General features: G+C 45.9%; 5 protein-coding genes across 9 annotated transcripts; 4 read left to right on the top strand and 1 right to left on the bottom strand.

Annotated features, from left to right (window-relative positions):
• The first annotated feature begins 5601 nt into the window (after window positions 1-5601).
• Window positions 5602-17864, top strand: NDUFAB1 (NADH:ubiquinone oxidoreductase subunit AB1). 2 transcript variants are annotated; one of them, XM_055562632.1, is made up of 5 exons: window positions 6458-6700; window positions 14980-15102; window positions 15827-15914; window positions 16839-16938; window positions 17702-17864. In XM_055562632.1, the coding sequence occupies exons 1-4, from the start codon at window positions 6533-6535 to the stop codon at window positions 16928-16930; spliced, it is 471 nt and encodes a 156-aa protein (XP_055418607.1). In that variant the 5' UTR covers window positions 6458-6532; the 3' UTR covers window positions 16931-16938; window positions 17702-17864. The 2 variants fall into 2 exon arrangements, with proteins under 2 accessions (XP_055418608.1, XP_055418607.1); XM_055562633.1 differs by lacking the exons at window positions 15827-15914; window positions 16839-16938; window positions 17702-17864 and having other exon boundaries at window positions 5602-6641; window positions 6674-6700; window positions 14980-15101.
• Window positions 17865-24213: 6349 nt separating this feature from the next.
• UBFD1 (ubiquitin family domain containing 1) lies at window positions 24214-39591 on the bottom strand. The gene is made up of 7 exons (XM_055562631.1): window positions 39422-39591; window positions 38916-39236; window positions 37395-37603; window positions 34779-34844; window positions 34520-34625; window positions 30257-30339; window positions 24214-27863 (listed from the first exon to the last, which is right to left on the bottom strand). Exons 1-7 carry the CDS (start codon window positions 39444-39446, stop codon window positions 27753-27755), a joined length of 921 nt encoding a protein of 306 aa, XP_055418606.1. The 5' UTR covers window positions 39447-39591; the 3' UTR covers window positions 24214-27752.
• Window positions 39592-39805: 214 nt separating this feature from the next.
• Window positions 39806-83161, top strand: EARS2 (glutamyl-tRNA synthetase 2, mitochondrial). Of its 3 annotated transcripts, none has more exons than XM_055562712.1 (9): window positions 39806-39988; window positions 42595-42750; window positions 52347-52536; window positions 55095-55567; window positions 56904-57012; window positions 63260-63413; window positions 63526-63656; window positions 73648-73783; window positions 81669-83161. In XM_055562712.1, the coding sequence occupies exons 1-9, from the start codon at window positions 39838-39840 to the stop codon at window positions 81837-81839; spliced, it is 1671 nt and encodes a 556-aa protein (XP_055418687.1). In that variant the 5' UTR covers window positions 39806-39837; the 3' UTR covers window positions 81840-83161. The 3 variants fall into 3 exon arrangements, with proteins under 3 accessions (XP_055418687.1, XP_055418689.1, XP_055418688.1); XM_055562714.1 differs by having other exon boundaries at window positions 74234-81706; XM_055562713.1 differs by lacking the exon at window positions 81669-83161 and having other exon boundaries at window positions 73648-74018.
• Window positions 83162-86059: 2898 nt separating this feature from the next.
• GGA2 (golgi associated, gamma adaptin ear containing, ARF binding protein 2) lies at window positions 86060-115612 on the top strand. The gene is made up of 17 exons (XM_055562711.1): window positions 86060-86193; window positions 94292-94376; window positions 95908-95983; window positions 96843-96941; window positions 99419-99542; window positions 101056-101159; window positions 102517-102597; window positions 103257-103394; window positions 104260-104341; window positions 106331-106456; window positions 107182-107301; window positions 107598-107626; window positions 108033-108166; window positions 109609-109766; window positions 112325-112494; window positions 113922-114032; window positions 114518-115612. Exons 1-17 carry the CDS (start codon window positions 86097-86099, stop codon window positions 114626-114628), a joined length of 1845 nt encoding a protein of 614 aa, XP_055418686.1. The 5' UTR covers window positions 86060-86096; the 3' UTR covers window positions 114629-115612.
• A 13084-nt stretch (window positions 115613-128696) lies between these two features.
• Window positions 128697-215711, top strand: COG7 (component of oligomeric golgi complex 7). Of its 2 annotated transcripts, XM_055561486.1 has the most exons (18): window positions 128697-129047; window positions 134659-134807; window positions 135102-135218; window positions 137874-138042; window positions 152038-152067; window positions 153142-153224; window positions 154415-154537; window positions 160977-161175; window positions 167911-168038; window positions 169547-169701; window positions 174185-174301; window positions 176860-176925; window positions 186471-186657; window positions 188167-188307; window positions 194149-194232; window positions 198383-198497; window positions 212532-212675; window positions 215328-215711. In XM_055561486.1, exons 1-18 carry the CDS (start codon window positions 128879-128881, stop codon window positions 215492-215494), a joined length of 2343 nt encoding a protein of 780 aa, XP_055417461.1. In that variant the 5' UTR covers window positions 128697-128878; the 3' UTR covers window positions 215495-215711. The 2 variants fall into 2 exon arrangements, with proteins under 2 accessions (XP_055417461.1, XP_055417463.1); XM_055561488.1 differs by lacking the exon at window positions 152038-152067 and having other exon boundaries at window positions 128699-129047.
• Window positions 215712-217063: the final 1352 nt, after the last annotated feature.

The following is a 217063-nucleotide window of genomic DNA, read 5'->3' as shown; positions in this document are numbered from 1 at the left end:
CTGTACTGAGCACATCATCTTCACCTTTCCCTAAGTGGTTTGAGAAACAGCAATTTTTTTTTTCAAGATTCTTTATTGGCTGTGATGGGTCTTTGTTGCTGTGCAGGCTTTCTGTAGTTGCAATGAGCGGGGGCTACTCTTCATTTCAGAGCATGGGCTTCTCATCGTGGTGACTTGTCTTGTGGTGGAACACAGGATCTAGGGCGTGCGGGCTTCACTAGTTGCAGCTGCTAAGCTCAGTAACTGTGGCACTGGGGCTTAGTTGCTCCAGGGCATGTGGGATTTTCCCAGACCAAGGATCGAACCATTGTCGCTTGCATTGCAAGGTGGATTCTTAACCACTAGACTTAATTGAGTACAGATTAAGCCCTAATCTGTACTCAATGTGCCAGGAAATTTGGAAAACTCAGCAGTGGCCACAGGACTGGAAAAGGTCAGTTTTCATTCCAATCCTAAAGAAAGGCAATGCCAAAGAATGTTCAAACTACCACACAGTTGCACTCAGCTCATACGCTAGTCAAGTGATGCTTAAAATTCTCCAAGCCAGGCTTCAGCAATACGTGAACCGAGAATTTCCAGATGTTCAAGCTGGTTTTAGAAAAGGCAGAGGAACCAGAGATCAAATTGCCAACATCCGCTGGATCATGGAAAAAGCAAGAGAGTTCCAGAAAAACATCTATTTCTGCTTTATTGACTATGACAAAGCCTTTGACTGTGTGGATCACAGTAAACTGGAAAATTCTGAAAGAGATGGGAATACCAGACCACCTGATCTGCCTCTTGAGAAACCTGTATGCAGGTCAGGAAGCAACAGTTAGACAACAGACTGGTTCCAGATAGGAAAAGGAGTATGTCAAGGCTGTATATTGCCACCTTGCTTATTTAACTTATATGCAGAGTACATCATGAGAAACACTGGGCTGGATGAAGCACAAGCTGGAATCAATATTGCGAGGAGAAATCAATAACCTCAGATATGCAGATGACACCACCCTTATGGCAGAAAGTGAAGAACTAAAGAGCCTCTTGAAAGTGAAAGAAGAGAGTGAAAAAGTTGGCTTAAAACCCAACATTCAGAAAACTAAGATCATGGCATCCAGTCCCATCACTTCATGGGAAATAGATAGGGAAACAGTGGAAACAGTGGCTGATTTTATTTTTCTGGGCTCAAAAATCACTGCAGTTGGTGATTACAGCCATGAAATTAAAAGACACTTACTCCTTGGAAGGAAAGTTCTGACCAACCTAGACAGCATATTAAAAAGCAGAGAAATTACTTTGTCAACAAAGGTCCGTCTAGTCAAGGCTATGGTTTTTCCAGTGGTCATGTATGGATGTGAGAGTTGGACTGTGAAGAAGGCTGAGCGCCGAAGAATTGATGCTTTTGAACTGTGGTGCTAGAGAAGACTCTTGACAGTCCCTTGGACTGCAAGGAGATCCAACCAGTCCATTCTAAAGGAGATCAGTCCTGGGTGTTCATTGGAAGGACTGATGCTAAAGCTGAAACTCCAGTACTTTGGCCACCTGATGTGAAGAGCTGACTCATTTGAAAAGACCCTGATGCTGGGAAAGATTGAGGACAGGACGAGAAGGGGACGACAGAGGATGAGATGGATCACTGACTCAATGGACATGGGTTTGGGTGGACTCTGGGAGTTGGTGGTGGACAGGGAGGCCTGGCATGCTGCGGTTTATGGGGTCACAAAGAGTTGGACACGACTGAGCAACTGAACTGAACTGAGCTGAATCTGGTAGTATCACTGGAAACTTCATCCCAGTCTACGAGTATTTATTTTCCTAACGAGTATATTGAGAATATATATGCATGATCTCTTTTTTTTTTTTGGCTACACCACACGCAGCATGCAGGATCTTAGTTCCCTTAACATGTATGGAACCTGCATCCCCTGCAGTGGAAGCATGGAGTCTTAACCACTGAACTACCAGGGAAGTCCCATTCACCATTACTTCTCTTTTAAAGATGCCTTTTTAGGATATATCTATGGTGGGTTTTGCTAATTTCATTACTACCCTTTAGTCAGTTTAGTTCAGTCGCTCAGTCGTGTCTGACTCTGCGACCCCCATGAACCCTTTAATACCTTTGCATAAAAGAGTTCACTTTCTCTGCTATACTAACTCTGTCCTCACGGTCTGTAACCTCAAATGAGTTAATAACTTTGCAGGCACATCATGGATAATAGAGGGGTTTTCATAAAGATTTAATTTACTCAGGAACCCTGAGAAACATGACACCCTAAGTTTAAGAGAAGGGAAAGAGTACTTTTAGATCATCTGGCAACAGGCATTTCGATCTAGGACCACGAAGCCCAAAGAAGAGGCCAGGCTGGATGGAGGTGGCAGTTAAAGCCTCTAGAGTGAATCAATTCTGAAAACGTATATGTTTAAAGGCAAGAATGGGTCAAGGACAAACCCTCCACAGGGATCAATATTTAAATGATGAGCAGAGAAATTAGGGCCTTGAAGATGGCAGAAAAGGAATGGTCAGAGAGGTTGTCTCTACTGGACTTCAATTAAGATGCAGTGGTGAGGTTTGTGAAGTTTCACTGGTGGGAGTAGGGGGTCAAGTATAATCTAGATTAGAGTGGATTAAAGGGTGAATAGGACAAATGAACTTACTTACAAAACAGAAATAGAGTCACAGATGTAGAAAAACTTGTGGCTACCAAGGGAAAGGAGGCGGGGAGGGACAAATTGGGAAATTGGGATTGACATATAAACACTACTTACTATATATAAAATGGATAACTAATGGGGACCTACTGTATAACACAGGGAACTTAATACTCTGTAAAGTATCGAAAAGAATCTAAAAGAGTGGATATGTGTGTATGTATAACTGATTCACTTTGCTGGACAACAGAAACTAACGCAACACTTTAAATCAACTTACTCCCATGAAAATTAATTTTAAAAATGAATAGGAAGTGAGGAATTGAAGATTTAAAACAGTAGATTATTCGTTCAAGAAGGTTGACTATGGAGACTTCCCTTGTGGTCCAGTGGCTTAAGACTCCAGGCTGCCAGTGCAGGGGGCTCCTGTTCAGTCCCTGGTCAGGAAACTAGATCCCATATGCCGCAACTAAGAGTTTGCATACTACACCTAAAGATTCCTCATAATGCAATGAAGATCCTGCTTATGGCAACTAAGACCCAGATCAGCCAAATAATTTTTTTTTGAAGAGGTTGACTATGAATGGAAAGGGAAATGGTGATATTAGAGGTATAGTAAAGGTCACCAGCGGAGAAGGCAATGGTACCCCACTCCAGTACTCTTGCCTGGAAAATCCATGGACGGAGGAGCCTGGTAGGCTGCAGTCCGTGGGGTTGCGACGAGTCTGACACGACTGAGCGACTTCACTTTCACTTTTCCCTTTCACGAGTTGGAGAAGGAAATGGCAACCCACTCTAGTGTTCTTGCCTGGAGAATACCAGGGACGGGGGAGCCTGGTGAGCTGCCGTCTATGGGGTTGCACAGAGTTGGACACGACTGAAGTGACTTAGCAGCAAAGGTCACTGGAGGAGGCCTCTGGCCTTGTTTTCAGGCAGGGAGGAACTTTGGCTTTGTTTAGGGGCTCGAGAGAAAGAGCTAGAAGGGAAGGAAAGGTTGAAGATAGAGGGGAGAAGAGAGAATTGGTGGTGTAAGGTGCCAGGGGATCCAGGAGGGGATATGACAGTACAAATGTGCTGGGCAGAGGGAGGGAGGGCTGACTGGTGGGCCGGGGGGTGATATGTGCAGGAAGCTGACATGGTTTATGTTTATACCCCTTTGATGGAAGTGCTCCTGAAGAGCACTGGCACTCTCTTAAGTCTTCCCCAGCTGCTAAAGATTCGATCTCAATAATGAACCTCTTACCTTATGGACTGTCTTGGCTGACATTTTTCTCTTTGCTGAAGGAAAAGTAGCTCTCCCAAAATATGTCATTTAAATAAGAGGTGATTCTGCTATATTTAAAATGGATAACCAACAAGGACCTACTGAATAGCACGTGAACTCCGCTCAATGTTATGGGGCAGGCTGGATGGGAGGGGAGTTTGGGGGAGCATGGATACATCTATGTATATGGCTGAGTCCCTTTGCTGTTCACCTTCAACTATCACAACACTGTTAATTGGCTATACCCCAGTAGAAAATAAACAGTTAAAAAAATAAATGAGGTAATTTGTTGTGTTTGACCAAAAGAATCAAATGTAACACAGAAATACAGAGAGGTTATGGGAAGAGAGAGTCCTTTATGTGGATTTGGTAGGTATAGAGCTCTTCCCGACTGCTCCCTCTTCTGAGACCATCATAGGTCTGTCCCATGGGTCTGCCACAGAGCATGGCCAGGAAGGCACAATCAGAGGCCGGGGTGTCACTGGTGACTTAATGCAGATCTTATTGGCCCTAGTCCTAGGACTCCAATCAGGTTCTAGGTGCCTGTCAGTTTTCTGCAGAAATGAAAGACTGCTACTTGATGTGGAGCTTGGCCATTTATTCACTGACCATTCCAAAGAGGTGATACAATTGCTTAATAAGCAGTGAAGTGGTGGTGTTGAAAACAGGATGCAGGAGAAGCCTGGGGTGGACTGCTAGCACAGCCATAGGGACTGATTGGCATCAGCAACAGCAGGCTGATTCCCAAGGGTTTCTTTTCCATCCTCCTGACTGATGAAAGTCTTGGCTCAAGTGTCACCTCCAAAGAGAGGCCTTCAAGGACCACCCTATCTAAAACAGCACACCTCTCATAGCCCTCACCACCCCCTTCTCTGCTTTATTGTTCTTCATTGTACTTATCACTACTTTCTGGAGGGGTTTTTTTGGGGGGAGGGTGTTATATTTTTTGTTGTTTATTGTATATCTGCCCAATCTCTCTGAAAATAGATTGCCAGTCTGGTTTGCTCACTGATGTAGCCTCAACAACTAGCGCATTAACAGATTATTGATATTTTCATGAATACATAAATAGAAATTACAAGGCAGTGCATTTTATTTTACTTGGATTTAATGAAAGTAATTGGATCCATTGTTCAAAGGTTTCGATTTCCCTGCTGAAAAATATGAATGAATTAGCACTCTTCAGCTTACTCCCATGTTCCCATTTCTGTGAGCTATATAATTTACACACTGTCAAGTTTTTAAATATGTATATGATTTTTATTGTCCCACATTTATTAGTCTTAGTTATACATTTACCAGAGAAGGCAATGGCACCCCACTCTAGCACTCTTGCCTGGAAAATCCCATGGATGAAGGAGCCTGGTGGGCTACAGTCCATGGGGTCGCCACGAGTTGGTCGCGACTGAGCGACTTCACTTTCACTTTTCACTTTCATGCACTGGAGAAGGAAATGGCAACCCACTCCAGTGTTCTTGCCTGGAGAATCCCAGGAACGGGGGAGCCTGGTGGGCTGCCATCTACGGGGTCGCACAGAGTCGGACACGACTGAAGCGACTTAGCAGCAGCAGCAGTAGCAGTATACATTTACATGACTCACATTCTTCTTTTATGCTGAGTTTTGACCTATTCAATAAACGTAATATGTAAGAATTGGAACCATTTGGTGTCGTTTCAGGTGGCTCCATAAAGGTATAACAGTCCTTTATGTCTCCGCTCAGAAAGACTCCAGTGAAAGGCGAAGTGATAGATAAGTGATTTATTAGACTAGGACTCTAGTGAGGCTTACAGTCCAGCAGGTGAGAGATGCTGCACCCTGAGAACTTAGTGGGCTACAATTTTATAATCAAAGGAAAAAGCGGGGCTGGGTAAGAGACCACTCTCTTCCTCATTCTTGGGTAGACATAATGCTTCCATCATCAGGTCCTCCAGGTTGGGCAAGGGTTTTCTTGTCCCTACAGGGTCAAGCCAGGACTGTTAAGGCATTTTGGGAATATTTCAGATCTCAGTACAATGAGGGTCTTTGAAATGTTAGCTTTTTGTAAATTATTGTTTTTCACCTGTGTAGAGAGCATGACCTAGGGGTCATTAACTTACTGAACTCAGTGGGCAGGATGTAGGTCTCAAGCACCCATCATTTTATTGTTTGGGGGTATGTCTCCTGCTTCTTCTGCATGGTTTTATTACTAAGCAAGCCTGTGTGGTTTTGCGGTTAAGAAAGCCTGCTTTCTTGAGTGATCATTAACTTACAGGGATTTACCATATTTTTCTACTTAGAATCCTCTAGTGGGATTAACTATTTAATCACCTATTTTGTCCCTTTGCCCCTATCAGAATCACCGACATCAAAACTTTAACTTTCAGGGAATAAGTAAAAATAAGTTCCTTTCTAGTGTCAGTGATTAGTGTTTGGGGAAAGACAATATTTACACCATTTTATGTCTTGCTCGATCATCTATTCGCCTCGACCTGGACTGCAGGGCCTCCCGCCCCGATGGCGCAGTGCAGCCAGGAGCCGCCAGGGGCCGCCACTGCCAGCCGCTCCCGACAGCCGCCGCTCTGTGCGTCGCCTGCGCAGAGCGCAAGGGGATACTGAACCCGAAGGCGCGGCGCAGTGCATCCTGGGTCGGCGTAGCCATGGCGGCTCGTGTCCTTTGCGCCTGTGTCCGCCGACTTCCCACGGCCTTCGCGCCGCTGCCCAGGCTCCCCACGCTAGCCGCGGCCCGGCCGCTCAGCACTACCCTCTTCGCCGCGGAGCCCCGGACGAGGCCTGGGGCTCCGCTGCCGGCCTTGGTGCTCGCGCAGGTGACTGGTGGTGACTTTGTGGGGGGGCTTGTCTGGGGTCAGGCGTCGGGCCCACTCGGGGTGAGAGGGAGGGGCCAGGCAGCGGGGCCGCGGCTACTGTGGCTCCTGTTGGTGGGGATGACCAGGGGACACCTGCTCGCTCCCTCTCCCACTGCCTAACGGTGCTTGGTTGACCCCTGCCGGCACTCGGGTGACCTAGAGATTGTGAACAAGAGCACAGAGCTGGAGTCAGATACCCCTGGCTTTGAATGCAGGTTGCCTCTGACCAAAACTTGGGACAAACCAGGTACCGTCGCCCAGCCTCAGTCTGAATTGTAAAATTCTACCTTGTGGAGTTCCAACGAGGTTTAGAGGAGATCATACTGGTAGAATGCCGAGCGCGGTGCTTGGTAAGCTCTCAAAATACTGGTCGCCGTTAGTCGTAGTGATAATGATAAATACCGTGATAGCTTTTAGGGAAAAACAAATGACTGGCTGCAAAGAGGAAGACACGCCGCCCTACAGCCTTCTCCACAGGAGTTCTCTCCCCAGGTTTCTCCCTGTGGCACCTTTTGCCTGTTTTGGGGTCTTCTGCAAATAAGGACAGGAAGCAAGTTTTTAAGTTTTTTTTTTTAATCTGATGAAACATTTTAGAGGCTGAATTTCTCCTTATGTTCATTAACATAAGATTCTCAACCTTAGTTGCACATTCAAATCACCTGGGTTACTTAAAAATAAGTATGTTCCTCGTGGGCCCCCCACCCATCTGATTTACCTCCTCTGTGATGAGGCACTAACGTGTGCTCTGTAAGTTCCCCAGGTGACTCTGAAGTGCATCAAGGTTAAAAACTATTGTCTTAAGGGTGGATAGATTCCCAAAGTAGAGAATGCCCTTTTCAAACTCTAGGACTTCATGTAATTGTGGTTTCAACCTCCACTAAGGTATAAGAATAAAACCTAAGAATGCCCAGGCCAAATCAATTAGAATCTCTAGCAGTCCAACGTGGCCATCTATTTTTAAAAGTTGTCAGTGATTCTTATGTGCAGCCAGTGTCAAGATTTACTGACAGTGTAGTAGATTCATCCAAGGGGCATTGTCCTGTCAGTGAATCAAAGTTAAAAGTGTCACCTTGAAGTTAAAAGAGCAGTGTATATAGTTACTATTTTGTTCCTGAGACCAACTTCAGTGTCAGGCTAAGAAGCAAAGTGATAATTGCTTATTCTTGGAGCATTGCTCTTCAAACTTGATTGTGCGTTCTGATCACTTGTGTTAAAATATAGATTCTGGAAAGGGGCCCGAGAGTCTTCATTTCCAGTGGCCTTCCAGAAGATCCTGATCCTTCTTGGACCATGCCTTGAATTGCAAGGTGCTCAGAGAGGTTCCCGGAGAAGGCAGTGGCACCCCACTCCAGTACTCTTGCCTGGAAAATCCATGGACGGAGGAGCCTGGTAGGCTGCAGTCCATGGGGTTGCGAAGAGTCGGACTAGACTGAGTGACTTCCCTTTCACTTTTCACTTTCATGCATTGGAGAAGGAAATGGCAACCCACTCCAGTGTTCTTGCCTGGAGAATCCCAGGGACGGGGGAGCCTGGTGGGCTGCCATCTATGGGGTCGCACAGAGTCGGACACGACTGAAGCGACTTAGCAGCAGCAGAGAGGTTCCACTGTCTCTGCTGGGTTTACATACACAGCAGAGCAGCCATTTTCTTTATGCTTACAGAGTGGTTTTGACTAAGTGCTCCCATTTAGCTACCTTATATCCTTTTTGGATTAAACTGGAGAGTAAATACTTGTTCCTTCAAAGATACTGAGGGACAGTGTGCCAGGCCTTATGCTAGCAGTTGAGAGATACAGCTGCTGCTGCTGCTGCTAAGTCGCTTCAGTCGTGTCTGACTCTGTGCAACCCCATAGACGGCAGCCCACCAGGCTCCCCCGTCCCTGGGATTCTCCAGGCAAGAACACTGGAGTGGGTTGCTGTTTCCTTCTCCAATGCATGACAGCGAAAAGTGAAAGTGAAGTCACTCAGTCTAGTCCGACTCTTCGCGACCCCATGGACTGCAGCCTACCAGGCTCCTCCGTCCATGGGATTTTCCAGGCAAGAGTACTGGAGTGGGGTGCCATTGCCTGAGAGATAGAGAGATGCATACAAAAGAAAGACATAATCCGTGTCTTCATTGGACACGTGGCAGCTGTGTTAACCTTGCCAGCTTAGTCCCTGCAGTGCTGTTTTCCCTAGATGGTTTCTGACATTATTTTCCCTTGGTTCATCTCTTGTTCCACCTTGTTGGGAACTTTCTCTACCAAATCATTAAATGTTGGTAAGGTCAAGAGATCACTTACCACACACTCTCCCTCGCCCATCTCTTCGCTCTCTTGGTTTCTGTTACGCTTGTATGCCAGTCACCCCAAGCATGCCCCTCCAGCCTTTGTTCATTTATCTGAACCTTTGCTCCTTCTGCCTATTCTGTTTTGTTGGGTTTTCCCTCCTCAAATCCATCCACTGTGCAGACCCTGGAACAACTAGTTATTCATTTATATTCTATTTTTTTTCCCCTGAAGAAAGGAGCCAAAGCAGCTTTCCTGGGTATAAAAATACAACAATATAAAATAGAAGCTACCAAAAAAAAAAAAAAAAAAAAAAGATGTAGTGGCCTAAAATGGGACCTTAAAGTCTTGTACTTGACCCAGAGCCCTGAATCTAGACAGGCAGCCAGAGTACAGAGAATTTCCAAAGAGTTCTTGTACAGGAAAAGCTCAGCTGTTCCTGGTACTGGAACCAGACTGACACGTGTTGTGGTGATGGACTTGGGGCTGCAATCTGACCACGTCATTCATTCCCAAGTCTCATATCTCTACCCTTATTGGCTCTCAAGGATTGAATGACAACTTCTGTTACTGAAGCAACCTACAAATACCTGTCATGGCCCTTGCCACATTTTTATTATAATTGAAATGATCTGTTTGGATTAGTCTTTTCCATCAGACCGTAGGCTTCTCCAGGGGTAGATGTCTTATTTATCTTTGTGGATCCAGCCCACTGCGCCGTGCTTAGCACATAAGGTAATGCTCAAAGGCTGCTGAGCCAGGCAGGTGGTAGGTAAAGGCAAGGCATTGCCATTTGAGGACAGGTGTGTGTACAGTGCAGATGAGTGGATTGATGGAAACCCCAGTGAGCATGGTCCTGACGGCAGCAGTTTCTCATGCAGTGGGGCACATGTAATGGCACATGCAGAGGCCGGGGTGAGCCCAGCACTTCCTTAGTGTTGACCTTCAGGTGCCTGTGAAAGGGAGAGACCTAAGTTGAGGTGGGAAGACAGGTATATTGAAGGGTGCTGTATGGGTGCTCATTCACCCACTGAGGAATGTGGATGTTCTCTGTCTGGGTCACAGGGAGTAAAGATTAATGCAATTTGTTGAAGGAACATTTGAGACCTTTCCTCCCACTTAGCTGGGTGACCCAGTAAACGTGATGGTGAGAGCATGGGAAGAGTGGAGGCTGGCTCTGAGGTTTCTGGCTAGAGCCCCAGGGGCGGAGAAGGAACAGAGGTCTGCAAGCAGGTGTTTTGGAGGCAGGTAAGGAATTTATAAGCAAACTGAGGGTGGGATGTCTGCTACCTGGGTAGAGCCGTCCAGGGGGTAATTTGCAGAGATGGTCTTTAAAGCCACCTAGGTTCCTCTGAGTTCCCCTCAGAGATGGACCCAGTTCAGGGTGAGACGGATATTAATAGAAACTACCCAGGTTTATTCCTGCTGGTTCACAGGGTGGGGTCCTCATTCTTTTCCTGCAGACAGTGGCTTCTCTGATGTCTGAGGGAGGTGATTTTGCTGCATATAATTGTTAAGTGTAGACCTTGGGGAAGAGTAATTAACACCAGAAACAATGTTGGCCATTGGGGACACTTTTCAGAAGTGCTTGTCCACTCTGTTTTTAATGGCTGAGATCAGCAGAAAGGAGGCAGTAAGACCCTTCAGGAGGCCATTCTGGGAGACCTGGGACAAGATACCTAACCTTTTTGTCTCAATTTCCTCACCTGTAAAACAGGGTTATTATTAGCTCTAAAGGAGATGACATATGTAAAGTGCTATTGACAGTACTGTAACCTGATAGGAAATCAGTAAAGAGACTAGAAAGCGGGGCAAGAAAGGGAAGGAGTCAGTCAAGTACTTTGGGTTGCACTATTGCCTCCCTCTCAAACTGGCAGGTCATGCCATCCTGAGCCTACTAGACAGCCCTAAATAACACTTACTCTGTATGTGCCAGGCAGTGTTCTAAGCCCTCTACGTTTCGTTATCTCCTTGATGCCTCAACAATCCTGTGAACTTGGGTACTATTGTTTCAGTTCAGTTGCTCAGTTGTGTCGGACACTTTGCGACCCCATAAACCGCAACACGCCAGGCCTCCCTGTCCATCACCAACTCCTGGAGTCTACCCAAACTCATATCCATCGAGTCGGTGATGCCATCCAACCATCTCATCCTCTGTCGTCCCCTTCTCCTCCCGCCCTCAATCTTTCCCAGCATCAGGGTCTTTTCAAATGAGTCAGCTCTTCGCATCAGGTGGCCAAAGTATTGGAGTTTCAGCTTCAGCATCAGTCCTTCCAATGAACACCCAGGACTGATCTCCTTTAGGATTGACTGGTTGGATCTCCTTGCAGTCCAAAGGACTCAAGAGTCTTCTCCAACACCACAGTTCAAAAGCATCAATTCTTCGGCGCTCAGCTTTCTTTTTAGTCCAACTCTCACATCCATATGTGACTACTGGAAAAACCATAGCCTTGACAAGACAGACCTTTGTTGTTTATGGTCACTTAACAGATAAGGAAAACTAGGGCATCGCAAGATTAAATAACTTGCCCACGGCCAAACAGCTAGTAACAAAGAGCTAGTGCTAGGATACTTGCTCCTTCCAGAGCCTGAGTTCCCACGTGACACAGCTTCCTGTTTCCTGCACAGCCCACTGCAGCCACCTTTTGAGACTGGCCTGTGGTTTCCAGGTGGGGCCCTGTTTAATCTCATTTATGCAGGTCAGGAAGCAACGGTTAGAACTGGACATGGAACAGCAGACTGGTTCCAAATAGGAAAAGGAGTACGTCAAGGCTGTATATTGTCACCCTGCTTATTTAACTTATATGCAGAGTACATCATGAGAAACGCTGGGCTGGAAGAAGCACAAGCTGGAATCAAGATTGCCAGGAGAAATATCAATAACCTCAGAGAGGCAGATGACACCACCCTTATGGCAGAAAGTGAAGAGGAACTAAAAAGCCTCTTGATGAAAGTGAAAGAGGAGAGTGAAAAAGTTGGCTTAAAGCTCAACATCCAGAAAACGAAGATCATGGCATCTGGCCTATCACTTCATGGGAAGTAGGTGGGGAAACAGTGGAAGCAGTGTCAGACTTTATTTTTTGGGGCTCCAAAATCACTACAGATGGTGACTGCAGCCATGAAATTAAAAGATGCTTACTCCTCGGAAGGAAAGGTATGACCAACCTAGATAGCATATTGAAAAGCAGAGACATTACTTTGCCAACAAAGGTCTGTCTAGTCAAGGCTATGGTTTTTCCTGTGGTCATGTATGGATGTGAGAGTTGGACTGTGCAGAAAGCTGAGCGCCGAAGAATTGATGCTTCTGAACTGTAGTGTTAGAGAAGACTCTTGAGAGTCCCTTAGACTGCAAGGAGATCCAACCAGTCCATCCTAAAGGAGATCAGCCCTGGGATTTCTTTGGAAGGATTGATGCTAAAGCTGAAACTCCAATACTTTGGCCACCTCATGCCAAGAGTTGACTTACTGGAAAAGACTGATGCCGGGAGGGATTGGGGGCAGGAGGAGAAGGGGATGACAGAGGATGAGATGGCTGGATGGCATCACCGACTTGATGGACATGAGTTTGAGTGAACTCCGGGAGTTGGTGATGGACAGGGAGGCCTGGCATGCTGAGATTCATGGGGTCGCAAAGAGTCAGACATGACTGAGCGACTGAAGTGAACTGAACTGAATCACGGGGAACCCACCTGGCCCCTGCAGGCAGTTGCCAGTGCTGCTGGGGTTGATGCTGACCCCTAGTGGACCACTTGGGTAGCTGCATGTGAACGTGCCCTCACCAGCCTCTTCCCTTGGGCGCCGTGCCTGTCAGCCTCCTGTCTCTCACCCTTTCCCAGCGGTAATTCCCCTCATATCACTTCTTGCTGTGCTGCACACAGACGAGGCCTCTGTTAGATCCTCCCACCTCAGATTTCTTTTCTGTCATTACCAGTATTAACTCATGTCTTCTCCCTCTTTCTCTTTAGTCCTTTTTGCTTCTTCCCTTTTGTTTGTGGTTTGGAAACCTTTTCTAGTCATTGTTGTTAAGTTGGCCTGTGGCATCCCCAGATCAGAGGTCTTGTTAATCTAACATGCTGTAATTGGAAAGGAAAAGGGACCATAAATGGAAACAAAAAGAACAAGTGCTCTGATCTCTTTAGCTTGCTGATTAAACCTGATTTCAATACTTGATTTTCCTTTTTTTGCAAGATAAATGTTTCTTAAACAGATGTGTACTGATTTGGTTAATTGGCAGTTTTTTCTTTGTTTTTTAATCATTTATTTTTATGGTTGTGCTGGGTCTTCGTTGCTGCGAGGGCTTTTCTTTAGATGCAAAGAGCAGGAACTGCTCTTTAGTTGCAGTGCGTGGGCTTGTCATTGCAGTGATTTCTCTTGCTGCTCTAGGACACTCGGGCGTCAGTAATTCTGGCACATGGGCTCAGTAAGTGTGGCTCCCTGGCTCTAGAGCATAGGCTCAATAGTTGAGGCACACAGGCTTAGTTGCTCGGCACATGTGGGATCCTCCCACATTAGGAATCAAACTGATGTCTCCTGCATTGGCAGGCGGATTCTTTACCACTGAGCCACCAGGGAAGCTCCAGCAGTTTTTTAAAATACATGAATTTTATTTTGGTTGCACTGGGTCTTTACTGCTGTGCACAGGCTTCTAGTTGTGGCAGGCAGGGGCTATTCTCTAATTGAAATGCATTCTCACTGAGGTGGCTTCTTGTTGCAGAGCACAAGCTCTCGGGCAAGGGCTCAGTAATTGTGGCACACAGGCTTAGTTGCCCTCAGGCATGTGGGATCTTCCTGGACCAGGAATCGAATCTGTGTCCCCTGCACTGGCAGGTGGATTCTTAACCACTGGACCACCAGGGAAGTCCTGGCAGTGTTGTTTGGTTTTGGGTTTTTTTGTTTTTTTTTTTAACAATTTTTCATAGACCTTTGTGACTGGAGGATCTTAATCCCAAAAAGGAAACCCACTTCCCATGGGTTTCTATCCCCTAAGAACTCCAAACTGCAGACCTAAAATCAACTTCAGAAGGTGAACACACCAGTTGAGGTTAAAGACTTCTGTAGTACAAACTGCCAGACGGCTGTCTCCATTTCCCCTCTTGTGCCCCATGCCTTCCGTGGCCTTAAGTCTGCTGATCTGTGACTTGGACTCCCTTTGACATTCTGTGAAGGGATCCAGTCAAGACCCTCATACCTAGTTGAATTCCAAGTGGGCTAAGATCAGAAATTTGAGATATTACACAATGATGGCAAAGATCAGAATGTCTCATTATTTAGTGGGTGGCAACAAGGCAAGCCCACTTGGAAGGGAAACAGATTGGAAACTAATGCCTGTGAACTCATCATCCTCTTCTTTGGGTTCATAGTTGGCTTCATTTGTCTTGGCCAAAGTCTATAATTACAACACCAGGGCCAAATTAGACCCTTCTGGTGTGTGATTCTCAGTGTCAATTCACCCTGACAGCTCTTTGGAGGAGTTATTTTGCCTTGGGTATTAAAAGGGTAGTGGTCTGCTTGAGATGTGAGAAGCCTTAGGGTCCTCTGCAGACTCCAGATGATTTTAGTGGCAGTTTCGCTGAGTGGGACAAATGTCCCAAAGCCTGGAGGCCAACCAGAGGAGAGAAGAGTGCCTATCCTGACTCAGAGGAAAGGAGATCTTTTTTTCGGCCACACCGTGTGGCACGTGGTATCCTAGTTCCCTGACCTGGGATGGAACTCGAGCACCTTCAATTGGAAATGTGGAGTTCCAACCACTGAACTTCCAGGGAAGCCCCAAGAAATCCATTTTTATTCTGTTGAACTGCTATGGCTTCTGACTCTGCCCTGCATTAGGCCTCTGTGTGTCCCGGTGGCCACAGTGAGCCTCCCTGGAGGTGGATTTGCAGCCCTGTGAAAGCTCTGTGAAAGACATTTGTAGCCGGTGCCTTCTCTAGAGGCATTTTGGGCTCCACAGCAGCGCTTCCCTTATCCCTTGCTCTAGGTTCCAGGCAGAGTTACACAGCTGTGCCGCCAGTATAGCGACGCACCGCCTTTGACATTGGAGGGAATCAAGGACCGTGTTCTTTACGTCTTGAAACTCTATGACAAGATTGACCCAGAAAAGGTAATTGATGTGGTTTAAATGGTTTTTCTTTAAATGTGTATTTAATCACATGGTACAATATCCCAAGTGTTTAAAGCAAAAATCTCTCCCAGGAACCCTATTCTCCTTCTGGGAGGTGCCAGCTGACCTGGCTTCTTGAGTGTGTTTCTGGAGACTTCTCAGTGCACATGGAAGGGCATATATACACAAGTACCTGTATTTATATTACACGTACTATGTGATCTGTTACTGCCCACCGTCTAAAAAAACACAACTGATCATATACTGTGAAAACTGTCTGAAGGATTCTTCTAGTGGTAGTGAGGTCTGAATTAAAGACATGGTGATAACAGACACTGTGTGCCGTTCCTGAGGGAGCAGGACGTCACTTCTAAGGTGTGGTGTCTTGGCAGTGAGGCAGCGAGGAAAAACAGACTCTCAGATGTCATTCAGAAAAGTGATCAAAGATCATTGTAAAATGTACAAAGTCAGTTCATCATTAGCTTTATATATATTGCTATTTCAAAATTAAGGTTGAATAAGTTAACATATAAAGCACACCAAGTGTGTGTTGCCACAGGTTAAAAGTATAATATTATTGTTATGGCTCTTGATATTTAAAGTATGACCTCTTTATATTAAAAAAAAAACTTCTTTGTAATGATTGACATTTCACCATTCACTTAGTTTGAGAAGCAAGTGTTCTCACAGACTGAATTTTGCATTTGGTGTTCTTTTCTTGCAGCTTTCAGTAAATTCCCATTTTATGAAAGACCTGGGCTTAGACAGTTTGGACCAAGTGGAGATTATCATGGCCATGGAGGACGAATTTGGTAATGCACAGGCTGGGTCTTGGTTCTTGATTTAGGTGGATTAAATGCAGAGAAATGCTGGGAGTCTGATGGGGATTTGCAATTGTAGTGCGCTACCCCCCACCTCCACCTACTTACTATCGGATGAAGTAAACGTCAGGGACGGTGTACTTAATGATATTTGGGAAGCAGGTCCGCAGAGCGCCCAGTGCAGTACCAAGGGCTCAGTGACGAGAAGAGGCCTGGGGGAGCATGGCCCTGAGATTCTTGGAGTGGGGCTCCTAGATGAAGGGCATAGCCTTCACCTGATGGCTGATGACACCTTGGAGCACCCTCCCCACCAGTGAGCTAGACCTAAATGTCCATGTCTAGAAAAGTGCTAGGTGTGCCTAGGTTAGGATGTTTGCCTGTACACACACCCATACCACGTCTTGGTTTCCTGCAGCGCTTTCCATGCACATTCCCAAGTTATCCTTGTCTGGGATGGTTAGTTATACAAATGAGACTGTTCCACGGTTCCACGGCTTCATTTAGGGGGTGAACTGCCTGAATGGAAGCCAAGGGACTTGTATGCCATCCCACAGAGCAGAACTTAATTACAGTTCCTCAGAGATCATCCTAACTAGAAGGGTGGTACCGGGAAGGGCTGCGGGGTTTCTTTTTGGGGTAATGAAAATATTCTAGAATTAGACATTGGTGATGGTGCACAACCTTGTGACTATACTAAAAACCACTGAATGTTGCACTTGAAATGGGAGAATTTTTCTAGTATGCTAATTATGTCTAAAAAATATATCATCTGGTACATAACAGGCTCACAAATGGGATTCAGGATTGCTGGAAATTTTTGATGTGCTTATGCATGTTGTTGAAGGGTTAGATGCTTTCAGTTCTAAAGGATTTGCTTTTTCTACACTCATGCATTGTCGTAAATTTCACTTTCAGGGTTTGAAATTCCTGATATAGATGCGGAGAAGTTAATGTGCCCACAAGAAATTGTAGATTACATTGCAGATAAGAAGGATGTATATGAATAAAATATCAGGTAAATAATTTGGCTTATTGTTCTCCCATAGAATTAATCTCTCCATGGTTCTTCGATAAAAGCTTAGGAAGAAATGGAAAAATGGAAGTGCTTGACAAGATTTTCAGTAATTATAAAATGCAGGTACCTTCTGGTTATCTGCCACTCCAAGGAGGGACCAACCCTAGTGATCATCTTTCTCCTCCAGAGGGATTGACAGCAGTTCATTCCTAGACAGGACTCTGACTGTCAGCCCTCCTCATAAAAGCAGACTTGTATGAAAAAACTGAGCAAGGTCACCCCGAAGCGGAGACCTTGCCTCCCTCAGTTACCCTGCCCCCACCAAGGCCTGTCCAGCCTGCTGTCCAGGAAGCTGAGATGGCCTGGCTCCTCAGTAGGCAGGAGAGGCCTTCCGGGTAGGAGCGTGAACTCCGGCGACAGACGCCTGGGCTGACCCAGCACTGCCGTGCCCTGTGAGCCTGGGATCTTGGGCAGATTGTGTATGCTCCGTAGCCTCAGTTTCCTCATATGTAAAATGGGGGTATGACCTGGGGCTTTCGTGAAGGTAAAACGGTGTAGTGTGTGTGAGTCATCTAATACAGTGCCGGAAGTAAAGAAGCCTCTTAATATTAGCTGCTGTTCTTTAGGCTGTAGGAGAAGTGATCAGACTTTAAAAATAAAACATTGTATTTGTGTCTAGAACTTTACCCTGGATTTAGCACCTCAGAGATTATCACTTAGTAACACCAGAGAGAAGCACTGAGTTTGCTTTGTCTTTTGCCAGACCCCTTTTCCTCACTGAGAGGCGGCTCAGAAGATGCTGGCGAGTGTCTGGTGGTGAGAACACATTTCTGCATCATTGCTGACTTTGAGAGTAATTCTGTTTAGACTTGTATTTAAATTGTCTTAAGTGTTTTTGCCCTTTGAAAATAAATCTGTAAAACCAAGATTTTTCTCAGTCTTCAGTTTTTTATGTCTAAAGTTTTTATGTCTAGAGTGCTTTTTTTTAATAGATTGACATTGCTTAGCATTTTTAAAGATTAGTCTGTCATTGGTATTCATGGATACCAGAAATATAACTTTTTCAGCAGAGTGCTTGAAATAAGTTTCTCTCTGACCACCTTCAGTATGAGGAATGAATTAGTGATAAAAGGATGTTTTGCCTCAAAATACTTTGTGCCCCCGTTAGTTTACTGATTATTCCTCGTATCAGCTGACACCAGTGTATGGGACTAATTTTTCATCCCTGTCCTAAGGATCCATTTCTGAATTAATGGCATTTATAAATTTTGGTAATTTAGGAATTTGGGGAAGATAAAAGGTTCTCTTTCCCCCTGGGTTACTTTGACTTTGTGGCTGGTTTTCATACATCAGTAACAACCCTGTTCCTTTTATTCCTAGCACTGTGTTAGGTCTTTGGAGTTGATGTAGGCAACTGCCCAGCTCTTGGAGATTTAACTTGAGAGACCTATCCTAAAATACTTGCTTTACTTTTAGCGGAACTTCTAGTGTGCAGGAGGAAGGGGATCAAAGTCTTGTAGGAAGTAGCATCATTGCAGAGGTGCAGAGACTGGCTGTGTGATCCTCAGCCGGCAGAGAATCTCGTGGCTGAGGGGTGAGGTGACAGGACTCTGCAGTCTGGCGTGGGGTTTGGGCCACACACCTGCTTCTCCTGGAGGTACCCAGTGTTGCCCGTTACTTCTGTGTCACTTGAGAACTACTGTAGACAAGAACGCAGTCACATTCCCTCCTTTTTAAGTAAACAGGAAGCATTCATTGCTATGCTGCATTTTTTTTTTAACACTTAAGATATTCTTGGAAAACTGCAAAATTGGAACATAAGCGACTGCTTCATTCTTTTTCCCAACTGCATTTATTCAACAAATAGTTTGAGTGCTTATTAGGCACTAGAGATCCAACAGGCAAAAAAACAGGCTGCACAGGACTCCTGAGTGGAACGTACCTTAATATCTGGGGTAAATGTCTCGGCTGTTTTATCTCCCACAGCAGCTACACGTTTTGCCAAAAATCGCAAATGTGTTTGTTGCTGCCTAAAATCCTGAAGTCACCAGTACTGCCACGAAAGAGACAGCTAAAATCTTAACCACATACCTGCCGTGACATGGCCCACTCACAGCCATTCTGTGGTGGCTCTAAGTCTTAAAGGAGCCAGAATGGGGGGGAACAACCACACATTATTTGGTGATAGTGGTTTTTAGAATCTGGGTGCATGTTCAAACAGCAAAGTCCTTTCTGGTCTAAAAACTTGCTGTAAAGTTCTTTGAGAAGCCAGGGTGCCCCTATACATAGGCAGCAAACTGGCCAAATACAGCATTCCAAGGTGTGTCTGCTGCAGGCAGGTCCCTTTGGGAAAGGGTGGCTGGGAGGCCTGTCACGACCTGCGTCTGGGCCCAGTGCTGTTCTGTCTCCCCCAAACAGCCAGGGCACTCATGCACCTGACATAACTCCGGTGTGCCAGCCATTGTGGAGCACTCCTCCAGGCGGGGCCTTGGGTCACAAGTGTAAAGTCTGCTCGCTGGAAGCTCACCATCTGGTAGAGCAGACTGTGAAGATCCATGTGATGTTTCATATTCGGCATCACCAATGATACCAAGCATTGACTGAGCTGCTCCTGAAGTCATGAGAGGACACGTCACCTTTGTGGTATTCTTCATCGAACTGATCATGAAACAAATCCAGAAGGTGGGACTTTACAGGACATTTCGAGGACAACTGGACTCTACATAGGTGATAAAACAATGTTAAATTTCTTACATATAATCAGTATTGTGTAGTAAACTAACCTTATGCTCGGGAGAATTTAGAAGTGAAGCAGCAAGATGTCTGCAGGTGACTTTAGGCTGCTCCGGGTGTTAGTTGTGGCATGTGGGATGTAGTTCCCTGATCAGGTATTGAACCTGGGCCCCCGGCATTGGGAGCTTGAAGTCTTAGCCACTGGACCACCAGGTAAAAGTCCCTGCAGGTAGCTTTTGAATGGTTCAGGAAAAAGAAAAAAGAAACGGTAGCACAGTGTCAACAGATGGTGACTAGGTGACAGCCCATCAACTATCCTGTTTGAAATCTGTTAAGAAGACAACATGATAGGGTGTAACCAAGTATATGGACGGCATTCAGCTGGATGTCCCACAGTGGGATCGGTTCAATGGGAACAACTTTGTGAAAAATTGGTATTTTATTTTTCAGTGAAAGTGAGTCATAAAAAAAAAAAAAAAGTCATTCAGTCCTGTCCGACTCTGCAACCCCATGGACTATATAGTCCATGGAATTCTCCAGGTCAGAATACTGGAGTGGGTAGCCTTTCCCTTACTCCAGGGGATCTTCCCAACCCAGGGATCGAACCCAGGCCTCCCACATTGCTGGTGGATTCTTTCCACAGAACAGACTATAAACAGCGGGATTCTATTTCCATACGACACATACCAAAAGACTCGATTACCACCATGTGGTAGAAATACCTTGGCTTATTTTTGTTAGTATTTTCTAAATATAAACACATTTTGTGGAAAAAGTAAGACATCTGTGAAAACTGGGAGTAGTTCATTAGGAGCCGAGGCTTGGGAAAGGAATTCTCAAGCAGTGAAGCCTGGGCTGTATTCCTAAGGCTCCGCCGGTGTCAGCCCCATGGCATGGGCAGGAGCCACGGCAGCACCACGTGAGCACAGGAGGTGAAATGCCATTGGTTCAGGCAGGTGTTATGACTGGAGGGTGAAATCCTGGGTTGGCCTGTGGTTAAAGCTGTGGCTGGGATCAGGTCACGAAGCAGGGCCTCCCTTGTCTGGTAAGGAACTTGTAGGCAGTAGGCAGGATTTCCCAGAGCAGAAGCAGTCAGCCATACTTGAGCTCAGTGGTTGGCAGCTGGCTGTGCAGAGGGTAAACTGAAGGGGACGAAAGTGCTGGGTACCAGAAGAACCCGAGAGAGATGCAGATTTGCAGGTTGGGATAAAGAGAAGAGGGATTGCAAAAATACTCCGGGGATAAAAATAGCAGGTGGTCAGATGACAGAGGAAGTCAGAGTCTAGGCTATCTCTCAAGTTCATGGCTTGGGGTTACTGGTCCTGGGTGAACTGCTGTCTGTAAGAGGGAAGAGAGGAGGATCAGACTGAAGAGGGATACAGGGGCTTCCCTGGTGGCCCAGCCAGTTAAGACTCCATGTTTCCATTGCACCGGGAAGCGGTTCAGTCCCTGATCAGGGAACTAAGATCTGGCATGCCACGTGGAGTGGCCAAAAAGGAAAAGGAAGAGGGATATCGTTTCAGTTTGGGATGTTGGATTTGCTTGTGGGATACCCAAACAGATGACAGATAATGATCTAGAACTCTAGGCTGGTGCTTCCTCTGGACCCATTTCCTCCTGCTTTGAAGTTCCTCTGTGGATACCCCAACTCTGTTAAGGGATTTACATGGGAATGACCGACCCTCTGCTCATGAGATGGCCTCTTGGTGCTTAAGCCTAAAGTGAACTCTGCTTCCTTCAGGGATGGAACACAGCTGGGGTGGAGAGCTAGGAGAACTATGTGAGACTTCTCTACCATTTGAGATTTCTCTATCAAGCCCATGTACTATTTACTGTCTCGATTTTTTAAATGGTGGCCAAGCAATAAATATCAAAGTTCAAAGTTTAAAAAACAACTCACAAACATGTTAGTACCCTTAAGATTAAACTGGGGAGAAAAAAGAAAAAAAATATGAAAGCAAAACCAAGTAGCCAAGCTCTTTCCTAAGTTCTCAACAATAAGACCAGCATCTCGGAGCAGACTCTGGGGTCAGGCACATCTGGATTCTGAATCACAGCCTCGGTCTGTGACAAGCATGTGACCTTGGCTAGGTCTCTTCTCAAAGTTTCCTCCGATGGGTAAGGGGCTGACAAGAGGTGATGGAGTGATGACAATGGAATGCACATACTTTTATCTGTCCTGGTGCCTGGCAGTGGACAGACTCAATGCAAGAGCTGATGTTAAACAATGTGCCCCACTGGAGAGGGTTCAGGAGCACCCATTCTTTCTCAAGGCTGGAGCCCTGCAGAAGGTCCTTTCCCAGTAACTGGCCTGGCACAGAGCATGAGGTCCAAAGCCTGCCGGGTGGCTGCCAATGCTGCGGTCTTCTACAGTCTGGAGTGTTCATCTCAAAGCCCCAGACTCACAGCTGAAGTCACCGGGAACAACATGTCTCGGATGCTAAGGTTATTGTGTCTTGTGGAGGGCAGGGTAACACGCCAGTAAGAGCCCTGTCTGGTATTTCTACTCTGGAATTCCTGGGCAAGAAAACACTTCTCTTTCCCTCGGGGTTGCATCTGCTAGAAGCTGAGTCAACAGAGAACAAAGTAGAGCTGAGAGCTGGAGGGTCAGGCACCTGATGTGAATTGGGTGCCCACACAGGCCTAGGTCTGACACTGGACTTTCTGGTTACAATCCCCTTGCGTAATTCACATGAACTGGGTTTGTCACCAATAACTGAGTCCTCAGTCGTGGATCCCTGCAGTCAGCAAGTCTCACATGTGGGAGGGAAGGCACAGAACAAGGTGACTCTGCCAGGTGGGTGCCTGTCCCCCGACCACCTCCGGAACCACAGCTCCAGAAGCCTTGGTAACAGGGTTAACACTCAAGACAGGAAGAGAAGAGAGCAGGGAGTCAGGATACAAATGATGATTAGAGACACATGGAGGGGAGGTTTCTTTAAAGGGAGAGCAAGGCTAGCAATGACAAAGTTAAAAGGATATTTTTAAAAAAATACAGGACTCAGAAACATAAGAATTATTGATTGGGAAGAACCATTCTAGAAGATGTATTAACTAGTATTACTAATTTCACATCATCTATATATTAGGTGATATTACTGAATTGATATTCGTTTTCTTAGGTCAGGTACCCGTGTCGTGCTAAGGTGTAATAATGGCCTTACTCTTTGGAGATGCTGCTTACGTATCCACACGAAACATGTCATGGCATCTGTAAGGCAGTCAAGTGATTCAGCAAAATTAAGTATGCATGTGAAGAGAAGGCAAATGGAGTTAACATTTTAACAACTGGTGAACCCAGGTAAAAGCACGATGTGGTCACTAGCATTTTTCAACTTTCTGTAGGTTTGAAAATGTACAAAAGAGGGAAGACATCAAGTGATTACAATGAGATAGAGAGGAAAGTGAAGAAATAGAAGAAACTTGAAAGTTAGGAGTTATAAAATGAGGTGAAGAGTAGGGAGGGGTCTATCAGTAGAATAAGACAGACTAATAAGGCTTCAGAACAAAAATAGCCTCAAGAAACTGGAAAAGGCAGAGGTTAATCCCAGCTGAAAACAGCCCAGTGGTGTCGGCAGAGGCCTCCTGGGTGGGAGGCACAGCAACTTCCTACAACCAGGATGAGTTAGACCGCTTCGGGCAAAAGCAGGAGGAAGTCCTCGCCTCTTGCCCTTACGACAGTGTTTTGTGGGGTCCCTGCTGTCGAGTGTTCTGACAGTTACTCACAGCTGAGAAAATGCCAAGGTGTCTCCCCCCAAAATATGGTACGATCTTCAGAGCGGAGTTCATCTCACTCTTCGTCTGAGGAGGCTCAATCACCCTACCCGGTTTAAGGTGCCTCCAGTAAGAGTTCAGAAGTGCCCTTTACGCAGAAGATTCCCAAGGGGCGTCAGGCCACATACAGCACGGAGCACAGCCCCCACCCCCGTATCAGTCAGAACCTTAAGAATCTAACGGTGTGGTTCAAGGATTATGAGGCAATGGGAAACTACAAAGAGCCAGGAAGGGGCAGTGAGACCAGAACCTTGAGGAACATTTACCAAGTAGGGCGAAGAGGAGAGAGGGTCCAATGGGAGCAGTGCTGAGTCAAAACCAGTTCTGCCAACTACAGTCAGTGCTCATGCCCAGGTCTCTGCTTTCATCCCGCTGTTGCTAACGGACCTCCCTCCTTCCTCCTGGGTCTTCGTGGCTGCGGCTGAAACTGCATCTCCATCTCAGTGTTTGATCAAATGTGTCCTAGAAGAATGAGGACTGCATGGCGGCCTGCCCTCCAGCCCCTGGGGGCCGGGTGGAGGAGGAAGGCCCTGACAGGGACATGGCTGACCGCCAAGCTGGGAGCTGGACTCACACGGAGCGCATCAAGTCAGATCCCTTTATCAGCTATTTTCAGCAGGAACAAATGTGGATATACCTAAAAGCCAAACAAGGAAGATGGTGACATGGTACCCCACAACTGGACAAAAAGTGACTCTGGGCCCAGTTTCAATGTTTGTCAACCCCCAGAACAGATCAGGCGCATGAAGAACTGGAAGGAAAAGGAGCCACAATTAATTATCAAACTTTAATTGATAGACTAATCTTACAGGATAAACAATAATAAGACAGCTAGTCAAGGTTACACTTTAAAAAAAAAATTTTCCAGCAGCGCAAATCTAATAGACTAAATACGTTCATCTCCTCCCAAACAGGCATTTGATTAAAAACAAAAACCAGAACAGAGCGTACACCACAAGGAGAACATGGTACTTACGTACATTGTCAAATAAATCTGCAGAACTCGTTAGGAAAGAAAAAGAGATTCTTAGAAATTCAGAAAGCAGTAGAACCACCCAGCCTGGCAGGTCAACTGACCAGATGTCACACACTGGAGGGCTCCTGACCACCTGCGACTTCAGAAAGGCCACCAGGCCCCGCGAAGGGAACAGGTGCCAGTCCCAACTGGAGATGACTTGATCACAAAGCCTGAAGACAAAAGGACTATCCTTTCCAAGACAACAGGCCAGGAGAGAAAGAGGTGCCCTCAGAGGACAGGGTGGAAAGCAAGCCACCCTTGGCACACAGGGTCCTGCCTCTGGCAAAGAGGGCGGGCCAAGTGTGAGCGCCTGGGACCGTTCCTCCAGGCACCTGGTGAAAGGGAGAGGAAGAAGCAAGGCAGCCCCTTCCAGCTGAGATCTGGCAACTGAGTGGCGAAGGGAGTCTCCCTGGCCCTCGTCACGGAAAGCAGGAGCCTACAGAGGCCTCACCTGTCCCACCATGTCCGCGATACAGCAAAGTGCACCCTTAGCTCAGCTTGACTTTCTTTTTAAAAAGAGCTGATGCTACTTGCAAAAGGCCCATCATCAATTAAAACAATACCAAATAGTTGAATACTGAATACCAAAGAGTCGGAGCAAGTCTCGAGACCCTCTCTCTCAGTTTTCTGAAAAGGCTGACTGAAACAGAGCTGAGGGCAGGGATACCTCGTCACTACTCTGCCAAGTGGCGGAGGGGAGGGAAGGAAAGGCTTGTTGTCCTGCGAAAGGGCTGCCAGCTCCACGAGAGAAGGCAGCCTCACCCCCCTGCCCGCCCTCAGAGCCCCGCGAGGGGTCCTGCCCCCTCCCCAGCGAGGACTCCGCGTGGGGAGAAGCCTGAGGGAGAATGAACACCGTGATGCTACTGAAGGGGAAGGAGTGTCTGAATTTGCTAACACAGATTTACTCAGTACATCCTGGACCGTAAGAAGATGACGACGAGCCCGCTCACGGGCCAAGTGACAGACTAGTGAGCGCTGCTGGGACCCAGGCGTGGCTCCTCTGCTCGCCGGGGCTTCCCGCAAAGGGCTCCACATGGATGGGGCAGCCAGAGCCCAAGATCGGGCCAGCACTGTTCATGGGCTCTGGAAAGCAACGCTCGAACAGGTCCATACGAAAAGATGTCATTTACAGTATTTATATAGAAGATCTCCAAGTAAGGAAAAAAGCACCATTTTTACTTCAAATAAAAAGGCTCACACAGGCTTTGGTCCTGTTTTGAGACGACACCGGCCTGAGCGAGAAGCGGTTTGGCCCTTGGGGAGCAGGGAGTTGGGATGCACGCTGTCACTGGGAGGAAGGGGCATCAGGTGGCAGAGGTGGGCGGGGGGCAGCCGCCCGAGCAGGGCGAAGGGGGAACCTGGTGGGAAGGGCCTTGGGGAGCAGCCCCGCAAAACGGGGACAGGACGCCTGCTTCAAGAGCGGGCATGTGGCACTGTCTGGACAAGCCTCTGGGACAGGCAGGCTGGCCAACAGAAAGAGCAGCATTCAAACCGCGCCGCAACTCCGCGAGCACGCGAGGCCTGTCAACTGCAGAGCGAGGCTTCCACAAGCAGCAAAGACATGCTCTTTCCTCCAAGGACTGCGGGCTGACAAGGACAGAAGAGCTACAGGTACTGCGCCTTTTGCAAGGGGTGGAAAACAGGCTGTCTCCTGGATGCTACACTTCCCAGACGAACTTGTGCCCCCCAGAAAAGCAAGAGGAGAGTTTCCTGCCTAGATCCGTAACCTGGCATGGACAACACCACGAAAAGCAAGAGTCGGTCTGGATGGGCTGGATTCTTGAACTACGGCTTAGAAGGGGAAGGGCGCAGATCACCATGAACTGGCTCACAAGGAATAGTCATCTTAGGCGAACACATGCTAATACGTTTCACAGAAAGAAGGCTAACAGTCTAGAATCCAGAATGTGAAGTTTGGGACATCTCCTGCCAAACCTTACTATGAGGGCCTGCACCAGTGAGAGGAGAATCGCAAAGACAGCAGCAGAGCAACAGCGAACAGCACAAAGGGTATCATTCACCAAGAGACCGTCCCTCGTTCCAGAGTCAACCAAACCACTGGGAGACAGAACTTCACGTGGACAGAGGATGGTAAGGGCTAAACCCGGAAGAGGGAGCGCTAATCACGAAAGCCGTTTATCCCATTTTCGATGTTGAAATACATCGGCCAACCCACTAGGTCAGATGACTTCTTCTTGAGAAAGGCAGCATCTCTAAACCTGGGATGAAGGACACTTGAACGTAATGCATGAGCAGAAGGACCAGATGCAGACGCGTCACTGAAAGAATCATTGGACTGCTGAAGGGTTTCTCAAAACTTCTAAAGAAAGGAGGAAGGATCTGGGTCTGTGGCTGTATGGCTGTATAACTGGCTTCCACCTGGCTCCTCTCAGAGGGGCCTCTGTCGGCACACCCATGCCAGGCTGGGCCTCAAAGCCGAATCAGCGAGGGGCATAGGCAACTGTCAAAGCGGCAGTGCCGTCTCCCCAGAGATCGGGGCCCAAAGGGCAAGACAGTCAGACCGGAGTCGCTGGGACACACTCCGCTGCTCAGCACACACCAGAGCCCTGTGAGCGTCCCGACCAGACCCCTGGCTCTTCCTCTCCCGCCATGCATTCACGAGCAGCAGCGTGGCGGGAGGGAGGCCAGGCAAGGAAGTGGTGATGAGGTACAAAAGGAGGAACTGACATCTTTGGGTTTTCAGAAACAAAAATTCCCATCTAGGAAGTGAGAAAATAAGAAGGGAAAGAATTCATTCTGAACCAGTGGACAGAGAAATATGGCTTACTAACCCCCACATTTTGCATACAATTTTGTATGAAAAAGGGAAAAAAAAACCCACCCCTAACTCATCACAACGCAGTCCAAATGTTTGCAACCAGAGTTATGAAAATATTTCAGGTGAAATCACTTAAAAACAAACAACAACCAAAAAATCAGAAAGCTTTTGATCATTCCTTTCTAAACACAATTGGTAGATCTACTCTCAAACACACTTAAGAGTATTCCACACAACATGTTCAGAATTCAGATTTATTGATTTCCACCGTATTGACTTTTAAAAATGGTATGAAGCTGACTTCAAGAAAGGGAACCGGTGATTTTAAGTTAAAATTAAGCTAATGGTGAAAGTACATCACCTCTGGCTTCAGTCACCACATCACCTCAGATTGGATATAGATATTTTTGAACAAAGTTCCAGAACTCTGAAATCCAGGGATGCTGCAGGCCTCTCCCAGCAATGTCCTTCACTTTGGGTCAGTCTCCTGGGCCAGAGGTGAAAGTGCTTTCAAAAATACTGCCATTTCCCCAGCACAGTGTCTTTGATTGCATCCACATATTGAGTTGGAACCCAGTACACCCAGTAGTAAGAGGCTTCCGTGGGGCCCAACTGAAACGCCTGGAAGGGAAAAAGGAAAACCAAGCGGTACTTCAGACGTCAGGAGACTGAGCAGGCAGCACAACAAACACGGGGAGGGCTGAGAAGTGAATTCATTAAAATGGAAAGGGGAAAAAAAACAAAAACAACTGTGCACATGGGGAGCATTCTCCTGTCAAAAATAAATGAATAAATAAAACATAAAAAGGTGTGGGAGCGTTAGGCATAGCCGATCCTAAAGCGGTGGTTCCCGAACTCACATGTGCAGCAGGGCCAGCTGGGGGCTTGTTAGATCAGACTGGGGGCTCCAGCCCTGAGACTTCCTGATTCCAGAGAGTTGGGGTGGGGCCTGCGGATATGCACGTCTAACAAGTTCCCAGGTGAGCTAATACTGCCGACCCAGACACCAGTTTGAGAACCACTGCCCTAGGCAAACGGCCACACATGCACGAGGAGACAGGAGTGTTGAAAGCAGCACTGTCAGAAATGATAAAAACCTGGAAACCACCTACATATCCATCGGTAAGGGAACGCAAAATTAAAAATAACCTACTCATATGAACACTGGATTTACTTTTACAAGGTATGAACTGGATCTAGAGTGAATATAGACAGATCATAATGTCGAGCCAAAAAAAAAGCAAGTTGCAGAACGATACATACCATGATACCATTTATGAAAACTGAAAAAACACAAAACAATACTGTATCTTGGTCATGGATACACGTGAAAATAAACGCATAGAGATGGGAAGGATCCATGTGATAAATCATGACAAGGGCAAAGGGAAGCCAATGGGGACATATTCACTGTTGGTGGATTTTCCTTTATTTAAAGCAAGACTGAAAACAAGTTGCAAGATATTTACAACAGTCCTTTCTTGGTTGATGGATATATGGGTTTGTTATAGTACTCTTGGTTCTTTTCAGCACTCTTTTAACATTTCTGTAAAAATCAAAAAGCACAGCCACCCTTTTCTAAGGTGAACTGTGAATCTAGTGAAATGGCATCTACAAAGAGGGAATAGACATCTTCATTAAGACAAAGGCCAAGGCACTCGATGGTGCTTAGAAAAGAAAGGGGGCAATTAGAACCCACCTCTGCCAGCAACAGCTCCAGAGAGAAATCCGCATTTAAACTAAATGCAAAAGCATTAGCCATCCACACCACCTCCTTACAATATGTCCAAAATGGTCCATGCTACTTGTTGGAAATTCCTCTCCCCAGACTGAAAACTGTGACTGTGAACTTATGGGGTCAAACTGGTGGGACAAACCTTTCAAAACGGAGTGAAGGGAGGGGCCCAGATGACAATATTAAAGTCCAACTTTTAAAACAGAAAAAATAACTGAGCAAAAAAATAACAAATCACCTGCAAGCCCTACACAGAGACTAGAGGGCCTGGGAGGAGCCTGAGCCATCACCACCTCTACCAGGAAGAGGACCGGTGAGCTGGGCACCCAGAGCTGCACTGCCAACTGCGGCCTGGGGCAACCCTGCACTGCCAGACCCCCACAGGGCTGCACAGGGGACACGACTGGCTGACTTCCCAGAGCCAGGGGCCCTGCCATCTGCCAAGAGAAGGGCCACAGCTGGATATGCCCTCTTCCCGGACTTTCCAATGCCTCCCTCTACCGCAAACTCTGTACGCCAGCCACGAGCGGCAGCTCCTCCCTGGGATGGGGTGACATGGCTACCGCAAGGTCACCTCCTCAGACTGAGCAGGGCAGGTGGCCCCACTCACACCCTATTGCTGCTCAGGTCCTGTCCCTGCCACAGCGACTTTGGAAAGAGGCGGCTCAACTTCATTTTTAAAGCGGCCCCTTCAACAGTGCTGGGAGAGCGCAAGGGCTCTGCCTCACTGCTCAGGGTTGCTCGTCCCTGCTCTGCTCTGCAGACCCGGAGAACGTCTCCAGAGGCTCTGTCTGCGGAAGAGCAGCCGCTCCCCTGAGCGCAACTCCAGGCAGAACCAGGTCAAGGCCCCACCCTCCCCACAGGATCCTTGGCCACTTGAGGGCAGCCCCCCAGGGTAAGCACCTCGCAGCAGAAGGGGGCAGCCTGGTGCCCTCACAGGAGCCAAGGCTAGTGGGAAGCTCTGTTTCATACACGAGACAAAACTTAAAATGAAGACCCACAAGCCATTAACCTCCTCTTTGCATTTATTTTCCTGGTCTAAAAACAAAATATTACAGATATGAGAGACTGGCAAGAGATAAAAATGTATCCCCTTTAAACTGCGTGAAGGTGGTGGGTGGGGGGGGGTTGGCTGCAAAATCAACAGAACTAGGAGCAGGTCATGGATTAAGTTCTAAGAATGGAAAGACAACAGAAGGGTCTTAAGACTGTTTCTTCTCCACACTGAGCTCTCCCCTCCCTGCTGGAGGCGGTGCGGGGGAGGCCGCCGGCCACTTACCATCATGTGATAGTCCTCGTGCCCTTCGATGGGCTCGCTGACCACGTTTTTAATGGAACCCATGGGCAGTTTCTCAGTCCGCTCTAAGTTGAGAGGGATCACAGAGATCATTAAAGGCCCCCCCCACCCCTCCTCAGGGCTGGCGGCCGGGGGATCCACCCCCTCCCTCTGGCCAGTGAACCTCAAGCCCTGTTTGGGAGGTGGGGACTTCCTAGGAGCAAGTGGGGCACAGCACTTGGCAGGTGTGCATTAAAGGTTTCCGAGAGCATAGATAGAGCTATCCTGGTGTTTCTCTCTGGAGCCTGACGACTGACAAATACCCAGGAAACTCCTCTGCACCCTTGTCGCCAAGTCCAGCTCCAGCTGAGGTCTTTGGTGCCTGGGATAGTCAAGGGACCAGGAGGAGGCAGCTGTACCCCCCTGCTACTTGTACAGGAAAGGGGCTGGCTGCTTGAGGTATAAGACCAGTTTCTATCCCTTGATCCTGCCCGCTCCCCCCCCCAGCCCCCTCCCTCCCAGTCTCCCACCCAGATCCACCTCACTCCCCATCCCAGCTCCTTCCCTCCCCAGTCTCCAACCCTGATCCTGCCCACTCCCCCTCCCAGCCCCCTCCCTCCCAGTCTCCCACCCAGATCCACCTCACCCCCCCCTCCCAGCCCCTCTCCCTCCCCCTCCCCAGTCTCCCACCCTGATCCTGCCCACTCCTCCTCCCAGGCCCTTCCCTCCCCAGTCTCCCACCCCTCCAAACACACACACTTGAACAAGCTCTCTGAGAACATCCATAACCTCTTCTGGTTAACCCTCGGGATGTACTTATCACATTGGGTCAAAAGCCCTTCTGCAGCAAGTCTAAGGATGGCAGTTAAGAAAGAGGCGGCAGCGAGGCATGCCTGGAGTGAGATGAGACTGGAGACAAGCAGCACGAAAGAGGGCGGTGGCGCCTGTGCAGCAAAACCACCGCCCGGAAGCAGCAGACACCTCGGGACAGGGAGCTCTCAGCAAAAGGTGAAACCGTGCTGGAAAAAGCTCACTACGGGCTTTGCACAAAGCAAAAATCTAAAAAAGAGATAAGCCGACAAAACCCCAGGAACTTAGAGCCCTGGACTGTCATCTAGCTAGTGGCTTGAGACACATAACTTCTACCCTATGGGTCTCTGAAAAAGGTGGGTAGGGAGATGGGGCCTGAAGATGCTCATTCAGATTTTGATTTTCTGAGTGGCTCTAACACAGTCACCCACAGGCAGGATCTGACCAGCACTGGTCTTTTAAGATGGAAACTGTTTTAAACATCAGCCATTTTGAACCGTCCAGAAATTTCACACAAAAACATGGACTTCGGGCTTCTCTTGAAAACACGGAAAGATTCAACAATCCTGGGCCCACATTCCTAAGTGACAGCAATCAGCTAGATTAGAGACCCGAGTGCCCTACACACAGGGCACATGCTCCCCATGGCAGCTTCACGAGGTCACAGGTCCCATCTCCTGCCTGGAGCTCATTCTCCTTGCTCCGCCGGGCCTGAGGCTGTCGGTCCTGCCTCCCACACACTCTAGCAAGGACAGCTGAAGCCACAAGCAGGAGCCACTGCATGCCACTCCATACAGCACCCCGTTGAGAAAGACGTCAATGAGCCGCTGGGACGGTCACTTCAGCAGAAAGATGAAGCCAGTGGCTGGAAGCCAACTCCCAGAACAAGCTGTCCTCCTAGGACAGTGCTTAGGACACTCAGCGGGCAGGACTCCTGGGCCCGCGGTGAGAAGAAAGCCTGAGGGACACGGACACCACCGCCTGGGTGGGAAGGGAAATCCTGGTCCTGGTCACCCTTTGAAGACGTGCATGTTCACAGCCAGGCTCTTTAATGAGGCTGGTGAGCCACGAGGCTTTCAACAGTTCTGAACCGTGATCCACCAAGATTCTTCCAGAGCTCTGCCTTCAGGCCACGGCAGAAAGGTGGTAGCTTCTATGAGCTGAAACAAAACCTCTAACATACGGAAGGGAGGCTGTCATTAGCCCCAGCAGTTATGCCATTGTATCCTATAAAACTTCACCACCTGGAAACATTCCCTAAGAACCAACGAAGGCTTACACACTCAGTCCTCATCCAGTTCCCCTACCTGTACCCACCCTCCCGGCCAGCAGCCTTGATCCCGGCCTCCCAGTAGGCTGCAGGAGTGAAAGTGCAGGCCAAGGAAGAGGCAGGGTTCTGGCAAGCCTGCCGACGATGGAGAACTAAGCCAACTCCCCTGCAAGGTCATGAGGAAGTGAGGATCTGACAGAGTTGGGGCAGCTCATGACTGAAGAAAACTCATGATGTGCCAGGCTCTGTGGAAGAGAATGACCTATTACAGAGTTCAAAAGCACCCTGGGAAGACTGGGAAAGCCCTTAAGTTTTATGCACAACTTGCCTTGCCTATGCAGTAAGAGTCAAAAGTGAAAAAGAAGACTGGGGCAGGGAATCACAAAACTGTTAGAAAACTCAAGTGTCTTGGCAGTTTAGGTCTTTGTTCATTTTAAGAAACAAGACTGGGTTAAAAATGAGAAACCTACTTTCACATTTTAAGATGATTATAATCTCATTCCCCATCACTCCTGCTCCAATTATTTTCCCTAAAACTTTGGTCCCATTTTGGGATTCCCTGGTGACTCAGACGGTAAAGAATCTGCCTACAATGTGGGAGACCGGGGTTCAATCCCTGGGTCTGGAAGATCCCCTGGAGAAGGGAATGGTAACCCACTCCAGTATTCTTATCTGGGGAATTCTGTGGATAGAGAAGCCTGTTGGGCCATAGTCTGTGGGGTGGAAAGAGTCGGACACAACTGAGCCATTAACATCCCCTTGGTCCCATTTTAAGCAGAATCATACTAAATGGCCTATCCCTGAAACCAGCTAGCCTTACACAATGCACACCACTATACTTCTCTTTACATCTACCTCGAGCTCTGAATACCTGCAGTGCTGGCCAGAAACAGGGGAACTGGGCACGTTCGGTTCCTTCCAGGAGTCTGATAGGGGACAGATAAGTCTGAGAGTAATGAGTGCTCCAGGGATAAAGCAGGGTGCTCTGTGGACAGAAGCGGCAGCTGCTCATTTGCAGGGTGGGGAGATATCAGGGAAGGCTTCCTTAGAAGAGCATGTTAGGACCTTGGAAGATTTTTGTTAATAATAGGAACAGGAAGTAGGCATCCTGGGCAAAGGCATAGCATGACCGAAACATGACCTGTGCAAAGCGTGGTGGGAAGCTCATGGAGTGATGCAGCTCAAGTATGCAGGGCACAAAAGGGCAAGTGGGGCAGGAACCTGGATCAAAAATCTAAAAGTGAACCCCATGGTTGAGAATACTGGACACTAGGTTGAGGCATCTGAACTTGGCCTTAAAGAGCTGGTTTTTGAGCACAGGAACCACTGAGGAAAAAGCAGTGTGGAAAATGGGCAGGACAGAAGAGATCGCAGACGGGGTTGGCATAGAGGTTAACGTGCTTTAACAAAGTTCACAGATGCTAGGAATCAACAGACACAACAGAGGGGAAAAGAAAGAGATGCAGATAATTCCAGAATGTAACTGACAAGACTTTGAACCATCTGGGGGAAATGAGAGGGACATCAGTCAGAGACACTTCCCAGCAAACAGCATGCCTGACTCCCAGACACAGGCAGGGAAGGCAGGGGGCAGCAGGGGGCAACCAGGCAAGGAGGGAAGGCAGGTCCTGAGCCAGGCAGCCTCGGACCTACAGGGGCCAGGCAGGTGACACACGTGAACAAAGCTGGCCACAGTAAAAGACGAACGGGACAGTGAGGACCACAGTGTGGTCCACCTGCAATGGCTACTTGGCTCCAGCTGATCTCTGTCTGCCGCTGAAAACGTAGGTCCAGAATGGCTAGATCTTTTGCTTCTTTTCAAGAGAAGCCAAAACAAAAAACGAACAAACAAAAAACTCTGATCCAGTGAAATCTCTTGATTTTCATAGACTGTGTGTAAACTCAGACAACCCTTGTCCACAGACAGGACCTGGCCCTCATGCCACATGTTTGGAACCTCTGGTTCTGGCTGCAACTGAAGAGCCAATGTTTGATGGATTGGCCCTGAGATCAGACTGAAAAGAATGAGGGAAGAGGGCCCAAATAGAGGCGAGCATCAAAAAGCAAAATCCAAAGCACGCAAAGCACAGTGGAGAGAGAGATTCCAGACTGAGGAGCAGAGGTGAACCCGAGCCCTGCTGGGTGCCAGAGGCAGCGAGCCAGGAAGAGGCGAGGGCAGCCCGTACCTTTAGTGCCAATCCACAGCTGGTCTTGTTCTAGCTTAAAGGTAAGCCTCACTTTTCCTCCAGACTTGTTGTACATGCCAGATAACGGTACAGCTGGCAGGCGCTCCTGGGGGCACAAGAGCATGGTAAAAGAGAGAGGAACCAGTAACAAGGCAAGGCAGGAGAAGACAGGAGTTGAGGACACGACTGCAGGAACCTCAAGAAGGCAGAGGTGGAGGCTGGTTCCTTTTGAGAATGCTCACAAAGGAGTTTGGCTTACCTGAGCACCCTTAACAGACGGCATCACGTCTTCAGGTTTTCCTTTATCCAACACTTTCCTGTGTTGCTACAAGTCAGAAAAAGATAATTATATGAAACAGCTGACTGCATTTCTATCTTTTACTACCTCTTTAAAAAACAGGATGAAGCAAGCCTTAATATTTTGGTTCAAAAGCTTGTCCTGACTACAGATTATGGGTCCCTGACACGACAGGGCAGTGCTGTCCAGCAAAAATTTCTGTGATGGGAATATTCTGTATCTGTGCTGCCCAAAACAGTAGCCGAGGGCCACTTTGGTTGTTGAGCACTTGAAATGTGGCTAGCATGAGTAAGAACTGAATTCTTAATATTACTGAATTTTAATCAGCCACATGTGGCTACCATAGTAGACATCAAAGCTTTAGAGCAATCAGGATTTCCAGATTGCTAATTCACATAAACTCGACTTCCTTCTCTCCCTCCCCTGAAATCACCACTGAAAAGACTACACAGCTAGCTTAAAGAGAGCCACAAAGGGTGCTTGCTCTCCTGGCAGGTACAAAATGGGGACAGCCATTTCCGTTAACTCAAACTCCCACAGAAACCTGTAAGGATGTGACAATCAGCTTAGCTCCCTTAGAAGGGACATTTCTTCAACAAATGGAGATTCAGCCCACTGCAGAAATCTTCCCCACTACCCCATCCTCAACCGAGCTAACCAGAAAGCTCAAGAGCCACTTTTCCAAAGAGAAATGTTAACTACTCTATAGTCTGACAAGTAAGCCGAATTCCACTCCCTCCTCAGGAGTTTGAAGCGGCTCATAAAGGGTTCTAATTAGGCACACAGCCCCTGAAAACTGCTCTGGTCTGGTCCAAATGCCGGAGTCTTGTTTCCTCTCCATCTGTGGCTTTAGCGGTACAGTCGCTATCTGGTCAAGCTAGGATTGTGGGTAATGGGTGGGTAGAGAGTAAACATTTCATTGAATTTAAGTACCAGGTGGCCACAAGCCAGTTCAAACCCTCACTGGCATGGCGGAAACCCTCTGGTTAGGAATGACTTCAGAAGTGCCAGACTACGAGCAAAAGGTCACTCTACGTATCAGCCCCAGATTCTTGAACAAGCTGATGGAAAGCTAAGAGAATGGGTCCCTCTCATTAGGCCACCTTAGGCCTCATAATTGGCATCAATGGAACAAAGCTGTGTGGATTAGAAGTTTAATTTGACTCATACATCCCAAGTAACTTTTGAAGAATTTTCCCTTCACTGTGGAGAACAGTTCTAAGCTTGTTAAGCTACCATTAGTAACTCAAAACCTATATTTAAGAAGCATGTTATGCTCCAAAGGCGTGACCAGGGGAAAGACTCATGTTTGACATGTTCCTATTTGACAATTTCATATGTCGTGGCAAAGGAATATAGGAAAATGGAAATGAACTCAACTGGTTCATATCACCCCATATCTGGAGAGGAAAATGTCCAAATAAACACCTTTTAGATGTGAACAGAGATTTACAATCCCTTATCTGAAACCCTATGGACAAATGTTTTGTATAAACATAATACAGTTTTAAAATACATTACTTGATATTCTTTGTGGGGGTCTTGGGAAACACCTGTCACCAAACATGTTAACATTTCTAGGGTAAAACATGACTATCAATGCTAATTCTGGTTGGGTGCTGCTGCCTAATCTGTAAGAACACTTTTGGTTTTCAGACTTGGGGTTCTGGTAGCACATATAAGGGATTATAAACCTGTAACACAAAATACTGTGTCACGCTGTTGGCAGTGTGCCTTGATGCCTAAGGTCACTGAAATTAATGTTGGTTAAGGTCGGTCTACTCTCTGCAGGGTACAGGTTGAGTTGAAAATATCTATTATCCTGGAACACACTAAGAGTGGCCAGGAGGCTCGGTAACTACGAGCGGGGTTTGCGGTGATAAGATCGCAAGTGACCATTCTTTCAACCAGTTCCCTCCACAGTGAAACACTCTTACTTTTCCTAGTTGCAAAAAAGAATCTGAATGGCTACAGTGAGCACAAAACAAGGCTGGATCTCTTCCATCTGAAACAAGCAACAGAGCATGTGAAAAATCAGACCCCCATTTCATGACCAGGAAGGCGGGAAGGAAAAAAAAAATCAGTGTAGTTATCTTCCATGTCAGCTTCATTTGGCTTCCTGGAACAGCCAGTTTCAGAGGGACTGCTGAAAGCTACTGATTTCCCTACCTATGGAGAAAAAGGCTTGTGGACTTGGAGAAAGCCATAAGCCAAAAAAACAAATGTAATCATTGGTGTGAATGCAGGATCAATTCTAATAGTGGCACTTTTCTCTGGTGCTAAATAGGAGAGAAACCTGCATCGGTTTCAATACCTGGTCTGAAGCCTGCCTTTACCAAGGCCTCATCCTAAAGTAGGTAGACTTGAGACACACTGACCCGCCAGACGAGACAGAGACGCAAATCTCAGGTAGTTGTCACCTCCACTCAACAGCCAGCCGCACCCAACTGCTGCCATAAATTTCCATCATGGGCCCTGTCCGAAAAGGAGCTTATTCTAGAAAGGAGACAACCAGCCTAGGCTCGAGAAGACAAAGCCTCACTCTTCCTAGGACCAACAATCACACAACAGACTCACTTTCTGCCTGCAGAGGGGCTCCTTCTTGTTCTCTTCGGCTTTTGCGTCCTGCTGGGCAGCATCTTTGGGTGTGTTTACTGCTAAAACATCATTTATCGTGGAGCCAACCACCATGATCTTGGCCCCGCTGGTCACTTTTATTTCTCTCAATGTCTTATCCTCAGGGACAAGTCCCTTATACATGACTTTCTGCATGGCAGGCGGGAGACCTTGGGAAAAGGCAGAGGACAGTGAAAAAAAGAAATGAAAAATATTCTTTGTATAACAGACCCGTAAGTGAATACTGCTTTACTGCTAATCACTGTCGTGCACTTAGGCAATTTACAACCTCTCTGAGCCTCCGGAACCTCATAACAGAGATGACAATAGTTCCTTCTGTATGAATTTGCTTTAAGGACTAAGAGATGGGACAAATATAGAGCATTTAGTGCAGCACAAGGTATTAAGTAACCAATCAATGTGGTGCTCAGTCGTGTCCAACTCTTTGCAACCCCATGGACTGTAGTCCACCAGGCTCCTCTGTCCTTGGAATTTGTCAGGCAAGAACCCACTGGAGTGGGTTGCCATTTCCTCCTCCAGGGGATCTTCCCAACCCAGGGATTGAACCTACATCTCTTATGTCTCCTGCACTGGCAGGTGGATTCTTTACCACTATCGTCATATCAGGGCTTCCCTGGTGGCTCTGTCAGTAAAGAGTCTGCCTGCAATGCAGGAGACCTGGGTTCGATCCCTGGGTTGGAAAGATCCCCTGGAGGAGGGCATGGCAACCTACTCCAGTCTTCTTGCCTGGGAAATCCCATGGACAGAGGAGCCTGGCAGGATACAGCCCACAGAGTCCCAGAGAGTTGGATACAAGTGAGCGACTAAACCTACCCACCTATTGCCATAGCAGGTATTATTCCTTCCAAGTAGTTCCTCAACCACCCTGTGACTCAAATAGTAAGTGAATGTCCACAAATATCACGGATATAGAAATCAACAAGGTTTCTGTTTTTATGGAGCTTACAGGCTACCCAGAGAAAGTTTAAAAAGGAAATCATTTCAGATGGCAAAGTGCTGTAAATAAGATAAATCTACGTAATAGGAGCTTCTGTGAAGGGGCCAGCATGATAGCCCCCAGCAGTGATTCCCAAACTTCCCTTATTAGAATTACCTGAAACTCGCTAAAAATAATTCCTGGCCACATTCCAGCCCCACTGAATCAAACTCTCCAGGGGGAAGGGCCTAGAAGCTGTAAACTTAACAAATGCCTTAGGTGATTTTATTGGAGATGTTAGAAACAGGAGTTAGAAACTTGGGCCCTAAGAGTCAGCGCTGGGCCTGAAACCCAGCTCAGCCGATTGGCTCTGACTTTGGTTCTCATTTTCCCCATCTGAATAACGGGTACATTACTACTTACTTCGGCAGGCTGTTGGTAGCATTGAGAAAACTGATATAAGAACACAGGCAACGCGATACCTAGCACAGCGTATACAGTAGGCAGGTGCGGTGGGGGAAGGCTGTCAGCGCCACGGGGATTACCTGTAATAGAATGAATCTTCTGTTTCAGCTCGGAGCCCGTACTGTCCAGGGGAAACTTGACGTCGTGCTTAGTCTTGTTCCAGATGATCTTCAGGTCCACCAGCTCCCTGCCCGCGCCGCCGCCCGCGTCCTCGCCGTTGCTGACCGAGGCCTGGGCCGCGGGGTCCCCAGGGGGCTGGGCCGGGGCCGGCTGCAGGCTGCCTCGCGCTGCGCAGGAGTCCTCGGCCGCCGCCCCCGCCGCGGCTTCGGCCTCCACGCAGTTGAGGGACCGCGCGGGCGCCTCGGTCTCGGCCTCCGTGTCCATGCCAGGCTCCTCCATGCCTGCAAGGGGGTTAGGGGGTGGACGCTCGCCGCGGGCTGGGCCTGGAACCAGACTCTGCGCGGGGACCGCCGGACCAATGCGCCCGAGCCAGGTTACTGCTCCCCCCAACGCCGGGCCACGTCCCCTAGGAGCGCACGCTTCATCCCTGCCCGACCCGGGCGCCCGCCACCCCCTCCACACTCACCATCCGGGGCTCCGGCCGCCGCCATGATGATTGTGTACAACACCCACCGCTTCCGCAGAGGCCGCCGGGAAAAGGCGAGCTGGCTGAGATTGGCCCCCGCAGCAGCCCCTAATCTTGCACAGCCTGGCCGGAAACAGGTGGAGGTTTCTATGGAGACCCGCCTCCTCCGCTTCCCCGGCCCGGCCCCTGCCACGCTTTAGCTTTCGAGAACCGAAGGGGGCGGGCCCGGGAAATCGCCCGCTTGCTAGGCTCTGCCCCCTTGAGGCCGAGTGGGGCCGCAGTCTTGGGAGGGGGGCGTGGGCTTGCAGGCTAGGAGGCTGGCGCCTTTAAGGGGCGGGGTTGCGCCTTCTGTGGCGGAAGCGGATTGGCTGGGAGCAGTCCCCGGAAGTGATGCACGGAGAAGCCCACGTGTGGCTATGCCACCCCACATGGCGGTGCTCCTGAAGAAGTTGCTGCATCCCGGGAGGTCCCCGGCTGCCTTGGGCCGCCTGATGGGGCGGCGCGAAGCCAGCCTGGTCACTGATCCCGGGGCTGCGGTGCGAGTGCGGTTCGCCCCCAGCCCCACAGGTAACCTTGGCGGACGTGACGCTGCAGGTCGAGGCCCACCGTCTCTTGCCCGCCCCCCGAACATTCCGAACGAATCCCTTCCGGTGGAGTCAGACTGGCGGGGCAGTGAGACCTCATTATACGGAGATAGAAATATGTTTACGAGCGAAAATAATTCGCGTTGCCAGGAATTTCATGCTTATCGTACTGTACCATTTCTTTGGGTTCCTTTTTTCTTGTGTATTCAACAAATGTTTATTGAGTACAGCCTGTTCTAGGCACTGAGATGCAACGGCCTTGGAGAAAGTAGGGCCCCTGCTCCCAGGAAGCCTACACTGGTAGTGACTGCTGCTGCTGCTGCTGCTAAGTCGCTTCAGTCGTGTTCGACTCTGTGCGACCCCAGAGACGGCAGCCCAGCAGGCTGCCCCGTCCCCGGGATTCTCCAGGCAAGAACACTGGAGTGGGTTGCCATTTCCTTCTCCAGTGCATGAAAGTGAAAAGTGAAAGTGAAGTCGCTCAGTCGTGTCCGACTCCTAGCGACCCCATGGACTGCAGCCTACCAGGCTCCTCTGTCCATGGGATTTTCCAGGCAAGAGTACTGGAGTGACTGCTACAAACATGTAAAAAAATAGCTGTAGTTTTAAACAGTCACATGTGTCATGCACGAGGTGAAGCAATGTAGGGGACAAGGGGTCAGGTAGGATGCTCAGGAATGCGTTGCTGAGGAGGTGCCATGAGAGTTGAGAACCAAGTAACAAGGAGCTAGATACCTGAAACGAATAGAAGGAACCTTCTGGGCAGAGGAAATTGGAGGTACAACGGTCCTGTGGTTAGTGTTGGAGCTTAGCAAGCCAGAGTGGGGCAGGGACCCATTGTGTACCCTAGTGGCCTTCCCACTAGTTCCTCAGGTTCTTTTCCATCTGAGGCAACCTCCTACCCTCTTCACAAAAAGCACACCTCTCGTTCTAAACACTTGGGTCCCAAAGCTACCATTGTAAAAGATCCCAGCTGCACAGGATGACAAGGATATTTCTTGCCTGGCACTATAGTGTAGAGCCTGCTCCTCAAACCACCCCTGGGTTTGACAGACTTATGATTTCCAGTGAATTACAGATTAATACTTTTATAAAATCCATATGAAGAAATTACTAGAAAATTGAAACTCTGGAAAGCATACAAAATATGAGACTTTCTGTTGAATTCAACAGATGTAAAATTATTCTGTCAAAATGCTCTCAGTTTCTAAGCGTTTACTTGCTATTTCTGTACCTACTTGGTTGTGAACTGCCAACAGTTTTCAGACAAGCTCTGGTTTGGGTGCAAAGGCCTGGGATGGTCTGGCTGCAGATTTCTGGCTTTGCCACTTGAGCAAAGCATTGAACCTCTGAATTTTAACACCTGCCAAATACAGCTGATAATAGTACCTGCCTCATCATTTGAGGTAATCCAGCTGAGGCACTGGAAAGGTGTGTTACCTCATGGAAAGCACTTAACAAGCAGAAGCCTCCTTTATGATGATCTTAAGTCTTGTTTCCTTGATGATTTGCTGGAAAAGCCCATATTGGCAAGGCAATTGACTACAGAAAGAAGAATATAGATCATTGTAATAGCTAAAATTAATGGTGTACTCTGATCAGCATTTATGCCTCACAGCAATCTTGCAAGGAAGGTTTCTATTTTTTGTTGTCCATCTCTCTCAACAAATTAGGAAATTGAAGCTCACAAAAATCAAGTAGAATATCCAAGGGGAGCAGAATTTGAATCAAGATCTGTAAGATGTCTTGGTTTCAACTACTCGACCCCTGTCTTCTATCTTGGGGAACTCTGGTTTTGTGGTGTCCTTGCAATAACTAGCTGAAGGTCACCTATATAATCAGTGTTGAGCTAGAGTCTGCCTGATCCCAGAGGAGCGTTCCTGTTTCATGCAAATGAGCTCATTGTGAAGACAGGGCCACGACCTGGTCCAAAGAAGGCAGGGTAAGGGAGGAAATGACAGCCCTGGGAAAACTGTTCATTCTAACTATTCAGTCACAAATCATGAGAAAAGTAAAGTCTTTTAAGAGTTTAAACTTGGGTGGAGAAATACAGTGGAATCGAATATTAGTTTTCATTAGTATCTAAAGGCAGCATTTAGAGCATTAAGTAGTCAAAATTCAAAATGTGTGATGTGGTTAGTCTGTACAGTGCATAGAGGGTATGTGCAAAATGTAATTAATTATACAGTATTTTCAATTAGCAAAGTGTTTTTTTATCCAGGGACCTCATTGAATTTGCATAAATGAAATGCATGTGTGAAGTAGCTTCAGTGACTAACCATCTGTTTCCCCTTTGGGTGAAACTTGGTCTCAAGGCAAATCTCAGAGTAGAACGATGGGTGCAGGTGGGGAGAGCTGGAGCCGTTTTACAAAATGATAAGCTCCAAAACCTGGGTGTTCTTCCACTTCTGGGATGAGGGTAAATGAGTCAGCCACCCCAGTCCTCTTCTGTAACAGCCTGACTGCTGGAGAGATGGGACAGGGAGAGCCATTTCCTGGGCTTTGCTGTTCTTTGGGCCCTTTTATCACAAGCAGAATTGACTTGCCCTTCATCTTCCCCGTCTCATCTGGGTTGTCCCCTTCTTCCATCAGGCTTCTTGCACCTGGGTGGCCTCCGCACTGCCTTGTACAACTACATCTTTGCCAAGAAGCACCAAGGGAGATTCATCCTGAGGCTCGAGGACACAGATCAGACCCGTCTTGTGCCTGGGGCAGCGGAGAATATTGAGGACATGCTCGAGTGGGCAGGTGAGGCTGGCAGGGAAAGGACCCTTCTCCAGGGAAGGAGCAAGGTTCTCCCAAGTGGCGCTAGGGGTGAAGAACCCATCTGCCAATGCTGGAATCACAAGAGACCCAGGTTCTATCCCTGTGTGGGGAGGATCCCCTGGAGGAGAGCCTGGCAACCCACTCCAATATTCTTGCCTGGAGAATCTCATGGACAGAGGAGCCTGGCCAGTTACAGTCCACTGGGTCGCAAAGGGTCGGACATGACTGAGCAATTTAGCAAGCCAGAGAAGGAACAGGAGAAAGAGCCTGAAGGTCTTCTCACAGGGCCCAGGGTGGAGAACTTGGGAGTCCCCGGAAGAATGAGTACATTTGTGTTGTCTAGGGGGCACGTACCACCCAGAAAGATACTGAAGTTCCCGGGGCGGGGGAGGGGGGGTGCGGCGGGGGGGAAGCTCCAAGGCACTTCTGAGATTCTTGTTTTTATCTCGGAATCTCATCTCCTCCTGGGATTAGTCAGGAAACAGGCCAAGTGGAAGATGGACTGGGAGGCTCCATGGCTGTGAAGAGCCTGAGGAAGCGCCAGCTCTCTTTGGCCATGTGGGAATCCTGGCCCAGCTCCTCAAATCTTCCGATTTCCAGGAGGAGCCAGATGGCCAAGGTTTTTGGTTTTGGTTTTGGTTTTGATGAGTGCTTCCCATTGTCAAATCTGAACTCAGATGACACATTGTATGAGTCAGACAAAATGTGTGTGGCCTCTTAAGTCAGCCTCCCTGTGGGAAGTTTAACTCTGAAGCCAGCTAAGCTCGGGGAGGACAAAGAGGAGTGTATGTTCCCCAGGTCAGTTGCTGCCTACCTGTCAGAACAGGTATGACTACTTAAGCTCCCAAAAATGCCCAAAACTCCAAGACTGTCTCGACAACGTGTGCTCTAATCTCAGGTAAATCATTAACTAAACTCTGAGTTACTGAAGAGCAAAAACTGATTTCATTTCTGTCCTCAACTGTAAAGATTGTAGCAGAAACTTCAGTCGAGATTAGTTGAGTGAAAGAATTCATGCACCAAGGTTACTTTCTGTGGTCCGGGTAGTATTCAAGCATAAAACCAAGACCCTGCCCTCAGTAAGTAGGGGAAGACAGACTTAAAAAAACAAATAAACTGAATTCTAGGGACTTCCCTGGTGGTCCAGTGGTTAAGACTCCAAGCTTCCAGTGCCAGGGGCACGGGTTCCATGCCTGGTCAGGGAACTAAGGTGCCATATGCCAGGTGGTAAGTGAGTTCACAGGTGACTTCATCCTTACTATGATATGAGGCAGTGATAAGTGCTGTAGAGAAAGGGGTAGCAGGTGCACAAACCAGCAGGGAGGGGTGGGTGCTCTTTGAGATAGGACAGACTTCCCCGAGGGGTGGACAGTAGCACAGAGACTTGCACAAAGTGAGAAGTTGGCGCCGTGGTTGCCTAGGGGGCAAGCTCAAAGCCCAGTGAGTAGCAGATGTAAATGTCCTACAGAAGCTTAGTGCTGGGCATATTTGAGGAGCAGCAAGGAAGCCAGCGTGGCCCAAGCACAGTGAGGAGACCAGCGAAAGTGAAAGTCATTCAGTCATGTCTGACTCTTGGCAACCCCATGGATTGTATAGTCCATGGAATTCTCCAGGCCAGAGTACTGGAGTGAGTAGCCTTTCCCTTCTCCAGGGGATCTTCCCAACCCAGGTCTCCTGCATTCCAGGCGGCTTCTTTACCAGCTGAGCCTCAAGGGAAGCCCAAGAATACTGGAGTGGGTAGCCTATCCCTTCTCTAGTGTATCTTCCTGACCCAGGAATCGAACCAGGGTCTCCTGCATTGCAGACGGATTCTTTACCAACTGAGCTATCAGGGGAGACCAGGGGGCTTGGAAATGTGACGTGAGGACACAGTGATGGGCAAGAGATCATGATTGGCCATGTGTGGAGCACGTGCTCCACGTCCCACAGACTGTGCCAGCACAAGGGCGCTGGGATGAGCAAGACTGATGCGTCCAGCCTCTTAGAGCCCTCGGCTCGGCCCAAGGGTATGACCGAAGCAGGCAGAGATCCACACCCCAGATGGGTAATTTCTGGATGTTCTTGCTTCAGGAGTCGACCTGTAATTTATATAATGTGAAATTCACCATTTCAAAGTGGTCTTCAGTATGTTCACTGTATTGTGCATCCATCACCCCTCTAATTCTAGAACATTTCCATCAACTCAAAACTGCAAACCAGTTAGCAGGCACTCCCCATTCCTCCTTCTCTCCTGCCATTGGCAACCACTAACCTCAGTCTGTATGGTTTGCCTGTTTGAGACATTTCATTTTATGACTGGCTTATACTTAGCATAAGACCCATGTATGTTGTTGTTCGGTCACTAAGTCATCGTGCCTACGTGAACTGCAGCACTCCAGATTCCCCTACCTTCCATTATCTCCCAGAGTTGCTCAGATTCATGTGCATTGAGTCAGTGACACTAGCTAACCATCTCAGCCTCTGCCACCCTCTTCTTCTTTGGTCTTCAATCTTCCCAGCATCTGGGTCTTTTCAGGTGAGTCACCTCTTCACCTAAGGTGGCCAAAGTATTGGAGCTTCAGCTTTAGCATCAGTCCTTCCAATGAGTATTCTGGGGTGATGTCCTTTAGAATTGACTGGTTTGATCTCCTTGCAGTCCAAGAGTGTAAGTGCTAGAGTCTTCTCTAGCACCACAGTTCAAAAGCATCAGTTCTTTGTCAGTCAGCCTTCTGGGCTTCCCTAGTGGCTTAGTCAGTAAAGAATCTGCCTGTAGTGCAGGAGACCCAGGTTTGACCCCTGAGTCAGGAAGATCCGTTGGAGAAGTAAATGCCAACCCACTCCAGGCAAGAATACTGGACAGAGGAGCCTGGCAGGCAAGAGTTGGACTCAAGTGAGTGACTAAACCACCATCACCAGCCTTCTTTAGGGTCCAGTTCTCACATCCATACATGACTACTTGAAAAACCATAGCTTTGACTATATGGACCTTTGTTGGCAAAGTGATGTTTCTGCTTTTTGATACACTATCGAGGTTTGTCATAACTTTCCTTCCAAGGAGCAAGCGTCTTTTAATTTCATGGCTGCAGTCACCATCCACTGTGATTTTGGGGCCCAAGAAAATAAAAATCTTCACTGCTTTCACTTTTTCCCCTTCTATTTGCCGTGACGTGATGGCTGTCTGGTCCTGATGGCATGATCTTAGTTTTTTGAATGCTGAGTTTCAAGACAGCTTTTTCACTCTTCTCTTTCATCCTCATTAAGAGACTCTTTAGTTCCTCTTCACTTTCTGCTGTTAGAGTGGTATCTGTGTATCTGAGGTTGTTGATATTTCTCCTGGCAATCTTGATTCCAACTTGTGATTCATCCAGCCTGGCATTTCACATGATGTACTCTGCATATAAGTTAAACAAGCAGGGTGACAATATACAGCCTTGACGTATTCCTTTCCCAATTTGAAACCAGTCTGTTTTTCCATGTCCGGTTTTAACTGCTGGTTCTTGACCCCCATACAGGTTTCTCAGGAGACAGGTAAGGTGGTCTGGTACTCCCATCACTTTAAGAATTTACTATAGTTTGTTGTGATCCACACAGTTAAAGGCTTTAGCATAGTCAGTGAAGCTGAAGAAGATGTTTTTCTTGAATTCCCTTGCTATCTCTATGATCTAATGAGTGCTGGCAATTTGATCTGGGTTCCTCTGCTTTTTCTAAACCCAGCTTATATTAATACATCTGGAAGTTCTCGTTTCACATACTGCTGAAGCCTGCTGTTGCTTATTCGCTCAGTTGTGTCCAACTCTTTGTGACCCCATGGACTGTAGCCTGCCAGGCTTCTCTGTCCGTGGAATTCTCCAGACAAGAATACTGAAGTGGGTTGCCAGTTCCTTCTCTAGGGAATCTTCGCAACCCAGGGATTGAACCTAGGTCTCCTACGTTGTAGGCAGATTCTTTACCGTCTTAGCTACCAGATGGTAAAGCTAGGCTGAAGCCTAGCTTGAAGGATTTTCAGCATAACCTTGCTAGCACATGAAATGACCACACTTGTGTGGTAGTGTGAATATTCTTTGGGATTGCCTTTCTTTGGCATTGGAATGAAAACTGACCTTTTCCTGTCCTGTGGCCACTGCTGAGTTTTCCAAATTTGCTGTCATATGAGTACAGCACTTTAACGGCATCATCTTTTAGGATTCTAAATAGCTCAGCTGAAATTCTGTCATCTCCACAAGCTTTATTTGTAGTAATGCTTCCTAAGGCCCACTTGACTTCACACTCGAGGATGTCTGGCTCTAGGTGAGTGACCACACCATCGTGGTTATCCAGAGCATTGAGACCTTTTTTGTATAATTCTCCTGTGTATTCTTACCACCTCTTCTTAATCTCTACTCCTTCTGTTAGGTCCTTACTGTATCTGTCCTTTATTGTCCCCATCCCCATCCTTCATGAAACATTCTCTTGATATCTCCAATTTTCTTGAAGAGATCTCTAGTCTTTCCCATTCTATTGTTTTCCTCTATTTCTTTGCGTCATTCATTTAAGAAGGCCTCCTTATCTCTCCTTGCTCTTCTCTGGAATTCTGCATTCAGTTGGATTTATCTTCCCTTTCTTCCTTGCCTTTTGCTTGTCTTCTTTCCTCAGGTATTTGTAAAACCTCCTCAGAAAACCACTTTGCCTTCTTATGTTTCTTTTTCTTTGGGATGGTTTTGGTCACTGCCTCCTGTACAGTGTTAGGAACATCCATCCATAGTTCTTCAAGCACTCTGTCTACTAGATCTAATGCCTTGAATCTATTCATCACCTCCACTGTATAATCATAAGGGATTTGATTTAGGTCATACCTAAATGATCCCAAGATAGGCACAATAAAGGACAGAAACGGTAAAGACGTAATAGAAGCAGAGGCAATCAAGAAAAGATGGAAAGAGAACTCTACAAAAAAGATCGTAATGACCCAGATAACCAGAATGGTGTGTTCCCTCACTCACCTAGAGCCAGACATCCTGGAGGTGAAGTCAAGTGGGTCTTTGGAAGCACTGCTGCCAATAAAGCTAGTGGAGGTGATGGAATTCCTGCAAAGCTATTTAACTTCCTAAAAGATGGTGCTATTAAAGTGCTAAAATGAATATGTCAGCAAATTTGGAAAACCCAACAGTGGCCACAGGACTGGAAAAGGTCAGTACTCATCCCAGTTCCCAGGAAGGGCAGTACTAAAGAATGTTCAGACCACCAGACAGTTGCACTCATCTCCCGTGCTAGTAAGGTTATCCTCAAAATCCTCAAGCTAGACTTCAGCATTATGTGAACCGAGAACTTTAGATGTTCAAGCTGGGTTCAGAAAAGGCAGAGGAACCAGAGATCAAATTGCCAACATTCGCTGGATCATAGAGAAAGCAAGGGAATTCCAGAAAAACATCTACCTCTGTTTCATTGAGTATGCTAAAGCCTTTGACTGTGTGCATTATCACAAAGTGTGGAAAACTTTTAAGGAGATGGGAATACCAGACTTTCTTACGTGTCTCCTGAGAAACCTCTGTGTGGGTCAGGAAGCAAGTTAGAACCCTGTAAGGAAAAACTGACTGGTTCAGGATTGAGAAAGAAGTACAACAAAGCTGTTTATTGTCACCCTGTTTAATAAACCTATACACAGAGCATATGATGCAAAATGTTGAACCGGTTGAATTAACACACTAGAATCAAGATTGCTGGGAGAAGTATTAACAACCTCAGTATGAGGATAATGTCACTCTAATGGCAGAAAGTGAAGAGGAACTAAAGAGCCTCTTGATGAGGGTGAAGGAGAAGAGTGAAAAAGCCAGCTTAAAACTAAATATATTGAAAAAACTAAGGTCATGGCATCCGGTCTCATCACTTCATGGCAGATAGATGGGGGAAACGTGGAAGTAGTGGCAGATTTCCTCTTCTTGGGCTCCAAAATCCCTGCAGATGATGACAGCAGCCATGAAATTAGAAGATGGTTGCTTCTTGGCAGAAAAGCTATGACAAACTTAGACAGTCTGTTAAAAAGGAGAGACGTCACTTTGCTAACAAAGACCGTATAGTCAAGGCTATGGTCTTTCCAGTTGTCATGTATGGATGTGACAGCTGTACCTTAAAGAAGGCAGAGTGCCAAAGAATCGAGGCATTTGGACTGTGGTGTGGAGAAGACTCTTGAGAGTCCCTTGGAAAGCAAGGAGATCAAACCAGTCGACCTTAAAGGAAATCAACCCTGAATACTCTTGGGAAGGACTGATGCTGAAGCTGAAGCTGAAGCTTCAATACTCTGGCCACCTGATACGAACAGCTGACTTTTGGGAAAGACCCTGATGGTGGGAAAGATTGAAGGCAGAAGCAGGAGAGGGCAACAGAGGATGAGATGGTTGAATGGGATCACCGATTCAGTGGACATGGTGAGATGGTGAGGGACAGGGAAGCCTTGCATGCTGCAGTCGCAAAGAGTCAGACAGCTTGGCGACTGAACAACAACAAAAAGCCTAGAGGTTTTCCCTGTGTTTCTTCAATTTAAGCCTCAATTTTGCAATAAGGAGCTCATGATCTGAGCCACAGTCAGCTCCAGGTCTTGTTTTTTTCTGATGTATAGAGCTTTTCCATCTTCGGCTGCAAAGAACATAATCAGTCTGATTTCGGTATAGACCATCTGGTGATGTCCATATGTAAAGTCGTCTCGGGTTGTTGGAAGAGAGTGTTTGCTGTAATCAGCATGTTCTCTTGACAAAACTCTGTTAATGTTAGCCCTGATTCATTTTTGTACTCTGAAGGCAAACTTGCCTGTTATTCTGGATATCTCCTTAATTCCTACTTTCGCCTTCCAATCTCCTAGGATGAAAAGGACATCTTTTTTTGGTGTTCGTCCTAGAAGATGTTGTAGGTCTTCATAGAACTGATCAGCTTCTTCTGCCTCAGTGGTTGGGGCGTACACTTGAATTAACTGTATGTTGCATGGTTTGCCTTGGAAACAAACAGATCATTCTGGCGTTTCTGAGATTGAAGTCAAGTACTACATTTCATACTTTTTTGTTGACTATGAGGGCTACACCATTTCTTTTAAGGGATTCTTGCCCACAGTAGTAGATAAAATGGTTATATAAATTAAATTCACCCATTCCCATCCATTTTATTCACTGATTCCTAAAGATGCTGATGTTCACTCTTAACATCTCTTGCTTGACCACATCCAATTTACCTTGATTCATGGACCTAACATTCCAGGTTCCTCTGCAATATTGTTCTTTACAACATCAGACTTTGTTTTCACCACCAGACACATCCACAACTGAGCGTCATTTCCGCTTTGGCCCAGCTGCTTCGTTCTTCTGGAGCTGTTAGTAATTGCCCTCTACCCTTCTCCAATAGCATATCGGACACTTACCAACTTGGGGGTGGGGTGGGTCTTATAGCCTGGTATCATTTTTTTGACTTTTCATACCACTCATGGGGTTCTCACGGCAAGAACACTGGAGTGGATTGCCATTTCCTCTTCCTGTAGCCCACGTTTTGTGAGAATTCTCCACTGTGACCTGTCTGTCTTGGGTGGTCCTGCACGGCCTGGCTCAGAGCTTCACCGAGGTACACATGCCCCTTCTCCAGGACAAGGCTATGATCCCTAAAGGGGATGTTGTGGCATGTATGTTGTAGCGTGAATGAATTCTTTCCTTTTTATGACCAAACAATATTCATTATGTGGAGATACCACTTTTTGCTTATTCATTCATCAGTGGTTGGGCATTTAGATTGTTTCTGCATTTGGGATATGATGAGTCAAATTTCTATGAATGTTTACATACTATTTTTTTTGTGCATCTAGTGGAGTCTCTCTTAAACCCTGGAGCATATACCAAATGTTGGACATGCTAACATTAGATCAAGAAGGAACCCCAGATGCATGTAACCCAGCCCCCCTTTTCTGACAAATGAAGCAATACCATTATCAACAGAACCAATGATACTGGCAGCCAGGACCTGTTGAGAGCTGAGATATGCCAGGCAGGGTGCTGAGCCTTCCCATAGTCTGTCCCATTCCAGCTTCATGATGACCCTCAGGAGAAAGTAAATATATGTTATGTGTTAGTCGTGTCTGACTCTTTGTGACCCCATGGACTGTAGCCGGCTCCTCCATCTGTGGGATTCTCCAGGCAAGAATACTGGAGTGGGTTGCCATTTCCTTTTCCAGGGGATCTTCCCAACTCAGGGATTGAACCCACGTCTCCTACATTGTAGGTAGACTCTTTATGGTTTGAGCCACCAGGGAAACCTAAGTAAATGTTTGTTTTCTTCTTTAAAAAGAGGAAACCGAGGCTCTACAAGGTGTCTTGCCTGGCCTTAGAGCTGGCTGGTGCCTTTGAGCCCAGGCCCCTCTACCTCCAGAGACTATGGGACATCGGGTGTGCAGGATTAACTCTGTCCTTAGGTTCCTAATTCATTTGAAAGCCCTCTGAGGACAGAAACACCATCATCCAGCTCTTCTGTGTCCCCTCTGCCTCTCCTGGAAGCATTTATAAGTGAAATCTATCCTTTGTGATCTGTGGAAACCAGACCTTGGATTGGGGTTTGGGCTTATAATGGATCACGTTTGATCTAACAGCTATGTTGCAGCTTCCATGTTCTATACGGAAGCCATTGGGCTAAGCACTTTGTGAGCACTGGTGCATTTAAGTCTTAGTCACTCTGCACAGTAGACTCTTAGCTCCACTTTTCAGAGGAGGAAACCAAGGCATAGGAAAGCTAAGGAGTGCAAGAGGCAGTCCACGGAGTGGTTAAGAGCTTGGACTTGGGACAAGCTAGCCTGGCTTTGAATGTTGTTGTACCCACTTGTCCTTGGCCAGGTGACATGACACAGCCGCTCGGTGCTCCTGTGTCCTCCTTTCTGAATGGGGTTCACAACAGCACCTACCAGGTTGGGTGGTTTGGAGCCTTAACAGTGATCACAGAATATGAAAGCAGCCTCGCAGGTTCATGGCACCACCCTTTGTCACCTTAGTCAGGGGCCAAGCCAGAGTCCAGCTGGGCTGCACGGGCTGTCCCTGAGCCACACTGCTTCTCCTGAGTCCGCTGTGCCAGGGCAGGGCTGGTTTGTCCCTCTTCGGGGCAAGGATGGAGGGAGAGGATATGCCAAAGAGGATGTGGATCGTGGAGCCCGTGCACCTCCATCCAGCTGCTTACCCACCAACCTTGTGATCTTAAGTGTTATTCCCTCTGTGCTTTATCTCTTCATCTGGAAAAGGGAAATTATAAGAGTGACGGCCTCATGGATTGTTGGGAGGGTTAAAAGCTCTGCAATGTGTGTGAATTGCTTCTCTGGTGGCTCAGATGGTAAAGAATCCGCCTGCAATGCGGGAGACCCAGGTTTGATCCCTGGGTTGGGAAGATCCCCCTGGAGAAGGGACCAACTCCAGTATTCTTGCCTGGAGAATCCCATGGACAGAAGAGCCTGGTAGGTTACAGCCCGTGGGATCGCAGAGTCGGACACGACTGAGCAGCTACCACCACCACCACCGGGGTGTGTGGAACGCTTGTAGCAGTGCCTGGGAACCTGTGCTGTGTCTTCGGGGTCATTATTGCTTGGTGATTGCCCTCTGCCTGTGTTCCAGGCGTTCCCCCGGACGAGAGCCCCCGGCGCGGAGGGCCTGCTGGGCCCTACCTTCAGTCTCAGCGGCTTGCGCTCTATGCCCAGGCCGCTGAAGCCCTGCTGAAGAGCGGTGCTGCGTACCCGTGTTTCTGCTCACCCCAGCGGCTGGAGCTCCTGAAGAAGGAGGCCCTGAGGAACCGCCAGACACCCCGGTGAGAGCCCCAGCCTGTCACCATGCCTCCCTAGGGGTGGCTGTGTTTGTTCGCTCCTGCTGCATAACAAATGACACCCAACCTACCTACTTCAGGGTTCTTCCAGGTCAGGAGTCTGGGCACAGCTTAGCTAGCTCCTTCAGCTCAGGGTTTCTCAAAGCCACCATCAGGGTCTAGGCCAGCCTTGCTGTTACCTTGATTGCTGGGCTCGCCGAGGATCTACCTCCATCCCTCTCAGAGGCTGTTTCCTGGAGACAACAGTCCCAGCTGAGTGGGCCTCTCTCTACGGGGCAGCTCACTGCTTGGCAGCTGGCGTTCCTTCAGGCGAGCTGGGGAGAAGGCGGTGGGCAGGGAGGGGAGCGAACAGGGTGAAAGCTGCAGCCTCTGTGTCACCCGATCGAGGAAGTGACGTCTCGTGGCTGTGTTGTGCTCTAGTCACCAGAAGGAAGTCAGGAGGGCCAGCCTGCATTCCAGGGCGGGGAGGACACAAGGCAAAAACACCAGGAGGGGTATCTCTGGGGCCGGGTCAGCTCTGCCTGCCACACTGGGCCTCAGGCGTGTGAGGTAATTTACATTCTCTCTTATTTGGGGCCTTCCTGGTGGTCCGGTGGCTAAGACGCCGCACTCCCAATGCCGGGGGCCTGGGTTCAATCCCTGGTCAGGGAGCTGGATCCCACATGACGCAGCTTCAGAGTTCACGTTGTTTAGTCGCTCAGTCGCATCCAACTTTTGCGACCCCATGATCTGTAGCCTGACCCCATGGACTGTAGCCTGCCAGGTTCCTCTGTCCATGCAGTTTCTCAGGAAAAAATACTGGAGTGGATTGCCATTTCCTTCTCCAGGGGATCTTCCCGACCCAGGGATCAAACCTGCGTTTCCGTGTCTCCTGCATCGCAGGTGGATTTTTTTACTGCTGAGCCACCTAGGAAGAGCAAGAGTTCACATGCCACAACCGAAAAAAAAGATCCCGCGGGCTGGCACAGCCAAGTAAATGTTTTAAAATAATTCTCTCTTTTTAGATTAGTAAAATCTGTCTCATGTTCAGGAAGGTGTATATGCAAAGATCTGTCCCAGCCCTGACTCTGGCTCTCCAATTCCTTCTCCAGAGACAGTCCAAAGGTGTCTCCTGCAGAGACATGCAGTGCAGACCCTGATGAATGCATGCCGTTTCCCCTCCTTCTCTGCTCAGTTGGTATCACACATATCGTATCATGCAGCTTATAGATGCCACTGACTGTGATGAGGATCAGTCTGTGTGAGTCTATAAATTTCCTTACGCTTGCAGACTATTCTGTCACAGGGCTGAGTCCTCACTCACTTCATCAGTTCCTTACTAATGAACATTCATGTTACCTCTAATCTTTTGTATTAAAAATTGAGGGTGCTGAGGAGCAATGTTGATGTCCATCATTTTGCACATCTGTAGAGTGTGTGTGTTGGGTTACCTCCCTAGATTTGGAGTTTCAGGGTCAGTTTGCGGCTTTGATAGATACTGTCTAGTGGCCCTTTATTAGCTTGTATTCAAGCTAATAGCATTGCATTCAAGTTCCAATGTCAGTGAACTCTTTGGACATGGGCTTGGATATTCATACAAGGTCACGACATTCACTGCAGCATTGCTTTTTAAATCATAAACAGTCTTTTTGCCCTTTGACAGGTTATTTTTTTTAATTACCATCATGCTCTGTCTTGGAATCCACGAAGCCATTTATGATTGAACATTTAGGTCAGTGTCAAGGACAGTGCTTTCAAGTGTTACATTTGAGTGTCAGGACACTTCTGGGAGCAGGTAACTAATACTCTGTTTAAAATGGACAAACTGGAGCTTCTCATACTTTAATGTGCAGAAGAATCACCTGAAGATCTAGTTAACGGGCAGCTTCTGATGTAGCAGGTCTGGGGAGGGGCTGAGATGCTGCATATCTGACAGGCTCCCGAGTGAGGCTGAAGCTGGCGGTCCACAGACCACATTTGAGTAGTCAGAGCATAGACCACGTAGACATTTGTCTTCTCATTCTGCAGCAGCCGGGGGTGTGGGACTCCAGGACGAAACCAGCAGCTCTGAGAAGGCGGGACTCTCTTGTCCCCTGCTGCCTCCCTCCCTCAGTCAGTTCCAAGTGGCTGCCGCAGCTTGTGGTTCACTCTCAGGCTCACTTGGAGAGAAAAATCTTTCCCAGAATCTTCATCATCCCCTACCTGCCAGGCGTACATCTCTTTGAATCTAAGTGACTAGAATGGTCCAGTGTGGACGGGTCAGTTGTATAGAGGAATAGGATTGCACACTTAGCAACACCCATCGTGATTCACCTTCTTGGGTGACATTTGACAAGGGAGAATGTCAAGCAAGGAAGAAAGGAAACAGACTTGAGTCTGCTGTGCTATGTTATTACACTTAGTTCTCCCACATAACAACCTTATTATCTCCATTCAAGACTGAAGAAACTGCTGAGAGAGGTAAATGACCTGCCCAGGGTCACAGTTATCAGAGACACGGCTAAGGCTCACGCCCATCACCAATGCTCTTAGTAACTCTTAGCTTCCGCTCTGCTTCCCAACAGGTATGACAATCGGTGCCGGAGCCTGAGCCAGGCGCAGGTGGCCCAGAAGCTGGCCACGGACCCCAAGCCTGCCATTCGCTTCCGCCTGGAGGGGGAGGCGCCAGCCTTCAACGACTTGGTATACGGCTGGAATCGGCATGAGGTGGCAAGCGTGGAGGGGGACCCAGTCATCCTGAAGAGCGATGGCTTCCCCACATACCACCTGGCCTCCGTGGTGGACGACCACCACATGGGCATCAGCCATGTGCTGCGGGGCTCTGAGTGGCTGGTCTCCACCTCCAAGCACCTGCTCCTCTACCAGGCCCTGGGCTGGCAACCCCCACACTTTGCCCACCTGCCCCTGCTCCTCAACAGGGATGGCAGCAAGCTGTCCAAGAGGCAAGGGGACATCTTCCTGGAGCATTTTGCTGCCACTGGCTTCCTGCCAGACGCCTTGCTCGACATCATCACCAACTGCGGTTCAGGGTTTGCAGGTACCCACTCCCCTGAGAGGTCCTGGCAGGACCATAGTGGTAAGGAGCTGGGGCCTTGGGTCAGGCTACCTGGCCTTCAGTCCCAGCTGAGCTGTCCAAAGGCTGTGTGATTTTTTTTCCCTAGTTTATTTATTTTATTGTGGTCTGCGGGCTTCTCACTGTGGTGGCTTCTGTTGTTGAGGAGCACAGGCTCCTGGCACATGGGCTCAGTGGTTGTGGTGCACGGGCCCAGCTGCTCCGAGGCATGTGGGATCATCGTCCTAGATCAGGGGTCAAACTGGTGTCCCCTACATTGCAAGGTGAATTCTTAGACACTGGACCACCAGGGAAGCCATGGCTGTGTGATCTTATATGAGTTCTTTCTCTTTATTTGTCCACCATTTATTGAGCCAGTAATCTCTGGTCTCAAAGGAGCTTATGATCTGTGAGCCCTGGTTGCCTCATCTGTAAAATGGAGCTAATTAAGTGTCTTCCTCTCTGAGTTAAGTTCGGGTTCACTGAGCTCCTTTGAGGCACCAGCACAGTATCTGCTACACGATAAGCACAAAAACCACAGATCCTGTGATTATTGCGGTTATTAGAGTAGAGTAAGTATGTACTCTGGGAGTATTACTACTATTACTGTGACCCTAGTTTATTGCAAGCTTGACCCAAGACGTCAGGCCCACATCTTGATGACGCACAAAGTAGAATGACCTTTGGTCAGGGGTGGTTTCTGAAAACATGGCCATAAATAGTCTGCCTACTGCTTTTTCTGCACTTGTCTTATTTAAGCCTTAAAATACCCATGAGGGGGATGTATTATCACCACTGTTTGTTAGAAGCTTATGAGGCCCAGAGAGGTTGAGTAACTCACCAAAGTGACACAGCTAGTGAAGGATGTGGCAGAGGCGCAAAGCTGACCAGGATGCCGCTGACGGCGTGGCATGGAGCTGCGGCTCGAGGGAAGCAGCTCCTGGCTCAGCTTTCTCACTCTGGCTGCAGTTTGAAATCCCCCAGGAAGCTTGTAAAGTACACTTCTGCTCAGACCCCATCTAAAACCAGTCAATCGGGATCCCTGGCGCATAGCCAGACAGTTGAGCAGGCTGTTCTTGCAGCTCATGTCTTTAAGGGCAGTGAGGGTTGATTTGGGGCAGATTTTATTTTCAAGCTTTCCCCCTTAGTGACAGAACCCTTTCTGCAAATGAAAGCTCATCCAGACCCTTGATACATAAAATGACTAGAAATCAAATCTGTTTGGTCACCCTTCCTTGTGATTGAAAATGCAGTGGTGATGGGTGGTTTACAGGGGAGTGGGGTGTTGGAACGCTGAGCAGCTGGGCCTCTTCACTTGCAGAGAACCAGATGGGCCGGACCTTGCCAGAGCTGATCACACAGTTTGACTTGAGCCGGGTCACCTGCCACTCAGCCCTGCTGGACCTGGAGAAGCTTCCGGAATTCAACAGGTGAGCGGGGAATCTGGAGCATTTGCCCCTGGGAGGAAAGGGCTCACCTGCTGATGTTGGGTCCCCATGGCAGATGTTTTAGTGGGGTCTGGAGTCACACTTGATTTTGACTGTGGTCGTAGGCGTCTAGTGCTGTGTGACCACAGGTAAGTCACCTAATCTCTTCGAGCCTGTGTTTCCTCTTCTCTAAAATGGGACTATTACCTTGTGACAACTCCTCCTGCATGGTCTCTCCCTCCATCGGGCCAGATCCATGGTGCCAGACCCTAGCAGGCTCCTCCAGTACTGGAGGTGTAGGGGCGGCCTCAGAACTGAGGGCTCAGGGATCATGAGGCTGCCTGCCTTGGCCTTGGAGCACAGTCGGGGTGATGGGGCAGAGGCCAAAGGAGTGGCCCCGCTATCAGCTGCTCTGGGGAGCAGGGATCCAGCAAAGAGAGGTGTCAGGTATCTGGGTTTGTTTGTTGTCCTGTTCCATGACCAGCCCCAGGTTCTGGGCTCATGTGAAGGCTGGAATGGTGATACATTTTTTTAACTTGCTGAGAATTTTTTTAAAAAATGGGGTCAATAATAGTACTGGCCTTGTGCCACTGTTCAGATAAATTAAGCCTCAAGCTATTTTGCACCGAGAAAGTGCTCAGTAAGATGGCAGGTTTGTTCTTTGTCATCAGTGTTACGCTTGATCAGCCTCTCCCCAGCCCAGCCAGTACAGTGAGTGAGTGCTGTCTCGTGCCATGTTTTTCACATCTCAAGTAGTTCTTCCCTCTGAAGGTTTCCCTGGTGAGTCAGTGATAAAGAACCCGCCTGCCAATTCAGGAGACACGAGTTCAATCCCTGGGTTGGGAAGATCCCCTGGAGAGGGAAATGGCAACCCATTCCACTATTCTTGCCTGGGAAATCCCATGGACAGAAGAGCCTGGTGGGCTATAGTCCATGGGGTTGCAAAAGAATCAGACACGACTTAGAGACTGAACACCACCACCACCACTTCTCTCTGAAACCTCCAGCCACAGTTACAGTTTGTATCCCTCTTGCCGTATCTTGGGCTAAGGGCATTAGTGGGAAAGCCAGCGGACAGGTCTGTAGTTGGGGGGTGGGGACTCCTAGATGCCCCCTCTTGAGCTGGTTTGAGGACAGGCTCTCAGTATTTTACTTGCGTGAGTGCAGGGGGTTCACATCAACTGCATTTGCCTCAAGGATGCTACTTCCCCCATAAGATGGGCTCACTTGTATGATTTTGCCCTGTTGTGCATTTAATGAAAGCAAGATGTCAAGAAGTTAAATGATGAGGCAGGATCAAGTTCATACTGTCAGATCAGATCAGATCAGATCAGTCGCTCAGTCGTGTCCGACTCTTTGTGACCCCATGAATTGTAGCACGCCAGGCCTCCCTGTCCATCACCAACTCCCGGAGTTCACTCAGACTCATGTCCATCGAGTCAGTGATGCCATCCAGCCATCTCATCCTCTGTTGTCCCCTTCTCCTCCTGCCCCCAATCCCTCCCAGCATCAGAGCCTTTTCCAATGAGTCAACTCTTCGCATGAGGTGGCCAAAGTACTGGAGTTTCAGCTTTAGCATCATTCTTTCCAAAGAAATCCCAGGGCTGATCTCCTTCAGAATGGACTGGTTGGATCTCCTTGCAGTCCAAGGGACTCTCAAGAGTCTTCTCCCAACACCACAGTTCAAAAGCATCAATTCTTCGGCGCTCAGCCTTCTTCACAGTCCAGCTCTCACATCCATACATGACCACAGGAAAAACCATAGCCTTGACTAGACCAACCTTTGTTGGCAGAGTAACGTCTCTGCTTTTGAATATGCTATCTAGGTTGGTCATAACTTTCCTTCCAAGGAGTAAGCGTCTTTTAATTTCATGGCTGCAGTCACCATCTGTAGTGATTTTGGAGCCCAGAAAAATAAAGTCTGACACTGTTTCCACTGTTTCCCCATCTATTTCCCATGAAGTGATGGGACCACATGCCATGATCTTCGTTTTCTGAATGTTGAGCTTTAAGCCCACTTTTTCACTCTCCACTTTCACATTCATCAAGAGGCTTTTTAGTCCCTCTTCACTTTCTGCCATAAGGGTGGTGTCATCTGCATATCTGAGGTTATTGATATTTCTCCCGGCAATCTTGATTTCAGTTTGTATTTCTTCCAGTCCAGCGTTTCTCATAATGTACTCTGCATATAAGTTAAATAAGCAGGGTGACAATATACAGCCTTGACGTACTCCTTTTCCTATTTGGAACCAGTCTGTTGTTCCATGTCCAGTTCTAACTGTTGCTTCCTGACCTGCATACAGATTTCTCAAGAGGCAGATCAGATGGTCTGGTATTCCCATCTCTTTCAGAATTTTCCACAGTTTATTGTGATCCACACAGTCAAAGGCTTTGGCATAGTCAATAAAGCAGAAATAGATGTTTTTCTGGAACTCTCTTGCTTTTTCCATGATGCAGCGGATGTTGGCAATTTGATCTCTGGTTCCTCTGCCTTTTCTAAAACCAGCTTGAACATCAGGAAGTTCACGGTTCACATATTGCTGAAGCCTGGCTTGGAGAATTTTAAGCATTACTTTACTACTGTGTGAGATGAGTACAATTGTGTGGTAGTTTGAGCATTCTTTGGCATTGCCTTTCTTTGGGATTGGAATGAAAACTGACCTTTTCTAGTCCTGTGGCCACTGCTGAGTTTTCCAAATTCACTGGCATATTGAGTGCAGCACTTTCACAGCATCATCTTTCAGGATTTGGAATAGCTCAACTGGAATTCCATCACCTCCACTAGCTTTGTTCATAGTGATGCTTTCTAAGGCCCACTTGACTTCACATTCCAGGATGTCTGGCTCTAGGTGAGTGATCACACCATCGTGATTATCTGGATCGTGAAGCTCTTTTTTGTACAGTTCTTCTGTGTATTCTTGCCATCTCTTCTTAATATCTTCTGCTTCTGTTAGGTCCATACCATTTCTGTCCTTTATCGAGCCCATTTTTGCATGAAATGTTCCTTTGTTATCTCTGATTTTCTTGAAGAGATCTCTAGTTTTTCCCATTCTGTTGTTTTCCTCTATTTCTTTGCATTAATCACTGAAGAAGGCTTTCTTATCTCTTCTTGCTATTCTTTGGAACTGTGCATTCAGATGTTTATATCTTTCCTTTTTTCCTTTGCTTTTTGCTTCTCTTCTTTTCACAGCTGTTTGTAAGGCCTTCCCAGACAGCCATTTTGCTTTTTTGCATTTCTTTTCCATGGGGATGGTCTTGATCCCTGTCTCCTGTACAGTGTCACAAACCTCATTCCATAGATCATCAGGCACTCAGTATATATCAGATCTAGGCCCTTAAATCTATTTCTCACTTCCACTGTATAATCATAAGGGATTTGATTTAGGTCATACCTGAATGGTCTAGTGGTTTTCCCTACTTTCTTCAATTTAAGTCTGAATTGGGCAATATGGAGTTCATGGTCTGAGCCACAGTCAGCTCCTGGTCTTGTTTTTACTGACTGTATAGAGCTTCTCCATCTTTGGCTGCAGAGAATATAATGAATCTGATTTTGGTGTTGACCATCTGGTGATGTCCATATATAGCATCTTCTCGTGTTGTTGGAAGAGGGTGTTTTCTATGACCAGTGCATTTTCTTGGCAAAACTCTATTAGTCTTTGCCCTGCTTCATTCCGTATTCCAAGGCCAAATTTGCCTGTTACTTCAGGTGTTTTGACTTCCTACTTTTGCATTCTAGTCCCCTATAATGAAAAGGACATCTTTTTTGGGTGTTAGTTCTAAAAGGTCTTGTAGGTCTTCATAGAACCGTTCAACTTCAGCTTCTTCAGCGTTACTGGTTGGGGCATAGACTTGGATACTGTGATATTGAATGGTTTGCCTTGGAAACGAACAGAGATCATTCTGTCGTTTTTGAGATTGCATCCAAGTACTGCATTTCGGACTCTTTTGTTGGCCATGATGGCCACTCCATTTCTTCTGAGGGATTCCTGCCCGCAGTAGTAGATATAATGGTCATCTGAGTTAAATTCACCCATTCCAGTCCATTTCAGTTCGCTGATTCCTAGAATGTCGACATTCACTCTTGCCATCTCTTGTTTGACCACTTCGAATTTGCCTTGATTCATGGACCTGGCATTCCAGGTTCCTACGCAATATTGCTCTTTACAGCATCGGACCTTGCTTCTATCACCAGTCACATCCACAGCTGGGTATTCTTTTTGCTTTGGCTCCATCCCTTCATTCTTTCTGGAGTTATTTCTCCACTGATCTCCAGTGGCATATTGGGCACCTACTGACCTGGGGAGTTTATCTTTCAGTATCCTATCATTTTGCCTTTTCATACTGTTCATGGGGTTCTCAAGGCAAGAATACTGAAGTGGTTTGCCATTCCCTTCTCCAGTGGACCACATTCTGTCAGATCTCTCCACCATGACCTGCCCATCTTGGGTTGCCCCACGGGCATGGCTTAGTTTCATTGAGTTAGACAAGGCTGTGGTCCTAGTGTGATTAGATTGACTAGTTTTCTGTGAGTATGGTTTCAGTGTGTCTGCCCTCTGATGCCCTCTTGCAACACCTACTGTAGTGGTGGGTATTTCTGCTGTTGTTTATTTGGGGGGTGGGGGAGTGGGGAGGGATGCTGCAAGGCTTGTGGGATCACAGTTCCCTGACCAGGGATTGAAGCCGAGCCATGGCAGTGAAAGCACTGAGTCATGTAACCACTGGACCACCTGGACCACCGCGGAACTCCCACTGGGCATCTCTTGCATGGGACACTCAGGAACAAGTGCAGCGTGCACGTTGAATGCAGCTTGTATACCACCTTTCTTATCATGGAGAAAGTGACATCCTGGGGAGAAATGGGGTCAGAACAGACGATACTTGGTGACCCATTCCAGTCCTCCCCAAAGCACGAGGGGAGTCAGAGGAAAATGGCCGTGGCTTTTGCTTGCAGTTGAAGCCTGCAGGTTTCATACAGCTGAAGCTCTTCGCTTTAGGTAGCTCTGTAATCAAGCCGCTGCTACGACTCTTTCAGTAGCAGTACTAGAGATAGTAGTTGTCATGGCAGTGCTGGGGGCTTGGTGAAGGTAGTGATAATAACTGACGTTTCTCTAGCATGTGCTGTGTCCCAGGCGTGCATCCCTGGACCTTACGTGGATTATCTCAAGCATGGCCACTAGGGTCTCTTGATTTCTTTCTTCCCGCTGCCTTATCTAACTACAGAGGTCCTAGAAACAGCTTTAGTACAATTTCATGGGATTTCTCTTCATTTCTTTTTTTTATTTGTTTTGCTGTGCCTGGCAGGCAGTATGTGGGATCTTAGTTCCTTGACCAGGGATGGAACCCGTGCCCCTTGCAGTGGAAGCGTGGAGTCCTAACCACTGGACCACCACCAGGGAATACCCTTCATTCATTTTATAAAGTGATGTTTTGGGGCCACGGCATTCTCCGGATTGCTTCCCAGAGGGTCTTGTCCGTCCACCCTCTGCCTCGCCTAAGCCTCTGCTCAGATTCCCGGCCCGTCTCCGGCTCCCAGACGTGGCAGCCACACTGGCCTTTTGCTCAGTGTACACAGACAGCCCCTCCTTTACTCCGCCCAGCGCGCTGTGAGTGAGGCTCCGTTGTCCCCATGGTAACAGAGGAGCATCCTGAGCCCTGAGTGCTTGTGTCACTTGCTGCAGATGTCTGGCAAGGCTGGCTTCACTCCCACGCCTGCCCGACCTCAGAGCTCATGAGATGGTCACCCGTCCCTTGCTGCCTGCCTTTCTTCTACACCAAGGACAGGAGGGCACGCACCTCCAGAATGGCCTTCGGCCCTGTGCTGTTCATGCCCTGGGGTCCCTCCAGTCCTGCCAGGGACAGGGTGAGGGCAGCCCGGGGACTGAGGACCGACAGGGCCTGGTTTGAGGCTTGGAGTCTTAGAGGCTCTGCTGCTTCTGAAGGAGGGAACAAGGCGGTTAGAAGAATTCTGAAAAGGAGAAAATTTGACCTGACAGCAAAACTTGAGCTTTTTAACTGAGTCCTGAATTCAAATGATAGCTCAGGGGAGGGCAGCGGGCCAGGTGAGAGGTGCTGGGGAGCTGAGTCACAGGCAGACCGTCGGGAGTCTCCCTGCTGCTCCATCCCGGCTGGAGGGAGAGTATCCCCTGGAAGGAGTCATTCTGCAAAGCCCACCCACTCCCCTGGGGAGGAGGGTTTTGGCAGGGCTGGGGGTGGCCGCAGCAGCACGGTCCCTTGCCTTCTTCTCCTGCAGGCTGCACCTCCGCCGGCTGGTGGGCGACGAGACCCAGAGATGCCAGCTGGTGGGCCAGTTGCAGGCGCTCGTGGAGGAGGCATTTGGGAGCCAGCTGCAGGACAGAGAAGTCGTAGACCCAGCCTATGTGGAGAGGATCATCCTGCTGAGACAGGTGGGTCAGGAGCCTGGAGACCGAGGGAGCAGGTGGCGTCCCACTCCTCCCCTTTCCCATGTCAGGATCCCCCCCAACTCCCAGTGCATTCAGTGACCACCTCTCTCCCCAGGGTCACATTTGCCGCCTGCAAGATCTGGTCTCCCCAGCGTATTCCTACCTGTGGACCCGCCCTGCGGTGGGTCGAGCGCAGCTGGGTGCCATCTCGGAGAAGGTGGACATCATTGCCAAGCGTGTGCTGGGGTGAGTTCCCACAGGTGGAGCTCGGGGTCTGCAGCTGCCTCCCCTGTCTCCCTCCCAGGGCCCTCTCCACTCCAGGGCTTGGCGGTCAGGCCTGCAGTCTGGCCCCAGAGCTAGTGAGAGGTTCTCAGTGAGAGGGTCACTCATGGCACTGAGAAGCCCATGCTCCCCCAGAAGATGCAGTGGTTCTGGCTCCAGGATTAGACCCACCTGGGTGCCATTGCAGCCCTGCCACTCACTGACCCAGTTATTAAGTTGGTGCAAAAGAAATTACGGTTTCAAACTCTGAAATCATTATCAAATCATATCAGATCAGTCGCTCAGTCGTGTCCGACTCTTTGCAACCCCATGAATTGCAGCACGCCAGGCCTCCTTGTCCATCACCAACCCCCGGAGTTCACTCAGACTCACGGCCATCGAGTCATTGATGCCATCCAGCCATCTCATCCTCTGTCGTCCCCTTCTCCTCTTGCCCCCAATCCCTCCCAGCATCAGAGCCTTTTCCAATGAGTCAACTCTTCGCATGAGGTGGCCAAAGTACTGGAGTTTCAGCTTTAGCATCATTCCTTCCAAAGAAATCCCAGGGCTGATCTCCTTCAGAATGGACTGGTTGGATCTCCTTGCAGTCCAAGGGACTCTCAAGAGTCTTCTCCAACACCACAGTTCAAAAGCATCAATTCTTCGGCGATCAGCCTTCTTCACAGTCCAACTCTCACATCCACACATGACCACAGGAAAAACCATAGCCTTGACTAGACAGACCTTTGTTGGCAAAGTAATGTCTCTGCTTTTGAATATGCTGTCTAGGTTGGTCAGAACTTTCCTTCCAAGGAGTAAGCGTCTTTTAATTTCATGGCTGCAGTCACCATCTGCAGTGATTTTGGAGCCCAGAAAAATAAAGTCTGACACTGTTTCCACTGTTTCCCCATCTATTTCCCATGAAGTGATGGGACCACATGCCATGATCTTCGTTTTCTGAATGTTGAACTTTAAGCCAACTTTTTCACTCTCCACTTTCACCTTCATCAACAGGCTTCTTAGTTCCTCTTCACTTTCTGCCATAAGGGTGGTGTCATCTGCGTATCTGAGGTTATTGATATTTCTCCCGGCAATCTTGATTCCAGCTTGTGTTTCTTCCAGTCCAACGTTTCTCATGAGGTACTCTGCATATAAGTTAAATAAGCAGGGTGACAATATACAGCCTTGACGTACTCCTTTTCCTATTTGGAACCAGTCTGCTGTTCCATGTCCAGTTCTAACTGTTGCTTCCTGACCTGCATACAGATTTCTCAAGAGGCAGATCAGGTGGTCTGGTATTCCCATCTCTTGCAGAATTTATCACAGTTTATTGTGATCCACACAGTCAAAAGCTTTGGCATAGTCAATAAAGCAGAAATAGATGTTTTTCTGGAACTCTCTTGCTTTTTCCATGATGCAGCGGATGTTGGCAATTTGATCTCTGGTTCCTCTGCCTTTTCTAAAACCAGCTTGAACATCAGGAAGTTCACGGTTCACATATTGCTGAAGCCTGGCTTGGAGAATTTTGAGCATTACTTTACTAGTGTGTGGGATGAGTGCAATTGTGCGGTAGTATGAGCATTCTTTGGCATTGCCTTTCTTTGGGATTGGAATGAAAACTGACCTTTTCTAGTTCTGTGGCCACTGCTGAGTTTTCCAAACTCACTGGCATATTGAGTGCAGCACTTTCACAGCATCATCTTTCAGGATTTGGAATAGCTCAACTGGAATTCCATCACCTCCACTAGCTTTGTTCATAGTGATGCTTTCTAAGGCCCACTTGACTTCACATTCCAGGATGTCTGGCTCTAGGTGAGTGATCACACCATCGTGATTATCTGGGTCGTGAAGCTCTTTTTTGTACAGTTCTTCTGTGTATTCTTGCCATCTCTTCTTAATATCTTCTGCTTCTGTTAGGTCCATACTATTTCTGTCCTTTATCGAGCCCATCTTTGCAAGAAATATCACAGTAATCCAAGTCTATACCCCAACCAGTAATGCTGAAGAAGCTGAAGTTGAACGGTTCTATGAAGACCTACAAGACCTTTTAGAACTAACACCCAAAAAAGATGTCCTTTTCATTATAGGGGACTGAAATGCAAAAGTAGGAAGTCAAGAAACACCTGAAGTAACAGGCAAATTTGGCCTTGGAATACGGAATGAAGCAGGGCAAAGACTAATAGAGTTTCGCCAAGAAAATGCACTGGTCATAACAAACACCCTCTTCCAACAACACAAGAGAAGATGCTATACATGGACATCACCAGATGGTCAACACCGAAATCAGATTGATTATATTCTTTGCAGCCAAAGATGGAGAAGCTCTATACAGTCAGTAAAAACAAGACCAGGAGCTGACTGTGGCTCAGACCATGAACTCCTTATTGCCAAATTCAGACTTAAATTGAAGAAAGTAGGGAAAACCACTAGACCATTCAGGTATGACCTAAATCAAATCCCTTATGATTATACAGTGGAAGTGAGAAATAGATATAAGTGCCTAGATCTGATAGATAGAGTGCCTGATGAACTATGGAATGAGGTTCATGACATTGTACAGGAGACAGGGATCAAGACCATCCCCATGGAAAAGAAATGCAAAAAAGCAAAATGGCTGTCTGGGGAGGCCTTACAAATAGTCATCTGCATATCTGAGGTTATTGATATTTCTCCCGGCAATCTTGATTCCAGTTTGTGTTTCTTCCAGTCCAGCGTTTCTCATGATGTACTCTGCATATAGGTTAAATAAACAGGGTGACAATATGCAGCCTTGATGTACTCCTTTTCCTATTTGGAACCAGTCTGTTGTTCCATGTCCAGTTCTAACTGTTGCTTCCTGACCTGCATACAGATTTCTCAAGAGGCAGATCAGGTGGTCTGGTATTCCCATCTCTTGCAGAATTTTCCACAGTTTATTGTGATCCACACGGTCAAAGGCTTTGGCGTAGTCAATAAAGCAGAAATAGATGTTTTTCTGGAACTCTCTTGCTTTTTCCATGATCCAGCAGATGTTGGCAATTTGATCTCTGGTTCCTCTGCCTTTTCTAAAACCAGCTTGAACATCAGGAAGTTCACGGTTCACATATTGCTGAAACCTCACTTGGAGAATTTTGAGCATTACCTTACTAGCGTGTGAGATGAGTGCAATTTTGTGGTAGTTTGAGCATTCTTTGGCATTGCCTTTCTTTGGGATTGGAATGAAAACTGACCTTTTCTAGTCCTGTGGCCACTGCTGAGTTTTCCAAATTTGCTGGCATATTGAGTGCAGCACTTTCACAGCATCATCTTTCAGGATTTGGAATAGCTCAACTGGAATTCCATCACTTCCACTAGCTTTGTTTGTAGTGATGCTTTCTAAGGCCCACTTGACTTCACATTCCAGGATGTCTGGCTCTAGGTCAGTGATCACACCATCGTGATATACCCAGGCTCAAACACATCTTCATTCTCAAAATTGGAACCATATAATCAACGCAGTTTTGCCGACGAGAAATAAGTTTGCTTATTCCTGGAGCATAAAAATCTATGCTTCGGGATAGAAAGTGATGTATAACAAAAGCACATTTATTTAAGAATCTATTCCACTATCACCTGGCAAAGTTCAACAAAGCAAAACTGTTAATTACTTTCGCACCAACCTAATAGTTCACCTGCCAGGGGACTTCAGTTTGTCCAGGTTCCTGCACGTCCTTGAGCTTCCCTTCCCTCCCCTGCAGGGTGGAGGTGATACTAGGTCTCATTGTTCACAGTCACAGAGCTCTTTAGATCGTGAGGGCACAAAGTGCAACCAAAACTGGGTTAAGCAAGAGGGGAGTGATTCGTGTACATCACTGCAGAGGCCAGAAGGGCCGATGTGAGGCCCATGTTAATGCAGGGGCCAAAAATCATGGCACTGACTCCTCGTGTCTCCCTCTGCCCCTTTGACTTTGTGCCGCACACTCCCGCAGGCCGCCCGCTCCTTCTGCAGAGGTTCTGTATTAGATGGATATGTGCTTGTCTCCCTTACCTGCATTCGGATCAGGTAGTTCAAGGCTGAACAGCTTCTGTCCACGTCTCTAGGGTCCTGCTGTCTTTAGGTTTTGCCTGTGCTCTCCCTCTCTCTGTCTGTCTCTCTCTCTTTTTTTTTTTTTTGGCTACACTGGGTCTTTGTTGCAGCAGGAGGACCTATTGCAGAGCACAGGCTCAGTAGTAGTGGCATGTGGCCCAGGTTTTGCTCTTGTTCGCATGGTCCGTGGTGGCTCACGATTCAGCCAGAGGAGGAAGGAGGAAAGGGAGAGGGGACGGGGCGCTCCTTCCCCTTGAGGCCCTGGCTTAAAAGTTATACATGTTTCCACTCACATCCTGCTGGCCTTAACGCCTGCCTCGTGGCCATGCCAAGCTGCAAGGGAGTCCAGAAAATGTAGTTTTTACCTTGGTGGCCACATGCCCAGCTGAAGATTGTGTTAGTACATGTGAGAGGGAGAAAGGATCCTGAGAATCAAAAGCTGCCTATCTCACAGTCCCCACTGTGGGGGTAAGAGGGCAGAACCGCAGCCCCTGACTCCAGCCGTGTCCTGAAATTCACTCTGATGGGGTCTGATTGGCCAGGTTTTTCTGCCTCCGAACCAGTTACAGAGGCCTGGAAAATGTGATACATTGACCAGCTTAGGTTAGGTCATATGCGGGGCTTTGAGTGGACCCCCAGCCAGAGCTTGTGGGCTGAGGGCGGAGCCAAGTCATTCTACAGGGAGTGCTGGGGCCCTGGTATCAGGAGGAAGGGGAATGTGGGCTGGGCAGCAGACCCCACAAATGTCCATTTTACTCAACTTCCCAGTTTTGTTGTGAAGATTATGTTTGATAGGAATAGCAAACACTCATTTGTGTACTTGCTTACACATGTGTGTGCAATATGTTACATATCACATACGTTAGATAGGTAGATAGCCAGCGGGAAACTGAGCACAGGGAGCTCAGTTCAGTGCTCTGATGACCTAGAGGGGTGGGATGGGGAGTGGGAGGGAGGTTCAAGAGGGAGAGGAGATATGTATACAGATGGTTGATTCATTTTGTTGTACAGCAGAAAGTAACACAACATTGTAAAGCAATTACGCTCCAATAAAAAAATAATACACACAAGATATGTGCACATGTATGTATGCTAGTGGCAAAGAACCCGCCTGCCAAGGCAGCAGACGAGACACAGGCTCCATCCCTGGGTCAGGAAGATCCCCTGGAGAAGGAAATGGCAACCCACTCCAGTATTCTTGCCTGGGAAATCCCACGCACAGAGGAGCCTGGCAGGCTACAGTCTACGGGGTTGCAGAGTCGGACAAGACTGAGCACCCATACACATGACATGATGTGCACTGTGCATGCGTGTATACCCTTAAGTTCTCAGCAACCTAATAAAGGAACTGCTCTTGTTATCCCCACTCTGCAGATGAGAAAGTTGAAGCCCAAAGAGGCTCAGTAACTTGTTTAAAATCATGCAGCTGGTAAGGTGGAGGAGCAGGGATTGAAAGTCCAGCTGGCTGGGGTGAGAGAGTGAATGTAGTGTCATGTTCTCTGTTGCTTCTTCTTGGTGTGAAATGCTCGAACAGCACCTGATAACAAGAAACCATCACTATACCGTTAAAACATACATTCTGAAAAGATAAGAATATAATTAACGTGGCAAAAATACAAACAGTCCAAGAGGGTTTATAGCAAAAATTGTCTTCCCTCTTACTCAGTCCCCAATAGAAAGACAGTCCCAAATAGCAGTTTCCTTTGTGAAAGGTCTGCATAGTCAAGGAAATGAAAATAGAAAGACAGTCCCAAATAGCAGTTTCCTTTGTGAAAGATCTGCATAGTCAAGGAAATGTGTATATAACTCCATTCTTACAGACTTTTTATTTAAAATTTGTTATTAGTTCATTCAGACCTCTTGAATGTGGGTTTAAAACCTAGAAATTATTTTTAAATGTATATATCAGAATCCTATTGTTTAAAAATAATGTTATTTATTTATTGATGTAGTTTTGGCTGTGCTGGGTCTTCACTGCTATGCAGGCTTTTCTCTAGGCGAGGCATGCAGGGGCTACTCTCGAGCTGCTGTGCATGGACTTATTACTGCGGTGACTTCTCTTGTGGAGCTCAGGCTCTCGGGCATGTGCACTCAGTAGTTGTGGCTCCCGGGCTCTCTGGCGTAGGCTCAGTAGTTGTGGCTCCCGGGCTCTCGAGCGCAGGCTCAGCGGTTGTGGCTCCCGGGCTCTAGAGCGCAGGCTCAGCGGTTGTGGCTCCCGGGCTCTCTAGCGCAGGCTCAGTAGTTGTGGCTCCCAGGCTCTAGAGCGCAGGCTCAGTGCTTGTGGCTCCTGGGCTCTCTGGCGCAGGCTCAGTGCTTGTGGCTCCCGGGCTCTCTAGCGCAGGCTCAGTGCTTGTGGCTCCTGGGCTCTCTGGCGCAGGCTCAGTGCTTGTGGCTCCCGGGCTCTCGAGCGCAGGCTCAGTAGTTGTGGCTCCCGGGCTCTAGAGCGCAGGCTCAGTGCTTGTGGCTCCCGGGCTCTCTGGCGCAGGCTCAGTAGTTGTGGCTCCCGGGCTCTCGAGCGCAGGCTCAGTAGTTGTGGCTCCCGGGCTCTAGAGCGCAGGCTCAGTGCTTGTGGCTCCTGGGCTCTCTGGCGCAGGCTCAGCGCTTGTGGCTCCTGGGCTCTCTGGCGCAGGCTCAGTGCTTGTGGCTCCTGGGCTCTCTGGCGTAGGCTCAGTAGTTGTGGCTCCCGGGCTCTCGAGCGCAGGCTCAGCGGTTGTGGCTCCCGGGCTCTAGAGCGCAGGCTCAGCGCTTGTGGCTCCTGGGCTCTCTGGCGCAGGCTCAGTGCTTGTGGCTCCCGGGCTCTCTAGCGCAGGCTCAGTAGTTGTGGCTCCCGGGCTCTCGAGCGCAGGCTCAGTAGTTGTGGCTCCCGGGCTCTAGAGCGCAGGCTCAGCGGTTGTGGCTCCAGGGCTCTCTGGCGCAGGCTCGGTAGTTGTGGCTCCCGGGCTCTAGAGCGCAGGCTCAGTAGTTGTGATACAAGGGCTTTGTTGCTCCTTGGCATGTGGCATCTTCCTGAATCAGGGGTTGAACCTGTGTCTCCTGTATTGGAAGGTGGATTCTTTACCACTGAGCCACAGGGAAAACCCATGAATCCCATTTTTAATCCTTATCCCTCATCTGCCCCATTCCAGAACCCTCTCTGGATTTACTACTCTTTTTAATTATATCTAGATAATCCTTATTTTCCACCTCTTTACACAAAAGGTACAATATAGTACAATCACACTGGTATGTTTGGGGGTTTTTGGTTTAATTTTATTATTTTTTTTATTGAAATACAGTTGATTTACAGTATTGTTAGTTTCAGATGTACAACATAGTGATTCAATATTTTTATGGATTGTACTCCATCTAAAGTTTACGAAATAATGGCTATATTTCCCTGTCTTTTGTGTTTTTTTGCTTGTTTGTTTTTCACTTAACAGCATATCTTTAGATCTGTCCAGGCTTAGAGAGCATCCTCCTCCTCTCAGCGACACCTAGTCCTTTATCATACCACTTCACCATGATTTATTTAACTTGCCTCCTGTTGATGGACATTTGCTTCCAAATTTGCTGTTACAAACAATGCCGCAGTGAATAACCTTGAATAGACACCATTAAGCACCCTTGCAAGCATATCTCCAGGCTAAATTTCCCTGAGGTATTATTAATAATACTCCGTTAATTTAGGACATTCCATATGAGGCTGCCCTAGTTTACCAAACTAACGTCTTCCCTCCCCACACCTGCCATGGGATTAGGTTTTAGGGACACTCTGGGGCTCCCACTCAAGGCAGGAAAGCTGACACCCACATGTTGAGCAGCAACCAGTTCTGTCGAAGGCCCTCTGCCCATGCCAAGTCCTGGGCCAGCTCTTATTAATGTGTCCTGGCTGCCATCACAGGCCTCCTGGGGCCTGTCACTTTTACCAGCTCCTTGGCAGCCTGCTTCCCCATAATGACATTGAGGAGCTTGTTGGTTTTTACCCCATACTACACTTTTTTTTTTTTTTTTTTTTTTGAAGTATGGTTGATTTACGATGTTGTGTTAATTTCTGTGGTACAGCAAAATGATTCAATTATACATATAGATACTCTTTTCTATATATCTATACATATAGATATTCTTTTCCATTATGGTTTATCATGAGATATTGAATAGAGTTCCCTGGGCTATACAGAAGGACCTTGTTGTTTATTTATTCTATATGTAACAGTTTGTATCTGCTCACCCCAAACTCTCAATTTTTCCCTCCCCCCACCACACCCTCCTTGGCAACCACAGGTCTTTTCCTTATGTTTCCTAGATATGTTCATTGTATTGTATTTTAGATTCCACATAGAAGTGATATCACATGGTATTTGTTTTTCTCTTTCTGACTTGCTTCACTTAGTATGATAATCTCTAGGTCCATCCATGTTGCTGCAAACCATATTTATTACATTTTATATTTTCAACATTTCCTCTTCTCCATTTCATAAATAACAGCAGTCACGTGGTTTAGTTTTAAGATGCAATAAGAATGGTTACGTTTCTCAAACTGAAACTGAATTGCTCACGTACTGGAGTGAGTAAGGAAATGTGCCCGGGAAGGCCATTGGTTCCAATTTCCTCATGAAGCCTGTTCCTGAGCTGGAAGCCTGCCAGCTTCCCAGTAGGTCATCGTGGGGGATGGAGTGGCGAGCCATTTCAGGAGCGGTCAGTGTCAGAGCTGGCGTCCAAGATTGTCTGCACTAGTGAAGCTCTCCAGCCTTGGCCTGTCTTTAGCTCTGCTCCCATCTCTTGCTCCAATTCCAAATCAGGGCTGGGACGAAGTGTTTGCAGGTCTGGCCCTTACTAATTAGGAACTTTCTCTTGAGCTCAAACATGCTTTTGGAAGAGGGTCTCAGCTGGACTGCCAGGAAAGTGGGGGATGGTTGTTGGCCCATTGTACCTCCCGAACTGTTGCAGTTTGTGGGCAAAGAATGGTTATAGCAAGTGGTGGCAGGGCCATCGCTGATGCTGGGTTCTCCTGATGTCTTTCTTTCTGCTCTTCTCTGAACATCCCCTGGAAGTCTTTGTTTATTTATTTGGTTGCACTGGGTCTTCGTTGCTGCACACAGGCTTTCTTTAGTTGCGGCAAGCGGGGGCCACTTTTTCATTGGCGTGTGCGGGCTTCTCATTGTGGTGGCGCTCTTGTTGTGGAGCACGGGCTCTAGGCTCACGGGTTTCAGTAGATGAAGCACTCAGGCTCAGTAGTTGTGGTGCATGGGCTATGATGCCCTGAGGCATGTGGAATCTTCCTGGACCAGGGATCAACCCCAAGTGCCCTCCTTTGGCAGGTGGATTCTTATCCACGGTACCACCAGGAAAATCCCAAAGGTCTTGAAGCCATGATTCAGAGCATTTCTCAGAGGGCTTCATTCTTCCGTCCTATATCTAACTCATTTGTAAGTTTCTTTTTATATCCTCTTGCAATGTCTCTGAGCATTCGGATATAATAAATATTAGCTAGTATTTAACTTTTTATTGAAATATAAGATCTCATACTTCCGAGTTCTTACTGTCTGTTCGGCCAGGGTACTCCTTGCTTTACAAGTTTTAACTCAGCCCCACCATAGCTCTGTGAGGTGCAGAGACTATTATTATCCCCATTTTACAGGTGAGAAAACTGAGGCATGAAGATTGCATGACACAGGTGGTAATTAGTAAATCCTCTTACGGTATCCTCCAAGTTTCCCTTTTTTATGCACACTTGGCTTGGAGTCTCTGTGTTTGTAGTCCCTTGGTTGCTATTTCTTCACCAACTAGGATGGGAGTAGTAGATATCTCCCTCCACTTCCAAGCAGGCTTGAACATTGATTGTGCTATTAATTTATTAATATGTTATAGCTGATGGATAAGCTTCTGAAGTCCTCCCTTCCACCCACTTGCCATTGGCCTGTGCTGGCCCCTCATAGACTGGCTCTCTTCTAGACTTTTAGAAGGACCTGGTACGAACTTAACTCAGGACGTGCTGAATGGAGAACTGAAGAAGCTGTCAGATGGTCTGGAAGGCATCAAACACAGTAACGTGATGAAGCTCCTCCGAATGGCCCTCAGTGGACAGCAGGTGAGGCAGGCGGCTGGACTGGACTGGAGCCCTCTTTTATCCATTCAACTGACATTCACCAACAGCACTAAGTGTAGTTTGCGGGCTACGGAGATGAATGAAACATGACCACCTCCCCTCATTCAGTCATTCAACAGATAGTACCTACTGAGTACCTACCATGTACAAGCACCATGCTAGGTGCAGTGGATCCAGTAATGAGTGAAACACACATGCTCCCCCTCTTGAGAGAGCTGGCAGTTGATTAGGGGAAGGGACATACCAACCCAGGGAAAGCAGGCCCCAGGACCTATCCTCAGCCTCAGAAATTGAAGCCCATAAAGTGCACACCCTGCTCCGTGGGGTACAGACCCCGGTGCCAGCATTGGCTTGGGCATAACTCCTGCAGCTGAGGCCGGGCGTGTGTTCCTCAGGCAGTTTAAGGCAACGTTTTCTCTTGTTTGTCCTCAGCAAGGACCTCCGGTAGCTGAGATGATGGTGTCTTTGGGGCCAAAGGAAGTGCGGGAACGAATACAGAAGGTGCTCTGCAGCTAGAGAGAAGGTGGCAGGCCGGTAGAGGTGGCCGCAGGAACCGTACTCGGAGGAGCCACCCTCGGAGGAGAGGAGCAGGATGCCTGGGCCTGGCAGGAGCTTGCGGAAAGAACCAGGAGTGGACACAGAGCCTCTGGGTGCACAGGTGCATTTATGGCTCCACGCCAGGCCCATCCTTATTAGCTGGCCAGGGATGCCCAGACCTGTCTCACCTCCCTGAGTCTGGAAAGGAAGGCCTCACATCTGATTGTGACACCCCACTACACAGCAGACGTTAGGAGCTGCCTCAAAGAACAGTGGCAGCTCGAGCTTCAGTCTGCCTGGGGCTGCCATGACAGAAGACCACAGACTGGTGGCCTAAACAACAGGAAGTGATTTTCTGGTTTCGTTTCTCCTGAGGCCCCTCTCCTTGGCTTGCACACAGTTGACTTTTTGCTCTCTCCTTCCACAGTCTTGCCTCTGTCTATGCCCTCGGTGTCTCTGTCTGTCCAAATGCCTTCTTCTCACTAGGACACCAGTCAGATCAGGTTAAGGCCCAGTCTCACAGCCCAGTTTGGACTTCATCACCTCTTTATTATCCCTGTCTGCAAATTCAGTCACATTCCGAGGTACTGGGAGGTTGGGTTTCAACATGAGTTTTGTAGGGAACATTTTGTCAGCCCATATGTAACAGCTTGGCAGCGGCCTGGACTCTTGGACTCCAGTTCTCAAACCCAGTTTGACTTTGGAGCAGTGATTGACAAGTAGGCCTGAACTGTCTGTCAGACCTTTGGGGCTGCCCAGGAGGAACACTTAGGTTTTATACTACTCTTTGTCCTTGGACTTAGGGCAGCCTGTGTCTCCCTTCCCTAAAGGCGGTATCTTCCTCTTTTCCAGTTCTCCAGAACAAGTCTTTAGACTGGAGACCTTCACTCTGCCTATTTTGCATCTTCATATTCACCGCCTCCTTCCACCCACTGTTTTTAAGTCACTGTCTGAGGGTTTCTGAAATGAGATGTACTTCTTGGGGTGAATAGGAATAACTCAGTGAAAGGAGGATGGTAGCTGGCTACAGAGGCCCCCTCCAGGGTTTCTGGGCTTCCCCTGTGTGGCCCCCAGTCATCTTCATCACTACCTCCTGGCATTCACATTGAAGGGGGCTGCCTTGTGTGATGTGCCGTGGCTTCTGTCTCATTCCACATGGTGAAGACACTCAAACAGATACGGATCAGAGGCCTCCTGACAGCAGATGTATGAATGGGCCATCTTGGAAGTCAGTCTTCCAGCCCCAATCAAGCAGTTGGAGCTGACAGATGACAGCGATGCTGGCTGACATTTGACTGCAGCCTTCATGAAAGATCCTAAACCAGAACCACTAAGCAGAGTTGCTTCCAAATTTCAGGCACACAGTTATGAGTTGATAAATATTTATTGTTTAAAGCCACTGGGCTTTAGGATTATTTGTCACTCAGCAGTAGATTGCTAATACACTCTCCTTGTCCAGAGGAAGAGGGAAAGGGGATTAAATAATTTGCTGAGTTTCACCGAGACCTAATCATTCTTTGAAAAGTACATCAAGTACTTTGATGACAAGCAGTGGAAACCAGTTCTGCCTAGCTTAGGTGTTTTGGAGGCTTTATAGGAGTTTAACTTTCTGAGAAAGTCAAAGAATCTATGGGAAAATCAGAGAACCAGATCCTGGAAAAGACAGGAGCCAGGGAAGCTCTGATCATGTGGGCCACCACAGGAGCTCATGGTGAGTCTTGTCTGTGTTCTTGAATGGGAACACATTAACTCTTAAATATTTTCTGTTGTGGTTCCTCTGTATTTTTCCCACTCAGTTTTGGATGTGACTCAGCTAAAGATTCAGATACTAAGAAGAGGGTTCTGGTTGGGCAAACTGAGTCCATGTTACTATTCCTCAGCCAGGAATAGGTGGTCCCTCGGGGATGATATCCAACAGAGGAAAAGTTCCCAAGGAAGAAGTAGGGTACCCTTTCCAGAAGAAGGGGTAATGTCAGAAACAACAAGTATGGCACTGAAAGGACATAGAATAATAATGCTGCAATTTATTGTGCATTTACATGAGCCTCAAATACTTGTGGGTTTTAAACTATACTGGTAAACACTTTAGTCCATCATCTGTTTGAATCTTCACATTAGGCATTATTATTCTTGTGTTGTTTCTATGTTTCAGATAGGGAAACTGGGGCTCAGCAAAGTTGATCAACTCTGAGGGTTTAGCACGAGGCATTTGACAACCCAGAGTCCAACCTCAACTCTTGACTTGAGTGACATCAGAGCCTCCAGTTCTAAGACATCAAGTATGCTTATGAGAAACTCTAGCTCTCAGTGAGGGGATGTGGCTGTTTTAACAAAGTGGGTGATCAGACTGCTGAGTTGATAAAGATGTGGCCACTTCCTCATTTGGAGTGAGTTATCTGAGAAGCAGCATGTATCATCTGCTCTGGAGTTTTGCTGAGGATCAGAAGAAATGTGTCAGAGGACTTCACAGATTTTAAATAACCTCAGGCCCATCCCCCAGTGCTTTTTTGAAGTGCTTTTATAGTGAAGCAGTGAAGGTCGTGGAGGCCAGAAGCTGGTTCTGCTACTTACTCACTTTGGCTTCTGAAGCTCAGTTTCCTCTTGCAACATGGGGATAACAATTGTGTCTATCTCAACAATTTGTAAGAATCAAAATAGATGACCTATGTAAAGATCTTAAAACAATGCCTGGCACTCAGCAAATGTTATCTCTTACCATCACCCTCATCACCAGTATTTTCATTCTTGGAAATGCTGGTTGCAAAACATAGAAACAGACCCAGCCTAACTTAAACCATGAGAGGAATTTATTGAAAGAATTAGGACAAATCCAAAAGCAGGACTCCCAGCTGGACCTTACAAGAGACTTGATCTCTAACCAGTAACTCCTCAGAACCCAAGACACTCACCATTGTCCCTCTGAATCTGCAGTTTGTAACCATTTCTGTCTGGGTGTCTGCTTCCCTCATCTTCCTTCTGCAGGCTGGCTTTTTTTTTTTTTTAAATCTCTGTACTTGTCCAACAACTGCCCCAGCCCTAAAGCTGAATCATCTCCCCTCTGATACCCTGGCAATTCAATAACTAGTATTCTAAGTCCAAAATCCTAGGAAAGAATCTGATTGGCCTAGCTTGGGTCAGCTGTCTACCTCTGGTCCAGTCAACTGTGGCCAGTGGGACAGACTCATGTAATGCAGTCATGGCTGCAGGAGACCCACTCTAGTAATCAAGACAGCCGTTCTGCCCCTGGGCATACTCTCTTAACATAGTTTACAGAGTACCCATGTCAGAAAATTACTATTATTCTGTAGCCAACTTTAGAATCTCATTCATCATTGTCTTTATCTAGCTTATTTTTTTCTCATAATGCTTATTAATATATGAAATTACTGAGTTGTACATGTTTATTGTCAGTCTTACTCTAAAGAGGATAAGATTGAGGCAGGCAGTTAGTTTTTCTTATTCTTGATTGTAACCATAGTACCTGGCACATTGCCTGATAAATAGGGAGTCAGGTAAGGTCTCAGGGTGAAAAAAAAATGTTTGAGTCCTTTATCAGTTAGATCATTTTCTTCAGAAGTGGCAATCATCAGCTGGTCTAACCCTCCCAGATTCCAACAGTTTCCCAGGATGACTTTGATTGACACTGGGAAATCAAATTTCTTTTGCTAGATTTGCAGTTGTAGTTTACCTGGTACATTGCCAGTAAGTTGCATTGAATCCAGCTATCTGTGAGAGATTGACCTTTGACAAAGACTGATGTGAAGATTAAGATGGAATAGTTTGATATAGAGGGATGTTTAGTGGGAGGTAAATTAGAAATTGTCTTAATTGATTAATGTTTTTCTCATGATAAAATTCCCTAATTTCCCAGGGGTCAGGATAATAAATACTTAGAAAATGAGGGAACTTCCTTGGTGGTCCAGTGGCTAAGACTCCATGCTCCTAATGCAGGGGGCTCGGGTTCGATCCCTGGTCAGGGAACTAGATCCCATATGCCCAGTTTATAGAGTTCGCATGCCACAACTGACACTCAGCATAGCCAAATAAATAATTTTTTTACAATTTATTTTAATTCAATTATTTGTAATTGAAGGACAGTTGCTTTACAGCATTGTGTTGGTTTCTACCAAACAATTTTTTTTTTTTAATGAGAACTTTCTGGATTAGAGCAGATCCCAGAGAAGGAAGTTCATGGTTCATGTTCATGGGTGTCAGAGGACTTTATAGATGAACTTTGAACTGGGTTCTGAGGGACAAGTAGGAGTTTCCAGGTCAGTGGGAATTGGAAGGGTATTGACTGGAGTCATGGATAGGAGCTGAAGGAGTGAGATAAGTGACTAAAAACCCAACCAGAGGGGAAATCCGAACAGCCTTGATGCCTGGTCAAAGGCATCAGGGTACCATTCACTACAAATAACAAAACATCCAGATTCAAACAAGCTTAAACAAGAAGATTCAGTGTCCCACAAAGCAGGAAGTGCAGGGGTACGGCAGGCTCTGGGGTTGGTTAATTAAGCGTTCAGTGACCTCGTGGAGGTCTGAGGGACTTCCGATCTCTTTGCTTGATTGGCCCCAGCATTGGCAATAGCCTCCGGTTGGTTCTCTCTGCTCACGATTGGCCTCTTGAAGGGCTCAGGCCCCTCTGTACTTCCTCCTTCATGATGTTAGAGCGTGGCTTTCTGTGGCTCTCTCCCTAAAAGCATGGAAACTTCTCTCCAGCACCTTCCCCTACATGACTTCTCCATTCTTGAATGCATCCCTTCTGCAGAGGTGGGTGAGGAGCCCTCATAGGTCAGCTAGACCCAGAGCTGGGGCTGGGGCCAGCTCTTCTCTGGGTTCCTGGACAAAAGGGGGGGTCCATTAGAGAAGACATGAATTGGGTCTTCATGAAGTGGAAGGTGAAGAGCCACTGACATGCTTCAAGTAGGGAAGTGACAAGATCAGATTTGTGTGTGTGTGTTTTCCAGATTTGTGTTTTTTTGATTGATCATTCCAGAAGCTTCGCTGAACTGAGATTTGAGTGGGGCTGGCCCAGCAGCTGGGAGCCCTGATAGGAAAATGAGGCACAAGGGACTTCCCTGGTGGTCCAGTGGTTAAGAATCTGCCTTCTAATTCAGGGGACACCGGTTCAGTCCCTGGGCGGGAAACTAAGATTCCACATGCTGCAGAGCAACTAGAGAGCCCTCTGTTACTACAGAGCCCCCATGCTTTAGAGCCCGTGCTCTGCAGCAAGAGAAGCCCAAGAGCCACAACTGGAGAAAGTCCGAGCACTGCAATGAAGAGACCCTTCACAAAATTTTAAAAGAGAGTAAAAACAAAATGAAGCATGGAAGGGGGAAACATGATAAAGCCATTTTTTGTCATCACAGCCCGGCACTTCCTCCTCTAACTTTGCTGCTTCACTTCACTCATCCTTGCCTCATGAGCCCCTTTTGCTGTTCCCCAGCCACGTAAGCCTGCCTTCTAGCTACATTCTGGCTAGAATACTCTTGTTCATCTGCTCTTTGTCCTTTTGCCTGGTGTCTCAGTGTTCAAATCTCCGCTTCACTATTCCCTCTTCAGGAAAGCCTCTTACTCCCCCTAGAAGCTCTCCTTCCTCTGCCGTTAATCATCAACATCCTATTCTTTTCCAGGGAACACAATCAAATTGATTGTGTAAATATCGGATAAGTAGTTCAGCAGTTATTTGTTAGTGTAGATTATAATGTCCATAAGAGCAGAGACGTGATCTGTCTTGCTCACCACTAGACACCCCAGTGCTGAGAATGGTGCCTGTTCACATAGTCGGTGCTCAGTAAATATTGTTGAGTGACAGGCCAGACGCACACCTGATTGGATGGATAGTCAGGGTGAGCGCTCAAGTTCACGGTGCTCAGTTGCTGTCATGTCCAACTCTTTGCGACCCCATGGACTGACTGTAGCCCGCCAGGTTCCTCTGCCCACGGGCATTCTCCAGGTAAGAATACTGGAGTGAGTTGCCATGCCCTCCTCCAGGGGATCTTCCCAACCCACGGATCAAACCCAGTTCTCCTGCATCGCAGGCAGGTTCTTTACCGTCTGAGCCACAGGAGAAGCCAAGGAATGCTGGAGTGAGTAGCCTACCCCTTCTCCAGGGGATCTCCCCGACCCAGGGTTGAGCCGGGGTCTCCTGCATGGCAGGTGGATTCTTTGAACAGCTGAGCTGCCAAGTGCACAGTCATATGTTTAGCCTGGGTACTGTTTTGCAATATTCAGAAACTTCACATCATTTGTGGTTACTATTTTCACTAGTGAATTACAGGATGTGCATTTTTTTAAATATAGAAGGCAGTAGAAGCTTAACTTGGCACTCAATAAACTCATTATCACACCCTGGGGATCTCTAGCTTAGTCCTCGTATATGGGCAAAATGTGGCGGTCCCCGGCCTACATGCTGTCTCCACTGCCCCCTACCACCCCTCCGGCAGCCCTGATTGCAGTAGGACAGCCCAGGCAAGGAGGGGCAGCCTCTTGTCTGAGTCCATTCTGTCCTGTCTTCCTTCCTTCATTTCACAGTTATCTATTGCGTGCCAGGCCCTGTTAAGCCTAGGGGTGTGAGAGGAATTAGACAAAGCCTTGTAGATTGTGGGGGCTTACTCCACAGATTTGTGTTCGTTCCTTTCCTTAAGCTTTTAAAATAAAACACAAAAGATAAGGCTCCTGCTTCAAAGAGATCACCATCTCATAGGTGACTGACAGTTACAAAATTGCAAGTGTGGATGTGGTGGAGGAGGGGCAAGCAAAGTGATATACAGGGATGTGGGTATCTTGGGTGTCTGGAGCCAGACAGGAAATGCTTTCTTTCTTAATTGATTTTTTAATTACACTTTTTTTATAATTAAAAAAAATTTTTTTAATTTATTTATTTTAATTAGAGGCTAATTAGTTTACAATATTCTAGTGGTTTTTGCCATACATTGACATTAATCAGCCATGGGTGTACATGTGTTCCCCATCCTGATCTCCCCTCCCACCTCCTTCCTCATCCCATCCCTCAGGCCTGAGCACCCTGTTTTTTAAATTAAAATTTTAGTTTATTATATTTTATTTTATTTATTTTTTAAAGCCACACCGTGGGGCTTGTGGGATCTCAGATCCCAGACCAGGAATCAAACATGGGCCCTCTGCAGGGAAAGTGTGGAGTCCTAACAGTGGATTGCCAGGGAAGTCCCAGGAAATGCTTTCTTGACAAGGAGTTGGATTGCTGTTTTTTACTTTTAATTTCAGATAAACAGTGAATAATTTTTTAAGTATGTCCCAAGCAATATTTGTGACATGCTAAAAATTATTTGTAATTGTATGCTATGCTTAGTCTCCCAGTCATGTCCGGATTCTGTACGACCCTATGGACTATAGCCCGCCAGGCTCCACTGACCATGGAGATTCTCCAGGCAAGAATACTGGAGTGGGTTGCCATGTCCTCCTCCAGGGGATCTTACCAATCCAGGTCTCCCACATTGCAGGTAGATTGTTTACCGTCTGAGCAACCAGGGAAGTCCAAGAATACTGGAGTGGGTGGCCTGTCCCTTCTCCAGGGGACCTTCCCGACCCAAGGACTGAACCGGGGTCACCTGCATTGCAGGCAGATTCTTTACCAGCTGAGCCACCCAGGAAGCCCCTTGTAATTGTATAGGGGTGGGCAAAATGGGTGAAGGTGATCAGAAGGTACAAACAGCAAGTTATAAAGTAGCTAAGTCTTGGGGATGCAGTGTAGAGCGTGGTGACACTAGTTAATACTGCACTGTGTATTTGAAAGTTTCTAAGAATAGATTTTACAAGGCCTTATAAGCCTTTATAAGTTCTTATCACAAAAGAAAAACATTTGAAACGATGTGTGGTATTGAATACTAACGAGACATATGGTGATTGTTTTGCAAGGTATACGAATATCAAATCATGTTGTATACCTGAAACTACTACAATATTATATATGTATGTCATTATACATCAAAATGTAATAATAGAAATACAGTGCACAATAAATGTAATGCACTTGAAAGTGAAAATATGTCATGTCCAACTGTTTGTGACCCTTTGGACTATAGTCTGCCAGGCTCTTCCATCCATGGGATTCTCCAGGCAAGAATACCGGAGTGGGTTGCCATTCCCTCCTCCAGGGGATCTTCCTGACCCAGGGATCGAACCCAGGTCTCCCACATTGCAGGCTCCTTCTTTACAGTCTGAGTCAACAGGGAAGCCTCACGCCCAAAACCATCCTCACCCCTGCCCTGCCCAGGTCCATGGAAAATTGTTTTTCATAAAACTGGTCCCTGGTGCCAAAAAGGTTGGGGAATTAGATAGACAGGGCCCCTGCTTATGAAAGTTCATTGTCCAGAAAGAAGAGACAGACCATGGGCCAGGCACATGACACAGGAAAGGAAATGGAAACCAGAAGGGAGCTTGGGCAGGAAGGGGGCTGCACAGACACGCAAGACCGGTCCTAGGAAGGCTGGCGAGGGTGACAGCATTGTTTGGCCTGAAACCAAAGCTTCTGCACCCAACCACTACACAGAACTCCCAAACCACTTCCTGACCGCCCACTTACCCTTTAACCTTTCAGTTGTGGTCTCTCAAGCATTGACTGCAGGAAGAATGATTAGATTCTTGTACTTCACCCCACTTCCTAGGTTCAGAGAATCTGCCTTCCAATGCAGGAGACACAGGAGATGTGGGTTCAATCCCTGGGCTGGGAAGATCCCCTGGAGGAGGAAACAGTAACTCATTCCAGTATTCTTGCCTGGAGAATCCCATGGACAGAGGGGCCTGGCAGCTACAGTCCATAGGATCACAAAGACTCGGCTGGAATCTGTGAATGGCTGAAGTGAAAGTCTTAGTCCCTCAATCATGTCCGACTCTTTTCAACCCCAAGGACTGTAGTTCACCAGGCTCCTCTGTCCATGGGATTCTCCAGGCAAGAATACTGGAGTGGGTTGCCATTTTCTTCTCCAGGGGATCTTCCCAACTAAGGGATTGAACCCAGGTCTTGCACATTGCAGACAGATTCTTTACTACTAAGCCACCAAGGAAGCCCTGAAACGACTTCAGTTCAGTTGCTCAGTTGTGTCCAACACTATGCAACCCCATGAATTGCAGCACACCAGGCTTCCCTGGCCATCACCAACTCTTGGAGTTTACTCAGACTCATGTCCATTGAGTCAGTGATGCCATCCAACCATCTCATCCTCTGTCGTCCCCTTCTTCTTCTGCCTTCAATCTTTCCCAACATCAGGGTCTTTTCAAATGAGTCAGTTCTTCTCATCAGGTGGCCAAAGTATTGGAGTTTCAGCTTCAGCATCAGTCCTTCCAATGAATATTCAGGACTGATTTCGTTTAGGATGTACTGGTTGGATCTCCTTGCAGTCTGAGGGACTCAAGAGTCTTCTCCAACACCACAGTTCAAAAGCATCAATTCTTCGGTGCTCAGCTTTCTTTATAGTCCAATTCTCACATCCGTACATGACTACTGGAAAAACCATAGCTTTGACTAGACAGACCTTTGTTGGCAAAGTAATGTCTCTGCTTTTTAATATACTGTCTTTCTGAGAAGCAACTTAGCACACATGCAAAATAATTCCCAGGCCCAACATCAGGTACACAGAGGGTGTGATGTGGACAACGTATAGTTGTTCAATTGCTCAGTTGTGTCTGACCCTTTGTAACCCCATGGACTGCATTCACCAGGCTCCCTGTTCTTCACCATCTCCCAGAGCTTGCTCACGTCCATTGAGTCAGTGATGCCATCCAACCATCTTGTCCTTTGTTGTCCCCTTCTCCTTCTGCCTTCAATCTTTCCCAGCATCAGGGTCTTTTCCAATGAGTTGGCCCTTTGCATCAGGTGGCCAAAGTATTGTAGCTCAGCATCAGTCCTTCTATTGAATATTCAGGGTTGGTTTCCTTTAAGATTGACTGGTTTAATCTTGCAGTCCAAAGGACAACGTGTAGTTTTCATTAATTTCATACAGAATTTCCCTGATATGAATAATGGTATAGATTGAATTCAAATTGGCATGCTGAAGTGCTAATGTCTATGTGATGGTATTTGAAGTGGGTGCTGTGGGAGGTAATTAGGCTTAGCTGTGGTCCTGGGGTGCATCCCTCATGATGGGATTAGTGCCCTAAGAGGAAGTGATCAGAACGTGCTGTCTCTCCACCCTGTGAGGACAAGAAAGCAGCACTCTGCAAACCTGGAAGCAGGTTGTCAACAGCATCTTGATCTTGGACTTGCCAGCCTCCTGTGGGAAATAAGGGTCTGTTGTTTAGGCCACTCAACCTTTAGTATTTTGTATCAGTCCAAGTTTACTAAGACAGGTAACAACTATATAATTTTCATATAGAAAGGTGCTACAGGCAACAATCTGTGAGATGGAGATGGGTGCGGCTGGATCTATTTTGAAGCTAACGTAGCACAGCAAATGTACTTTGAAGCTTATATTGTGTGTTTATTTGGGGTAGGATGGGACCTAAATTCCTATGGACGCATGCATGCTAAGTCACTTCCGTCATGTCTGACTCTTTGTGACACTATGGACTGTAGCATGCCAGCCTCCTTTATCCATGGGGTTCTCCAGACAAGAATACTGGAGTGGGTTGCCATGCCTTCATCCAGGGGATCCTCCCAATCCAGTGATTGAATCTGCATCTCAAGTCTCCTGCATTCGCAGGTGGATTCTTTTAGTGCCACCTGCTGCTGCTGCTAAGTCGCTTCAGTCGTGTCCGACTCTGTGCGACCCCATAGACGGCAGTCTACCAGGATCCCCCATCCTTGGGATTCTCCAGGCAAGAACACTGGAGTGGGTTGCCATTTCCTTCTCCAACGCAGAAAAGTGAAAGTGAAGTCGCTCAGTCGTGTCCGACCCTCAGTGACCCCATGGACTGCAGCCTTCCAGGCTCCTCTGTCCATGGGATTTTCCAGGCAAGAGCAAATTGGGGAATTTCCTGGTGGCTCCAGCGGTAAGGACTTCGGGCTTCCACTGCAGCGGGCTGGCATTAGATCTCTGGTCAGGGAACTACGATCCTTGTAAATCTCACCGAGAGGCCTTAAATGAAAAGGTAAAAAGCAAATGAATAATTATATAAAATGCAAATTAACTCGGAGCTTCTTTTGTGTTTATTTGCACATCTGTTGCAACACTCCTTTATTCTGTATAAATTTGCCCTTTTCCTGACTTCTCTTTTGAACGGATTATAACATCTGCTTGGTTCCCTCATTTAATTAGTATTAAATACTTAACATGTGTTCATTTTATAATGTATGAGAATCATGACTTTATTTTGTGGGGGGGTGGCGATTATCCTTTGACACAATGAAAGTGCCTAGCACGCTCATGGTGTAATATATTATGGAGAAAATAAAGCAGAGTATAGAGGTAGGTGGTGGTCCGGAAAGACCGTCCGGAATAAAAATGCTAGAGAATTCATTATCTGAGACTCAAATTAACGGGGCGTCGTCTATTTTATCTGGTAAGCCTTGCGAGGTTGACTTGACGAATTCTGATCTGGTTGCGGGTCTGGATAACCAGCCCGCGAGGCCGCCTAGCGCTGAGCAGAAGGCTCTCGGCGAGGCTGAGGCCACCTGCCCGGGCCTGCGCGGAGGCGGGACCTGATCGGTGGGCGTGGCCACGCCGGCCCCGCCCCGTCACGTGCCGGCGCTCGCCTGCCGCGTCGGCAGCCCCGGAACGCTGCAGACGCCGGCGGCTGAAGAGCAGGGGCGGCCGCGGCTTCGGCGGCGGGGGCTGGGCCCATGGCGGCGGCGGTGGCGGCGGGGGCCGGCGCCGCGGCGGGAGCTGAGTCGGCCGAGGGTCCTCGGGTGCCGACAGTGGCGCTGGAGCTGTGGCTCAGTGAGTAGCCGGGGCTGCCTCTCGGCTCGGGCGCAGTGCTCCACGTGAGGCCTCGCTTCCCGCCCCCCCGGGCCTTTCTTCTGAGGCTGGCGGGTGGGCAGGTGGCCGCGGGAAGGCTGGCGCCCGAGGAGGCAGGCAGGGCCCGGCACGGGTGGGAGGATCTCCTCGGCGGGCCTGCAGAGGAACCCCAGGAATCTGCCGCGGCTGCGGACCCGAGGCTGGGCGCTCTGCGCCTCCCTGCCCCCATCGCGGTGCATAAACACTGTTAACAACATAATGGCTACGGTTTATTGAGCTTCGCTTTTATGCCAAACACTGCTAAAGGGCATTTCAGCCACTATTAATCCTTATTACGACCCCTAGAGACAGCTTCGGTTACTAACCTCGTTTTAGAGAAGGGCACTTTTAGAGTTAGCTGTGCAACACACCCATCCTCTGGGAAAGAACTCTTTCTGGCTCCCGACTTTAATGTCAAAAGAAGTCCTTTAAACCTTTTGTGCGAGTTCCTTCTGGCCAGACTTTTGTTATTGTCTCATGTAAGACTCATGGCAGTCCTAGGGGTAGTTACTGTCCCTGCGTTACCGATCGGGTTCTTGAAATTCCAAGAGAACAAAGCATATACTCCTTGTATTGGGCTCTGCTGGGTGCTGGGAGTACTAAGATGCGTAAGGCAGAGCCCTTGCTCTCAAAGATATATTTAAGTAGGTGATAGAAGCCGATGGGAGCAGCACTTTGCTACGTTAAGGCAAATGGGAGGGATACTGGGCTTGTTTAAGGGGCAGTGGTGGGAGTTGGTTTGTTTAGGAGGGGATTGTCTCAGGGGACATAGCATTTGAGTGAACAATGGAGGCGACAACATTTCAGATGCAGGAAACTGCATGAGCAAAAGCTGGGGGAAAGGAGAGTGTGGAGCATTCTGGGAAGAAGGAAGTCTGCTGCAGGAGTGCAAAGCCTAAAGAGACTGCATGGCTAACTGGGGCGAGTTCTTAAAGGGTCTTGTGGGCTGCAGAAAGGAGTTCAGAGTTTATCCTTGATGTAGTCGGGGAGATGTCAGAGCCAGGAACTCTGATCAAGTGTGCATGCGTGCTCAGTCTTGTCTCACTCTTTAGCGGCCCTGTGGACTGTAGCCCGCCAGGCTCCTCTGTCCATGGGATTTCCCAGGCAAGAATTCTGGAGTGGGTTGCTATTTCCTACTCCAGGGGATCTTCCTGACTGCCTCCTGCACAAGCAGGCGGATTGTTTACCGCTGTGCCCCACGGGAAGCCCCTCTGATCAAGTACCTCTGTTAAAAGCATCACCTGCCGCTGTGTGAAGAGCTGAATTGGTTAGGGATGGTAGAGTCCAGGCAGAGAGTAGATGAAAAGCTCTTCTGGTAGTGTGTTGGGACTGAAGTACAAAGGTATTGGGATGGAGAGTAGAAATAATTAGCTAGTTCGATCAGCAGCCTTACTGCATTAGAATAGAGGCAGGGGACCAGAGGGATCTAGGTTGGATTGCAGGTTTCAGGCTCAGGTAACTGGTTACAGATGCTTCACTTGTGGAGTTTGAGGTGCTTGTGGCACAAAGAGAAGCTCTCTGGGCAGTTGGTTTGACTCCAGAGAGGCTAACAACTGGATGTCAACTTGAGACCTTCAGTTCATTAGCAGTGAGCTTGTCTGTGCACATTAGGAAGAACAGAGTTTGCGCATGGAGCATGGAGAATCTCAACATGGAAGAAGCAGGGTTGTCAGGGGTGGGTGCTGGGGTGGGGTGCTGAGAGAGAAGGTGGAGCCTACAGGCTGCTGGGAGGGGGTGAGCTGCAGGTCTGTAAGGAAGGTGTAGTTGGTAGGTGGTTTTGCTGCTGAGAAGAAGGATGGGGGAACTTTGAATTTGGCAACTGAAAGATTACTGAATTATCTCAGGGTTAAACGGTGGGGACAGAAAGAAGGTGGTTAACTAGGAGGCAGTGGAGTTGCAAAAGTCAAGTGGGCTGGGTTAGAGACCAGCTGACCACTGACCCAGGTGGGGGAGAAAAAGGGAACGAAGACTGTTTAGGAGGGGATCCTTAAGCTCCAGCTGTTTTAGGCCATTGTGGTCCCAAAGTTCTGAGATCTTCCAGTCGTTCGGGTAGGGCTAGAACCTATCCCAACAGCACAGACCCCCTTCCCAGTCCAGCAACCAAAAATGCCTCCAGATGTGCCCTGGGACAGAGGGCCCACCTTTTCCCCTCTGCACCTGAGATCCTCTGAGTTTGGGCTTTGGAGTGCTGAATGGACTTCAGAAATGTGTCTTGTAGTCTTTGTGGTTGTGTGGTTTCCAGCTCCCTGCCCCTGCCTGCCATAGGAGCAGAGAAAGTAAACTGTTGAATCAGACTTGTGGGGGCTGGGGCCCAGTGGAGGTGGTACATGGATGGACGTGTGCTAGAGAGGCTGGTGGTGGGGCAAGGACTGGAGTGTAGTTGAAGGAAAGTCTCTGAGTCTATGCTGGATGGAGAAGGAATCACTCCAGGGGCACGTGAAGATCCCAGAGCTCATCTCACTGACGGATCTTACCTCAGCAAGCAAGGCAGCTGTGTCCCTAAGGCTGGAATGTAATAGCATGCCCCACTGGGGCTCAGATGGTAAAGAACCTGCCTGCAATGCATAAGACCCAGGTTCGACCCCTGGGTCAGAAAGATCCCCTGGAAAAGGAAATGGCAACCCACTCCGGTATTCTTGCCTAGAGAATCCCATGGAGAGAGGACACTGATGGGCGACAGTTCATGGGGTCTTAAAGAGTCGGACTCGACTGAGCGACCGGCACCTTGGGGTTGTGAGGATCAGGGGAGTTCGTGCGTCTCAAGCACACAGAACAGTGCCTGGGCACAATGCTAGCTATTATCATCACTAGTCTTCTTAGTAGAGAGTGGCAGAAACGAACTCATACTGTTTGCCAGAAAAGGAGAAACATTGGACTTAGAATTGGGAAGTAGTTCCTCAAAGGAACGCCAGGAACCTGTTTCACCAGAAGCTCAAGCTTTAAAAATACAAGTAGCAGCTTCTGGACGTTTTGCAGGCCCCCCCCCCCCCACCCCCCACCACTTAGTTTATTTTGGGCGTTGTTCCACATGACTGCATTTAGAGCTGCCTCCTCTTTGTTAATGAAAAGCCTCCTGTGCCCAGTGGCATGGGGTGCTATACTCGATTTAACCAGCGGAGTCTCGAGCTATTAACGGCAGCGCTGGGGCCTCTTGGTCTCAGCTCTGCTAATGCTGCCAGGGAGGCACTAGCTTAGTTGGATGCTCTGTGATCTTTCTTCTTCCATCTGCTTGGACCGACTCTCAGGTGATAAGTCCTGTCCTCCAGCCTCACTTTTCTGCCTCCCTCTGGATTTCGATCTATTTATATTCTCTCAGCTTCTCTGGAACTGAGCTGATTCTTTATCTTGGACCCATCATTCCTGTGCTGGATCTTGGCCTTTCAGCACTGCTTGATGTCTGGGTTGGTGTGTATCTGCCCCACGCAGTGCATACTCACTGCTGCAGGGCTGAGTTCTAAGTGTTCTCAAGGTGACTGCTTCCCCACAGCCCCAGGGCTCCCCTGACTAGCCCTGGCTGCTCTTAACACCAGGGTCATGACCCTGGGGGTGGGGTGGTGGCTGATGTGAGATGATTAGTCACTGTTAGATGAACCATTCAGGGAATTCCCTGGCGGTCCAGTGTTGGGATTTAGTGCTTTCCCCCCTGTGACCTGGGTTTAGTTCCTGGTCAGGGAACTAAGATTCTGCAGACTCGCACCAGGCCCCCTAACCACGCCCCACTACCCCAGGGGAAGGGGAAAAAAAAGCCATTTCACTCACAGCTGGAGGGCTCGGCTGTCTTCTTCTTCTTTTTTTTTTTTTAAATTTAAAATTTTTAAAAATCCTCTGGGAATTATTGTCTCTGGACCTGCTCAAGGCCACTGAAACAGCTTGGCAGGATGGGATTAGGTGTTTGGAGACCCAGTTATTTCAGAACTGGAGTAGCCATCTCCTGGTGTCAGCAGTACGTCCAGCCAACTGGTCAGACTTCGAATAGTGAAAGATGAATCATTCATTCATTAGCAGATATCCTTGCTGATGACTGTCTAGGTGCTGGAGGGTGGGAAGGTGAATGAAACAGGCCTCCTTCCTGCCTTAGGGAGCTGATAACTTAGTGGCAAAAAGGTCAAAGAACCTAGTTCCCGAAAGAGGCCCTGTCTTTGTCAGAGAACTGAAGACTTACATTTGGGCCCTGGAATTGGTCAGACCTGAGATTTTTTTGTCATTTTCCAGTTTTGTGACTGGGCAGATTTCTTCATCTATAAAATGCTGAGCTAACATTAGTATCAGCTTCAGTTTTCTGAGGATTACAGGAAAGGGATGCTAGGAAAGCACTCAGCATCGTGTCTGACACAAAGCAAGTTCTTAAAAAACAAAGGGGGCGGGGCAGCAGCTATGACTATTATTGCTGTTATTTGGGAGCTGTGAAAAACCTGGAGGGAATCCTTATGATATAGATATAGCAAATAAAAAAACTTACTTTTTGGATCTTTTTGCTGCTTTGCCCTGGTTATGGGTTTAGAACATTATGCTTATAGAGTTTTTTTTTTTCCCTTCCTTTCTTTGGAAAACCTGGTGACTTGGTGGTAGGGGAGGAGGGAGAGAGCTGGACTCTGCTTGATGAACAGGGTCCTACCTGCTCTTCTCTGCTGCTGGGTCATAGAGCACGGGTCCCCAAACCCCAGGCCACAAACTGGTACCTGTCAGGTTGCAGCAAGTAAGGAATTAGGCTGCATAGCAGGAGGTGAGCAGCGGGTGAATGAGCGAAGCTTCATCTGTTAATATATTTACAGCCGCTCCCCATCATTACTGCTTGAGCTCCACCTCCTGTTGGATTAGTGGTGGCATTAGATTCTCATATGAGAGCAGACGGTAAAGGTAATGTGAATTATCCTGAAACCACCTCCCCCACCCCACCCCCTCCTCGTCTGTGGAAAAATTATTTTCCATGAAACTGGCCCCTGGTGTCCAAAAGGCTAGGGAACTGCTGTCGCAGAGTCATGTGTTGAGGTCTGAAAGTCTTTTAGGTATCAAGCTTGACCTTGTCGTGAACTGAAGCTTTATGAAGTTTTAGTGATACAGAAAGAAGTAGCTCAGATGAGTTGGATCTCCTTTTTTCATTAATTTTTATTGGAGTATCGTTGCTTTACAGTGTTATGTTAGTTTCTGCTGTACAGCAAAGTGAGTCGGTTATGCATATACATATATCCACTTTTTTTTAGATTTCCTTCCCCTTTAGGTCACCACAGAGCATTGAGTGGAGGTCCCTGTAGAGTCAGATCTCCTTAATCAGACTCTTGAGTATCACTGCTTTCAGTTTACTTCCTGAGTAATTCTTTTGTGCCTGTGCCTAAGGCACTGTACCAAGCATTATAGGGAACATAGTGCTTCTGCCTTAGTTTTGAACAGACTTTTGAAGTTTAAGTGTACTAAGTCGTGTACATATTTTTAAAGGAAAACAGACTGTTACAAGATTGTCTGTCTTTTATTGATTACTTAATGTTTGCTGCTATACTGAGTATTTCAGACACTGTGTTTTTTTAAGATTCATTTATTTGTTTGCACTGGGTCTTTGGTGCTTGCAGGCTTTCTCTAGTTGTGGCAAGTGGGAGCTAGTCTGGTCGCGGTGCATGGACCTCTCATCGCAGTGGCTTCTTTTGTCGAGGGGCATGGGCTCGAGGTGCACAGGCTTCGGTAGTAGCAGGATGTGGACTCAGCGGTTGTAGTTCACAGACAGATGGAGTCCTAACCAGCAGACCACCAGGGAAGCCTTAGACAGTATCTTTTGAGAATCTCATGACTATCCCACGAGGAAGGTACTGTTTTTTTTATTTTATAGTTGAGGAAACTGGGGCTCTGAGAGTCCAATGACATGTAACTAATAAAGGATGGAGCTGGAGATCCCTATCCTAAAAGAGCAGGTGGGATGTGGGTCTTCTGAGATGGAAGAGATGGCTTCTGTTTTGTGGGGGTGGGTGATAGATTAAGAAAGTCCTTATGAAGTGGCATTTGAATTGGGATTCAAAGGGTGAATAACATTTTGAGAGGTGGAACATAGAGAAAGAGCTTTGAGGAGGAAAAAGGTGAGGAGCATGGGGAAACTGATAACCTGATTCCTTTGCTCTTCTTTGTTGTCTCTGTTCACTTAGGGTAGGGCTGATGGGTGGGAAGGTGGGGGATTGAGGACCTGTCCTTTGAATCTCATTGTTGAGCTAGGGGCATGCGAGTTCCACATGACATAAAAGTGCCCTCTGGAAAGTTAAATTCCGGTTGACTGTGGAGTCTTTTTTGTTTTTAATTATTTATTAATTTTTGGCTGTGCTGGGTCTTCATTGCTACATGAGCACTTTCACCAGTTGCGGTGAGTGGGGGCTACTCTTCAGTTGCAGCGCCCAGACTTCTCATTGCGGTGACTTCTCTCGTTGCGGAGAACAGGCTTTAAGTACGTGGGCTTCAGTAGTTGTGGTTCCTGGGCTCTAGAGCACAGGCTCAGTAGTTGCTAAGGCTTAGTTGCACAGGCTTAGTTGCTTGGCAGCACGTGGGATCTTCCTGGACCAGGGATCGAACCTGTTTCCCCTGCACTGGGAGGTGGATTCTTAACCACTGGACCACCAGGAAAGCCCCTGTAGACTCTTAAGTAATCAGAAGGGAGGAGAATTAGTCGGAGCTGGAGCAGTGGAGGAGGCTTTTGGGAGCAGAAGGAAATTCAGAATGACCTTGAGAATGGATAGAGAAGAGAGAAGTGGACATTCAAGCCAAAGGAGTAGTGTCAGAAGTATGACCATAAGAATTACTTGCAGAGTTTGAAAGAGCTTCTCTGTCAGGACCACTAAAAAGTTTCATTGGAGAGGTGGATAGTCCAGGATAAGCTGGACAGAGGGCAGTAGGGGAAATGTTATGAAAGAGCAGGACAAAGACAGTCTCGGCAACTACTTTATGAGAATGTGGCTTGTTTCAGTTGAAAGGCAGGCCTGTGGAATGGTCATCCTTGCTGGGACAGGGATTCTAGGCGGCAGCAGTGGGAGGCGAAGAAGCTGCTACCATCTAGCACCAGGAAAGAGTCACACAAAGATTGCAGGAAGTCAGGGATTGCCCCACCCCTCAGTGGAGCGTAGGCTCACATTAGGCCTTTTGATAAGCCCCCTTTCTCCAGGTGTTTCCTGCTCTGGGCTGTGCCCTGGTACCCTTCATGCCGCATGTCCTCAGATTACATACAAATACGAATGTTCCGGCGGGGAGGCCCTAGTGTGACTGGATCTGGGTTCCTTGGGCATATGTGTATGGTAGCAGAGAGAAACGGCATTCTGAGGAGTGACGGCAAGGAGGTCCTCTTGTTAGACAGCATAAGCCACTGACGTGGAGAAGCTGCTTAGGTGGGACAGAGGATTTCAGTAAGTGGAGGCTCAGGTTTCGGCCTCGTACTTCAGGGACATAATGGGATCTGTTCAGGACTTCACTGTAAGTTCTGGTCTTCCTGTCACATGGCTGAGAAGCTTCCAGGTTCTTGGTGGTCCCTGGTGGTCCAGTGGTTAAGAATCCGCCTGCCAGTACAGGGAACTTGAGTTCAATCCTTGCTCCAGAAAGATTCCACATGCCTTGGAGCAACCAAGCCCACAAGCTGCAACTTGAGAAAGCCCAGTGCAGCCAAAAAAATGAAAATAAAAAATAAAAAAGAAGCTTGCAGGTTGTGGCCCATGCGTAGATGCTGGCCTGTACCCATCCTTGTTGCAGGGCCACGGTGGGGGGTCGGCACGGGCATGAAGAAGGTGCACATAAGCCAAGACCTGTGCTGGGGACGGAGCCCCTTTCAGGATAGGACCTGGTTACCCAGGTTGCTCGTTCATGCAGTCAGCAGTCCCTGAGTCATGGGCCATACCCATGCCCGAGTGATGAGCACGGTCGACCCCCAACCCTGCCGGCTGTCTGTGTGCTGGGTCCCATCCTCGGGAGGTGTGATATACTCAGTCCTTGGCTGTTGTCCTGTTGTGAGGGGTGGAGATGTGGAGTGGTGTGTATGTTTCCCTTTATTATACTTCAGTTCTACTTTTTATTTCCTTGACAGATAAAGCCACAGACCCAAGCATGTCAGAACAGGATTGGTCAGCTATCCAGAATTTCTGTGACCAAGTGAACACTGATCCCAACGGGTAAGGTGATGTCACACACATGTCCAACTTCTACAGGCACCTCAGACTATGCGTGCCTGCCTGCGTTTCTCAGGATTGTTTTACGTAGCTTAGGCTTTGTTTCCTTTTTTTCCTCCCTCCATGATCTACTGAGTATGTTATTTTTCTAGAAATAGCAAATTCATATAGTTTTCTTAAAAAAAAAAAGAAAAGTTTGTAACTGGCAATTATTTTAAAATTTTAAATCATTTTTATGAAACACTACTGCTGAGGAGCTCTCTGAATGTTAGGGATAGAATGTAACTAGGGTACATAGTAATGTGAAAGATCAGTGTGCTCTTATTAAAAAATTTTTTTTATTTGCAGATTATACTATATTTAGCAGCATGTTGCTGAATGTCCATTTCAGAGCCGCAGCAGATGCTTTTGTTGTTGTTGTTTAGTCACTAAGTTGTGTCTGACTCTTTTTCGACCCCATGTAGCCCACCAAGCTCCTCTGTCTATAGGATTTCCCAGGCAAGAATACTGGAGTGGATTGCCATTTTTTTCTCCAGGGGATCTTCCCGACCCACGGATTAAACCTATGTCTCCTGCATTGGCACCCCACTCCAGTACTCTTGCCTGGAGAATCCCATGGACGGAGGAGCCTGGTGGGCTGCAGTCCATGGGGTCGCGAAGAGTCGGACATGACAGAGCAACTTCACTTTTCCTTTCATGCATTGAAGAAGGAAATGGCAACCCACTCCAGTGTTCTTGCCTGGAGAATCCCAGGGACGGGGGAGCCTGGTGGGCTGCCGTCTATGGGGTCACACAGAGTCGGACACGACTGAAGTGACTTAGCAGCAGCAGCAGTTCCTGCATTGCAGGCGAATTCTTTACTACTGAGCCACCAGGGAAGCTTGTTAATTTAAATACAGCCTTTTTTTTTTTTTTTTTTTTTTTTAAGAAAAAGCACAGGAAGAGAGGTTAAGATTTTATTGAATTTGATTTCTAAAGTGTCTGAATGGGAACTTTTTTCCCCGCCTATTCTTTGGCCATGAAGCACGGCCTGCAGGATCTCAGTTCCCCAACCAGGTATCAAACTGCCTCCTGCAGTGGAGGTGTGGTGTCTTCCACACTGGACCGCCAGGGAAGTCCCCTGGATGGGAACTTGAGGAATGAGTCAGTTATCCAGATATTTTATCTCCATGTTGCTGAATATTCATTTTGAAAGGAACAAGAAGTTTGATCACATTTTCTGCTCCAGGGTTGACTGAGTAGTTCTCAAATAACAAATAAGGTCTGTGCTGCTCTAGACCAAGTTACATACAGGTCTGGGAGCTGTAAGGGTGGGTGGACTGGGGAGAGGATGGTGTGTTCTGGAAGCGTAGCTGTGAGATGTGGGGGCGGCTGGGAGCCGACCTCCTTCGGGGGCTCGAGCATGGTCGTGTGCAGTCACATCCTACCTCTGCTCTGGGACCCAAGCTCCTGGGGGAGAGGGGACTTGACCGAGCATGCTCAGCCAGACCGGTTGGTGTGTTCCTCTCCGCCCAGAGTCTTTGTTTTCCCTTAGCTCAACCTATGCGCCCTGGCTGCTGGCCCACAAGATCCAGTCTCCACAAGAGAAAGAAGCTCTTTATGCCTTAACAGTGAGTTTGGCTTGCCTCTTGCCCCTTAGCCTGTCCCAAGGCTAGCATTTCAGTGTGGGAAAGAGCCTCTGAGCGGTTCGCCTTCCCTGGCCTTCAGAAGGCAGGCTAGAGGGAGTTCTGGGCTCAGATTGCCCCATTGTAGATCTGTTCCTGGAGAGTAGCATTGAGCCTGCCTTGCAGGAAGGAAAGGAAGGCTTTATTTCCTCTTGCCCTTGTTAGACCAGGGCTGGCAAGGTCAAGTGCCCACAGAGCCAGACTGGTAGCATAAGTGAGTGAGCCATCTACGGGAGGAACCAAAGAACCAGAGAGACCACGTCCAGTCTAAAGAGGGCAGCTACACAGCAGGACCTGCTGGCTATTGCCAGGGATGAGTTTGGGCCGAGTGTTGCTAGAACTTCCTGTTTAAGAGAAACTGGAAATCCAGATGAAGTCTCAGGATTTTTCAGTATCAGTGACTGATTTGAAATGTTAATGCTGTAGACCAAAGAAAACGTTTACAGGCTCAATTTGTCACTTGAATGCCAGCAGGTTTGATAGTTTTTGGGTATTCCATGTATGATTTCTGCCTCTGAGGAGAAAGAAGGAAGTGATTCTCTGACCAGTTTCACCTGCCCAGAGGGTCTCCATAAAAGGTGGGGTGACCTCAGAGTACCCCACTGAGCAGTTTCCTGGACACAAACCTGTCAGTTAGAACAAGAGCAAACAAGTGCTTTTTTACTTAATCTGAAAGTCTCATCCTTTCTCCCAAACTTTAGTGACCTCAGTCTTGAGCCATGGTTCCAACCAATACTTAACAGGTTTGGGACGAGCTGTGGGGCCAATGGCTTCACCTTCTCATGGGGGTCCTTTGTCTGTGCAGGTGCTGGAGACGTGTGTGAACCACTGTGGGGAGAAGTTCCACAATGAGGTGGCCAAGTTCCGCTTCCTGAACGAGCTCATCAAAGTGCTGTCCCCAAAGGTGAGCGTGCCCAGGGCCTGGCCTTCTCTGTGCCACTCACGGTGGGTGTCACTAAGACCTTACAGGTTAAGAGCTCAGTCCTACCTAGACTACGTCCACTTCAGACACCCGTCATGAGTCTCGGGGATCCCCAGGCTACTTGCACTTCTGCCCGACCAGCTACTAGTTCAGAGGTTCCTCTGACCCCCTCTGCCAGGTTGCCTAATTCACTGGATAGAAAGATTCACAGAACACAGAAAAGCACTATACTTAATAATATCCTTTTATTTTAAAGGGTATAAATGAGATACATAGTTCCAATCCTCTGATGACATGGACAGCCCCTCCCTTGAAGCCAGGTGTCCACCAGGAATGTTCAGCATAAACTTGGGTATGGTCCCTGGGGAGGACTTGTAAATAACAAAGACCTTCCTATCACTTGGGACTTCCGTGGTGGCTCAAACGGTTAAGCGTCTGTGTACAGTGTGGGAGACCCGGGTTGGATCCCTGGGTCGGGAAGATCCCCTGGAGAAGGAAATGGCAATCCACTCCAGTACTGTTGCCTGGAAAATCCCGTGGACAGAGGAGCCTGGTAGGCTACAGTCCATGGGGTCGCAAAGAGTTGAACACGACTGAGCGACTTCACTTCACTTCACTTCCTATCACTTAGGAAATTCCAAAGGTCTTTGAAGTTCTGTGCCAGGAGGAACTGAGGAGAAAGGTCAAATATTTTGGAAATTATATCTATAACATATATATTATATATATAATTTCCAAAATTCTTTTATTTATGAGGATTAATAAATCCTTTTATTTATTTTAAGAGGATCTTTTAGTAGTAGTATTGATTTTTGACCATGCTGTGTCTTGGTTGCGGCAAGCAGGGGCGCCTCTCTACTTGCAGTGTGTGCACATCTCCCTGTGGGGCTTCTCTCGTTGCGGACCACGGGCCCTCGGGCGCACAGACTTCAGACGTAGCATCGTGTGAGCTCAGTCATTGGCGGCTCACAGGTTTAGTTGCCCCACAGTATGTGGATCTTCCCTGAGCAGGGATCAAACCTGTGTCCCTGCAGTGGCAGGCGGATTCTTAACCACTGGACCACCAGGGATTTCCTAAGAGGATCTTTTAAGAAATAATGATTCAAAACATTTGAGTTTCAGCAATTCCTTTCACTTTACCTTATTTTCGTTCCCAATATATTTTTATTCTACACTCAAAAAAAAATGAGTGCCCCCAGTGGCTCTAACCTAGGCCAGTACATGGTGGGATTGAATTTTCGTGGCTTTGGAGGTTGACTCCTTGAAACTCAGAAAGAGTGCTGGGCTCGGGTGCCAGATGATTTGTCCTCTCGCTGTGCCTGCCCTCTCAACCAGCCTTGAGCAGCTTGCTTCTCAGCTGCCATCTCATCAGTGATACTGTGGGCTGGGCAGTCTACTAATGAAACTGCCCAACTCGGATGGGATTTGAACCCAGTCAAAACTTAGTTTGAGACTTGAACCTGTGGGCTGGGATTAAAACCCACTATCTCTCTCTCTCTCTCTTTTTTTTTTTTTTATTTTTGAATTTGACTGCACCAGGTCTTAGTTGCAGCATGTGGAATCTAGTTCCCTGCCTAGGGATCAAACTCAGGCCCCTTGCACTGGGAGCATGGAGTCTTAGCTGCTGGACCACCAAAGAAGTCCCCACTGTGTTTTAATTAAAATCAGGACTTACTGAAGCTCAGGTTCTTTTTGTTTTGTTTTAATTTTTTAATTAACACCTAAAACATTTTGTATTGAGGTATACCCAATTAACAATGTTGTGATAGTGTCAGGTGAATAGCAAAGGGACTCAGCTATACATAAACATGCATCCATTCTCCCCCCAAAACCCCACTCTCATCCAAGCTGCCACATGACATTGTGAAGCCCAGGTTCTTTATATCTCAGCACAGAAGGGATTCAGCAAGAGGCAGAATATAGATAAGTAGATTTATTAATACAGAATGCTTGTGAGGGTTCAAGTGGGCAGGCAAGGGGGCTCTGTCCTGAGAACTAAGTGGGAAAATAGATTTGTTTGTAGAGAGATACATTCCATAGATAGAATGTAGGCTGTCTCAGAAGATGAGAGTGGCCCTGAAATATGGGGTAGTTAGTTTTTGTGGGCTCAGTAATTTCATAGGGTAACAAGTGGGAGGATTAGTCCAACTATTTTATGAAAGGCGGGGTGGAGATTTCCAGGAATTGGGCCACTATTCTCTTTTTGGCCTTTCATAGTCAGGCTTGGGACTGTCATGGCTGTGTGTGTCTTTAGCTGATGTATTGCAGTGAGTGTGTAATGAGGTTCAAGGTCTACTAGAAATCGAATCGCACCACCATCTTGCACCTATTTGGTTCTGACTAGTTTATGTTGTATCCTCAACATCTGTGTCATTCTTTGAAGATTATGACCTCTAGCCCTTTCTCCTGTCTCACTAAGGCCCTTCAGCTCAGTAATTCCCTTTCCTTTTTATCTTTAGTACCTAGGCTCCTGGACTACAGAAAAAGTTAAGGGAAGAATCATTGAAATACTCTTCAGTTGGACAGTCTGGTTTCCAGAGGACATCAAGATCCGAGATGCTTATCAGATGCTAAAGAAACAAGGTCTGACTATACTGCATTCCCTTCCCACAGTGATTGTTCCTTCTTGCTTTTCTGTACAGTTTGTCATTTTTGGGTGAAAACTGGAGATCTTGTGTCCAGTAGACACAGTAATCGAGGCTGATGCAAGTAATTTCAATCCCTGAAAGTGGGCAGACCTTTCCTTCTGGTTAGCAGGAATTGGGGCTTCCCTGATAGCTCAGTTGGTAAAGAATCCGCCTTCAGTGCAGGAGATCCCAGTTTGATTCCTGGGTCAGGAAAATCTGCTGGAGAAGGATAGTCGACCCACTCCAGTGTCCTTGGGCTTCGCTTGTTGCTCAGCTGGTAAAGAATTCAGCAGGAGTTGAGCTGGGTTTGAGATGGTTGTTGCTATAGTTACCCTTACTATACCAGGTTTCAGATTCCTCTGGTGTTGGTCGTGTTTGAGGTGGGGGCTGATCGCCTAGAGAGTTTCTCGCAGTATCTACTCTGCTCTCAGCTTTGGGTCTTCCTCTTGCTCTACATCTCGGAAGAGTTCTTATTCCATTGCCTGTCCTGACAGTAGACCCTTATTACTTGTTCCTTGATGCCCTTCGCCTGGCGCCAGTGGTGGTTCTGTTCTGATTAAGCCTCGGTCTTAGGAAGGCATGTGTCCCTGGTCTTGGAGGGACCTGTTTGTGATCCTGTTCCACCCCGTCTCGGGCTGGGGCCAGGACACGTTGCACATTGCACCCAGGGGTGCAGGCTTTCCGTTCTTTTCTTCCAGCTGCCTTAGGTTTTCACCACTCTTCTAAGGACCGCAGGTGTGTTGTCCTTCCCCCGGCAGTGTGAGGCTTCTCCCTGGGGAGAGATGGATTTCGGTGGGCCATCGGGCCTTTCCCATTCTCTTTTTGTGAGGCCTTTGGAGAATGAGCCTGTTTCTCTTGTGAAGCGAGCTCCAGAGTGTGTCCTGTGTCAAAGCTGGGAGTCCACGTTCCTTTTCTCTCAGGCTCTGTGGGAGGAACCAGATTTAGGAGGGCTATTTTTTCCCCCTATCACATGCACTCAGTATTTTTATGAGTATCAAAGATCCTACACTCATTTCTGGGCCCTGAGAGGTTGTGTCTGAGAAGGCAATGGCAACCTACTCCAGTACTCTTGCCTGGAAAACCCCATGGATGGAGGAGCCTGGTAACCAGGCTGCAGTCCATGGGGTTGCACAGAGTCAGACACGACTGAAGCAACTTAGCAGCAGCAGCAGCAGAGAGGTTGTGTACCTGCATAAAATCGTCAGTATTTATATAGTGTAGGGACCGTAGATTGCTAGTCTTAGGGTCTGCCTGTGCTCTGATTTAGTTGGCTCTGACCATCCCCAGCTTGCGATTCTCCCAAGGGAGGATGCAGAGCCTTGATCACGCCCTGGGTGTTTCCCTTTAAGGTGACTGACAGTGTCTTCCTGGTGGGAGATCAGGAACCAGGAGTTTCTGGACTTTATACTGGATCCTGCTGAAGTCAGCAGGTATTTATATCAGCATATCCATGAATTGCATTTTTTTAGGAATCATAAAGCAAGATCCTAAACTTCCAGTGGATAAAATCTTGCCCCCACCTTCTCCCTGGCCCAAGAGCTCCATCTTTGATGCTGATGAAGAAAAGTCAAAGGTAAGGAGCTTCTCCCTGACCGTGGAGGCCAACCTGGAGTCTGAGCCGACCTCTTCTTTGAGGGACTCCCCTCCAGTACCCTCTGATCTGAACTGGCATGTGGGGAGGTGGGGTGAGTTCTCTCTGGAGCAGAGAGAGGTGTCGTAGAGTCTGTATGTCGTTTTCGTGGAGAGGTCAAATAAATGACCTATTCTTTGGGTCTTCCACCTTATCTGTTCGGTGTTCCGAGGGAAAGAAGGTACGAAAGGCCAACCCTAGTGGGTAGTTTAGGGGGTCAGTCGTATCCAGAGTGTGTGCGGTGTTTGGGGAAGGGGAGTGGGGAGGAAAGCATGGGTTGCACGTTGGCTCAGATCAAAAGAGAAAGCATCAGTAAGCCCGATCTCGCCCGTTTTCCTTGCGTTCCTGCCTCTAGTATTGCTGCTCCTCAGACATCATTAAGGAGAGGGGAGGGGAAAGCGAGGTGGTCCAGACCTAGGCCACGACGCGGGGATAACTCCAGGGTGCCTCCAAAAGGTGGCAGTGCTTTTGGTCAGTACTGTTCTCGGTCACTTACGAGGTCTGGTGAGGGTAGGACCAGGAAGACTCCAGTCCGAGGATGGGTCTCTTCTGGTGCCCTCTGCCTTCCAGCCGCGCCTGTCAGCTGTCCTCCTCCCTTGGATCTGGGTGCTCGCTGTGGGCAGGATGAGCAGAGCTGTGCTGGGCTCTGGGCAGCTTTCCCTCTGGCTCCTCCTGTGGGGTCCTCAGGAGGAGCAGGGGAGGAGGTGTGGCGTGGACTCCTGAGAAAGTCAGTCTGGTGTCAGCTTGGGCCAGCTGCTTAGACACTGTGGTGCTCAGAAAGAAGGCTCTCCATCTTTCCTGCCATCTATCCAATGAAGAGTAACTCACTCCACGTGTCAGGCATTCCGCTAGGCATTGGGAACAAAGTGGACGAGATTCCCGAGGTCTCTCACATCAGAGTATGTGGTCTAAGACTGCCTCAGCACTGTTGACATTTTGGGCCAGTTAACTTCCTTGTTGGAGGCTGTCATGCGCTGTGAGGTGGGGTGTACAGGTGTCCCTGACCTCTACCCGCTGGATGTCAGTACCGCCCCCCGTTGTGACCACCGACAATGTCTCCAGACTTGGCCAGATGTCTCCTGGGACATCCATCTCTATTCCCTGTTGAAACACCAGTGTTCTGTGGGGAATGTCACGATGGTCACGATCATTAAATTATTGCGTCATTGTGAGGATTTGGTAAGGTAATGCATTTAAATGGGCGAGCTGTTGTGACGGGTAATTCTGCTGTTGCTGGTGCTATTGCTCTGGGCCACTTGACACAGGGAATTAGTTTCACTGAGTCGTGTTCCCTTTCCAGCTTCTGACAAGGCTTCTGAAAAGCAACCATCCTGAGGATCTTCAGGCTGCAAACCGGCTGATCAAGAATTTGGTCAAGGAGGTGGGCATTTTCCAGGGGGTTCTGCAGAACCAGCATTTGACAGGGGCTGGACAGTGTAGGGAGATCCCCTGGAAGAGGGCATGGGAACCCACTCCAATATTCTTGCCTGGTGAGTCCCATGGACAGGAGCCTGGTGGGCTACAGTCTATGGGGTTGCAAAGAGTCGGACATGACTGAAGCAACTTGGCAGCAGGGACAGTATATGAGTGTGTGTGATTGAGGGTGGGGGGCACAGTTAGCTGGAAGAAGAGACAGCTGCCTAGCCCTGAACCAGGGAACAGCTGTGAGCTCCCTGAAGTGCAGGGTGGTGCCTGAAAGCAGAAACTTCTATGTGCTTCCAAGTATTTCTGTCCAGCAGCTCAAAGCATTTCACAGACCCTAGTTTCTGTCTCAATGACCAGTGTTGGTGTGGGAATCCAGGTGTGGGATTTTCCTTTCCAGAGGGATAGAGGCTGGTGATACAATGGACACATGCTCCCCCTTGTCTGTCCCAGGGATTCCAGACCTTGAGCATCTTCTTGCCCGCTGAGTGAACACTCCACCCACTCAGTGTTTTGGTGGCTTCCCTGAGCTCTGCACAGCACAGCACGCCTCTCCCGGCGCACATTCAAGCTTTATCCAGAGCATCTGTCCTCACTTCATCGTCTTTCTTCCGAAAGGAACAAGAAAAATCGGAGAAGGTGTCCAAGAGGGTCAGTGCTGTGGAGGAAGTTCGGAGCCACGTGAAGGTGCTGCAGGAAATGCTGAGCATGTACCGCAAGCCAGGACAGGCCCCGCCAGACCAGGCGGCCTTGCAGGTAGGTCTCTTTTCGAAAACAAAGGCAGGAAGGACTCAGTATGACTGACATCCTAAGAATATGCACAGATTTCAAGAAGCCCTCACACAGTCAAAATAACAAGCATGTTTCCACCCCCTCAGACTTTCTCATCCTCCTCCTCTTGTTCCGCCTCTCTCCCAAGCAACCACTGATCCGTGTTTTCCCTGCTAGTTAGTTTGGGGTCCCAGGTGGCACTAGTGGTGAAGAAGCCAGCTACCAATGCAAGAGATGCAAGGGACACATGTTCCATCCCTGGGTCGGGGAGATTCCCTCGAGGAGGAAGTGGCAACCCACTCCGGTATTCTTGCCTGGAAAATTCCATGGACAGTAGAACCGGGCAGGCCACAGTCTGTGGGGCTGCAAAGAGTTGGACACGACCAAGAAAGACTGCTGATCAAGTTACATTTCTTAGACTCTTATATAAATGGAATGATGCAGTATTCCACCCCTGCCTTTTTTGGGGGTAGGTTAGGCTTCTCTGCTTTGGAGAAACTGTGGTGTGCATGTACCACAACATGCTTATCCATTTGTCTGTTGATGGATATTTGGGTTGCTTGCAGCTTCAGGTGATTATGAAATAAGCTGCTCTGAACACTTGTGTTCAGGACCGTTTTGTGTGAACATGTATTTTCCTTTCTCTTGGGTAAACGCCTCAATGTGGGATTGCTAGGTCACAGACTGGGTGTATAGTCAACTTTTTAAAAAGTGCCAGAGTGGCTGTATCATTTTACGTTTGTGACGGCAGTGTTTCAGAGTTCCCATTTCCCCACATTTACACATCCTGAGATCTTTCTTTTTTTATAGCACACTTACTGAGAATTTTATGTAACAAACTATTTTCTAGGTCGTGTATGAGAGGTGTGAAAAGCTGCGGCCCACCCTGTTTCGGCTGGCGAGTGACACCACTGACGACGATGAGGCGCTCGGTACGGTCTCATTCTCCAGGGTAGGCAGCACGCACCCCAGGGTGTGGGCCCCGCGTGGGGCGCTCTGCCTGCCGTGGGGCTGCCTCTGCTGCCGACACACACACTCGAGGGCGGCTCCTAGTGCTCCAGTGGTTGCGCTTGCGGATGGCATTGACTGAGTTGATTCTGCTTGCGGATGGCATTGACTGAGTTGATTCTGCTTGCGGATGGCATTGACTGAGTTGATTCTGCTTGCGGATGGCATTGACTGAGTTGATTCTTGAAATTTTCAGAGGCATCTGGGCTTGAACAAGAAATGAGCAGCAGGCCTGCAAACATAGAAAAGGGTGGAGGTTTACCATCTGAGTTGGGTGTGAAGGGGATAGAAGGAAGAGCAGCTCCCACTGAAGACTTGCAGAAAGACTAGACTTCTGAGAGGTCTGAGAGGCAGCTGCGAGGGGCACGTCTGGGAGGTTTCACACCCAGAGTGCCTTCAGGGGCTGGGTTGGGGAGCTCAGCGAGGTGGCCAATGTGGAGTGAAAGGCACATGGGAGAACTTAAATCCTGTACACAAGTATAGAAATGGCTAAAGCTTTTTATTTTATGGAAGATCTCAAAACATGTAAAAGGGATTCTATGTCCATGTCCTCTTCACCTTCTGTTCACAGTTGCCAGCTCACAGTCAGTCTTGATCTTGTTTTACCTCTACTGCACTGTCCCTTTGTCCTCCCCCTCCCCACACCCCCAGTTCTGTTTTTAAGCAAATTCCAAAGATTTTGGAGTAATCTATCAGCGTTCAGATTTCCTGGGCATTTCTCTGTCTATTCATCTCTTGCTGACCCTTTTTTTTCTTTTTTAAAGTCTGTTATAAATCAGAACCAGAAAGGAAAACCATGCTTGGTATTTAAGTCTCTTTTGGTGGTAGCCTCCTGTTTGTGTGTTTTTTTTTTAATTTCATGCATGAAAAACATGTCCTTTGACTTGTTTTTCTTGGTCTCACTTTTCTGATGGCATCTCCCTTGGTGTTTAATGTTTCTCCATTCTTGATATTTCTGAAATTCTTGATTTCTTGTAAATTGAATCAGGAATCTTGTTCAGATTCAGGTTCAAATGAGGGTGTGGGGGAGGAACAAGAATACATCATAGGTGATGTTACGAGGCCCATGGTGTCTGGTTTTCTGGGGGTTTTTTGTGATGTAGTTATTCTAAGCCTGTTATTTTCTCTGGTGGCAGTGAAGTCAAAATGAATGAAATTTAAAACACCTTGCACATGCCAAATACAACATTCAACCTCTTGTTTGTTCACTTCCATTCAGTTTAAAAACTGACAGGAAATTAATAGTTGGTTGCTCTTGAAGGCTTCTCCTAGCACGGTGGCCTGCAGTGTTACATACAGCCCCTGCCCCTGTTGCTATTCTCTCTCCCAGGAGAGACTTTCTTACAGGTAAACCAGACCATGAGATACCCTTGAGATTTTTGAAATCCACTGCATTGTTTATCTGGATATTTCAATTTGAATGTCCAATTTCCATCAGGAATGCTTGATCTGTATTTAGATTTTATGAAATTTACAGGTGAAAATGTAGATTCATGTACCAAATTGTTCCTTACACACTTTCCAATGACTGAATAAAGTCCCAGAAATGTCTTTTAATATTTGCATCCACATTGATGAAAAGGCTTTAAGTTTAAATTTTAAATTAAAACTAAGTTAAAGATTTAGTTCCTCACTTGAAAGGACCATACTTCAAGTGTTGGCTGTCATACTGGGCAGTACAGACCAAGAAAGTGAAAAGATTTGGTTCCTCCTCCAACCTGAGAAGGAAGTGTTGAGGTTCAGCACTTGAGTGACTGGGTCTGCCAGGGGCCTGATCTCGTGACCTGGGGGCAGGAGGCATGGTCATACTGAACCTGGTAGAGCTGTGTGGTTGCTGCTTTGTGGATGGCTTAAAAAAGACTGAGAATGTTGGTTGCTAAACAGGGGATTCTGATTTTTCTCACGTTCTTCAGCGGAGATTCTCCAGGCAAATGACCTCCTCACACAGGGAGTTCTGCTGTACAAACAGGTGATGGAGGGCCGTGTCACCTTTGGGAACACAGTGGCCAGCTCTGTGGGAGACATACCTGTGTCCAGAGGTATGTGCAGAGAGCATCTTCCACCCTCTGCTTGGGGCAGCCTGCAAATCCCGGGAAAGAACTGACTCCTCAGAACATTCTGGGTTATGGTGTAGAAATGAGAGCACACACCCTCTTTTCCCTTTCCCTTGAGAATTGGTTTTATGCAGCCAGACTCTGCCCCACGTGCCATCACGGATCGACTGCTGGGCAGCAGCTAGCTTGTAAACAGAAGTGTGTGGTGGCTCTTCTGGGGCCAGATTCAGATTGTGCCTCTTGAGAGTGCTTACTTAGGGGAGCTACGCACCAAAGAAGATTGACCATCAGTGGTTCCTAGTGCTGGGCTAGCTAAATCAGAATTGGTCTAAAATAGTGCTTGAAATGCAGATTCTTAGACCTTTTTGGACCTAGATTACCTGGAGCTGGACCCCAAATTTTTATCAAGCACGTGAGATGATTCTGATAAGCGTGGTCAGAACCTCAAAGGCCTCTGAGATGGAGCAATCCGCTCTGCTACTGTCCTGGTTGGATGGACTGTAAGAGGATTCTGTGATAGCAGGGATGGGAAGGCAGTTCCTCTGGCTGCCTCGTATTTCAGATGCCACTCAAGGCTGTGAGTCAAGCCAATCAACGGCAGTGGAAGGTTCTTCAGGGGTGTGCTAAGGGGGTGTGATGTCTTTTGATTGGGAGGAGGCCTGAGGGAAGTGGAGCTTTCACTCATATTTATTTTCCTGTCTGTTTTCTAGTCTTCCAGAATCCAACAGGCTGCGTGAAGAACTGCCCCCTGATTGACTTGGAGGACAGCGGGTCTGAGCAGGCTGTGGCTGTGACACCGTCTTTACTGCATCAGGACCTGGCAGCCTTAGGTAAGGGTGGTGTCTTGGGGGGAGCTGGCACAGCGTGGTCCTGACTCCCAGGGGAAGAGTAAGCCCATTCCCCTTGGGGAGTGTGTGCCTGTTTTTAGAAAGAATTGGGTTATACTGGGAAGTTCAGAGAGATCTTCCTTGTACCCAGTCTCAGATTTGCCATGAATGAGTAGAATGAGTTCCGGTAATTTGCTCTGTCTCGGCTTTCTGAGTGCTCTAGAAAGGATGGCATTAGTCTCCAGCTTGTATCAGGTAGAGTTACTGATGTGCACCTCCACTGTGTTCCTTCCTTGCAGGAATCAGTGATGCCCCAGCTACAAGCAAGGTAAGGAGGCTCTTCCTGGGGGCTGGAGAGGAGAGGGCAGGTCCCTCAAACCTGCCTTCATGAAGGCGGCACTGCACTGGGGAGGGGGGTGACAGCATAGCCTGGTGGCTCTTGTGGGCTCGGAGGTCCAGAGCCTCTCCCTCACTTCCACTGTCTGGCTTAAACCCCTGGAGGGAGACGTGTTTTTGCTCTTCTTCTGTCCCTGCCCTCTTCCTTTGTATCCAGACTCTTGCTTACCAAAGGTCTGCTCAGGAGTCAGGCCCTCTCGCCCTTTCTCCACCTGCCCTAGGAGACGTGGTTACCTGCTCTGCGGTGGCTTTGGGGTCAGGAGAGCTGTGCCCTGGTGTCACCATGGCTCACAGTCATTCATACGCTGGCCTTACTTCAGCCATTCCTGGTTTGACAGGTTGCAGGTCAGAATTGCTGTCAGGAAAAGAAGAACCCCACCACCAGCACGCTGCCAGCTGGCGGTGCTCAGAGCCCTTCTGCAGAAAGGAACTTGCTGGACCTCCTCTGCCCACAGCCGCCTCCGGGATCTCTGTGAGTCTTGTGGGCAGGCAGCCGAGAAGTGTTGCTCCTGTGTGCAGTTGGCCGGGCTGCCGCTCTCCCTGAGGGCTGCCCTGTGTGCCACCCCTTTAAGTCCCCGTCCACCCCGAGTCAGGAGGACACACGCCAAAGGCCAGGACCTCTGGAAAGGGGTTTCAGAAGTAACATCAGCGGTAGCTGATGATGATGTTTTTGGTCTTTGTAGGTTGGTTTTCTGTTTTCCTGATTTCACTAGTTTGCAGCAATGTTTGATCGCTAGAGAAATAGATCATATAGAAAATCCTAAATACCATTCCCTAAACACGAGGTTGAATGCGCCTTCTTTGCTTTTATCCTGCACATATAGTAATATGTGGCTTGTTTTACACAAAGGAGGTTATAATTTACAGGTTGTACCATACTATGGGTTTTTTTTTTAACTTTTTAAAAATAATTTTATGTTTGGCTGTGCTGGGTCTTCGTTGCTGCTCTGGTTTTTCTCTAGTTGCAGCCAGCGGGGGCTCCTCTCTAGCTGCGGTGCACAGGCTTCTTGTGGTGGCTTCTCTTATTGCAGAGCAGGGGCCCTAGGGTGTGAAGGCAGGTAGATTCTTTACCACTGAGCCAGGAGGGAAACCCCACTGTGGTTTTTTATATCACACATCTTTGATACATTTTCATCATTTATGTAAATTGGCTTCATTCTGATAGTTGAATATTAATTCATATACATATAATGTATACTTCGTCATTTCCCTCGCGGATATTTACGTAACTTCCAGTGTGGAGGCACCTGAAGAGTTTCTGTAGTACAGATTTATATAAATAGAGTTGCTCTAAGGTATGAATGTAAACACATTTTCATAGATCCTGTCCCTTTGTCTCTGGCAAGGCTGGAGCACTTTGCCTTCCCCAGACAGCTCCCTGAGAGCCTGTGTCCCTGGTGGAGACCTCCGAACTGGGTTGAGATGGAGCTGTGCTGGGAGGTCATTCTTATTTGTATCTAACGGATTTCTTCCTTGTTTGCTCTTTATAACCACTTGACATTCTAATTTTGGTGGGTCACTTCTGTCTGGACTTAAGTTTTCCAAATTGTTTTTGATTTGTGTTGCAAAGGGACAAAATCATGAAGTATGAATGATGTGGCCAGTGTAACATGACTGCCTGACAACATTATTTAGTTTATTGGGTTCTTATTGTGCACACAGATACCCTTCATACACTTTCTCATTTAATTCTTATTATAACCCTATGAGATAAACATTAAAATGTCTCCATTTTGCAGATAAGAAAATTGAGGCATGGGTTAGATTACTTTTCTAAACTCATATACCCTGAAAATATGTACATACACACATATGCATACACATTTATATTTATTTTTTCCCTTGTTCTTCAGAAAGTCTAATCAGATTCCCAGATTTCCTTACAGTTTTTCCAATCTTATTATTTCTTTGCAGGAATTATATTCCACAGAAAAGTATCCCCAAGGAAGTACCACCAGGTACCAAGTCCTCTCCAGGTTGGTCCTGGGAGGCCGGCCCGTTGGCTCCTTCCCCATCTTCCCAGAACACTCCTCTGGCGCAAGTGTTTGTCCCTTTGGAGTCTGTTAAGCCCAGTAAGTACAGTTTCACTCTTTTTTCCCTCTCTATTAGACATCCAGCTTTATCCACTCTGGATTGATAGGAGTGGCTCTTAAACTGGGGAAGGTACATGGGGGTTTATACTGTTTTATATCCTGCTTTATTTACTATTAAAAGCCATAGCATCGTTTCATGCCCTTAATCTTCAAAATCTTGCCTCCAGGCAAAGGATAAGGCAGGTGGCTTCATGGTCTCTTTGCTGATATTTTTCTTAGTTTTCTATCATGGGGTTGACTCTGAGGCATATTGGAAAGCAGAATTTAATTAGGGTTCTTGAGTCCACATAGGGACGTGATCTTCATTTGGAATTCAGGAAGGGAATGTTCAGTGTGACCTGAGATAAATAAGAAGAGCTGGAATTAGAAGGAAAGGAAGGATTTGACTGGTGAGCCTCTTCCTCTAAGGAGCCTCATTAAAGCAGGAGATGTAGATATTAACCTCCCTTATTACAAAGGGAAGGAGACTGGAGGCCCAGCTAAATAACGTGACGGCCTGTGGTCAGCACCCTGATACGTGAGCAGGAAACAGCTGAGATCTTCAGGTCTAGGGCCTGGGCCCCTTCCTGGGGCACAGAGTGCCCTTGTGGCTCAGTGTGGTGAGCTCAGATTGCAGAAGACCTTGGAGCCAGGCAGAGCAAGTAAAGTCAGCAGTGGGGGCCCTTTGCGTTCTTAATTTTTATTTTAAACATAATAAATTAATAAAGTATTAATTTCCTAGTTTTGATCATTGTACAGTGGTTATATATAATGTTAATATTTGGAGAAGCTAGGTGAAAGGTATATGGGAATTCTTTTATGTTTTTGTAAGTTTTTTAAAAAGTAATTTTTATTGGAGTATAGTGGGGTATAGTTGATTTACAGTGTTGTGTTAGTTTCTGCTATACAGCAAAATGGATCAGATATATATATATATATATATATATGTATACACATACACATACATACACACATATAGCTCCATTCTTTCTTAGGTTCTTTCCCCATATACCCTAACTTTTTATAAATCTAAAATTATTAAAATAAAAAAATGTTCAATATAGTTTTAGAAAAGATAGAAGAGAACAGAAAATTAAAATCATCTGTATCATTACCATCCAGAGATGGAAGTTTTGTTAATATCTTGGTGTATTTTCTTGTCTTATCCATTTACATATATTTAAAAAATTGGTACTATAGTATATATACTGTTTTATATCCATAAATTCATACTTGTGTCACTAACATGTACTGTAACTCATTTATTCAATTTCTTTCTGAAGGATAATTTGTTTCCAGTCATTTACTGTTTAAACAGCGTTATAGTCAACAACTCATTGCAATAAATGGAGACCCATTTTTAAAACTTTCTTGGTTATTTCATTAGTAAATAAAAGAGGAAATGCTGTGTTTAAAATTTTGACCTTCGCTACCAAGTTTCCTTATAGAAAGTTTGCCGTTTGCCCATAACCTCACCACCATACCTCATGATTATTTTCAGTCTTTTAAATCTTTGGCAGTTTCATTGTTAAAGTATGTATTCGTAATGTGCATTTTGTGATATTTGGCATGAGATAAGGATCTTCGTCAAACTTTTTACCAGATGGTTAGCCATTTATCTACCACTTACTGAATTAGCCAATGATTTTCAAAAAACTCTCTTGACGTGTTAAATTCTCAGGTTTGGGTCTCTTTTACTTGCCATTTTGGATTGCAGTTTTGTCCATATCTGAGGATTTGTTCATGCAGATAGCCCTACTCCCCCTCCTTTTCTTATAGTTGGTCTCATGTATCTTTTTTCCCTCCAAATTAACTTTGAAATTATTTCTTAGCTAAATTAGGACAATCCTTTAGTATTTCCAAGACCTGATTAATTTGAAAAGATCTGCTGTCTTTACTGTTTTGTCAAATTAAATATAAGAGATGTTGTATGTGTATATTGTTATACAAAAAAGACCAGAAGGATATAGACCCAGATGTTAGCGGTGCTTATTTTTGGGGAGTAGTAAAGGTGTTTTATGTTTCATCCTTTATGATATCCTGTATTTTTTGTGGTGTTCACACATTATCTTTTAATATTTATTTACTTGACTCTTCTAGATCTTAGTTTTGGCATGTGGCATGCAGGATCTTTTTTCTTTTGATTAAGTTGCCACATATGAGATCTAGATCTCTGACTAGGGATCGAACCCACGCCTCCCACATTGGGAGCATGGACTCTTAGCCACTGGACCACCAGGGAAGTCCCCATATGTTATTTTAATCATAATCATTTCTTGCTCAAAAAAATTTATTTTTTAATTTTTTTTTTTTTAACTGGTAATGCATGGTCGGATGGCAGGGAGAGATCAGTTTGGAATGTCACAGGACTCCGCCAGAGCTAATGAGGACTTGGGTTATGGTGGTGCAGAGGGTTGAGCCCAGGAGCTGTGCTGAGTGGAGGAGAGGAGGACTTGGTGACAGATGCACGTCTCTTTCGGTGCATCTGTCAAGCGTGGCTGCTCTTCAGGGGAGTTTGCAGTAGCACTAATCCTCTTGGTTGGGTCCTTCTCTGCCAGGCAGCCTGCCGCCTCTTATCGTGTATGACCGGAATGGATTCAGAATTCTGCTCCACTTTTCTCAGACTGGAGCCCCCGGCCACCCCGAGGTGCAGGTGCTCCTGTTGACCATGATGAGCACGGCCACCCAGCCTGTCTGGGACATCATGTTTCAAGTGGCTGTGCCAAAGGTGAGTCAGCGGCTGGCCCGCTCCATGGAATTCTTCAGAAAAGGCTGTCGTTTTTGAGCATCAGGTCCTTTTTGGGGACATTATCTATGAGATGGAAAGGTCAGAATCTTCACTTAAAGTAGATGAAGATAAAACGGGAATGTTGTTGGCTCAGTTAACTGGGGATTCCTGAATGTGTATCTTCACAGGTGGCTAGATTCGGGTAGGTTCGTAAGCAGTTCCTTAAGAGCCTGTCACTTTCCCTCTCTTGACTTTGTTCTTCCCTTCTGGAGCCTGTTCTCTCACAGACAGTCTCCACAAAGCAGGAAAACGGCCACCAGCAGCTCCAGTTACATGGGCCTTAACTCTGTTTATCTCAAAATAAACTGCCCATTGGCATGAGGCATTGCATATGGATTACCCAACAAAGGGCTGGGACCGGCCTTGTTGATGTTACTGGTATACCTTGGGCCAGTAACTCGTGTTCAGGGATGTGAGGTACTCTGGCCAAGTAGGATATTACATCCCTTTCTCAAGGGAAGTCAGTTAACACAGGTTAACAGCCAGACTAGACTCACAAGAAATGGGCAAGGGGCCTGTCCTGAAAGGAAGGATTCAAGGCAGACAAAAATAAAACTCTGCATTTGCTTTTCTTTAAGGTTTACTTATTTTTATTTTGTTACTATTTTTAAATTTATTTATGGCTGCAGTGGGTCTTTGTTGCTCCACACGGACCTTCTCCAGTTGCGACAAGTGGGGACTATTCTTTCTTTTAATTGTTTATTTTGTATTGGGGTATAGCAGCATAACGGTGTTGTGTTAGTTTCACGTGAACAGCGACGGGACTCAGCCGTACATACGCATGTGTCCATTCTCCTCTAAACGGCCCTTCCATCCAGGCTGGCAGGGTCTGCTCTCCGGCTGCAGTGTTCGGGCTTCTCATTACTGTGGCTTCTCCTGTTGTGGAGCTGGGGCTCTAGAGCACGGGCTCAGTAGTTGTGGCAAATGGGCTTAGTTGTTCCCTGCATTGGCACTGCAATGGCAGGTGGATTCTTCACCACTCAGCCACCAGGGACGCCCCAACTATGCACTTTCTAACATTCATGGTACTTTTGTAGGGCATCGACTCTCATTACCTGTATCTTACAAATTATCAGTCCAGGGTTCAGAAAGGTTAAGTATTTTGCCCAGAGTCACAGAGCTAGTGAGAGGCAGAATTAGAATTCAGTGCAGGATGTGCTGTCTTTCTCCATGTGCTGCCTCTCAGAAGCTGACCTTTGACCACACAACTACAGATACACTTTCTGTATGGGTGGGGTGGGAGGGTCTTCCAGATTCTTTCAGCCATTGGTGGGGTGGAGGCCAAGCTCTCCTGTTCACCAGATCTCCCTCATTAAAGCTGTAGTTTGTTAGGAATGAGTTATATGTTGGATTTCTCCCCCCGATAGTCAATGAGAGTGAAACTGCAGCCGGCGTCCAGCTCTAAGCTTCCTGCTTTCAGTCCTTTGACACCTCCAGCTGTGATCTCTCAGATGCTGCTGCTGGACAATCCACACAAAGTATGTTCTGGTATCTGTGCTAGCAGGGAAATGGGGGCCCTTGAACTCCAGGTAGGCAGCCTGGCAGGTGGAGAGAACTGTATTGAGGTCTTAGTTTGGTTGGGATGCTGGTGGAATGTCCCTTGCTGGAGTCTGTTTTCCTTTGGGGCTGATTGGAAGAGCTGTGGACCAAGGGAGTGGTCCACACACTCTCTAGCTCCATGGAATCCTCTGGAAAGGTGAGGCCAGCCTGTCGTCTTAGCTGGTCTCCACCTCAGGGCTGCTAAAGTGTGGGAAGACACCCAGGGTGTCTTCCTGGCTCCCCCCGTGTTTGTAGTCCCAGAAGGTCGAGGCCAGGGTATGCCTGTCACACAGGCATACCTAACTTGGGTGGAGTTAACATACACATACTGTTACTTGCTGACTGCTTAGTGGGTAAAGGCTTTGACTCTGGGCCCATCTCCCTGTCACTCCCCACTAATTTAAGGTCTTTTATCTTTGCCCAGGAGCCCATCCGGTTACGGTATAAGCTGACATTCAACCAGGGTGGACAGCCTTTCAGCGAAGTAGGAGAAGTGAAAGACTTTCCGGACCTGGCAGTCTTGGGTGCAGCCTGACTCCTCCCAGGACAGAGCCTGCCATTCACGCTTAGGCTAATGTTCCTTTTGCTGTCTAGATAGGACTGATCATGGTGATTTAGTGCAGAGTGCCAAGAGTTCTGTCCTGACATCAGGCTCTGGATGCCAGCCTCTGACTTATTCTGCAGATGTGTGTGTGTGTGTGTGTGTGTGTGTTGCCAGGGGGCTGAGGGGGAGGGATGAAGGCAGTGTGGGAAATGCTAAAACATTTCTGATAACCATCTGCTGCGGTCATGTCTGGTTTTGCACGTTGGTGGACACTGATGTCCCTGCCTCAGGTTGGAGGTTTTATAAGCCAAAGTTGTCACTGTTGTTTTCCATGTATTATTACCTTTTCATTCATCCACTCTGTGCCTTGTCAGCCTCTGAAAGTCTTGGTTGCTCCCAGGCTGCTGTTCTCAGGGACCCATAAGGGACCTGGTGGTTCTTGGGGCAGAGTGTCTTCTGGGATGCTCTCTTCCAAGAAGGACCTCGTCTCCATTTCCATTAGCAAATGCTGCTTGCATATGTCCCAGAAGATCTTCTGAATGGAACACTTGTTGCACTGTGTCCTAGGCGAGGGGTTGCCACTGGACCAGAGGACCGCGCTTGGTGGGCCAGTCATGTCCTTTACCACTGTGCCTTAGAATCGCCCGTAGACGGACCCTTCAGGGCAGAGGGGGAAGCAGATCCCAGGCCTTATTCAGGCCTCAGGTTCCATGGGCTGGGCAGCCTGTCTGGACCCTTCCTCAGGACCCTCATCTCCATCCTCCTCCTCTTTCTCTGCAACCATTTACCCGGAACTCTTTGATGGTGACACCATGCCAGTCGTTGTAAGTCATAACTGACAGGTTCACGCTGGCCTGTTGACTTCACAATCCACGGTGAAGAACTGTGATGCAAATGAGATACGAAAAGAGTTTAGCAATGATTCAAGTGGTGACTAAATCTAGAAAGTCATTGAATAAATACCTGTGTAACAAATATACTTTGTGGAGTTTTGAGTAAGTAGGAGATGCAATGCCCGTTGCATTTGGAGATGATAGGCTTGAAGGGATTGCTCGTCTGTTGAAGTGAGGAAGACTTCCTGAAGAATGTGGAACCTTAAGAACTCTTTCAGGGAAGAGAAGCCCTGAAGATCTGAATGAAGTTGAAAGAGATGGATTTTTGTTACATTTTGTCATGGTGTGAACAGAAAATTCCAGGCTTGTTACAGTTATTCCTTAGCACCTACTAGGTGCTAGGCATTTGTGCGTGTTTTCCAAGTCGTGCTTGGCCTGATGAGTGGAGAGGGCTAAGCCTGGCTGAGATGGCCCAATGTAGGATATGAGATCTGAGCAGCTCACCTGTCTGGGCAGGATTCCACTTCAGAAACTGCATGGCTTTTGGGGGGGCTCTTTGTCACAAAATTGGGTACTTTGTAGTCTGATCTTTTACTTCCTGCATATAACTGAAAATCTGCCAAGACTGTTGCGGATGGGAGCTGTAAAAAAAAAATCAAGGTATGCTTGATGTGAAAACTCAAAACAGGTAAGTGATGGGGTGATTTCTTCATTTGTCATAACTCATAAGATTCATTTGACTCTAAAGTCTTATGTTCAGATAGTCTTTAGAGCCTTTATAGGCTCAAGTTTATTTCATAAAGTCTTCTAGAATGCCTATTGTAAAGACGATGCCTGGCTATGAAGAGCTTCCATCCAAAATGGGTAAATGAGACTGACAACATGAAAAGACCTTTATCCCATAGTTAAAAGGTAGAGTCTCTGTGTGTGAACATGCATCTGTTGTCTAGGAGACAGCTTGCCAGTGGTTCTCGGCTTGGGTGGAGTTGGACAGGGCAAGGGGGTGGGGGGTGGGTGTCCTGAAAGTGGCCAGCGGTGCCTTCTAATTCTGAAGTTCAGCGGCCACTTAAGACATGGCCCTTATCCTTTATTCACTCAACTGGTAGTTGACTAGCTGCTGTGAGCCAGGCACGTTGTAGGCGCTGCACACAAAGCAGTGATAGAAGGTCCCTGCCCTTGTGGGTCTTCTGTTCTGATGGGAGACCCATCGTGTGTCTGGCGGAGGTTTGGCACAGATGACCCCGCGTTTCCCCTCTCCTCAACTCCTCCTCTCAGGATCCTGCTCATCCCTGTCTCTCGGCCTACCTCTGACTGTTCCTTTTCGTCTTTCCTTTAAATGTGTTGGCAGAGGATTTAGTCCTGAGGGCTCTTCTGAGCGTTCTGGGCGGTTCACCACTAGGCGGGTGGCAGCCTTCTTGCTGACCTCAGGTCCTATTTCAAGCCGCCTAGTGGATGCCTTTATCTGGAGGTTCCCACTGTTGCCTCCCAAGTGCTTAAAGTGGAACACAGCCGCCTCCCTCTCTTTCTCTCTGTTCATTTATTTGAAAGCACCTTTCTAAGCCTTCATGGATCCTTGATTCCTGCTTCATCTCCATTCCTTCAGTACTGTTTCCTCATCTAGTCTATTTCTTTTTTAAAAACTTTGGCCACACCATACAGCATGCAGGATCTTAGATCCCTGACCAGGGATCGAACCTGTGCCCAGTGCACTGGAGGGTAGAGTCTTAACCACTGGGCCGTCAGGGTGGTCCCCTCGTCTAGTCTGTTTCTAAACAGTACCGCATTTTGGCCTCCCCGCTGCATTGTCACCGCCTTGGTTTAGCTTTTTTTTGACGCTACAGTAGCCTGCCTCTCGGTTCTCCTCTGAGCCATTATGCATTATAGTTGGCCACCATCAGATTTCTGATCTGGGTACCTGATCCCTGCTGAAAAATTCCAAATGGGTGGTCAATGCTCTAAAAGTGTGCAGCTGAATTCAAGTTGCTTGCTTGGGGCATTCAGTGCCCTCTGTAACTGTGTGCTCCCTACCCTTCTGGCATCATCTGTCAAGAATAGAGCACACTTTGCCAGAGCCACAGGAAAGTCCCTTCACAATGCCATGTTTTCTCATAATCTCTGACTACCACCTGCAGTTAACTCCTTTTATCTCCAATGAATTTAAGTTCGGGCTAAAATGCTGCTCCATCTGCAAGCCACTCTGGGAGGGTAGATGGGCTGTGGAGATAGTAAAGGTTGAAAGAAGGATAAAAAACTTAAGACCAAACACATGAATACTACTCATTAAAAATGAGATAATGTAGATTGAGAGATCAAACATGAAAGGTTGAAAGCAAAGGTGATATTCTCATACAAATAGTGTTTACTAAAGTGTTTATAAATCACAAATTCTTTAAATATATCTAATACAGAAAGTGCTTACTCAACCCCCAAATATAGAATATAGAATTCTGTCAACTAGTTTGTTTGGTTTTTACACTAAGAACACACACAATAGAGTGCTGGCCATGATTTGTTTTGTATTTTTTAAGAGGGAACACCTGATCTCTCACTGGGAAGAAGCGGAGTCAAGTAGATGAAGTAGGGTGAACCCGAAGTCCAGAGAGTTCGCCACATGTTTACTTTGAGCTGGCATGAAAAACTCCAGGCCTTTCTGCCCCTTGCCCAACGTGTTCCCAGGTATACCCTGTTCCCTCTGAGAAAGCTTGCATCTAAAAATGTGTAAACATTCTGCTTCTTTGACTTTTAGTCTTGAATACATTATTCCATGGCTAGAGGTAATACTTTTCATGCTGTTGAAAATACATACATAACATTACAAAATATATACATGTTGAAGATACATACATACACATATGCTGCATGGTGGCATGCTGCAGTCCATGGAGTCGCAAAGAGTCAGACACAACTGAGCGACTGACCTAAAGTGAGGGGTAATACTATTATTTTAGAAGTTGAAACACCTACTATGGTGTTACAGGCTCCACATAACATAGATTTTTAAAGTTTGAGGTCTTCTGAAGCCCCAACAGTTTAATTTAATCAACCCTTAGTTGTAATTCTGTTCTTCAGCTTCACGTACTGCCTCTAGCCGTGTGACCTGGGACAAGTAATTTGTCCTCTTCCGCTTCCTTCCTTGTAAAGAACAAACAGGATTGTTTTGAGAAGTGAGTTGTTATATATGAAGTGACTCCAATCCTGCATAGTAGTAAGCTAAGACTCATTTCATTTACTGTATGTTTGTCCATCTGGTTTCCAGTACATGAACAGACTTAACCATAACTTTTTGGTTTTTTACTGCAGCGTGGTACGGGATCTTAGTTCCCTAACCAGGGATTGAACCTGTGCTTCCTGCAGTATAAGCTTGGAGTCTCAACCACTGGAACTTCACTGCCAGTGAAGTTCCCATAACTGAAATTTACCTCATGAAATAAATGTAAGCAAATATTTAAAATTTTGGCAGGGTTCAAATTAATACTGAGATGCAGTAAATATCAAGGATAGATAAAAATATTGGAAACCACACGCCTAAATCTGACCAAAAGCAGAAAGCCATAACAATATACTCGAAACTAATGAACACACTTCCTATAAAATACTTAAATTTTGTAAACAGGGCTATGTAATTCTAAAATTTACAACCCTGAGACTCAAAGAACAAAGTTATGATTGCAGGCAGCGGGTATGGGGGAAGGGATAGTTAGGGAGTTTAGGATGGACTTGTACACACTGTTAAAAAAAAATTCCTTGAACTGTGCCTCATAAATTGTGCATGTTGCAATAAAAATTTCAAAACTTAGAGAAAATTAAAGTTTATAATCCTGTCTCTAAAATCTGAAACAGATAACTGTTATTAGTTTATTCCTGTTTTTTGAGTGCATAACCAAAATACTAACGTTAAAGCTAGTGGCATATTGAAAGAATACACTCTGTAGAGCCTTTGGGAATGCAGTTAGCCACATTAATAATGCAAATGGACTATTTGATCATCTGAGTAGATGAAGAAATGGCATTTTCTCTCATTCATTGTTTATTCCTAATAGAATCAAACCACTAGCATCATGTTTAATAAGGAAATAACTGCAGTGGCTTAAACACAGAGGCTTGTTTTCTTATTTAAAAGAAATCCAGAGGGCTTCCCTGGTGGTCCAGTGGTTAAGAATCATCCTTGCAATGTAGGGAAACCCAGATTGATCCCTGGTCTAGGAGGATCCCACATGCCCTGCAGCAATTAAGCCAGTGAGCCGCAACCCACATGCTGAGGGACTGTTGCTAAACTGAGAGCCAGGATATGTAGGAGTTTCTGCTACAAAACCAAAAACACCCCTCCCCTCCATGTACTTCAAGAGATTACTTCTAATCACAAAAGCAGACATCTCAAGTTAATGATTTTAGTGCTTTTCTATGTATGGGAAAGGTGCCAGAGTCTGGACTCTGAAATAATTCCTGATACACATCCTAAGTAACGAGGACCAGTATCCTGTGTTTTTTTTTTTTTTCTTTTCTTTTCAACTCAGAATTCCCCTCAGAGTACACCATAGGGGCAGCTGCAATGGTTGATGGCTTTATCACTGCAACATCATTTGTTTATGGAAGTGGGAAGCGACATCCTTAGTCCACAGTGATATAAGCATCACAAAGTTATTAGGGACCTAAGCTCCAACCAGTGCTAAGTCACCACCCAAGGATGTACTCAACATTATGTTAGCTTTAGCTGCTGAAGTTCTAGGCAGCAGAAAGGGAGTGCGGGGAGGAAGGAATAAAGGAAAACTGCTGGCGTTCTTAAGGTTTCCTGGAAGTTTATGTGATATTTTAATTCACATCCTATTGGCTGTTTAGTAACATGGGCACACCTAGGCCACACCTAGGTGCAATTTATTTTTAATTCGCAATGTTAGCTTTTCCGAATTCAAACAACAGAAGGTGGAAAGTCTTCCCACCAGCCCTTCTAAGAGATACTAGTTCCTTGGAAATATTCTAGACATTTTTAAGCAAATGAACTGTCCATACTTTCCTTTTTTGTTGTTTAATGTAACTTGATGGCAAAAGGAGAAGCTGGTGGCAGAGGATGAGATGGTTAGATAGCATCACTGACTCAAGGGACATGAATTTGAGCAAACTCTGGGAGATAGTGGAGGACAGAGCTAGTAAACAATAGATGACTTGGTGATAATGCCATTATCAGTATGAACTGCTGAACAGAAAAAAAAGAGTAGCCCCTGCTCGCCTCTCTTCTGACAGCAGATGGAATCAATCACATGTTGAAAGTGCTTTGTATTAAAACTGGCACGTGAACTTCCTGATCTCTTCGTGTACCTCCAGCCTCTCCCTTCCACTGACCCCATTCCTGTGGGCAACAGGCTGAGATGGTTGGATGACATCACCGACTCAATGGACATGAGTCTGAGCAAACTCCGGGAGATAGTGAAGGACAGGAAGCCTGGTGTGCTGCAGTCCATGGAGTCGAAAATAGACACAACTGAACAACAAAGACTGCTGAAGTCCGCCCTGCAGCCCTCCCTTGCATGGGGGAGTGAAACAAGGATGGGTTTTGGAGTCAGGTTCAGTTTCTAGTTTCTTGCCATCTTGGGCAAGTTACTTAACATCTAGGCCTCAGTTTTTATATTCTACATGATAAAAATGTTAAAAATCTACTTCATAGTTTTGGTGAGTATTTAATAAAGTCAACAAAATACCAGACCTGATAGGTACCCTTTATATATGTGTGTGTGCGCTCAGTTGCATCCGACTCTTTGCGACCCCATGTACTGTAGCCTGCAAGGGTCCTCTGTCCATGGAATTTTCCAGTCAAAAAACTGGAGCAGGTTGCCATTTTCTACTCCTAAGGGATCTTCCCGACCCAGGGATCAAACTGGAGTCTCTGCATTTCACCTCAAATCGCTTCATCTAAGATTTCTCTTTTTTTAATTTACTACCTTAACTTGTGGTTACTTCCATTTTGTCAATATATTCATTTCAAAACCTCTCCTGCTCTTATGGAAACCAATGAAATTTTGCTAAGGATACTAATAATATGTGCAGAGACAGCAAAAAAGATTGGATTTAATAAAGATTAGGATCAGCTGCAGGAAATTGAAAAAACTCCTAACATCGGCTTAAGCAATATTTAGATCTCTCTATTAGCTTCCCGACACTCTTGAACAAAGTTGGATGACTTAACAAATTTATTGTCTGGTGGTTCTGGAGGCTAGAAGTCTAAAATGAGGACCATGCTCTTCCTGAAACCAGTAGGAGAATCCTGGGGTCTGTGACAGTCTTTGGCCCTCCCTAGCTTGTAGCTGCATCACTGCAGTCTCTGCCTTCATGGTCACTTTGTGTTCTCCCATGACCGTCCTGTAAGGATACCGATCTTACTGGATTAAGGACTCACCCTACTTGGTATGATCTCATCTTAACTAGTTACATCTGCAGTGATGCCACTGCCAATCAAAGTCACATTCAGAAGGACTAGGGGTTAGGATTTGTATCTCTCCTGGGGGCTGGGCGGTGGGGGGAGAGACAATTCAATCCATACCACTTGCAAATTCAAGGACCGCAAAGGTAGTGGACCTAGGACTGGTGTGCAGTCCATGGTCAGGTACCTGCTGCTGCTAAGTCGCTTCAGTCGTGTCCGACTCTGTGCGACCCCATAGACGGCAGCCCACCAGGCTCCCCCGTCCCTGGAATTCCCCAGGCAAGAACACTGGAGTGGGTTGCCATTTCCTTCTCCAATGCATGAAAGTGAAAAGTGAAAGTGAAGTTGCTCAGTCATGTCCGACTCTTAGCAGCCTACCAGGCTCCTCCGTCCATGGGACTCTCCAGGCAAGAGTACTGGAGTGGGGTGCCATTGCCTTCTCCAGGTCAGGTACCTAGATGTCTTCAATCTTGTCCTGCCACGAGTGACTTCATTCCTAAGAACACTCAGTGAGCCTCAAGATAGGCCAATAGAAGTTACTCAATCTGAATAGCAGAAAAAACAAGAAAGATATATAAAGCTGCAGAGATCTGTGAGACACAATTAGGTGTATGGTGACCAAATACACACCAACATATACATAATGGGAGTCCCCTAAGGACAAGTGAGAAAAAGGGGCAGAAAAGTTGGTTGAAGAAATAACATCCAAAGCCTTCCCAAATTTGCTGAAAAACTACACATCTATAAAACTCAACAAGCTTCAAGTAAGATAAAGTCAAAGAAACCCAGACCTAGACACATTGTAGCCAAACTTAAAAGCTAAAGATAAAATTGTGAAAGCCTTTAGAGAAAAATGACTTACCACATACAATAAGCTCATAATAGATTAAGAGCTGACTTCTCACTGGAAACAATAGAGAAGGCAGTGGGATGACATATTCAATGGTCTGAGTAGGAAAGAATTCTTATCCAGCATTACTGTGTTTCAAAAATGAAGGTATAATAAAGATATACCCAACTAAAGGCAGATAATTTGATGCAAGCAGATTTGTCTTGTGAAAAAAGCTTTCTTAAAGTTCTTCAGGCTGAAATGAAGTGAACAATAAGTCTACATGAAGAAGCAAAAAATACTGGTGAAGGTACTTTTAATTAAAAGACAATTGCACAAAACAATAATAAAAAATGTCTTGTGTTTATAACAAAGAAACATACTGTCTATGGTAACAGTAGCTCAGCAGAGAGGGGAGGGAGTAGAAGGCTGAAGCAAGGTGGTGGTGGTTCACGTTGCTCACTGAGTCATGTCTGACTGTGACCCCATGAACTGCCATGTGCCGGGCTCCCCTGGCCTTCACTATCTCCCGGAATTTGCTCAAACTCATGTTTATTGAGTCCGTGATGCCATCTAACCATCTCATCCTCTGTCGCCCTTCTACCCTCAATTTTTCCCAGCATCAGTGTCTTCCAGTGAGTCAGCTCTTCCCATCAGTTGGCCAAAATACTGGAGCTTCAGCTTCAGCATCAGTCCTTCCAGTGAATATTCAGAGTTGATTTCCTTTAGGATTGATCTCCTTGCAGTCCAAGGGACTCTCAGCAGTCTTTTACAGCATCACATTTAAAAGCATCAATTCTTCAGCACTCAGCCTTCATCATGGTCCAACTTTCACATTCACTACATGACTACTGGAAAAACCATAGCTTTGACTCGAGGGACCTTTTCTGGCAAAGTGGTGTCTCTGCTTTTTAATACACTGTCTAGGTTTTTCATAGCTATTCTTCCAAGGAGCAATCGTCTTTTAATTTCATGATTGTAGTCACTATCTGCATTGATTTTGGAGCCCAAGAAAATAAAATCTGTCCCTGTTTTCATTTTTTCCCCATCTGTTTGCCATGAAGTAATGGGACTGGATGCCATGATCTTAGATTTTTAAATGCTGAGTTTTAAGCCAGCTTTTTCACTCTTCTCTTTCACCCTCATCAAGAGGGTCTTTAGTTTTTCCTTGATTTCTGGAAAAATAAAATTAACAAACTTTAATAAAATCAACAAACTTTAGCTAGATAGACCACCAAGGGAAAAAAAGACAAATATTGCCAAAGTCAAGAAATAAAGAGGGGCAATTACTACCAATTCTACAGAAGTTAAAAAGGATTATAAGAGAATGTTATAATTTTTTGCCAAAAAATTTCACAGATTAGATGAAATGGACAAATTTGTAGAATTTCTCAACATACCAACTGATTTAAGAAGAAACAAAATCTTAATAGATCTATAACAAGTAAAAAAGTTGAATTAATAATTTTAAATCTTCCCACAAAGAAAGTCCAGGCCCAGATGGCTTCACTTTGAATCCTGTCAGCTATTTAAAGAAGAGACGTTATAATCTTTACAAACTCAGAAAATGGAGAAGGAAGGATCACATCCTTCTATGTGGATCATTCTATGAGACCAGTGATATCCTTAAACCAAAATTAGACGAAGATCACAAAATGATATTACAGGCTAACTTCCCCCATGAACATAGACATGAAAATCCTCAACAAAATATTAACAAAGCAAATCTGGTAACATATAAAATTGTTATGCCCCATGACCAAGTAGAATTTATCCCAGGAGTGCAAGATTGGTTTACCATCCAAAAAACTACTGCTGTATACTTATACATCATATGAATAAACCACACAATTTATAAAATACAATATTTTAACATACTGATGAAAAAACAGGAACAGAACGAAACTTCCTCGACTTAAAAAAAGGGCAACTATGAAAAACGTAGAACTAGCATCGTACTTCATGATTAAAGACTGGATGCTAAAGACAGATCCTTAAAAGGATGTCTGTTGCCACTTCTGTTCAACACTGCACTGAAGATTCTAACCAGCACATTTAGTAGATGGAAAAAAGAAAGACATCCAACCTGGAGAAAAAAAGGAAAATTTTTCATTTTTTCATGATTCTGTATGTGGACAAATCACACACACAGAAAGACAAAAGAAAAGAAAGACAGTGCTAAGTCATGTCTGACTCACGCGACCCCATGGACTGTAGCCTGCCAGGCTCCTCTGTCCATGGGATTCTTCAGGCAAGAATACTGCAGTGGGTTGCCATTTCCTTCTCCATGGGATTTTCCCAACCCAGGAATCGAACTCAGTTCTCCAGCATACATATAGACACACACAAACTAGAACTGAATTTAGATGTTCAAGAGATACAAGAGAATCATACAAAAATCAAGTGTGTTTCTAACACAAGGAACAATATGAAAATCAAATTAAGAAAATTTCATTCACAGTAGTATTAAAATGAATACTTTGGAATACATTTAGCAAAAGTAGTAGAAGACATTTACAATGTACAATGTTTGACTACTATTGTTCCTACTAGGGGACAGCTGTAATGTGGACACATTTTTGGTTGTCACAGTTTGGGGGAGGGGATGCTATTGGCATCTAGTGAGTAAAGGCCAAGAATGCAGTTAAACATTTTACAATGCATCGGACAGCCCTCCACAACAAAAATTATCTGGTGCCAAATGTCAATAGCACCAAGGTTGAAAATTCTGCTCTAAATAAATGGAGAGGCATTTCATGTTCATGGATTTGAAGACTCAACCCTGTCAAGATGCCAGTTCTCAAATGGATCTATAAATTCAATATGATCTCTATTCCAGCAACTTTTGGGGTAGAAATTGATAAGCTGATTATAAGATGTATATGGAAATGCAAACGGTATGGAGTAGCAAAACAATTTTTTAAAAGAATAAAATGAGAGGACTTACATTACCAGATTTCAAAACTTATGTAAACTACAGAATCAAGACAGTTTGGTATTGGTACAAGAATAGGAGTATAGATGATGGAACAGAATTAAAGTGCAGAAACCCTTACATTTATGTCATTTGATTTTTGACAAAGATCTAAAGGCAATTCAGAGGAGAAGGAAAAGTCTATTCAACAAATGGTCCTGGGAGAGTTGGAGTTGTATGTGTGTGTCAGTCACTCAGTTGTATCCAACTCTTCGCAAACCTCTGGACTGTAGCCTTCCAGGCTCCTCTGTCCATGGGATTTTCCAGGCAAGAATACTGGAGTGGATTGCCATTTCCTTTTCCAGGGGATCTTCCCGACCCAGGGATCAAACCTGGGTCTCCTGCATTGCAGGCAGGGAGAGTTGTATATCTGCATGCAAAAAAAAAAAAAAAAAAAAGGAAAAAAAGAAAAAAAGAACTTAGACCTTTACCTCATATCATACACAAAAAATGAATTCAAACTGGATCTAAATGTAAGAGCTAAAATTTTTAAACTTCTAGAGAAAAATATATAAGTTTATGATTTCTGGTTAAGTGAAGATTTCCTACATATAATATCAAAAGTATAATTCATAAAATAGAAAAAGATAATGGAATTTATCAAAATTAAAAATGTATGCTCCTCAAAAGGCATCATTAAGAAAATGAAAAGACAAGCTATAGATTGAGAAAAAATATTTGCAAACCACACCTCTAATTCAGGAATTACATACAAAATACATAAATAGCTTTGCAGTTCAATAATATTTAGACAGACCTTCCCCAGTGGCTCAGAGGTAAAGAATCTGCCTACAGTGCAGGAGACTCAGGAAGACAGGTTTCAATCCCCTGGTTAGGAAGATCCCCTGGAGGAGGACATGGCAATCCCTCCAGTAGTCTTGCCGGGAAAAGACCATGGACAGAGGAGCCTGGCAGGCTACTGTCCATTGGGTCACACAGAGTCGGACACGACTGAAGCGACTGAGGATGCACGCAATATGAAGATGCTGCTACTGCTGCTGCTAAGTCACTTCAGTCGTGTCCGACTCTGTGCGACCCCTGGATGGCAGCCCACCAGGCTCCCCTGTCCCTGGGATTCTCCAGGCAAGAACACTGGAGTGGGTTGCCATTTCCTTCTCTAATGCATGAAAGTGAAAAGTGAAAGTGAAGTCGCTCAGTCGCGTCCGACTCTTCGAGACCCCATGGACTGCAGCCTACCAGGCTCCTCTGTCCATGGGATTTTCCAGGCAAGAGTACTGGAGTGGGGTGCCATTGCCTTCTCTGAATATGAAGATAAGCAATGCCAATTGAAAATGGGCAAAAATTTTGAAAATATATTTCATCAAGGAAGAGGTAAGAACTGCTAATAAGCACATGAAAAGGTGTTCAATATCATTAGCTATTAGGGAAATGCAAATTAAGGCAACAAAGACTTACCACTACATACCAAATGGAACTGGAACCCTCATACCTCATTGACTGTAATGTAAAGTGGTATGGGGGATAAGTTTGGCAGTTTCTTTAAAAATTAAACATAAATCTATCTTACCACTTAGTTCCACACCTAGGAATCTATTCAAAAGAAATGAAAACATGTCCACACAAAGACATTTAGTGAACGTTCACAGCAGCATTATTTCTAATAGCCTTATTTAATTGACTGCCAGGTCTTAGTTGTCATATATGGGATCTAGTTCCCTGACCAGGGATTGAACCCGGACCTCCTGCATTGGGAGCACAAAGTCTTAGCCACTGGACTGCCAGGGAAACCTCTCTAATAGCCTTAAACTAGAAACAGCATAAATGTCCATCTACTAGTGCATGAATAAGCAAAATATGTCATATCCACACAATGAAATACAACTCAGCAACGTAAGGGAACAAACTTTATGCTTGGTGAAAGAAGCCAGATGCAGAAGACTACATAGTGCATGATTTCATGTGTCTGAAATGTCCAGAAAAGGTAAATTTGTAGAGACAGAAAGCACATCAGTGGCTTCCTGGGACTTGGGGGTGGGGGCAGAGATTAAGTGCAAACAAGCAGGGAGGAATTTTTTGGCTGATGGAAATGTTCTTGTGAAGATACCCCACCTTGTTAAATTTGCTAAAAATCGTTGGATTGTATATTTGAAGCGAGTGAACTGTATGCCCTGTAAGTTATTAATCAATAAAGCTTTTTTTTTTTTTTTTAAACTTCAGCTCCTCGGGGAGGAGAGGGGCATACGGCAATTACAGGCACCCAAGTCTTCTGAGCATGCCACGGGACTAGATCAGTTTGCTTCTACCAGGCGAGCGTATTATCTTTCCTATTAATAATTTGCGGATTTAGGTTCTTAGCTGTATAGTCTTCAGGAACTACTGTATGCACTGAATTGGAGTATGCCTGGATGAGAACAGATAAATGGCAAAATTAAGCACAGTGTAACCAAAGGATGCTTTTGTTTGCTTTTTAAATTTTGAATCCTATAACAAAGGAGGCCTTCCCAGATATCTCTTTCCCGAGGTATCACATTGCTTTAAGCTAGAGGAAACAGTACCGAATGGCGAATTCCAGAGTTTTGTGTCTCAGGCCACGGACAGGAGGCCAGCGTGGCTAGAACAGTGAGACAGGAGCTGGAAGCGTGGTGGGCAGAGACCGGGTCACGTAAATTCGTCTGCCCGCTTTGGGAAGGCACTGAAGCTCGGCAAAGAATTCAGGTTTCAGTAGTAGGCTTGCCTGAGTTCAAATCCCACTGCGCTACATTCTAGCTACGTGATACTGAACAACTTGCTTAACTGCCTCAGTTCTTCCACTTTAAGTTGGGAGAGAACAATAGCACTGAAAGGACTGTGAGGACTAAGTGTGCTAATAAAAGTAAGGGCTTTAGAGTAAGCACATATTTAAGCGCCCAGCCGGCATTTAGCAGAGGAAGAGGGACGCTCCTCCTGTTGGACGTTCGCAGCCCGCCGCGTTTCCCGGAACGTCTGCAATCACTATAGTAACGGCTACCTACTTCCGGAAGAAGTACGGCGCGCGGCGAGGGTCAATCCCGGGCGTACACATCAGCGCGCTGATCCAGAGGCTGTGGAGGGGTCTGTCTCCGGCGCGGTCGGTCCCCGCCCGCTGCTTCCCAGGCTGCCGCGGGTGCTCTCGCAGGGCTGCCTGCTTCTGCAGCCGAGTGGCCGCCCGGAGCCAGGTCTTCAGGCTTGGACGACGAGCTGCGACGGTGCAGCCATGGACTTCTCCAAGTTCCTGGCGGAAGACTTCGACGTGAAGGAGTGGATCAACGCGGCCTTCAGGGCTGGCCCCAAGGAGGCGGCGGCCGGGAAGGCGGACAGCCACGCAGCCACCCTGGTGATGAAGCTGCAGTTGTTCATCCAAGAGGTGAACCACGCCGTGGAGGGTGAGCGGCCGGGCAGAGCTCTCTAACGGGCCCGGGGTCCGCGGGGGTGCACGTAGTGGCCAGTAAATGTCAGCGCCTCGCGTGGAGAGCGAGCGAGCCCGGGTCTGGTTCCCGCGCAGTCCTCGTGGGGACATCCAGGTCTCAGCCCCGCTGCTCGTCTCTCTGCAGCACTTGCAGATTTGGGATCTTGCTTTCCACTTTCGGCAATGCTGTCAAGTTACCTTTTAAAACTTACTGGAGTGAATTTTAAGAAGATGAAATAACTGGTCAACTGATTCTTAGATTTGGCAAAAGGAATATAGAAGATGTATAGGGAAGACATTGTTTTAATGGATTAAAAAAAAATTGATCTTGTTACCTGTAGTTGATTTGCAATGTTGTGTTAATGTCTACTGTACAGTAAAGTGATTCAGTTATACATGTTATATATATGTATTCAGTAAGCTGAAACTCCAATCCTTTGGCCACCTGATGCGAAGAGCTGACTCGTTTGAAAAGACCCTGATGCTGGGAAAGATTGAAGGCAAGAGGAGAAGGGGGCGACAGAGGATGAGATGGTTGGATGGTATCACTGACTCAATAGACATGAGTTAGAGTAAACTCCAGGAGTTGGTGATGGACAGGGAGGCCTGGCATGCTGCTTCCATGGGGTTGCAAAGAGCTGGACACGACTGAGCGACTGAACTGACTGACTGACTGTATATACTTACATATATGCATTCTTTATCACATTCTTTTCCATTATGGTTTGTCACAGCATATTGAATATAGATCATTTCCTGTGCTGTACACCAAGTAGGAATTTGTTTATCCATTCTATATATAATAGTCCGTGTCTGCTAAGTTCAGACTCCCACTCCATCCTTCCCCCACACCCCTCTTATAGTGGCTCTCTGTGTCAGTGAGGAAGATGGGCTATCCTGATTGGAGACTTTTTTTTTTTCTTCCATTTTTGGCTGTGCTGGGTCTTTGTTGCTGCACTCGGACTTTGTCTAGTTGTAGAGAGTGGAGGGCTACTCTCTAGTTGTTGTTCGTGGTCTCATTGTGGTGTTACTCTTGCTTTAGAGCACAGGATCTAGGATTCACGGGCTCAGTAGTTGTGACATATGAGCTTAGTTGCTCTGTAGCATGTGGGGATTTTCCTGGACCAGGGATTGAACCAGTGTCCTGTGCATTGGCAGGTGGATTCTTAACCACTGGACCACCACCAGGGAAGTCCTAATGGGAGACTTTAAAGTATCAAATTAACTAACCAGAATAGTGAATTATAAAAAAAAATACACACCAGAGTTAATAATAATTTCATGTATCTACTGTGCACTTGTCAAGAAATGAGCACCGGGGGTGAAAAGTTTATCTTTCTGGAGTTTGCTGCCTTGTGGGGAAGACACGTGAACAATTTAATTACAATGAAGGGTAGATTTACTGAGAACAGAACTGGAAGCTGAGAGCTAGATGAAGGCAGCAATTGTCTCTTGCCTGGGAGGTTCATAAAGGGCTTTCCCTGTGTTAGGCCTTGAAGGAAGGCTTCACAGGGCAAAGATGAGGAAGACATTATGCTTAGTCTCTCAGTTGTGTCTGACTCTTTGCGAGCCCATGGCCTGTTATCACCCACCAGGCTCCTCTGTCCATGGGATTCTCCAGGGAAGAATACTGGAGTGGGTTGCCATTCCCTTTCCAGAGGATCTTCCTGACCCAGGGATCAAAGCCAGGTCTGCATTGCAAGCAGATTCTTTACTTTATGAGCTACAGGGAAGTTTGGGGAGGATTTTAATAATAATGATATGATGTCAAATATCTGAGTCCTTGGTATACGTCAGGCACTGTTTTAAGGGCTTTGTATGTACTTCTGTAAAAAGAGCTACTTAATACTTAGTAATCCATGGTCTTTTTAAAACAAATTATTTTAATTACTTTATTTGGCTGCACCGGTGTTTAGCTGTGGCATGAGGGGTCTTCAGTCTTCATTAGGGCCTGTAGGATCTTTAGCTGTGGCATTCAAACTCTTTGTTGCAGCATGCAGGATCTAGTTACCCAACCAGGGATTGAACCTGGGCCCTCTGCATTGGGAGCACAGAGTCTTAGCAACTGAACCACCAGGGTATTCCCTTGGATAGCCTTACGCTATCATAGACACAGCATAAATGTCCATCACCTGGTGAGTGGATAAACAAAATATGGAATAGCACTCAGCAACATAAGGGAACAAGCTTTGTCCTTGGTGAAGGAAGCGAGATGCAGAAGAGTACATAGTGCATGATTTCATGTGTCTGAAATGTCCAGAAGAGGTAAATTTGTAGAGACAGAAAGCAGATTAGTGGTTTCCCAGGTCTTGGGGTGGAAGCAGAGATTAAGTGCAAAGTGGCAGGAAGGAGTTTTTTGGCTGATGTCAATGTTCTTGTGGAGATAATACACCTTGTTAAATTTGCTAAAAATCATTGACTTGTATATTTGAAGTGAGTGAATTGTATGCCAGTAAGTTATTCATCAGTAAAGCTGTTTTTAAAAAGCTTCAGCTTGTTGGGGAGGAGAGGGACATATCATAGAGGCTCCCAGACTTAATGTCCTACAGTTCTTGGGACAGCCCTGTGCAATGAAGAAGTGTCCTGGAGAAAATGTTAATAGTGCCGCCCCCTCCCCCAGCATGATTATCTTATTTAAACATGGCAGTAATCCTTAGAGGTAGGCACAGTTATTATTCCCACTTTATAGTTGTAGAAACTGCAGCTGAAGGTAGTAACTTGCACAGCATCGTATTGCTAATGAATGGGGAAACTGGATTTGAACCCAAGCGACTGGTTCCAGATCCCAGGCTCTTATCCATTATACTTTACTACCTCTTTGGTATTAAAGGGAGAGGGAACACTTGTAGAGGCAGGAGGGTATAAAGAGACCTACCCAGTCCAGAGAAAAGTGAGAAGTTCAAATAGAGCTTCATCAGTAGCATCAATGAATATTAGTCCTTATTATTATTATTATTGGAGGATTACACTTCCATGAGGGGGAATTTCCACTGGAAATAAGGTAGAAAAGTAGATTAGGATCAGACTGTGAAAGGCTTTTCTGGCCATCCTAAGGGTTTGGTTTTCATCCTATAGGCCAGGGGTTCTCAACCTCTGGAAACTATTAGGAACCGGGCCACAGGAGGTGAGCGGTGGGCAAGAGAGGGAAGTTTCATCTGTAATTTACAGCCACCTCCCGTTGCTCACTTTTACAGGAAGCTCCACTTCCTGCTCAATGAACTCAATAAATTCAATGCTCTTAAATCATCCCAGAATCATCCCAAAACCATCCCCTGCCCCGCCCCTTTCCAGCTTTTCAGGTCCTTGGAAATTTTGGTCCCTGGTGCCAAAAATGTTGGGGACCGCTTCTGTAAGTAATGAGAAGCCATAGAAGGTTTAAAGCTTTATTTTTAGGGACAATGAGACAAGGTCCCAAGTCTGTGGTGAGAAGAAGTTATTGCAGAGGTTGAAACTGGAGTTGTTGAGGATCCCTAATAGGGAGGATTGATTCATTATTCATTCAGTCAGCAAATATTTTTTGGGCACAAACTATTCTGCAGGGTCCAGAGATGCAGTGTTAAACAAGATCCATTCTTAGGTTGGAAACGTTGGCAGGGGCCAGATCATGCATTTACTGTCACATTAAAGAGTCTGGGTTTAAAAAAAAAAAAAAAAAAAAAAGAGTCTGGGTTTGATTTAAAGTGTGTGTAGTGGGAAGGTACTGGAGGATTTTTAAGCAGGACAATGAGATGATTTAAGTTGGCATTCAGGAGACCACTGCTCTAGTCCAGAAGAGAGGTGACCGTGGCTTCACTTGGGTTTCTGGCAGTAGAGATGGGGAGAGACGGGTGGCTTTAAGGTATTTTCAGGAGAAGGGAGAACTTGCTGATGGATTGGAATGAGGGATAAGGGGAGAAAATCAAGAATGATGGCAGATCCTTGTTCTGAGCAACCGTGAATGGAGGTGCCAAACGTGCCACAATGCTGCGGAAATTTGTAGTGAAATTCCAAACAGCCATTGCCTAGATTCTGCAGTGAGCAGTGGCTAGTCTTGCTTTATTGCACATCTGTCCATCCCTCTATCCATCCATCCGTCTTATTTTTTGATGTATTTAAAAATAAATAGCAGATATCAGTACACTTCGCCCTTTAAACATTTCATTCAGAACCCTAAACATTATAGAGTTCAGTTCTTGTTTATAGCTCTTTTTTTTTCGCTAGATAAAATTTATGTAAGGTGGAATGGAGGGACCTTATCTGATCTGTTTGATGGGTTTTGACAGGTGTGTACGGCTAATGCAACTCACCCCCCATCAAGACGTAGAAGGTTACCATCACCTTAGGTGGTCCCCCAGCCCCCGCTCCGATGGAGATTTGGCCCTTACCCTTCCAGAGGCGCCCACCGGAGGTGACAGTTTTAAAATAGATTCTAGAAAGAACTAAATTTGAGGGTGCTGTGGAGAGGCGGAGGGGGAAGAAGTTCACAGGGAACCAACCAGACCTGAAGAGTGACTCTGAGGTTTAGCAGGCAAGGGGCCGGCCAGGGCCATAACAGCCTGTTAAAAATCAGGAGGCCTCTGTGCTTTGAAGAAATCTTTGTGTGTTCTGCCTTTGTTTCGTTAGTCATAAAACTTTACTTAAGGTCGGTGCTGGAGACAGAATTTTGTTTTATGGCAGAGCAGGGTGAACAGGTTCTTAAAGTGTGTTTTCTATGTTAAAGTTCCATTCAATGTACTGGTACCAGGAGCAGAAGGCTCTGAACTTCTTTGATTGATTCCCCAGTGAATTGCTCTTTAAAGGACTAAAGGATTATGCCTTTTCCAGATAACACCTCCTGATCTGTGAGGATTTTCAGATTTTATTCTACACTTGGGATGTCTGTTAAAAAAAAAAAAAAATACAGGTTCCTTGATCTCCTACCAGGATTCCTAAATAAGAATCTCTGGCAGGTGACCCAGGGACCTGCATTTTAACTGCATTCCGACTGTTACCAATGGTCTGTGGACTGCATTTTGAAAAGACCACGGAAGTAGACATTGGGTCCAGACACTCCTTGGCTTCAGCTCTGTGAAATATTGGGCAAGTTACTTAACCTCTCTGAGCATTAGCTTTCTCATCTGTAAGAGGCAGCTGCTAATGACTGCTGTGTATGTTAAGTGATGTATGGAAAGCTTGGGGTGCAGAGCTGGCATTCACCAGTGTCAGATTCCTCCCTTCTCCTTCCTGGAAATGGAGTTTCATGTGAATTCCCCGCCTGTCCAGTGGTTAGGACTCTTTGCTTTCACTCCTGGGGGGGTCTGGGTTCGTCAGGGAGCTAAGATCTTGCAAGCAGCATGGCAGAACCAAAAAAAAAAAAAGAAGTTGCACTTTAACTCAGTGGTGGTGGGTCAGGTTGATGGTTTATTAGGGCTTTTACCATCATCCTGGGGAAGACAGGGTCCCAGCAGAGACCAGCTCCCCCCACGCGCCCCCGCCCCCAACACAGGCTCAGAAAACCACGTGGCTCATAGAGCCTTAGGGAAGATTCGCTTCCTGTCATCTGATTTATTCATATTGTTCACTGGTGAGTGGTCTGGTGTTCACCTTTGGTTCTTGGGTTCTCACTGCAGAAACAAGTCACCAGGCCCTCCAGAACATGCCCAAAGTGCTCCGTGATGTCGAAGCCCTTAAACAGGAGGCGTCTTTTCTGAAAGAACAAATGATTCTTGTCAAGGAGGACATTAAAAAGTTTGAACAGGACACATCTCAGTCGATGCAGGTATTTTGGTTCCTAATTGTTGACTCTTGTTTTTGGAAGATGTTTACCTTCCCAGCAGGAGGCCACCCCTCAGAATTCTGCCAAACACTCAGACTACTGTTTTGTTTAGCACTTTTAGCTTATTCATCTCTTCAGCATCACTGAACGTTTAACCATGCGATCAGTGTTGTGCCGGGTATAGAGTTCCCTAAGGCAGGACCGTATCATGATACTTAGGTTTCGAGTTACTTGCGGAAGGCGGAGAAAATGGAACTGCCGCTTCCTTAGTGTCTGAGACCCTCATCTGTCTTCTAGGTGTTGGTAGAAATTGACCAGGTCAAGTCCAGGATGCAGCTTGCTGCAGAATCTCTTCAAGAAGCCGACAAATGGAGCACGTTGAGTGCTGATATCGAGGAGACGTTTAAGACTCAGGTAGGTTTCTTGTTTAGCGGATGCTGTATTGTTTTGTTGTTGTTAGGCTTCCCTGGTGGCTCAGATGGTAAAGAATATGCCTGCCAAGCAGGAGACTTGGGTTCGGTCCCTGGGTTGGGAAGATCCCCTGGAGAAGGGAATGGCAACCCACTCCAGTATTCTTGCCTGGAGAATTCCATGGACAGAGGAGCCTCGTGGGCTACAGTCCACGAAGTTGCAAAGAGTCGGACAGGATTTAGCAATTGAACAGCAGCAACAAAGCTAACGGTTACATCTTGTTTTTTTCTCTTCCCAACCCTCTTGATATTCAGAACTCACTGCCCACAAGACCCAAAGCATCTAGCTGAACTCTCCCAGGCTCTTAAAAAACAGAATTTACTGTTTCTGGCCAAAGCCACTCTCCACTTGCTCCACTGCCCCTCTCTTGGGTTAACGCTTCCTTTTCTGTCCACGTTTACCTACCTGGAAACCTAGCGGCCCTTCACCGCCCCCTTCTCCCTGCCCCTCCTCTCTTTCTCTTCTGTCGTCTGTTCTTTCTGTCCCTCTTGGCGCCCCCTGGTGTGGTTTTGTCGTCATTTTGCTCCTAGACCGTTTCAGCAACCGTCCACTCGCCTCCTTGCCATCAAGGCCCTCCCTGATCCCAGGTTATCCGCCCCCCACCCCACGTGTCCAGGGCATCTTCTAAAGCACAGATTGGCATGTGGCATTTCCCTGTCCCTCACACCCCCAACCCACCCCCATCTTAACCTCTATCAACTTCGCATTTTCCATCTGATAAATTCTACGCCCCCTACAGGCCACAACCTGTCCTTCCTCACAGGGCTCTGGGTGCCTGTGTTTACAGCTGTTCCTCCGGCCACTCCCTCTGTGTGATTTCAGCCTCTGCCTGCTCCAGACTGTGAACACCCGTCCCTTTTCATGCCTGTTCCCTGTTCCCTGCCTGAGCTGTCCCCGCTCTACTTTTCTTTACAGGACAGTAGCCTCCACTTGTCCCTCGAGGCAGTTAAGTGCCACCTCCTTTTACATCTCTCCTTGCTGGCTCCTGGCCTCTCCAATGAGCGGAACTCACGGCCCCTCCTCTGTGCTCCTGTGACCCTTGAGCCAAGCTCTTTTTATTTTATCTAGTGGCCACCCCACATGTGATGTGGGGTCTTAGTTCCCTGACCAAGGGTCAGACCCGCACCCCCTGCATTGGAAGTGTGAAGTCTTAACCACAGGACCACCAGGGAAGCCCATGAGCCATCCTCCTAAAGTGTCTCATAATCTTTCTCCCCCAAGTCATTCATTGTGCATTCAGGGCCTGCACTGTGACCCTCCTTGTCTTTTTGTCTCAACCATCTTTAAGACGGTGTCTGAGGCATCATGGGCACCTGTCAAACACTGCAGTGAAATATGTTTCCTTACTCTTTTCATTCTTTTTTAAAATAGAGTTTAGTTTTCTATTTATAAACATAACTTATGTGTGTCTTACAAGATTTGGAAAATTGAGAAAAATGCAAGGAACAAAACAGAATGATCCTGTGCCCTTAGTATTTTTTTTTTTAATGTCTGTTAGGTATTTTTCTAGATGTTTGTAAAAATCTATACTTTTGTACTGTCTTTTATGATGCATATATTGTAGGTATATGTTGGGTTGTCCAGAAAATTCATTTGGGTTTCCCGTAAGATATTATGGAATAACCCAAGTGAACTTCCTGGCCAACCCAATATATACATGTTTCTGTATATTCTAGTGTTTGTATGGCCTTTTTGTTGTTTATTTCACGTAATGATAAGTTGTAGATATTTTTCTGTGTAATTAATACTTTTCAAAACATGATTTTAAAAAATATTTAAATTTATTTACGTACTTTTGGCCGTGCTGGGTCTTTGTTGCTGCTTGGGCTTTTCCCTAGTTGCGATGAGCAGGGGCTTCTCACTGCAGTGGCTTCTCTTGTTGCAGAGCACGGGCTCTAGGGTGTTCTTGCTTCAGTAGTTGTGTCTCTTGGGCTCTAGAGCGCTGGCTCAGTAGTTGTGGTGTCTGGGCTTAGTTGCTCCATGGCAACTAAGGGATCTTCCCAGACCAGGAATCAAACTCTTGTCTCCTGCATTGGCAGGTGGATTCTTTACCACTGAGCCAGCAGGGAAGCCCTCAAACATGATTTTTAATGACTGTACAATATTTCACATGTATTTCACATTTTAATGACTATTCAATATTTCACATAGATTATGAGTGTCATAATCTATATTTTATTTGTTATTATGGAAGATTTAGGTTCCTTCTGGGTCTTTGTTATAACAACACTAAAATCACATTAGTCAATTTAATACATTAATATTTCTTTGTCCCTCTGATTTTTTCCTTAGATTTCTAGGACAGAAAATGCCAAGTTCTAAGGATGTAAATATTTTTAAGGCTTTTGATGCATATTGCTGATTTTCCCCCCAGAAAAAATATAAATTTAGAAAAACTTTTTCTTTGCACCCTTCCCAAAGATAGCTGTTATAATTTTTCAGAAGTTTTTCCAGTTTGTTAGGAGGAAAATGGCGCTTCTTTGTTTTAATTTGCTTTTGTTTGAAGACTAGTAATACTGAACATGAAGTGTTGATGAGCCATGTTCTCTTCATTGGAGTGTCTTAACATAAATATCCTCTCTTCTGGTCTTCTTATAGGACATAGCTGTGATTTCAGCCAAGCTCACAGGTATGCAGAACAGCCTAATGATGCTCGTTGATACACCAGACTACTCAGAAAAATGTGTGCACTTGGAGGCGTTGAAGAACCGGCTGGAGGCCTTGGCCAGCCCCCAGATCGTAGCAGCATTCACATCTCAGTCTATAGGTGAGTGCTGGCTGCTTCCCGTCTCTCTGTACACCTCTTTAAACAGATAAGGCTTTCCACATCTTCAGTCTTGAGAATGTCTTAATTTTGATTAAGTTACGTAGATTGGAAATCAGTCTGTAGCTTTATGGTGGTTGCCTTTTCTTCAACATTCTATGTGAACTTTTTCAAAATACAGACAGCTTGTAGTAACCCACCAGGGAACATATCATCTAGACCCTAGTATTAGCATTTACCACATTTGCTTTATCACATATCTGTTCACCTCTCTATCCATCCATCTTATTTTTATCATTCAAGTCAAAGTAAGTTGCAGACATCAGTACACTTCACTCCTAAACACTAGGAGTTCAGTGTTAGAGTTCAGTGTTAGTTTAGGATCCTTTCTTTTTTTGAGGTAAAGTTTACATTTAGTGTTAGTTGCTCAGTCATGTCTGGCTCTTTGTGACCGCATGGTCTGTACCCCACCAGGCTCCTCTGTCCACAGAGTTCTCCAGGCAAGAATACTGGAGTGAGTAGCCATTCCCTTCTCCAGGGGATCTTCCTGACCCAGGGATCGAACCTGGGTCTCTTACATTGCAGGTGGATTCCTTACCACTTGAGCCACCAGGGAAACCATTTAGAAAAATGTACAAATCTTAAGCCATTTAGAAAAATGTACAAATCTTGAGTTTTGAGCCTGATCAAGACCATTATAATGCTGTTATTTTCCAGTGATTTTTTTCAACACACAGCTCTCTCTTTATCTAGCTCTCCCTCTCCATTTCATCCACAAAACTATTGGTTAAACAGGAAGCAGCAGCAGCAGTAAAGCTGCTTTCCTACCTTGTTGTTGTTGTTGTTCAGTCTCCCAGTTGTGTTCGACTCTTTGCGACCCCATGGACCACAGTGTGCCAGACCTCCCTGTCCCTCACCATCTCCTGGAGCTTGCCCAAGTTCATGTTCATTGTGTCAGTCATTCCGTCCAGCCATCTCATCCTCTGATGCCCTGTTCTGCCCTTGATCTTTCTCAGCTTCAGGGACTTTTCCCATGAGTCGTCTGTTCACATCGCATGACCAAAATACTGGAGTTTCACCTTCAGCATTAGTCCTTCCAGTGAATGTTCAGGGTTGATCTCACTTAAGATTGACTGGTTTGACCTCCTTGCTGTCCAGGGGACTTTCAGGATTCTTCTCCAGCACCACCAGTTCGAAGGCATCAGTTCTTTGGTGTTCTGCCTTCTTTACAGTCCAGCTCTTACAACTGTATGTGATCACTGGGAAGACCATAGCTTTGACTATATGACCTTTGTTGGCAGAGTAATGTCTCTGCTTTTCAGCACACGCTCTAGGTTTGTCATAGCTTTCCTGCCAAGAAGCAGTTGTCTTCTGATTTCATGGCTAAAGTCACCATTCACAGTGATTTTAGAGCCCAAGAAGAGGAAATCTGTCACGACTTCCACCTTTTCCCCTTCTATTTGCCATGTAGTAATGGGGTTGGATGCCATGATCTTAGTTTTTTTAATATTTAGTCTTAAGCTGGCTCTTTCACTCTCTTTCTATACCCTCATCAAGAGGTTCTTTAGTTTCCTCTTTGCTTTCTGCCATTATGGTAGTATCATCTGCCTGTCTGAAGTTGTTGATATTTCTCCTGCCTATCCTGATCCCAGCTTTGTAACTCATCCAGCTGGGCATTTCTCATGATGTGCTCAGCATATAGGTTAAATAACCAGGGTGACAGCACACAGCCCTGTCGTACTCCTTTCTCAATCTTGAACCACAGGGTTCTACTGTTCTTACCTGAGCATCTACTTATTGATATATTGGCAGAATGTAGTCTGTATGCACAGCCCTGCTTCCTGCACTCTTGGTCATACAGCACGCACGCCCTTCTGCTCTGGGGTTAATGGTCTCCTAAACCTGTTCTGTTGAAGGTCACCAACAACCATGTCATCACCAAACCTGAAAGCCTATTACCATTTTATACTTCTCTGTTTCTCCTTGTCAACAAACACTTAACGATGTTTTCTACTCCCTCCTGCTCTGAAAATGCTTTCTTCTTTTGACTCCTGAGATGTAGCACCAGTTTCATGTATGTGAAGTCTCTCAGTCGTGTCCAACTCTTTGCGACCCCATGGACTGTAGCTTGCCAGGCTCCTCCATCCATGGGATTTTCCAGGCAAGAATACTGGAGTGGGTTGCCATTTCCTTCTCCAGGGCATCTTCCCCACCCAGGGATCAAACCTTGGTCTCCTGCAGTGCAGGTAGACTCTTTACCATCTGAGCCACCAGGGAAGTTTTATGTATATGATGGTACATTTTCAATGATGAAATGAAACCATAAAAAGTTCTGAGATATATATATATATTTATATTTAAGACTTATTTATTTATTTTTGGCTGCACTGGGTCATCATTGCTGCATGTGGGCTTTCTCTGGTTGTGGTGAGTGGGATCTACCCTTCACTGCACTGTGCAGGCTTCTCGTTGCGGTGGCTTCTCTTGCTGCAAACACAGGCTCTAGGCACTAGGGCTCAGTAATTGTGGCATATGGACTTAGCTGCCCAGCGGCATGTGGAATCTTCCTGGGACAGGGACTGAGCAAGTGTCCCCTGCATTGACAGGAGAAGTCTTAACTACTGGACCACCAGGGAAGTTCAAAATGTGCTCTCTTTTAAAAAAAATATTTTTTAAAAAATTTCAAATTTAAATCCAAGGTCATGAGGCTTTCCCCCTATATATATTTTTTTTTCTAAGAGTTTTATAGTTTTAGCTCTTACATTTAGGTCTTTGATACATTATAAGTTAATTTTTATATATGGTACAAGGTAAGCGTCCAGTTTCTTTCTTTGGCATGTGGACATCCTGTTTTCTGAGCATCGTTGTTTCTGAGTGTAGTTGTTAAAGGGACTCTCCTTCCCCCCAGTGCATGATCATGACTTCTTTGTTGAAAATCTTTTGACCATATGTGTGAAGGTTTATTTTTGGGCTCTCTATTCTCTGTATATACAGAGGCATATCTTTGTCCTTATGCCAGTACCACATTGCTTTGATTATTGTAGCTTTGTGGTAACTTTTGAAATCATGAATTGTGAACCCACCAATGTTGTCCTTGTTTTTCAAGATTGTTTTGGCTTTTTGGAGGTCCCTTGAAATTCCATATGAATTTTAGGGTGGATTTTTCTGTTTTTCCAGAGAACACCTTTGAACACCATTTTGGAAGGGATAACTTTGAATCTGTAGGTGGTTTGGGTAGTATTATCATCTTTTTAAAGAATTTTATTTTTTAGCCTCTAATTAAAATAAATAAATTTAAATTAAAAAAAATTTATTTATTTTTTAATTGGTGGAAAATTGCTTTACAATTTTGTGTTGGTTTCTGCTGTACAACACCACGAATCAGTCATAATTTATATATATATCTCCCCCCCTCCCCTCCCCCTGTCCCGCCCCTCTAGGTCATCACAGAGCACTAGGCTGGGCTTCCTGTGTTATTTAGCAACTTCCCACTAACCATCTATTTCACACATGATAGTGGATATGTGTCAATGCTGCTTTCTCCATGCGTCTCACCCTCACCTTCTCCCGTTGGAAATCTTCTAATTCATGAGCGCAGTACGCCTTTTCATTTATTTATATCTTTTAAAATTTCTTTCAGTGGTGTTTTTTGACTTTCAGTGTACAGGATTGTTCTTTGTTACTGTATAGAAATGCAGGTGAGTTTTGGTGTGTTGATTTTGTATCCTGCGGCATTAACTTAGTAGTTCTAAGTTTGTGTGTGTGTGTGTGTGTGTGTGGAATCTTTAGCACTTTCTATATATGATATCATATTATCTGCAAACAAAGATATTTTTACTTCTTCCTTTCCTTTTGAATGCTTTTTATATCTTCGTCTTACATAATTGTTCTGACTGTAACTTCTAGTACTGAATTGAATAGAAGTTGCAAAAGTGGACATCCTTGTCTCATTCCTGATCTCAGAGGAAAAGTTTGAAATGGTCTTTCATATCAAGTATTATGTTAGTTGGGGGCTTTTCATATATGACCTTTATTATGTTGAAGTTGTTTGCATCTATTCCTAGTTTTTCGAGTGTTTTTAATCCTGAAAAAGTCTTAAATTTTATCACATGGCTGTTTTGCATCAGTTGAGATGATCATGTGAACATTTCCCCTTTGTTAGTGTGGTGTATTACATTTATTGATTTTCCTGTGTTGAGCCTTCTTTGCATCCCGGAGTAAATCCCACTTGGTCAAGGGATATGATCCTTTTAATATGCTGTTGAATTCGGCTTGCTGGTATTTTGTTGATGATTTTTGCATCTGTATTTATCAGGGATATTGATCTGTAGGTTTCTTTTCTTGCAATGTCTTTGTCTGGCTTTGGTATTAAGGTAATGCTGACCTCATAGAATAGGCTAAGAAGTCTTCAATGCTCTTCAGTTTGGGGGAGAGTTTGAGAAGTATTAGTATTAATTAAAAAAATTCTTTTTTTTTCTTTTTGTGCTGGGTCTTTGTTGCTGCACATGGGCTTTCTCTAGTTATGGCATGGGCTTTCTCATTGAGGTGGCTTCTCTTTTTGCAGAGCGTGGGCTCTAGATCATGTGGGCTTCAGTAGTTGTGGCCCTGGGTTTAGTTGCCCTGAGGCATGTGGAATCTTCCTGGACCAGAGATTGAACTTGTCTCTCCTGCATTCGCAGGTGAATTCTTAATCACTGGGCCATCAGGGAAGTCCAAGTATTAATTCTTAATTAATCAATGAAGCCATCTGATATACTTTTCTTTGTTGAGAAGTTTTTGATTACAGATTCAGTAACTAGTTTTATGTCTATTCAGAGTTTCTTTTTCTTCATGATTTAGTCTTGGTACACTGAGTATTTCTAACAACTTGTTCATTTTACCTAGTTTATCCAATTTGTTAGCATATAATTTTCCATAGTACTTTCTTATAATTCTGTTACCTTTAGTAAAATTGGTAGTGTTGTCCTCTCTTTCATTTCTGATTTTATTTGAGTCCTCTTCCTTTTCCTTAGTGAACCTAAGTAAAGGTATGTCAATTTTGTTCACTTTTTCAAAGACTTTTTCAACCCTTCATTTTGTTGATTTTAATGTTTTGTTTCTGATATTCTCTGTTTTACTTATTTTTGCTCTCTGTTATTTCTTCCCTTTTACTAACTTTGGGTTTAGCTTCCCCTGCCCCCTAGTTTTGTAAGACATAGAGTTTAGGTTGTTGATTTGAGATCTCTCTTCTTTTTTAAAGTAAGCATGTACAGCTACAAATTAGCTCTTAGGATTGCTTTTGTGGCATCTCGTGAGTTTTGGTCTGCTAGGTTTTTGTTTTCATTTGTCACTTTTAAATTTCTCTTGTGGTATCTTTTTGATTCATTTGTTGTTTTGAAGTCCACATTATTTGTGAATTTTTCAGTTTTCTTCTTTTAGTTGATTTCCAGTTTTATTCCATTGTGATCGGAAAAGATACTATATGATTTATATGACGGTAGTCTTTAGAAATTTATTAAGACTTGTTTTGTGGCCTGTGATATGGTCTATCCCGGAGAGTGCTTTATGAGTACTTCAGAATGAGTATTCTGCCATTGTTGGATGGAGTGTTCTGTATTGTTTGTTAGGGCTAATTGGCCTGTGATGTGTACTTAAGTCCCTGCTTCTTTATTATTGTCTCTCTGGTTGTCTTGATGTGCTTTCTGAATGCACCTTCTGTAGGCTCTGTTCCTTTTCTTTTTTTTACCCCCTGTGGTACTTTTGCAAAGGTCACATGGTAGAATTTTTTTGTTTGTATTTATTTCTATTTATTCATATTTGTATGTGGGTGCTTTTTTTCTGGGTCCACTGTTTACTGAAAAATAATGAGCATGGGATTTCCATGGAGACCCCTCCTTGTTTTGCTGTTGTTTGGTCGCTTAGTTGTGTCCAACTCTTTGCAACCCTAGGGACTACCGTACAGGCTTCCCTGTCCTTCACTATCTCCCAGAGTTTGTTTAAACTCATGTCCATTGAGTCAGTGATGCCATCCAACCATCTCATCCTCTGTCAGTCTTCTCCTCCTGCCCTCAGTCTTTCCCAGCATCAGGGTCTTTTCCACTGAGTCAGCTGTTTGCATCAGGTGGCCAAAGTATTGGAGCTTCCGCTTCAGTATCAGTCCTTCCAATGAATATTCAGGGTTAATTTCCTTTGGGATTGAGTAGTTTGATCTCAGAGTCCAAGTGACTCTCAAGAGTCTTTTAGGGCACCACAGTTCAAAAGCATCAGTTCTTTGGCATTCAGCCTTCTTTATGGTCCAACTCTCACATCTGTACATGATTACTGGAAAAACCATAGGTTTGACTAGGTGGACCTTTGTTGGCAAAGTGATGTCTCTGCTTTTTAATACACTGTCTAGGTTTGTCATAGCTTTTCTTCCAAGGATTAAGCCTCCTTTTTTAGCTGGACTTAATTGAAAGCTTTCCTCTTGCCCTTGATTTAAAGGCTACATTCTCTGATGTGCTCTTCAGTTGCTCAAAGAGAATGGATTCAGGACTTTTCTCCAGCCTCTTTATTCCATGTCTTCCCCATTTGTCAATTCTTTATTTTGCATCTTCTCTTCATTAGCATGATTCCAGGACTAGAGCTGGACCTTTGGAAAATCACCGTCTGGCAGTTTTCAGATCAGATCAGATCAGTCGCTCAGTCATGTCCGACTCTTTGTGACCCCATGAATCGCAGCACGCCATGCCTCCCTGTCCATCACCAACTCCTGGAGTTCACTCAGACTCATGTCCATCAAGTCAGTGATGCCATCCAGCCATCTCATCCTCTGTCATCCCCTTCTCCTCTTGCCCCCAATCCCTCCCAGCATCAGAGTCTTTTCCAATGAGTCAACTCTTCGCATGAAGTGGCCAAAGTACTGGAGTTTCAGCTTTAGCATCATTCCTTCCAAAGAAATCCCAGGGCTGATCTCCTTCAGAATGGACTGGTTGGATCTCCTTGCAGTCCAAGGGACTCTCAAGAGTCTTCTCCAACACCACAGTTCAAAAGCATCAATTCTTTGGCACTCAGCCTTCTTCACATCCAACTCGCACATCCATACATGACCACAGGAAAAACCATAGGCTTGACTAGACGGACCTTTGTTGGCAAAGTAATGTCTCTGCTTTTGAATATGCTATCTAGGTTGGTCATAACTTTCCTTCCAAGGAGTAAGCGTCTTTTAATTTCATGGCTGCAGTCACCATCTGCAGTGATTTTGGAGCCCCCCAAAATAAAGTCTGACACTGTTTCCACTGTTTCCCCATCTATTTGCCATGAAGTGATGGGACCAGATGCCATGATCTTCGTTTTCTGAATGTTGAGCTTTAAGCCAACTTTTTCACTCTCCACTTTCACCTTCATCAAGAGGCTTTTGAGTTCCTCTTCACTTTCTGCCATAAGGGTGGTGTCATCTGCATATCTGAGGTTATTGATATTTCTCCCAGCAATCTTGATTCCAGCTTGTGCTTCTTTCAGCCCAGCATTTCTCATGATGTACTCTGCATATAAGTTAAATAAACAGGGTGACAATATACAGCCTTGACGTACTCCTTTTCCTATTTGGAACCAGTCTGTTGTTCCATGTCCAGTTCTAACTGTTGCTTTCTGACCTGCATACAAATTTCTCAAGAGGCAGATCAAGTGGTCTGGTATTCCCATCTCTTTCAGAATTTTCCACAGTTTATTGTGATCCACACAGTCAAAGGCTTTGGCATAGTCAATAAAGCAGAAATAGATGTTTTTCTGGAACTCTCTTGCTTTTTCCATGATCCAGCGGATGTTGGCAATTTGATCTCTGGTTCTTCTGCTTTTTCTAAAACCAGCTTGAACATCAGGAAGTTCACGGTTCACATATTGCTGAAGCCTGGCTTGGAGAATTTTGAGCATTACTTTACTAGCATGTGAGATGAGTGCAATTGTGTGGTAGTTTGAGCATTCTTTGGCGTTGCCTTTCTTTGGGATTGGAATGAAAACGGACCTTTTCCAGTCCTGTGGCCACTGCAGTTTTACTACTCATGTTTTCTAGTGAATTTGTTGGAGCTGTAGACCATGGAGCTCACTTGTGTGTTTGGGGTATGCATCCATTTGATAGGAGATTAGAGAAGTAGGAGTGGGGACTGGGGCTCCATGAATTTTAAGTTTTTTTCCTTTCCTTCTGTGTGAATTGGCTACTTGGTGCTGGAATCAGGTTTGAAGAATGCCCTGTGAGTCAGGATCGTAGGCTTTCGTTTTGGAGTAAGCTGTATTTGACAGCTTTCATTCACAAATTTGAATCAGGCTTGATTCTAGATTCTGCTCTTTGTAGGCAGGATGCTGATTCAGAAGGGGGAAATGGGTCCTGCGGCTGTCCCACTGCCGAGCTGGGGTGGAAGCAGACCCTCCCCTGCTTGCCCAGACCTCCTTGGCCCCTGGTGCTCCATGCTAATGTCCAGTTTCTCCCAGCATACCCACTCATTGGCCAAAATGATTGAATATCTGATTGGTATTCTCTGAAGTGTGTAGTATGGATGTTTTCCTGGCATCAACACAGATGGATGAAACTGTGTTTTTCTTTGGTGGTTAATTTTGGTGAGCATCAGGAAGGGTTTTTTCCTGCCACAAAAGTAATATTCTCTTTAATCAATTATCTTTCCAAGAAGGCTAAGGTGCTTCTTTATCTAACAGTTTTTAAAGGGAAATCTGATAAATTAGTACATCCCTGACACAATACCCACAATCTTCAAGTATACCTGCCTCATTCATTTTATAAACTAGTGGATTCAGTTCATAAATTGAAGCAGCTTTTTGGAGCCTAATTTTACATATGGCAGGAATATTCACTTATCTAAGTGATCTTATGAAAATAATAAGCATTTGAAAAGCACGTAGTCATTTTTAAACTCATGGAGTCCTGCCCATTACAATGAGAACTGCTGGCTAGTCTCTGGAGTTTAGCTGAGTTATATCCACAGTGGTTCTTATTACAGCTTTTCCTTCTCAGCAGCTTATTGGACTTACCAGAGATGGATGAAAACAGAACAGGTATAAAGAGGTTTTGCACCTGTTAGCTCACGGTTTTTTTCCCCATTCTTTCTTTTAAATTTTATTCTAAGGCTGTGGCATCTGTGTTTTGAACAGAAGGGGGCAGATGGGAGCCAGAGATGCTGCGTGCATGGGAGGCTGCTGAAACTGTATCTCTGTTTTTTCATCAGTAGACATGGAACCAAGTGCTGTGTTTAGCACTTCCTCTGCCCTTAGGGAAAAATATAGGAAAGTACTTGATATTAGACCCATAGAGTCCATTGCTATCTGTTGAATGCTGGTGTTTACCAGATAATTTTCTTATTCCTCAAACCATTAAATATATGAATTTATAGAAGTTTAGTTCGTTTGCTTAGTTCCCATCTGATATAATCAGAGTAGGAATTTTCAAAGGGATTACTAACTTGTAAATAGTGTTTAAAATATTAATTACGTGAGGAATGGCAGGGAATACAAAAATGAAAAGATTGCTGTCCTTCAAGGACTTTATACCTTGGTTGAGGGTGAGGCTGGAAGAAAACAAGTACACAGATAATTTTATTACGGAATGGAATGTGAAAACTGCCTTAGGCCTCCCCAGGATGAAGGAAAATCAAGGAAGCTTTTATGAAAGAGCTAGTATATGCGCAGAACCTTGAAAGAGATGAATTAAAAATAATTTAAATTGCTTCTGATTATAAAATAATACATATGCAAGTTATTAAACTTTGAAAAAAACGGAGAAAAGTATAAAAAAGAAAATGATATGCCAGTAAACTCACCACACAGAGATGACTGCTAGTATTTTTTTTTTTTTAATTAATTTATTTTTTGGCTGTGCCCTGTGGCATGTGTGATCTTAATTCCCTGACCAGGGATCAAACTCTCGCCTCCTACAGTGGAAGCACAGAGTCTTAACCACTGGACCACCAGGGAATTCCCTTTATTATTATTACTTTAAAAAATTTTGACCGTTAGTATTTTTTCCAGTTTTTTTTTCTTTGTGTGTTATATCTTTTAAGGAAAGTACATACATTGAGTATAGGCAATTCTGTATTTTTTTTTTGCTCCCTTTAGCAATATAGCATGAGCATTTTCTCAGGGATATAGGGATTTGATAGGTGAGGAAAAGCATTTAGGGCAGAAGGAATAATGTATATTTGGATGGTATAGAAAGGAGAAAGTTCAGGGTCTGTTTTGGGAATAACAATTAAACCCATTTTAGTGGAATGAACATTGGGAAATGGTCAAAGGTGAGGCTGGAAAGGAAGGTGGGGACAGCATAGTTTGCCTTGAACAAATTAAGGAGTTTCTATTGAGGGAATGATTTCATTGCTGCTGACAATTTATTAGTCTGCTGAGGAATGTGGCAAGAATGGAAGGACTATAGACTTTGGGGATGGGCAGACCTAGTTTCAAATCTTTGGGCTGCTGCATATTAGCAGAGACCTCCACTTCCTGCTCAGTGAAATGAGCGTAGAATACGCACTATGTTCTTGGGAGGATTAAACAATACAGGTGTGCAGCTCCTGATCAGAGGAGGCCTCCAGGGAATATTGCTTCCTCTTTCTCTGGAACCTCTCATTCAAGACTTGTAGCCCTTATAGCAACTTAAAGGAAATAAATAATTCCTAAGAGGCCAGTAAAGAACTCCTGAACACTCTCTTAGAATGAGAGCTGCATCATTTCCAAAAAGCCGTGCAGCTCAGCAGATTTAACTAAACTGTCAATACAGTTTGGAAGCCCAGACCCACACATGAGTTAGTTGGGTTTTTTTCTTGAATTTGGGCTTCCCTGGTGGCTCGGACCGTAAAGAATGTGCCTGCAGTGCCGGAAACCTGGCTTCGACCCCTGGGTCAGGACGATCCCCCGGAGAAGGGAATGGCAACCCACTCTAGTATTCTTGCCTGGAGAATCCACGGACAGAGGAGCCTGGCAGGCTCCATAGGGTTGCAAAGAGTTAGAGACGACTGAGTGGCTAACACTTTCAGTTCTACTTTCTTGAATTTAGTTAAATGTTTTTCCATCATCTACAGTGCTGAAAAGTTAAGTAGTACTGCAAGGTCTAAAAGGGAAAAGTAACATCCTCTTTCTCTACCTAGTCCTTATCCAGGAAGGCCACCACTTTTAGAGCTGTTTTTCTGTGCTCTTTTGCTTTATCTTTCTGCATGATAAATGCCTTAGTTTATTTCTTCATGTTTCAATTTTAGGCTTTGTCTGTTGACTTCTGTTGTTCCAGCTAAGGATTTAGCTTTCACACCACTCCTCTTTCTCTTCCCCATTATCCTCCTGTCTCCTTATTTTAATTGAATCAGTAAATAGTTTTTATATTATGCCAACTTTATAAATTATTAATTTTTGCTGAGTCAAGCCCAGGTACTGTGATTTCATTCTCTTTCCTGTTCAGCTTCATGTTTATCCTGAAGTTTCTGATCTTTTTATCCCCTTCTCATTCTTTCAGCTCTCCATACTCCCTGGTTTTTTTCCCAGTGGGTTCTTGGGGATAACGCTTTGTTCCAAGTACCCCCTGTTTCCCAGAAACTCTCCTTTTGGCATGCTGTCTCTGCTCTGGACGTGCAGATCCCTGGATTCTTTACTGGTGCTCAGATTTAAAGTCTTGTTTCTGTCAGTTGTCATTCTGGACAAGTCACAGGAGTTAGATGATGTCACAGGAACCTGGCCAAGACATATCTGGGCCCTTCTAGTTGTATGATCTTGATGAACTTATTTATTTCAGTGTCTTCTTACCTCATACGGTTGCCCTGAGGTTATAAGTGAGCTTGCATAAATGGAGAAGCTTTGGAAGTTCTGTGAATGAAAAGTAAACTAGCTTATCCACAGTGACTTTGTTTCAGTGTTACTACCTACTCTACGTTTCGAAGGCCTTAGATATTATCCTTGCTGCTATTTATATTTGCCTGTACATTCAACCAGGTATCCTCTTTCTCCAGGAAAAATTAGCATCAGAGAGTGGGAGAAGTGAAGGACAGCTCTCAGCACATGCCTAGAAGGGTGGTGCTTGCTGTCTACACCTAGGCAGAAACGGGGGTGGGGTGGGGTAAGTTCTGCAGACTGATATAGTGGGGTAACTATTTTAGGAAGAGATTTAAGAGCATTTTTTCTATATATTTATTTTATTTAACATGTAATTATGACATATAGCCTATGTGCAGAGTACTTTCTTATGTCTAAATAACATGCAAAATCATTTGCAGGAGCAACAATAAATGAATTTTGGGGGACTCTTTATTTTTTAATATCAGTGCCCAGGTTGCTTCCTATTGGTACCATAAGGTTTTTATACTGTTTGTTTATAATGAAAAGTCAATTATTGATATGAAATTGGTAACCCATTGACCATATATTATTACACTTCAGGTATGTGAGACTTGGGGACTGCATGAATATCTTATTCACATGATACCTGTATCAGTTTGAGATTCTCTTGATATCAAGTGATGAAAACCTATTTCAAAGTGGCTTAAAGGAAAAAGAGATTGTATTGGTTTATGGAACTGAGAAGTTCAGGGATAAACTTGCTGCAGGCCTGGCTTGATTCAGGATCACAGACTATGTCTTTAGAACCCAGAGTCTCTGTCTTGCCGTCAGAATGGCTGCTATCAAAGAGTCTACAAACAATAAATGCTGAAGAGGGTGCAGAAAAAAGGGAACCCTCTTACACTGTTGGTAGAAATGCAAACTAGTCCAGCTGCTATGAAGACCATGGTTCTTTTAGAAGAAGGACAGTAGATGTGGGGTGGCCAGAATGACAGGTCCACAAAGAGACCTGGCAGGGGGCCCTGCCCAGCAGGTGCTCACTGGTCTTTTTGAAGTGAATTGGTTACGTGCTAAGAGCCGAGAAGTCCTATGGTTGCCAAAGTAGGCTTTCTTTTTCTCTCTGTTGTCCAAATCAGGAACTTGTTAAACTCAGTTTTACAAATTTGTCTATTTAATGTATTGATCTTGAAAACTCGGATTCCTCTATAAGGGCAAAGAAAGAAAGTGAAGTCATGAAGTCCCTCAGTCGTGTCCAGCTCTTTGCCACCTTGTAGACTTGTAGCCTGCCAGGCTCCTCCATCCATGGGATTTCCCAGGCAAGAATACTAGAATGGGTTGCCATTTCCTTCTCCAGGGGATCTTCCCAACTCAGGGATCTAACCCAGGTTTCCCACATTGCAGGCAGACTCCTTACCATCTGAGCCATGGGCTTCCCCTTTATAAGGGCAAAAGACCCACATATTGTTACTTTTAAGGTTTTATAGTGCTTTTGCTAAATGGATTTGCTATTGGCCAATTCTGCTTTATTATTTGATTCAAGAAATAACAAATTCTACTCTGTTGGGTAGAAATTTCTTAACATTGGATTATATATTTAGACCAGTGCTTGTTGTAGCAGTTTTTTTCTAAAAATATTTTTTTGACAGTCCACTAAAATGATGACGGTGTTTAACAGGAGTGATAGGATTGCGGGCAGTTTTTCCTTCATACTTACAGTCAGCTGGGGCTTCCTGGGTGGCTCTAGTGGTAAAGAACCCACCTGCCAACGCAGGGGACACAAGAGATGTGGGTTTGATCCCTGGGTTGGAAAGATCCCCTGGAGGACGGCGTGGCAGCCCTCTCCAGGATTCTTGTCTGGAGAATTCCGTGGACAGGGGAGCCTGGTGGGCTACAGTCCACGGGGTCACAAGAGTCAGACACGACCGAAGCAACGTAGCGCACATGCATGCATGCATGCTGTCAGTTGCATACTGATGCAGTATTCTCAACAAGCCAGGGCTTGTGGCATCCAATTGAGTCGCATGTTCTACCTTTAACTTTACTTGTTTTTCATGTGTATGATCTCCACACCACATGAGTTAATTCATTGTCTGGGTAGGAACTTCTGAATACTAGCTCACAATTAATCCACATTTATCCTGCTGAATTCTTGCCCTTGGCTGCAACATAAAACCTGGTAACAGTATGTACGTATTTTCTGTTGTTCCCTCCCCACAGAAGGGGTGCCAGCAGAGCATCCCAGACACAGTAAGTACAAAGGCCCTGGGGCAGCAAAGAGCATGATTTCTTCTTGGCACCTGTCAGAAGGTGTGCTCATGCCAGTAATTTTTAGATCCTGTGAATACCAGCTTGGGTCCCATGAAATGCCCGTTTTTGTAGGTCGGAAGTGGTTGAGTAGCAGCAGCAGCACATGGTTCAGCCTGTCCCTCCGTCAGTGGTCCTGCTGTTGACCTGCAGGCAACTGAAGTTCTCTGGGCTGCAGTTTCCTCACCCCGATGATGTGGTTAATCGATGGTTATTTTAGACAACTTTTTGCCCTTGACATTTTATGACTCTAGTCAGGGCCAGGATGAGGTGAGGCGGGTGAGATGCCAAAAACACCAAGTTGAAGGAGTTGCTCATCCTGCCCTTGTACAACGTGCAGCGTGAGAGGCCAGCCTCCACCCCCCAGTCCCAGCCCTGATTCGAATTCATTTTTCCATTCACATGTGAGGTTTGCTTTGCTGTTGTGTAACCTGAGCTCTATCAATGATGCCTTTTTTTGTTTGTTTTTTTAAATGAGCAAGTTTTTTGTTTTTGTTTTTGTTTTATCTCTGTATGTTTGACTACAATGGCTCTTCATTGCTGCGCCTGGGCTTTCTCTAGTTGTGCCAAGTGGGAGCTATTCTCTAGTTGTGGCGTGCAGGCTTCTCATTGCAGTGACTTCTTTTGTTTCAGAGCATGGGCTCTAGGGTACACAGGCTTAGTTGCCCCAGGGCATGTGGAATCCTCCCAGACCAGGGATGGAACCCATGTCCTCTGCATTGGCAGCTGGATTCTTAACCACCAGACCACCAGAAAAGTTCAGTGATGCTTACTGATGCACTCTCCTCAACAAACCAGGGCTTGTGGTATCTCATTGAGTCACATGTTCTACCCTTAATTTTACTTGTTTTTCATGTTTCTGATCTCAACGCATGAGTTAATTCATTGTCTAGGTAGAAACTTCTGAATAGTAGCTCACAATTAATCCACACTTATCCTGCTGAATTCTTGCTCTTGGCTGCAGCTGAAAACTTAGTAGCAGTATGTACACATTTTGCATTTTCTGTTTTTCTTTAGATCAGTCCAGAATGTTTGTGAAGGTTTTTAGTGAAGTTGACCGGATGCCGCAGCTTCTTGCGTACTACTACAAGTGCCATAAGGTGAGAAGCTGTGAGCGATGGCCCCTGCGCAGCGCTTGTAGGACTGGGCCACGGAGTCCCAGTTTCAAATCCCAGTTTCTTCCTGAAAGGTCAAAATGTTTGCCTCCATGCTCTCTGGCCTTTTTCTAATTAGCCAGTAGGGGGTGCCCTTGGTCCAGCCTCCGGATTCATTTAATTGTAAGGTGGGAAAAAGAGTCATTGGTTTTCAGCCTTTGTTTTTGTAGCTGGATTTCCTTTACAATGGAAGAGTTTTTAGTTTTCCTCATTTTTGTGTTTGGGGATTCCCTCAAAGCTCAATTTGGTAAAGAATCTGCCTGCAATGCAGGAGACCCAGGTTTGATTCCTTGGTGGGAAAGAGGCCCTGGAGAAGGAAATGGCAACCCACTGCAGTATTCTTGCCTGGAGAATCCCATGGACAGAGGAGCCTGGCAGGCTATACAGTCCATGGGGTTGCAAGAGTCAGACACGACTTAACGACTAAGCCACCCCAATTTTGTCTTTTGAGGGAGATTCTCGTCATAAGGTTTATTATGCTTTCAGTAAACCTTGAGAATGTTATCTGCTCTCTAGGTTTGTTGAGATCAGTTTGCTGAAAATCTTGACAGCTTCCTGGGATAATTTAATTCCTGAAAATCCAATGCTCATATGTCTTTTAAGCAGTGGGGTTAGGACATGAAGCTAAAATACATCTTTACGGCCATCCCTGAGCTCTATTCAGAAGAATGGGGGCATGCTGAGTACATTGGCATGCTTTGGGGGAAAGATAAAAGGAGAGAGGATCACTGAGAGGGCCACAGATTCAAGCTCTAGATGACAACAGAGCAGATGGACTGTAAATGTTTTTTCTGCCTTTTGAAAAAATTATTTATTTATTTGGCTGCACTGGGTCTTGGTTGCAGCCTGTGGGGTCTTCATTATGACCCGTGGGCTTAGTTGCCCCGTGGCACGTGGGATCTTAGTTCCCCAACCAAGGGCTGAACCCACATCCCCTCCATTGGAAGGTGGATTCCTAACCACTGGACCACCAGGGAAGTCCCTTTTCTGCCTTTTTTGAAGCCAGCGGTCATCCGTGGGTACCTGCTTGCCCAGGAGTGGGCAGTGGTGGGCCTCTTGCCGAGGTGGGGGCAGGAGGGCAGCAGGCAGCGTATCTTGGCGGGCCCAGTAAGGTCTCATGTGTTCTGCCCTCACAGGTGCAGCTTTTAGCAGCCTGGCAGGAGCTGTGCCAAACCGACCTGCCCCTGGACCGGCAGCTCACTGGACTCTACGACGCCTTGCTCGGTGCTTGGCACGCACAAATCCAGTGGGCTTCACAGGTAACAGCTCATCTGGGTTTTCAGGAGGACAGAGTCCGTGGTGCCAAGGGAGAAGCTGATGACCTTGACACCCTCAGCTTCACTTGAAGAACCTCCCCTTATGCTGCCATCACCAGAAGGGCTAAAAGATAAGCTTCAAAACCCAAGGCAGGCAAAGCTTCAGGTCTCCATTCAAACTCTTCTTATCGCTCTCATCTGTATCTTAAATAGGATCTAATGTGACAGTGTTGCTTGTTGTTCAGCCAGGCAGCCCATGGAATTCCTGGAGGCCGTTATCTTCTGATCTAAAAGCAGGAGGCCCTTAGTCAGGTTGTGCTTGAGTGAACCAGACTTTTTTTATCTTAACTTTGGGTAAAATTTACCTGGTCTAAAGTGAGTTTCCCTTGTTTTCACAATACACCAGGAGTTAGAGGAGTGGTATAGAGTTTTAAAGGTGCCCTCTGACTTAGGGCAGAGGTGAGATAGAGGAACTGCATTTTGTTTACTTTCAGGAACTTTCCATCCTTTAATTTCTTGAATTTTCAGCCTTAAAGGGTATAAATCACTGGTCCCATGTCTTCATGCCAAGAGGTGCCCTGGATCTTCTTTTTTTGTCTGAGTAATGACTAACTGGGCCTGTTCATGGTGTGGCTTATTATATTTTTTTCAAAATTCATTGTGAATCACCCTTCAAGTGTTGGTCAGTCATTTGCAGGCATGAACTTGATGGTGGTTGGAGATGATTCCTCACCCAGGGTCACGTCATTCAAGATTGTTGAAGCAGTCTTCTCCATCCTTGTTTCTTTCTTCTTGAACCATTCAGTCTAAAAAAAAAAAAACAACCAACCAAACAAGCAAAACAAAAAACAACTTCCTGTGGTAGTTTCATGGTTTTTATGTAATCGTCAGTTTTCAGTGACCCTGTCCATCCACACTCATTTCTGGGTCCTTGTCTGCTGCTTATATCAGGAGGATAAAGACAGTTCGTGCACATATGTACAGATGCCCCTCAGTGTTTGAGAAAAAGGATTTCGACTTCTCACACTTCTGTTCAGGCCTCACCCCAAGTTTTGCAAGATGTGATGTGTGTCCGTGAGTGCATGCTCAGTCCTGTCTGACTCTTTGCGACTGTGTGGACTGTAGCCCGCCAGGCTCCTCTGTCCATGGAAAATTCCAGGTAAGAATACTGGAGTGGGCTGCCACTTCCTACTCCAGGGGATCTTTCTAACCCAGGGATCGAACCCCTGTCTCTTGGTCTCTTGTGTCTCCTACATTGGCAGGCAGGTTCTTTACCACTGAGCCAGCTGGGAAGTCCCTATAAGATACAAGTTTATGCTAATGTACACTTTTGTCCCATGGCCCATTTTCTTTTCAAAATCTGAGCATGATACGTGACTGTCATCTCCTAAAGCTCAGTATAGCGCAGAAGAAAACCAAAGGTGCCAGGGTGAATGTGTCTCTGAAGACTTTTTATCCTCAATATTTTAACATGAAAATTTCCCAATGTACAAAAAATTTGAAAGAATTGTACAGTGAACACCCATGTACCCACCCCTCCTGTGTTCTACGATGAACATTTTGCTATGTTTGCTTTATCACAAATCTATCCATCTCTCCATGTGTCTATCTGTTCACTGACTCATCTTATTTTTTGACTCATTTCAAAGTAAGTTGCAAACATCATTCACTTCCAAACACACATATCATTGACTAGAGTTCAGTATTTGTTTACTGAGATTTTTTAGGTAAATTGTAAAATGTGATGATCTTAAATATGCCATTTGATTAGTTTTGACAAACACAGTTTAACCTAATCCCCTACCAAGGTACAGAACACAACTGTCATCCTAGAAAGTTCTCTTGTGCTCCTTCTCAGTTAGTCTCTGTACCACCATCACCGAGGGCAACCACTGTTCCGTTTTTTTTCCACCATGAATTAGTTCAGCCTGTTGTAGAATTTCATGTAAATGGAATTTTACAGTGTATGTTCTTTTGTTGAGGCTTCTTTTATTCAGCCTGTTTTTGAAGATATATTCATGTTGTGTGTATCAGTAGTTCCTTTTCGTTACTGAACACTCTTACATGGTATGAATATATCTCAGTTTTGTTTATTCAGCCTTTTCTCGATGGACACTTGGACTGTTTCTAGTTTGGTGCGATTATAAGTAAAGCTGCTCTGAACATTGTTCTATAAGTTTTTTCGTGGATACCACATGCTCATATCTCTTGGGTAAAGACATGGGAGAGGCGCTGCTGGGTTATAGAGTAGGTCTATATTTAGATATATAAGAAATCAGCACTTTTGCAAAGTGGTGCTTTTTCACACTCCCACACACAAGTACGTGAGAGTTCCGATTGCTCCACATCCTTGCCATCATTAGATGTTGTCAGTCTTTTTAATCTTAGCCACTCTGGTGGGTGTGTTGTAGTATCTCACTGTGGTTTTAATTTGCATTTCCTTGATGACTAAGGGTGTTGAACTCCTTTTATCATGCTTATTGGCCACTTGTATATCTTTGTGAAGTATCTGTTCTGGTGTCCTGCCTATTTTTTAAAAAATTGGGTAACTTGCTTTTTTAATTACTGAGTTATAGAAGTTCTTTATATATTCTGGATATAAGTTCTCGATCAGATATATTTTGTAGATATCTCCTTCCAGTATGAGCAGAAGTGTTGATTTTGATGAGTTTGATTTTATCATATTTTTCTGATATGGTTATTCTTTCTTTGTCCTCAGAAACTATCACCAACCCCCAGGTTGCAAAGACATTCTTGTATGTTTTCTTCCAGATGCTTGTTGAGCTTTTACATTTAGTTCTATGGCCCATCTTGAATCAATTTTTGTATATAGTGTAAGGTGGGGCTTCCCTGGTGGCTCAGACAGTAAAGAATAAAGAAGCTGCCTGTGATGCAGGAGACCTGGGTTCCATCCCTGGGTTGGGACGATCCCTTGGAGAAGGGAATGGCTACCCACTCCAGTATTCTTGCCTGGAGAGTTCCAGTGTAAGGTAATGCCAGATTGTTTCTGCATGTGTTGTTTGGGTTAATTCCATGCCCCTAGTTGTTAAGTTTGATCTTGTAGTCTTTTGAACCTTTTGGTTGTTCTTTAACCAATGGCCAAAGCATCCCTTGTGCCAGATCACTTTAAAGGAAAAGGGACACCTTTGAACATGAGAGACCTGTTGGCTGGTCAGCTGAAACTGTCAGCTGTAAACATTGTAGTTTCAGCTGTCCAACCAATTAGAAGGCTTTGGTTTAGAGTTGTTTAGTTTAATTCTTCCCCCGCCTCAAGTCATTTAAGTAGGAGATAAAAGTGAAATAGATACTCATTGCCTAGTCTTTTCTCACAAACGAGGGAGGAGAAGAGTCAGGATTTCTTTAACAAGGGAGGAGAAGAGTCAGGATTTCTTTTTCTAGATAATACTTTTCATTGTCTCTATTGGTTCCATCCTTTCTTGTAGTAAAATGTTTCTTTTGTCAAATGGGGAAGTTGGACTGGGTGATATCTAAAGACCAACTGTGATTCTCTTATGTTTGGGGGATCGTGGAGGGAATATTAATATTTTGGATAGAGACAGAGGAGGGTGTGTATTGATCAGTGTTGTGTGAAGGGAGTGGGAATATATGATGGAGAAACGCTGAATGCAAGACAGGAGTTTGGCTTTCTCTAGAAGGCAGTGAGCATCTGGAGTAGTAGTGTGAATGATGTTACTGTTTTAAGAATCAGTTTGGTGTCAGACCATCATCTGTGTAGTTCCTCTGCCAAAAAGCCTTACCAAGAGGAAGTATGCAGATAAATCGAAGACCATTTTTTGAAACAACTATCCTGGACTCTTCAAAAATGTCAGTGTCATGAAAGAAAAACAGTCAGGGAGTTATTAAGATTAAAGGAGACAAAAAGGCAACTGAATGTAATTTCACGATCTTGCATGGGATTCTGCATGATGACAAAAAAAGCTATTCAGAAGAACATTAAAAGGACAATTGAGGAGATTTGAACATGGACTGTAGCAGGTATAAGTATTACATCAAGGTTAAATTTGATTAGTTACAGTGTTGCAGTGATAAGGCTGGCCGTATTCTTAGGAGATATATGCCGAAGTATTTAGTGGTAACATGTCATGATACCTGTGATTACCTTTCCAATGGTTTAGGAAGTAAAGCATTTGTGGCAAAATATTAATTGTTGAATCTTGCAATATTTAAACATTAAAGCATAAGAAAATTCTAAATAACTTTTAAAAATAGTGAATTTGGTAATGGTAAATAGGGTGAATTGATGAAGAAAGACTGAAGACAGGTAGGAAGCTGTTTGGTCTACGATGGTGATGGTAACGTAACAAAGGCATCCAGTTAAAAAATGGGCAATTGTTAGAACCTGGTAAGTGACAAAGGACCTGAAAGAAAGGAAAGTGAAAAGGGAGATTTTTATTCTGGTCAAATGGAGATGCTACTGACAGAAATAAGGAAGTTGAGAGAAACAGGTCTGAGGAGGTCAGCAGGAAAAGAATGAATTCCAATCTGGGACACTTTAAAATTCCAAGAGAGAGCGGCTCAGCTCAATGGTGACGCCTAGTAGATGGCTGGAAGCTGTCATTCAGGAAATATAAATTGGTCGTTTTGGTATTTGTTGGGTTAAATGCAAATTTCCTCTGTCTCTTTCTCTCAGACTCCAGCAGTGATATTTATTAAACTAAATAGGTGCTCATTGAATTCACTATGAGAATTAAAAAATTTGATCTTCTCTTTTCATAATAATCTTAAGAAAAGATATTAGCATATTTTGGCCCATGTACATGACCACCTTATAACCAGTTGCTGCCATATGATTTCAGTGGGTGCATTCGTGTTGATAGTCACATTGGTACCCCTCTTCTCTTGGGGGCGAATGAAAAAAGAGATAATATTTACATGATGTAAGTGCTGGTGTCAAGTGAGTGCTGTTTTATGTACGTTGCATAATGTTTTCTAGAATCCTTCCCTTTTTATGGCTGAATAATCTGATGTGTGTATTTACCACATTTTGTTTATCCATTCATTTGTAGATGAACACTTGAATTGCTTCTGTCTTTTGGCTATTTGGAATAATGCTGCTGTGAACAGGGGTGTACAAACATCTGTTTGGGTCCGTGTTTTCAATTTTTTGGAGTGTATACCTCCAAGTGGAATTGCTGGATCACATAATCCTATGTTTAACATTTTGAGGAACTGCCAAATGTTTTCCATAGCAACTGCAACATTTTACATTCCCACCAGCCATGCATAAGAATCCAAGATCATGAGAAATTTACCCTGTGTTTTCTTCTAAGAATTTTACAGTTCACTCTTTAACATGTAGGTCTCAACATTTGAGTTAATTTTTATATATGGTATAAGATAAGGATCCAACTTTTTTTTTTTTTGGCATGTGGATTTCCAGTTTTCTGAGCATCATTTGTCAAAAAGACTGTCCTTTTCCGATGGAATGATTTTTGGCACCCTTGTTGAAAATCATTTGACCATGCGTGTGTTTGTCTGGGCTCTATTCTATCCCATTGGGCTATTTGTCTGTTCTTACGCAGATGCCACACTGTTTTGGCTATTATAGCTCTGTTGTAAATTTTGAAAATAGGAAGTATGAGATAGTCAATGTTGTTCTTTTTCAATATTGTTTTTGCTATTTGGGGTTCCCTGAAATTCCATATGAATTTTAGAATGAGTTTTCCTGTTTCTCCCAAAAAATACTTTTGGGATTTTAATGGAGAGTGCACTGAATATATAGATGGCTTTGGGTAGTATTACTATCTAACTCTGGAGAAGGAAATGGCAACCCACTCCAGTATTCTTGCCCGGAGAATCCCATGGATGGAGAAGCCTGGTAGGCTATAGTCCACGGGGTCGCAAAAAGTCGGACATGACTGAGCAACTTCACTCACTCACTCACTATCTAACTCGGTGGGTAAAGAATCTGCCTGCAATGCAGGAGATCCAGGTTTGATCCCTGGGTTGGGAAGATCTCCTGTAGAAGGAAATGACAGCCCACTCCAGTATTCTTGCCTGGAGAATCCCATGGACAGAGGATTTGCAGGCTGGTCTACAAATGTGCTTCCAGATCCTCCGACTGATTCAGTGAATTGCTCTTCTTTAGTTCTGTTTGTTGCCTGCCACCCACACCCTCCCTGTTTCTGCATTTCATTTTCACAGTCCTCTCTCTAGCCAATATCTAAATACTACATGTGATAGATTTGAAAATAGTTAGGCAGACATGAAGTAGCCAGTTGTCCTGGAGGCAAGGCACAAGTCTTGCTAGTTTACTTAGCTTCTGAGCACATCTACATGGGTGCTGAGCAAAGCCTGGACCCTGTAGCTCTTGATTGGACTACTTCCTGGCTCACAGGGACTCCTGCAGGCCATCCAGGAGTCTGCTTCATTGGAAGCTTTGCTCCCTTGTGATAACACAGATGCCTCTCTCCCCCTGCAGGTCTTCAAGAACCCCCATGACGTAGTAACTGTTCTGCTGATTCAGACCCTGGGGGCCCTGGTGCCCTCTCTGCCTGTGTGCCTCAGTTCTGGCGTGGAGCGGGCAGGACCTGAGCTGGAGCTCATCAAGCTGCTGGAGTTCTATGATGCCACCGCCCACTTCGCCAAGGGGTTGGAGATGGCCCTGCTCCCCCACGCACGTAAACATGCTTCCTTCCAGCTCTCTGACTTGCCTTCACTCACTTTTTTTGGGTGGGTTGGGAGGCCTGGGTTTGTTTGCCTTTTCCAGTGACTGGAGCAGTGTTTTCCTTCTCAACAGAGAGGGAAACCTTTTCCATGAAAACATTGCCATTATGGAAATAATTGTTGCTTAATATATTTGCCTAGCTCCAGGGCTGCCTAGGTGCTTCACATGCCTGGGGAAGTGACAGGCACTTCTGCAGGGGCTTAGAGTGTAAGCGGCAGGTGGACATTAGTGGCAGCGAGTGGGCAGCAAGTTAGGCTGGGAGGGTGGTGTCCTCTTCCTTTTAAGTCATCACAGAACCTTGGGCAAGTCAACCTAAAAAAGTAAGTTCAAGAGAACAAGTGGATTAGAGGAGGCTTTTGCAAGGGCAACAGCCTATTTTTAAGGGCAAGGGTGCAGTATTAGGACCAAAGGCAGCTATAAGGTACCTGGGCTTTCCCCAGATGCCGCGTGAGAGCACAGCGCTTTTTATTTCCATTTGGGCAAACAATGCGTGGTGTGTTGCATTTCCCCAGCTGTTTCCCATCTATATTAAAAGCATCATAAAGCTTTAAGTCACACAGACCTCGTGAGGAATGCTGCTGTCAAATCAGGAAGTCGCCTCAGGAGGGCCTGCTTCTGCCATTGGGCTGCTGCGTGTCACTAACTTGGTTTATTTACTAGTTATTCTCTTTAATTACCTTCACGTGTAATTACCTCGTACATTCCAGGGAGTGTGTTTGTTGTTCGAGTTCCTGATGACTCATCGGGGGTTTTTGGCACACTTGCTGGTCAGGCCTCGGCTGTGGGAGAGGCACGGTGGATGTGGACAGCTTCCAGGGATCTGGACATCGTTGTCCTAGTAGTTGGAGAGTGTTTAGGCTGAGTGTCCTGCAGGGGCAGAGTGGAATGAAGGCAGGGCCAGAAGCAGGTTGCTTTCCTCCCACTGGTGATGGATATTGCTGAAGAAGAGAGAACCACCCTCTAAAGAACTGGATACAGAAAGTACTTTGTTAGTCAGCCATGGAAGTTTAGATTTTTCATGATTCCTATTGAGATTAAAAAAAAAGTATATGTATTTTTAAATTTAAAAGTACTTCGGAAACAGACGTAAAAATAAAAGAGAATAAAAATGATGCATAATCTCTTCACTCAGAGAGGCATGGGAACATTTCCTCCCAGTAGTTCATATATAGATATACATGTTCATAAATGTATATGAAATAAAGGACTTCCCAGGTAACTCAGTGGTAAAGAATCCACCTGCCAATGCTCTAGACGTGGATTCAGTCTCTGGGTTGGGAAGATACCCTGGAGGAGGAAATTGGCAACCCAGTATTCTTGCCTGGGAAATCCCATGGACAGAGGAGCCTGGCGGGCTGTAGTCCATGGGGTCGCAGAAGAATTGGACATGACTTGGTGGCTAAATAACAACAACGTATGAAGTAGATGCATATATAAATATATACATATGCATGTTTCTTGAAAAATACTAGTTTATATGATCTTATACTCTTTCTTTTTTGCTACATTAATGAGCATTTTTAAGTCATTAAGTATCTTCCTAAGACATGGTTTTTAATGACCATTTGATAATGATGGCTTACTTTAATTTTTTAATCCACTGTTTAGAAATAAAACTATTAAAAACAATCTTGCACATTAATTTTGGAGCCCACCTCTGATTATTCCTTGAAAGAAGTTTGAAAATTACAGTTGCTAATAAATGAAAAATTTAAAGATTTTGTCACATTTTGTTCTGTAGAAAGTTTCTGCCTCTTTATGGATTCATTTATAGTAAATAAGGCTGCTCATTCCCCCATGCCCTAACCAGCACTAGGTTCTATTGTTTTTCTCCTTGCCAGTTTCTTAGACAGTTAACAATATATTGTTTCAATTTTCATTTCTTTGATTACTAGCCAGTTTGAAAATTATATTATAAAAAGTTATATTTTTTGTCTTGAATTGCTTATTCTTTTGCCTCTTTTTCTGTTTGAGAGTTTAATCTATTTCTGGTTAATTTATAAGGGCAATTTATTTAAAACAATGTTTTATCAAATATGTTATAAAATCAAAGCACTGTTATAAAAATTCATGATACAGTTATATCTATAACATAAGATGAAACTCTCCTATAATCCCACTAGCTGGAAATAACCACTGTTAAAAATTTGGTGTGTATTCCCAAAATATCTTACATAGTATGGATTTTTTCTCATTATCAGCTATGTTGCAGATACATTTTCTAACTTTCTAGTTTACCTTTAAGACTTTTCTATTTTAATGTATATAGTATAACTCAAAAATATCTAAAAGGTTATACAGTAGAAAGTAAAAAAAATAATTAGTTGACTTTATAGTTAACAAGCAATATGTTTGGAGTAGGAAATGACAACCCACTCCAGTATTCTTGCCTGGAGAATTCTGTGGACAGATGAGCCTGGTGGTACAGTCCATGGGGTCATAAAGAGTTGGACACCACTGAACACATACACACACGTATTGGGTTTAGAAACACCCAGAAAATACAAGGAAGGATAAAGAGCAAACTCAATTAGCTGTCCAGAAACAATATTTTGCATTATATACACATGCATATTTTGTATATGAGTGTCTATATACTTAAATGCTTTTTATTTTTTATTAGTTTTTATTGGAGTATAATTGCTTTACAATGTTGTTACTTTTTTTTTTTTAAAGAACTACTGTCTTTTAAAAATCTGTATTTATTTATTTATTTTTGATGGAGCTGGGTCTTTGTTACTATGTGCAGACTTTCTCTAGTTGCAGCAAGTGGGAGCCACTCTTCCTTGCGGTGGGTGTGTGGGTTTATTGTAGCAGCTTCTCTTGTTGCAGAGCACAGGCTCTAGGGTGTGGGGGCTTCGGTAGTTGAAATGTGTGGTCTCAGTAATTGTGGCACTTGGGCTTAGTTGCCGCGCAGCATATGGGATCTTCCTGGACCAGGAATCGAACCTGTGTCCCCTGCACTGGCAGGTGGATTCCTAACCACTGGACCACCAAGGAAGTCCTTGTTAAATGTTTTTAATACAATATTTTATTATCACTGTCACCCTCCCGGTTTTATATGGATTCAGTACTGTCATCCAGCACACACGTTTTCCTAGTTCCACAGCAGTCTTTATAGCTGTTTCCCTGCCACTTATTAAAGTCCGCTCAGTGTACATGCATTATTTTCGGTTGTCCTTTCTCTTTAATCTCTTTTAAACTAAAACAGTCCTCTCATCTTTGGTCTTTCATGACACTGATGTCTTTGAAGAATACAGGGTAGTTTTCTTGTAGAATGTCCAATAGCCTGGAATTATCTAATTGTTTCCTTGTGTTTAGATTTAGATGAAACATTTTTAATAGGAATACTACACTGTTGATGATGTATACTTCCTATGGCATCACATCAGGAGACACATAATGTCCAATTATTGGTGGTGGGTTGGATTAATCACTTGGTAGTTATACCTGCCAGGTCACTCCATTGTCAAGTTACCTTTTCCTCTTTGTAATTAATAAGTATCTATGGGATGATATTTTGAGCCCATAGGAATATTCTGTTCCTTAAGAAACATTTACCTAATGACTGTAGCATCCATTGGTAATTCCTGCCTGAATAAACTTTTACATTGCTGATTATAAAATGGTGATATTCTAGTTCTTTCATTTCTTTTACATACATTTGCAGGCATTCTTTTGTGAGGAGATTTTTCTTCCTTTGTCTCTCTTTAATGTCACTATAAACTTATGGATTTTTTAATTCATTGTATTATGATACATTATTTTCATTATTCATTTTGATGCTTGAATTACTTCAGATTTGGTCGGTGGTTGCCCCTTCAGGCTGGCTCCTGCATCATTTTGACATGTTCCTATCAGCCTTAGAGTGTTTTATTGCTTTATGGCACACACAGATCCAGGAATATTTTGTACCGCCTCAGACCTGGAATCAGCCGTTTTCTCAAGGAGCTTGGTTTCTTCTAGTGGGAAATGGTATTTAGGAACCAAGATCTGGCACCATGGGTGCTTATTGTTGCTGGGCTATTATTACTTCCTAGGCCCTTTGTGAACAGAGCTAGGAAATACATTTATTTTATTTATTTTTTAATTGAAGGATAAATGCTTTACAGGATTGTGTTGATTTCTGCCAAGCATCAACATGAGTCACCATAGGTGTATGACTCAGGGAACTCAAACCCGGGCTCCATAACAACCTAGAGGGGTGGGATGAGGAAGGAGTTTCAAGAGGGAGGGGACATTTGTGTACCTATTTATTTATTTTTGGTTGTGCTGAGTCTGTTGCTGCATGGGCTTTTCTCTAGTTGCGGCGAGCAGGGGCTCCTCTCTAGTTGTGGTGCGCAGGCTTCTCACTGCAGTGGCTTCTCGTTGCAGAGCACGGGCTCTAGGGCGCTCATAACCAGATGAAGAGGGTTAGGGAAGAACAAGGTCTTTCCAAACAGAAGTAGTAGCTGGTGGCCAGAGGGGAGCTTTTGAGAAACCGAGAGAAGGCTGCAGGCTAGGGGAGTTGTGAAAGAGGCCAAGGCTGTAGAAGTAATAACAAAAGTCAGTTCAGTTCAGTTGCTCAGTTGTTTCCGACTCTTTGCAACCCCATGGACTGCAGCATGCCAGGCTGCATACAACAAAAGTAGCTGGCATTATTGAGAGCTTACATGTGTTCAGATCAGATCAGATCAGATCAGTCGCTCAGTCGTGTCCGACTCTTTGCGACCCCATGAATCGAAGCACGCCAGGCCTCCCTGTCCATCACCAACTCCTGGAGTTCACTCAGACTCAAGTCCATCGAGTCAGTGATGCCATCCAGCCATCTCATCCTCTGTCATCCCCTTCTCCTCCTGCCCCCAATCTCTCCCAGCATCAGAGTCTTTTCCAATGAGTCAACTCTTCGCATGAGGTGGCCCAAGTACTGGAGTTTCAGCTTTAGCATCATTCCTTCCAAAGAAATCCCAGGGCTGATCTCCTTCAGAATGGACTGGTTGGATCTCCTGGCAGTCCAAGGGACTCTCAAGAGTCTTCTCCAACACCACAGTTCAAAAGCATCAATTCTTCGGCACTCAGCCTTCTTCACAGTCCAACTCTCACATCCATATGTGACCACAGGAAAAACCATAGCCTTGACTAGACGAACCTTTGTTGGCAAAGTAATGTCTCTGCTTTTGAATATGCTATCTAGGTTGGTCATAACTTTCCTTCCAAGGAGTAAGCGTCTTTTAATTTTATAGCTGCAGTCACCATCTGCAGTGATTTTGGAGTCCCCAAAAATAAAGTCTGACACTGTTTCCACTGTTTTCCCATCTATTTCCCATGAAGTGATGGGACTGGATGCCATGATCTTCATTTTCTGAATGTTGAGCTTTAAGCCAACTTTTTCACTCTCCACTTTGACTTTCATCAAGAGGCTTTTTAGTTCCTCTTCACTTTCTGCCATAAGGGTGGTGTCATCTGCATATCTGAGGTTATTGATATTTCTCCCGGCAATCTTGATTCCAGCTTGTGTTTCTTCCAGCCCAGCGTTTCTCATGATGTACTCTGCATATAAGTTAAATAAGCAGGGTGACAATATACAGTCTTGACGTACTCCTTTTCCTATTTGGAACCAGTCTATTGTTCCATGTCCAGTTCTAACTGTTGCTTTCTGACCTGCATACATATGTTAGACACATACTATTTTACCTAATCTCCAGTTAAGCCTATAAAATTGATGCCATTATTAACCTCATTTTACAGTTGAGGAAACAGACATTGAAAAGTTAAGTCATTTGCACCCAGTCCTCTAACAGGAAGCAAGAGAACTTCAGTTAGAAGAGCCTTCATCCTTAACTACCCTCTTTCACCTCCTGAGGTCAAGCGATGGTAGAACTTTGCAGGCTATGGAAAAGATTTTGGATCCCAGCTGAAGAAAGAATTCTTAGCAGCCGAATTACTGTGTCATAGAATATGCATGTTAAAATTTTCATGTAGTTGAGTACAGGAATTTTGGTGCATATCCCATTTCTGCAAAATCCTAGAAATGCTCCAAATGAAAATGTTCTTTGTGCAGAGCCTTTTCTCTGTAGCAGTTCTTGAACTTGACCCTGGGGAGGGTTATCATTTGAAGAGGTTCTCAATTATGATGGGTTATAGGATTGAGGGGCTCCATATGTTTATTATTATTTTTAAATTTTTTATTTATTTGTTTTTGGCTGCATTGGGTCTTTGTTGCTGCCCAAGGGCTTTCTCTAGTTGCGGCAAGCCTGGGGTGGGGGCTATTCTCTAGTTGCCATAGGTGGGCTTCTCACTATGGCGGCTTCTCTTCCTGCAGAGCATGGACTCTAGAGCGCAGGCTCAGTAGTTGTGGCCCACAGGCTTAGTTGCTCCGAGGCACATGGGATCTTCCCGGACCAGCGATCAACCCGTGACCCCTGCATTGGCAGGCCGATTCTTAACCACTGGACCACCAGGGAAGCTCCCTGAATCAGTGTCTTTAATAGCGCTTTAGGCAAATAGTACACAAAGCTCAAATTTATTGAAATATTTACTGACATGATTGTTGCAGGTTTCATGAATGGTAAAAGCAGATGAACAGAAAGTAGTCACCCCAAAGATGAATAGGAAAAGTTCCAGTAGAGTTCCTTCCACCTATCGTTTTTCACCAGTTAATTTCCAGTTCTTTGTTCATTATTGCTTTTAATTTCTGATTTCCTTGAAGATGAGCAAAACTTGGTGAAAGTCATGGAACTGGTGGATGCTGTGTATGGTCCGTACAAGCCCTACCAGCTGAAGTATGGAGACATGGAAGAGAAGTACCTTCTCATCCAGTTCAGTGAGGTGCCTCTGGTAAGGTCACAGCACTGCCAGGGCCAACTGGGCATCACTGTATCTGCCAGGCTAGGGTCGGGGTGTCTGGGATGCTTCAGAGAAGGTGGGAACCAGCATACGGAATACAGAGAGTGGGAACAGGTGTGTAAACCATGGGCTCTCAGCGCTTCCTGGGCTCTTGTAATCCAAATTAAAACGAGACCACAGGTCTGCTACCTGGTTTTTATTTAAAATCCCCAGTAAGGACCTCGCACCCCTCAGAGGCTTAAATCTTCTCAAGCTTAAGTTGGTTATCTCCCTGAGTCAGTCATGATTATGCAGTCTTTTGTTCAAGGCAGATATGCAAACAGACACTGGAGCGGAGCACTCAAGGACAGTGCTCTCAGGCCAGGTTCACCAGGTGGACACACCAGAGGGGAATTTCCATTGCAAATAATTAAGGCTGTCTAGTGGGAGGTGGGAGAAGGCAATGGCACCCCACTCCAGTACTCTTGCCTGGAAAATCCCATGGATGGAGGAGCCTGGTGGGCTGCAGTCCACGGGGTCACTAAGAGTCGGACACGACTGAGCGACTTCACTTTCACTTTTCACTTGCATGCATTGGAGAAGGAAATGGCAACCCACTCCAGTGTTCTTGCCTGGAGAATCCCAGGGACGGGGGAGCCTGGTGGGCTGCCGTCTATGGGGTCATGCAGAGTCAGACACGACTGAAGTGACTTAGCAGCAGCAGTGGGAGGTGAGTTGACATTGAAGAATAGATCTTACAGTAGTTCAAGTCGGCTGCCTCCTGCCATTTTTTTTCTGTTTTCTAAGGATGTCCCTAGAAAGTCTGTTCCAGTCAGTTATGTTTTTGCCCCTGAAGGAAGCATGTTTTTTTTTCAGTGCATTCTTTTGGAGTGTGTGATACGGAGAATTCAGACCCTCACTTGAGAGCCAGAGGGAGAGCTGTTGCTGCTGCTGCTAAGTTGCTTCAGTCGTGTCCGACTCTGTGCAACCCCGTAGACGGCAGCCCACCAGGCTCCCCCGTCCCTGGGATTCTCCAGACAAGAACACTGGAGTGGGTTGCCATTTCCTTGTCCAATGCATGAAAGTGAAAAGTGAAAATGAAGTCGCTCAGTCGTGTCCAACTCTTCTCGACCCGATGGACCACAGCCTACCAGGCTTCTCTGTCCATGGGATTTTCCAGGCAAGAGTCCTGGAGTGGGGTGCCATTGCCTTCTCCTCAGAGGGAGAGATACCATCTTAATCACAGAAAAAGAGGAAAGAGATAAAAATATAAGGATGACTATAAGAATTTGATCATGCTTTTTGGCCAGGAGTTTATTTCTGTGATCTCACTGGCCACTTAGACTGTTCTTTGCTCAGTCAGGCTCTTAAAGAGCTCTCATAGTTTGGGACTACATTTCTGATGTTCATCGTAAGTGGTTTGACCATGAATGAGGAGGTCTGGAGCTCCTCCCATCTGAATGTTGTCTATTCATTTGTTCTTCAGTCTGAGGCAGCTTTTTATTGTCTTTGCTGACCAGGAACACGGGGAAGTCATTGACTGTGTGCAGGAGCTGAGCCACTCTGTGAACAAGCTCTTTGGCCTGTCTTCTGCAGCCGTTGACAGATGCATCAGATTCACCAGCGGCCTGGGGACCTGTGGCCTGCTGACAGCCCTGAAGTCTCTCTTTGCCAAGTAAGGCTGGGGAAGTGGGATCAGGGCCAGCGGCAGGGAGATATGGCCTGCTGGTGGCCCTCAAGTCCCTCTTTGCCGAGTAAGGCTGGGAGAGTGGAGTCAGGGCCAGCCTCGTGGGAGAGTGGTGTCTCCCAGTTAAAAATGCGGATGTCCGTATTCCAGCCATGAATCCTGGAGAGGCACTTGTACCCCTTAACCTAAGCCTAAGGGGACGTCCTTAATGATGCTAAGAACATCACAGCACATTCATTATGGTGGAGCATTTAAAGCAACCAGAATGTCCACCAATTTGGAAATGGCCAAATAAGATATGGTATATTGATACTAAGGGAGTTCTTTATGAGGCAGTTAAAGTGTTAATTCTATCTACACATAACAGCAGGGGTAGATGTCAAAACATAGTGTTGAAGTGAATAAAAAGTTGTAGGATACAATGTAGAGTACATTTTCTGTAGCAGGGTTCAGCAAAGCTTTTCTGCCAAGGACCAGAGGATAAGTATGGTAGGCCTTGAGGGCTTTGCAGTCAGTAGAGACCTTCATAGAGAGTGCTTCCCCAGAGGTACAAAAGCAGCCAGAGACAACACATACCTGAGTGGATGTGGCCTTGTTCCAGTGAAACTTTGTTTACAAGAAACCCGGAGTGCCAATTCCTATTCTGGATCCTTTTTGAAACTATAAGTGCGTTATATATTCCTATAGAATACAGGTCACCAAACTGTAGCTCATGAGCCAAGTCTGTTTTTGTAAAAGTTTTTGTAAAAGCGTTATTGGAATTCCACCAAGCCCATTCACTTATCTGTGGCCTCTAAATCCTCCCAATGAAGTTAGTGTTGAGTAGTTAGAACAGAGACCTTGTGACTTGCAAAGCTTAATACCTGGACCTTAACAGACAAAGTTTGCTAAGCCCTGATGTGGAAGGTTAGGCAAAACTCAAAACACTGATTATATTTGAGGAGAGGGAGGACTAAGTTAGTAGTCATTGGAGACTTAGCTTTGTTATTTTCTGATTCTTAAAAAGGAGAATAAATGAACACATTTCTTGTGTTATTAAAAATATAAAATAAAAAAATATATAAACATCATGCTCAGTAGAAGAAGCCAGTCAGACAGGACCTCACGTTATATGATTCCATCTATACATAATGTCCAGAACAGGCAAATCTATAGAGACAGACAATAGGTTAGTGGCTGCCTAGGCAGGGGATGTGGGTTCCATCCTGGGTCAGGAAGATCCCCTGGAGGAGGAAATGGCAAACCACTCCAGTATTCTTGCCTGGGAAATCCCACAGACAGAGGAACCTGGCAGGCTGCAGTCCATGGGGTCGCAGAAGAGTCAGACGTGACTGAGCAACTACACCAAAGGGCTGGGGAGGGGGGGCATTTGGAGAAGATGCAGGTTGGCTGCCAAAAGGTAGCAGGGTTTCTTTTAAGGCTGATGAAGCCTGTTTTAAAGTTGATTGTGGTGACGGTTGCACAACTCTGTGACTGTGTAAATGACTTGTGTGATTTGTGGATTGCAAAGGCAATAAAGCCATTAGAAGAAAGAAAGAGGGAAGACCAAAATTAAATTTACTTAGAGAAAAGAAGAGGTAAGAAATTTCAGTATAAGGCTGGATTCTCTGACCTGTGCGATTGAGGTGGAAGGGCCCTTGGGAGGTTAGATGCTTCAGTCTTTAGCTTACGGACAGATACATTCTCAGGCTCTGCAAGAGATCGTATTCTGGAATAAAGTTGCCTTGAGTCTCAAGAAACTCCTCGTACTGAACTGAATGCTCTTTTGCTGCCGTAAGTTTAGGGAGCCCTTGTCATTCCAGAAATACTGAACATGCCCCTGTGAGCTCTGAGGGCCCGTGCTGCTGGTCACTGCCGTGGGCGGTCTGCACCTCCGAGGGCGGCTTACAGGAAGATACTGAGGGACAGGGGTCCTGCTCGCAGAGGGAGGGGGAGCGCGTGAGCCCAGACGGGACCTCCAGAGAGAGAAATATCAGCAACAGGTTTAATCAAATAAAAGTCACCTCTTATCTTTGCCACCAACCAGGATTTTGTGGATGAAATAATTCTTTTTGAGATCTAAAAATTTTATTATAAAATAACAAAAGTAAAATGCTTTCAAAAAAAAATATATATATATAAATACAAAAAGGTGTAAAAAAGGAGAAGTCTTCCTTCTTTCCTGCCCATGTCCTTCTCCTCAGAAGCCACAACTTTTAGTCTTTTATTTAAATATGTCTAGCTGCACTGGGCCTCAGTTTCGGCATGCGGGATCTTGGTTCACTGACCAGGGATCGAACCCAGGCCCCCTGCATTGGGCTCAAGGAGTCTTAGCCTTCTCACTCTTCTCTCCAGACTTTAAAGAAAATTTGTTTGTATATCACCTTTAACTGTTATGTCTTGACTCTCAGCTCTGAAAGGCGAGGAACTGGGCTTCCTTGAGCTGGTCCTCTCATATCCTCTCCCCTCCCAGTTCTCGTTGGTGATGTTTTCATTTTTGGTTCTTCTATTGGTTACTTCAGTTCCTTCATTTTAAAAAGTAATGCAAATGCATATTAAAAATTCAAAGTGGACCAAAGGATGTATGATGAAGCCAGATCACCTTCTCGAGAAGGGGAGGATTTGAAGCTACCAAAACAGCTGATATTTGTTTATGAAATTAGTCAGGGAAATACGGGTGATACTGACTTGCCCAGGGTTCAAGTGGGACCTTGTTCAGTAGTGGAGGGGGCATGGGATGGTGTTCAGGAAGGAGGGGTAGGGAGGATGAAGGATGCAGGCAGGGCAGGAGGGTAGCCTAACCTGGACTCGGCCAAGGCTGTAGAATCCATAGTTAAAGATGGGGTGGTACAGAGTCAGGGGCGTTCTGGCTGTGAGGGAGCCTGGGCCCAGGAGGTGGAGCCCCCTGAGCTGAGATCCTGGCTCAGGCACTTAACTAGCTGGGACCTTGGGTGGGTTCGTGCACCTTTCTGAGTCGTTATCTTTTAGTTGGGGAAACTGATGGTGATAATACCGCCTTTCTGTGTGGTTGTGAATACTGAGTGAGAAGTGAATGTGCTTAGTCTCTCAGTCAGTCTTTGCAACCCCATGGACTGTAGCCCGCCAGGCTCCTCTGTCAATGGAATTCTCCAGGCAAGAATACTACTGTAGTGGGGAGCCTTTCCCTTCTCCAGGGCATCTTCCCAACCCAGGGATCAAATCCAGATCTCCTGCATTGCAGGCAGATTCTTTACCAGCTAAGCTATCAGGGAAGGCAGTGCAGAAGACATCATTAAGTCCATTTTGAAGATGAGGAAACTAAGGCCCAAAGACACCCAGGTACTTGCCTACATACTGCAGTGCAGGTCTGTCATTGCCTCACAGCCTGTTTCTGGATGTCTCCTTTATGCCCAGGCCTGTGCTAATTCCTGGGGATACAATTATGAGCCACAGAGGGATAGTCCCTGTTCTCTCCCAGAGCTTCTAGTCTAGTGACAGCAATAAACATGAAACACATACATTAAATAAGCTACTTAGTGATACTTGGGATTTAGTGATAAGTGGGATGTGATAAGCTATTTAGTGATAAATGGGATGAAGAAAAGTAAGTAGTATAGGCGGGAGCAAATGGCACAGTCTTCGAGGGAGGGTGTTCAGTTTGGAATCCAGTTTTATGCTTCATTAAGGTTGGGCCCAAGCCATGGGGCTTGGCTGTTTACTCTGAATTCAAGGATTGCAGTGGGCTTCCCTGGTAGCTCAGCTGGTAAGAGCCCACCTGCAATGCAGAAGACCCTGGTTCGATTCCTGTGTCGGGAAGATCTGCTGGAGAAGGGATAGGCTACCCACTCCAGTATTCTTAGGCTTCCCTTGTGGCTGAACTGGTAAAGAATCCGCCTGCAATGTGGAGACCTGGGTTCGATCCGTGGCTCGAGAATATCCCCTGGAGAAGGGAATGGATACCCACTCCAGTATTCTTGGGCTTCCCTTGTGGCTGGATACCCACTCCAGTATTCTGGCTTGGAGAATTCCATGGACTGATTGTATAGTCCATGGGGTTGCAGAGTCGGACACAACTGAGCGACTTTCACTTTCAAAGATTTCAATGCTGCAGAAGTACCTTGTGGTATCCTAGGTATCAGTCAGGTATTATAGTGAGGCTGTGATGTTTTAAAACAGTCCTTTAAATTAGCTTCCAAAGAAATGCCTCTGTTAGGATGAGGGAGTGATTTGCCAGCATCTCTGTCACCTGGTGGGTCACAGAGTTGTGGTCTTAGTGGCCGTCCCCTTCCCCCTCATCTTGAACATCTCTTAAAGCTGCTCTGCAAGATGAAAAAGACCGTCTTGTTACCTAGAGACTTGTTTGTGGTCAGAGCTTTATGAGTCGTGACAACCCTTCCTAGGATAGCCTCTGAAGATGCTCTCATTAGCGGTTTGTCTAAAGCTTTGTAATTCCTGGTGTCTCTAGGTCTGGAGAGTTCATGATGACACCGTTGATAATTTTTCTTTCCCCTAGGTATGTGTCTGACTTCACTAGTACTCTTCACTCAATACGAAAGAAGTACAGACTGGATGATATTCCTCTCAACTCTCTTTTTCAAGAAGATTGGACGGCTTTTCAGAATTCCATTAGGTAAAATGGGAGTAAACATATATAAACATATATTATATATAATAGTGTATAAAAATGATAAATGTGGGGCTTTTTTCTCTTTGACTGTCTCCTCCACCTCCCCCCCTTAAAGCAAATACTCTAGACACTGCAAACAAGCCAATAAACAAACCAAAAGCAAACAAACAAAAAACAAACACCAAAAAGACCTGTCTTGCTCTTAAAATATTTTTAGAAATTCTTTAGGAACTCATTTCCTTTGGTGATTTAAGTTTTTTGTCTGGCTTGAGATTTTTCCCCCCTTAGCCTACAGTTTTTGCAGTAAGTTAGAGCTTTTATATTTTAGAAAATGCACAGCTGATTGTATCCTGTTTCTGGATCTAAGTGCCATAGCACTAAATGGTAAGGCAGTACTCTTTGGCCTGCAAAGAGCCATATAAGAGTTCCATGAAAGGACTTGAGGTGACCCTCCTGAGTTGCTGTTGACAGGCTCCAGGGTAGCCTCTGTGACCTGTGGGTTGCTTGGTAGACACCCTGTTGCCCTAAACCCTGAGGTCTGATCTGAGTGTGACTGGCAGTGGCCTGAGGCATTTGGCCCTTGATATGTCCAGCCAGGGAATGCAAATGCTGGCCAGTGGCCGGATCTGAGCTATGGACAAGCTTTGTTTGATCACAGGATTTAAAAAAATTTTTTTAGTTTATTTGCCAGCATGTAAAACCAGATATAACATAATCTAGCTTTCCAACATAATGTCAAAACTGGACTCTGTGGAAGCACTGGGTCTGTGTCGCCCCAAGGCCTTGACTTCTGCCTGGGGCTGGAAGCCGAAACCCCCGCTTGACTAGGTGAATGTTCTCTGTTCTCTTCTCCCACTCCTATGAGGCCTATCAGCTGTACTATTGGCCTGCGATAAAAAGCAATCCAGAAATTTCTTTTCCTTACAACCTTTCTTCACAGACATGTGTTCCGGAAAAGCAAGCTGCTCTCCCCCCACTTACATTCCTTGCCTGACCCCCCCGGGCTAGGTAGCGTGTGCGGGGTACCCATGGCGCACGTGCGTCCAATGACCATCTTATCAGGGTAAACCCAGGACCTCCCAAGACCATCTGGAATATCTCCTCACGGGCTCTGATCTGAACTTTTATTTTTTTGATGAAATTTAATGTTCTAGATGCTAATATCCCTTATCAGCTGTGGCAGCTTGGTACACCAGAAAATATTATGCACGAAGTTGTTCTGTTGTACCTGATGTGAGTGGAATATTTCACTTTCTCATAAACCTTTCTTATGATGGAATGCCTAGATATCTTGGTGATGATAGGCACTTTTAGAGAAAGTTAAAAGTTAACTAGCCCTGAGATGTTTTTAATCCTTGGATTTGTCCTGACATTATAGTTTGGTGTTGAAGGACTAAGTGGCTGGAGTTTGAGGCCTAACATAAAATTACTCGGAAATTAAATGAATATTAAATTCAGTCATGATGATCATTCAGGCTTATCTCTCAGAAACAAAAGGATTAAATTCATCTGCCTTTCATGTGATCAGAATGGAACATAATTCTAATATCAAAACAGTTTTCTCTTCTATGCCTGGCAAATAGCAGGCATCTCACAAACATTAAATTATGAATTCTGGTTTTTAAATTTTAGAGACAAAAGATTTCCAACCCATTTTTTGTTTGTTTCTGTTTTGTTTTTTTTTTTTGTCACTACAAAACTTGTGGGATCCTAGTTCCCTGACCAGGGATGGAACCCAGGCCCTCAGCAGTGGAAACTCGAGTGCTAACCACTGAGCCACCAGGGAATTCCCTCCAACCCATTTTCTCAAAGACAAAAACCAAAAGCAACTTCAGTATTTTGTGTGCGTGCTAAGTTGCTTCAGTTGTGTCCGACTCTTTGCAACCCTATGGACTGTAGCTGGCCAGACTCTTCTGTCCATGGGATTCTTCATATAAGAATACTGGAGCAGGTTGCCATGCCCGCCTCCAGGGGATCTTCCTGATCCAGGGATCAAAGCTGGATCAGATCTTTTAGGTCTCCTTCATTGGCAGGTGGGCTCTTTACCACTAGCACCACCTTGTATTTTGGGACATGTTAAATTATTTCAGATCACGTTGGATAGAGTTGTGATTCATAGCAGGGAGACCCATGACAGAGGAATATCAGAAAGGACCAGAATTTCCCTTTTACATGAATTACTAATGAATGAAACATTTCAGGTCAGCCCTCTAAGTGGGCTTCCCTGGTGACTCAGACGGTAAAGGTAAAGAATCTGCCTGCAGTGCAGGAGACCCACGTTTGATCCCTGAGTTGGGAAGATCCCCTGAAGAAGGAAATGGCAACCCAGTCCAGTATCCTTGCCTGGGAAATCCCATGGACAGAGGAGTCTGGCAGGCCTCCAGTCCATGGGGTTGTGAGGAGTCTGACACACTGAGCTCAAAGGATTAACTGCTTTCCCATAACCCAGCACACAACCAAAAGGGTTGAATAGTTAGAATTTTTATGAATGAGACAATGTTTGTCCTGTGAATGTCAGCATTCCAGATGCTTAAACTTGAAGTGCTTTTTGTTTTGTTTAGGATAATAGCCACCTGTGGAGAGCTCTTAAGGCAATGTGGGGACTTTGAGCAGCAGCTGGCAAACAGGTAGGAGGGGCCTGGGGGTGGGTCCCCGGGCCCAGGTTTAGGGAAGAACTTGATTGAATTCACAGCACAGTCTGACGCCTCAGCGCTCCAGGGCTCTCTGTGCCTAGGATACGAGGTGTCAGTCTTGTCACCATTCAGCATTTATTGAGCATCTAAAAGGAGCAAGGCCTGCTTGGCAGCAGGCACGTAATTTTAGTTAGATATCAAAGTCTCAGCCTAATTGAGGAAAACAGTACATGCTATCTCCAAATTATCAGTGGGCTGGATTCCTGCTGCATATGTGAGTCAGTTATTGGAAATTGAAATAAATTTCGCCATAGAAATGGTGTTCAAAGCAGTGGTGAAGTCCCCTTGGCCAACCTACAGAATCGGGCTGAACCGGGCCAGCCTGCCGTCTGGGTTCTGCCCCAGGATTCTGTGTTGCAAAGTGGGTGTGTGGCAGTGAGGATTTCTGGGGTGGGGTCTGGAAGGTCCCTTCTGTCCCTTTCTCTATTCTGATACCTGCCCCGAAGGGACCCCTCAGAGGGCTCCAGCTGCCCAGATGCTCTTGTTTTTTTCTTTCCGCGGAATCTCATTGCCTCAGTGTAGCTGGGTTCTCTGTTCTGCAGGAGTTCAGGGGAAGAAGTCTGAACTCAGGTGGTGTGAGGGCCTAGCATCTGTCCCTTCCCCTCTTTCTAGGATAATTCTTCATTGTCCTAAAGTCATCTCTGCAAGAGGGACTTTCTGGCAGTGGTACAAAGTGAAAAGCAAGCCGAGACCTCGGACCGGGTGGACGGTAGGGGCGACTGCTGGGGAGGGAGGTCAGACCGCCCTTGGGGTCAGGGCCCTGAGCTGGTCATTTCTTCTTCTCACCACTTTTGGTCTTCTTTCATTTCTGACCCCATGGATTGCCTTCAAGTCGCAAGACTTTTCATGATGGTTCTCATTATGGGGAAAGTCTTGCTAGGGATGGGTGGTGGGGTGGGGTGGAATGAGCAGCTATTGCGGTTCATGACTCCCAAACAGCCCAGCACAGAGGTTATGTGGCTTCCTGGAACAAATAAAACCAGGACATCACAGGCATACAATGGAGTGTGTGTAAATAATATAAATGATGACGTGAACGCGCCCTTCCTCCTTACTCCCTGTACACACACTTACGCTCACATTCATATGCAGGTGTGTATACACACACGGAGGAGGCAGTGGCACCCCACTCCAGTACTCTTGCCTGGAAAATCCCATGGACGGAGGGGCCTGGTAGGCTGCAGTCCATGGGGTCTCGAAGAGTCGGACACGACTGAGCGACTTCACTTTCACTTTTCACTTTCATGCATTGGAGAAGGAAATGGCAGCCCGCTCCAGTGTTCTTGCCTGGAGAATCCCAGGGACAGGGGAGCCTGGTGAGCTGCCATCTATGGGGTTGCACAGGTCGGACACGACTGAAGTGACTTAGCAGCATACACACACACACATACACACGGTGAAGGGAGCCTACGGTGGAGGGTAATTAGGTCTGGGTTCACAAAGGGCCTGTACAAAAATGTGAACAGTTTACATTTACATGTTTAAAAGAAAAACATGTAGCTTATTATTTTCTTAATTATGGTAGTAATTACATCCTGGCTCCAACTCATTGCACAAATTAAAAGTTCACAAGTATACAAAGTAAAAACTGAAAATCTCTTCACCTTGAAAATTCTTCAGAAGAAACAGTTACAGCCCTCCACCCCTGTCACATTTGTTGAGCTCTGACATTAAGAACCTCATCGAGTTAACTCATCAGTCATCCCAGGGGGCGCAAAAAGATAGGTATGCTTCTTATCCCCATTTTTACACATGAAGAGACATTGAGGCATAGAATTTGGCACAGGTAATAGCTTCTTTTAGAAAAAATTAATTATTTTTGGCTGTGCTGGGTCTTCGTGGCTGTGCGGGTTTTTCTCTAGTTGTGGCAAGTGGGGGCTCCTCTCTAGTTGCAGTGCTCAGGCTTCTCATTGCGGTGGCTTTTTTTGTTGCGGGGCATGGGCTCTGGAGCACAGGCTTAATAGTTGTGGCGTATGGGCTTAGTTGTTTTGTCGTATATGGGATCTTCTTGAATCAGGGATCAAATCCGTGTCTCCTGCATTGGTGGGCGGATTCTTTACCACTGAGCCACCAGGGAAGCCGCAGTAATAGCTTTTTAAGTAAAAGAAATTATTTGTGGAAAGAGCTGTGTCTGAGGTGATGCAAGTAAGAGGCGGTGTTTGAACGGGGATGTCAGCTGAGTCATCCTGAGTGCATGTCACACCCGCACCGTCCTTCCTCAGAGATGGGTGTCCATCCTTAGACTTGTGTTTCTCTGCGTGCATATCAGAAGTCTTACCATATCAGAACATACAGGCTTGCCTTAATCTTTTAATGAAGATGAGTATTACATTCTAAAGGGCAAGGAAGGATCTGGTTAAGAAGATGCATTGGGCATTCATAGATAGATAAAGAGCAAGCTCCTGTAACTGCACCCCAGTGATGCTGAGTGCCTGGCCTGAGCTCTCTGGTGTGATGAGAACAGATTGAATGTATCCAGGGGAGCCTTTTTAAGAGGTGGCGTCATTCTGGAAGCACTGAGCCTGGTAAGGGAAACGAGTAACAGCCACCTCTATTCCAATCAGGGAGCCCAAGTGTATGGCCGCTGCCTGTAAAGCTTATCTTATCTCCTCATCAATTTCACCTGCAGAGCCCAGACTATTTGACAAGGATCATTTTGTGACTTACGGGCTGAGTGAAGCAAGGCTGAGTTGGGTGTCACCCGAGGGATTTCTCTTGAACTCGGGCGACACGCAGGGAGGTTGCCGTGGCTTCTCTATACTTTTATGGTGCCCACTACCGATTTTTGGCACAGTGGCATTTTCACTGGGACACGGCTTTAGTAGGGCAGTTCAGTGGGGTGATGAGGTTTGGAGAATCCAGAATAAATGTACACATTTCCCTGGCTGAGGTGTGGGCAGCAGCTTTTCAAGAAAAGGAGATGCGTTGAGGAAGTAGGTGGAATTGGGATGTTCGTCCCTCCCTCCTTATCATGTGTGGACTTAACTGCCTTCTCCTGGCACGGCAGGTAGCCCAGCACTGGCACATCCTGGGCTTTCCTGTTAATCTCTGAGCTTCCGGGCAGGCTCTGTTGTATTTAATCATCTGAAAGCACCTAGCTTAGGGCCCATCACAACATGAGAAAATGTTTCTTTTTTAAAAAAATGTATTTGTTTTTGACTTCACTGGGTCTTTGTTGCTGTGCAAGGTCTTTCTCCAGTTGTGGAGAGTGTGGGGCTTCTCTTGTTGCAGAGCATGGACCCTAGGGCACTGGGCTCTCTAGTTATGGCCAGCAGGCTTCCACTCCATGGCATGTGGAATCTTCCTGGGTCAGGGATTGAACCCATGTCTCCTACACTGGCAGGTGGATTCTTTTTTTTTTTTTTTTTAATTTTATTTTTAAACTTTACAAAATTGTATTAGTTTTGCCAAATATCAAAATGAATCCACCACAGGTATACATGTGTTCCCCATCCTGAACCCTCCTCCCTCCTCCCTCCCCATACCATCCCTCTGGGTCGTCCCAGTGCACTAGCCCCAAACATCCAGTATCGTGCATCGAACCTGGACTGCCAACTCATTTCATACATGATATTATACATGTTTCAATGCCATTCTCCCAAATCTTCCCGCCCTCTCCCTCTCCCACAGCGTCCATAAGACTGTTCTATACAACAGTGTCTCTTTTGCTGTCTCGTACACAGGGTTATTGTTACCATCTTTCTAAATTCCATATATATGCGTTAGTATACTGTATTGGTGTTTTTCTTTCTGGCTTACTTCACTCTGTATAATAGGCTCCAGTTTCATCCACCTCATTAGAACTGATTCAAATGTATTTTTTTTAATGGCTGAGTAATACTCCATTGTGTATATGTACCACAGCTTTCTTATCCATTCATCTGCTGATGGACATCTAGGTTGCTTCCATGTCCTGGCTATTATAAACAGTGCTGCGATGAACATTGGGGTACACGTGTCTCTTTCCCTTCTGGTTTCCTCAGTGTGTATGCCCAGCAGTGGGATTGCTGGGTCATAAGGCAGTTCTATTTCCAGTTTTTTAAGGAATCTCCACACTGTTCTCCATAGTGGCTGTACTAGTTTGCATTCCCACCAACAGTGGAAGAGGGTTCCCTTTTCTCCACACCCTCTCCAGCACTTACTGCTTGTAGACTTTAGGATCGCAGCCATTCTGACTGGTGTGAAATGGTACCTCATAGTGGTTTTGATTTGCATTTCTCTGATAATGAGTGATGTTGAGCATCTTTTCATGTGTTTGTTAGCCATCTGTATGTCTTCTTTGGAGAAATGTCTATTTAGTTCTTTGGCCCATTTTTTGATTGGGTCATTTATTTTTCTGGAGTTGAGCTGTAGGAGTTGCTTGTATATTTTTGAGATTAGTTGTTTGTCAGTTGCTTCATTTGCTATTATTCTCTCCCATTCTGAAGGCTGTCTTTTCACCTTGCTAATAGTTTCCTTTGATGTGCAGAAGCTTTTATGTTTAATTAGGTCCCATTTGTTTATTTTTGCTTTTATTTCCAATATTCTGGGAGGTGGGTCATAGAGGATCCTGCTGTGATGTATGTCAGAGAGTGTTTTGCCTATGTTCTCCTCTAGGAGTTTTATAGTTTCTGGTCTTACGTTTAGATTTTTAATCCATTTTGAGTTTATTTTTGTGTATGGTGTTAGAAAGTGTTCTAGTTTCATTCTTTTACAAGTGGTTGACCAGATTTCCCAGCACCAGTTGTTAAAGAGATTGTCTTTAATCCATTGTATATTCTTGCCTCCTTTGTCAAAGATAAGGTGTCCATATGTGCGTGGATTTATCTCTGGGCTTTCTATTTTGTTCCATTGATTTATATTTCTGTCTTTATGCCAGTACCATACTGTCTTGATAACTGTGGCTTTGTGGCAGGTGGATTCTTAACCACTGGACCACCAGGGAAGTCTGAAAATGTTTCTTAATGAATGAGGAAATCAAGTTTTCATTTTTGCATTGTTTGGTTCACAATGCTGGGAAATACATATAACAGGACATCAAAGTCTAATGATGAGATCATCTCATGGTGACTGGTTGACGTGGAGGCTAGGGAAGAATGCCGTTATTTCCTTAGGGCTGGAGCTGTGTTTATTCCAACATTTAAAAATATTGGATTTGGTTTTTATTGTAGAGCACACTATTCAGACATTTTAAACTGTTATCTGTAATATTCGAAACATTCCCGGTGTAACTTCTTTTCTTCAATTTGGATGGCAGAATGATGCCACTTGCTAGCTGCCTGAGACTGAAACATGAACTGCAGTAACCCTGAGAAGGAGAGCTCACTTCCTGGAGGGAAGAGATGAAAGCTCAGCTCTCAACTCTCTGCTCACCAAATCCAGGGCCACGGGTCTTTCACAGAATAATTATGGAACACCTGTTCTGTGCCCAGCACTGTGCTTTTGTTGTTCAGCGCTCAGTCTTGTCCTACTCTTTGCGACCCCATGGACTGCAGCATGCCAGGCTCCCCTGTCCTTCACCGTCTCCTGGAGCTTGCTCAAACTCATATCCATTGAGTCGGTGATGCCATCCAACCATCTCATCCTCTGTTGTCCCCTTCTCCTCCTGCCGTCAATCTTTTCCAGAACCAGGATCTTTTCTAATGAATCTGCTCTTCCCATCAGGTGGCCAAAGTATTGGAGCTTCAGCTTCAGCATCAGTCCTTCCAATGAATATTCAGGATTGATTTCCTTTAGGATTGACTGATCTGTTCTCCTTGTAGTCCAAGGGACTCTCAAGAGTCTTCTCCAACACCGCAGTTCAAAAGCATCAATCCTTTGATGCTCAGCCTTCTTTGTCAGTATATAACTACTGGAAAACCCATAGCATTGACTGTACGGACCTTTGTCGGTAAAATAATGTCTCTGCTTTTTAATATGCTAAGTTTGTCATAGTTTTTCTTCTTTTAATTTCATGGCTGCAGTCACCATCTGCAGTGTCTTTGGAGCCAAATAAAATCAAGTCTATCACTGTTTCCATTGTTTCCACATCTGTTTGCCATGAAGTGATACTGGGTGCCATGATCTTGGTTTTTTGAATGCTGAGTTTTAAGCCAGCTTTTTCACTCTCCTCTTTCACTTTAATCAAGAGGCTCCTCAGTTCCTCTTCACTTTCTGCCATAAGGGTGATGTCATCTGTGTATCTGGGTTATTGATATTTCTCCCTGCAATCTTGATTCCAGCTTGTGCTTCATCCAGCCCGGCATTTTGCATGATGTACTCTGCATAGAAGTTAAATAAGCAACGTGACAATATATAGCCTTGATGTACTCTTTTCCCAATTTGGAACAGGTCCATTGTTCCATGTCCGGTTCTAACTGTTGCTTCTTGACCTGGATACACATTTGGCATGAGACAGGTAAGGTAGTCAGGTATTCCCAGCTCTTTAAGAATTTTCCAGTTTGTTGTGATCCACACAGTCAAAGGCTTTAGTGTAGTCGATGAAACATAAGTAGATGTTTTTCTGAAATTCTTTTGCTTTTTCTATGATCCAGTAGATGTTGGCAATTTGATCTCTGGTTCCTCGGCCTTTTCTAAATCCAGCTTGAACATCTGTCTGAAAGTTCTTGGTTGCCGTACTGTTGAAGCCTTGCTTGGAGAATTTTGAGCATTATTTTGCTAGTGTGTGAGATGAGTGCAGTTGTGCGGTAGTTTGAACATTCTTTGGCATTGCCTTTTTTGGGATTGGATTTAAAACTGACTTTTTCCAGCCCTGTGGCCATTGCTGAATTTTCCAAATTTGCTGGCATATTGAATGCAGCACCTTCACAGCATCATCTTTCAGGATTTGAAATAGCTCAGCTGGAATTTCATCACCTCCACTATCTTGTTTGTAGTGGTGCTTCCTAAGGCCCACTTGACTTCACATTCCAGGATGTCTGGCTCTAGGTGAGTGATCACACCATCGTGATCATCTGAGTCATGAAGATCTTTTTTGTATAGTTCTTCTGTGTATTTTTGCCACCTCTTCTTAATATCTTCTGCTTCTGTTAGGACCCTACCGTTTCTGTCCTTTATCGAGCCCATCTTTGCATGAAATGTTCCCTTGGTATCTCTAATTTTCTTGAAGAGATCTCTAGTCTTTCCCATTCTACAGTTTTTTCCTCTGTTTCTTTTCATTGATCACTGAGGAAGGCTTTCTTACCTCTCCTTGCTATTCTTTGGAACTCTGCATTCAAATGGGTATATCTTTCCTTTTCTCCTTTGCTTTTCACTTCTTTTCTTTTCACAGCCATTTGTAAGGCCTCCTCAGACAGCCATTTTGCTTTTTTGCATTTCTTTTTCTTGGGGATGGCCTTGATCCCTGTCTCCTGTATAGTGTTACGAACCTCCGTCCATAGTTCATCAGGCAGTCTGTCTATCAGATCTAGTCCCTTAAATCTATTACTCACTTCCACTGTATAATCATAAGGGATTTGATTTAGGTCATACCTGAATGGTCTAGTGGTTTTCCCTACTTTCTTCAATTTAAGTCTGAATTTGGCAATAAAGAGTTCATGATCTGAGCCTCAGTCAGCTCCCAGTCTTGTTTTTTCTGACTGTATAGAGCTTCTCCATCTGCGACTGCAAAGAATATAATCAATCTGATTTTGGTGTTGACCATCTGGTGATGTCCGTGTGTAGAGTCATCTCTTGTGTTGTTGGAAGAGGGTGTTTGCTGTGACCAGTATGTTCTCTTGGCAAAACTCTGTTGTCCTTTGCCCTGCTTCATTTTGTACTCCAAGAGCAAAGTTATCTATTACTTCCTACTTTTGCATTCCAGTCCCCTGTGATTAAAAGGACATCTTTTTTTAGTGTTAGTTCTAGAAGGTCTTGTAGGTCTTCATAGAACCATTCAACTTCAGCTTCTTCAGCATTACTGATCAGGGCATAGACTTGGATTACTACGATATTGAATGGCTTGCTTTGGAAATGGACAGAGGTTGTTCTGTTGTTTTTGAGACTGTACCCAAGTACTGCATTTCGGACTCTTTTGTTGACTGTGAGGGCTCCTCCATTTCTTCTAAGGGATTCTTGCCCGTGGTGGTAGACATAACTACTCGGCTAAGTGCTGGGAATTCAGAGATGAACACTTGGTGTGTTTCAGCCTCACCATCTGATGGAGAGGAATGGGACAGCATGTGCTAAATGTGTAAGAGGTGAGAGGCTGGTGAGGTCAGCGGACTGAGGCCTGAGGGGTACGATTCGGCACAGGAGAGCAGTCCCTATAGAAGGGGTAGGATCTTTCCAGGGGCACCAGGGAGGGGAGAGCATTTCAGATCACAGCAGCATGTGAGCAAGACATGCAAGGGCCTGAAGTATGGTGTGTGGGCTGAGCTGGGGGCGGTTGGCATGGGAATGGGAATGTCTGTAAGCATATAGGGGCTCCAGTGATGGAGGGCCCTGGGTGCCATGCCAGACGTGTTTTGTTTTATCTTGTGGGACACTGGCAGGTCTTTGGGGGAAAGATAAAATCAGATTTGCATTTAGAAAAGATCATCCCAGTAACCCTCAGAGGACAGATTAAATGAAGCAAGGAAGGGACGGCCACTGTGATCCAGACTTGAAAGTAAGGCAGTGGCAGGGACAGGCCACGGTTCCATAGAAGAAAGACCCGGCCAGAATGACCTGTGGGCATAAGAGACGGGGTAAACTGACTTGACCTTAATGGCAGAGGCAGGTAGCTGCTTGTGTCAGCTCTGGCTCCTGAGGCGGATCCTGTCCCCAGCATTTGTTTGCAGATTTAGGCATTTCTTGATGAAGTCATGGGATTTGTTTTTGAAGAAGTAAGTGCCTGAAAGCTGCCATGTCCAACTTCCATGTCCATTCAGGAGGAATGGAGCAAAGGTTTTCAGCGTCCATTAAGGGAGGTCATCTTCAGTAGAGACAGAGAGTCTACTCCCCAAGCCACGCTAGAGGTTGATCATCCCATAGAACCTCCCAGCAGGCTTTGTTCCTTCTCAGGAAAGCACCAGCCTCCCTCAATATGTCTCTCTAAACTGCAGAGTAAGCTTTATGGTGCTGATAACCACAAGCAGTGCACAAGCCCAGCGTGTATGAGAGTGTGAGTCCTGTGGGTAGAGTTGTGCAGGGAGCTCCAGGGACGAGCTGTCCCACTGCCAAGTCTAGTGCCTCTGTGACCATCGGACTGGTGGCTCCCTTGGCTTTGAACGTTCCAAAGAGATGCTCACAGAGCTCATATGTAGGAAGTGCAAAGTGTTCCGGATTGCAGTGAATTGACAGCTGCCCTGAGGCTGGGCGTCGTATTAGGACGACGGCAGATTCTGTTCGAGTGTGTTAAAACAGGAAATGAAAACGTCTGGTGTTCATCGTGCACCTGACGTCCAGCTCCCTCCCGAAGGATGAATGGCATCTGTGTGCCTCATGAGGAGGTCCTGGGATTCAGGGAGGAGCGTGAATGCTCCAGGAAGGAAGTTCCATACACGTGGCTCAGGGCATAATGGCCATCACTTTCATTACAGGATTTTGTCCACAGCTGGGAAGTATCTCTCTGACTCCTTCAGCCCTCGGAGCCTGACCGGTTTTCAAGATAGCATCTTGACAGACAAGAAGAGCTCTGCCAAGAACCCATGGCAAGAATATAATTATCTCCAGAAAGATAGCCCTGCCGAATATGGCAGTTTAATGGAAATACTTTATACCCTCAAGGTATGAGACCAGACTGATGGCATTCTTGCGCTTTTGAAAGGTTTTCCCTTGTCACTCACCCTTTCCCTAACCTGGCTGCTCTGCCCGCTGTGTGTGGGCCCTGAGCTGTGGCAAAGCCTGCTCCCATGTCTCTGTCTCAGTTATGTTGGGGTTTTAAGAGGCCGAGCAACTAAACCGGAGTCGAACCAACTGAAGCACAGTTGTAGGAGTCAGATTAACGGAGCTTTCTTGCTGAAAGATAGGTTGGAGAATGCGGCTCTAGATCTGTAGCCAAATGAGCTTGCCATTCTTCCCCCAGAGTTAACTTGTCAGCAGGGTGGGCTGAGCTGGACAGCCCTGGACCCCCACACAGGGACAGAAGCTGGGAAGGTGGCCCCCAACCCAGCAGCCAGGGGAGGAGCAACGGTAGAGAGACGCCGGGCACGAGCACCCCCTCCCCCAGTGCAAGCTTCCCCATGTGGCAGCACAAGGGCGTGGGAATCAGTGTTAGATCTGTTTGTCTGCCATAAAACTGACCTTGACTTTGAGCTTTGGGCCCCCTTGGGGTCCAGTGGCAGAGCACCCTCCCGACAAATGGAATGAGCCATAGGCTCCCTGAGAATGACCTGAGGTTCTTAGCGGTCCATGGCATCCTTTCCAGAAACTTCCTCCCCACCACCCCCAGTCTGATTTGAATCTCAGTCTCTTGGTGATAAGTAGAGGAGATAGTACTGTTCCCAGAGCACCAAATTCAATCTGAAATTATCTGTTTGGGCCTCGCACTCTGGAGGTGAGCGCACAGTGGCCCTCAGGATGTGTCTGAGGCGTCAGCGTTGCCCGCGAAGGGTCTCCCCCACCCCTCTGCACCTTGACCCACTACCTGGCTGCGTTTGAGCTTGACAAACACTTCTCAGAGCCATTCTGCAAGTTCGCTCATCCATGCTCTGTGATTAGGTTAAAGCAGCTCCGTTTATCTTTATTGCTGATCTGATTTATGTCTGTTTGTCGTAATCGGTTCACTAATAATAGCAAAACGAAGGTTACATTTTCCACCTCTGTATTTTCTCAGGCTATTTGGAATACCTTGGGACTCACACGGGGAGGGGGTGCATGCTCTGGTGTACGGCCGAGAGTAATTGACTTGACCTCCCTGGGAATCCGGGCTCTGCCCGTCACTCTTGTTTCTACTTGACACGTCTCATCATTTTTTTCCCTTTCTTCTGTACCCCCGAGGGACAGTCACAGGTTAATTTTTCGTAAACTGTCACTCCATGAGCTGATATTAGCTTAAGTGCATCAGAATCACCTGGAAAGTGAATGAACAATATCCAGACTTGGTGGTTCAAGCAAATCTTGGGTGTCTGTGACTCAGCGTGTCCCCAGGGGGTCCCGAGCACAGCCAGGATCGGAAACCATCGCTGTCAAGAACCCTCTTGCTGTTTTCCTTTCAGTGGCTTTTCAAAACGTTTAGCTCATCCCTTGCTTACATTCAGGGCCTAACAGCCTGCCTTCTGCATTTTCTTGTCTTAGGAAAAAGGGTCGAGTAACCACCACCTGCTGTCTGCGTCGCGATCGGCTCTGACTCGGCTTAACCAGCAGGCGCACCAGCTGGCTTTCGATTCAGTCTTCCTGCGCATCAAACAGCAGCTGCTCCTCATTCCCAAGATGGATGTGAGTTTCCCACCAACCAGCCAACGCTCCCTCTCACCTGCTATGCCGGACCTATCTTCCCTTTCCCGAGCCTTAGGAGGGGCCCACTTTGACTCTCCTGGGCTAGAAGCCTCACTGCAGAGTCACTGTTCCCTTATAATTCATTGTTTAGCATGACTGTCTTGTGTGTGTATATATATATATATATATATATATATTTTTTTTTTTTTTTTTTCTGTTCCCAAACAATTTATTCTTCTTAAGGGTTACATAACAGATCATCACTAACCCCTGCCAAGGGGCTGTCTCATCTTAATAGTAGTCACTGCGATGCTGTGGTTTCAGATTGTTTTTTGGGATTATTCCTCTTGCTTGATTAACTTTCACCATTTGGAGAAGCTTACCTGTGGCCTCTCAGGGGGAAGCAAGGGAGCTTATGTGCCATTGGATAGGCTAGGGCTGGTCAGAGGAGCTGGCTGTCTGGTGAGGTCGAGTTGTTCTCATGCCAGATGTTTGTGGAGACTTCATTCTGGAACTTACCCAGGAGAGTGTCTTACCGGATGTGGTCTGGTGTTTTTGAGGGGAGTTTGAAGGGTAATGCTCTTTTCTACCTTTGATACACTTGCTGTTTGGTTATTCTTGGAATGCCTTCCTCCCTTTTCTCTTCTCTACTTGTCCTTATTACTTTTCAAGGAATTGCCCCTCAGTCCTCTATTTTCTCTACTGGCTCTTGACTTTCTCTGGGTCCAGATCTCAGGTTTCCTTTCAGGTTTCTGAGACAGTCCACTGATTAATTTTTCTTATGGACTTCTCAAGTCTATTTGGATTTGGCTTTTTTATCATTCTTCTTTGTTCTCTTTTTGGAGATTAGGATTTTTTAAAAGGTAATTTTGGGGGGGACTTCCCTGATGGCTAAGACTCCTCACTCCCTTTGCAAGGGGCCTGGGTTTGATCCCTGGTGAGGGAATTAGATCCTACATGCTGCACCTCAGACCTGGCACAGCCAAAATAAATAATGAATGAAAGAAAGAGAGAAAGATAGTTTTTTGGGAAGGACCCATTTATGGGCTTTTGCTTACCAGTAGATCCTTTGCTTTCTGCTGTCCCCTGGAAAATATACTAGATCGGGAGCTGAGGGCCACTCACTCATTCACTGTACGATTTGGTCAAGTCTTGTGCAGAATGCCATGAGATCTTCTCTAACCAGATCTTACATTGCTACCCTGGGAGGCGCGGGCTTGCGCGTCGGGTTGGTGGTGTGCTGGCTATTGCTGTCACATCCTGGCGGAAGTGATGTCACCATAGCTACACCCAGACAGCCGTGTGTGGTCTTGCTGCATCACGTGGCTGAGGCTGTCAGAGCATCTCCTTATCCTTACAATGGGGATACAGTGATGCTCATCATATGAATATGTGAAGATTAAGTGAGGTTTCGCATATGATAGAATTTAGCACAGTCCCATCACAGAGTAGTTGCTGAATAAGTAGTGGTTTTCTTTTTTTCTGTGATTATCAATTTTTAAGAGTAATGATAGTTTTTAAACATAAAAATTACTCATTTTTCAGAAATTCAAACAATACAGGAAAGTACAAGGAATAAAACCAATAAACCCCTTCAGGGTACCTCCATCCAGAAATCATCAAGCCAGACACATCTTCCCATCTGTTCACATACTGAGGGCTGGGTGGGCATTGATAGATAGATGGTCCACAGGAAGAAGTGGAATTGTACTACTCATGCTGACTTTTTTAACAAATCAAATGTGTGCAACATAGATTTTATTTGACTTTAGAAAACAAAGATAAATGAACCAAAGGAATGGTTGAACTTGAGATAATAGTTTCTTCACCATGAAAGATATCAGTTCCCAGAAGATCTCCGCAAGATCAAGAAAGATTACAAAAACTCCTGATAGATGGAGTCACTGTTTTTGTTAGTCACGTTTCCATTTTAGATAGATACTAGCATTGATTCTGGAGAAGGCAATGGCACCCCACTCCAGTACTCTTGCCTGGGAAATCCCATGGACGGAGGAGCCTGGTAGGCTGCAGTCCACGGGGCTGCTAAGAGTCGGACACGACTGAGCGACTTCACTTTCACTTTTCACTTTCATGCATTGGAGAAGGCAATGGCAACCCACTCCAGTGTTCTTGCCTGGAGAATCCCAGGGATGGGGGAGCCTGGTTTGCTGCTGTCTATAGGGTCGCACAGAGTCAGACACGACTGAAGAGACTTAGCAGCAGCAGCAGCATTGATTCACTTGCCCTGAAAGCCGATGGGATTAGCATTCCTTCCGTCTCTCATCTCCCTTCCCCAACCTCCCAGGTTTGGTTGTTTTTTTGTTTTGGTTGTTTTTATCATTTTTATTTTGTCAGAGGTTAAAAATCTCGGCCTCCTGTTCTGAAGCCTCAGTTCTGCCAGTTACCTAGTCTTCGCCACTGAGCCGGGCTGGGTGCCTCCACCGTCCTTTCCCCTCTACTTCTGCATTCCACGCTCATTGTTCTGCCCTGTCCTCTGTTGCCTGATCTCACCTTCTCATTCAGGCCTCACTGCAAGGGCTCGGGCGCTGGGACGGACGCAGGCAGCTCTGGAGATTAGGGGGAATTCTCCCAGTGCGCCCGCAAGAAAGCACACAATGCAAAGGCAAACACTTTCGGCCTTAAGGATTTGAAAATGAAACCCTGGCCATTAAATGTTTGTTTTTAATGTTTGCTGGTAAATTGTGTTGCCCTTGTCCATTACAAGAATATAAACCAACACCATATTCCCTTTCAAGATAGGCTGTTGAAGTTTACTTTCGTTACCTGGTTAGAAAAGCCCCTTTGAAGGAAATTTTGAGTTGAAAAATAATCTGCACAATTTCCTTATTGACCTCTTCGGGTCCACCCCTTCTGCCCACTGTTTCAGGCCCTCCCACATCAGTCCACCCCGTCTCGCCCTTATTCCCAAGTACTTTTCCACTCTGGCTCTTCTTCCCCTCCACCCTCACCTTAGCCACCCTCCTCCTCTGTGAAGCCCTCCCAGGGCCTGCAGCCCGTGGTGCTTTTCCTTTAGATGCTGTGCCCTTTCCCCATGACTCAGCCCTGGCTCCTGGCCACCCCCGTCTCTGCCCGCCCTGGCCTTCACCACCTCTGCTCCCTCACTGAGCCCCTCTTTGCCAAGACTCTACCACCAGGTTGCACGGTTGCTTCTTTCTAAATCCGTCTCCATCTGTTTCCATGGCCACTGCCCTGGTTTGGGTTCTTGTCGTCTCTGAATTGTTTCTTGAGCCTCTCCACCCACAGTCCTTCTGAGATTTGCTGCATCAGTCTTGATAAAGCATCGCTCTGATTTTGTCTCTGCACATTCAGATCCCTTCCCTGGCTCCTCACAGTCAATGTGATCGTCTATTTTTAAAAACTTTTTATTATGGGAAAATTCCCTACATATATGCAAGAGTAGAGGGAAGAGTGTAATAAACTGTGCGTCTTCATCACCCTGCTTTGACACTGACCAACTCTTGGCTGTCCTGTGTCATATATACCTCCTTATCTAAAATAAGAGCTCTAGGGACTGCCCTGGTGGCACAGTGGATAAGAATCCACCTGCCAGTGCAGGGGACACGGGTGTGATCCCTGGTCCGGGAAGATCCCACATGCCACAGGGCGATGAAGCCCGTGTGCCACAGCTGCTGAGCCCGTGCTCTGGACCCTGTGCTCTGCAACAAGAGAAACCCCCTCAGTGAGAAGCCTGCACTCCACAACACAGAATAGCCCCTGCGTGCCACAACCGGAGAAAGCAAAGTAACAAGGACCCAGCGTAGCCAAAAATAAATAAATAGAACTCTCAAAATAATCACAATACCATGCTGCTGCTGCTGCTGCTAAGTCGCTTCAGTCGTGTCCGACTCTGTGCGACCCCAGAGACAGCAGCCCACCAGGCTCCGCCGTGCCTGGGATTCTCCAGGCAAGAACACTGCAGTGGGTTGCCATTTCCTTCTCCAATGCATGAAAGTGAAGTCGCTCAGTTGTGTCCGAGTCTTCACGACCCCATGGACTGCAGCCTACCAGGGTCCTCCGTCCATGGGATTTTCCAGGCAAGAGTACTGGAGTGGGGTGCCATTGCCTTCTCCATAAGCACCCCTAAAAAGAAAATTAAAAATAATTCCTTAATGTCATCAATTAATGTTCAAATTTCTGATTGTTTTATAAATGTCATGATTTGAATCAGGATCCAGACTAGCTCCGCACATTGGTGGGTATGTCTTTTATATCTCTTTTGAGATGTAACAGGTTACCTTCCCATCTCTCTCTCCTTCCCTTCCTCCTTCCCTGCCTCTTTCTCTTTTCTCTCGCTCTCGTTTCCCCTTTTCTTAGCCTGGTGTTCACACTGTGCATTCTCCTTCCAGCCTCTCTTCTGTGCACCTCATGCGTCCTCTGGCCAGCCCTTTCTCTAGCCACCTTGGGCTCCTGTTCCTCTGAACTCTTATTGTATAAAATCAACATCCACCACTGAGAACTCCTGAAGTGGAAGCCTGTGTGTGTGTGTGTGTGTGTGTGTGTGTGTGTAGGTGTAGGGGGTCTAGGCTAGGAATGTGTCAGGGGGTCTCGATTCCCTAGGGAGAGCAAGAACCAAGATCAGCTGTTTCTTTGTCTCTCCCTACAAAGCCTGGCACAGCACAGACTCAGTGTGCGTGTCTGATCCATGTGTCCCTCCCTGTGGGGTGGGAGTTAACTGAAAAAAAGTAGGTATTTTGAAATGAAAGGATTCTCAGAAAAGAACAAGAAGTTTAGAAAACTATAGGGTCAGGGCTGGGGAAGAAAAGACTTTGTCTAGAGCAGGCAAATTAAGAGCTGAGTTGGTGCTCAAGAGCGTGGGGAGGAGGGCTGCAGCTTGGCCTGGGCCGGGAGCCCAGGGGCGGACATGGTCACGCCATTCCCGGAAAGCTACTTAGAGGATCAAGCAACCAGATCGGTCTCAGGTGGCTGCAGAGAGCAGCTACCATGTGACCTCAGGAGTCCCTCCAGGAGTCCAGCCAGCAAGGGCCTTGCTTTCCAGGCTGGCTCTAGGGAGACTCGGGTAAGAATTAAGAAGCTAGACTTCTGTGTGAAGGTGTGCTGGGCTGACCTCTGTAACCACGTGTGTACCGTAACTGGCCTCACTCTATAGGGGAGCCCAGGAAGGCTCCACAGTGACGTCGTGTTTCCACTAAATGACAAAAGGAGACATGTCAGTGCTGCAGGTCTCCAGACGGGGGGTCAGGAGAGGATAGTGGGGCTGCCGGTGGGGTCTGGAGCATCCTTCTCATCCCTTTCCCACTGAGTTCTGAGTCAGCTGAGACCTAGATCCAGGAAGCAGGTGGATCAAAAGCAGCAGCTTTACCTTATTGGCAGCAGTATTGGTGAACACAGTTCCCGCGACCAGACAGGGCTTCCGACTCACATATGGTCTCTGGGGAGGGTTTTAGCAGGGGTCCTTGTCTCTGCAGAGTGCAGGCTGATGACCCCAGAGTTAGTGAGGCTACCTATGCCCGGCAGAGAAACCCAGAACAAGAATAACCAGCTCTTTCTCTCACCTTCCAAGAAAGGGGAAGAGAGTATCGGTTCCCATTGAATAGTTGAGTTGGGAAGGTGGGACTTCCTGCTTTGTAGATTTCTATGGATCAGAAAGGATGCAGAGAGAGAGAAAGAATTGCCTTCTCTGTGGCGGGCTTCCCGGTGATGACTGGAGGAAGAGAAACTCCTGCTCTGCCACGTGGCAATGACACCAGAGGCCAGCTCTGAGCAGAGACAGCGCCTGCGGTGGGTGCCGCGTTCTTCCTGTTCTTTCCCTTGCTGCCTGGGTGCTGTGACCCTGACTACTTCCTCTCCTTCCTCCCCTAGAGCTGGAACACTGCTGGCATTGGAGAAACCCTGACCGATGACCTGCCCACCTTCAGTCTCACCCCGCTTGAGTACATCAGCAACGTAAGAACCTCTGCACACTTTGCTCTGTGCTGATCACAGCATCTGAGACCGTGTCGTGTCTGACCCTTCCACGTGCAGTGGTCCTGGCTGCCCTGGTGCTGTCTGGACCTGTGCTTTGGGACAGTCTCCATCCATAGCCAGGAGTTTAAGGAAATGCAGCTGACTTCCTTAAGTCAGCTGATGAAACACATGTGGATTTTGGAGCCGAACACATTCCTGCCCCTGCCCCATCCCTCTCAATGTGAGATGTGGCCAAAACCTGAGGGCTTCAAAGTGCGAGTCCAGTAGGACCGGGGTCCCCAACCTTTAGGATCTAGTGCTTAATGATCTGAGGTAGAGCTGATGTAATAATAGGGGTAAAATACACAATAAATGTAATGCACTTGAATTATTCCCAAATCACACCCCCAGCCATGGGAAAATTGTCTTCCATGAAACTGGTCCCTGGAGCCAAAGATGTGGGAGACCACTGCAGCAGGAGATTCAGAACTTGGGAAGATGGGAAGCATCATGGTCAAATTCTTCATGTCTTTTCAGAAGAACAGTGTATCATAGTTGTGCGTTCAAATCCAAAAAAACATGTAGTGAGCACGTACCTTATACCAGGCCTGTGTGCTCATGCTTAATTTCATAGCAGCAGGTACATCTCTTCCCTGGTAGCTCAGAAGGTGAAGAATCTGCCTGCAGTATGGGAGACCTGGGTTTGATCCCCTTGGTTGGGAAGATCCCCTGGAGGACAGAATGGCTACCCACTCCAGTATTCTTGCTTGGAGAATTCCATGGACACAGGAGCCTGTCCATGGGGTCGCAAAGAGTTGGACACAACTGAGCGACTAATACTTCCACTTTCAAGTAAATCTCTACAAGAATTTTAGTTATACAGGCTTAATGTTAACAAAGAGCAGAATGAGCCTTGCGGGGGAACAGGGGCACCTCAAGGCCTTTGCCCCTTCACCTTTCACCCTTGGGAGCTGATTGTCTCCCAGACATCTGCGTGTGGCCTCTCCTTTATTGCCCTTCCTGCAGTCCAGCTCCATTGTTTCTAAATGTCAGTGAACCTAAGAAATACCGTGCGGGAGCAGCAGATCCCAATCATGTCTTCCCCATACTGTGGGAGAGTTCTGTGATTTTTCAGGGGTGATTTTGAGGTGGGTGATCTCTGCCATGAGCATTCACTTTAGGACCCACCCCTTTGTAAGTCATGACTACTGAAAAGATGGGAAAGAATTTTAAAAGTAAACACGGTACAGTTAGAGGAGGCCTGTGTGATCCCACTGGTGAGTAGCAAAGAGGATGGCCTTCCACAGTCTATTCATTGAGCAGTGTCATTGTCCACAGGGCAGTTGTTTTCCTCTGTTTTCAGGGCATCGTCCAATATTCTGGACTGAGGGAGCTGAAAATGTGAGTTGGTCTTTACAACCAACGAGAAGACTCTCATTTTTAGGATTGAGATTTGTGTGGCGGTGGTGGTTTCGTCGCTAAGTCATGCCCGACTCCTGTGACCCCGTGGACAGTAGCCTGCCAGGCTCCTCTGTCCATGGGATTCTCCAGGCAAGAATACTGGAGTGGGTTGCCATTTCCTTCTCCAGACTTGTGTGTTGCACTGTAAATTGACTCCAGAAATGATGTTGCTTTCCAGAAGGGACTCGAAAGGTTTTTCAAATTGACTTTTTAAAAATTATTTGTTTATCATTTTTGGTCCTGCTGGATCTTTGCTGCTATGCTTGGGCTTTCTCTAGACGCAGTGGCTTCCCCTGTGGTGGAGCACAGGCTCTAGAGTGTGAGGGCTTCAGAAGTTGAGGCGCACAAGTTTCGTTGCCCTGAGGCACGTGGGATCTTCCCAGACCAGGGATCGAACCGGTGTTCCCCTGCATTGGCAGGCGGATTCTTAACCACCGGACCACCAGGGAAGTCCTAGACCGAGGTTTGTCTTCACAACAACTTAGTGAGCCGGTTGGTGGCAGCCATGTTTTCACATCAGCAGCACCGAGGCTCTGGGGGATGGGAGTCGGGTGGGGAAGCCATTTATCCAGTGGCTGCTCTCTTAGGATGCCAGGATGCTGTATGTGTGTCTCACACAGGATTAATTTCATCCTTGCCACAGCCCTTTGAAGTAAGTGTGAGATCACCCTCATTTCAGAGATGATGAAACCAGGGCCCCGGCTGGTAAAGTAAGGTGCCCAACGTCACACAGTGGGAGAATCAGAACTCAAGCCCTTGTCCTCTGATCACAGAGCTTTTCATGTTTCCTGAGTCACTGTGCTTACCTAGACAGGATATTGACGAGTATTTATTGAATATGTGAGAATAATAGACAAACCTCTAGAGGTCTGATGAGAAGCATCTTTTCCCACATTGATTTCCAAAAAATAAACGTAGAACTCCCAAGAGAAACCTGGTGTCATGGAATCTCTCTAGGAATCACAGTGATTCCCACAATCTGAGGCCCATTAATTGAAGTTCGAGGTGTCAGATGATTGAATACTTGTACCTGACACTTTGCCTTGTTGGTGGATGCCCTCACCCACACAGAACTGTGTGAGCATTATGAGGGGATGAAACAGAACGTCCTTGGGAAAAATGAAACGGCATAGATGCAAGGCATAATGATGGCGATTCTTTATTTCAAGTAAAACTGGCTACAGGTGAAAGAGGTACCAAGTACAGGAATATGCCTGTGATCTCTGCACATGGTAGGTATTCAGGAAGTACTGGCTGAGTGGAACTGAAATGAAGACATTCTAACCCCAAAAGTCAGCATCCTTCTCTTCCCCCAGCCTTGGGGAAAACGATGATTTTGTCGCCATTTCAAGCTGCAATGTACAGTGGCTGTGGTTATTAGCCACGTACGCGGCCACTTGTCTAGTTTGAGTGAAAGATTGTGTTAAGTAAATGAAAGGAAAAGGTGCTGATGTCATTTATTTTACCATCTGCGTATGTACTTCTTTAAAAGGAGACCAAACTAACAATTTCTTATTAGCACAATGGGCTGCATTAAATGTTTGGAAATGAAGGCATTAATCTGGGCTGTAGACTCTTTTGGGAGTCTGCCTTAAGTTCTGGACACCTGCCATGGTGTATGTAAGGCCAGATTGAGAAGATCTTTCTCAGATAGTCCTGGGACGTTAGCTGGCAGAATCAGTATCAACTCTTAAGTGGGAATGAATGTATAGAATCAATCTGAAGCCAAAAAAAAAAAAAAGCAACAACAGGCTCCAGTACTTTTTAAAGAAAATATATATTTTATATTATATATAATATATTATAAAATATATATTAATATGTAAATTATATATTTATAAATTATATATAAATATATATTATAAATATATATATTATATATGTGTATTAAAGAAAATGTATATTCAGGCTATTGTCATAACCTGAAAATCAATCTCATTTTGGAACGAAACATATACTTGGCTCATGCTTACCTTTACTTTGTCCTAAACAGTTGTGAGTTGTAATAGAAATACTTGTCAAAAACGTATCCATGATGACACACATGACTAATCCTGAGTTGCTTTATGGCTCATCTCTAATGTCTTGTAATCCTACCTTTGCAATTCCTCACCAACCAAGAAAGTTTATTTTCTAGAGTTTGTGTTATGAAAACATACAATTTTCCCTCCAAATTAACTTATAAACTGCTTCCCCCACCCCCCCCACCCCCCCAACAAAACTCCTTCCTTCACCAGCTTCAGGAACCTGGAAGGAAGAGACCCAGATCCAAATCCAAAAGACACGACTGAAATTCTTGCTTGACCGTGCACTTGTTGACATTAGCATCTTACCGGTTTTTCATCCATGAACAGTAATAATAACATATTTACACAAGCGCTTTACATTTTACAAAGCACTCTGGTAATCCATTACTCATTTGAGGTAGAGCTCACATTGAATGCATTCCAGAAATATTGAGGCCATTAGTGAGAAGGATGAATCTATGATCTACATGCAAACTGGCAGTGGTTTTATTTTTCAGACGTTGCCTAACCCATATTACCACACACTGGACAGATCAGGCCTGGGGCAGCCAACAGGTCTCGCAGTTTTGTCTGCCCACTGTCTGCCTTCTCATGAACGTCCTGCATGCGATAGTTACACGCATGCGTCAGCGCCGGGCTGACAGCGCTGTCTTTTGTTTCAGATTGGGCAGTATATCATGTCCCTCCCCCTGAACCTGGAGCCGTTCGTGACTCAGGAGGACTCAGCCTTAGAGCTGGCCTTGCATGCCGGGAAGCTGCCATTTCCTCCTGAGCAAGGTGAGAGAGACGTGCGGGACAGGGAGCAGCGGGCTGGGATATGATCGCAGTCTCCTTGCGGCCTCACCCGCATCACACACATGTCCTTCACACTCCCAGTGAAATAGGTGTGAGAGTGCACAGGAGTGACTGGGAGAGATTGGGGTTTTCTTATTGTACCCGCCGAGGGACTTCTGCAGGATGGAGTGTGTAAGGGAAGGCTCACTGTGCAGGGTGTCTCTGGGTGAACCCCCCAGTGCCCTCAGTGGGAAGGTGGTGGCAGGTGGGCCTGGGCTCATAGGCATTCACTGATGACAGAAGGGAGCTCACAGGGCGGGGGGTTCGCTAGGTGCGCTCTTTCTGCTCCGCCTCTCTGTGGGCCATGTGCGGAGTAAAGTGGACCCTTGTAAGAACAGTTCTTGTCAGAACAAAAACCAACTCTCCAGCACAGAGGTTTGCATTTCCTGTCCAATTGCCTCTGACTGCAGCAAGCTCCCAACTCCCCAAGGCTCCTGGGTCTATAAACTGACAAGGTAAAAATACAACACATGGACACGTTTCCTTTTCCTCATTCTCTTGGCCTGACAGATTTGAACAGGGGCCACGTACTCTCTGATCAGAAATCATCTTCTCTCTAAATTGGGCACGATAGGCCTCCCTCTTTAAGGCTGAACAGACAGGAAAAAAGAATCACTTGGTGTATAAAGGATTCAGCAGCTCAAGAGAAGGCACCACGCTGAAAATAAAATCACATTGAAAGATTATAAATTAAGGGTTGCTAAAAGGGATCTCATGTAAATGCAGATTAAAAAAAAAGATGACTGCGTCACTGTTAGAAGAAGTTGAATCAAATCAGAAGATAATAAATAGGACTAAATGATTCTTGGTGTGGGTAACAGGTGGATTCCATCGTGAACCCGTAGTAGCCAGTGCCCTGGTGTGTCCAGTGCCCTGGTGTGTCCAGTACCCTGGTGTGTCCAGTAGCGCAGTGCCGATGTAGGTAAAGAAGAAGCCGACAGACGTGTAATGGCAAAACCACATGAGTACTGAGCAAACCTCGTGCCTCTCATTTAGGCTTTCACAGGAAGATTAATGAGAAAAGAGAAATTGTTCCGTATAATCAGTGCATTTGACTGAATCAATACATCAAGCTTTTTATCCCACAGAGAATTAGGATTGTTCTCAAATTTCCACAAACTGTTTGTAAAAAGTAATACAAATAAAATCTGTAAGTTTCATAAGATTATAAATGTTGATGATACTTATGTAATTTTTTGGCTGCAGCACCTGACATGTGAGATCTTAGTTCCCTGACCAGGGATTGAACCCAGGCTCCCTGCAGTGGAAGCACGGAGGCTTCACCACTGGACCACCAGGGAAGTCCCTGATACTCATATAATTTTTGAAGAAAAGAATAATTCTGTTTAAAATTCAGATTTAAAATGTGAAACCTGCTAAGCTAATCTATGAGTGAGATTAATTAATCTTAGGGATAAGGAAGAGAAGACTTTGAAATGAAAGAAATTGTAAAAAATATAAATGGTAAGCTGGAAAAAATAGCAACATATATGATAGATGATGGTTATATCCTCATTTTATAAAAGTTCTTATGAATCAGTAAGAAAAAAGTGAACACCCACAGAAAAATAAGTAAGTAACCTGAAGGCATTCCAATAAGCTAAAACATATAAAGAAATGTTTAACCTCAGTAATTCTCAAAGAGCTGCAAATGAAAGTAACGTGGTTCATTTTTTATAACCTATCAAATTGACTGCATTTACATCCATATAGTTTAAGTGTTTATTTAATATTTGGCAAGGTGGAGGAAAACAGTTTAAATTATACAGTTTGAATTCCTGAAGGACTATTTGACATAAGATCAAAGGCCTTAGAAATGTGTATACCTTTTAGATCAGGAATTCTGCTATATAAGTGTGCTAATAAAATAATCACGAGTATAACTCTATAAATGTATGTCCCACCATTGTTTATAAAAGCAAGAAAGAAAAATAAATGTGAAACTGTAGAAATTTTGATTAGAAATTTTTGGTATATCCATATAACTAAATGCTATACAACCATTAACGCATTCAGTTCAGTTCAGTCTCTCAGTCATGTCCGACTCTTTGCGGCCCCATGGACTGCAGCTTGCCAGGCTTCCCTGTCCATCACCAACTCCCGCAGCTTGCTCAAACTCATGTCCATTGAATCGGTGACGCCATCCAACCATCTCATCCTCTATCGTCCCCTTCTCCTCCTGCCTTCCATCTTTCCCAGCATCAGGGTCTTTTCCAAGGAGTCAGTTCTTCGCATCAGGTGGCCAAAGTATTGAAGCTTCAGCTTCAGCATCAGTCCTTCCAATGAATATTCAGGACTGATTTCCTTTAGAATTGACTGATCTCCTTGGAGTCCAAGAGAGTCTCAAGAGTCTTCTCCAAAACCACAGTTCAAAAGCATAAATTCTTCAGCGCTCAGCTTTCTTTGTGATCCAACACTCACATCCATACATGACTACTGGAAAAACCATAACTTGGACCATATGGACCTTTGTTGGCAAAATAATGTCTTTGCTTTTTGATATGCTGTCTAGGTTTGTCATAGCCTTTCTTCCAAGGAGCAAGTGTCTGTTAATTTCATGGCTGCAGTCACCGTCTGCAATGGTTTTGGAGCCCCCCAAAAATAATCTGTCACTGTTGCCATTGTTTCCCCATCTATTTACCATGAGGTGATGGGACCAGATGCCATGATGTTAGTTTTTTGAATGTTGAGTTTTAAGCCAGCTTTTTTGCTCTCCTCTTTCACTTTCATCAGGAGGGTCTTCAGTTCCTCTTCTCTTTCTGCCATAAGGATGGTGTCATCTGCATATCTGAGGTTATTGATATTTCTCCCAGCGGTCTTGATTCCACCTTGTGCTTCATCCAGCCCAGCATTTTGCATGATGTACTCTGCATATAAGTTAAATAAACAGGGTGACAGTATACAGCCTTGACATACTCCTTTCCCAATTTGGAACCAGTCTGTTGTTCCATGTCCAGTTCTAACTGTTGCTTCTTGACCTGCATACAGATTTCTCAGGAGGCAGGTAAGGTGGTCTGCTATTCCCATCTCTTTAAGAATTTTCCAGACTTTGTTGTGATCCACACAAAGGCTTTGGCATAGTCAATAAAGCAGAAGTAGATGTTTTTCTGGAACTCTCTTGCTTTTTCAGGGATCCAGCGGATGTTGGGAATTTGATTTCTGGTTCTTCTGCCTTTTCTAAATACAGCTTGAACATCTGGAAGTTCTCGGTTCATGTACTGCTGAAGCCTCACTTGGAGAATTTTCTATTTTCTAGAAAATAGAAAATTTCTAATTTTCATAACTTTGCTAGTCTGTGAGATGAGTGCAATTGTGCGGTAGTTTGAACAGTCTTTGACATTGCCTTTCTTTGGGACTGGAATGAAAACTGACCTTTTCCAGTCCTGTGGCCACTGCTGAGTTTTCCAAGTTTGCTGGCATATTGAGTGCAGCACTTTCACAGCGTCATCTTTTAGGATTTGAAATAGCTCAGCTGGAATTCTGTCTCCTCCACTAGCTTTGTTTGTAGTGATGCTTCCTAAGGCCCACTTAACTTTGCATTTCAGGATGTCTGGCTCTAGGTGAGTGATCACACCATCATGGTTATCTGAGTCATGAAGATCTTTTTTGTATAGTTCTTCTGTGTATTCTTGCCACCTCTTCTTAATATCTTCTGCATCTGTTAGGTCCCTATGCTTTGTCATTTATTGTGCCCATCTTTGCATGAAAAGTTCCCTTGGTATCTCTAATTTTCTTGAGGAGATCTCTAGTCTTTCCCATTCTATTGTCTTCCTCTGTTTCTTTGCACTGATCACTGAGGAAGGCTTTCTTATCTCTCCTTGCTGTTCTTTGGAACTCTGCATTCAGATGGGTATATCTTTCCTTTTCTCCTTTGCCTTTCACTTCTCTTCTTTTCTCAGCTATTTGTAAGGCCTCCTCAGACAACCATTTTGCCTTTTTGCATTTCTTTTTCTTGGGGATGTTCTTGATCACTGCCTCCTGTATAAGGTCATGAGTCTCTGTCCATAGTTCCTCAGGCACTCTATCAGATCCCTTGAATCTATTTGTCACTTCCACTGTATAATCATAAGGGATTTGATTTAGGTCATACCTGAATGGTCTAGTGGTTTTCCCTACTTTCTTCAATTTAAGTCTGAATTTGGCAATAAGGAGTTCATGGTCTGAGCCACAGTCAGCTCCTGGTCTTGTTTTTGCTGACTGTATAGAGCTTCTCCAGCTTTGGCTGCAAAGAATATAATCAATCTGATTTCGGTGTCGACCATCTGGTAATGTCCACATGTAGAGTCGTCTCTTGTGGTCCTGGAAAAGGATGTTTGCTATGACCAGTTTGTTCTCTTGGCAAAACGCTGTTAGCCTTTGCCCTGCTTCATTTTGTACTCCAAGGCCAAACTTGGCTGTTACTCCAGGTATCTCTTGACTTCCTTCTTTTACATTCCAGTCCCCTGTGATGAAAAGGACATCTTTTTTTGGTGTTAGTTCTAGAATGTTGTGTGGGTCATCATAAAACCATTCAACTTCAGCTTCTTCGGCATTAGTGGTTGGGGCATAGACTTGGATTACTGTGACATTGAATGGTTTGCTTGGAAATGAACAGAGATCATTCTGTCATTTTTGAGATTACAAAAATATTTAATGCAGTATACAGTATGAGTCCGTTTAAAAAAAAGCTTCTATGTATATAAGTGGAAGAAGAAAAGACTAGGGGACTTCCCTGGCTATCCAGTGGTTAGGACTCTGCACTTTCACTGCCGAGGGTATTGGTTCGATCCCTGGTCGGGGAACTAAGGTCTGTTAAGCTCTGTGGTGAGGCCAGAAAGAAAAGACTGGAGAACGCTCACCACCACTATCAGTCAGTGTATCCACTTTGAAAACAGTTTGGCATTTTATAATAAGAGGGACAGTGTGCATACCCTCAGCCTATCAGGTTACTCCCAGATGTACATCCTAGAACCTCTTCAATAGGTGCCTCCATATATATCTATAAGGATATTTGTGGTGACTTGATAATAGCCACAGACCGGAAGCCACAAACCGAATATCCATCAGCCATCAGTGGGCACCTACATTATGGTGCAGTCAACCAGTCCATTCTGAAGGAGATCAGCCCTGGGATTTCTTTGGAAGGAATGATGCTAAAGCTGAAACTCCAGTACTTTGGCCACCTCATGCAAAGAGTTGACTCATTGGAAAAGACTCTGATGCTGGGAGGGATTGGGGGCAGGAGGAGAAGGGGACGACAGAGGATGAGATGACTGGATGGCATCACTGACTCGATGGATGTGAATCTCAGTGAACTCCGGGAGTTGGTGATGGACAGGGAGGCCTGGCGTGCTGCGATTCATGGGGTTGCGAAGAGTCAGCCACAACTGAGCGATTGATCTGATCTGATCTGATGGGATGAAATAGTATGCAGTATTAAAGGTGAACAAGCTACAGCAATACATAATGACATGAATGATTCTGACAAACATATTATCAAGCAAAAGAAGTAAGACAGAATGTGAACAGCCAAAGCTCAAAGGCTTGCTGGGGGATGCAGAGCATGGTACCTGGGATCCTGCTACGTGCGACTGGAGAGGCATGTGGGAGATTTCAGGTCCTGGCAGTGGCCTTTGTCTTGAGCATAGAAGTGGTTGCACTGGCATTGGTTTATGGTTGTTCTGTAAGACATGTAATTTTTTTTATATATGTTCTACCACATGTATGATATATCTCATGACTTGTACAAGAAGAAAACCAAAGATTAGACCCTAGGAGTATAAATTGGTAAAGGTTGTCTGGAGGGTGATTTCCATCAACAGCTAAAGGACACCCATCCTTTTTGATCCACCAGCTCTTCTTCTGCATGTCCATCCTAGAGGAATCCATATATAAGTGCCCACAGAGGTGCATATGAGGCAGTTCATTGCACAAAATTACAAAACCCAAATGTCTATTACTCAGGGAGTAGATAAGTATATTGTGATGTATCCATAATGTTGAAAAATTCTTTTTGATTTTCTTTATGGGAGGTAGAACTATCTGTACCTAGAGATAAGGTCTTCAAAAATACGGATTTTATATATTGTTAAGACAGAAAAGATCTGTTATTGTTAAGACAAAAAAGCAGATACAAAATAATTCATGCAGTATTATTTCTGTTTTGAAAATACCCCCACCTTGTCTATTTCTACATGTATGTTTGCATGTAAAAGTATTGAATATAGATCTGGCAGAATATGAACCAAACTCTCTTCCATTGTGGTTTGATGAATTTCTTTAGTATTATGTTTCGATTCCTTTCTAATTATCTTTTGTATATCTACTGTAGGTTTTTGCTTTATGGTTGCCATGAGGCTCACATATAATATATATACACACACACACATACTTCAGTATATTTTAAATTGATAGAAACTTACACTTGAGTGCATTTTTAAAAACTCTACATTTTTACCTCCCCCATCACATTAAATTTTTTATGTCATATATCTTTTTGAGTATCCCTTGACTAATTTTTTTAGTTAATTTTGCCTCTTAACTTTCATACTAGCATATTCTGCCTTAACTATATATTCACCTTTTACCAGAGAGATTTTTATTTTCATGTTTTCTTGTTATTAGTTAGTGCCTTTTCTTTTCAGCTTAAAGAAGACCCTTCAATATTTCTTACAAGGCTGGTTTAGTAGTGATAAACTCCTTTAACTGTTACTTGTCTTGGAAACTCTCTCTCTTTCAGTTCTGAATGATAACCTGAGTGATAGACTGTTCTTGGTTGGAAGTTTTTTCCTTTCAGCACTTTGAATATATCATGCCAGTCCCTCTGACTTGAAGAGTTTCTGTTGAAATATCAGCTGATAAAAAAAATTAGCTGATAATGTTATGGGGTTTCCTTGCATATAGCAAGGTTTTGTGTTTTCTTCCCCCCATTGCATTTAAGATTCTCTCTAACTTTTGACATTTCACTTATAAAGTCTGTTGGTGTGGTTCTCTTTGGGTTCATCTTATTTGGAACTCTGTGTCCTGGATCTTGGTTTCTGTTTCCTTCCTCAGGTTAGGGAAGTTTTCAGCCATTAGTTCTTCAAATAAATTTTCTGCTTGTTTCTCTCTTCTCCTTCTGGGACCCCTATAATGCAAACGTTATTCTACTCGATGTTGTCCAATAAGTCTCTTAAGTTATCCTCACTTTTTAAAATTCTTTTTTCTTTTTGCTGATCTGTTTGCATGAGTTCCACTGCTCTGTCTTCCAGGTCAGTGATTCGTTCTTCCGGTTCATCCAGTCTGCTGTTGAATCCCACTAACTAATATTTTTCAGTTCATATTCTTGAGCTCTATTATTTCTGTTTGGTACTTCCTTGTATTTTCTCTCTTTTTGTTGGTGTCCTCACTGTTCATCCATTCTTTGCCCAAGCTGGGTGACCATCTTTATGACCGTGAGTTTGAACTCTTTTTTTTTTTCAATGTCTTTATTTTTTTTTTAATTTTATTTTATTTAACTTTAAAATATTGTATTGGTTTTGCCATATATCAAAATGAATCCTCCACAGGTATACATGTGCTCCCCATCCTGAACCCTCCTCCCTCCTCCCTCCCCATACCATCCCTCTGGGTCGTCCCAGTGCACCAGCGCCAAGCATCCAGTATCGTGCATCGAACCTGGACTGGCTACTCGTTTCATATATGATATTATACATGTTTCAATGCCATTCTCCCAAATCATCCCACCCTCTCCCTCTCCCACAGAGTCCAAAAGACTGTTCTATACATCATTGTCTCTTTTGCTGTCTCGTATACAGGGTTATTGTTACCATCTTTCTAAATCCCATGTATATGCATTAGTATACTGTATTGGTGTTTTTCTTTCTGGCTTACTTCACTCTGTATAATAGGCTCCAGTTTCATCCACCTCATTAGAACTGATTCAAATGTATTCTTTTTAATGGCTGAGTAATACTCCATTGTGTATATGTACCACAGCTTTCTTATCCATTCATCTGATGGTGGACATCTAGGTTGTTTCCATGTCCTGGTAGACTGTTTCATTAAGGCATTTTTCTCAGGTTCAGTCTCTTTCTTTCATTTGGAAACTTTTCCTCTGTTCCCTCATTTTGCTTGACTCTCTGTGTTGGCCTCCGTGTAACAAGCGAAAGAGCCCGCTCTCCCAGGCTTGAAGGAATGGCTTTGTGTAGGAAATGAACCTTATCACTCAGCTTCACCCTAGCTCTCGGTTGTCTCTTATACCTCTGTGGTTGTCCAGGAAGCCTGGTTTGTTTCTTGATGGGTCCCAGGATGTGCCAAGACCTGTCTGTTCCTAAGGGGGTGATTACATTGAACGCCCAGATTCAGGCTGATGGGAAGCCAGATCCGCAGGTAACAGCTTTTAAAGTACGCAGGGGCTGCAGTCATGGACCCTGCTGCCCTCCAGACTGGAAGATCTGGTCTGGAGGTGTCTCGTGGGCGACAGCTGCAAGAATGGGGACTTAGAGGGGTGTGGAAGCTCCTTGCTGGGAGGCACCAGTGAGCAGGGGTAAAGCCAAGGGAGGGGGCACGAGTGATGTCTCCCTGCCTGCCTTCCCAGAGGGCACCTCTGTAGCCCGGGTGGCAAACCTGAGGCCAGTCCCGCAGGTTGAAGCTTCAGGACAATTAAATGGGCCTTTTTCACATGCAGACCGGTTGTGTTACAGTCTCCTGTGTGGTGTCCTGGGTGTGGTATCCTGCCCAGAATACCACAGCATTTTCTGATAGAAAAATGTTCAGCATTTTCTGAGGAAAAAACTCAGTGTTTTCTGACAGAAAAAAGGTTTTTTGTCATAATGCGTCAGAGTCTACGCCTTAGAGTTGATGTGTTTTGTATTGGTGTCACAGCATAAAAGCATATTACAAGGCTTAAGAATTCAGGGTCTCTTTATAGAGTTATCACTGCTCTACACTGAATGAAAGCCACCGTGCTTGTGTTTGATTGGACATCCCTTTGGTGTCCGTTGTTTGGAAGTCAGTGATACTTGCCACTGAAATTCACATCCATAGACTTATTATATACTTCCATGGAACTTTGTTTTTAAGTGACACTATGCATACAGACTTCATTTCTATGTCTATCAAGAAATGTACTTAATTCTCCGTGTTATCCTTGACTCTTTAAGGGCTGTGCTATAATGAGAATATGTTCTGTCTTACCATTAAACTCTAATTACATATACTAAGACCGTCCTTTGGATCCTATAAATGTGAATTTTGATGTAATAACTGCTAGTAAAATTATACTGAAACAGTAAAAAAAAAAAAAATTAAAATGACTTTCTGATTGCTATGGTCCTGCAGGGCCCAGGAGCATAAGCCCCTCTGGTCATCAGAGTCAGGCAACCTAGGCGTTCCCTGTGGGGAACCAGGGTTGGGAAGGAGCACGGGGGGTGGGCAGGACACACCTGCTTTTAGTGGTGCAGAAGGAGAGCGTGGTGGGGGAGGAGGGGCCCACACCCTCAGCTTTCAGGAGGCCATGTCTCTGCATGCCCCTCTGTGCCCCGAGGGAGGGGGAGAGTGCAGAAAGGTGTTTTCCAGCACCTCTCCTCCCCCAGGATATTCCCTGTGCCTCTAGCTGAAGCTTTAAGACTAGCAACTGAATTTCCTTCGTGTGTAATCCGGTCACCTCTCAAACTGCTGCCTTTGCTCTGGTTCCCAGGATGAGTCTCTGTGTTTGAGCTCCTCAACAGGAGTATCTCAGATCCCCACAGCACCCCCGGGTCCCACTGGTTTCAGAGCCAGATGTTTTGGGGACCGCATCTGACTGGTGCCGGTCCCAGGGTTGGTGCGCCGGATGTGGGGCACAGACAGACCCTTCGCTCCTCAGGGAGGGGCTCTGCCCGTGAGAGCCCTCCCTGCTGTGTGGGGGTTTTGGTGAGGCTGTATCTCTGCCTCTCCGAGGGGAAGAAGTGAGTTCAGGGTCTTCGTGTGTCACCATCTTGATCCTAAGTGATTTTTATTTTCATCTAATGGCTAATATACTTTTTTTTTTTAAGAGGAAGATCTCTTGTTGCCTTCCCCTTTTATTTTTTAATTAAAATTATTTGTTTATTTATTTCTGGCTGCACAGCGTCTTTGTTGCTGCATGCGGGCTTTCTCTAGTTGCAGTGAGCAGGGGCTACTCTCTACCTGCGGTGCTCCAGCTTCTCATTGCGGGGGTTTCTTGCAGAGCACAGGCTCTAGAGCGCGCACAGGCTCAGTTGCCCTGTGGCATGTGGAGTCTTCCCAGATCAGGGGTTGGACTGTGTCCCCTATATGGGCAGGCAGAGTATTAACCACTGGACCACCGGAGCAGTCCACTAATATGCTTTTTAAGTTTAAAGAAAAATTTTAGGGGCTTCCCTGGTGGTCTAGTCGTTACGAATCTGCCTTGCAATGCAAAGGATGCTGGTTTGACTCCCGGTCCAGGCAGATCCCACATGCCTCAGGGCAGTTGAGCCCGTGTGCCACAACTGCTGAAGCCCGTGTGCCCTAGAGCCTGTACTGCTCAACAAGAGAAGCCACCGCAGTGAGAAGCCCTAGCGTCGCAACTTGAGAGTAGACCCTGCTACCTGCAAATGGAGAAGGCTTGTGCGGCAACAGAGACAAAGCACCACCAAAAGTAAATAAGTGTTTTGTTTTAAAATGCTCCCAATATAAAACAAAAAAAGGAAAACCTTAAAAAAAATTTTTTTTTAACTATTTTTCATGCAACTTTCCATACACACACCCAAGTCATGAGACTAGTACAGTGAAACCCAGACACTTATCACCTGGGTTTAAGAATGGCTTCTTCTTGTTTCATATATTCTGCTCACATTTTTTGCTAGAGTATTTAAATCAAATCCCAGGCATCATGTTATTTCATTTAGAAATACTTCATTTAGAAATACTTCATTTTGTATCTTTTACTGGTAAGGATTAAATTCAGGTTCACATTCTTTGGCAAGAGAATGTAGTGCTGTATTTATTGTCTGTTGCCTTATATCAGGAGGAGCATAATAGCTTATTGTTTCACTGCCGATACATATATAGAGATTTAGTGAGTATGTGGTTGTTTCCATTCACTCACTTAAATGTTTATTAATTGTTTACCATGTGCTAGGCTCTGGGTTGAACATTGTTAAGAAGGAAAAAAAACCTTCCAGCCATAAAATAGCATTGTAATACTGGTTGAAACCATAACAAAAAAAAAGAAGCTGACCTGGGTAATTTTTTGTTTTTAATCTTTCATTCAATATGTTACTATGAAAATTTTCAGGCATACAAAAAATTGGAAAGAATTACCCAGTGAACTAGCATTCCAGATCAGATCAGTCGCTCAGTCGTGTCCGACTCTTTGCGACCCCATGAACCGCAGCACGCCAGGCCTCCCTGTCCATCACCAACTCCCAGAGTTCACTCAGACTCACGTCCATCAAGTCAGTGATGCCATCCAGCCATCTCATCCTCTGTCATCCCCTTCTCCTCCTGCCACCAATCCCTCCCAGCATCAGGGTCTTTTCCAATGAGTCAACTCTTCGCATGAGGTGGCCAAAGTACTGGAGTTGCAGCTTTAGCATCATTCCTCCCAAAGAAATCCCAGGGCTGATCTTCAGAATGGACTGGTTGGATCTCCTTGCAGTCCAAGGGACTCTCAAGAGTCTTCTCCAACACCACAGTTCAAAAGCATCAATTCTTCGGCGCTCAGCCTTCACAGTCCAACTCTCACATCCATACATGACCACAGGAAAAACCATAGCCTTGACTAGACGAACCTTTGTTGGCAAAGTAATGTCTCTGCTTTTGAATATTGCTGTCTAGGTTGGTCATAACTTTCCTTCCAAGGAGTAAGTGTCTTTTAATTTCATGGCTGCAGTCACCATCTGCAGTGATTTTGGAGCCCCCAAAATAAAGTCTGACACTGTTTCCACTGTTTCCCCATCTATTTCCCATGAAGTGATGGGACCGGATGCCATGATCTTCGTTTTCTAAATGTTGAGCTTTAAGCCCACTTTTTCACTCTCCACTTTCACTTTCATCAAGAGGCTTTTGAGTTCCTCTTCACTTTCTGCCATAAGGGTGATGTCATTTGCATACCTGAGGTTATTGATATTTCTCCTGGCAATCTTGATTCCAGCCTGTGCTTCTTCTAGCCCAGCATTTCTCATGATGTACTCTGCATAGAAGTTAAATAAACAGGGTGACAATATACAGCCTTGACGTACTCCTTTTCCTATTTGGAACCAGTCTGTTGTTCCCTGTCCAGTTCTAACTGTTGCTTCCTGACCTGCCTACAAATTTCTCAAGAGGCAGATCAGGTGGTCTGGTATTCCCATGTCTTTCAGAATTTTCCACAGTTGATTGTGATCCACACAGTCAAAGGCTTTGGCATAGTCAATAAAGCAGAAGTAGATGTTTTTCTGGAACTCTCTTGCTTTTTCCATGATCCAGCTGATGTTGGCAATTTGATCTCTGATTCCTCTGCCTTTTCTAAAACCAGCTTGAACATCAGGAAGTTCACGGTTCACATATTGCTGAAGCGTGGCTTGGAGAATTTTGAGCATTACTTTGCTAGCATGTGAGATGAGTGCAATTGTGCAGTAGTTTGAGCATTCTTTGGCATTGCCTTTCTTTGGGATTGGAATGAAAACTGACCTTTTCCAGTCCTGTGGCCACTGCTGAGTTTTCCAAATTTGCTGGCATATTGAGTGCAGCACTTTCACAGCATCATCTTTCAGGATTTGGAATAGCTCATTCCCGTCCCCATATTTTTTCTTTTCTAAAGATTTTATTGAAGTACAGTTGATTTACAGTGTTGTGTTAGTTTCTCATGTACAGCAAACTAATTCAGTTATACATATATATAAATTCTTCTTCATATTCTTTTCCAGCATTTTAACAGTAAAAGTTTTATGAAGCAGATGGTTAAGCAGCCAATAGGAACTTTTTGGCTTAGATACGGGCTTCCCTGATGGCTCAGATGGTAAATGTAGGAGACCTGGGTTCAATCCCTGGGTTGGGAAGATCCCCTGAAGAAGGGAATGGCTATCCATTCCCATATTCTGGCCTGGAGAATTCCACGGACAGAGGAGCCTAATGGGCTACAGGCTTAGATACATGATAAGTAGGAGGAGATTTAAAAATCGTTCCCGTGAGGAAATTGAACTTCCGGAACTGTGAAGTGATGTGTCCAAGGGTCACCCGCCCAGTGGGCTAGAGCAGACCCCTGCAAGAAGGTTGCAGGCTCCCCGTGTCGTGGTCCTCTTCCCTGCTGGAGGCACCTGTTTTGGCCACAGGGAATTGGGAGATCTTTGGAGGCAGCTGGAGCTGCTGTGGAGTCATGATTCTGGGCAGAGGAGGCACGTGCTGCCCAGGTGTGAGTGCTGGGCCCTAGGAGGCTCCCCGACTCCCTCTGACCTGGGTTACAGACAGGGGGGTCAGTTCCTGGTCTGCTAGTCCGGCTCTGGGCGGGTCATCTGATAGGCAGGCGCAGAAGTCCTCTTGGCCTGTGTGGCTGCATCGGCCCCCAGACTTTGAGACCGCTGAGGTTGTCCCACCTCACCTGACTGCTTTCTCTTCTGAATCCTCATTATACTAAGTCAATACCAGTTGACCTAAGATGTAATTGTCTTCTGTTTCCTGTGTTGCCCACCAAGACCGTAGCTTTGTATATACGTGCGGCACCTATCATGGCCCTGGTCACCCAGAACAGCCCTTTATGAGCTGGTGAAAGTGAATGTTTTAGTCACTCAGTTGTGTCTGACTCTTTGCAACCCCATGGACTGCCACCCATCAGGCTCCTCTGTCCATGGGATTCTCCAGGCAGGAATACTAGAGTGGGTTACCATTTCCTTCTCCAGGGGATCTTCCCAACCCTGGGATCAAACCTGGATCTCCTGCATTGCCTGCAGATTCTTTACCGTCTGAGCCACCAAGGAAACCTGTGCAAGCTGTCAGTGGGCAGTTTTTCCTGACCAGGCTCTGTTTCTTTGGTGACGACCGTCTTTCCCTCTCCAGGGGACGAGCTGCCCGAGCTGGACAACATGGCCGACAACTGGCTGGGCTCCATCGCCAGAGCCACGATGCAGACCTACTGTGACGCCATCCTGCAGATCCCTGAGCTCACCCCGCACTCCACCAAGCAGCTGGCCACCGACATCGGTGGGTCCCCGCGGCGGGCGGGGGAGGGCCGGCTCTCCAGGAAGGTTGTCCCAGGGCTCCTCTCAGCTTCAGCTTGGGGTTGGTCTGGGAAGCTTTGTTAAAAATGTGGATTCTCCAGTCCCCGCCCCCAGAGGCTCTGATGTGACAAGTCTGGGTGGAAGCCTGGGCACCAGTAGTTTGCCAGATGTCCCCGGGGATTCTCACAGCTGCCAGGGCTGAGAGCCGTTCAGGGGCGCCTTGGCAAGACAGGCTGGGATGGGTGAGGCAGACTGGTGTGATGCTGCCCTGCCCTGCCTTGCCTTCTGTTCATCCATATAATCATCATCCAAACCGACGTTGATTAAGTGCTCACTACAGGCAGGCATGCAGGTCCTGAGCCAAGCTCTCATGCCCATTGTCTTATGCAATCTTCAAAACTCCCCTGTGAGGTCGGCGCTCCTGCCTTCAGCGCTCTGATAAGGAAACGGGGGCACAGAACACTTGCGTCACAAGGCCACCCCACCAGGGTCGCCCTGCCGTCTCCACCTGAGTACCTGCCTGATTCCCAGGTCAAGGGGCGTGTGCCCATCTCCTCCTGCTGGCGCATGTCCCTGGAGGTGATGCCACCCGGTGGGAGGTGCTCTGAGGTTGGGGTGCAGCAGGCAGGCAGTCGGAGCATCTCCCCACCCTCTTGGTATCATTCCAGTGACTTGCCGGCTCTTTCACTGGAGGCAGCTCTTGGAGCGGTCAAGGGATCGAGTGGTAGGAGACTTGAAGAGTAGCAGCCTGGGGACCCAGCCAGGGCTTTGACCTGACTGAGCACAGGGCCAAGCCAGCCTCTGGTTTTGCCAAAGCAGAAATAGAAGTGAGATGCTTTCCTCCAGGTCACGGGGCAGTGAGCGACGGAGCCAGGTCTCGAACCCAGCTGCATGACCCCCCTCTCTATGCTCATTCATGATCAGCTCTCAGCAGTTAGAGAGCAGTGGCCAGCTCTCGTCATCTCACGGGGCACGTGTTCAGAGAAGAGATGAAGAGGTTCCCTTGTTCATCAGTGGTCCCTGTTAGTACAGGCAGGAGCACTGAGGGGAGAACCAGCAGAACTAGCGCGTGAGATTTGGGGGCAGCCCCTAGAGTTCACTTGTCCACATGTTGTCTTCCCTCACTGTTCAGCTCCCATCCAGATCCACCTCCTCACTCGCTCAGTGGTGACTGAGTGTCTGTTGCAAGCAGCCATCGTGCTAGGAGATGGGATAGAACCAGAGCGGTCTGGACAGTTCCTGTGCTCACTGAGCTTCCACCATGAGGGAGTGAGTGTGGGTTTAGGGCCCAGGAAGCTGCTCGGTGGTAACACGAGGGAGTGGTGAGGTCTGTGGCAGCACATTGACACCTTAGAGACACAAAGTTAAGCATTGAAACAAAAGCACTCTTGCTGTCTGGACAGAAGATGTTGTGGTAGATTGTGGGCTGCCACTTTGCAGGTCCTGGCCTGCAGTCGAGGGGAGCGCACAGTTTTATGGGTGCACATGGGCCGGAGGCAGGTGTCTGACCGGTTGGTGGTGCCCTTCCTGGGAAGTGGCTTGTCTGAGGGGGACGTGGGGTCAGGCATCCAGGACAGAGCAGGCACCGTCTACAGACTGCCCTGAGCTGGGTCTCGGAAAGAAGACACAGGGAAGATAGAGCCACGCTGGAGCTCCAGCCTAGTCGGGGAGGAGAGATGGACATGGGCGGTGATCAGAAAGTAGGGAGAAACTTGCTGGGTGATGTGTCTCCCAGCCCCTGGGAGCAGGAAGAGAGGGAGGAGCCGGAGAGGGCTGACCACGCTGCCCAGGAAGGACGAAGGGAAAGAATGCCCAGTTATTGACCACCTGCATCATATGGGGCGTGTTCATGGTCCTTGTCCCTCTTCACCCCTGACCGATGCTGCCTGAGGGTACTGACTGCCTCCAGGAGTTGAAACAGAGACACGAGAGGTCAAAGGAGTTACTGAGGTCACCCTGACCTTGGAAACCCCGTTTTCTCTTCCACTCTGCCTGTGCTGCCTGAGCTCGCCTGCCAGTTAGGATGGGGGATGCTGCTTTTCAGAAGAACAGGCCCCTCACACCCCTTTCTTGGAGACTTTCATCAACTGGGGCTGGGGGTGGGCTCAGGAATCTGTCCTCACTTGTACCCCAAGGGGTTATATCTGGAAGTTGTGGGAACCACATTATACCAGGGATTGCCCCCAGCACCATCTGCATCCCCCCTGTAGAGGCTCTGCTGGGGGGGGGTCTTTGGGAACTGCTTAGATAAACCCTGTGTCTCCTGACCCCTTGGGTTTTCCATGTGGTCAGTGGGGGCCACTGGGGAGCAGGGCTGGGAACCCAGGAGTTTTCAGTGTAGAGCTTCAGCTGAGGTCAGCGGATCGGGCTGCAGAGATGAGTGTGTGGTGGCGATGTTGGCAACTCCTTCGTTTATTTAGAATCCCTAGACCTGGGCCTGGGCCGAGCTCACAGTCATATTTGACCGTCCTGTAAAACACCCTCAGAGTGAAGGCCCATGGGCTGAGAGCAGATCTGGCAGCCAGCATCGGGGGGGTTGGGGGGACGTCTTGTTTCTTACTACGGGGAGGCCCTTGGGGCTCGTCTGCTTGGTGCTGAGTCTGTCTGTCTGTGTCCGTCTGCTCCCACCCCACAGACTACCTGATCAATGTGATGGATGCCCTGGGCCTGCAGCCATCCCGCACCCTCCAGAACATTGTGATGCTCTTGAAGGCCAAGCCCGAGGACTACAGACAAGTCAGCAAAGGCCTGCCCCGTCGCCTCGCCACCACGGTGGCCACCATGCGGAGTGTGGACTACTGACCCCCATGCTCCTGCTGACAAGAGTGTTGGGGCCACAGAACTCTCCGGAATGGTCTTGCTCTAAAAATCCACCTGGCATTGGCCAGAACTTGTTTCGAAAGGACTTGGTTCATTTGTATAATCAAAAAAAAGCCTGTAAATTAGAGGTAAATTATTTATTAGGAATTCTCAGATAATTTTTAAAAATGATTCCATCTTGAAAGTGCAATTAATAAATTCCGTGAAATGAAAGAAGGCCGTTTTCTTTCCATTTTTACTCAGTGAATATTTGGGTGCTTCCCACATGCTGTGCTGTCCACACTGGGGATTCGGCTGGGAAGGAGGCTGAAGCAGGGAGGGAGAGAGAATTAGCAGATAAACTGACTAAGGTCTGGCTTCCTTGGTGGCTCAGTGGTAAAGAATCCGCCTGCAATGTGGGAGACTCAGGTTTGATCCCTGGGTTGGGAAGATTCTCTGGAAAGCGGCATGGCAATCCACTCCTGTATTCTTACCTGGAGAATACTATGGACAGGGGAGCCTTTTACTTTCCTTTCCTACTAAGATCATCCAAGATGTTAGTGCTGGGGGGCCCAGAGGGCATCAGGTGGCAGTGGCCTGGGAAAAGCTGGACGGGCAACCCCAGGACCTAAAGGATGAGGGCTGTGCATGGTGACAAGCTCTGGAGGAGTGCTCAGGCTGAGGGCAGAGGCGGACCAGGCCCTGGGCATGTCCATGGTCAGCAGTGAAGTGGGAAGCTGGAGATAAGGTCAGGGAGGAAAGAGGTGCAGATCATAGCAGGTCCTGCAAGCCATGGTAAGGACTTTGATTTTCCCTTTTTTAAAAAACCCGCCAGGTGATATAGATTCTGTCAGGTTTTTTTCTTTTTTTTTAATTAATTTTTGACTGAAAAGCCCTGTTGCTGCAAGCGGGCTTTTCTCCAGTTGCAGCAAGCAGGGGTTACTCTTTGTTGTGGTGCTCAGGCTTCTCATGCAGCTTGTCTTGCTGCAGAGCACAGGCTCTAGAGCGCGGGGCTTTAGTAGTTGCTGCACATAGGTTCAGTAGTGGTGGTTGCCCGGTTTTCAAGCACAGGCTCCGTAGTTGTGGCTTGAGGGCTTAGTTGCCATGTGACATGTGGGATCTTCCTAGCTCAGATTGAATTCGAATCTTCTGCACTAGAAGGCGTGTTCTTTACCACTGAGCCACAGGAAGCCCTCTATCAGGTTTTCTTTCTTTTTTTTTGTCAATAGCTTCTGTATCTGTTAAGATTTTAGTTGGCTATAAGTAACAGAATAATGTAATTTGAGTGACTTAAATAAGAATTGATTTTTGCTAGTAACAGAGAGTCAAATGGTGATGGCTGTGGGCACTATTTAGTGGCTGGACCGAGTCAGGACCAGCCTCTCTGTGATCTTGACGTTCTGCTGTAGGCGTGGTGCCTCATCCTCCTGCAACTAGGTACAGCATCTGCATCCAGAGAGGAAGGAGGCAGAGAGGAGGTGGCCGAGCAGCAGTTCATCCCTTCCAGTGGGGAGGCAAAGGCCTTCCCAGAGCCCCACCCGTGACTTCCTCCCAGGCCTCATGGCCATGTTG

This window comes from Bubalus kerabau, chromosome 23 (assembly GCF_029407905.1).
Source record: "Bubalus kerabau isolate K-KA32 ecotype Philippines breed swamp buffalo chromosome 23, PCC_UOA_SB_1v2, whole genome shotgun sequence".
NCBI lineage: Eukaryota > Metazoa > Chordata > Mammalia > Artiodactyla > Bovidae > Bubalus > Bubalus kerabau.
This window is presented reverse-complemented; position numbering and strand designations above follow the sequence as displayed.

Bases quoted from the DNA above. Each gene is read 5' to 3' on its own strand.
- NDUFAB1 (XM_055562632.1), top strand. From the start codon at position 6,533: ATGGCGGCTCGTGTCCTTTGCGCCTGTGTCCGCCGACTTCCCACGGCC. The intron at 6,701-14,979 runs GTGACTGGTGGT...CCCTTGCTCTAG, and splicing joins CGGCCTTGGTGCTCGCGCAG to GTTCCAGGCAGAGTTACACA. The intron at 15,915-16,838 runs GTAATGCACAGG...TTTCACTTTCAG, and splicing joins GGCCATGGAGGACGAATTTG to GGTTTGAAATTCCTGATATA.
- UBFD1 (XM_055562631.1), bottom strand. From the start codon at position 39,446: ATGGCGGCGGCCGGAGCCCCGGATG. The intron at 37,604-38,915 runs GTAATCCCCGTG...CCTTTTCCCAAG, and splicing joins GAAGATTCATTCTATTACAG to GTCTCCCGCCTGCCATGCAG. The intron at 27,864-30,256 runs GTAAGTGGCCGG...TTTCCCTTCCAG, and splicing joins ACGAGGACTATCACATGATG to GCGTTTCAGTTGGGCCCCAC.
- EARS2 (XM_055562712.1), top strand. From the start codon at position 39,838: ATGCCACCCCACATGGCGGTGCTCCTGAAGAAGTTGCTGCATCCCGGG. The intron at 42,751-52,346 runs GTGAGGCTGGCA...CCTGTGTTCCAG, and splicing joins GGACATGCTCGAGTGGGCAG to GCGTTCCCCCGGACGAGAGC. The intron at 52,537-55,094 runs GTGAGAGCCCCA...GCTTCCCAACAG, and splicing joins AGGAACCGCCAGACACCCCG to GTATGACAATCGGTGCCGGA.
- GGA2 (XM_055562711.1), top strand. From the start codon at position 86,097: ATGGCGGCGGCGGTGGCGGCGGGGGCCGGCGCCGCGGCGGGAGCTGAG. The intron at 112,495-113,921 runs GTGAGTCAGCGG...TCCCCCCGATAG, and splicing joins TTCAAGTGGCTGTGCCAAAG to TCAATGAGAGTGAAACTGCA. The intron at 114,033-114,517 runs GTATGTTCTGGT...ATCTTTGCCCAG, and splicing joins TGCTGGACAATCCACACAAA to GAGCCCATCCGGTTACGGTA.
- COG7 (XM_055561486.1), top strand. From the start codon at position 128,879: ATGGACTTCTCCAAGTTCCTGGCGGAAGACTTCGACGTGAAGGAGTGG. The intron at 134,808-135,101 runs GTATTTTGGTTC...TCTGTCTTCTAG, and splicing joins ACACATCTCAGTCGATGCAG to GTGTTGGTAGAAATTGACCA. The intron at 161,176-167,910 runs GTAAACATGCTT...ATTTCCTTGAAG, and splicing joins GGCCCTGCTCCCCCACGCAC to ATGAGCAAAACTTGGTGAAA.